At 43.0% G+C, this 261,010-nt stretch overlaps 11 protein-coding genes and 1 pseudogene across 12 annotated transcripts; 8 read left to right on the top strand and 4 right to left on the bottom strand.

Moving 5' to 3' along the window:
* The first annotated feature begins 20,901 nt into the window (after positions 1-20,901).
* Positions 20,902-22,549, top strand: LOC306960396 (E3 ubiquitin-protein ligase TRIM21-like; annotated as a pseudogene). Its single transcript has one exon. The product of its transcript is annotated as an E3 ubiquitin-protein ligase TRIM21-like (transcript).
* Positions 22,550-34,481: 11,932 nt separating this feature from the next.
* On the top strand, positions 34,482-46,218 carry LOC306960397 (uncharacterized protein; the record flags this gene model as incomplete). Its single annotated transcript, XM_079552829.1, has 3 exons — positions 34,482-36,121; positions 40,505-40,632; positions 45,185-46,218. 3 exons carry the CDS (start codon positions 34,482-34,484, stop codon positions 46,216-46,218), a joined length of 2,802 nt encoding a protein of 933 aa, XP_079408955.1.
* Positions 46,219-56,364: 10,146 nt separating this feature from the next.
* Positions 56,365-74,536, top strand: LOC306960398 (uncharacterized protein; the record flags this gene model as incomplete). The annotated part of the gene is made up of 3 exons (XM_079552830.1): positions 56,365-57,835; positions 62,819-63,709; positions 73,416-74,536. The coding sequence occupies 3 exons, from the start codon at positions 56,365-56,367 to the stop codon at positions 74,534-74,536; spliced, it is 3,483 nt and encodes a 1,160-aa protein (XP_079408956.1).
* A 6,621-nt stretch (positions 74,537-81,157) lies between these two features.
* On the top strand, positions 81,158-102,939 carry LOC306960399 (uncharacterized protein). The gene is made up of 5 exons (XM_079552831.1): positions 81,158-81,186; positions 90,228-91,643; positions 91,878-92,127; positions 94,105-94,199; positions 101,280-102,939. The coding sequence occupies exons 2-5, from the start codon at positions 90,230-90,232 to the stop codon at positions 102,917-102,919; spliced, it is 3,399 nt and encodes a 1,132-aa protein (XP_079408957.1). The 5' UTR covers positions 81,158-81,186; positions 90,228-90,229; the 3' UTR covers positions 102,920-102,939.
* Positions 102,940-105,633: 2,694 nt separating this feature from the next.
* Positions 105,634-125,046, top strand: LOC306960400 (E3 ubiquitin-protein ligase TRIM21-like; the record flags this gene model as incomplete). The annotated part of the gene is made up of 3 exons (XM_079552832.1): positions 105,634-105,639; positions 120,733-122,463; positions 124,505-125,046. The coding sequence occupies exons 2-3, from the start codon at positions 120,735-120,737 to the stop codon at positions 125,044-125,046; spliced, it is 2,271 nt and encodes a 756-aa protein (XP_079408958.1). The 5' UTR covers positions 105,634-105,639; positions 120,733-120,734.
* Positions 125,047-132,011: 6,965 nt separating this feature from the next.
* Positions 132,012-133,685, top strand: LOC306960401 (E3 ubiquitin-protein ligase TRIM21-like; the record flags this gene model as incomplete). The annotated part of the gene is made up of 2 exons (XM_079552833.1): positions 132,012-132,656; positions 132,759-133,685. 2 exons carry the CDS (start codon positions 132,012-132,014, stop codon positions 133,683-133,685), a joined length of 1,572 nt encoding a protein of 523 aa, XP_079408959.1.
* A 5,050-nt stretch (positions 133,686-138,735) lies between these two features.
* On the top strand, positions 138,736-154,565 carry LOC306961361 (GTP-binding protein 2-like). The gene is made up of 12 exons (XM_079554070.1): positions 138,736-139,126; positions 140,057-140,083; positions 142,456-142,640; positions 143,146-143,254; positions 144,814-145,011; positions 145,078-145,252; positions 147,832-148,051; positions 150,177-150,312; positions 150,381-150,439; positions 152,195-152,366; positions 152,491-152,655; positions 154,020-154,565. Exons 1-12 carry the CDS (start codon positions 138,959-138,961, stop codon positions 154,311-154,313), a joined length of 1,908 nt encoding a protein of 635 aa, XP_079410196.1. The 5' UTR covers positions 138,736-138,958; the 3' UTR covers positions 154,314-154,565.
* A 5,394-nt stretch (positions 154,566-159,959) lies between these two features.
* LOC306960402 (apoptosis-stimulating of p53 protein 2-like) lies at positions 159,960-176,475 on the bottom strand. The gene is made up of 8 exons (XM_079552834.1): positions 176,291-176,475; positions 174,576-175,304; positions 174,419-174,524; positions 165,839-166,053; positions 164,588-164,721; positions 164,354-164,520; positions 164,076-164,275; positions 159,960-160,060 (listed from the first exon to the last, which is right to left on the bottom strand). Exons 2-8 carry the CDS (start codon positions 175,290-175,292, stop codon positions 160,019-160,021), a joined length of 1,581 nt encoding a protein of 526 aa, XP_079408960.1. The 5' UTR covers positions 175,293-175,304; positions 176,291-176,475; the 3' UTR covers positions 159,960-160,018.
* Positions 176,476-177,371: 896 nt separating this feature from the next.
* On the bottom strand, positions 177,372-198,719 carry LOC306960403 (apoptosis-stimulating of p53 protein 2-like; the record flags this gene model as incomplete). Its single annotated transcript, XM_079552835.1, has 8 exons — positions 198,651-198,719; positions 184,215-184,259; positions 181,796-181,895; positions 180,814-180,909; positions 179,506-179,561; positions 179,302-179,428; positions 177,614-177,885; positions 177,372-177,551 (listed from the first exon to the last, which is right to left on the bottom strand). Exons 1-8 carry the CDS (start codon positions 198,657-198,659, stop codon positions 177,372-177,374), a joined length of 885 nt encoding a protein of 294 aa, XP_079408961.1. The 5' UTR covers positions 198,660-198,719.
* A 6,898-nt stretch (positions 198,720-205,617) lies between these two features.
* On the top strand, positions 205,618-213,384 carry rrp36 (ribosomal RNA processing 36; the record flags this gene model as incomplete). Its single annotated transcript, XM_079552836.1, has 7 exons — positions 205,618-205,804; positions 206,758-206,890; positions 206,971-207,037; positions 207,158-207,262; positions 208,994-209,068; positions 210,027-210,144; positions 213,169-213,384. Coding segments are annotated over 7 exons (846 nt in total), but the record flags the coding sequence as incomplete, so codon positions are not given.
* Positions 213,385-224,672: 11,288 nt separating this feature from the next.
* LOC306960405 (protein NLRC3-like) lies at positions 224,673-235,852 on the bottom strand (the record flags this gene model as incomplete). Its single annotated transcript, XM_079552837.1, has 9 exons — positions 224,673-225,214; positions 226,003-226,049; positions 226,861-227,034; positions 227,105-227,272; positions 227,337-229,119; positions 229,187-229,373; positions 229,476-229,539; positions 229,648-229,752; positions 235,788-235,852. The coding sequence occupies 9 exons, from the start codon at positions 235,850-235,852 to the stop codon at positions 224,673-224,675; spliced, it is 3,135 nt and encodes a 1,044-aa protein (XP_079408963.1).
* Positions 235,853-242,455: 6,603 nt separating this feature from the next.
* Positions 242,456-257,371, bottom strand: LOC306960407 (ankyrin repeat and SOCS box protein 2-like; the record flags this gene model as incomplete). Its single annotated transcript, XM_079552839.1, has 10 exons — positions 242,456-242,625; positions 243,871-244,024; positions 245,811-246,014; positions 246,106-246,262; positions 246,620-246,820; positions 248,516-248,687; positions 251,139-251,384; positions 254,932-255,087; positions 256,787-256,950; positions 257,211-257,371. The coding sequence occupies 10 exons, from the start codon at positions 257,369-257,371 to the stop codon at positions 242,456-242,458; spliced, it is 1,785 nt and encodes a 594-aa protein (XP_079408965.1).
* Positions 257,372-261,010: the final 3,639 nt, after the last annotated feature.

The following is a 261,010-nucleotide window of genomic DNA, read 5'->3' on the forward strand; positions in this document are numbered from 1 at the left end:
CAGTGAGAGCCCTATTCTGTGAGGTGCATTAAAAAGCAGAGTGTGGGTCAGTTGGGAGAGGGCAGTGACCCCCAGTCAACCGGCCCAACCCTGCTGCCCTGAGTCGTGACTTTACAAGTGAACGTTAGTAATCTGTGCTGTATGATGCTTCACATGACGAGTTTAATGAGCCCATTGGGAGGAGGGGGGGCCTTCTCTCCAACAGGTCCATGTCTCGCCTGCCCTGATCCTTTGTATAGTTGAGAAGGGTATAGGGTTCGTTTTGCACCAGATTTTTTATTCAGGTGTGTAAACAACAATCCTGTTGCGGATCAAAGAACCGAGACCCACTTTTTCAGGTGGTCTCGGTCCAGCTTCCAAACGGACTCTGGTCCAGTTTGCTCCAGGTGTGAATATAAACCACTTTTGATCCGAAACAACTGCGGGACAATGCGCCTTTTTGGGCTTAACAAGCCACCGTAGCAAGGCCTTCACCGCTGCTAACGCTAATACTGGATGTATACGACAAACAATGAGCCGTGGACAGACCTGGAGCTCCTGGATATTTGGGCAGATGCACAAACCCGACTGCGTTCGTGTTTAGCGAGAAAATGAAGCAGAGGCTTCGAGCGTCTCCTGAACAGCCTTGGTTGAAAAAACTTCGCCAAACTTAGTGAAAGTACGAGACGCATAAAAGAAAAGTGGAAGATCAAGACCAACAGTTTGTCTCGTGGACATAACGTAAATTCTCTAATACTGGCCTGTATTCCATTAGGGGCCGGGTCTCCGACAGGGGCCGGGTCTCCGACAGGGGCCGGGTCTCCGACAGGGGCCGGGTCTCCGACAGGGGCCGGGTCTCCGACAGGGGCCGGGTCTCCGACAGAGGCCGGGTTCGCGGCTGGCGGAGGCAAATTAAAGCCGGTCTCTAAAACAGGCCGGGGCTTTTATTAGAAACTATAGCAGAAGAAATATTCCCCATGTTAGGAATTTGTCTCATACTGGTGTAAATGAAAACTGCACAGTTGGATTCATGTCAGGTGATTGACTTGGCCATTGAATCACATTACACTTCTTTGACTTAACCCCTTAACTCCCACCTGAACCGAGCACATTTACTCCAGTTTGGCTTTACCCCAATCCAAAAGCTTCTGGAAAAAAGGTGTGAACATAGTGACAAAACTGAGACGAAAACAATGATGGAAATGTGACAAAAAAGTGACGAAAAATTGATGAAAAAGTGGCAAAAATGTCACAAAAATGTCAAAAAAAAGTGACATTTTTGTCAATGACAAAAAAATGACAAAAAATTGGCAAAAAAATTGACAAAAAATTGACAAAAAATTGGCAAAAAATTGACAAAAAATTGGACCAAAATGTGACAAAATGTGACAAAAAAAGTTATAAAAATGACCCATTTACTCAACAAAAAAATGATGGAAAAACAATCTGCTGACGTGATGAAAAAGATCGTCTCGGTTCAGGCGGGAGTTAGGAGGTTAAAGAATGACGTAGACTAATGTGCCTCACGGTGTGACCAGGGCGGGGGTTCACGAGACCCTTTAACTGTTAGAATGGGGGTCGCGTCTCCAGAAGGTTGAGAACCACTGCTGTAAAGGCTTTTTTACATGTTTTCTTTTGGTAAACTTTAATCAGCCTCCTGTTTCTGAGGCTCGCCAGTGTTTTACTCACTGCCATTGATTCCTATAGACGTCAGTGATGTTTCTCAGTGGGAACGGGTGCAGTGATGCCTCATTCCAACACCCCTCCACTGCCACGTCCCGCCAATCTGACACTTTCTGATTCCCCCACTCCGAGCCTGGCCTGTAAACTCCACTATCCTTAAGTATGAGCGGGTCTGAGTCCGTGTTGACTTATTCTGCACTTTTCCACAGAGATGAACCCCGTTAGCATGTGGCGCTCGCCTAAAACGCTGGTCGTAGCTTCGATTGTGTCTTAGTTTGAACAAACAGCGGAGACGAGGTTTCCATCCCCACGTCTGTGATGTGACTCCAGGCATGAGGGAGAACTGTGTGAACTAGTGAGAGAAGTGTAGAAAGAGTGAGGGGTTTTACAGCCTGAAAACACATATAATCAATGTAAAAAATGTGCTTGTTCCAAATTATTATGCAAATGGTTTTTTTGTGTCAAAAAGGTAAAAAAATAATAAAAATGTTATGAAACTCATGGATGGTTTTGTGTCTCAGGCTTTATGAATCACTGACATTAATCTCAGAGACCTGGGAGGATTCGTTTTCAGGTTAAGCCCAGTTAAGGGAAAAACTACTGAAAAAGAGTGTTCCACTTTATTAAGCAGATCATCATTTTCAAGCAATATGGGAAAGAAAAAGGGTCTTTCTGCTGATGAAAAGCGTGAAATAGTTGAATGTCTTGGTCTAGGAATGAAAACCTTCGATATTTCATGAAAGGTTAACCCCTTAACTCCCGCCTGAAACGAGCACATTTTCTCCAGTTTGGCTTTACCCCAATCCAAAAGCTTCTGGAAAAAAGCCGTGAAAATAGAGACAAAACTGAGACGAAAACAATGATGGAAATGTGACAAAAAAATAACAAAAAATAACAAAAAATGGACAAAGAAATGACCAAAAAATGACCAAAAAATGACCAAAAAATGACAAAAAAATGACAAAAAATTGTGACAAAAAAATGTGACAAAAAATTGACAAAAATGTGACAAAAAATTGACAAAAAATTGACAAAAATGTGACAAAAAAATGACTAAAAATTGACAAAAATGTGATAATAAAACTGACAAAAAACGGACAAAAAAATGACAAAAAATTTACGATAAAATGACAAAAATATGATAAAAACTGACAAAAAACTGACAAAAAATTGACAAAGAAATGACAAAAAAATGACTAAAATGTGATAATAAAACTGACAAAAAAAGGACAAAAAATGACAAAAAATGACACAAATGTGACAAAAAAATGACAAAAAAGTTACAAAAATGTGACAAAATGTGACAAAAAAAGTTATAAAAATGACCCATTTACCCAACAAAAAAATGATGGAAAAACAATCTGCTGACGTGATGAAAAAGATCGTCTCGGTTCAGGCGGGAGTTAGGAGGTTAAAGAATGACGTAGACTAATGTGCCTCACGGTGTGACCAGGGCGGGGGTTCACGAGACCCTTTAACTGTTATAATGGGGGTCGCGTCTCCAGAAGGTTGAGAACCACTGCTGTAAAGGCTTTTTTACATGTTATTTTTTGGTAAACTTTAATCAGCCTCCTGTTTCTGAGGCTCGCCAGTGTTTTACTCACTGCCATTGATTCCTATAGACGTCAGTGATGTTTCTCAGTGGGAACGGGTGCAGTGATGCCTCATTCCAACACCCCTCCACTGCCACGTCCCGCCAATCTGACACTTTCTGATTCCCCCACGCCGAGCCTGGCCTGTAAACTCCACTATCCTTAAGTATGAGCGGGTCTGAGTCCGTGTTGACTTATTCTGCACTTTTCCACAGAGATGAACCCCGTTAGCATGTGGCGCTCGCCTAAAACGCTGGTCGTAGCTTCGATTGTCTCTCAGTTTGAACAAACAGCGGAGACGAGGTTTCCATCCCCACGTCTGTGATGTGACTCCAGGCATGAGGGAGAACTGTGTGAACTAGTGAGAGAAGTGTAGAAAGAGTGAGGGGTTTTACAGTCTGAAAACACATATGATCAATGTAAAAAATGTGCTTGTTCCAAATTATTATGCAAATGGTATTTTTGTGTCAAAAAGGTAAAATAATAATAAAAATGTCATGAAACTCATGGATGGTGTCGTGTTTTGGGTTTTATGAATCACTGACATTAATCTCAGAGACCTGGGATGATCACTTTTCAGGTTAAGCCCAGTTAAGGGAAAAACTACTGAAAAAGGATGTTCCACTTTATTATGCAGATCATCATTTTCAAGCAATATGGGAAAGAAAAAGGGTCTTTCTGCTGATGAAAAGCGTGAAATAGTTGAATGCCTTGGTCTAGGAATGAAAACCTTCGATATTTCCTGAAAGATTAACCCCTTAACTCCCGCCTGAACCGAGCACATTTTCTCCAGTTTGGCTTTACCCCAATCCAAAAGCTTCTGGAAAAAAGGTGTGAAAGTAGCAACAAAACTGAGACGAAAACAACAATGATGGAAATGTGACAAAAATATGATAAAAAACTGACAAAAAACTGACAAAAAACTGACAAAAAAATGACAAAGAAATGACAAAAAAGTGACAAAAAAGTGACAAAAATGTGACAAAAAATGAAAAAAATGAAAAAAAAAAACGACAGAAAAAAGAAAAAAAAATGACAAAAAATGACAAAAAATGACAAAAAAGTGACAAAAAAGTGACAAAAAATGACAAAAAAATGACAAAGAAATGACAAAAACTGTGACAAAAAATGACAAAGAAATTACAAAAAAGTGACAAAAAATGACAAAAAAATGACAAAGAAATGACAAAAATCTTACAATAAAATGACAAAAATATGATAAAAAACGGACAAAAAAATAACAAAAAATTGACAAAGAAATGACAAAAAATGACTAAAATGTGATAAAAAAATGACAAAAAATGACAAAAATGTGACAAAAAATGGGCAAAAAAATGACAAAAAAGTTACAAAAATGACCCATTTACTCAACAAAAAAATGATGGAAAAAAATCTGCTGACGTGATGAAAAAGATCGTCTCGGTTCAGGCGGGAGTTAGGAGGTTAAAGAATGACGTAGACTAATGTGCCTCACGGTGTGACCAGGGCGGGGGTTCACGAGACCCTTTAACTGTTATAATGGGGGTCGCGTCTCCAGAAGGTTGAGAACCACTGCTGTAAAGGCTTTTTTACATGTTTTCTTTTGGTAAACTTTAATCAGCCTCCTGTTTCTGAGGCTCGCCAGTGTTTTACTCACTGCCATTGATTCCTATAGACGTCAGTGATGTTTCTCAGTGGGAACGGGTGCAGTGATGCCTCATTCCAACACCCCTCCACTGCCACGTCCCGCCAATCTGACACTTTCTGATTCCCCCACTCCGAGCCTGGCCTGTAAACTCCACTATCCTTAAGTATGAGTGGGTCTGACTCCGTGTTGACTTATTCTGCACTTTTCCACAGAGATGAACCCCGTTAGCATGTGGCGCTCGCCTAAAACGCTGGTTGTAGCTTCGATTGTGTCTTAGTTTGAACAAACAGCGGAGACGAGGTTTCCATCCCCACGTCTGTGATGTGACTCCAGGCATGAGGGAGAACTGTGTGAACTAGTGAGAGAAGTGTAGAAAGAGTGAGGGGTTTTACAGCCTTAAAACACATATGATCAATGTAAAAAATGTGCTTGTTCCAAATTATTATGCAAATGGTGTTTTTGTGTCAAAAAGGTAAAAAAAAAAAAAATGTTATGAAACTCATGGATGGTTTTGTGTCTCAGGCTCTATGAATCACTGACATTAATCTCAGAGACCTGGGATGATCATTTTTCAGGTTAAGCCCAGTTAAGGGAGAAACTACTGAAAAAGGGTGTTCCACTTTATTATGCAGATCATCATTTTCAAGCAATATGGGAAAGAAAAAGGGTCTTTCTGCTGATGAAAAGAGTGAAATAGTTGAATGCCTTGGTCTAGGAATGAAAACCTTCGATATTTCATGAAAGGTTAACCCCTTAACTCCCGCCTGAACCGAGCACATTTTCTCCGGTTTGGCTTTACCCCAATCCAAAGGCTTCTGGAAAAAAGGTGTGAAAATAGCAACAAAACTGAGATGAAAACAATGATGGAAATGTGACAAAAATATGATAAAAAACTGACAAAAAACTGACAAAAAAATGACAAAAAAATGACAAAAAAATGACAAAAAATGACAAAGAAATGACAAAAAATGACAAAAAATGACAAAAAAGTGACAAAAAATGACAAAAAATGACAAAAAAATGACAAAGAAATGACAAAAACTGTGACAAAAAATGACTAAAAAATGACAAAAATATGAAAAAAATGACAAAAAATGACAAAGAAATGACAAAAATGTGACAAAAAAATGACTAAAAAATGACAAAAATATGAAAAAATTGTGACAAAAAAATGACAAAAAAATGACAAAAAAATGACACAAAATGACAAAAAAATGACAAAAAAATGACAAAAAAATGACAAAAATGTGACAAAAAATTGACAAAAAATTGACAAAGAAATGACAAAAAATGACAAAAAAATGACAAAAAATGACAAAAAATTGACAAAAAAATGACAAAAAAATGACAGAAATGTGACAAAAAATGACAAAAAATGACTAAAAAATGACAAAAATATGAAAAAAATGACAAAAAATGACAAAGAAATGACAAAAATGTGACAAAAAAATGACTAAAAAATGACAAAAATATGAAAAAATTGTGACAAAAAAATGACAGAAAAATGACAAAAAAATGACACAAAATGACAAAAAAATGACAAAAAAATGACAAAAAAATGACAAAAATGTGACAAAAAATTGACAAAAAATTGACAAAGAAATGACAAAAAATGACAAAAAAATGACAAAAAATGACAAAAAATTGACAAAAAAATGACAAAAAAATGACAAAAATGTGACAAAAAAATGACAAAGAAATGACAAAAAAATGACAAAAAAATGACAAAAAAATGACAAAAAAATGACAAAAAATGACAAAAAATTGACAAAAAAATGACAAAAAATTTGACAAAGAAATGACAAAAAATGACAAAAAAAAGGACAAAAAAGGACCAAAAAAGTGACAAAAAAGTGACAAAAAAATGACAAAAAATGACAAAAAAAAGGACAAAAAAATGACCAAAAAATGACCAAAAAATGACTAAAAAATGACAAAAAAAGGACAAAAAAATGTGACAAAAAAATTGACAAAAATTGACAAAAAATTGACAAAAAATTGACAAAAAATTGACAAAAATGTGACAAAAAACTGACAAAAACTGACAAAAAAATGACAAAAAATTTACAATAAAATGACAAAAATATGATAAAAACTGACAAAAAACTGACAAAAAATTGACAAAGAAATGACAAAAAATTGACAAAGAAATGACAAAAAAATGACTAAAATGTGATAATAAAACTGACAAAAAAAGGACAAAAAATGACAAAAAATGACACAAATGTGACAAAAAAATGACAAAAAAGTTACAAAAATGTGACAAAATGTGACAAAAAAAGTTATAAAAATGACCCATTTACTCAACAAAAAAATGATGGAAAAACAATCTGCTGACGTGATGAAAAAGATCGTCTCGGTTCAGGCGGGAGTTAGGAGGTTAAAGAATGACGTAGACTAATGTGCCTCACGGTGTGACCAGGGCGGGGGTTCACGAGACCCTTTAACTGTTATAATGGGGGTCGCGTCTCCAGAAGGTTGAGAACCACTGCTGTAAAGGCTTTTTTACATGTTTTCTTTTGGTAAACTTTAATCAGCCTCCTGTTTCTGAGGCTCGCCAGTGTTTTACTCACTGCCATTGATTCCTATAGACGTCAGTGATGTTTCTCAGTGGGAACGGGTGCAGTGATGCCTCATTCCAACACCCCTCCACTGCCACGTCCCGCCAATCTGACACTTTCTGATTCCCCCACTCCGAGCCTGGCCTGTAAACTCCACTATCCTTAAGTATGAGTGGGTCTGACTCCGTGTTGACTTATTTTGCACTTTTCCACAGAGATGAACCCCGTTAGCATGTGGCGCTCGCCTAAAACGCTGGTCGTAGCTTCGATTGTGTCTTAGTTTGAACAAACAGCGGAGACGAGGTTTCCATCCCCACGTCTGTGATGTGACTCCAGGCATGAGGGAGAACTGTGTGAACTAGTGAGAGAAGTGTAGAAAGAGTGAGGGGTTTTACAGCCTTAAAACACATATGATCAATGTAAAAAATGTGCTTGTTCCAAATTATTATGCAAATGGTATTTTTGTGTCAAAAAGGTAAAAAAATAATAAAAATGTTATGCAACTCATGGATGGTGTTGTGTTTTGGGTTTTATGAATCACTGACATTAATCTCAGAGACCTGGGAGGATTCGTTTTCAGGTTAAGCCCAGTTAAGGGAAAAACTACTGAAAAAGGGTGTTCCACTTTATTATGCAGATCATCATTTTCAAGCAACATGGGAAAGAAAAAGGGTCTTTCTGCTGATGAAAAGCGTGAAATAGTTGAATGCCTTGGTCTAGGTATGAAAACCTTCGATATTTCATGAAAGATTAACCCCTTAACTCCCACCTGAACTGAGCACATTTTCTCCAGTTTGGCTTTACCCCAATCCAAAAGCTTCTGGAAAAAAGCTGTGAAAGTAGCAACAAAACTGAGACGAAAACGATGATGGAAATGTGACAAAAAAGTGAGAAAACATTGATGAAAAAGTGGGAAAAATGTCACAAGAAATTGACAAAAAATTGACGAAAAAATTACAAAAATGTGACAAAAAATGACAAAAAATTGATAAAAATTTGACAAAAAATGGACAAAAAATGACAAAAAAAATGACAAAAATGTGACAAAATGCTACAAAAAAATGACAAAAATTTGATAAAAATTTGACAAAAAATGACCAAAAAAATGACAAAGTTACAAAAATGAGTGTAATTCCCAACAAAAAAATGATGGAAAAAAAATGTGATGACGTGAGGAAAAAGATCCTCTCAGTTCAGGCGGGAGTTAAGAGGTTAAGCATAATCATCGTACTGATAAGAGATTTGTGGATGATTCAGACACACTCAGGTTTGTGCAGATAAAGGCACAATGAGGACGGTTTCTGCCAGACAAACACATCAGATTAAGAGAACAGATGCTACAAAGCTGGAGTCTCTGAACATGAAGGTGTCGGACCCTCCAGAGGCTGCAGTTGTGCATAAACCTTCTATCCGGCCTCCCCTAAACTGTTCATTGAAGCTGAAGCGGAAACGGCTGCAGTGGCTCAGAAATACACGAAGACTCATTTTAATTTGGAGCTGGTTTTAGGAAAAGTGGTTTTAGTCCGAGGTGGGAAACTGGAATCGCAGTTTTCGGGACTTGAGACTTACTTGACCAAAGCTCCAGAAAGACTGGACTGGATTTGCCTTTTATGACTTGAGTCTTGAGTCTCCCCATGACTCGCTGTCACATTATATTTATTACTGATTAAAGCAGTACTAAGTAACGTGTTTACCTTAATAAATCCTCCCCGTAGTCCCTGTGGGGGTAATACAAGTGTTTATGGGATGATTGGAGAGTCTGTCATCGCCCCCTGGTGTCTCTGGCCAGAAAACCATGTTTGCAACTTGACTGCCACCGGACCGGAGAAAGCAATACACGCTAATGAAATCACGAAGAAGAAGCTAACAGGCTAACGGGCAAAGCTAACTGCGGGCTAGCGTCACTTTAAACAGTATTTACAGCCAAGTTTGAGTGAAAAAAAATATTTTGTATAATTGGATGCACAGTAACCCTCTCTCCCTTCGCCTTTCCTGTCAGCGTAGTATTTACTCTCCAAGACAATTAATAAGTTAAAAAATCGTAACTTGCTACTACACCTGCAGTTGCGCTTATGGCCTCTAGGGGGAAGAGTTACTTAGTACTGCTTTAAGTGAAACTGTTGAAACAACAGGATTCAGAGTAAAACGTTTATTAAGGACAGGAAAAGGTTTGAAGCAGTGGACTGAAGCTCCGGCGCAGACCGGAGCCTCCAGGAGAGCGAGTGGGAAGAGCTGCATTAATGACAAAGATCTTTGTTTGTTTGTTTGTTTGTTTGTTTTAAGGCGTTCACATTAAAGTCACAGCATTTGGTGTCGATTTCCCACAGCTCTGTTTCTATGTTGTTGACGTGCGCGACTTGAGGCGACGCCGACAACAGTGTGACTGGACTCATTGGTAGTTATAAGGCACTAGCGCTAACTCACATGTAAACTCTCCTGTGTGCACTATCTTTTGTCTTTACATTACATTATTATACGGCTCTCCACAACATAAGTAGAAGCTCCGTTGATTTGAATGGGATTTCCCAACGTTCTACCGGTCATTATTTTCTGATAAAGGACCTCTGGAAAAAATAATGACGCTGCCAATGGCAACGGAGTTGGTGCTTTCATATCACTCCGCACGTACGTAGCAGCGACACTATCTGTCCCGTCACTGAGAGAGAAGTCGGGGAATCGCTCGTGAAGTTAGCGTGAGTCTGACTTTCAACTTACCCAGAGATTCACCACCATTCCTCCAACTGCACCTTCAGCTAAGTAGCTAGGCTAACTGCTAGCCTTGCTGCTTCTAGCCTAGCAAAACGTTGCCGAGCAACGCGCAAACTTTTGGGAACTATTTGTCACGGAAGTCTTTAAAGGGGGGGTATTATGCAAAATGGACTTTTTCCAGCTTTACATCATGTTATTCTGTCATTCCCTCATTAAAAACATGCCTGAAGTGTTGCCTTGGCACATTCACGTATTTCTGAGTAATCTGTAAAAACTCCGATGGCGGCCATTTTAGGGATAAAACGCCTGATTCCTTCAGGGAACGCCTCGAACCTCCAGGATACGCCTCCGACCTTTCGTCACCAGCCGAGTAACCAACCACTGCCCCTCAGCAGAACCCCCTCCCCGCAGTGTCTAGCCCTAAGATGTAAACAGAGTCATCATGGAGGATTAGCTTCATGTGTTGTGAACCGGAGCCACAGCAGACTTTTACAAAGACACATCAGTGTTTCTGTTACCTAAACACCAAGGATTGAAACCGGTGACAAGAACACTTATTTCAGTGTCTGGTTCTGCGCTGGGCCTTGATGATGCACAGAGCCTCCGGAGAAAGCTAATGCTAAGCTAAACCTCGAGTCATCACGTGAAAACGAGAAATATGCACAAATAAAGTCAATAAAACCACCACACACATAAAGAACCGTTTAACAATGATCACACACGGAGCCTGGCTTGTTGATTTGGAAGTTTATTGCTCACATTTCATCTACAATGGGTCATAGCCGAGTGGTTTTCTCCCGGAGCTAACAAGCTAGCCGCGACAAGCTAACGGGAAAATTCACTGAATACAAGCAGCATATTATGCACTAAAAACGCAACTAAAACAGGCAACTGCTTGAAGCAGCCTTTATGATGATCACACACGGAGCCTGGCTTGTTGATTGTGTAGTTTATTGCTCACATTTCATCTACAGTGAGTCGTAGCCGAGTGGCTTTGTCCCGGAGCTAAGGCGCTATTAGCCGCGACAAGCTAACAACCTTCACCTTCACAACATTCATTGAAAACAGGCAGCATATTATGCACAAATAACGTCAATAAAGCAGCAACTACTCGGAGCAGCCTTTACGATGATCACACAATGAGCCTGGCTTTACACATTTGTGGTTTATTGCAGACTTTTCATCAACAATGAGCTGTAGTCGATTATAACAAGCTAACGGGTAACCTCGAAAAACCATTGTCCACCTGCGGAGATAATGTCCGTCTTTGAATCGTATGGGCTCCTGCAGATCCTGGTGTCGTCCATGGGGGTATAGTTAGAGATCCATAGGGCATGGCAGATGCAAAGAGAGAGCCTCCAAACAGCAGTTATTTTCAGGCAAGAGCTCCTTCCAAGCGTCCGGTGTGGAAGGTTCGTCTTCGAATCATATCCTGTGTGGCCATTGTTCACAAAGTGATAAACAGTAGCTCCTTTCCAACAATAAAAATTAAAATGCACCGATCGTAGTTTCAATACTGTTGAGACAACGAGCGCAAAGTTGTTGTGATGCCACAGACAGCGTGTGGAGGGGGCGTGTCGGAAAGTATCAGGGAGCGTCTTAAAGAGACAGGGGCCTATTTCAAGACATTTGCTACGGCCATTTTGAAAGAGCAAGGCAGTTATACGAGGCAGTTATTTTAATTTACCTCATTGACAGACCAACAGAAGGCTTCGTCATCATTGTAGTGTGAAAAAAGCATAATACCCCCTCTTTAAATAAACCTTTCAACCTCATAAAAGTGTGTGAAGTTTATGTTGTGTGTGTTCAGTTGGCAAATGGCCGTATAATAAGCGGGATAATGTATAGAACGCTGGTCATTATCAGGAAAATACCTTCAGGGCGAACCGGTCTTGTTTCGCCCTGAAGGTACTTATTGATTGATGTGTGACTTGTGCGAATTAATTTTGTAACTAATTGATACAGACACATAATCACTTTGTCCTCATCTTGCAGATGGTAAAACTGCTGTAGACTCTGAGTTGCTATAGGGCAGGGGTAGGTAAGAAAGATCGAGGCCCAAACCCCCCAATTGTTGCCTGAAGTAAAGCATCACTTTTAACAATTGCCACTTGTACGTCATGTATGACTTAAGTGGGCCGTCTGCTCTGAGATGTTGAGGAATTGACTATGTTTCACATTTTGAGCCTTCACTAAGTGCATTTTCTCCAGTTATAGGGTTTGGCTTTAGATCAGTGACCCTGAAACCCTTTGTCTTGGACTTGACTTGAGACTTGCATTTAGTGAGAGTTTAGGAGAGTTTCTTTATCAGGATGAAGTCTTGATGATTCAGACCTGACTTTAAGTAGTAGTAGTAGAAATATATTGTCCCCGTGGGGAAATTCATTTGCAGTGAGTGGAGATACACAAAGACAACAGTGACACAGCAGACAGATCCAAACAACACACAAAGAACAAACCAAAATCCCTGCTGGTCACTTCATTTTGTTGGTTTGTTTCATTGTAAAATGGCTTGTGGCACAAATGACGGCCTGCACTGCAAAAAGTCAATATCAAGCATTGTCTTAAATGACTTGAATTGAGGAAATGTTTCTTGTTTTGAGCGGTTTTCACTCATTTAGACACTTTTCCTGATCGGACCAAGTTTGCTTTGCTTGTTTGAGGACATTTCAGACCAGTTCTAGGGTAAATCAGCTTGAAATAAGAAAGTAAAACTGCCAATGAGATAAGACCGATTTTCTTTCCCCATTGGCAAAGAAAATGACCTGAAATGAGGACGAAATGTATCGAAACGAGTCAGAAACATCTCAGAACAAGTGACAGAATCTAGGACAAATGCCCAAGAACAACTTAACTAGTCAAAACAACTAACATTTGGATTATTGTGCTCAAACTGAGATGTTTATACTGATCTAGCTAATTACTTTTTGCAGTCTGGTCCTGTTTTTAGTCAGGGCGGGGCTCCTGTACCTTCGACCTGAGGGAGCAGCTCCAACTCTCTAAACAGAGGATGTTTGAGTCCGATAATATTGTGTCTGCTTTATCTAGAGCTCGAGCAAAATAAATGTCCTGCAGATCCTTCATAGGAACAACGAGGATTTTGCAACTGTACATATTTTCCTAAGGGAGTTCTTTTGTGCCTCAGTCATGGCCCCGAACCAACAGATGATACAGGAAGTCAGAACACTCTCCACAAAAGCAACTGTCAAACATTTTCAACATGGTTTTATCCACCTGAAAGGACACCAGTTTCTTCATAAAACATAGTCTCTGGTGACCCTTTTTTGTGATGTGATCTGTACTTTAATGTGTCGTCTAAGATCACACCCAGATACTTGTGCTCAGAGACAGAATCAATGACTTCTCCTTTGGTGATAGTTGGGCTGTGTGTGGACTCCCGCCTGAAGTCGATGGCATAAGCCGTCTGTGGCGAGTTGATTCCTGCAGCTCCACTGCCTGGCACAGAACTGGTCCGTCCCCTTTGTCTCTGACTCACACGTGTCTGAAGAAGAGGAAGTTTGTCCTTTACAGCAGAGCAGCTTCACACGTGAAACTGTGTCTCGGACCTTCAGCCCCTTCAGCCCCTCCAGACTCTGAGGCCGGTGAGTTCTCTGCTTTTTATCACTTCTTTACAAACAGAAACTCCTCACTGGTCTGTGAGCTTCACTCTCAGCAGCTCTGTTTACAAAGACACAACAAAGAGCTCACGACGCCTGTGGGAATAAAGTAATGAAGAGTTTGAAATGTTTTAGCTCAGTTCTTCTGTTTGAAGCTGGATTTACACTGTGCGAGTTTAAACACCATTTTTGATTTAGGATTTGTGTATATTATCTTTATCTATTCCACAAACTGTGGATTGAAGCCAAAAAGTGACAGAGTTTTACATAAAAACTGCCAAGTGACAGAATCGAATTCTTTTTGTGCAACAAAACTGATAGTTTCAGTGTCAGTTTATTCAGTCAAAATTATGACAAAAGATTTACATTCAGTTAAGTAAACTTCTTCATAACATAACAAACAAAATGGCCGAAAAGGTACAGGCTGAAGCTAATGCTTATTTTGCCTACCCTTGTTTTTTTCTTTTTAAACTTACAGCACGTGTTTTTGTTAAACTAGTAAACAGAATGAAGGTATTTTTCAAGTGTAATACTTTTATACATTCTCTTTAGGTGGAAGACAGAGGGACATAATGTGAGATCCTCTGTACAGTTATTCCAGAGATCGACCCCTTTAATGGAAACACAAAATCTCATGGTGTTTGTTTGAAATGTTTTCTTTACAAACATCTCCTCTGAGCTCACACTCTGTCTGATGGTGAACATATTTTGTAGTGTTTAAGTTTATTTTTTACTTTGAACATCATTTTTATTGTACACAAATCTACTAAATCATAGAATTTCAATGTTTGCAGCTTTATGAACAGGGAATTGGTTGGTTGGTTGTAGGTTGAGAATGTGATGAGTCTTATTGCCTTTTTTTGTAGGGTGAACATTTTTTTTGTGTGTGTTTGATTTATAGGTATTTCCCCAAATTTCTAAACAATAAGTGATATACGGCATGATTAATGAGTTATATATAATAATTAAGCTCTCTTTGTTTAAAATGTATCTGGATTTATATAATATCGCTATTGCTTTTGATAATTTCATTCTGATATTATTAATCTGTGACTTCCAGTTTAGATCATGATCAAGTATAACTCCAAGAAATGTGTTTCATAAACTCGTTCTAAAGGCAGATTGTTGAGCATGAGGTTTACTTGGCTGTCAATTTTTCGGTTCAAGAAAATCATAAATTTTGTTTTCTTTATATTTAAAGATCATTTATTAATATCAAACCAGACTTTGAGTTTATGTAACTCTCTCTCCACCATTTCTAGGAGCTGGTTTAGATCGTCACCAGAACTGTACAAGGTGGTGTCATCAGCAAACAAAACAGATCTGAGCCCTTTTGAGACATTACTTAGATCATTTATATAGAGAATAAATAATTTAGGTCCAAGAATGGATCCCTGTGGAATTCCACAGCTTACATTCAACATTTTAGGTTGTATATCATTTATTTGAACATATTGATACAGATTTTCTAAATAACTGTGCAGCCATGTATGAGCTGGTCCTCGAAATCCACATTTCTCTAATTTTTGTAAAAGGATATCATGATCTAAAGTATCGAAAGCCTTCATTAGATCAATAAAAATACCTACAGTGTATTGTTTTGCATCAGTTGCAGTGGATATATTCTCTATTAAGTCCATTACAGCCATTGAGGTGGAACGATTTTTTCTGAATCCATATTGATGTCACTCAGTAGTTTATTTTTTTCTATATATTTATCTAGTCTCAGAACAAACACTTTTTTAATTATTTTGGAAAATTGGGGAAGTATTGAAATAGGTCTATAGTTTGTGAATGACATTTTTGAATATTGGAATAACTCTTGCTTTTCATGCCATCTGGAAATATCCCAGTGTTAAATGACTGATTACATATAAATGCTAAAGGCTGTGCTATAGATGCAATTGTATTTTTAACTTATTTCATGTCTATTTCATTTACATCTTTGGATGTTTTCGTTGTAAATTTACTAACCAGTTTTACAATTTCTTCGTCTGGGGGCATTGAGTTGGGGCGGAATAAGGTGAGAAAAACTGGAATAACATTTGAAAAACTGCAAAACCCAGATTTTCTTAAAGACGGTAAAGACGGTAAAGACTGTAAAGACGGTAAAGACGGTAAAGACTGTAAAGACGGTAAAGACTGTAAAGACGGTAAAGACGGTAAAGACTGTAAAGACGGTAAAGACTGTAAAGACGGTAAAGACGGTAAAGACTGTAAAGACGGTAAAGACTGTAAAGACTGTAAAGACGGTAAAGACGGTAAAGACTGTAAAGACGGTAAAGACGGTAAAGACGGTAAAGACTGTAAAGACTGTAAAGACGGTAAAGACGGTAAAGACTGTAAAGACGGTAAAGACTGTAAAGACTGTAAAGACTGTAAAGACGGTAAAGACGGTAAAGACGGTAAAGACGGTAAAGACGGTAAAGACTGTAAAGACTGTAAAGACTGTAAAGACGGTAAAGACGGTAAAGACGGTAAAGACGGTAAAGACTGTAAAGACGGTAAAGACGGTAAAGACTGTAAAGACGGTAAAGACTGTAAAGACGGTAAAGACGGTAAAGACGGTAAAGACGGTAAAGACTGTAAAGACGGTAAAGACTGTATAGACGGTAAAGACGGTAAAGACGGTAAAGACGGTAAAGACGGTAAAGACTGTAAAGACGGTAAAGACGGTAAAGACGGTAAAGACTGTAAAGACGGTAAAAACTGTAAAGGCGGTAAAGACTGTAAAGACGGTAAAGACGGTAAAGACGGTAAAGACTGTAAAGACTGTAAAGACGGTAAAGACGGTAAAGACTGTAAAGACTGTAAAGACGGTAAAGACTGTAAAGACGGTAAAGACGGTAAAGACGGTAAAGACGGTAAAGACTGTAAAGACTGTAAAGACGGTAAAGACGGTAAAGACTGTAAAGACTGTAAAGACTGTAAAGACGGTAAAGACTGTAAAGACTGTAAAGACTGTAAAGACTGTAAAGACGGTAAAGACGGTAAAGACTGTAAAGACGGTAAAGACGGTAAAGACTGTAAAGACGGTAAAGACGGTAAAGACGGTAAACACTGTAAAGACGGTAAAGACTGTAAAGACGGTAAAGACGTTAAAGACTGTAAAGACTGTAAAGACGGTAAAGACGGTAAAGACTGTAAAGACGGTAAAGACTGTAAAGACGGTAAAGACGGTAAAGACGGTAAAGACTGTAAAGACTGTAAAGACGGTAAAGACGGTAATGACTGTAATGACGGTAAAGACGGTAAAGACGGTAAAGACGGTAAAGACTGTAAAGACTGTAAAGACGGTAAAGACGGTAAAGACGGTAAAGACTGTAAAGACGGTAAAGACGGTAAAGACGGTAAAGACGGTAAAGACGGTAAAGACTGTAAAGACGGTAAAGACTGTAAAGACGGTAAAGACTGTAAAGACTGTAAAGACTGTAAAGACTGTAAAGACTGAAAAGACTGTAAAGACGGTAAAGACTGTAAAGACGGTAAAGACGGTAAAGACGGTAAAGACGGTAAAGACGGTAAAGACGGTAAAGACTGTAAAGACGGTAAAGACGGTAAAGACGGTAAACACTGTAAAGACGGTAAAGACTGTAAAGACGGTAAAGACGGTAAAGACTGTAAAGACTGTAAAGACTGTAAAGACGGTAAAGACTGTAAAGACGGTAAAGACGGTAAAGACGGTAAAGACTGTAAAGACTGTAAAGACTGTAAAGACGGTAAAGACGGTAAAGACGGTAAAGACGGTAATGACTGTAATGACGGTAAAGACGGTAAAGACGGTAAAGACGGTAAAGACTGTAAAGACTGTAAAGACGGTAAAGACGGTAAAGACGGTAAAGACGGAAAAGACTGTAAAGACGGTAAAGACGGTAAAGACGGTAAAGGCCGTAAAGGCCGTAAAGGCCGTAAAGGCCGTAAAGGCCTTAAGGCCGTAAAGACGGTAAAGACGGTAAAGACGGTAAAGACGGTAAAGACGGTAAAGACTGTAAAGACGGTAAAGACGGTAAAGACGGTAAAGACTGTAAAGACGGTAAAGACGGTAAAGACGGTAAAGACGGTAAAGACGGTAAAGACTGTAAAGACGGTAAAGACTGTAAAGACTGAAAAGACTGTAAAGACTGTAAAGACGGTAAAGACGGTAAAGACGGTAAAGACGGTAAAGACTGTAAAGACGGTAAAGACGGTAAAGACGGTAAAGACGGTAAAGACTGTAAAGACGGTAAAGACGGTAAAGACTGTAAAGACTGTAAAGACGGTAAAGACGGTAAAGACGGTAAAGACTGTAAAGACGGTAAAGACTGTAAAGACTGAAAAGACTGTAAAGACGGGGTAAAGACGGTAAAGACTGTAAAGACGGTAAAGACGGTAAAGACGGTAAAGACGGTAAAGACTGTAAAGACGGTAAAGACGGTAAAGACGGTAAAGACGGTAAAGACTGTAAAGACGGTAAAGACGGTAAACACTGTAAAGACGGTAAAGACTGTAAAGACGGTAAAGACGGTAAAGACTGTAAAGACTGTAAAGACGGTAAAGACTGTAAAGACTGTAAAGACGGTAAAGACGGTAAAGACTGTAAAGACTGTAAAGACGGTAAAGACTGTAAAGACGGTAAAGACGGTAAAGACTGTAAAGACGGTAATGACTGTAATGACTGTAAAGACGGTAAAGACGGTAAAGACGGTAAAGACGGTAAAGGCGGTAAAGACGGTAAAGACGGTAAAGACGGTAAAGACGGTAAAGACGGTAAAGACTGTAAAGACTGTAAAGACGGTAAAGACGGTAAAGACGGTAAAGACTGTAAAGACGGTAAAGACTGTAAAGACTGAAAAGACTGTAAAGACTGTAAAGACGGTAAAGACGGTAAAGACGGTAAAGACGGTAAAGACTGTAAAGACGGTAAAGACGGTAAAGACGGTAAAGACGGTAAAGACTGTAAAGACGGTAAAGACGGTAAACACTGTAAAGACGGTAAAGACTGTAAAGACGGTAAAGACGGTAAAGACTGTAAAGACTGTAAAGACGGTAAAGACTGTAAAGACTGTAAAGACGGTAAAGACGGTAAAGACTGTAAAGACTGTAAAGACGGTAAAGACTGTAAAGACGGTAAAGACGGTAAAGACTGTAAAGACGGTAATGACTGTAATGACTGTAAAGACGGTAAAGACGGTAAAGACGGTAAAGGCGGTAAAGACGGTAAAGACGGTAAAGACGGTAAAGACGGTAAAGACGGTAAAGACTGTAAAGACGGTAATGACTGTAATGACTGTAAAGACGGTAAAGACGGTAAAGACGGTAAAGACTGTAAAGACTGTAAAGACGGTAAAGACTGTAAAGACGGTAAAGACGGTAAAGACGGTAAAGACCGTAAAGACGGTAAAGACGGTAAAGACGGTAAAGACGGTAAAGACGGTAAAGACTGTAAAGACGGTAAAGACTGTAAAGACTGTAAAGGCGGTAAAGACGGTAAAGACTGTAAAGACTGTAAAGACTGTAAAGACTGTAAAGACGGTAAAGACGGTAAAGACTGTAAAGACGGTAAAGACTGTAAAGACTGTAAAGGCGGTAAAGGCGGTAAAGACGGTAAAGACGGTAAAGACGGTAAAGACTGTAAAGACGGTAAAGACGGTAAAGACGGTAAAGACGGTAAAGACTGTAAAGGCGGTAAAGGCGGTAAAGACGGTAAAGACGGTAAAGACTGTAAAGGCGGTAAAGGCGGTAAAGGCGGTAAAGGCGGCAAAGACGGCAAAGACGGCAAAGACGGTAAAGACGGTAAAGACGGTAAAGACTGTAATGACTGTAAAGACGGTAAAGACGGTAAAGACTGTAAAGATGGTAAAGATTGTAAAGACTGTAAAGACTGTAAAGACGGTAAAGACTGTAAAGATGGTAAAGACTGTAAAGATTGTAAAGACTGTAAAGACTGTAAAGACGGCAGGATGTGGTCGGCATGTCAGGCTCTGTGGTTTAGATCTTACGTCACTGGTAGATATTTCTGTGCGTCCTTTAACAACATGATGTCGGATTCTGCTGACTTACAGTGGGGCGCACCCCAGGGCTCGGTTCTTGGGACCCTGTTGTTTTTTATTTATTTGCTCCCTCCAGGCGAGCTGATCCAGCGGTTCAGAGATGTCTCAAACTTGTGTGAAGTTAGCCCCCCCATAGTGTCCGATTTGCTTCAAAATGGTGTCAGATACTTGTATATTTTAGCTAAAAACAATTGCTTGATAAAAAAAAGTATCATAATAAGTGTCTTTTACATAAACGCTGGGATTAAAGCAACAGGACCATCAGTGTTCTGAGTGGGATGTTCTTTTGTAGCATAGGGATCATTAGACATATTTTTATGTGCCCACTGTTCGGATCTTGGTCTAGTCTTTTTCTAGTCTTGGTTCAAGTTTTGGTCTAGTCTCACTTCGGGTCTTGGTCTGGACCCTGGAAAGCTGGACCCTACATGGAAACCAATTATTGACTGCGGAATTCCACAGTCAATCAATACCTCAGAAACAAACACTAATTTTACGTGCACAAACGTGCACAAACGAATGACACCATTTTGAAGCAAATCGGACACTATGGGGGGGCTGGCTTCACACAAGTGCCTCGATCATCTGTATGCAGACGATCTCCAGCTGTACTGCTCTTTAAAGTCCTCCGAACCCCAGAGACCGGCTTCTCTTTTGTATCCTCTCGACTGGACCTTTGTAACAGCCTGCTCACATTTGTTAGTAAAACAGATTAGGCTCGTCTGCTTTGAGGCTTGTGACCTGCACCCACAGGAGAGCCCATGTTGCTCCGATCTTAAAATCTTTACACTGGCTCCCTGTTACACACAGAATCAGCTTTAGAATCCTGGTGCTGACCTTTAGGGCTCTTCATGGTCAGGCGCCTGAATATATGAAGGGCCTGATCCAGCCTTATGTCTCCAACAGGATCCTGAGGTCCTCCACCCAGAACCTCCTTTGGAATGAGCTGCCCCTGTTTAGGCTTTCTCGCCTCGCCGCACTTAGGCCTGTGTGTTTTGTGCCTTTGCTGTTGTGCATCACCGACAACTGTAATGTGACTTGTATGTGTTTATATGAATAAACTTTACTTACTAACTTACTTACACTTGTCCCAAATGTTTTTCAGAAATGGCGTCAAAGAGAAGCTCTGAGGAGCAGTTCCTGTGCCCCCTGTGTCTGGAGGTGTTCTCTGAGCCCGTCTCCACTCCGTGTGGACACAACTTCTGCAAACGCTGCATCTCTCACACCTGGGACAATAACGAGAGCTGCTTCTGCCCCCTGTGTAATGAGGTCTTCTCCACCAGACCACAGCTCAAGACCAACACTTTACTCTCTGAGATGGTTTCACAGGCCAGACTGGATGAAGAACGTCGGTCAAAGCGAATGCGAATGTCTAAACCTGGAGAAGTCCAGTGTGACGCCTGCTCTGAGCCCAAACTGAAGGCAGTGAAGTCCTGCCTGGTCTGTCTGTCCTCGTTCTGTGAGAGCCACCTCCAGCCTCATCTGAGCGCGCCCAGACTGAAGAGACACCAGCTGATGGAGCCTGTGGACGACCTGGAGGACAGGATGTGTCCCACACACGACCGGCCGCTCGAGCTCTACTGCAGCACTGATCAGAGCTGCGTCTGTACCATGTGTGCCTTTCGGGAGCACAAGAACCATGAGGTGTTGTCTCTGGAGGAGGCGTGTGAGCAGGAGAAGGTCTCTCTGCAGCAGACTGTGTCTGAGAACCAGCGTCTGGTGGAGCAGAGGAGGCTGAAGGTCCAGGAGATCACAGCTGCCCTGGAGCTCAGTGAGAGAGAGGCTCAGAGAGACACAGCAGATGGTGAAGGTCTTCAGTGACATCATGGAGTCTGTGCAGAGATGTTTGGACCATCACACCAAAGTCCTGGAACAAAGTCTTTCTAAACATAAGGAGCGCGCTCAGGCCTTGATCCAACAGCTGCAGCAGGAGATGTGTGAGCTGGAGAAGAGCAGCACTGAGGCCCAGCAGCTCTCACTCTCTACAGACCCCCTCCACTTTCTACAGCGCTGCCCTGCACTGCCCCCTGCTGGCCTGAAGGACTGGAGCAGCGTGAGCTTTGAGCCGCAGACGTGTGAGGGCAGTGCGGCCCGAGCTCTGTCTGAGCTGGAGACAAGGCTCTCACAGAAGATCAACAACGTCTTTGGACAAATGACTCCAAAGGAACGAATGAGGAGAGTTCAGACGTTTGCTGTGGACGTCACTCTGGACCCAGACTCTGCTCATCCTAATCTGGTTCTGTCTGAACATCTCAAACAGGTTCATCACACTGATGTGAAGAAGAAGCTCCCGGACTCTCCTCAGAGGTTTACTAAATATATTATAGTTTTAGGAAAACAGAGTTTCTCCTCAGGCAGGTTCTACTTTGAGGTTCAGGTCAAAGGGAAAACTGAGTGGACTTTAGGAGTCGCCCGAGAGTCTGTGAACAGGAAAGGAAAGATCAGTCTGAGCCCGAAGAACGGATTCTGGACCATTTGGTTGAGAAACAGAGATGAATACAAAGCTTGTGCCGGCCCTGCTGTAGATCTGTCTCCACTGAGGCCTCCTCAGAAGGTCGGGGTGTTTGTGGACTATAGAGCAGGTCTGGTCTCCTTTTATGACGTAGATTCTGCAGATCTCCTCTGCTCCTTCACTGGCTGCAGCTTCAGGGAGAAACTCTTTCCTTTTTTTGAACCCTGTCTCAATGACGAAGGAACAAACTCAGCTCCTCTGATCATCTCAGCTGTGGAGACAAAGAAATGGAACTCTTCCTGATCACTGTGTCCAAACTGCTGATGTTTCTGGGTCACCAGTTTGTTTTGAGCCTCACTTTGTTGCTTTGCCTTTGATTTTTACACTATTTTAAGTTTTCAAATATGAAATACTAAAACTGGGATGAACAAAAGTGTTGGACAAAGACGTGAGAAACATCTGTGATATATTTGTTTGTGTCAAATGTCTTTTTAAGACAAACCATGAGGATCTTCTGTGTAAAAAGTGGGTGTTTCCTGAGTTCTTGTGAGACGTTATAATAAATGTCTCTGTACATAGTGTTAACCATTGTCTCTTTGCTCTGACACACTTTACTCTCTTTACAATCTTTGGACTGAAGAGTGTGGCTTGGGCCCACTCCTTTTCAGCAGTTTGTTCACTGATAAACAAGCTCAGATGTTTTCAAGTGGATTTGGGATTTCTCCGTCTTTAAAGAACCTCCTTATTAATGGAACAATCTGTAAGAATGTAAATGATTGTGTTTGGGAGATGAAGGTCAATAAACTCTTCAGAATATGAAGTCAACAACATTATTATTGATTTATTCATAATATATATTTTTGCTGAAGGATCTCCCGCTCGTGGACGGGACATCGGCGCATTGACATTTTCAACATAAAGACTCGTCTACAGCATTTCATCCATAAATGTCTGATCAGTTTTCCCCTTTTATCCTTTATCCTAAACCCTGCATTGATTAAACAGACTGGTTTTCACTGGTCCACATGTTTTGTAGGAATGTGTATCACTGACACAGCGCCCCCTCAGGTCGTCAGGGCAGTGCATTGTATCTAAACGCGGTTTAAAGTCAAATGAACAGGTTCACCCCTTAACCCCCAGCTGAACCGAGCACATTTTCTCCAGTTTGGCTTTACCCCAATCCAAAAGCTTCTGGAAAAAAGCTGTGAAAATAGAGACAGAACTGAGACGAAAACAATGATGGAAATGTGCCAAAAAAGTGAGAAAACATTGATGAAAAAATGACAAAAATGTGACAAAAAAAAGACAAAAAACGGACAAAAATGTGTTAGAAAATTGATGAAAAAATACAAAAAATGAACGAAAAAAATGACAAAAATGTGATAAAAATTTGTTAAAAAATTGATGAAAAAATGACAAAAATTTCATTTTTTCACAGACAACTGTGAAGTGAAAGCGAAATGATACATGATTCTGTTATTTTTAAAAAAATAGAAAAGTGAAAAGTGGGGCTTGCATAAGTATTCATACAGATGAATGAATACTTTGTGAACCCCCTTTTAAGTCTTGGGGTTTGACTCTACAAGATTAGCACATGTAGAGACTGACATTTTAGCCCATTCCTCTTTACAAAACAACTCCAGCTCTGTCACATTAGAAGGAGAGCGTTTGTGAACAGCAGTTTTCAGATTATTCCACAGATTTTCAATAGGATTTAGGTCAGGACTGTGACTGGGCCATTCTAACACATTAATATGTTTTTATTGAACCATTCCATTGTAGATTTAGCTTTGTGCTTCGGGTCATTGTCCTGCTGAAGGTGAATCTCCTACGTTTTGCATTTGGGCCAAAAAGTTAAATTTTTCTCTCATCTGACCAAAGCTCCTTCTTCCACATGGAGCTGTGTCCTCCATATGACTTCTACAAACTTCAAACGGGATTTCTTATGGCCTCCTTTCAATAATGTCTTTCTTCTTCCACTCGTCCATGAAGACCAGATTTGTGTAGATACGACTTATAGTTGTCCCATGTACAGATTCCCCCAGCTCAGTGGCAGGACTTCACAGCTCCTCCAGAGTTATCATGGGGCACTTGGTTGTATTTCTGACCAGTGTCTCCTTGTTCAGTTTGTTAGTTTACGTGAACAGCCGTGTCTTGGTAAGTCTGCAGTGGTGCTTTACTCTTTCCATTTCTGAATGATGGATTGAACAGTTGCTCCAGGAGATGTTTAAATCTTGGGAAATCTTTGTTTAACTTAATGCTGCTTTAAACTTCTCCACAGCTTTATCCCTGACCTCTCTGGTGCTCCTTGACCTTCATGATGTTGTTTAGTGACCAATACACTCCGACCACAGCTCTGAGGGCCTAAAAGAACAGCTGAAATTATACTGAGAGTAGATTACACACAGGTGCCTCTGTTTAACCGTTAGGCCAAGGTGTGAACATTCTGGAGTCATGAGGAATGTTATAAAGGCAATTTAATGCACTCAGAAAATGCTGTATGATACTTATGCAAGCCCCACTTTTCACTTTTCTATTTTTTGAAAAATAACAGAATCATGTATCATTTTGCTTTCACTTCACAGTTGTCTGTTACTTGTGTGTGAACGTTCAGTAAAAAAATCTAAATAAAATCTTTATGTTTAGGGTTGTAAACATGACAAACTGTGCAAAAGCTCAAAGTGTATGAATACTTTCGAGAGGCACTGTATGTTTCTAAGGGAGTTCTTTTGTGCCTCAGTCATGGCCCCGAACCAACAGATGATACAGGAAGTCAGAACACTCTCCACAAAAGCACTGTCAAACATTTTCAACATGGTTTTATCCACCTGAAAGGACACCATTTTCTTCATAAAATATAGTCTCTGGTGACCCTTTTTTGTGACGTGATCTGTACTTTAATGTGTCGTCTAAGATCACACCCAGATACTTGTGCTCAGAGACAGAATCAATGACTTCTCCTTTGGTGATAGTTGGGCTGTGTGTGGACTCCCGCCTGAAGTCGATGGCCTAAGCCGTCTGTGGCGAGTTGATTCCTGCAGCTCCTGGCACAGAACTGGTCCGTCCCCTTTGTCTCTGACTCACACGTGTCTAAAGAAGAGGAAGTTTGTCCTTTACAGCAGAGCAGCTTCACACGTGAAACTGTGTCTCGGACCTTCAGCCCCTTCAGCCCCTCCAGACTCTGAGGCCGGTGAGTTCTCTGCTTTTTATCACTTCTTTACAAACAGAAACTCCTCACTGGTCTGTGAGCTTCACTCTCAGCAGCTCTGTTTACAAAGACACAACAAAGAGCTCACGACGCCTGTGGGAATAAAGTAATGAAGAGTTTGAAATGTTTTAGCTCAGTTCTTCTGTTTGAAGCTGGATTTACACTGTGCGAGTTTAGACACCATTTTTGATTTAGGATTTGTGTATATTATCTTTATCTATTCCACAAACTGTGGATTGAAGCCAAAAAGTGACAGAGTTTTACATAAAAACTGCCAAGTGACAGAATCGAATTCTTTTTGTGCAACAAAACTGATAGTTTCAGTGTCAGTTTATTCAGTCAAAATTATGACAAAAGATTTACATTCAGTTAAGTAAACTTCTTCATAACATAACATACAAAATGGCCGAAAAGGTACAGGCTGAAGCTAATGCTTATTTTGCCTACCCTTGTTTTGTTTTTTTAAACTTACAGCACGTGTTTTTGTTAAACTTTCTAACATAACATCAGACATTCAAAAGGATTTTATTTTATTTTATTTATTTTTTAAAGTAAGTTGACAGTCTTAAACAAACTAGTAAACAGAATGAAGGTATTTTTCAAGTATAATACTTTTATACATTCTCTTCAGGTAGGGGGAGGGACATGATGTGAGATCCTCTGTACAGTTATTCCAGAGATCGACCCCTTTAATGGAAACACAAAATCTCCTGGTGTTTGTTTGAAATGTTTTCTTTACAAACATCTCCTCTGAGCTCAGACCGGCTCTGTCTGACGGTGAACATGTTTTGTAAGTTTATTTTTTACTTTGAACATCATTTTTATTGTATACAAATCTACTAAATCATAGAATTTCAATGTTTGCAGGTTTATGAACAGGGGATGGGTTGGTTGGTTGGTTGCAGGTTGAGAATGTGATGAGTCTTATTGCCTTTTTTTGTAGGGTGAACATTTTTTGTGTGTGTTTGATTTATAGGTGTTTCCCCAAATTTCTGAACAATAAGTGATATACGGCATGATTAATGAGTTATATATAATAATTAAGCTCTCTTTGTTTAAAATATATCTGGATTTATATAATATCGCTATTGCTTTTGATAATTTCATTCTGATATTATTAATCTGTGACTTCCAATTTAGATCATGATCAATTATGACTCCAAGAAATGTGTTTTCATGAACTCGTTCTAAAGGCAGATTGTTGAGCATTAGGTCAATTTTTCGGCTCAAGAAAATCATACATTTTGTTTTCTTTATATTTAAAGATCATTTTTTTAATATCAAACCAGACTTTGAGTTTATGTAACTCTCTCTCCACCATTTCTAGGAGCTGGTTTAGATCGTCACCAGAACTGTACAAGGTGGTGTCATCAGCAAACAAAACAGATCTTATCCTTTTTGAGACATTACATAGATCATTTATATAGAGAATAAATAATTTAGGTCCAAGAATGGATCCCTGTGGAATTCCACAGCTTACATTCAACATTTTAGATTGTATATCATTTATTTGAACATATTGATACCGATTTTCTAAATAACTGTGCAGCCATGTATGAGCTGGTCCTCGAAATCCATATTACTCTAATTTTTGTAAAAGGATATCATGATCTAAAGTATCGAAAGCCTTCTTCAGGTCAATAAAAATACCTACAGTGTATTGTTTTGCATCAATTGCAGCGGATATATTCTCTATTAAGTCCTTTACAGCCATTGAGGTGGAACGATTTTTTCTGAATCCATATTGATGGCACTCAGTAGTTTATTTTTTTCTATATATTTATCTAGTCTCAGAACAAACACTTTCTCAATTATTTTGGAAAATTGGGGAAGTATTGAAATAGGTCTATAGTTTGTGAATGACATTTTTGAATATTGGAATAACTCTTGCAATTTTCATGCCATCTGGAAATATCCCAGTGTTAAAAGACTGATTACATATAAATGCTAAAGGCTGTGCTATAGATGCAATTGTATTTTTAACTTATTTCATGTCTATTTCATTTACATCTTTGGATGTTTTCGATGTAAATTTACTAACCAGTTTTACCATTTCTTCATCTGGGGGCATTGAGTTGGGGCGGAATAAGGTGAGAAAAACTGGAATAACATTTGAACAACAGCAAAACCCAGATTTTCTTTCCAGATGTGACGGTAAAGACGGTAAAAACTGTAAAGACTGTAAAGACGGTAAAGACGGTAAAGACGGTAAAGACGGTAAAGACTGTAAAGACGGTAAAGACGGTAAAGACTGTAAAGACGGTAAAGACGGTAAAGACTGTAAAGATTGTAAAGACTGTAAAGATGGTAAAGACTGTAAAGACGGTAAAGACGGTAAAGACGGTAAAGACTGTAAAGACTGTAAAGACGGTAAAGACTGTAAAGATTGTAAAGACTGTAAAGATGGTAAAGACTGTAAAGACGGTAAAGACGGTAAAGACGGTAAAGACTGTAAAGACTGTAAAGACGGTAAAGACGGTAAAGACTGTAAAGACGGTAAACACTGTAAAGACGGTAAAGACTGTTAAGACGGTAAAGACGGTAAAGACGGTAAAGACGGTAAAGACGGTAAAGACGGTAAAGACGGTAAAGACGGTAAAGACTGTAAAGACTGTAAAGACGGTAAAGACGGTAAAGACTGTAAAGACTGTAAAGACTGTAAAGACGGTAAAGACGGTAAAGACGGTAAAGACGGTAAAGACGGTAAAGACGGTAAAGACTGTAAAGACGGTAAAGACGGTAAAGACGGTAAAGACGGTAAAGACTGTAAAGACTGTAAAGACTGTAAAGACGGTAAAGACTGTAAAGACGGTAAAGACGGTAAAGACGGTAAAGACTGTAAAGACGGTAAAGACGGTAAAGACGGTAAAGACGGTAAAGACGGTAAAGACTGTAAAGACGGTAAAGACGGTAAAGACTGTAAAGACTGTAAAGACGGTAAAGACGGTAAAGACTGTAAAGACTGTAAAGACTGTAAAGACGGTAGAGACGGTATAGACGGTAAAGACGGTAAAGACGGTAAAGACGGTAAAGACGGTAAAGACGGTAAAGAGTGTAAAGAGTGTAAAGACTGTATAGACGGTAAAGACTGTAAAGACGGTAAAGACGGTAAAGACGGTAAAGACGGTAAAGAGTGTAAAGACTGTAAAGACGGTAGAGACGGTATAGACGGTAAAGACGGTAAAGACTGTAAAGACTGTAAAGACTGTAAAGACGGTAAAGACGGTAAAGACGGTAAAGACGGTAAAGACTGTAAAGACGGTAAAGACGGTAAAGACTGTAAAGACGGTAAAGACTGTAAAGACGGTAAAGACGGTAAAGACTGTAAAGACTGTAAAGACGGTAAAGACGGTAAAGACGGTAAAGAAGGTAAAGACTGTAAAGACTGTAAAGACGGTAAAGACTGTAAAGACGGTAAAGACGGTAAAGACGGTAAAGACGGTAAAGACTGTAAAGACGGTAAAGACTGTAAAGACGGTAAAGACGGTAAAGACTGTAAAGACGGTAAAGACGGTAAAGACTGTAAAGACGGTAAAGACTGTGAAGACGGTAAAGACGGTAAAGACGGTAAAGACTGTAAAGACTGTAAAGACGGTAAAGACTGTAAAGACGGTAAAGACGGTAAAGACGGTAAAGACGGTAAAGACTGTAAAGACGGTAAAGACGGTAAAGACGGTAAAGACTGTAAAGACTGTAAAGACGGTAAAGACTGTAAAGACGGTAAAGACGGTAAAGACGGTGAAGACGGTGAAGACGGTAAAGACGGTAAAGACGGTAAAGACGGTAAAGACGGTAAAGACGGTAAAGACGGTAAAGACGGTAAAGACGGTAAAGACTGTAAAGACGGTAAAGAATGTAAAGAATGTAAAGACGGTAAAGACGGTAAAGACGGGGTAAAGACGGTAAAGACGGTAAAGACGGTAAAGACGGTAAAGACTGTAAAGACGGTAAAGACGGTAAAGACGGTAAAGACTGTAAAGACTGTAAAGACGGTAAAGACGGTAAAGACGGTAAAGACGGTAAAGACGGTAAAGACTGTAAAGACGGTAAAGACGGTAAAGACTGTAAAGACTGTAAAGACGGTAAAGACGGTAAAGACTGTAAAGACTGTAAAGACGGTAAAGACGGTAAAGACGGTAAAGACGGTAAAGACTGTAAAGACTGTAAAGACGGTAAAGACGGTAAAGACGGTAAAGACGGCAAAGACGGCAAAGACGGCAAAGACGGCAAAGACGGCAAAGACGGTAAAGACGGTAAAGACGGTAAAGACGGTAAAGACGGTAAAGACGGTAAAGACGGTAAAGACTGTATAGACGGTAAAGACGGTAAAGACGGTAAAGACTGTAAAGACGGTAAAGACGGTAAAGACGGTAAAGACGGTAAAGACTGTAAAGACGGTAAAGACGGTAAAGACTGTATAGACGGTAAAGACTGTAAAGACTGTAAAGACTGTAAAGACGGGGTAAAGACGGTAAAGACGGTAAAGACTGTAAAGACGGTAAAGACGGTAAAGACGGTAAAGACTGTAAAGACTGAAAAGACTGTAAAGACTGTAAAGACTGTAAAGACTGTAAAGACTGTATAGACGGTAAAGACTGTAAAGACGGTAAAGACTGTAAAGACGGTAAAGACGGGGTAAAGACGGTAAAGACGGTAAAGACGGTAAAGACGGTAAAGACGGTATAGACGGTAAAGACTGTAAAGACGGTAAAGACGGTAAAGACGGTAAAGACGGTAAAGACGGTAAAGACTGTATAGACGGTAAAGACTGTAAAGACTGTAAAGACTGTAAAGACTGTATAGACGGTAAAGACTGTAAAGACGGTAAAGACGGTAAAGACGGTAAAGACGGTAAAGACTGTAAAGACGGGGTAAAGACGGTAAAGACTGTAAAGACGGTAAAGACGGTAAAGACGGTAAAGACTGTAAAGACTGTAAAGACTGTATAGACGGTAAAGACTGTAAAGACGGTAAAGACGGTAAAGACGGTAAAGACGGTAAAGACGGTAAAGAGTGTAAAGACTGTATAGACGGTAAAGACTGTAAAGACGGTAAAGACGGTAAAGACGGTAAAGAGTGTAAAGACGGTATAGACGGTAAAGACGGTAAAGACTGTAAAGACGGTAAAGACGGTAAAGACTGTAAAGACGGTAAAGACTGTAAAGACGGTAAAGACTGTATAGACGGTAAAGACTGTAAAGACGGTAAAGACGGTAAAGACGGTAAAGACGGTAAAGACTGTAAAGACTGTAAAGACGGTAAAGACGGTAAAGACTGTAAAGACGGTAAAGACGGTAAAGACGGTAAAGACTGTAAAGACTGTAAAGACGGTAAAGACGGTAAAGACGGTAAAGACGGTAAAGACTGTAAAGACGGTAAAGACTGTAAAGACTGTAAAGACTGTATAGACGGTAAAGACTGTAAAGACGGTAAAGACGGTAAAGACGGTAAAGACGGTAAAGACGGTAAAGACTGTAAAGACTGTAAAGACTGTAAAGACGGTAAAGACGGTAAAGACTGTAAAGACGGTAAAGACGGTAAAGACTGTAAAGACTGTAAAGACTGTAAAGACGGTAAAGACTGTAAAGACGGTAAAGACGGTAAAGACTGTAAAGACTGTAAAGACTGTAAAGACGGTAAAGACGGTAAAGACGGTAAAGACGGTAAAGACGGTAAAGACGGTAAAGACGGTAAAGACGGTAAAGACGGTAAAGACTGTAAAGACGGTAAAGACGGTAAAGACTGTAAAGACGGTAAAGACTGTAAAGACGGTAAAGACGGTAAAGACGGGGTAAAGACGGTAAAGACTGTAAAGACGGTATAGACTGTAAAGACTGTATAGACGGTAAAGACGGTAAAGACTGTAAAGACGGTAAAGACGGTAAAGACGGTAAAGACTGTAAAGACGGTAAAGACGGTAAAGACGGTAAAGACGGTAAAGACGGTAAAGACTGTAAAGACTGTAAAGACGGTAAAGACGGTAAGGACTGTAAAGACGGTAAAGACGGTAAAGACTGTAAAGACGGTAAAGACGGTAAAGACTGTAAAGACTGTATAGACGGTAAAGACTGTAAAGACGGTAAAGACTGTAAAGACGGGTTAAAGACGGTAAAGACTGTAAAGACGGGGTAAAGACGGTAAAGACTGTAAAGACTGTATAGACGGTAAAGACTGTAAAGACTGTAAAGACTGTATAGACGGTAAAGACTGTAAAGACGGTAAAGACGGGGTAAAGACGGTAAAGACGGTAAAGACGGTAAAGACTGTAAAGACGGGGTAAAGACGGTAAAGACTGTAAAGACTGTATAGACGGTAAAGACTGTAAAGACTGTAAAGACGGTAAAGACTGTAAAGACGGTAAAGACGGGGTAAAGACGGTAAAGACGGTAAAGACGGTAAAGACGGTAAAGACTGTAAAGACGGGGTAAAGACGGTAAAGACTGTAAAGACTGTATAGACGGTAAAGACTGTAAAGACGGTAAAGACGGTAAAGACGGTAAAGACGGTAAAGACTGTAAAGACTGTAAAGACTGTATAGACGGTAAAGACTTTAAAGACTGTAAAGACGGTATAGACGGTAAAGACGGTAAAGACTGTAAAGACTGTAAAGACTGTAAAGACTGAAAAGACTGTAAAGACGGTAAAGACGGTAAAGACTGTAAAGACGGTAAAGACGGTAAAGACTGTAAAGACGGTAAAGACGGTAAAGACGGTAAAGACGGTAAAGACGGTAAAGACTGTAAAGACGGTAAAGACGGTAAAGACTGTAAAGACGGTAAAGACGGTAAAGACGGTAAAGACTGTAAAGACGGTAAAGACGGTAAAGACGGTAAAGACTGTAGAGACGGTAAAGACGGTAAAGACGGTAAAGACTGTAAAGACGGTAAAGACGGTAAAGACTGTAAAGACGGTAAAGACGGTAAAGACGGTAAAGACTGTAAAGACGGTAAAGACGGTAAAGACGGTAAAGACGGTAAAGACTGTAAAGACGGTAAAGACGGTAAAGACGGTAAAGACTGTAAAGACGGTAAAAACTGTAAAGACTGTAAAGACGGTAAAGACGGTAAAGACTGTAAAGACGGTAAAGACTGTAAAGACTGTAAAGACGGTGAAGACGGTAAAGAGTGTAAAGACGGTAAAGACGGTAAAGACTGTAAAGACTGTAAAGACGGTAAAGACTGTAAAGACGGTAAAGACGGTAAAGACGGTAAAGACGGTAAAGACTGTAAAGACGGTAAAGACGGTAAAGACGGTAAAGACTGTAAAGACGGTAAAGACGGTAAAGACGGTAAAGACTGTAAAGACTGTAAAGACTGTAAAGACGGTAAAGACGGTAAAGACGGTAAAGACGGTAAAGACTGTAAAGACGGTAAAGACTGTAAAGACGGTAAAGACGGTAAAGACGGTAAAGACTGTAAAGACGGTAAAGACTGTAAAGACGGTAAAGACTGAAAAGACGGTAAAGACTGTAAAGACGGTAAAGACTGTAAAGACTGTAAAGACGGTAAAGACGGTAAAGACGGTAAAGACGGTAAAGGCGGTAAAGGCGGTAAAGGCGGTAAAGACGGTAAAGACTGTAAAGGCGGTAAAGACTGTAAAGACGGTAAAGACGGTAAAGACTGTAAAGGCGGTAAAGGCGGTAAAGACGGTAAAGACGGTAAAGACTGTAAAGGCGGTAAAGGCGGTAAAGGCGGCAAAGACGGCAAAGACGGCAAAGACGGTAAAGACGGTAAAGACGGTAAAGACGGTAAAGACTGTAAAGACGGTAAAGACTGTAAAGATGGTAAAGACTGTAAAGATTGTAAAGATTGTAAAGACTGTAAAGACTGCAGGATGTGGTCGGCATGTCAGGCTCTGTGGTTTAGATCTTACGTCACTGGTAGATATTTCTGTGCGTCCTTTAACAACATGATGTCGGATTCTGCTGACTTACAGTGGGGCGCACCCCAGGGCTCGGTTCTTGGGACCCTGTTGTTTTTTATTTATTTGCTCCCTCCAGGCGAGCTGATCCAGCGGTTCAGAGATGTCTCAAACTTGTGTGAAGTTAGCCCCCCCATAGTGTCCGATTTGCTTCAAAATGGTGTCAGATACTTGTATATTTTAGCTAAAAACAATTGCTTGATAAAAAAAAGTATCATAATAAGTGTCTTTTACATAAACGCTGGGATTAAAGCAACAGGACCATCAGTGTTCTGAGTGGGATGTTCTTTTGTAGCATAGGGATCATTAGACATATTTTTATGTGCCCACTGTTCGGATCTTGGTCTAGTCTTTTTCTAGTCTTGGTTCAAGTTTTGGTCTAGTCTCACTTCGGGTCTTGGTCTGGACCCTGGAAAGCTGGACCCTACATGGAAACCAATTATTGACTGCGGAATTCCACAGTCAATCAATACCTCAGAAACAAACACTAATTTTACGTGCACAAACGTGCACAAACGAATGACACCATTTTGAAGCAAATCGGACACTATGGGGGGGCTGGCTTCACACAAGTGCCTCGATCATCTGTATGCAGACGATCTCCAGCTGTACTGCTCTTTAAAGTCCTCCGAACCCCAGAGACCGGCTTCTCTCTTGTATCCTCTCGACTGGACCTTTGTAACAGCCTGCTCACATTTGTTAGTAAAACAGATTAGGCTCGTCTGCTGTGAGGCTTGTGACCTGCACCCACAGGAGAGCCCATGTTGCTCCGATCTTAAAATCTTTACACTGGCTCCCTGTTACACACAGAATCAGCTTTAGAATCCTGGTGCTGACCTTTAGGGCTCTTCATGGTCAGGCGCCTGAATATATGAAGGGCCTGATCCAGCCTTATGTCTCCAACAGGATCCTGAGGTCCTCCACCCAGAACCTCCTTTGGAATGAGCTGCCCCTGTTTAGGCTTTCTCGCCTCGCCGCACTTAGGCCTGTGTGTTTTGTGCCTTTGCTGTTGTGCATCACCGACAACTGTAATGTGACTTGTATGTGATTATATGAATAAACTTTACTTACTAACTTACTTACACTTGTCCCAAATGTTTTTCAGAAATGGCGTCAAAGAGAAGCTCTGAGGAGCAGTTCCTGTGCTCCCTGTGTCTGGAGGTGTTCTCTGAGCCCGTCTCCACTCCATGTGGACACAACTTCTGCAAACGCTGCATCTCTCACACCTGGGACAATAACGAGAGCTGCTTCTGCCCCCTGTGTAATGAGGTCTTCTCCACCAGACCACAGCTCAAGACCAACACTTTACTCTCTGAGGTGGTTTCACAGGCCAGACTGGATGAAGAACGTCTGTCAAAGCGAATGTGCAAACCTGGAGAAGTCCAGTGTGACGTCTGCTCTGAGCCCAAACTGAAGGCAGTGAAGTCCTGCCTGGTCTGTCTGTCCTCGTTCTGTGAGAGCCACCTCCAGCCTCATCTGAGCGCGCCCAGACTGAAGAGACACCAGCTGATGGAGCCTGTGGACGACCTGGAGGACAGGATGTGTCCCACACACGACCGGCCGCTCGAGCTCTACTGCAGCACTGATCAGAGCTGCGTCTGTACCATGTGTGCCTTTCGGGAGCACAAGAACCATGAGGTATTGTCTCTGGAGGAGGTGTGTGAGCAGGAGAAGGTCTCTCTGCAGCAGACTGTGGCTGAGAACCAGCGTCTGGTGGAGCAGAGGAGGCTGAAGGTCCAGGAGATCACAGCTGCCCTGGAGCTCAGTGAGAGAGAGGCTCAGAGAGAGACACAGCAGATGGTGAAGGTCTTCAGTGACATCATGGAGTCTGTGCAGAGATGTTTGGACCATCACACCAAAGTCCTGGAACAAAGTCTTTCTAAACATAAGGAGCGCGCTCAGGCCTTGATCCAACAGCTGCAGCAGGAGATGTGTGAGCTGGAGAAGAGCAGCACTGAGGCCCAGCAGCTCTCACTCTCTACAGACCCCCTCCACTTTCTACAGCGCTGCCCTGCACTGCCCCCTGCTGGCCTGAAGGACTGGAGCAGCGTGAGCTTTGAGCCGCAGACGTGTGAGGGCAGTGCGGCCCGAGCTCTGTCTGAGCTGGAGACAAGGCTCTCACAGAAGATCAACAACGTCTTTAGATGTAGACAAGTGGCTTCAGAGTCGAACAAGAAAGAGCTGAGGAGAGTTCAGACGTTTGCTGTGGACGTCACTCTGGACCCAGACTCTGCTCATCCTAATCTGGTTCTGTCTGAAGATCTCAAACAGGTTCATTACACTGATGTGAAGAAGGAGCTCCCAGACTCTCCTCAGAGGTTTACTAAATATATTATAGTTTTAGGAAAACAGAGTTTCTCCTCAGGCAGGTTCTACTTTGAGGTTCAGGTCAAAGGGAAAACACAGTGGTCTGTAGGAGTCGCCCAAGAGTCCATCAACAGGAAGGGAGATATTGATCTGAGACCAAAGAACGGATTATGGGCCATCGCGTTGAGAAACAGAGATGAATACAGAGCTCGTATTGGCCCTGCTGTCCGTCTCTCTCCACTGAGGCCTCCTCAGAAGGTCGGGGTGTTTGTGGACTATGGAGCAGGTCTGGTCTCCTTTTATGACGTAGATTCTGCAGATCTCCTCTACTCCGTCACTGGCTGCAGCTTCAGGGAGAAACTCTTTCCTTATTTCAATCCCTGTTCTAATAAAAAAGGAATAAACTCAGCTCCTCTGATCATCTCAGCTGTGGAGACAAAGTAATCGACACCAAACTCTTCCTGATCACTGTGTCCAAACTGCTGATGTTTCTGGGTCACCAGTTTGTTTTGAGCCTCACTTTGTTGCTTTACCTTTGATTTTTACACTATTTTATGTTTTCAAATATGAAATACTAAAACTGGGGTGAACAAAAGTGTTGGACAAAGACGTGAGAAACATCTGTGATATATTTGTTTGTGTCAAATGTCTTTTTAAGCGGCGTCTCTGGGACAAACCATGAGGATCTTCTGTGTAAAAAGTGGGTGTTTCCTGAGTTCATGTGAGACGTTATAATAAATGTCTCTGTACAGAGTGTTCACCATTGTCTCTTTGCTCTGACACACTTTACTCTCTTTACAATCTTTGGACTGAAGAGTGTGGCTTGGGCCCACTCCTTTTCAGCAGTTTGTTCACTGATAAACAAGCTCAGATGTTTTCAAGTGGATTTGGGATTTCTCCGTCTTTAAAGAACCTCCTTATTAATGGAACAATCTGTAAAAATGTAAATGATTGTGTTTGGGAGACAAAGGTCAATAAACTCTTCAGAATATGAAGTCAATGACATTATTATTGATCCATGCATTTGTCTCCAGTAGGTTAGACGACTGTAACGGCTGCTCACTGGCCTCTCTAAACGAGCTATCAGAGCTACAGTACATCCAGAACGCTGCTGCTCCAGTCCTGACAAGAACCAGGAAATACGACCATATTAGTCCAGTGCTCCGGTGTCTGCACTGGCTTCCTGTCACTCAGAGAATAGACTTCAAAACAGCTCTGCTTGTTACAAGTCTTTTCATGGTTTAGCTCCAAAGTCCATCTCTGACATGTTAGAGCCGTACGAACCATCTCGGGCCCTGAGAACTTCAGGGAGGGGCCTCCTGGTGGTTCCCAGAGTCAATAATAAACATGGTGAGGCTGCGTTTCAGTTTCATGCAGCTAAAATCTGGAACAGTCTTCATGAGGATGTGAGACAGGCCTCAACGCTGACAATGTTCAAATCCAGGCTGAAAACAGTTCTTTTTACCGATGCATATGACTGAAAGTATTTTATCTGCACTCTTGCCTTTTACTGTAATTGATTAATTTTATGTTGATGTTTTTATTGATTGTATTTGTTTTCTTATATTCATGCAACTGTGAAGCACTTTGAATTGCCTTGTGTATGAATTGTGCTCTACAAATAAACTTGCTTTGCCTTGATTTATTCACAAATATATATTTTTATTGAAGGATCTCCCCCTCGTGGACGGGACATCGGCGCATTGACATTTTCAACATAAAGACTCGTCTACAGCATTTCATCCATAAATGTCTGATCAGTTTTCCCCTTTTATCCTTTATCCTAAACCGTGCATTGATTAAACAGACTGGTTTTCACTGGTCCACATGTTTTGAAGAAATGTGTATCGCTGACACGGCGCCCCCTCAGGTCGTCAGGGCAGTGCCTTGTATCTAAAAAAATAATAAATAATAAACGCGCTTTAAAGTCAAACTAGAACATTTTACAATTGCGGCGCAATTGCGATTGATTGTGGAATTGTAGGCTACTAATGCAGAAATTGCAAAAATTGCAAAACATTGTGAAAAATTCATAATTGCATAATAGTGCTTTTATTGCGAAAATCCCTATTAAGTTGTATTTTTGTGCTATTATTCTGAAAATCCCTATTTAGTTGCATAATTGTGTTGTAATTGCAAAAATCCCTATTTTGTTGCAGAAACTGTAAAAACTGTTGAAATTGCAGAAACTCTTGACATTGTATAAAGTCTTAACATTGTATAAACTGTTTAAATCACTGACAGACTTCACTGTATCAGAAATCCTATTAAAATGAATGGGGAGCCTTCCCCATACAAATCAATGGCAGTATTCCCAAGCCCGTAGAAAAAAACTGGAAAACTGTAGAACTCTATTTTTTTCTGAAAACTGACAAGTTTTGGAACCTGAACGAGCACAAACTGCAGAAATTGCAAAAAAATCAATTTGAGGAAGCCCCATTATAAGTCTATGGGAAAAATCTGCCGATTTTTGGCCGATTGCTGAAAAACCGGAAGTTGCAGAATTCCCAAAAGTAATAGCAGGATTCTCTCCAACATGCGGAACGTTTTGATGTATAACTTGTGGAAATCGCTAAAACTCTGAAAGTTGTCAAAGCTGCAGAAAAACGGGAAAAAGACAGAATAATAATAGACTAGAAATGTTTGCGATTGACTGCGGAATAGTGTTGCTGCAAAAGGTACCTGAAAAATCCTTGAAATCCTTGACAATGCCCTGAAACTGCCAAAATTATGAAAAGTCTTTGAAATTCCTGAAGTCCTTGAATCTTCTGAAATCCTTGAAACTGTTGAAATCCGGGAAACTCCTTAAATCCTATAAAGTATCTTTCAAACTGTTGAAATCCTTTACAGTGTCCTTTAAACTGTTGGAATTCCCCACGCCGCGGAAATAATTTGGTTCCGGTAACTATGGAAACCTGGTCTGGACTAGGCCTGGTTTCTGTGGATTACCTGGTTATGGTTTTATTTCCGGTAACTATGGTAACCTGGTCTGGACTTGGTCTTGGTCCAGGTCTTGGTTTGAATCTTTGTCTGGGTCTGGGTCTAGGTCTTGGTCCGGGTTTCAGTCTTGGTTCGTGTCTTGGTCTAGGTCTTTGTCCCAATCCAATCCCAAACTCATTTCGGCCGCTTGTATTCACGATCTTGTCCTTTCGGTCATGACCCAAATCTCATGACCATAGGTGAGGGCGGGAACGTAGATCGATCGGTAAATTGAGAGCTTTGCCCCGACTCAGCTCCCTCTTCACCACGACAGACCGATACAGCGACCGCATCACTGCTGACGCCGCACCGATCCGTCTGTCCATCTCACGCTCCATCCGTCCCTCACTGAGAACAAGACCCCGAGATACTTGAACTCCTCCACTTGAGGCAAGGACTCCCCACCGACCTGTAGAGGGGAAGGAGAACCATGGCCTCAGATTTGGAGGTGCTGGTCCTCATCCCGGCCGCTACACACTCGGCTGCAAACCGCCCCAGAGCAGCTGAAGGTCCTGGTTTGTTGAAGCCATCAGAACAACATAATCTGCAAACAGCAGAGATGAGACTCTGAGGCTCCCAAACCGGACACCCTCCGGCCCCTGGCTGCGCCTAGAAATTCTGTCCATAAAAGTAATGAACAGAACCGGTGACAAAGGGCAGCCCTGGCGGAGACCAACACGCACCGGGAACAGGTCTGACTTACTGCCGGCAATGCGAACCAAGCTCCTGCTGCTCATACAGGGAACGGACAGCCCTTAACAGAGGGCCCCGGACCCCATACTCCCGGAGCACCCCCCACAGGGCACCACGAGGGACGCGGTCGAACGCCTTCTCCAAGTCCACAAAACACATGTGGACTGGTTGGGCGAACTCCCATGAACCCTCGAGCACCCGATGAAGGGTGTAGAGCTGGTCCAGTGTGCCACGACCAGGACGAAAACCGCATTGTTCCTCCTGAATCCAAGGTTCGACAATCGGCCGGATCCTCCTCTCCAGCACCCTGGAGTAGACCTTACCGGGGAGGCTAAGGAGGGTGATTCCTCTGTAATTGGAACACACCCTCCGATCCCCCTTCTTAAAGAGAGGGACCACCACCACGGTCTGCCAATCCAGGGGCACTGTCCCCGACCGCCACGCGATGTTGCAGAGACGTGTCAGCCAAGACAGTCCTACAACATCCAGAGACTTAAGGTACTCAGGGCGAATCTCATCCACCCCCGGAGCCCGATGATAAAATAATATTCAAAAAGTATCAACAATTATATTGAACTGAAACAAAATGATGATTATAAAAGTCTGTCTATAAACCGTCTATAAACTTTAAAAGTCTGTTTGAGGAAAATGTGCCGTGTACTCGTATCGGTATCAGCATCACCAAGTACTCAGATCAAAGTACTCATATGGGTTTTAGAAAAAGTGGTTTTAGTCAGAGGAGACTTGGGACTGCAGACTCACTTTACCAAAGCTCCAAAAAGACTTGACTTACGACCTGGTGTTTAAGACTTAACTTGGACTTGAGGCTAAAGTCTTTCCATGACTCACTGTGACTTTACATTTATTATTGATTTGAGTGAAACTGTTGAAACAACAGGATTCAGTGTAAAACCGGCCGACTCTAGTGTGACTGGACTTGACCCTGAGACCCTTTGGACTTGAGACATTTAGTGACTTCCTCCCACCTCTGAGTGTCGCTTTAGCCCCAGATCAAACCAACTGCTTTATTTGTCTTGAACTTCAGGAGAAAAACAGACAAAGGAGAGTTTCTTTATCAGGATGAAGTCTTATGATTCAGACTTGAAGCTGTTTGTGGAGAGTTGATTCCTGCAGCTCCACTCCCTGCACAGAACTGGTCCGTCCTCATTCTCTCTGACTCACACGTGTCTAAAGAAGAGGAAGTTTGTCATTTACAGCAGAGCAGCTTCACACGTGAAACTGTGTCTCGGACCTTCAGCCCCTCCAGACTCTGAGGCCGGTGAGTTCTCTGCTTTTTATCACTTATTTACAAACAGAAACTTGTTGGCTGTTTTCTGTATTTCCCAGAGTTTTAAATGTTCTAGCTCGGTTCTCCTGTTTGAAGCTGGATTTACACTGTGCGAGTCTCGACACGATCTTGATCACATGACTCGTATTTAAAAGTGATCTTTCCGCCTCTCCGTACAGTCAGAGGAGGCTACGCAAAGACACTTCATTAAACTCTAGATAGGACAAAGTAATACAGCTCTGGCGGCCATCTTGTGACTGGCCCTTCTAACCCAGAGCAACGTCATCACATGGAAACAGCATTTATAATCCTTTACTGTTTGGAGTTATTTCATGACTCTTTGATAATTGTGACTTTACAGTATGTCATAGAAGATGAGGGATTTTTAGTTTTTCAAATGTTATTCCAGTTTTCTGAACCTTATTCCGCCCAAATCAATGCTAATCAGTGATGTTGCACAAAGCATTCGATTCCGTCTCCTGGCAGTTTTTATATAAAACTCTGTTTTTTATGGACTTCAATCCATTTTGTGCAATAGATAAAGATAATATACACAAATCCTAAATCAGCGTCAGGGTGAATGGATCTAGAAAGAGGTGTCCCGCAGGGCCACTGCCTCAGTCCTCTGTTATTTGCCATCAATACTGAGCCGCTTGTATAATTATTCAGGATGAAAATATCAACGATGATGGAACGAAAACAGAAAACAACATTTATCTCTGTGCTGATGATTTGTTAACGTGTATCAGTGTTGATTTCGTCGACTAAAATATTTAGTCTTAATTTTAGTCAAAGTGATATTTTTGACGACTAAAATTGGACTAAAACTATTTTTCATGAGACTAAAACTGTGACTAAAATGTCCAGATATTTGAGTCGACTAAAATCAGACTAAATAAAAATGAAAAGGTGAGACTAAAATCATCCAAACTTCTATTGAGCGTCTGAAAGAGCCTCAGATCAGGTAAATTCTCTGCCAAATTAACAGGTCTGAGCTTTGTTCATGTGGAGCGGCTCCATGAAGCAGAAGAACAACATTAAATATGATTATAAAGAAAATTATCAATGCAAAGTCAACTAAACTGACATGCAATTTTAGTCGACTAAAACTGGACTAAAAAAAATAATAATAATTAGACTAAATTAAATTACATTTTAGTCAAAAGACTAAGACTAAAACTTTTATAAATAAATCAATCCAAATCAGAAGTGATGATGCTAAAAGGTCAATGACCCACAAACAGGTATATTTCACTTCCAGAGTCTAACCAAGGTTTACATATCTTGGAATTATAATCACCCCACAAATTATTTAAAGCCAATTATGGTAAACTAATGGATGAACTTTAAAAAGACGAAGAATAGAAACATTTAGGATGAACCGACTACAAAGATTTCCTGTTTCAGTCACTACCAATAAAAATCCCAATGTCTACATTTACAACACTGAACAAGAGTCTCTATATTTATTTGGCAGAATAAACATCCAAGAATGAAACTTAAAACTCTTAAGTGTCCAAAAGAACTTGGAATTGAATTGGAATTAGAATGAGGTTTGAATTTACCCCCAAAAAAAGAATTTAAATGAAGTTCATTTAAGGTCAGTGTTGGCTTGTTGTTTTTTTTTTGCCAAGACAAAGAATCAAAATGGTGCCGTTTGGAACGAGGAGACCGGACGGAAATATTTCTGATACAGTTCCCGTCATAAACCCTGATGTACAGTCAAAAAAGCAACATTCATTACAAATGTGTAAATCAGGGGTAGTTAAGTTTTCATCGTGTTGGGCCGATATTCATCAAACACAGAGGGCTGAACCTCACCGTTACTGCCTGAAGTAAAGAACTCTTTTTCTGCAAATGCCAAGTGGTTCTCAAGTGGTTTTGGCTTCGGGACCCGCCATTAACCTCGGATGACAAGCCACGACAAACTGTGTGTTATAAAATATTGGATTTTCAACCAATTTTTTATTAAAAAAGCAGTATATATGCTTTAAAGAGATCAAAACAACCCAATAATATTCATTTTAACAGACTGGTGTGTTTCCATGCAGCTTCACATGGAAAATATGGAAGAAAAAAAAAAGGTTCCCTAGACCCACTGAAAATGGTTCCACGACCCACTTTTGGGTCACTGTTCTACGTTACATATGACCAAGTGGGATGTTCTGCCGGGACATTTTAAAAATACTGCATTTTTAGAGTAATTTAACAGGTGTTTGATCTCTTGTTTGCATAATAATATTTCTCAAAATCATCTTAGGGGCCAGATGTTCTGTCCTGGAGGGCTGGATTTGGCCCCCGGGCCTGACGTTGCCTACCCCTGGTCTATATGGTCAAACAGGAGAAAAGTGCTGAATCTCCCTGGTTCGATTTGCAGATTAATACAAATGAATCATAATCCAGAGTTTCCTCCTGATCCTGGTTTTAAAAACTGGGCTGAAAAGGCCTGAGAGCAGAAGTCTGATGTCCTTTCAGAAGCTCCAACAGAAATATGATTTCTACAGATACCTGTGGGATTACTTACAGATAAATAACAATCTGATCTCATTACACGCATTACATCTCATTTCAGTCATTACAAGAGCAATTATCATAAACTTACAAAGACTCCAACAGGGACACACAGAGAATATCTTAGACATTAAGTTGGAACTGGAAATGATTATCCAGGATGAGGGAACAGACATAACAAAACAAACAGTCCAGTCCTTCCAGAGTTCCAGTAGGAAACTTCAAATTAGATTTTTCAGAACGAAGTTTGGAAGAACTTCAGACCAAGGCTGCAGAGGCCGTGGTCAGGTGAGAGACCACGCCCACTTTGGGACTGTCCCAAATATGAATCATAACATTTCTCAAATAATAATGCGACTCTTAATTGCAGAGAAAATGATTACGGTCTCTTGGCTTAAGCTCAGCCCCCAATATTATCCACTGGAACAATAAACTGAAAGTGTATCACAACAAATAACAGAAAGATGACCAAACTGACCGAGCCAGGCCCAGGCGACTGCATTCCTCTCACACCACAGAGAATGGCACAAGGACAAGTTCAGGCTCTATGGCTGTATCCGAATGTCCACACTATTCCCTATATAGTGACTATAATAATAATAATAATAATAATGCATCGGTTTTATATAGCGCTTTTCTGGACACTCAAAGACGCTTTACATTGCATTATTCATTCACTCCATACCCGGTGGTGGTAAGCTACTATTGTAGCCACAGCTGCCCTGGGGTAGACTGACGGAAGCGAGGCAACCAGTCTGCGCCATCGGCCCCTCCGACCACCACCAACCACTCACTCACTCACTACATTCGCTAGGCTTCCTGGTGTTACCAAACGGTCTCCCATCCAAGTACCGACCAGGCCCTTCCCTGCTTAGCTTCCAAGGTCTGACGGGATTGGGCATCGCAAAGGCGGTATGACTATATAGTGGTCACATGTTGTAGGGGTCTCCGAATGTCCAGAGAGAAAAAAGTGGGTGCACTCGAAATTTCCCACAATGCATCTGGAAAAGTAGTGAGCATCGATGGTCACTAAACGGGTCAATATAGACCACAATGCATTGCGAGAGTGGGAGAAGAGCCTGACAGAGACAGGTCTGTGAACTAAACACGACTGAAGTAAATCAGCTGTTTCAGTCGTGTGTTTGTTTCTCTCAGGAATAAACGACCAAAATATAAACGGTTACGGTGACAAGAGGCTAACGTTAGCTGCTAACCTTTAGCTTGAGCTGTTAAATGACCGAAAGCTTCATGCTAACATTAGCTGCTAACCTTTAGCTTGAGCTGTTAAATGACCGACAGCTTCCTCTCGAATAATCCAAGCCATTCATGTAAAATCCATGTGAAGTAAAAGCGTATCTGACTCGTATTTATCATAAATATTCCACCGTCTCATGAGTCTGGTTGGTTTTTATCGCAGAAATACTTTATTCCCGGAGTTTCGCGAACTTTTTGCTGATGTAGTGACTCAATCTGCTGGTGTTCGGACACCTGCCTGTAACCTACTTTCGGCGTCTCTGAGCTCACGCTGGGGTGACTTTTTTTTGTGTGTGCTTTTTTTGTGATGATGGTAACGCCTGTAAAAGTGCAAAAACAGTTGTTCTGTTTCATAAAATAAACGTTTGTAACAATAAATAAATTCAGATAAAAAAATTAAAAAAACATATCTGCAGCCGCAGCGCGGAGAAAGTAGTGGCTTGTGTCCGAATCGCCAACAGAATCAGTGACTATATAGTGCGGGCCTGTGTAGTGAATGAGGGGTTAGGGGATAGTGTGGACATTTGGATACAGCCTAAGAGTAAGTTCACCTGTTCCTGTCCCGGACCCACCGCTGGACACTGTTCTCCGTCTGGGGTGGGCTCTTCCTTACCTGGACCGGGGTGGGTTCCTCCTGCTGAAGTCCCTGAGCCACCGCTGGACGAGTTTCTCCATCGAGGCTGGTCCTTCCCTGCACCTACTCTTGTCCAGAGACCGTCTCGACCCCCATCTGTTCCTGCTCAGTTTGAAGTTTAAACTTGTCCCAAATGTTTTTCAGAAATGGCGTCTTTGACCCCAAGCAGCTCTGAGGAGCAGTTCCTGTGCTCCATCTGTCTGGAGGTGTTCTCTGAGCCCGTCTCCACTCCATGTGGACACAACTACTGCAAACGCTGCATCTCTCAGCACTGGGACTCTAAAGTCATCTGTAAATGTCCACTGTGTAACAAGAGCTTCTCCATCAGACCTGAGCTCTGCGTCAACACCTTACTCTCTGAGATGATCTCACAGGCCACACTGGAGAAACTGGAGAAGAGGAGCAGATCTATGGAGAACATGCCCAAACTGAGGAGACGCCAGCAGGAGTGTCCCACACACGACCTGCCGCCGGAGCTCGACACCAGCACTGGTCAGAAGGCCATGACCACAGCAGTAAAAAACATTCTGATTCTGATTCTGATCTGTGTGGTGTCTGTCCTTGTTCTCCAGTCTGTCCTGGAGAACAAGGATAGACTGGAGAACCAGGACAGCCTGAGGTCATTGCAGACGTTTGCTGTGGACGTCACTCTGGACCCAAACTCTGCTCATCCTCGTCTGGTTCTGTCTGAAGATCTCAAACAGGTTCATGACACTGATGTTTGGAAGAAGCTCCCAGACTCTCCTCAGAGGTTTGATTGTGTTATAGTTTTAGGAAAACAGAGTTTCTCCTCAGGCAGGTTCTACTTTGAGGTTCAGGTCAAAGGGAAAACTGAGTGGTCTTTAGGAGTCGCCCAAGAGTCTGTGAACAGGAAGGGACAGATCACTGTGAGCCCAGAGAACGGATTCTGGACCATTTGGTTGAGAGACGGAGAATACAAAGCTCCTGCTGGCTCTCTTGTCCGTCTGTCTCTACAGAAGCATCCTCAGAAGGTCGGGGTGTTTGTGGACTATGGAGCAGGTCTTGTCTCCTTTTATGACGTAGATTCTGCAGATCTCCTCTTCTCCTTCACTGGCTGCAGCTTCAGGGAGAAACTTTTTCCTTATTTCTGTCCAGCTCTCAATGACGGAGGAACAAACTCAGCTCCTCTGATCATCTCAGCTGTGGAGACAAAGTAATGGAACTCTTCCTGATCACTGTGTCCAAACTGCTGATGTTTCTGGGTCACCAGTTTGTTTTGAGCCTCACTTTGTTGCTTTGTGCTTTACCTTTGATTTTTACACTATTTTATGTTTTCAAATATGAAATACTAAAACTGGGGTGAACTAAAGTGTTGGACAAAGACGTGAGAAACATCTGTGATATATTTGTTTGTGTCAAATGTCTTTTTAAGCGGCGTCTCTGGGACAAACCATGAGGATCTTCTGTGTAAAAAGTGGGTGTTTCCTGAGTTCATGTGAGACGTTATAATAAATGTCTCTGTACAGAGTGTTCACCATTGTCTCTTTGCTCTGACACACTTTACTCTCTTTACAATCTTTGGACTGAAGAGTGTGGCTTGGGCCCACTACTTTTGAGCAGTTTGTTCACTGATAAACAAGCTCAGATGTTTTCAAGTGGATTTGGGATTTCTCCGTCTTTAAAGAACCTCCTTATTAATGGAACAATCTGTAAGAATGTAAATGATTGTGTTTGGGAGACAAAGGTCAATAAACTCTTCAGAATATGAAGTCAATGACATTATTATTGATTTATTCATAATATATATTTTTGTTGAAGGATCTCCCCCTCGTGGACGGGACATCGGCGCATTGACATTTTCAACATAAAGACTCGTCTACAGCATTTCATCCATAAATGTCTGATCAGTTTTCCCCTTTTATCCTTTATCCTAAACCGTGCATTGATTAAACAGACTGGTTTTCACTGGACCACTGACCTCAAGGTGAGGAGTTCAAGTATCTCGGGGTCTTGTTCTCAGTGAGGGACGGATGGAGCGTGAGATGGACAGACGGATCGGTGCGGCGTCAGCAGTGATGCGGTCGCTGTATCGGTCTGTCGTGGTGAAGAGGGAGCTGAGTCGGGGCAAAGCTCTCGATTTACCGATCGATCTACGTTCCCACCCTCACCTATGGTCATGAGATTTGGGTCATGACCGAAAGGACAAGATCGCGAATACAAGCGGCCGAAATGAGTTTCCTTCTCAGGGTGGCTGGGGGTGAGGAGCTCAGTTACCCGGGAGGAGCTCGGAGTAGAGTCTCTGCTTCTTCACGTCGAAAGGAGCAGCTGAGGTGGCTCGGGCATCTGTTCCGGATGCCTCCTGGTCGCCTCCCACGGGAGGTGTTCCAGGCATGTCCTAGTGGGACAAGGCCTCGTGGAAGACCCAGGACACGGTGGTGGGACTATGTCTCCGAGCTGGCCTGGTGTCGCCTCGGGGTCAGAACAGCTGGAGGAGGTGTGTGTGGATCGGGAAGTTTGGGCATCTCTGCTGAGACTGAAGCCCCCGCGACCCGGCCCCGGATAAAGCGGAAGAAAATGGATGGATGGATACTTGTGCTCAGAGACAGAATCAATGACTTCTCCTTTGGTGATAGTTGGGCTGTGTGTGGACTCCCGCCTGAAGTCGATGGCATAAGCCGTCTGTGGCGAGTTGATTCCTGCAGCTCCTGGCACAGAACTGGTCCGTCCCCTTTGTCTCTGACTCACACGTGTCTGAAGAAGAGGAAGTTTGTCATTTACAGCAGAGCAGCTTCACTCGTGAAACTGTGTGTCGGACCTTCAGCCCCTTCAGCCCCTCCAGACTCTGAGGCCGGTGAGTTCTCTGCTTTTTATCACTTATTTACAAACAGAAACTCCTCACTGGTCTGTGAGCTTCACTCTCAGCAGCTCTGTTTACAAAGACACAACAAAGAGCTCACGACGCCTGTGGGAATAAAGTAATGAAGAGTTTGAAATGTTTTAGCTCAGTTCTTCTGTTTGAAGCTGGATTTACACTGTGCGAGTTTAGACACCATTTTTGATTTAGGATTTGTGTATATTATCTTTATCTATTCCACAAACTGTGGATTGAAGCCAAAAAGTGACAGAGTTTTATATAAAAACTGCCAAGTGACAGAATCGAATGCTTCTTGTGCAACAAAACTGATAGTTTCAGTTTCAGTTTATTCAGTCAAAATTATGACAAAAGATTTACATTCAGTTAAGTAAACTTCTTCATAACATAACAAACAAAATGGCCGAAAAGGTACAGGCTGAAGCTAATGCTTATTTTGCCTACCCTTGTTTTTTGTTTTTTTTTAAACTTACAGTACATGTTTTTGTTAAACTTTCTAACATCAGACATTCAAAAGGATTTTATTTTATTTTATTTATTTATTTTTTAAGGTAAGTTGACAGTCTTAAACAGACTAGTAAACAGAATTAAGGTCTTTTTCAAGTGTAATACTTTTATACATTCTCTTTAGGTGGAAGAGAGAGGGACATGATGTGAGATCCTCTGTACAGTTATTCCAGAGATCGACCCCTTTAATGGAAACACAAAATCTCCTGGTGTTTGTTTGAAATGTTTTCTTTACAAACATCTCCTCTAAGCTCAGACCGGCTCTGTCTGAGGGTGAACATATTTTGTAAGTTTATTTTTTACTTTGAACATCATTTTTATTGTATACAAATCTACTAAATCACAGAATTTCAATGTTTGCAGCTTTATGAACAGGGGATGGGTTGGTTGGTTGTAGGTTGAGAATGTGATGAGTCTTATTGCCTTTTTTTGTAGGGTGAACATTTTTTGTGTGTGTTTGATTTATAGGTGTTTCCCCACATTTCTAAACAATAAGTGATATATGGCATGATTAATGAGTTATATATAAGAATTAAGCTCTCTTTGTTTAAAATATATCTGGATTTATATAATATCGCTATTGCTTTTGATAATTTCATTCTGATATTATTAATATGTGACTTCCAGTTTAGATCATGATCAATTATAACTCCAAGAAACGTGTTTTCATGAACTCGTTCTAAAGGCAGATTGTTGAGCATTAGGTCAATTTTTCGGTTCAAGAAAATCATAAATTTTGTTTTCTTTATATTTAAAGATCATTTATTAATATCAAACCAGACTTTGAGTTTATGTAACTCTCTCTCCACCATTTCTACGAGCTGGTTCAGATCGTCACCAGAACTGTACAAGGTGGTGTCATCAGCAAACAAAACAGATCTGAGCCTTTTTGAGACATTACATAGATCATTTATATAGAGAATAAATAATTTAGGTCCAAGAATGGATCCCTGTGGAATTCCACAGCTTACTTTCAACATTTTAGATTGTATATCATTTATTTGAACATATTGATACTGATTTTCTAAATAACTGTGCAGCCATGTATGAGCTGGTCCTCGAAATCCATATTTCTCTAATTTTTGTAAAAGGATATCATGATCTAAAGTATCGAAAGCCTTCTTCAGATCAATACAAATACCTACAGTGTATTGTTTTGCATCAGTTGTAGTGGATATTTTCTCTATTAAGTCCTTTACAGCCATTGAGATGAAACGATTTTTTCTGAATCCATATTGATGGTCACTCAGAAGTTTATTTTTTTCTATATATTTATCAGAACAAACACTTTTTCAATTATTTTTGGAAAAATGGGGAAGTATTGAAATAGGTCTATAGTTTGAGAATGACATTTTTGAATATTGGAATAACTCTTGCAATTTTCATGCCATCTGGAAATATCCCAGTTTTAAATGACTGATTACATATAAATGTAATGTGCTATAGATGCAATTGTATTTTAACTTATTTCATGTCTATTTCATTTACATCTTTGGATGTTTTCGATGTAAATTTACTAACCAGTTTTACAATTTCTTCATCTGGGGGCATTGAGTTGGGGCGGAATAAGTTGAGAAAAACTGGAATAACATTTGAAAAACTGCAAAACCCAGATTTTCTTTCCAGATGTGACGGTAAAGACGGTAAAAACTGTAAAGACTGTAAAGACTGTAAAGACGGTAAAGACGGTAAAGACTGTAAAGACTGTAAAGACTATAAAGACGGTAAAGACTGTAAAGACGGTAAAGACGGTAAAGACGGTGCAGACGGTGCAGACGGTGCAGACGGTAAAGACTGTAAAGACGGTAAAGACTGTAAAGACGGTAAAGACTGTATAGACGGTAAAGACGGTAAAGACTGTAAAGACTGTAAAGACTGTAAAGACTGTAAAGACGGTAAAGACTGTAAAGACTGTAAAGACAGTAAAGACTGTAAAGACGGTAAAGAGTGTAAAGACTGTAAAGACTGTAAAGACGGTAAAGACGGTAAAGACTGTAAAGACGGTAAAGAGTGTAAAGACTGTAAAGACGGTAAAGACGGTAAAGACGGTAAAGACTGTGAAGACGGTAAAGACGGTAAAGACGGTAAAGACTGTAAAGACGGTAAAGACGGTAAAGACGGTAAAGACGGTAAAGACGGTAAAGACTGTAAAGACTGTAAAGACGGTAAAGACGGTAAAGACTGTAAAGACTGTAAAGACTGTAAAGTCTGTAAAGACGGTAAAGACGGTAAAGACTGTAAAGACGGTAAAGACGGTAAAGACGGTAAAGACGGTAAAGACTGTAAAGACGGTAAAGACTGTAAAGACGGTAAAGACGGTAAAGACGGTAAAGACGGTAAAGACGGTAAAGACGGTAAAGACTGTAAAGACTGTAAAGTCTGTAAAGACGGTAAAGACGGTAAAGACTGTAAAGACGGTAAAGACGGTAAAGACGGTAAAGACTGTAAAGACGGTAAAGTCGGTAAAGACGGTAAAGACTGTAAAGACTGTAAAGACGGTAAAGACGGTAAAGACGGTAAAGACGGTAAAGACGGTAAAGACGGTAAAGACTGTAAAGACTGTAAAGTCGGTAAAGACGGTAAAGACTGTAAAGACTGTAAAGACGGTAAAGACGGTAAAGACGGTAAAGACGGTAAAGACGGTAAAGACGGTAAAGACGGTAAAGACGGTAAAGACGGTAAAGACTGTAAAGACGGTAAAGACGGTAAAGACTGTAAAGACTGTAAAGACTGTAAAGACGGTAAAGACTGTAAAGACTGTAAAGACTGTAAAGACAGTAAAGACTGTAAAGACGGTAAAGAGTGTAAAGACTGTAAAGACTGTAAAGACAGTAAAGACTGTAAAGACTGTAAAGACAGTAAAGACTGTAAAGACTGTAAAGACGGTAAAGACTGTAAAGGCGGTAAAGACAGTAAAGACTGTAAAGACTGTAAAGACTGTAAAGACTGTAAAGACTGTAAAGACTGTAAAGACGGTAAAGACTGTAAAGACGGTAAAGACTGTAAAGACTGTAAAGACGGTAAAGACAGTAAAGACTGTAAAGACTGTAAAGACTGTAAAGACTGTAAAGACAGTAAAGACTGTAAAGACGGTAAAGACTGTAAAGACGGTAAAGACTGTAAAGACGGTAAAGAGTGTAAAGACTGTAAAGACTGTAAAGACGGTAAAGACTGTAAAGACGGTAAAGACGGTAAAGACTGTAAAGACTGTAAAGACTGTAAAGTCTGTAAAGACGGTAAAGACGGTAAAGACTGTAAAGACGGTAAAGACGGTAAAGACGGTAAAGACGGTAAAGACTGTAAAGACGGTAAAGACGGTTAAGACTGTAAAGACGGTAAAGACTGTAAAGACGGTTAAGACTGTAAAGACGGTAAAGACGGTAAAGACGGTAAAGACGGTAAAGACGGTAAAGACGGTAAAGACTGTAAAGACTGTAAAGACGGTAAAGACGGTAAAGACGGTAAAGACTGTAAAGACGGTAAAGGCGGTAAAGGCGGTAAAGACGGTAAAGACTGTAAAGACGGTAAAGACGGTAAAGACTGTAAAGACTGTAAAGACTGTAAAGACTGTAAAGACGGTAAAGACTGTAAAGGCGGTAAAGACGGTAAAGACTGTAAAGACTGTAAAGACGGTAAAGACGGTAAAGACGGTAAAGACGGTAAAGACTGTAAAGGCGGTAAAGACGGTAAAGACTGTAAAGACTGTAAAGACTGTAAAGACTGTAAAGACTGTAAAGACGGTAAAGACGGTAAAGACTGTAAAGACTGTAAAGACTGTAAAGACTGTAAAGACGGTAAAGACTGTAAAGGCGGTAAAGACGGTAAAGACGGTAAAGACTGTAAAGGCGGTAAAGACGGTAAAGACGGTAAAGACGGTAAAGACGGTAAAGACGGTAAAGACGGTAAAGACAGTAAAGACTGTAAAGACGGTAAAGACTGTAAAGACGGTAAAGACGGTAAAGACGGTAAAGACTGTAAAGGCGGTAAAGAAAGTAAAGACTGTAAAGACGGTAAAGACGGTAAAGACGGTAAAGACAGTAAAGACTGTAAAGGCGGTAAAGACTGTAAAGACTGTAAAGACAGTAAAGACTGTAAAGACGGTAAAGACGGTAAAGACGGTAAAGACGGTAAAGACGGTAAAGACGGTAAAGACAGTAAAGACTGTAAAGACGGTAAAGACTGTAAAGACGGTAAAGACTGTAAAGGCGGTAAAGAAAGTAAAGACTGTAAAGGCGGTAAAGACTGTAAAGACTGTAAAGACGGTAAAGACTGTAAAGACTGTAAAGGCGGTAAAGACAGTAAAGACGGTAAAGACGGTAAAGACGGTAAAGACTGTAAAGACGGTAAAGACGGTAAAGACGGTAAAGACGGTAAAGGCGGTAAAGACTGTAAAGACGGTAAAGACGGTAAAGACTGTAAAGGCGGTAAAGACGGTAAAGACAGTAAAGACTGTAAAGACGGTAAAGACTGTAAAGACGGTAAAGACGGTAAAGACTGTAAAGGCGGTAAAGACTGTAAAGACGGTAAAGACGGTAAAGACGGTAAAGACTGTAAAGACTGTAAAGGCGGTAAAGACAGTAAAGACTGTAAAGACGGTAAAGACGGTAAAGACTGTAAAGGCGGTAAAGACAGTAAAGACTGTAAAGACGGTAAAGACGGTAAAGACAGTAAAGACTGTAAAGACGGTAAAGACGGTAAAGACGGTAAAGACGGTAAAGACTGTAAAGGCGGTAAAGACAGTAAAGACTGTAAAGACGGTAAAGACGGTAAAGACAGTAAAGACTGTAAAGGCGGTAAAGGCGGTAAAGGCGGTAAAGACGGTAAAGACGGTAAAGACGGTAAAGACGGTAAAGACAGTAAAGACTGTAAAGACGGTAAAGACGGTAAAGACTGTAAAGACTGTAAAGACTGTAAAGACTGTAAAGGCGGTAAAGACGGTAAAGGCGGTAAAGACTGTAAAGACTGTAAAGACTGTAAAGACTGTAAAGACGGTAAAGGCGGTAAAGACGGTAAAGACGGTAAAGACGGTAAAGACTGTAAAGACGGTAAAGACTGTAAAGACTGTAAAGACTGTAAAGACGGTAAAGGCGGTAAAGACGGTAAAGACGGTAAAGACTGTAAAGACTGTAAAGACTGTAAAGACGGTAAAGGCGGTAAAGACGGTAAAGACGGTAAAGACGGTAAAGACTGTAAAGACGGTAAAGACGGTAAAGACTGTAAAGACTGTAAAGACTGTAAAGACTGTAAAGGCGGTAAAGACGGTAAAGACGGTAAAGACGGTAAAGACTGTAAAGACGGTAAAGACAGTAAAGACGGTAAAGACGGTAAAGACTGTAAAGACGGTAAAGAGGGTAAAGACTGTAAAGACTGTAAAGACTGTAAAGACTGTAAAGGCGGTAAAGACGGTAAAGACGGTAAAGACGGTAAAGACGGTAAAGACTGTAAAGACGGTAAAGACGGTAAAGACGGTAAAGACTGTAAAGACTGTAAAGACGGTAAAGACGGTAAAGACGGTAAAGACTGTAAAGACTGTAAAGACTGTAAAGACTGTAAAGACGGTAAAGACGGTAAAGACGGTAAAGACTGTAAAGACGGTAAAGACGGTAAAGACGGTAAAGACGGTAAAGACGGTAAAGACGGTAAAGACTGTAAAGACGGTAAAGACTGTAAAGACGGTCAAGACTGTAAAGACTGTAAAGACGGTAAAGACTGTAAAGACTGTAAAGACTGTAAAGACTGTAAAGACGGTAAAGACTGTAAAGACTGTAAAGACTGTAAAGACGGTAAAGACGGTAAAGACTGTAAAGACGGTAAAGACGGTAAAGACGGTAAAGACGGTAAAGACGGTAAAGACTGTAAAGACTGTAAAGACTGTAAAGACGGTAAAGACGGTAAAGACGGTAAAGACGGTAAAGACGGTAAAGACTGTAAAGACTGTAAAGACGGTAAAGACGGTAAAGACTGTAAAGACGGTAAAGACGGTAAAGACGGTAAAGACTGTAAAGACGGTAAAGACGGTAAAGACGGTAAAGACTGTAAAGACGGTAAAGACGGTAAAGACTGTAAAGACGGTAAAGACGGTAAAGACTGTAAAGACGGTAAAGACGGTAAAGACTGTAAAGACGGTAAAGACGGTAAAGACGGTAAAGACGGTAAAGACGGTAAAGACTGTAAAGACGGTAAAGACGGTAAAGACGGTAAAGACGGTAAAGACGGTAAAGACTGTAAAGACGGTAAAGACGGTAAAGACGGTAAAGACGGTAAAGACGGTAAAGACGGTAAAGACGGTAAAGACTGTAAAGACGGTAAAGACGGTAAAGACGGTAAAGACGGTAAAGACGGTAAAGACTGTAAAGACGGTAAAGACTGTAAAGACTGTAAAGACGGTAAAGACTGTAAAGACGGTAAAGACTGTAAAGACGGTAAAGACTGTAAAGACGGTAAAGACGGTAAAGACGGTAAAGACGGTAAAGACGGTAAAGACTGTAAAGACGGTAAAGACGGTAAAGACGGTAAAGACTGTAAAGGCGGTAAAGGCGGTAAAGACGGTAAAGACTGTAAAGACTGTAAAGACGGTAAAGACGGTAAAGACGGTAAAGACGGTAAAGACTGTAAAGACTGCAGGATGTGGTCGGCATGTCAGGCTCTGTGGTTTAGATCTTACGTCACTGGTAGATATTTCTGTGCGTCCTTTAACAACATGATGTGGGATTCTGCTGACTTACAGTGGGGCGCACCCCAGGGCTCGGTTCTTGGGACCCTGTTGTTTTTGATTTATTTGCTCCCTCCAGGCGAGCTGATCCAGCGGTTCAGAGACGTCTCAAACTTGTGTGAAGTTAGCCCCCCCATAGTGTCCGATTTGCTTCAAAATGGTGTCAGATACTTCTATAGTTTAGCTAAAAACAATTGCTTGATAAAAAAAAGTATCATAATAATTGTCTTTTAAACGCTGGGATTAAAGCGACAGGACCATCAGTGTTCTGAGTGGGATGTTCTTTTGTAGCATAGGGATCATTAGACATATTTTTATGTGCCCACTGTTCGGGTCTTGAAAAAAAACTTGAACCAAGACCAGACAAAGACTAGCTTTGTCTGGTCTTGGTTCAAGTTTTGGTCTTGTCTCAGTTCGGGTCTTGGTCTGGACCCTGGAAAGCTGGACCCTACATGGAAACCAATTATTGACTGCGGAAGGATCCACAGTCAATCAATACCTCAGAAACAAAGTGCACACAAACACTCATTTTATGTGCACAAACGAAGCACAAACGAATGACACCATTTTGAAGCAAATCGGACACTATGGGGGGGCTAACTTCACACAAGTGCCTCAATCATCTGTATGCAGACGATCTCCAGCTGTACTGCTCTTTAAAGTCCTCCGAACCCCAGAGACCGGCTTCTCTCACAAACTGTTTGGCCGAAATAGAGACATGGCTCAGTGATAATGGCCTCCAGCTGAAATCCAGTTGTTGCCCCGGATAGTATTGTTGATGAAGGGACGTCCCTTGAACGGCACACCAGCTGATCCGAAACGTATCCTCTCGACTGGACCTTTGTAACAGCCTGCTCACATTTGTTAGTAAAACAGATTAGGCTCGTCTGCTTTGAGGCTTGTGACCTGCACCCACAGGAGAGCCCATGTTGCTCTGATCTTAAAATCTTTACACTGGCTCCCTGTTACACACAGAATCAGCTTTAGAATCCTGGGGCTGACCTTTAGGGCTCTTCATGATCAGGCGCCTGAATATATGGAGGGCCTGATCCAGCCTTATGTCTCCAACAGGATCCTGAGGTCCTCCACCCAGAACCTCCTTTGGAATGAGCTGCCCCTGTTTAGGCTTTCTCGCCTCGCCGCACTTAGGCCTGTGTGTTTTGTGCCTTTGCTGTTGTGTATCACCGACAACTGTAATGTGACTTGTATGTGTTTATATGAATAAACTTTACTTACTAACTTACTTACACTTGTCCCAAATGTTTTTCAGAAATGGCGTCAAAGAGAAGGTCTGAGGAGCAGTTCCTGTGCTCCCTGTGTCTGGAGGTGTTCTCTGAGCCCGTCTCCACTCCATGTGGACACAACTTCTGCAAACGCTGCATCTCTCACACCTGGGACAATAACGAGAGCTGCTTCTGCCCCATGTGTAATGACGTCTTCTCCACCAGACCACAGCTCAAGACCAACACTTTACTCTCTGAGGTGGTTTCACAGGCAAGACTGGATGAAGAACATCGGTCAAAGCGAATGTGCAAACCTGGAGAAGTCCAGTGTGACGTCTGCTCTGAGCCCAAACTGAAGGCAGTGAAGTCCTGCCTGGTCTGTCTGTCCTCGTTCTGTGAGAGCCACCTCCAGCCTCATCTGAGCGCGCCCAGACTGAAGAGACACCAGCTGATGGAGCCTGTGGACGACCTGGAGGACAGGATGTGTCCCACACACGACCGGCCGCTCGAGCTCTACTGCAGCACTGATCAGAGCTGCGTCTGTACCATGTGTGCCTTACGGGAGCACAAGAACCATGAGGTGTTGTCTCTGGAGGAGGCGTTTGAGCAGGAGAAGGTCTCTCTGCAGCAGACTGTGGCTGAGAACCAGCGTCTGGTGGAGCAGAGGAGGCTGAAGGTCCAGGAGATCACAGCTGCCCTGGAGCTCAGTGAGAGAGAGGCTCAGAGAGAGACACAGCAGATGGTGAAGGTCTTCAGTGACATCATGGAGTCTGTGCAGAGATGTTTGGACCATCACACCAAAGTCCTGGAACAAAGTCTTTCTAAACATAAGGAGCGCGCTCAGGCCTTGATCCAACAGCTGCAGCAGGAGATGTGTGAGCTGGAGAAGAGCAGCACTGAGGCCCAGCAGCTCTCACTCTCTACAGACCCCCTCCACTTTCTACAGCGCTGCCCTGCACTGCCCCCTGCTGGCCTGAAGGACTGGAGCAGCGTGAGCTTTGAGCCGCAGACGTGTGAGGGCAGTGCGGCCCGAGCTCTGTCTGAGCTGGAGACGAGTCTCTCACAGAAGATCAACAAAGTCTTTAGAGAAGTTCCTCCAAAGAATCAACTGAGGAGAGTTCAGACGTTTGCTGTGGACGTCACTCTGGACCCAGACTCTGCTCATCCTAAACTAGATCTGTCTGAAGATCTCAAACAGGTTCATTGCGGTGATGTTTGGAAGAAGCTCCCAGACTCTCCTCAGAGGTTTGATAAATGTCTTATAGTTTTAGGAAAACAGAGTTTCTCTTCAGGCAGGTTCTACTTTGAGGTTCAGGTCAAAGGGAAAACACAGTGGGATTTAGGAGTCGCCCGAGAGTCTGTGAACAGGAAGGGAACGATCTATCTGAGACCAAAAGTCGGATTCTGGACCATTATCTTGAGAAACAGAGATGAATACAAAGCTTGTGTCGACCCTGTTGTAGATTTGTCTCCACAGAGGCCTCCTCAGAAGGTCGGGGTGTTTGTGGACTATGGAGCAGGTCTGGTCTCCTTTTATGACGTAGATTCTGCAGATCTCCTCTTCTCCTTCACTGGCTGCTGCTTCAGGGAGAAACTCTTTTCTTATTTCAGTCCTGGTCTCAATGAGAAAAAAACAAACTCAGCTCCTCTGATCATCTCAAGTGTGGAGACAAAGTAATGGAACTCTTCCTGATCACTGTGTCCAAACTGCTGATGTTTCTGGGTCACCAGTTTGTTTTGAGCCTCACTTTGTTGCTTTACCTTTGATTTTTACACTATTTTATGTTTTCAAATATGAAATACTAAAACTGGGGTGAACAAAAGTGTTGGACAAAGACGTGAGAAACATCTGTGATATATTTGTTTGTGTCAAATGTCTTTTTAAGCGGCGTCTCTGGGACAAACCATGAGGATCTTCTGTGTAAAAAGTGGGTGTTTCCTGAGTTCATGTGAGACGTTATAATAAATATCTCTGTACAGAGTGTTAACCATTGTCTCTTTGCTCTGACACATTTTACTCTCTTTACAATCTTTGGACTGAAGAGTGTGGCTTCGGCCCACTCCTTTTGAGCAGTTTGTTCACTGATAAACAAGCTCAGATGTTTTCAAGTGGATTTGGGATTTCTCCGTCTTTAAAGAACCTCCTTATTAATGGAACAATCTGTAAGAATGTAAATGATTGTGTTTGGGAGACAAAGGTCAATAAACTCTTCAGAATATGAAGTCAATGACATTATTATTGATTTATTCATAATATATATTTTTATTGAAGGATCTCCCCCTCCTGGACGGGACATCGGCGCATTGACATTTTCAACATAAAGACTCGTCCACAGCATTTCATCCATAAATGTCAGTCTGATCAGTTTTCCCCTTTTATCCTTTATCCTAAACCGTGCATTGATTAAACAGACTGGTTTTCACTGGTCCACATGTTTTGTAGAAATGTATCACTGACACGGCGCCCCCTCAGGTCGTCAGGGCAGTGCCTTGTGTCTAAACGCACTTTAAAGTCAAATGAACAGGTTCACCCCTTGACTCCCACCTGAACCGAGCACATTTTCTCCAGTTTGGCTTTACCCCAATCCAAAAGCTTCTGGAAATGTGGAAATAGCAACAAAACTGAGACGAAAACAATGATGGAAATGTGACAAAAAAGTGAGAAAACATTGACGAAAAAATGCCAAAAATGTTACAAAAAGACAAAAATGTGATAAAAATTTGATTTAAAAAATTGACGAAAAAACACAAAAAATGACAGAAAAAAGACAAAAAAAAGACAAAAAATTGACAAAAAAAGACAAAAATGTGATAAAAATGTGTTAGAAAATTGATGAAAAAAATGACAGAAATGTGATAAAAAATTGATAAAAAATTGACGAAAAAATACAAAAAATTAATGAAAAAATGACAAAAATTTGATAAAAAATTTGATAAAACAATTGACGAAAAAATACAAAAATTTAACTAAAAAAATTTGATAAAAATGTGACAAAAAATGACAAAAAAGTTGCAATAATGAGTTGAATACCCAACAAAAAAATGATGGAAAAAAAACCTGATGACGTGAGGAAAAAGATCCTTTCGGTTCAGGCGGGAGTTAAGAGGTTAAACAAGTCGTTCTTCTGCCTGATTCTTTATCCAGGTGATAGAAAACCAACGCGCCCGACAAAAACCCTTTAACAAATGCATTTTACTCATGGGGGGGACGAGAAAAGCCCTGAGTGAATGAGCCAATGGTGGAGGCTCCGCCCTCTTTACACAATATCCACAACTAATAGAACATTTGGGCATTTTTTAACCACGAGATTGATTAAAATCACAGTGAATCCCTTTCACTTCCAGAGACTTGTTTTTATAGTTTATTGTTTTCTAAAATGTATGTTTTTGTCCATGACGACAGGCCTGGCCTCACCTGCCTCCCCCGACCACACGTCACTGATCTCTTATTATTTCTGTCTTCATAAACCAACAAAGTGAGACCCAGGAAACAACGACAACATTAAGCCTTTGGAAAACAATGATAAAAAAATATTCAATAAGTATCAAAAATGATGCTGAATTGAAACAAAATGATGATTCTAAAAGTCTGTCTATAAACCGTCTATAAACTTTAAAAAGTCTGTTTGACGAAAATGTGCTCGTATCAGTATCAGCATCACCAAGTACTCAGATCAAAGTACTCATATGGGTTTTAGAAAGAGTGGTTTTAGTCAGAGGTGGGACTTCAGACTCACTTTACCAAAGCTCCATAAAGACTTGACTTACGACCTGGTGTTTGAGACTTAACTTGGACTTGAGGCCGAAGTCTCTCCATGACTCACTGTGACTTGATTGACCCTGAGACCCTTTGCCTTGGACTTGAGACATTTAGTGACTTCCTCCCACCTCTAAGTGTCACTTTAGCTCTAGATCAAACCAACTGCTTTATATGTCCTTTTTGAACTTCAGGAGTCAAACAGACAAAGGAGAGTTTCTTTATGAGGATGAAGTCTTCTGATTCAGACCTGACTTGAAGCCGTTTGTGGCGAGTTGATTCCTGCAGCTCCACTCCCTGCACAGAACTGGTCCGTCACCTTTGTCTCTGACCAGGGGTGTAGCACCAAATTCTGGGCCCTGGGTACAAACTATCTTGGTGGACCCCCCCCCCCCCCCCCCATATATAATTTACATTTCAAAACCTATGTTCTTCGACCAGATAACAGCGGTTTAGAGGTTTGACAGTGCAGTTCATTTATATTCTATTATAACTTTATTATAGATACCTTAACTACGGCCAAAAAAGTGCTTCATATACAAACACACATCCAATCCAATGTGTACTGAGGTCATGGTTTGTTTTATTGTTTGTTTGTTTGTTTCAAGTCAATGTTTGACTTGAAATGGAATAACCTTTAATGGAATATTCTACTTTCATTGGGCCAGTTGAAATGGCTGGTTTTAGGTAGAGCATAATGATTATTGCAGACCACATTAAACAGATTCAGATTCAGATTCATTTATTGGCCATTTGCAGTTTGAAAAACCACATTGGAAAAAAATGTGCAAAGAGCTCAAAGTGCGATATGTAAAACAAGTAAAAGGACACAATATAAAACACAGAACAAACAAACAATGCCACATTAAAAGCCTAAGGGCAAAACATTGTACAATAAAAGTCCACACAGATAAATATAATAGAAGTGCCTGTTTAAAGTGCCTTGTTTAAAGTGATCACAGCTTGAGGAAAGAAACTGTTCATTTGTCGATCAGTAGAACATAAGGAGGGCTGAACCAGGGACAGAGGATATTTGTGCTGAGAAAAACACACATGTGACTCAAAGTCAAGCAGAGTTGAAGCGCACAGTGTGTGGGCTGAACCATTTGGCACATGTTTAAAGGGGTGCCAGGGCCCTGAGATCTTATCAATCATTATCGTTTGTGCAAAATTCTGTGTAGCAACCATTGTATTTCAGCCCGGTTGTTCAGTTCTTATAGTATCAATTATGAGGAGACTTAGAAAGTGCAATACAGAACACTTTATGCAGCATTTTTGAGGCCCCTCCCCTGCTCTGGGCCCTGGGTACTCAGTACCCTTTACCCCCCCAGTCCGACGCCCCTGTCTCTGACTCACACGTGTCTAAAGCAGAGGAAGTTTATCATTTACAGCAGAGCAGCTTCACACGTGAAACTGTGTCTCGGACCTTCAGCCCCTCCAGACTCTGAGGCCGGTGAGTTCTCTGCTTTTTATCACTTATTTACAAACAGAAACTCGTTGGCTGTTTTCTGTGTTTCCCAGAGTTTGAAATGTTCTAGCTCGGTTCTCCTGTTTGAAGCTGGATTTACACTGTGCCAGTTTCCACACGATCTTGATCACATGACTCGTATTTAAAAGTGATCTTTCCGCCTCTCCGTACAGTCAGAGGAGGCTACGCATTATTTCATGACTCTTTGATAATTGTGACTTTACAGTATGTCATATCTGGAAAGAAGATGAGGGATTTTTAGTTTTTCAAATGTTATTCCAGTTTTGTGAACCTTATTCCGCCCAAATCAATGCTAATCAGTGATGTTGCACAAAGCACTCGATTCTGTCTCCTGGCAGTTTTTATATAAAACTCATTTTGTGGAATAGATAAAGATAATATACACAAATCCTAAATCATTGTCAGGGTGAATGGATGTCGCTCTGATTTCTTTTATCTTACAAAGACTCCAACAGGAAGACACAGAGAACACCTTAGACATTAAGTGGGACCTGGTGGTCAGGTGAGAGACCACGCCCATTTTGGGACTGTCCCAAATATGAATCAAAACATTTCTCAAATAATAATACAACTCTTAATTACAGAGAAAATGATTACGGTCTCTTGGCTTAAGCCTCAGCCCCCAATATTATCCACTGGAACAATAAACTGAAAGTATATCACAACAAAAGACAGAAAGACGACAGAATGAACTGACCGAGCCAGGCCCAGGCGACTGCATTCCTCTCACACCACAGAGAATGGCACAAGGACAAGTTCAGGCTCTAAGAGTAAGTTCACCTGTTCCTGTCCCGGACCCACCGCTGGACACTGGGCTCTTCCTTTCCTGGACCGGGGTGGGTTCCTCCTGCTGAAGTCCCTGACCCACCGCTGGACGAGTTTCTCCATCGAGGCTGGTCCTTCCCTGCACCTACTCTTGTCCAGAGACCGTCTCGACCCCCATCTGTTCCTGCTCAGACGTCCTTGCCGCCTCCACTGCTGGACCTCCAGAACCTGCCTCTGCCAGTCATTTTGCCTCCATGCCCACGCACCTCATCTGCGAACTGTTCCCTCCTCCTGGCCCCCTCCGCCCTCCCGGGGTTTGTGTTTTTTGTGGGACGTCTGGGGGGTGTGAGGGGGTACTGTCATGATCTGCCTTCTGCTGCCATGCTTTGGTTTGTTTTCTTGTGTTTATGTCCTCTGTGTTTTATTTTGACATGTTTTTTGGTCTTTGGGATTTTCTGTTTGAAGTTTAAACTTGTCCCAAATGTTTTTCAGAAATGGCGTCTTCGACCCCAAGCAGCTCTGAGGAGCAGTTCCTGTGCTCCATCTGTCTGGAGGTGTTCTCTGAGCCCGTCTCCACTCCATGTGGACACAACTTCTGCAAACGCTGCATCTCTCAGGCCTGGAACTCTAAAGTCATCTGTAAATGTCCACTGTGTAACAAGAGCTTCTCCATCAGAGCTGAGCTCTGTGTCAACACCTTACTCTCTGAGATGATCTCACAGGCCACACTGGAGAAACTGGAGAAGAGGAGCAGATCTATGGAGAACATGCCCAAACTGAGGAGACGCCAGCAGAGGGAGCCTGTGGACGACCTGGAGGACAGGGAGTGTCCCACACACGACCTGCCGCCGGAGCTCCACACCAGCTCTGGTCAGAAGGCCATGACCACAGCAGTAAAAACCATTCTGATTCTGATTCTGATCTGTCTGGTGTCTGTCCTTGTTCTCCAGCCTGTCCTGGAGAACAAGGACAGACTGAGGTCATTGCAGATGTTTGCTGTGGACGTCACTCTGGACCCAAACTCTGCTCATCCTCATCTGGTTCTGTCTGAAGATCTCAAACAGGTTCATGACACTGATGTTTGGATGAAGCTCCCAGACTCTCCTCAGAGGTTTGATGCATGTGTTATAGTTTTAGGAAAACAGAGTTTCTCCTCAGGCAGGTTCTACTTTGAGGTTCAGGTCAAAGGGAAAACTGACTGGATTTTAGGAGTCGCCCGAGGGTCTGTGAACAGGAAAGGAGAGATCACTGTGAGACCAGAGGATGGATTCTGGACCATTGTGTTGAGAGACGGAGAATACAGCGCTTGTGATGACCCTGCTGTCCGTCTGTCTCTGCAGAAGCATCCTCAGAAGGTCGGGGTGTTTGTGGACTATGGAGCAGGTCTGGTCTCCTTTTATGACGTAGATTCTGCAGATCTCCTCTACTCCTTCACTGGCTGCAGCTTCAAGGAGAAACTCTTTCCTTTTTTCTATCCTGGTCTCAATGACGGAGGAAGAAACTCAGCTCCTCTGATCATCTCCGCTGTGGAGACAAAGTAATGGAACTCTTCCTGATCACTGTGTCCAAACTGCTGATGTTTCTGAGTCTCCACAGTGATTGTTTTGAGCCTTTGCTTTGTCTCTATAAGACGTGAGAAACATCTGGTATTTCTTTGTTTTGTGTGGAATGTCTTTTTGGTGGTTTCTCTGTAAAAAGTTCATTTGATTTCCTGAAGACTCGGCCACGTGGAGAGGGCTGGGAACCTTTAATATAATAACTCTCCAATATGTGTGATAGAACCATCAAACAGAACAACTGCTCATGTAAATGCAGCTCTATTTGAGTTATTTTACTTTTCCTGTCATGACTTTTGATGAACCGGCGTCTGAGACAATGATGGAACCTTTTAGTTTTTCTTGTAGAGTCAGATCCTTTGGCTGTGTAGAGTTTATTGTAAGACTTTGGTGTTTCAGAGGAATAACGTGTGGATCAAATGTACAGAAACTAAATGAGTCCTAAAGTGAGATCAGTCACACATTTATTACAGAAGAATCATCTGCTGATCCAAACATAACGATAGTGTTTGAATCACTGTGGAATAAAAGTGCCAAAGACCATCTGGATTTGGACATTTATTCACAAATATCTTTGATAATGTGGTCGTATAACAGGCTTTAGATTAAACTCACTATGAGCTTCAGCTCAGAGCTCTGTGGAACGACTGATGTGGGTGATTCACTCGTGTTCTTGTTTTTGTCTCATTTCTGTTTCTATTTTGACACTTTTTTCAATAAACTATGGGCCGTAGTCAGTGTCTTTGTGTTATGTTGTGTTTCTTTAATGTGTTTATGCTTCATGTGCTGCTGTGTGTTTAGAGCTGGGTCAGTCCAGGTAAATCATTCACTTTTCCTGATGACTTAACATGATGAATCTGTATCATGACAAGAAATGTTAAGACTTTAAAATGGAGAAGTTCCCGTTTTCACTCAGAGAAACTCTCTTGGTATCAGTTAATATCGTATATCAGCAGATACTTTTGCTTATATTTTTTATTTTTGATATAGCAGTGTCAAACAGAGGGGTGTGACTGACTGAACAGCCAAATCCTGTTCTTGGTCAGGGAAAACCCAAAGACACAATGTACAGGGACATACCTGTAGCTGAGGACACTAAGGAATTATGGGAATACTCAATCTAAAGGTCAGCACACACTACACGGCTTTTCTAGTCATAAAGGATTTTATATAGAATGGGGGGTCCACACTACGCGACTGGATTCAGTGCGATTATAGAACGTCTGGGGGTTCACACTTAACGACTGAGAATCGTCAGAGCGACACACGATTCTGACAAACAGCTGATGTTTTATAACACAGCGCGTCTGTCGTCTCTACGGCTTCAAAACTGACCCCAAATCCACAAAGACAGGCCTGTGTTTGTGAGCGCGGGATAACGTGTGTGTCCCGATTGGTCAACGGTGTCAACAATGTCACAACACCGCAGCGCTAGCTTACTGCTACTACGAAGCCTTGGCTATAGTTCTATAGTCACATGGAGATAAAAGTTGGCGACAGGAAGAAGCGGGACGTATTTCAGTGGATTTAATAAGAAAAGGAGACGGGCGTCAACCTCAGGATGGAGGAGACAGCGGAGGAGACGGAGGAGAAAGCGGGGAGGCTAGCCCCCGTTAGCAGCGAGGTGAAGCTAAACAGTTCGTCTCCAAACTCAGTAAGAGCCGCTAAACTCTGTTCGTGGTTGAAATGTAGCTGGAAAAGGTGGCTGTCGTGAACTTTTGGTGATATAAAGTTGTGCTGTTTCGTGTGTGGGGCTGTGGCCGTGAAATGAGTTGTTTGTGCTGCTGGTTTAAAGCAGCACTAAGTAACGTGTTTATCTTAATAAATCTTTCCGTAGTCCCTGTGGGGGTGATACAAGTGTTTATGGGATGATTGGAGGGTCTTTCATCTCCCCCTGGTGTCTCTGGACAGAAAACCATGTTTGCAACTTGACTGCCACCGGTCCGGAGAAAGCAATACACACTAGTGGAATCACGAAGGAGAAGCTAACATGCTAACGGGCAAAGCTAACTGCGGGCTAACGTCACTTTAAACAGTATTTACAGCCAAGTTTGAGTGAAAAAAATATTTCCATTGTATAATTGGATGCACAGTAACCCTCTCTGCCTTCACCTTTCCTGTCAGCGTAGTATTTACTCTCCAAGACAATTAATAAGTTAAAAAAGCGTAACTTGCTACGACACCTGCAGTTGCGCTTGTGGCCTCTAGGGGGAAGAGTTACTTAGTACTGGTTTAACAGAGAAGTGAAAAAGGAGGCGCGGCGGTGTTTTCCTGTCTTTATATCACTCTGTCATTCACATTTGTGTCGGTAAAATCACCCACGTTTCTCCCGTGCGTCCAAAATCAAACATGTTTGATTTCCTACGACTGGAGTCTCGTTGCGTCTTTCTACCGCCCACACTACACGATTCAGACGTCAGTCCAGTCGTGACCCCCCCACATTACACCACCCCCCCACACTACACGACCCGACTCTAGAGAATAGGGGTTTTCCGCGTTCCATAAGTGAGGAAACCACTTCCGGTCACCGTGTTATTTAATAGGAGCAAGAACTTTTTAGCAGCTGGAAACACTGTCACTTGTTTTACACATTGGAAAAACGGGTCAAAATACAAACTCTTACAGTACAAAGCTCTTGAAGATGATGATGATGAAGATATTGATGATGTACATGGTGAAGAAGATGATGGAGATGATGTTGATTATGATAATAGTGCACCAATTTTCTGCGTTTGTGGCTTTAAAATGTAGTGTTTGGGCATTAAATGTATTTAGTTTGAAATGCTTCTGCCTGTATAAACCCTGAATTATACCAATTGTTTTTGTCTGTTGTTGAACTTCAGGTGTAAAATAAATAAAGTTGAGTCTCCAAATAGAAAACACTGACTTGTCTTTATCAGAATGAAGTCTTCTCTTTCTTCCCTGACTTTATGGAGCTGTTTGTTGTGAGTTGATATCATAGAATTATATACATGGAAGAGGCATGCTTTCCCAGCTCCTGTCTCTTTACATAGAGGTGCTCAGTGGCGCATGACTCCAGTTTCGTCCGCCATCACGGCCCAAAGTACCGTATGACGCGTCACCTGTATCTCTGCTCCCACGGCCCAAGTGGGTGAAGCAGCGGGAGCACGGCGGCCGACGAAGCCTCAGAGCGGAGCAGACGCCATTACGCAAAAAGTCCATCCATCCATCCATTTTCTTCCGCTTTATCCGGGGCCGGGTCGCGGGGCAGCAGTCTCAGCAGAGATGCCCAAACAACCCGATCCACACACACCTCCTCCAGCTGTTCTTGGGGGACCCCGAGGCGACACCAGGCCAGCTCGGAGACATGGTCCCACCACCGTGTCCTGGGTCTTTCACGAGGCCTTGTCCCACTAGGACATGCCTGGAACACCTCCCGCGGGAGGCGACCAGGAGGTATCCGGAACAGATGCCCGAGCCACCTCAGCTGCTCCTTTCCACGTGAAGGAGCAGCGACTCTACTCCGAGCTCCTCCCGGGTAACTGAGCTCCTCACCCGATTTCGAAGGGTGCGCCCAGCCACCCTGCGAAGGAAACTCATTTCGGCCGCTTGTATTCGCGATCTTGTCCTTTCGGTCATGACCCAAATCTCATGACCATAGGTGAGGGCGGGAACGTAGATCGATCGGTAAATCGAGAGCTTTGCCCCGACTCAGCTCCCTCTTCACCACGACAGACCGATACAGCGACCGCATCACTGCTGACGCTGCACCGATCCGTCTGTCGATCTCACGCTCCATCCGTCCCTCACTCGTGAACAAGACCCCGAGATACTTGAACTCCTCCACTTGAGGCAAGGACTCCCCACCGACCTGAAGAGGGGAAGGAGAACCATGGCCTCAGATTTGGAGGTGCTGATCCTCATCCCGGCTGCTACACACTCGGCTGCAAACCGCCCCAGAGCCGCTGAAGGTCCTGGTTCGTTGAAGCCATCAGAACAACATCATCCGCAAACAGCAGAGATGAGATCCTGAGGCTCCCAAACCGGACACCCTCCGGCCCCTGGCTGCGCCTAGAAATTCTGTCCATAAAAGTAATGAACAGAACCGGTGACAAAGGGCAGCCCTGGCGGAGACCAACACGCACCGGGAACAGGTCTGACTTACTGCCGGCAATGCGAACCAAGCTCCTGCTGCTCATACAGGGAACGGACAGCCCTTAACAGAGGGCCCCGGAGCCCATACTCCCGGAGCACCCCCCACAGGGCACCACGAGGGACACGGTCGAACGCCTTCTCCAGATCCACAAAACATATGTGGACTGGTTGGGCGAACTCCCACGAACCCTCGAGTACCCGATGAAGGGTATAGAGCTGGTCCAGTGTGCCACGACCAGGACGAAAACCGCATTGTTCCTCCTGAATCCGAGGTTCAACTATCGGCCGGATCCTCCTCTCCAGCACCCTGGAGTAGACCTTACCGGGGAGGCTAAGGAGGGTGATTCCTCTGTAATTGGAACACACCCTCCGATCCCCCTTCTTAAAGAGAGGGACCACCACCCCGGTCTGCCAGTCCAGGGGCACTGTCCCCGACCGCCACGCGATGTTGCAGAGACGTGTCAGCCACGACAGTCCTACAACATCCAGAGACTTAAGGTACTCAGGGCGAATCTCATCCACCCCCGGAACCCAATAATAAAATAATATTCAAAGAGTATCAAAAATTATATTGAATTGAAACAAAATGATGATTCTAAAAGTCTGTCTATAAAACGTCTATAAACTTTAAAAGTCTGTTTGAGGAAAATGTGCCATGTACTCGTATCAGTATCAGCATCACCAAGTACTCAGATCAAAGTACTCACATGGGTTTTAGAAGTGGAGTGGTTTTAGTCAGAGGTGGGACTTCAGACTCACTTTACCAAAGCTCCAAAAAGACTTGACTTACGACCTGGTGTTTGAGACTCAACTTGGACTTGAGGCCGAAGTCTTTCCATGACTCACTGTGACTTTACATTTATTATTGATTTGAGTGAAACTGTTGAAACAACAGGATTCAGTGTAAAACCAGCCGACTCTAGTGTGACTGGACTTGACCCTGAGACCCTTTGGACTTGAGACATTTAGTGACTTCCTCCCACCTCTGAGTGTCGCTTTAGCCCCAGATCAAACCAACTGCTTTATTTGTCTTGAACTTCAGGAGAAAAACAGACAAAAGAAGAAGTAATAAGCGAAGAATTAAAAAAAAAAAAATCATGGTTTGATTCTAACAAACTCACCCTAAATTTAAGTAAAACTAAATGAATGATATTTGGTCGGTGAAGTAAGAAATTAAATGCACAGCTGCAAATAAATGGATCAGTTGTTGAAATTGTGAAAAAAAAATCAAATTTCTTGGAGTAATAATTGATGATGAAATTGGATGGAAAGGTCATATTGGGAACAAGATATCAAGACATTTCAACATTTCTATAATGCAGAAGTCAAAGTACCTTTTAGATCATAAATCACTTCATATATTGTATTGTTCACTGGTATTACCCGATCTAAGCTACTGTGCTGAGATTCAGTTCACTGATTTCATTAACTTGTTTTCAAAAAAGAGCCGTGAGAATTATCAACAAATCTGGTTATCTTGATCAAACCGACATATTGTTCTTGGAATCAAAAGTCATTAAACTCACTGAGCTTGTAGATTATCAAACAGCCCAAATAATGTTCAGAGTACAGCAGAATACTTTACCAAACAACATACACAAACATTTCCTCACACGACAACATGTGTACCATACATTTACACAAACGTTCAAATCAACTGTGAAAAGTGTTTGTGTTTCCATTACTGGTGCCAGATTATAGAATGATTTAAGCTCAGATCTAAAACTGCACAAGCATGAATCAGTTTAAGAGGAAATATAAAGAAAACATTTTTTTGAAATATGAGACACAGAACTTACAGAAGTGATTGGTCTCATGTATGTGCCTTGTCACTGTTGCTACTCAGCCATTTTCTTTTGAGTTTTGAGTAACTATGTAGGAACAGGAAACTGATGTTATCCAAGGCCGTGGGAACCCAGGGTGCTGAGGGCGCTGCAGAACCCCCTGGTGGATAGTTTGTGAACTGCAGGCAATATTAACCCCTTAACTCCACCTGAACCGAGCACATTTTCTCCAGTTTGGCTTTACCCCAATCCAAAAGCTTCTGGAAAAAAGGTGTGAAAATAGCAACAAAACTGAGACGAAAACAATGATGAAAATGTGACAAAAAGTGACGAAAAAATGACAAAAAATGGAGAAAAATTTGCCGAAAAATTGAGAAAAAATGGACGAAAAAGTGATAAGAATTTGACAAAAAAAATGCGATAGTTTGACGAAAAAGTGACAAAAAAGTCACAAACATTTGACAAAAATGAGACGGCTGCCCGACAAAAAAAGTGATGAAATAAAATCTGACGTGAGGAAAAAGATCCATTTAGTTTTGTAGGTCTTTCAAATGAGGCGTCACACTGGCCTACAGGATTTGGAAACAGAAAACGCTCTCGGTTCAGGCGGGAGTTAAGAGGTTAATAAACAGGATTTATGCACAGAAAAAGTATTTTGGGGGTACATTTTGTCCCTCAGCGCCCCCTAGCTAAAATATCTTCCCACGGCTCTGATGTTTTCAATCTGTTTTTGAAACAGGGGGTGGGGTTAAATAAGTCTAACTTCTCCTCACTCCTTTTTGTACGTGTGCGTTTGGCTTTTCAAGGGAACTGACACGTTTGCTTTTGTCGTTTTGATTTGTAACAGCCTTTACGTTTAAAATGTTGTAAAGGTGTGTTGTGTTGTTCACATGTTCAAAATCAAATAACGAAATAACAAAGGAGAGTCTCCAAATGTAAAACCCTGACTCGTCTTTATCAGGATGAAGTCTTATGATTCTGACTTTAAGCTGTTTGTGGCGAGTTGATTCCTGCAGCTCCACTCCCTGCACAGAACTGGTCCGTCCTCATTCTCTCTGACTCACACGTGTCTAAAGCAGAGGAAGTTTGTCATTTACAGCAGAGCAGCGTTCACTCCACACGTACAAACTGTGTCTCGGACCTTCAGCCCCTCCAGACTCTGAGGCCAGTGAGTTCTCTGCTTTTTATCACTTATTTACACACAGAAACTCGTTGGCTGTTTTCTGTATTTCCCAGAGTTTGAAATGTTCTAGCTCGGTTCTCCTGTTTGAAGCTGGATTTACACTGTGCCAGTCTCGACACGATCTTGATCACATGACTCGTATTTAAAAGTGATCTTTCCGCCTCTCCGTACAGTCAGAGGAGGCTACGCAAAGACACTTCATAAAACTCTAGACAGGACAAAGTAATACAGTCCTGACGGCCATCTTGTGACTGGCCCTTCTAACCCAGAGCAACGTCATCACATGGAAACAGCACTGATGATCCTTTACTGTTTGGATCTGAGTTATTTCATGACTCTTTGATAATTGTGACTTTACAGTATGTCATATCTGGCAAGAAGATGAGGGATTTTTAGTTTTTCAAATGTTATTCCAGTTTTCTGAACCTTATTCCGTCCAAATCAATGCTAATCAGTGATGTTGCACAAAGCACTCGATTCTGTCTCCTGGCAGTTTTTATATAAAACTCGGTTTTTTATGGGCTTCAATCCATTTTGTGGAATAGATAAAGATAATATACACAAATCCTAAATCAGCGTCAGGGTGAATGGATCTAGAAAGAGGTGTCCCGCAGGGCCACTGCCTCAGTCCTCTGTTATTTGCCATCAATACTGAGCCGCTTGTATAATTATTCAGGATGAAAATATCAACGTTGATGGAACGAAAACAGAAAACAACATTTATCTCTGTGCTGATCATTTGTTAACGTGTATCAGTGTTAATTTCGTCGACTAAAATGTTTAGTCTTAATTTTAGTCAAAGTGATATTTTTGACGACTAAAATTGGACTAAAACTATTTTTCATGAGACTAAAACTGTGACTAAAATGTCCAGATATTTTAGTCGACTAAAATCAGACTAAATAAAAATGAAAAGGAGAGACTAAAATCATCCAAACTTGTATTGAGCGTCTGAAAGAGCCTCAGATCATTTAAATTCTCTACCAAAGGATCAGCTCTGAGCTTTGTTCATGTGGAGCAGCTCCATGAAGCAGAGGAACAAGATTAAATATGATTATAATGAATATTATCAATGCAAAGTCCACTAAATTGATCGACTAAAATTAAATTACATTTTAGTCAAAAGACTAAGACTAAAACTAAAATAAAATATGTTGTCAAATTATTATAAAAGCCTTTGAGACAATTATGGTAAACTAATGGATGAACTTTAAAAAGACGAAGAATAGAAACATTTAGGATGAACCGACTACAAAGATTTCCTGTTTCAGTCACTACCAATAAAAATCCCAATGTCTACATTTACAACACTCAACAAAAGTCTCTATATTTATTTGGCAGAATAAACATCCAAGAATTAAACTTAAAACTCTTAAGTGTCCAAAAGAACTTGGAACTGAATTGGAATTAGAATGAGGTTAGAATTTACCCCCCAAAAAAGAATTTTGAAGTTCATTTAAGGTCAGTGTTGGCTTGGGGGGTTTTGCCAAGACGAAGAATCAATATGGAGCCGTTTGGAACGAGGAGACTGGACAGAAATATTTCTGATACAGTTCCCGTCATAAACCCTGATGTACAGTCAAAAAAGAAAAAAGCAACATTCATTACAAATGTGTATATGGTCAAACCGGAGAAAGGTGCTGAATCTCCCTGGTTCGATTTGCAGATTAATACAAATGAATCATAATCCAGAGTTTCCTCCTGATCCTGGTTTTAAAAACTGGGCTGAAAAGGCCTGAGAGCAGAAGTCTGATGTCCTTTCAGAAGCTCCAACAGAAATATGATTTCTACAGATACCTGTGGGATTACTTACAGATAAATAACTATCTGATCTCATTACAGGCATTACATCTCATTTCAGTCATTACAAGAGCAATTAATAGAAGATACGTATCGTAAACTTACAAAGACTCCAACAGGAACACACAGAGAACACCTTAGACATTAAGTGTCTGGAAATGAACATAACTAAGGATGAGGGAACAGACATAACAAAACAAATAGTCCAGTCCTTCCAGATAATAAAACAACTCTTAATTGCAGAGAAAATGATTACGGTCTCTTGGCTTAAGTCTCAGCCCCCAATATTATCCACTGGAACAATAAACTGAAAGTGTATCACAACAAATAACAGAAAGACGACAGAATGAACTGACCGAGCCAGGCCCAGGCGACTGCATTCCTCTCACACCACAGAGAATGGCACAAGGACAAGTTCAGGCTCTAAGAGTAAGTTCACCTGTTCCTGTCCCTGACCCCCCGCTGGACACTGGGCTCTTCCTTACCTGGACCGGGGTGGGTTCCTCCTGCTGAAGTCCCTGAGCCACCGCTGGACGAGTTTCTCCATCGAGGGTGGTCCTTCCCTGCACCGACTCTTGTCCAGAGACCGTCTCGACCCCCATCTGTTCCTGCTCAGTTTGAAGTTTAAACTTGTCCCAAATGTTTTTCAGAAATGGCGTCTTCGACCCCAAGCAGCTCTGAAGAGCAGTTCCTGTGCTCCCTCTGTCTGGAGGTGTTCTCTGAGCCCGTCTCCACTCCATGTGGACACAACTACTGCAAACGCTGCATCTCTCAGGCCTGGAACTCTAAAGTCATCTGTAAATGTCCACTGTGTAACAAGAGCTTCTCCATCAGACCTGAGCTCTGCGTCAACACCTTACTCTCTGAGATGATCTCACAGGCCACACTGGAGAAACTGGAGAAGAGGAGCAGATCTATGGAGAACATGCCCAAACTGAGGAGACGCCAGCAGAGGGAGCCTGTGGACGACCTGGAGGACAGGGAGTGTCCCACACACGACCGGCCGCCGGAGCTCCACACCAGCACTGGTCAGAAGGCCATGACCACAGCAGTAAAAACCATTCTGATTCTGATTCTGATCTGTGTGGTGTCTGTCCTTGTTCTCCAGTCTGTCCTGGAGAACAAGGACAGACTGGAGAACAAGGACAGACTGGAGAACAAGGACAGACTGGAGAACAAGGACAGACTGGAGAACAAGGACAGACTGATGTCATTGCAGATGTTTGCTGTGGACGTCACTCTGGATCCAAACACTGCTAATCCTCGTCTGGTTCTGTCTGAAGATCTCAAACAGGTTTATGACACTGATGTGAGGAAGGAGCTCCCAGACTCTCCTCAGAGGTTTGATACATGTGTTATAGTTTTAGGAAAACAGAGTTTCTCCTCAGGCCGGTTCTACTTTGAGGTTCAGGTCAAAGGGAAAACTATGTGGATTTTAGGAGTCGCCCGAGGGTCTGTGAACAGGAAGGGAACGATCACTGTGAGACCAGAGAACGGATTCTGGACCATTTGGTTGAGAGACGGAGAATACAGCGCTTGTGATGACCCTGCTGTCCGTCTGTCTCTGCAGAAGCATCCTCAGAAGGTCGGGGTGTTTGTGGACTATGGAGCAGGTCTGGTCTCCTTTTATGACGTAGATTCTGCAGATCTCCTCTACTCCTTCACTGGCTGCAGCTTCAAGGAGAAACTCTTTCCTTTTTTCAGTCCTGAGCCCAATGACGAAGGAACAAACTCCGCTCCTCTGATCATCTCCACTGTGGAGACAAAGTAATGGAACTCTTCCTGATCACTGTGTCCAAACTGCTGATGTTTCTGAGTCTCCACAGTGATTGTTTTGAGCCTTTGCTTTGTCTCTATAAGACGTGAGAAACATCTGGTATTTCTTTGTTTTGTGTGGAATGTCTTTTTGGTGGTTTCTCTGTAAAAAGTTGATTTGATTTCCTGAAGACTCGGCCACGTGGAGAGGGCTGGGAACCTTTAATATAATAACTCTCCAATATGTGTGATAGAACCATCAAACAGAACAACTGCTCATGTAAATGCAGCTCTATTTGAGTTATTTTACTTTTCCTGTCATGACTTTTGATGAACTGGCGTCTGAGACAATGATGGAACCTTTTAGTTTTTCTTGTAGAGTCAGATCCTTTGGCTGTGTAGAGTTTATTGTAAGACTTTGGTGTTTCAGAGGAATAACGTGTGGATCAAATGTACAAAAACTAAATGAGTCCTAAAGTGAGATCAGTCACACATTTATTACAGAAGAATCATCTGCTGATCCAAACATGTTCTTGTTTTTGTCTCATTTCTGTTTCTATTTTGACACTTTTTTCAATAAACTATGGGCCGTAGTCAGTGTCTTTGTGTTATGTTGTGTTTCTTTAATGTGTTTATGCTTCATGTGCTGCTGTGTGTTTAGAGCTGGGTCTGTCCAGGTAAATCATTCACTTTTCCTGATGACTTATCATGATTGATCTGTATCATGACAAGAAATGTTAAAGGAATAGGCCAGCGTTTTTCCATACCGAGATATGTTCTTACCTGAGCTTTGACGAGTTCTTTAGGACCTGTCTGATCTTCAGTCACGTAAACACAGCACAGACGGCGTTAGCATTTAGCCTCTCCCTCTCTCCTCTATAGCTCCAAAACAGGTCAAGATAGAAGCTACCAAGCTCTTCCACGATTTCCCTATTTAGATATGGTTATGGCATTCGAACTACTCCTGGTATTATTACGCCTTACAATATAGTCCCCCCTTTTATCCGCTTAGAAAATCCACATTGTTTAATTTTGTGTAATTATACTTTGTAGTGGAACACTTCACGTAACCATATTTAAATAGGGGAAACGTGGAAGAGCTTGGTAGCTTCTATCTTGACCTGTTTTGGAGCTATAGAGGAGAGAGGGAGAGGCTAAATGCTAACGGCGTCTGCGCTGTGTTTACGTGACTGAAGATCAGACAGGTCCTAAAGAACTCGTCAAAACTAAGGTAAGAACATATCTCGGTATGGAAAAACAGTGGCCTGTTCCTTTAAGACTTTAAAATGGAGAAGTTCCCGTTTTCACTCAGCGAAACTCTCTTGGTATCAGTTAATATCGTATATCATCAGATACTCTTGCTTATATTTTTTTATTTTTGATATAGCAGTGTCAAACAGAGGGGTGTGACTGACTGAACAGCCAAATCCTGTTCTTGGTCAGGGAAAACCCAAAGACACAATGTACAGGGACATACCTGTAGCTGAGGACACTAAGGAATTATGGGAATACTCAATCTAAAGGTCAGCTCACACTACACGACTTTTCTAGTCATAAACGATTTTATATAGAATGGGGGGTTCACACTACACGACTGGATTCAGTGCGATTGTAGAACGTCTGGGGGTTCACACTTAACGACTGAGAATCGTAAGAGCGACACACGATTCTGACAAACAGCTGATGTTTTATAACACAGCGCGTCTGTCGTCTCTACGGCTTCAAAACTGAGCCCAAATCCACAAAGACAGGTCTGTGTTTGTGAGCGCGGGATAACGTGTGTGTCCCGATTGGTCAACGGTGTCAACAATGTCACAACACCGCAGCGCTAGCTTACTGCTACTACCAAGCTTCAACTGGGCTATAGTTCTGTCACATGGGGATAAAAGTTGGCGACAGGAAGAAGCGGGACGTGTTTCAGTGGATTTAATAAGAAAAGGAGACGGGCGTCGACCTCAGGATGGAGGAGACAGCGGAGGAGACGGAGGAGAAAGCGGGGAGGCTAGCCGCTGTTAGCCGCCGTTAGCAGCGAGGTGAAGCTGAACAGTTCGTCTCCAAACTCAGTAAGAGCCGCTAAACTCTGTTCGTGGTTGAAATGTAGCTGGAAAAGGTGGTAGTCGTGAACTTTTGGTGATATGAAGTTGTGCTGTTTCGTGTGTGGGGCTGTGGCCATGAAATGAGTTGTTTGTGCCGCTGGTTTAAAGCACTAAGTAACGTGTTTACCTTAATAAATCCTTTCCGTAGTCCCTGTGGGGGTGATACAAGTGTTTATGGGATGATTGGAGGGTCTTTCATCGCCCCCTGGTGTCTCTGGACAGAAAACCATGTTTGCAACTTGACTGCCACCGGTCCGGAGAAAGCAATACACACTAATGAAATCACGAAGGAGAAGCTAACATGCTAACGGGCAAAGCTAACTGCGGGCTAACGTCACTTTAAACAGTATTTACTGCCAAGTTTGAGTGAAAAAAATGATTTCCATTGTATAATTGGATGCACAGTAACCCTCTCTCCCTTCGCCTTTCCTGTCAGCGTATTTACTCTCCAAGACAATTAATAAGTTAAAAAATCGTAACTTGCTACGACACCTGCAGTTGCGCTTATGGCCTCTAGGGGGAAGAGTTACTTAGTACTGGTTTAACAGAGAAGTGAAAAAGGAGGCGCGGCGGTGTTTTCCTGTCTTTACATCACTCTGTCATTCACATTTGTGTCGGTAAAATCACACACGTTTCTCCCGTGCGTCCAAAATCAAACATGTTTGATTTCCTACGACTGGAGTCTAGTCGCGTCTTTCTACCCCCACACTACACGATTCAGACGTCAGTCCAGTCGTGACCCCCCCACATTACACCACCCCCCCACACTACACGACCCGACTCTAGAGAATAGGGGTTTTCCGCGTTCCATAAGTGAGGAAACCACTTCCGGTCACCGTGTTATTTAATCGGAGCAAGAACTTCTTAGCAGCTGGAAACACTGTCACTTGTTTTACACATTGGAAAACGGGTCAAAATACAAACTCTTACAGTACAAAGCTCTTGAAGATGAAGATGATGATGATGATATTGATGATGTACATAACTATGGTGAAGAAGATGATGGAGATGATGTTGATTATGATAATAGTGCACCAATTTTCTGCGTTTGTGGCTTTAAAATGTAGTTTTTGGGCATTAAAAAGTATTTAGTTTGAAATGCTTCTGCCTGTATAAACCCTGAATTATACCAATTGTTTTTGTCTGTTGTTGAACTTCAGGTGTAAAATAAATAAAGTTGAGTCTCCAAATGGAAAACACTGACTTGTCTTTATCAGAATGAAGTCTTCTCTTTCTTCCCTGACTTTATGGAGCTGTTTGTTGTGAGTTGATATCATAGAGTTATATACATGGATGAGGCCTGCTGTCCCAGCTCCTGTCTCTTTACATAGAGGTGCTCAGTGGCGCATGACTCCAGTTTCATCCGCCATAACGGCCCAAAGTGCCGTATGACGCGTCACCTGTATCTATGCTCCCACGGCCCAAGTGGGTGAAGCAGCGTGAGCGCACGGCTGCCGACGAAGCTTCAGAGCGGAGCGGACGCCATTACGCTTTAGGTCAAATCTCTTAATATCATCGTTCTTTAAATACAAAATGTTTTTTTAAGGCCATTTCAGGCGAATAAGCTACGATGCTACGATGACTTTGGGGGTTAGTTTGTCAGTGCGGGGCTTAAAAAGCTCGTTTAGCCGCTCTTGGAACAACCGGGCGCTTAGCGGCCGTTCGGACGTACGTAACCGCGCTCATGAACTTCCGCTCGGTCACTTTTCTGGGAAGTTTCGTAAGTGCTGGAAGTCTTGATATTGTGAGTTGTTACTTCACTGTATTTGCTAGTATAACATCACAACTAGAATTGTTTGGCTGAAATACAAAGAATGAGCACTGCAAAAGTGTTTTATATTACATTTTCATTGGTAAAATGTGAGAAATTGTTTTTTACATAGCATTTATCTGTACTGTACTGTACTGTGCTGTGCTGTGCTGTACTGTACTGTACTGTACTGTACTGTACTGTACTGTACTGTACTGTGCTGGATCCACGACAGATGCAGAAATCATGCATTTTTTTGTGTTTCATTCTACTTACACAAATAATGGTATAAGTACATAAGTACATTAAATGCTGCTAGTATTTTTTTAATTAATAAAACAGTTACAGGTTATTAGTGCCATTATTTAATTTTCAGAAATGAATTTAATAACATGTAGACTAGTTGTTTCTTATCAACCATAATCCAATGCTATAAACACATGCTATATTCATCATACATTTCGTATTTAGTTTTTGGCTAAAGACTTAGAGAAACATAAACTTACTTGAGATGTTTGTTAGTTGTCGTTTATCCTTGTTTTTAGTCCAGTTCATTTGTTTTGCTCAGACTTCAGCCGCTAAATCACACGAGGGAGAATCTGCTCGTTCATGAGTCATCACGCACACGCTCGCGCACGTCTACGGCCCTGGTGACGTCACGTCATTAGAAAACTTTTAAAAATGTATTTTTGATGCTTTACATTTTTTTTACTAAGAAAAAAAGTCCATGTCCTAAAAATAGTAATTTTAAAGAAATATATTTGCAAACCATCCGGCGCCTCAGGAGGGGGAAGCAGTGCTTCACCAACACTGTGTACAGTGCGGGTGGGGGGCTGCTGACCTCGACTGGGGATGTCGTCGGGCGGTGGAAGGAGTACTTCGAGGACCTCCTCAACCCCGCCGTCACGTCTTCCGATGAGGAAGCAGAGGCTGGGGACTTGGAGGTGGGCTCGCCCATCACCGGGGCTGAAGTCACCGAGGTGGTGAGAAAGCTCCTCGGTGGCAAGGCTCCGGGGGTGGATGAGATTCGCCCTGAGTACCTTAAGTCTCTGGATGTTGTAGGACTGTCTTGGCTGACACGTCTCTGCAACATCGCGTGGCGGTCGGGGACAGTGCCCCTGGATTGGCAGACCGGGGTGGTGGTCCCTCTCTTTAAGAAGGGGGATCGGAGGGTGTGTTCCAATTACAGAGGAATCACCCTCCTTAGCCTCCCCGGTAAGGTCTACTCCAGGGTGCTGGAGAGGAGGATCCGGCCGATAGTTGAACCTCGGATTCAGGAGGAACAATGCGGTTTTCGTCCTGGTCGTGGCACACTGGACCAGCTCTATACCCTCCGTCGGGTGCTCGAGGGTTCGTGGGAGTTCGCCCAACCAGTCCACATGTGTTTTGTGGACTTGGAGAAAGCGTTCGACCGCGTCCCTCGTGGTGCCCTGTGGGGGGTGCTCCGGGAGTATGGGGTCCGGGGCCCTCTGCTAAGGGCTGTCCGTTCCCTGTATGACCGCAGCAGGAGCTTGGTTCGCATTGCCGGCAGTAAGTCAGACCTGTTCCCGGTGCGTGTTGGTCTCCGCCAGGGCTGCCCTTTGTCACCGGTTCTGTTCATTACTTTTATGGACAGAATTTCTCGGCGCAGCCAGGGGCCGGAGGGTGTCCGGTTTGGGAGCCTCAGAGTCTCATCTCTGCTGTTTGCAGATGATGTTGTTCTGTTGGCTTCAACAGACCAGGACCTTCAGCACGCACTGGGGCGGTTTGCAGCCGAGTGTGTAGCGGCCGGGATGAGGATCAGCACCTCCAAATCCGAGGCCATGGTCCTCCACCGGAAAAAGGTGGCTTCCCCTCTCCAGGTCGGTGGGGAGTCCTTACCTCAAGTGGAGGAGTTCAAGTATCTCGGGGTCTTGTTCACGAGTGAGGGACGGATGGAGCGTGAGATCGATAGACGGATCGGTGCAGCGTCAGCAGTGATGCGGTCGCTGTATCGGTCTGTCGTGGTGAAGAGGGAGCTGAGTCGGAGGGCAAAGCTCTCGATTTACCGATCGATCTACGTTCCCACCCTCACCTATGGTCATGAGATTTGGGTAATGACCGAAAGGACAAGATCGCGAATACAAGCGGCCGAAATGAGTTTCCTTCGCAGGGTGGCTGGGCGCACCCTCCGAGATCGGGTGAGGAGCTCAGCTACCCGGGAGGAGCTCGGAGTAGAGTCGCTGCTCCTTCACGTCGAAAGGAGCCAGCTGAGGTGGCTCGGGCATCTGTTTCGGATGCCTCCTGGTCGCCTCCCGCGGGAGGTGTTCCAGGCATGTCCTAGTGGGACAAGGCCTCGTGGAAGACCCAGGACACGGTGGTGGGACTATGTCTCCGAGCTGGCCTGGTGTCGCCTCGGGGTCCCCCCAGAACAGCTGGAGGAAGTGTGTGTGGATCGGGAAGTTTGGGCATCTCTGCTGAGACTGCTGCCCCCGCGACCCGGCCCCGGATAAAGCGGAAGAAAATGGATGGATGGATGGATATATTTGCCTCAGTGTGAAACTCCAGATGCCTGTGGACCATTTTACAGGCTGCTCCTTTTACATGAGTGTCTATGACAAAAAGGGCTTTTTGGGCTGCTGGCTGCAATACCACGGCCTGCCACTAGCACGTCCTGGAGACGGGTGAAAAGGGGCGGACCCCCCCACTGGATGATATCAGCTGCGCCTCAGCACTTCCTGGTTTAGAACTGGACCCTCCTCCTCTCTCTGAGTCACACGTCTCTAAAGAAGAGGAAGTTACATTTCCTTCAGAGCTGTGTTCACTTCAGTGTTTCCTCCGTCTGCACCTCAGGACTCTCTGGTAAGAACTCTTCTACAGTTCTTTGTATAAACTCTGAATCACGGCCTGATGTCTGAGCTTCCATCTGTTTAAACTTGTTTCTAACATGACTCAGCAGTTTGTGAGTCTGTTCCTCTGCAGCACACGGCCTGGAACAACAGTCAGAGAAAACTCTTATCACATGGAGGAGGTTGGACTTTGTCAGGTTTAGTGACTGATTAAACTGGGGCTGTTTGTGTTTGTGTGAGAGTCAAACTTACTCCACTTTGTTTGGAATAAGAGAAACATCTGCAGAGAAGTGTCTCAGTCGTGTGAAAGTCGGTGTAAAAGACAAAGGAATCCTCCACATGTAAGTCGTCCGGACTAAACATGCTGTGAGTGTTTTTCCTCTTCCTCAGTTTGAAGGATGAAGCCTGTGGAGACGCTTTGATCAAAGCTTTATGTGACACTTCATTACAAAGCCCATAATAACAGAGGCTTCAGAGACAGAGCTTCAGAGGAAAAGCTTCTGTCGTCTGGACTGGGGAGTTTAATGCTGATATCATAGAAATGTTTAAGGCTCATTGATATTTATTGGTCCTGAAGCCACAGCGGCTCTGGTTATGAAGAAAACGCTTGAAATGGTTCAGATACATTTTCTTACTTTAGTGAAGTTAAAATATTACAGGTTTAAAGTGTTAAAATGTAATTCGGTCTAACGGACCCAAACTTTTTAATGATTTCCTCAATAAATATTAAAAATGACATAATAGAATCCTCTGCTTTCCCCTGGGACTTCACATGAACATAAGTTTAATGTCAAACGTCCAGGAGCATTTCTGACGACCCTGAAGGTCCGTAAAGTTTAATATTTGGATCCTCAATTTGACCAGTTTCACTTTGTTACAAAAAGGAAATGGCACAAATGTGCTCGTCATTCGGTCAAACTTGAAAAATAAATAAATAAATGTATATCCCGCTTATGATACGGCCATTTGACAACATAAACTTCGTACACTTTTATGGCCCAAAGGTTTATTTAAGGACTTCCGCAGGAAATAGTTCCCAAAAGTTTGCGCGTTGCACGTTTGGCTAGGCTAGTAGCAGTAAAGCTAGCAGCTAGCGAAGCTACTGAGCTGAAGGTGCAGTTGGAGGAACGGTGGTGAATCTCGTTAACTTCACAAGCGTTTTCCCCGACTTCTCTCACAGTGACGGGACAGAGACAGTGACCTTTACTACGTACGTGCGGAGTGATATGAAAGACCTGTGTTACAAGCACGAACTCCGTTGCCATTGGTAACAGTCAGTATTGAATGAATCCCACTCAAATCAATGGAGCTTCTACTTCCGTTGTGAAGAGCTGTATAATAAATCTGCTTTTGAAGCTCTTGGTGCTTACACAGGTGCACTCTCAGTTCTTTTTTGACAGAACAAAGAATTATAACAACTTTATCGCTAAATAAGGAGCGAAGTGCCACCCCGTGATTTTTTTCTGGATCCGCCCCTGGTGGTTGGGGACACTGGAGAAAACCTACGCAGAAACGGGGAGAGCATTGCCTGGCTAACGCCAGACTGCTGCGTGTGCTCGAATCATTGGGGACCATGGTCAAAATCTTCACATGGATTTGGACCAATCACAGAAGGAGGAGGGACGGCGAGACATTATGGAGGACCGTGGCTGCCAAAACTATAAATATATACATAAATAAATAAATTTAAAAAAGATAAAATTTGCAAAGAAATGCGTGCAATTATGAGAATAAGTGCATTTATTTCTGTATTTATTTATTTATATATTTATTTATTTCTGTATTTATTTATTTATATATTTATTTATTTCTGTATTTCTGTATTTATTTACATATTTATTTATTTTTGTATTTATTTATACATTTATTTCTGTATTTCTCTATTTATTTCTCTATTTTTGTATTTATTTATTTATTTACATATTTATTTATTTACATATTTATTTATTTCTCTATTTATTTATTTATTTATTTATTTATCTATTTATTTATTTATTTTTGCACGTATTTATTTATTTCTCTATTTATTTATTTATTTCTGTATTTATTTATTTATTTCTGTATTTATTTATTTATTTCTGTATTTATTTATTTATTTCTGTATTTATTTATTTATTTCTGTATTTATTTCTGTATTTCTCTTAATGAGATGCAAATCATGGGGTGGGTCGGGATGCCTCTGCTGTAGCTCATTGGTCAATCTTTTTCCTTGCTCCAGAGCTTGTCCAGCATAGACGGCCATGTTGAGATCACTGTGTTCTCGCTATAGCCATGTCAGAACGAAAAAAAAAAAAAAGCATTCTTCCATATGCAGCAATTGCATTGTGTGTGTGTTTTTTAAACAAATAAGTAAATTATCCTTTGCTCTGGGTCGCTGAACAGCCTCCATTTTGGAGTGGTGAACGGTTGCATGTTGGACCTCAAGCATATCTAGTTGGGGACTGCTGTGCTATGTTACTACCCCTTACAACAACTAGTAGCCAAACAAGTCGGAGACTCGAGATAGAAATGGATTCGCTTTGGAGTGAAATTTCTAATGAGCTGAGAAGACTGGCGGACAGGAGAATCTGTAGTGTTGACTATATTATTTTCCGTTTGGATCAGTTACGTAAAGTCCCGTCGCCAGACGTCAGTCTTAAGGCGGCATTAGTACTACTATAAAGAACATATTTTTCGGTATTCGCGTAGCCCTGGCGCACACTGATCATTACATTAAACATAATCAACAGCAAATATGACCAGACCAACTACAGCTGTAACATCAGTCCTCGTGGCGGAAACGTCAGTAGGCCTACATGCGTTTCTCCGAGCTGAGCCTCCTCATCAACACATCCTTCTACTCAGACTTGAACTTATGAGTGAGGCGGACTTCAGCGCTTTGTAGTAAAATACACAGGAGCACCTGTCACTGCCTTTGCCAAAAGTCTCTCACGAGCATCGTGGACTCTCAGGGCAGAGGATGATCGTTGATGCCCCTCTATCATATCAGCTATATTTTATTTTGTGCCCAGACAACACGGGAGCCGTGCGCAATTGCGCACGGCTCCCGTGGAGGGAACCGTGCCAGAGAAAGAGAGAGAGGGATTAAATGCCGCCGGTCCTCTCTCTCCGTGAGGAGGAAATAGTTAGGTTACTTGTGGAGTTTGGGCTGGTCTAATCGGGCAGAAAGCGCGAAAGTAACACTGTGCAAATGAGTGATCTTTGCCCAATTTGTAGTGGTTGTACAGCAGTTCTGCAGGCCTTCTCGTGGTTATACGGCGTATGTCTGCGTATCACGTAGTCTACTACACCACATCTGTGTCAGGGGGGCGGGCATGGCCCCGTATGGCCAGCCCATAGCGACGGGTATAACCACTAGAAAACATGCAGGATGGCCGGATAACCACGACAAACCGGCCAAGATACGTATCACTCATGTGCGAAGTGTTACTTTGCGCTTTCAATCGGTTTAATACACCGCATGCGACGAGCTCTCTCGCGCAAAGTGCGTACATGTACATTACAGGCGTGCGCTGAGAAGCGCCATGCTGTCAAGATGCGTGTGCCCACTACAAACCACTACAAATTGGGCAAAGATCACTCATTTGCACAGTGTTACTTTCGCGCTTTCTGCCCGATTAGAGACCAGCCCAAACTCCACAACAAGTAGCCTAACTATTTCCTCCTCTAGCACGGAGGCGGCATTTCATCCCTCTCTCTCTTTCTCTGGCACGGTTCCTTCCAAGCTGCGCTCGTGCGCAATTGCGCACGGCTCCCGTGTTGTCTGGGCACAAAATAAAATATAGGTGATATGATAGAGGGGCATCAACGATCATCCTCCGCCCTGAGAGTCCACGATGCTCGTGAGAGGCAAAGACAGTGACAGGTGCTCCTGTGTGTTTTACTACAAAGCGCTGAAGTCCGCCGAAAAGTCCCCGCGTTCGAAGTGTGCGTTTTACACTCAGACACTGGAGCTTTAGTGAAGCTGAGAGAGACTGAAAAGTGGACGCGGCCACAGCACTGACCGAGCCATATTCATGGTACAAACGGTGGCGCGAGTGTGGGGGTGTGTGTGGGGGGAGTGTGGGGGTGCAGGAGCTCGTTCTACAGCCCCAGAGTCCGGTCGTTTTCCACGCTCAGAAACGTGTTTTCGTTGCATCGGCGCAGTATTCTGCACAGACGCAAGGCCCAGCTCATTCAGCTGCTTTTGAAAAGGACCTCACTCATAAGTTCAAGTCTGAGTAGAAGGATGTGTTGATGAGGAGGCTCAGCTCGGAGAAACGCATGTAGGCCTACTGACGTTTCCGCCACGAGGACTGATGTTACAGCTGTAGTTGGTCTGGTCATATTTGCTGTTGATTATGTTTAATGTAATGATCAGTGTGCGCCAGGGCTACGCGAATACCGAAAAATATGTTCTTTATAGTAGTACTAATGCCGCCTTAAGACTGACGTCTGGCGACGGGACTTTACGTAACTGATCCAAACGGAAAATAATATAGTCAACACTACAGATTCTCCTGTCCGCCAGTCTTCTCAGCTCATTAGAAATTTCACTCCAAAGCGAATCCATTTCTATCTCGAGTCTCCGACTTGTTTGGCTACTAGTTGTTGTAAGGGGTAGTAACATAGCACAGCAGTCCCCAACTAGATATGCTTGAGGTCCAACATGCAACCGTTCACCACTCCAAAATGGAGGCTGTTCAGCGACACAGAGCAAAGGATAATTTACTTATTTGTTTAAAAAACACACACACAATGCAATTGCTGCATATGGAAGAATGCTTTTTTTTTTTTTCGTTCTGACATGGCTATAGCGAGAACACAGTGATCTCAACATGGCCGTCTATGCTGGACAAGCTCTGGAGCAAGGAAAAAGATTGACCAATGAGCTTACAGCAGAGGCATCCCGACCCACCCCATGATTTGCATCTCATTAAGAGAAATACAGAAATAAATACAGAAATAAATACAGAAATAAATAAATAAATACAGAAATAAATAAATAAATACAGAAATAAATAAATAAATGCATAAATAAAAAAATAAATACAGAAATAAATAAATAAATAGAGAAATAAATAAATACATGCACAAATAAATAAATAAATACAGAAATAAATAAATAAATAGAGAAATAAATAAATAGAGAAATAAATAAATAAATACAAAAATAAATACAGAAATAGAGAAATAAATAGAGAAATACAGAAATAAATGTATAAATAAATACAAAAATAAATAAATATGTAAATAAATAAATAAATACAGAAATAAATAAATATATAAATAAATAAATACAGAAATAAATGCACTTATTCTCATAATTGCACGCATTTCTTTGCAAATTTTTTAAATTTATTTATTTATTTATTTATGTATATATTTATAGTTTTGGCAGCCACGGTCCTCCATAGACGATGACAAGCTATTTGATATGCGGAAGCTTGTCTTGTTCACGGATTAAAAAAACGTTTATTTACGGATCCAACATGGCGGCAGCAGACACAACGGTATTTTTCGATCAAGCTTCGGGCCGTGTTCTAAATAGTTTAGCTCTAAAGTTTACAGCGGGTTCGTCATACGTGATCTGATACGATGATATGATTGGCTCTGGCCACTGCAGACGCATGAGAGACATTCAGCACAATAAACGGCTCTGGACGATCGTAAACCACACCTCTCCTACCAGAACATGAACTGTGATCCCCAGACTAAATACAGAGCCTCTCGAAAGTATTCATACACCTTCAACTTTTGCACATTTTGTCATGTTTACAACCTTAAACATAAAGATTTTATTTTGATTTTTTTACTGAACGTTCACACACAAGTAACAGACAACTGTGAAGTGAAAGCAAAATGATACATGATTCTGTTATTTTTCGAAAAATAGAAAAGTGAAAAGTGGGGCTTGCATAAGTATTTTACTGCAAGTCTTTTACTGCAATAATAGCAGCAAGTCTTCTGGTGTTTGACTCTATAAGATTAGCTCATGTAGAGACTGACATTTTAGCCCATTCCTCTTTAAAAAACAACTCAAGCTCTGTCACATTAGAAGGAGAGCGTTTGTGAACAGCAGTTTTCAGATTATTCCACAGATTTTCAACAGGATTCAGGTCAGGACTTTGACTGGGCCATTCTAACACATTAATATGTTTGTTTTTGTAGATTTATCTTTGTGTTTCGGGTCATTGTCCTGCTCATGGCCGTATCTACCATTGAGGTCACAGAGGTCCTGACCTCGGTTAAAATTTTAGTTTTTTTTTTTTACACATTGAATCCTGCGCAAATGAATGTTGTAAACACGCGCTTCTACAGGCGGAAGAGCCTCTAGTTCAGACGTGGATGAGCTTGTTCTGAACCTAAACGTATCCACTCTAAAACCGGATCTCATGAGCCGCTTTGGACCCGAGTGCGTAAAACTCTTTGGAGGCGGGGGCGCGGCTGTGCGTCAGCCTCACTACAGCAGCAGCGCCTTTAGCATGAACCGCGCCAAAGTTTGATCCAGATGCAATTTCTATGCTCTGTCATAAAGAGGGAGGAGCCAGTGCGCGCGCTGTCACGGTGACCTCGATTTACAACAGGAGTTTTCCTCATTCTGATCTGAGGAGCGAGAGGAGAAGGAGAAGCGTCTGTGCCTCATCATCGCCTCCTCCTCTGCTGCTCACTTTGTTTCTGTCTCATGCAAAGATTGTCCTGCGTGTAAATGATCTTCGCTTTAATGAGCTTAAACCAGCGCATTCACCTTTGTAGCTCCAGTGGTTTGACAGTGAGGGCGTCGCAGAGGGGGCGGGGCCAGAGCACAGTGTCCAAACCAGAGTCTGATGTTCCGAATGAGCCAAAGCAGAACCCTCAGCTTTACCCATTCACACCCACAGCCTCGTTTTCAAAACAATTTTCATGTAATATTTCAGTATTTATTTAGGACAAGACCTTCTTATTGCCTCTCACTCAGGCGAGTAAAACTGTTTGGAAAACCTGCTTCACAGTAATAATGGATGAAATAGATGTTAAATAGATATTTTGTTTTGTGATATTCATCATGTCAAAGTAGGGGGTACGTGACTCGTGCACGGCTGCACCCACTGCCCTGGGGCAGACTGATGGAAGTGAGGCCAGTCTGCACCATCTGCATGTCCAACACCATCCACTCACTCACTACATTCACTCAGGCTCCTAGTCCCAAACGGTGCAACAAAAAGACATTTTTGAAAATGGCTCAAGGATGAGACAAAAGTGTTTTTGATCACTTAAAATACAGGAAATTATATCTGAATCTTTAAAAAATTCCTGGGGGAGGACCCCCAGACCCCCCGGTTTAAAGAATTATCCGGACCTCACTGTTTTTTAAACCCTGGCTACGGCCCTGGTCCTGCTGAAGGTGAATCTCCGCCCCAGCCTCAGTTCTCTTCTCTCTCCAGCAGGTTTTCCTCCAAAATGTCCAATCCAATCCACTTTCTTTATATAGCACATTTAAACAACAAAACGTTTCCAAAGTGCTGCACATGCAGCACAATCAATAAAATCAAAACAATACAAATGAGCTCTACCGCTATATGAGTGTAAAACAATAAATATGAATAAAACAGTTTAAAAGAATAAATATAATTAAAAACACATTAAAAACTATAAATAAGAATAAAACTCAATCAAAAATAAATAACTTAACTTTGGATAAAAGACGAAGATGATAAAAACCCGATTTTAAAATGCCATTGATCTGTTTATCACATTTAAAATCACTGTCTATAGTGGCGCCAAGGCTGGTGACTTTGGGACGCAAATAATTTAGTAGAGATCCCAAGTCCATGAGGGTAGATCCAAATGTTATCATTTCTGTTTTTCCCTCATTCAGTTTAAAAAAATTCTGCGCTAACCAAGCCTTGACGTCACCTAGACAGTCGAGCAGGTTTTCCTCCAAAATGTCCCTGTATTTGGCTCCATCCATCTTCCCAACTATTCTTACAGTCTCCCCAGTCCCCGCTGAGGAAAAGCAGCCCCACAGCATGATGCTCCCCCCGTATATTTGACACTGGGGATGGTGCACTCAGGACGATGAGCAGTGTCAGGTTTGCTCCATACATAACGTTTGTCTCATCTGACCAAAGCTCCTTCTTCCACATGGAGCTGTGTCCTCCATATGACTTCTACAAACTTCAAACAGGATTTCTTATGGCCTCCTTTCAATAATGGCTTTCTTCTTCCACTCGTCCATGAAGGCCAGATTTGGGTAGATACGACTTATAGTTGTCCCATGTACAGATTCCCCCAGCTCAGCAGCAGGACTTCACAGCTCCTCCAGAGTTATCATGGGGCAATTGGTTGTATTTCTGACCAGTGTCTCCTTGTTCAGTTTGTTAGTTTACGTGAACGACCGTGTCTTGGTAAGTTTGCAGTGGTGCTTTACTCTTTCCATTTCTGAATGATGGATTGAACAGTTGCTCCGGGAGATGTTTAAATCTTGGGAAATCTTTGTATAACTTAACGCTGCTTTAAACTTCTCCACAGCTTTATCCCTGACCTCTCTGGTGCTCCTTGACCTTCATGATGTTGTTTAGTGACCAATACACTCCGACCACAGCTCTGAGGGCCTGAAAGAACAGCTGTAATTACACTGAGAGTAGATTACACACAGGTGCCTCTATTTAACCGTTAGCCCTAGTGTGAACATTCTGGAGTCATTAGAAATGTTTTAAAGGCAATTTAATGCACTCAGAAAATGCTGTATGATACTTATGCACGCCCCACTTTTCACTTTTCTATTTTTTGAAAAATAACAGAATCATGCTTTCACTTCACAGGTGTCTGTTACTTGTGTGTGAACGTTCGGTGAAAAAATCAAAATAAAAGCTTTATGTTTAGAGTTGTAAACATGACAAAATGTGCAAAAGTTCAAGGTGTATGAATACTAACGAGAGGCTCTGTAGAAGGATCAGTCTGGGACCCACAACAACAATGGCATCAACAGAAAAGAAACCCATTAATCAAATTTGTTTATTTACGTCACGTGTTTTAAATGTGGAACAATGACGTGAACAGGAGAAGTTTAAACTTGTCCCAAATGTTTTTCAGAAATGGCGTCTTCGACCCCGAGCAGCTCTGAGGAGCAGTTCCTGTGCTCCATCTGTCTGGAGGTGTTCTCTGAGCCCGTCTCCACTCCATGTGGACACAACTTCTGCAAACGCTGCATCTCTCAGACCTGGGACTCCAATGAGAGCTGCTTCTGCCCCCTGTGTAAAGAGGTCTTTACCATCAGACCACAGCTCAAGAAGAACACCTTACTCTCTGAGGTGGTTTCTCAGTGGAAACTAGAAGAAGAACTTGGGTCAAAGCGAGTGTCCAAACCTGGAGAAGTCCAGTGTGACGTCTGCTCTGAGCCCAAACTGAAGGCAGTGAAGTCCTGCCTGGTCTGTCTGTCCTCGTTCTGTGAGAGCCACCTCCAGCCTCATCTGAGCGCGCCCAGACTGAAGAGACACCAGCTGATGGAGCCTGTGGACGACCTGGAGGACAGGATGTGTCCCACACACGACCGGCCGCTCGAGCTCTACTGCAGCACTGATCAGAGCTGTGTCTGTACCATGTGTGCCTTTCGGGAGCACAAGAACCATGAGGTGTTGTCTCTGGAGGAGGCATTTGAGCAGGAGAAGGTGTCTCTGCAGCAGACTGTGGCTGAGAACCAGCGTCTGGTGGAGCAGAAGAGGCTGAAGGTCCAGGAGATCACAGCTGCCCTGGAGCTCAGTGAGAGAGAGGCTCAGAGAGAGACACAGCAGATGGTGAAGGTCTTCAGTGACATCATGGAGTCTGTGCAGAGATGTTTGGACCATCACACCAAAGTCATGGAACAAAGTCTTTCTAAACATAAGGAGCGCGCTCAGGCCTTGATCCAACAGCTGCAGCAGGAGATGTGTGAGCTGGAGAAGAGCAGCACTGAGGCCCAGCAGCTCTCACTCTCTACAGACCCCCTCCACTTTCTACAGCGCTGCCCTGCACTGCCCCCTGCTGGCCTGAAGGACTGGAGCAGCGTGAGCTTTGAGCCGCAGACGTGTGTGGGCAGTACAGCCCGAGCTCTGTCTGAGCTGGAGACAAGGCTCTCACAGGAGTTTAACAACGTCTTTGGACAAATGACTCCAAAGGCTGAGCTGAGGAGAGTTCAGATGTTTGCTGTGGACGTCACTCTGGACCCAGACTCTGCTTATCCTAATCTGGTTCTGTCTGAAGATCTCAAACAAGTTCACTGTGGTGATGCTAATGTGAGGAAGCAGCTCCCAGACTCTCCTCAGAGGTTTGATACATGTGCTATAGTTTTAGGGAAACAGAGTTTCTCCTCAGGCAGGTTCTACTTTGAGGTTCAGGTCAAAGAGAAAACTGAGTGGACTTTAGGAGTCGCCCGAGAGTCTGTGAACAGGAAGGGAAAGATCAGTCTGAGCCCGAAGAACGGATTCTGGACCATTTGGTTGAGAGATGGAGATAAGTACAAAGCTCTTGAAGATGATGAAGATGATGAAGATGATGAAGAAGATGAAGAAGATGAAGATGATGATGATGAAGAAGATATTGGTGATGTATATAACTTTGGTGAAGAAGATGATGGAGATAATGACGATGATGTTGATTATGATGATGGTGAAGATGATGATGGTGAAGATGATGATGGTAAAGATAATAATGAAGATGATGTTTATGAATATGAGGATGAAGAAGAAGAAGGAGAAGAAGAAGAAGATGACTCTCTTGTCCCCCTGTCCCCACTGAGGCCTCCTCAGAAGGTCGGGGTGTTTGTGGACTATGGAGCAGGTCTGGTCTCCTTTTATGACGTAGATTCTACAGATCTCCTCTACTCCTTCACTGGCTGCAGCTTCAGGGAGAAGCTCTTTCCTTATTTTGATCCCTGTCCAAATGAAGAAGGAATAAACTCAGCTCCTCTGATCATCTCCGCTGTGGAGAAGGATGTGGAGACTGATCTGAGCGAGAAGTGCCGCCTTCAGTGACTCAGGAAGAACTCATCTGCAGCCGTCATTGAGGACAATAACTACGGTGTGATACTGTGTGATACTGTGTGATACGGTGTGATACTGTGTGATACTGTGTGATACTGTGTGATACTGTGTGATACGGTGTGATACGGTGTGATACTGTGTGATACTGTATGATACTGTGTGATACTGTGTGATACTGTGTGATACTGTATGATACGGTGTGATACGGTGTGATACGGTGTGATACGGTGTGATACTGTGTGATACTGTGTGATACTGCGTGATACTGCGTGATACTGCGTGATACTGCGTGATACGGCGTGATACGGCGTGATACGGCGTGATACTGCGTGATACGGCGTGATACGGCGTGATACTGCGTGATACTGTATGATACTGTGTGATACTGTGTGATACGGTGTGATACGGTGTGATACTGTGTGATACTGTATGATACTGTGTGATACTGTGTGATACTGTGTGATACTGTATGATACGGTGTGATACGGTGTGATACGGTGTGATACGGTGTGATACTGTGTGATACTGTGTGATACTGCGTGATACTGCGTGATACTGCGTGATACTGCGTGATACGGCGTGATACGGCGTGATACGGCGTGATACTGCGTGATACTGCGTGATACGGCGTGATACTGCGTGATACTGCGTGATACTGCGTGATACGGCGTGATACGGCGTGATACGGCGCGATACGGCGCGATACGGCGCGATACGGCGCGATACGGCGCGATACGGCGCGATACGGCGCGATACGGTGTGATACTGTCTGATACGGCGTGATACGGCGTGATACGGTGTGATACTGCGTGATACTGTGTGATACTGTATGATACTGTATGATACTGTATGAGACTGTGTGATACTGTATGATACTGTATGATACTGTATGAGACTGTGTGATACTGTATGATACTGTATGATACTGTATGAGACTGTGTGATACTGTGTGATACTGTGTGATACATTGTGATACTGTGTGATACTGTGTGATACGGTGTGATACTGTGTGATACGGTGTGATACTGTGTGATACGGTGTGATACTGTGTGATACGGCGTGATACTGTATGATACTGTATGATACTGTGTGATACTGTGTGATACTGTATGATACTGTATGATACTGTGTGATAGTGTATGATACTGTGTGATACTGTGTGATACTGTGTGATACTGTGTGATACTGTGTGATGATTATCCCGTGACATCATCGTCTCCGGATCTGATTGATTCTCTCTTTGATCAGTGATGTTTGATTCTCCTCAGTCAGTCCTGTCTGTGGGGAACATGGTGCAGGAACTCACTTGGGTCCAGTTTTCGTTGAAAGGTGGTTTGTTCAACAAACGTCTGTAACAAGATCCGCTCAGAGCTTTTTATTTTCTGCCCGAGAACCGGAGAGATGGACTAAATATAACGGCTCCACTCAAACAAATGGCTCAACTCTAGACCAGGTGTGTTTTTGAGGAGGAAACGTCATCAAGGCCCGAAATATCATTTCATTGGATTAAAACTGGAATTAAATCTCAATTTTCTTCTGTGTAAGTTTCTATAAAAAAAAAATTATAATTGGTCTGAAACATATTCAGGGAAGTTTTAGCTGAAGTCGACCACAATATTTTGACAAAAGTTTCTCTTTCCTTTGTGTGATGAAATGTTTTACATTTTAAATGAAATATGCACCTTTTTTTTTGCATTTGTGGCTTTAAAATGTAGTTTTTGGGCATTAAAAAGTATTTAGTTTGAAATGCTTCTGCCTGTTTAAACCCTGAATTATACCAATTGTTTTTGTCTGTTGTTGAACTTCAGGTGTAAAATAAATAAAGTTGACTTGTCTTTATCAGAATGAAGTCTTATCTTTCTTCCCTGACTTTATGGAGCTGTTAGTTGTGAGTTGACATCAGCTGCGCCTCAGCACTTCCTGGTTTAGAACTGGACCCTCCTCTCTCTGAGTCACATGTCTCTAAAGAAGAGGAAGTTCCATTTCCTTCAGAGCTGTGTTCACTGGAGGCTCGGTGTTTCCTCCGTCTGCGCCTCAGGACTCTCTGGTAAGAACTCTTCTACAGTTCTTTGTATAAACTCTGAATCACGGCCTGATTCCCTAGATTGAATCTGTTTAAACTTGTTTCCACAAACTGAAGCCCAGCATGACTTTCTGCGTCTGTTCCTCTGCAGCACACGGCCTGTAACAACAGTCAGAGGAAACTCTTCATCACATGATCTGAGGAGGTTGGACTTTCTCAGGTTTAGTGACTGATTAAACTGGGGCTGTTTGTGTTTGTGTGAGAGTCAAACTCACTCCACTTTGTTTGGAATAAGAGAAAATAATCTATAATCTATATAATAAATCATGGGCGAGGCTGAAGGTCCATAATCCGACCAGCCGTCCTTCAAATCCGACTGATTTGAAGGACTGTTTGAGGGTCAAGATGTGGTTTTAGGGTTAGGTTTGGGTTTAGATTAGGGTTAGGATTAAGGTTAGGGTCTGGGTAATACATTATGTCTATACGTGTCCTCACTAAGATAGAAGCACAAGATTGCAAAATAAAATTTACAATTGATTTTGAATTTTTTTTTTATAAATAGAAAACTGAAAAGTGGGATCAACTTCTGAGGGCAACCAATTGCCTTTAGAAGTTCCCTGATGATTTCTGAATGATCACATGACCCAGTGACTATCATTTTTTTGTTGGGTATTCAACTCATTATTGTAACTTTTTTTTTGGTCATTTTCTGTCACATTTTTGTCATTTTGTGGTAAATTTTTTTGTCAATTTCTTTTTTTTTTTTGTGATCAATTTTTTTTATTGAAGTGTAACATTACATTGGCATTTTGCACCTTTTTGCATGTGTTACACTTTCATTTTATAGCCCTTTCTTTTTTACCCACATCCCGTTTCCCTTATGATGGGCAGAGAGGCTCAAAACTGCGTAAAAAGCAGTTCCCCAAAAATGAGGGAAAAAAAAGAGACAAATAAATAAAAAATGAAAAATAAAAATAAAACTGAAAATAAAACAAAAAAAATAAAACAAAACAAAAAAATAAAAAAAAATAAAACCCTGTCCAGGTTGACATATATAAGTGAAGCAAAATGTACAGTTGAGCAATACAAGGTGCTAATTTCCTCCGTCAAAGACATCCACAGAAATAGCAGTATACATATGGCTATGTACAATACATTGAACAATTCATATAGTACATATCATTATGTAATAAACTTTCTTTCAACAAATAGTACATCAACACATGTTCATTGTGGCACTGTAGTTTATAACGTGAAATCTAATCCAGTTTGGATGTATTTAATAAATTGGACCAGCATGAGATATTTTCAGTTTTTGCTCCATGCATTCGAGCGGCAGAGAGCTCCAACTGAATGATATCTCTGTAGGACAGGAGCTATTCCCTCACAGTCAGAGGCTGCACTGTCTTCCATCGGCAAACCACCATCTTTTGAGCAGCGGTAAGGCCGGCTAATAAGATTCTACGATTATTAATAGTCAGATTTAGGTTGGAAGTATCACCTAACAAAAGAAGCCTCGGAGTGTAGGGTATGGCTCTGTCCATGATGTTTGAGAGCATCTTTGCAACGTTTTCCCAAAAATGTAAAACCCCAGGGCATTGCTACACCATATGAAGAAAAGTGCCAATGGTATTGTCTGGACAGAAATCACAATATTGATTATCTTTTAATTTCATTAGATGCAGTCTCCTAGGATAGAAATAGGCTCGGTGAATAATTTTATAATGGATCATTTGGTGGTTGGGATTTCTTGAAGAGAGAGAGATGTTTGACCAGATGTGATTCCAATCCCACTCCACGTGGTCCCTCAATTCCGTTTTCCAAAGTTGTTCAATGGGCAGTATTTTTTGTGAAGAACAAACTAATAATGTGTACATGTCCGAGACAATGCCAGTGGCTTTTGCTTTGCTCAGAATGGTGTGGAGAGGATGATTTTTTAGCGTGCATCCCCAAGGGACCCCATAAGAACGCATAGCAGTTCGCAACTGTAAATAAAAAAAGAAAGAGGAGCCTGGTAAATTGAAACATTTTTGTATGTCATAAAACTCCCTTAAACCATGCTGTCCTATAATATCTCTTAGATTGTGAACTCCTTTGCGTTCCCATGTGGGAAAAGAAATAGGTGTCTTATCAATAAGGAGAGAATAGTTATGAAATATTGGTGTTTGAAGAAAAAAATCTTTGTCTTTGCCCAGATGTTTGTTGACTTGATTCCAAACAGATACAAGATGTGCAATAATGGGCCCATATTGGCTTTTAACTATTTTTAAAGGTAATTTAGAATACAAGAGATTGGGCATACCATATGGCTTTATTAATTCTTCTTCAATAGGCATCCACGCTGCTGACTTGTTGGTTTTGGACCATGAAAAGAGTGATCTTAATACAAAGCACCAAGAGTACCACTCAAAATTTGGAAGACCTACACCACCTGATGATTTCAATCTGTATAAGGTTGAAATTTTAATCCTTGGTTTTTTCTGGTTCCATAAATATTTGTTTATAAGCGAGTGTAGTTTTTTATAGTAGCCTTGAGGTGGTGCTAAGGGTATCATGGAACTGATAAAATTAACACGAGGCAATAAATTCATTTTAATAATCGATAGACGAGCCTGGAATGACATTGGGAGAGGACTCCACCTTTTAAGATCACTCTCTATGGCCAGCAGCATCTTTTTGTAGTTGTTATCAATCAGCCTATTGAGGGAAGGATTAATAAGAACTCCCAAATATTTCATGTTTGAGACCGTTGGGATGTTACATAAGGATCCAGTCAAACTTGCTAGACCCAGGGGCATAAAAGCAGATTTACCCCAGTTAACTTTGTATCCAGAGATGTTCCCGAAAGACTCGAAGGTTTTAAGAATATAAGGTATTGATTCAGAAGGGTTACTTGTATAAATTAAGATATCATCTGCGTACAAAGAGATGCAATGAAATGTATTATGAACCTTAATTGGAGCAATTTCCTTTGATTGTCTGAGTAATTGTGCTATTGGCTCCAAAGATAGACATAACAACAGAGGAGATAAGGGGCAGCCCTGTCGCGATGAGCGAGATACAGTAAACCTGGGCGAGCACACATTACCCGTCAACACAATTGCAGATGGATTAGCATACAGAGTTTTAACCATGTTTATAAAATCCACTGGAAAACCCATATGCTGAAGCACAGCCCACAGATAGCTCCATTCCAGCCGGTCAAACGCCTTCTCAGCGTCTAATGATAGAATAGAGTTTTTGTTATCAGATGTTGAGGAAGTATTTATGATATGCACTAATCGTCTAATATTATCAGAAGCTAATCTCGATTTAATAAATCCTGTTTGGTCGCTGTGGATCAATTCAGTCATATGATCTCCTAATCTAGTAGCTAAAATTTTTGCAAAGGCTTTAACGTCTAAGGCTAAGTGGACGGTAGGAGGAGCAATCGGTGGGCGGTTTATTTGCTTTCAGTAGCAATGAAATGATGGCCACATTGCTACCATCACTGAAAGACCCTTTTGTTATTGAATAATTGATCATTTCTAATAATAGCGGGCCAAGTTGAGGCCAGAAGGTAACATAAAGCTCTGGTGGTATCCCATCAAGCCCTGGAGCCCTGTCTTTGTTCATTGAATTCACAACTTTGCTTAATTCATCTAACGTTATTGGTTTTACCAAGGAGCCAGCAGCTTCTGGAGTTAGCTTACACAGGTTAAGAGGACTTAAAAATTCACTGCATGCCTTTTCGTTGTGAACAACTTCAGAGGTATATAGTTTACTGTAGAAATCTTTCAGTGTACTATTAATTCCTACTGGGTCTGAGGTCACAGTGCCCTCTTCATTTGTGATAGCAGCAATGTTGGCCAGTTGTTCACTGCTTCTAATTTTTAGAGCTAAAAGTCGACTGGGTCTGGCACTATTTAAATAATGTTTCTGTCGTACCCGCTGTATTTGGAATTCAGCCTTTTGCCTTAACAGATCACTTAGTTGTTCAAGTTTTTCCTGACGCTTTTTTGTATTTTCTTGTGTAATTTTAGTTACCATTTCTTCTTCTATAACCGCAATTTCTTTTTCCATCATCTCAATTCTAAGTTTCTTCATTTTATTTAATTGGGAGGCAAAGCTTATAGTAGTATTCCGGATGCAACCTTTAACTGCTTCCCAGAGTATTCTAGGATCATTCACTGATTTTTGGTTCACATTCATGAAAAACTTCAATTCCTCAGACAGTGTCTTTAAGAAATCGTGATTATTTAATAGTGAGCTGTTAAATCGCCATCGAGGGGCTCGTGGTTTACTCAAGTTTATTAAAAATGAGCTGAACACCGCTCTATGATCTGTTAACGCAAAAGGAGTCATCTCACTGCAGCAAACTGTTTGGAATAAAGGTTTTGAAATGAAAATATAATCAATTCTTGAGAATGTCTTGTGGCGTGCAGAGTAAAAGGAAAATTCTCTGGCTTGGGGATTCATAAGTCGCCATGCATCGCACAGACCATATTCATCAACTAACTTATGTAATTCACAAGAAGCCATTTTCTGGTCACCGCTTTCATTTTGCCCCGTTCTGTCAATGGAATGGAGCCACACAGCATTGAAGTCACCCCCAATCAAAAGATGGTGATCAGGAAGGTCTAACAAAATAGAGTTCAACATGTTGTAGAACTGTTTATCAAAAGAATTTGGGGCATATACACAAACTAATGCGATTTTAGTTCCATTATATAAAATTTTGCAATAAGTAATGCGGCCGTCTTTACTGCCCCCAGTGCCCAAGTTTGTATAGGATACATTCCTTCTAATTGCAATCAAAACACCTCTGTTCTTTTTAGTGTGGCAGGAGGCAGCAACTACGTTATAGTGTTTGTTTTGGAATCTAAATACATCCTTTTCTAAAAAATGTGTTTCTTGTTTAAATGCAAATTGTGTATTTTTCTTGTGCAGGAAATCTAAAACGCTTGCACGTTTTTGAGGGGAATTCAAGCCACGGGCATTCAGAGAGAGTACATTTATTTTATCCATTTATTGATATAAGTCTTTGTATGATATTGTATAAGCAATAAAAAAAAGGACCTGGACAGGGTCCCCCCCCCCCAAAAAACAAAAAAAACAAAAAAAAAACAAAAAAAAAACAGAACAAACAAACAAACAAACACATAGCAAGAATGACAAAAATGCTTGAAAGAGACCTCTGTTGTCCCATCAAACCCACCCCAAAGTTTGTACCAGCTGTCATGGACAAAGCCTAGTCCCCACCCCTCCCTCCTCATTTACAAGTAGTGCTTTGTGAATTTAAAGTACTGAAATCCATTGTGATAGAAAAAGGAGAAAAAAATATATATATAGTAGGCTATATATATACACACATATATACCCATATACATATTAATACAGTAAAAAATACATAAAGAGAGGGAAAAAACTGCCATTCGGGCAGCCCTGGTTTTAAAATAAGCAAATTGTAGAGACACGAGCTGCTTTTCATAGTCTTTAAACCGTTCATAATGCTACACAGCCGCGACAGGCAAAACAAAAACAGAGCAACTCAAGGCTAGCACTAGGCTACTACTAGGTTGAAAAAAAAAGAGAGAAGAAAAGAAAAGCGAACAGCGCTTAGTTTATGAGAGTACATAACATTCCGTCTTGCTGTTGCTTACCCTTGCAGATGCGCGCACTGAGCGCAGGTCGTTTAGTCGTTTCCAAGAGAGTCCACAAACTTCTCCGCGTCCCTTGGTTCCTCGAAGGTGTAGCTGTTGTTTCCCCGTTGGAGCTTGATAGTGGCAGGGTACAGGAGAAAGGCGTCAAATCCCTTGACGCGCGCCTCGTGCATTGGTTTATAGCAAGCTCTCCGACGTTTGGATGTGTGCTCGCTGTAGTCTGCAGCAAACTTCAGGACCATTCCCGCAACCTCTGGAGGACTCTTCCGAGCTTCTTTCAGTAAGACGTCTCTTTCGGTGAATCGTAGGCAGTTGATGATTAGGGGCCGCGGCCGCAGTCCCTTCCCCGCCGCCGCTGGAGGTTTACCAAGCCGGTGCGCCCGCATGAGCTCCGGTGGCGCGGACGCTAGGCCAGGGAACCATTTTGGGAGCATCTCCTTCAGGTAAGCCAAGGTGTTCGTGGTTTCCACACCCTCCTTCAAGTTGAGAATCAGCAAATTGTTCCTGCGTGCACGGTCCTCCATTTCGGTCATTTTAGCAGTGAAAAACTGCAGTTGTTTTGAGTTTTCTTTTGCCGCCTCCTCCGCCTGTACCATGCGCTCATGCAGCCTGGAGGTGTCTGTGCGTAATGTTTTAATTTCTTCGGTATGCCGGGCAATCGTCGATTGCATACTGTCCAGGCGCTTTTCCAGTCTGTTGTGCCGAGCCTCGGACTTTTCCTCAGACTCTCTGAAGTATTTTGCCATTGTCTCCTCTATTACTTTGGCCAGTGCCGTATTCTCCAGGCCTAGCGCTTTGTCAATTTCTTTTTTTGTGACATTTTTGCCACTTTTTCATCAATTTTTCGTCACTTTTCCATCACTGTTTTCGTCTCAGTTTTGTTGCTATTTTCACACCTTTTTTCCAGAAGCTTTTGGATTGGGGTAAAGCTGGAGGAAATGTGCTCGGTTCAGTGTGGCCTGTGTGTCTCTCCTTCAGGAGGACTCAGCTCCTCCTCTAACGGGGTTAAGACCAGAATGATCCTCCTGTGTGTTTTCTTATACAGAGGGAAGTCAGTCTGGGAACAGTAGAAAACTGAAATGAGCCTGTGCATCAGATCATTTATGTCACGTGTTGCTCGTGAGCAGCGTCGCTCATGGGAGGCGGAGCTCCCTCAGTAACAATCTACAGATGGTGCACGGGAGAGAGAAAGAGCTTTTTCCATTTGGAGGTAAATGACCAAAAACACACCGACAGTAGGTGAGTTTCGTGATTAAAAATCGTGTGTGAAAATCAACATAGAACTAACACAAGGACAGATGCCCTTCAGTGATTGGTTCACTCTGCCGACTGTTGGCTTATGTTTGTTCATCTTGGAAATGTAGTTGATGCCACGGTCACCAGACTCTCTCTGGTTCAGCGGTGAGATGAGCCTGGAGTTGGTGGCGGAGGGAAGTTTAAACTTGTCCCAAATGTTTTTCAGAAATGGCCTCGTCGACCCAGAGCAGCTCTGAGGAGCAGTTCCTGTGCTCCATCTGTCTGGAGGTGTTCTCTGAGCCCGTCTCCACTCCATGTGGACACAACTTCTGCAAACGCTGCATCTCTCAGGTCTGGGACTCCAGTGAGAGCTGCTTCTGCCCCCTGTGTAAAGAGGTCTTTACCACCAGACCACAGCTCAAGACCAACACCTTACTCTCTGAGGTGGTTTCACAGGCCAAACTGGAGAAGACGAGCAGATCTATGGACCACATGCCCAACTTCAGTGAAGTCCAGTGTGACGTCTGCTCTGAGCCCAAACTGAAGGCAGTGAAGTCCTGCCTGGTCTGTCTGTCCTCGTTCTGTGAGAGCCACCTCCAGCCTCATCTGAGCGCGCCCAGACTGAAGAGACACCAGCTGATGGAGCCTGTGGATGACCTGGAGGACAGGATGTGTCTCGCACACGACCGGCTGCTGGAGCTTTACTGCAGCACTGATCATGAGGCCGTCTGCATGATGTGTTCGGTCCTGGAGCACAAGAACCACACACTGGTTCCTCTGAAGGAGGCGTTTGAGCAGGAGAAGGTCTCTCTGCAGCAGACTGTGGCTGAGAGCCAACGTCTGGTGGAGCAGAGGAGGCTGAAGGTCCAGGAGATCACAGCTGCCCTGGAGCTCAGTGAGAGAGAGGCTCAGAGAGAGACACAGCAGATGGTGAAGGTCTTCAGTGACATCATGGAGTCTGTGCAGAGATGTTTGGACCATCACACCAAAGTCCTGGAACAAAGTTTTTCTAAATATAAGGAGCGCGCTCAGGCCTTGATCCAACAGCTGCAGCAGGAGATGTGTGAGCTGGAGAAGAGCAGCACTGAGGCCCAGCAGCTCTCACTCTCTACAGACCCCCTCCACTTTCTACAGCGCTGCCCTGCACTGCCCCCTGCTGGCCTGAAGGACTGGAGCAGCGTGAGCTTTGAGCCGCAGACGTGTGAGGGCAGTGCGGCCCGAGCTCTGTCTGAGCTGGAGACAAGTCTCTCACAGAAGATCAACAACGTCTTTAAACAACTGCCCAAAAAGGAGCAACTGAGGAGAGTTCAGACGTTTGCTGTGGACGTCACTCTGGACCCAGACTCTGCTCACCCTGAGCTGGTTCTGTCTAAACATCTCAAAGAGGTTCATCACACTGATGTTTGGAAGCAGCTCCCAGACTCTCCTCAGAGGTTTGATACATATGTTATTGTTTTAGGAAAACAGAGTTTCTCCTCCAGCAGGTTCTACTTTGAGGTTCAGGTCAAAGGGAAAACTAAGTGGACTTTAGGAGTCGCCCGAGAGTCTGTGAACAGGAAAGGAAAGATCAGTCTGAGCCCGAAGAACGGATTCTGGACCATCGCGTTAAGAAACAGAGATCAGTACTGCGCTTGTACCGACCCTCGTGTCCCCCTGTCTCCACAGAGGCCTCCTCAGAAGGTCGGGGTGTTTGTGGACTATGGAGCAGGTCTGGTCTCCTTTTATGACGTAGATTCTGCAGGTCTCCTCTTCTCCTTCACTGGCTGCAGCTTCAGGGAGAAACTCTTTCCATGTTTTCATCCCTGTAACTGTGACATAGGAACAAACTCAGCTCCTCTGATCATCTCAGCTGTGGAGACAAAGTAATCAACACCGAGCTCTTCCTGATCACTGTGTCCAAACTGCACTCACTGCTGAGCGACTGTTTGAGCCTTACTTTTTTGCTTTGTGCTGAATAACGTTCCTTTACTATTTGCCTTTGTTTTTTCACTATTTTATATTGTCAAATATGAAATACTGAAACTCGAATGAACAAAAGTGTTGGACAAAGACGTGAGAAACATTTGTGATGTATTTGTTTTGCTTCCTGATCACTAAAATATCTTTGTAAGTGGTGTCTCTGGGATAGGCCGTAAGGATCTTCTTCTCTGTATAAAGTCTGAATAATGGAATGAGCCGGTGTTTCCTGAGTTCATCTGAGACGTTAGAATAAATGTCTCTGTACGTAGTGTTAAACATTGTCTTTTTGCCCCGAGGCTTTGAGAGTTACTCACTTTACATTCTCTGCTTTTGCTTCACGTGTGACAGAACTGACCCTAAAGCCGATCGAACTGAAGATGTTTTCAAGAGGATTTTTCAGTCTTTTAACAAAATTGGTATTAATGGAACAATCTGTAAATGTGAATGATTGTGTTTGAGATTTAAAAGATCAATAAATTCTTCAAAGTAGTAAGTTTATGATTATGACATTATTATTATCATTATGCCAATGAGAAATCTGTCAAACTAACTTCACTAACATTCTTTTCACATCAAGTTCCACCTCTTTCAAAATGTGATCTTTAAAAAAACACCAGAACAAAACAAAACAACCTGGGTCTTAAAGCCTCTCCAAGTATAAAGAAAACCTCATACCTTCAGGTTAGCAGAACTAGCATAGCCACATCGTGCAACGAGCCAATTACCAAAGTTTAAAACCTAAAGTGACAGAACAGAGGAGTCTTTCACCTGAGAAGATGGATGAAGATGGAGCCGAGCGGTGGGAAAGAGAACAGTTCCGGGCCCAGAATAGATCCCTGTGGCCCCCCCAGAGGAGAGTGGGTTAGGAGAGGAAGAACAGTCATTGATCATCACATTAGAAGAGACAGAATCTTACGAGAAAGAAATGACTTCCTACTGCAACTTAATTATGAACTCATAGAAACAAGTAACTTACCAGGAAAGTACCAGGAACATACCTTTCAAACCCATTAAAAAGGAAAAAAGATAAATCAATCAATACAGACTTCTGGAAATAAACAGTACATTCCGCTCATTTTATTGAAAAATCTACTCCAAACCCAGTCAGAAATACAATCTTTCTATGAAAATTTAAATTGACCACAATTTTCTAAAGACATGGCCATTCACCTCGAGAGACTTATATCACAAAACCTCCATAAAGCTCTTCAACAAATGCCCAATAATAAATCGCCTGGTCCTGATGGAAATCCCCCTGAATTTGACAAACCTTTCTTTACAATCACCGCTCATTATTCGTGCAGTAACTGAAATGAAAAACACATCCCACAGGAACACCATAGCTATAACAGTAATAATGTGAAAATGAAAATCAGACAAACTGTGCCGGCTCTTAAACTTGATTAACATTTCACAACAGTCAAACAACAAATCCTTTATACTTCATTAGATGCCGAGAAAGCATTTGATGAAGTAAAATGGACCTTTTTTAATTTAGACACTTTCATACACACATCAATTTGGCTTCGAGGAGTCACTCATGCATCACCCAAAGCCACAGTCACTACACAGGGGCACAAGACAAGGATGCCCACTCTCTCCTTCTCTGTTTGCACTTTTCATTGAAGTCCTCGCAGTTGCAATATGACAACACAATAACATACAGGGAACCAATGTGTCGGGCATAACACATAAAATAAGGTGCTGATACTGTATGATACTGTGTGATATTGTGTGATACTGTGTGATACTATTTCAGGGGGTCCAAACATTTTTCACTGAGGGCCACATACAGAAAATTATACAAACAACTGGGCCGCACTCAGTCGAGGTCAGATATACAACTTCACCTCTATTGTATTAAATTTAGCAAATAAAATAAAATGTTAACTATGCTCAGTGTTTCCTACGGACGGGGGCTGTGGTGAGAGAACTTACATTTACTAAGAACTTAAATTTAGCTGCATTTTCCTGCATTTTGGTGCATTTTAAGCAATACATAATAACTATTTTTGGCTATTATGCTGCTATGAAAATAATAATTTCTGGTTAATATACACAGGGTACAGCTTTTTTTTTTACTACAAACTAATGTATTAGTGGGACACCCTGATGCTCTTTAATTGAACATGCTTAAAGTAAAAAAAAAACAGCCTTCATCACAGCTTTCTATTTATGGATTTTCATTTATTTCATATATACTCAATTAAAACAGAAAAAAAAATATGGCTATATGACACTATATGATACTGTATGACACTATATGACACTGTACGATACTGTATGATATTGTCAAATTTGGGCATTAAAAAGCACTGAATTCGACTTCTGCCCGTATAAACCCTGAATTATACCCATTGCTTTTGTCTGTTAGGAGCAAAATAAATAAAGTAGAGTCTCCAAATGGAAAACACTGACTTGTCTTTAGCTGAATGAAGTCTTGTCTTTCTTCCCTGACTTTACGGAGCTGTTTGTTGTGAGTTGACATCAGCTGCGCCTCAGCACTTCCTGGTTTAGAACTGGACCCCCCTCCTCTCTCTGAGTCACACGTCTCTAAAGAAGAGGAAGAGGAAGTTACTTTCACTGGAGCCTCGGTGTTTCCTCCGTCTGCACCTCAGGACTCTCTGGTACGAACTCTTCTACAGTTCTTTGTGTAAACTCTGTATCACGGCCTGATGTCTGATGTTTCATCTGTTTAACCCTTGTTTCTAAACACGCCTCTGCAGTTTGTGAGTCTGTTCCTCTGCAGCACACGGCCTGGAACAACAGTCACAGAAAACTCTTCATCACATGGAGGAGGTTTAGTGACTGATTAAACTGGGGCTGTTTGTACTGTAATTGTGATATTAGTAAAGCCCATTAGAAATAGTTTAGATGTAGTAATCTGAGCCCTTTATATTGTATTAACTGAATTTTGGTGTTGCAGGAAAACAAGAAGGTGTTTACATACTTCTTGCCAGTCAATATTAAGAGGTGTGTTTCCGATGTCTACGGACCGTTTCTTTATTGGTCTTGTAATTTGGCTTTCCCTTGTGAACAATGAATTAATTTGACCTAACTTTTTTTTGGCTTTTAGTATTTTTATTTTTGTAAGCAGTGTGGGGGCACCATTGGCTTGTTGCACGGTATGGCTATGCTAGTTCCTCTGACTTGAAGTTGTGAGTGCCAGTACTTCCTGTCTGTATTCTTTTCCTGGAACAATAATAATAATAATAATCATATTGTCTAAAGATTATGTTGTGGGCAGTGAGTTCCCGGTAGATGATCATTTACTGCGTGTTCCAATCTTAATGTAGGATGTATTGAGTTCAGATCGGAGACGCCTGTGATCATAAAGGATTGATAGTTCGTCTTGAAGCTAAAGGCTAACATGCTATAAAATATTTACACTGTACAGCGACTCGTTAACCTGCAGTAAGTGATCGTCTACCAGGAACTCGCTGTCCACCACAGAATCTTTAGGAAATACGCTGATTCGAACGGGTCTAAGCTAATCTAGATGGAAATTAGTACGAACAGGAAGTACTAGCGCCCACAACTTCAGCTCAGAGGAAGTAGCGTAGCCACATTGTGCAACAAGCCAATTGACGATTCCATTTTTAATATGGGGTTTGAGTACGTCCCTTAATTGGAGATATTGAAAATATCTTATGAAGTTGGTGTATTATAACTCGTTTTTATTTGATCAAATGTCATTAGTGCACCGTCTTGTATGACGTGACCCACACTCGACACTCCTTTATCTTTCCAGGGCGTAAAGAGGAATGATTTGTTATTTATTAGGAACATCGCACTGCAAAAAGTAAATAACTAGATCAGTATAAACATCTCAATCTGAGCATAATAATCCAAATGTTAATTGTTTTGACAAGTTAAGATGTTTTTGGGCATTTGTCCTGGATTATTTCACTTGTTCTGAGATGTTTTTGACTCGTTTTGATACATTTTTTCCTTATTTCAGGTCATTTTCTTTGCCAATGGGGAAAGAAAGTTGGTCTTGTCTCATTGGCAATTTTACTTTCTTATTTCAAGCGAGATTTACCCTAGAACTGGTCTGAAATGTCCTCAAACAAGCAAAGTAAACTCGGTCCAATCAGGAAAAGTGTCTAAATTTGTGAAAATCGACAAAAACAAGAAACATTTCCTCAATTCAAGTCATTTAAGCCAATGCTTGATATTCACTTTTTGCAGTGCGGGTTGTTCCACAGTATTGCATGGGTATTTAATGTATAGCTATATTTGAGAAGTCCACCAGGCAGTTATAGTGGTGTTGATAGACATTGAGTTACTGAGATACTGTTGTGTTTTTTTTAGTTTTTTCTGTAAGTAGCAGTTGGCTCAGATCGATGCTGGGTATAAGACTACGCTGAGCATCGAGCCATGGTGATACTACCTGCATTGTCCAATGATGAACGTTTAATAGCTGGTGTGAAAGAAAGTACTGATAGGAGTTTGGAGCTCCTTTTGTCTTGGCATTTGTAAGGTAGTAAGTTTTATTCTCATGTTTTGATCTTTCCAATAGAATTCATTAACAGCACTGTTTAGCGAGGTGAACCAAGACGAAGAGGAAGTAACTGGTAACATTGAAAATATATAATTGATTTTTGGGAGAATTTTCATTTTAATTGTGGAGATACATCCCATTAAGGATAATAGTAACTTATTCCATCTTTGTAAAGTATTTTTAATTTCTCCTAGTAAAAGAGTAAGATTTAATTTGACAAGATCCTCTAGGTTTGAGGATATTTTAATGCCGAGATATGTAGTTAGGTTAGTAGTTTGTTTAAACAGAGGGGTTACTGTTCCAGCGTTCCAATGATGGTCAGATGGTAAAATTTGTGTCTTTTCCCAATGTATAGCATAGCCGGAGATTATGCCATATGGAGAGATTAAATCATGAATTAATAGAAGAGATATTATTGGATTTGTGATGTATAAGAGCACATCATCAGCATATACGCTGATTTTGTGGTGATACATTGTAGTCTTGATGCCTGTTATACTATCACACTGCCTGATTGAAGCTGCCATGGGTTCAATATAGAGCGCAAACAACTGAGGCGATAAAGGGCACCCTTGTCTCGTGCCTCTTTGTAAATTAAAAGATCTAGAGATCAATCCGTTAGTTAAAATGGAGGCACATGGGTCATTATACAAAGTTTTAATCCAATCTAGAAAATAATTTTTGAAGCCAAAGGTTTTTAGAGTAGAGAAAAGAAAGAGCCAATCAACTCTATCGAATGCTTTCTTAGCATCGAGAGTTGCGATGGTGAAAGGGGTATTATTGGTGGTTGCATTGTTTCTATACAAATTTACAAGATTGAATAGTCTTCGCGCATTCTCGGAGGAATGCCTCCCCTTAATAAAACCTGTTTGGTCAATATGTACTAGGTCGGAGATAACCAAGTCCAATCTAAGTGACAGGGCTTTAGATATTATTTTTAAGTCAACATAATGCGTGAGATGGGCCGATAGCTAGAACATTCTGTAGGGTCTTTTTTTTGTTTAGCTGTTAGTGTAATGTGGGAGGTGTTCATGTGGGCTGGAATGGTCCCGTTAACATGGATTTCACAAATAACTTTTTCAAAAAGAGGCAAAATAAGGGGCTAAAATTCCTTGTAAAATCCTCTTAAGAATCCTCTCTTAACCATGTCTCTCGTCGCCTCCTCAGCGAGGACAGACGGAGGAGCAGCGTGAGGACCATGTTAAACAGCTTCAGTGTCTGAGAGCCCCACTCTCACTCACTTCAGACCAATGTTTCTCTAGTGTTTCAGCCAAACTCTACAGAGAACAGAATCATTAAATGTGGAACAATGACATGAACAGGAGAAGTTTAAACTTGTCCCAAATGTTTTTCAGAAATGGCGTCTTTGAGACAGAGCAGCTCTGAGGAGCAGTTCCTGTGCTCCATCTGTCTGGAGGTGTTCTCTGAGCCCGTCTCCACTCCATGTGGACACAACTTCTGCAAACGCTGCATCTCTCTGACCTGGGACACTAATGTCCTCTGCTTCTGCCCGCTGTGTAATGAGGTCTTTACCATCAGACCACAGCTCAAGAAGAACACCTTCATCTCTGAGATGGTCTCACAGTGGAAATTAGAAGAGGAACGTTACTCAATGCGAATGTCTAAACCTGGAGAAGTCCAGTGTGACGTCTGCTCTGAGCCCAAACTGAAGGCAGTGAAGTCCTGCCTGGTCTGTCTGTCCTCGTTCTGTGAGAGCCACCTCCAGCCTCATCTGAGCGCGCCCAGACTGAAGAGACACCAGCTGATGGAGCCAGTGGACGACCTGGAGGACAGGATGTGTCCCACACACGACCGGCCGCTCGAGCTCTACTGCAGCACTGATCAGAGCTGTGTCTGTACCATGTGTGCCTTTCGGGAGCACAAGAACCATGAGGTGTTGTCTCTGAAGGAGGCGTTTGAGCAGGAGAAGGTCTCTCTGCAGCAGACGGTGGCTGAGAACCAGCGTCTGGTGGAGCAGAGGAGGCTGAAGGTCCAGGAGATCACAGCTGCCCTGGAGCTCAGTGAGAGAGAGGCTCAGAGAGAGACACAGCAGATGGTGAAGGTCTTCAGTGACATCATGGAGTCTGTGCAGAGATGTTTGGACCATCACCTCGAGGTCATGGAACAAAGTCTTTCTAAACATAAGGAGCGCGCTCAGGCCTTGATCCAACAGCTGCAGCAGGAGATGTGTGAGCTGGAGAAGAGCAGCACTGAGGCCCAGCAGCTCTCACTCTCTACAGACCCCCTCCACTTTCTACAGCGCTGCCCTGCACTGCCCCCTGCTGGCCTGAAGGACTGGAGCAGCGTGAGCTTTGAGCCGCAGACGTGTGAGGGCAGTGCGGCCCGAGCTCTGTCTGAGCTGGAGACAAGTCTCTCACAGAAGATCAAACACCTGACTTCAACCTTAGAGCTGAGGAGAGTTCAGACGTTTGCTGTGGACGTCACTCTGGACCCAGACACTGCTCATCCTCATCTGGTTCTGTCTGAAGATCTCAAACAGGTTAATTGTGGTGATGTTTGGAAGGAGCTCCCAGACTCTCCTCAGAGGTTTACTCATCATGCTATAGTTTTAGGAAAACAGAGTTTTTCCTCAGGCAGGTTCTACTTTGAGGTTCAAGTCAAAGAGAAAAATAAGTGGGATTTAGGAGTCGCCCGAGAGTCTGTGAACAGGAAGGGAGAGATCGATCTGAGCCCAAAGAACGGATTCTGGACCATTTGGTTGAGAGATGGAGAATATGAAGCTCTTGATGAACTTGATGTCCTCCTGTCTCCACTGAGGCCTCCTCAGAAGGTCGGGGTGTTTGTGGACTATGGAGCAGGTCTGGTCTCCTTTTATGACGTAGATTCTGCAGATCTCCTCTTCTCCTTCACTGGCTGCAGCTTTAGAGAGAAACTCTTTCCTTATTTCAATCCCTGTACCAATGATGGAGAAACAAACTCAGCTCCTCTGATCATCTCATCTGTGGAGACAAAGTAATTAACGACAACAGTTTGTAAAAGTTGTGAAATAAATATTAACCTCAGTTCCAATTGTAACTCCCCTCTGGCGTTTGATTTAACTCCAGATCGTCATGGTCTGAAACTGATTTTTTGAAACTGATTTTCATACAGCGCTCTGTTTTAAATCTAATGATCAACTTCTCTCTGTAGTAATCTGTATATTCAGTCTGTCTCCTTCAGTTCCACCTGATGATGTCACGAGGTGGAGCTGTGGTTTTAAAGTCCACGAAGCTTCACTGAACTCTTCCTGATCACTGTGTCCAAACTGCACTCACTGCTGATGGTTTCTGGGACATGGCAGCGATTGTTTTGAGCCTTATTTTTTACATGTTCATGTAGTTTTTACATTTACTTTTTTTTCTATTTTAGGTTTTCAAAGATGAAATACTTAAACTAGGGTGAACAAAAGTGTTGGAAAAACACAAGAGAAACATCTGTGATATATTTTATTTTTTATTTAATTGCACTGACTGAATGTTTTTATTGTCTTAGGAAGACTCCAGTGGTCCCTTCGCTATAACTCAGTTTCCCTTTCGTGGCCTGCTTTTTTACAGTGCATGAACGCCATACACGCATTGTGTTCTGCGTCCTGATTGGCTCGTCGCAGAGCAAGCCTCCTATTGCTGCAGAGAGGATCTCTCCGTGCTCGTCTCAGCTAAACTCTCGCCTTCTGAAGCTGAAATGGCTACAATAAAACTGTGAGCGGTTTTACTGCCTTTCAACATATGTAATAATTGTAAAAAATAAAGCTGACTGCTTCGCAGATTTTGTGTATTGCGTTTTTAGCCGTTTGGCTAATTCCGATGCATTTACAGAGATGTTTTTTAATGTACAGTGTCCCTGTTAAATAAATAAATATTAAAATAAATGTGTTTTGTGTAAAAGCTGATTTTTTGTTTTGCTTTTTGTCTTTTAACAAAACTAATTATTAACAGAACGATCTGTAAATGTTAACAATTGTGATTTTAAAGGATCAATAAACTCTTGGAAAATGTGGCGTCCAGTATTCATTGTTAAAGCAAAACAGGAGAGTTATATAGATAAGCCAAACTTAATGTTTTAAAGTGCACATTAGAAAACAATTTCCCAATAAAAAATGTATCACAATTATAACTAGAAACTTTTGCAATGGCTGCGCCATTGACTCCTTAATAGTTCTGCTGCAGAAATGACAAAAATTGAAAAACATTGTGAAAATTGTCATAAAAAACTATTTAGTTGTATTAATAATAATAATAATAATAACTTTAATTTCTAATCTTCTTTACATTAAAATCTCAAAGTGCTGCAACACAAGTGGTAACTAACAACAATAAAAGCATGCAAAAATTTAAGTTAAATGTTAAAAAGAGACTCCATTGCCTTTATCTCACTTTTGGCCCGTCAAATTATTTTATTCAAATGGAAAGATTCTCTGCCACCCACCTATATACGCAGTGGGTTCATGATTTTCCTGCGCGGACACTTAAATGCATTTTATGTCCAGTGGAATCCATATCTGTCTGCCTTAAAACAATGTGTTCTGCAGCCTCCAACTTAATCTTTCTAATACATATGTACCAGGGCTCCACACTAACTTTTTTCATGACCGTCCCGACACCGTCCCGAAAACCATTTGGCACCGTCCCGAAATGGATGTGAACCGTCCCAAATTTTATAGAGCTCTCGCTCTTTTATAGGGAAGAGGGGAGCATGCACACTCGCTTACATAAATATTAGGGCTGCAACTATCAATTATTTACTTCGATTTGTCGAGTAATCAGATATGTATTGTATTACTATTTATATTGAAAAACTACATTTCATGACTTTAGAGCAGATTATAAAAGGAGAAAAAATGAGGATTTTTCTGCTAGAAATAACATCATTTATTCTTAATTTCTTAGTTTGTCCCAAAAGCAGCAACATGTGACTCTCATAAAGAGACGCCTGTTCGAGTGTCCTTATGTCCATGATGAGGAGCGAGAGCAGCTTCAGAGTGTCTTTATATTATTCAGTACTTTTACTCTTATTCAGGTGAAGAAGGTCCTGACTGGAGACAGAATCTTGAAATGTTTTGCTGAAGCTCAGGTGATTCATTTCTTTCCCAGGATCTCAACCAGAGGGGTTTCCTAAAAGAGGAGAAACATTTTAAATACTTTTGTCATAGTATTGCTATAGCAGGGATTAATGTATCAATTTTTATGGTTCATAAATGTATTTGTTGTGAGCAATGAAAGGAAGGATATGAGGAATTTAAAGTATAGATGAAACAGTCTGACTGTTGGAGTTTTATTCTGCTTTTGAAATAGTGTGACCACCTCAAATAGTTTAAACAGACCAGTGGGACGATTTGGCAGAACTTTGAAGTACAGAGGAATTAGTTTAGTTTTTTATAGATCAGGCATTTTTTATCCCACTAAAAAGACACACCTTTTCATTATTACAACTTTTATAACACTGGCGAGCAACAGATCGCAATATATTATTAAGCAGTTAGACGTAAAAATCATGAGGCTTCAGTGATAAAGTGAGACATGTTAAGCAGGAGGAACAGAGAACGACAAGGCTCTGCAGGACAGTCAAAAGAGGGACAGGTGGTCACTCTATGTAGATCTGTGTTTTTATTTATCTTATTAATTTAAATCGTAGATACAGCGTAAAGATATTTAGCGCAAACCACTTTGCAGCATCGGAGAAGTAGAGGGGGGGAAGGAGAGAAGTTACCTTATCATGTCACACTTTGAAGTAACAGTGGATGAAAGTGTAGATGGTCCTGATGGTAAATCATCACTGATGCAGTTGTCAGTATTGTTGTGGCGGTGGCGGGGGGGCGTGTCCTTTCGCCTCGTTCGCCTCCGTCCTGTCTTCGCCTCTCGTTGCGGAATTTCTTCTTGTTTTAATGATTACAACAGCCTGGTTCTCCGCTCCGCTACCTGGCTCTGCCCGGCTACGAGGTTTAGCTCAGCGAGCTCCGCTCTGATGTTTACAACAACCATAGAGCTGCTCTTCAGAAGCGGCCGTGCAGAAACAAGCGCCACTTAGTTCCGAGCGCGTAGGCGGCCCCGTTTTATACGGTTTTAATGAGAAATATTAATTAAGCAAATCATCGAAGCCGGAAAATATTATTCAAAGCATTTTACTAATCGAGTTCATCGATTTAACCAATGAATCATTGCAGCCCTAAAAATACATATATATAAAAAAGGCCTATCGTCCCGGGTAAGATCTCATCTCGTCCCGTGCATTTTTTTTTCCGTCCCCGGGACGACGGGACTACGTTAGTGTCGAGCCCTGATATGTACAGTTAATCGTATCCATAGCCCATGAATCATGTCTCATCAACCCATGTCTGTGCCTGTGTGTGTGAGAACGTGTGTGACTGTGTTATTTTTTATTTCTTATTCTATTTTTCTTTCCATTTGTTTGTTCTTCCTTTTTTTGTATCTATTTTATGTTGTTTTAACCAATATCATTTGCCATGTCCAACTAATGAATTCTAAATAATAATAATAATAATAAAAATAAATAAATAAAATATATATTAAAAAAAAAATTAAAAAGGGAACAGAGAAGTCTTAAGTGTAGTTGTATTACACTACCTAATATGCAAAAATCCCACTAAGTTGTGTAAAAGTGCGTTATATGCCAAAATCTCTATTCGGTTGCATAGTAGTTTTGTAATTGTGAAAAATTCCTATTTTTTTGGCAGAATCTGTAAAAACTGTTGACATTGCAGAAACTCTTCACATTGTATAAACTGTTTAAATCACTGACAGACTTAACTGTATCAGAAATCCTATTAAAATGAATGTGGAGCCTTCCCCATACAAATGAATTCCCAATCCTGTAGAAAAAAAATGGAGAACTGCAGAAGGCGGAATTTTTCTGAAAACGTTGCAGAAGCTGAACATGCACAAATTGCAGGAAATGTGGAAAAAACGCTGAAAACCATGAATTTGAGGAAGCCCCACTATGAGTCAGCGGGAAAAATCGGCAAAATTCCGGGAAAAAAAAATGAAATCGCAGAATTCACAAAAGTAATAGCAGAAAATTGGAGCCTGGAAATTGCTGAAACTGTGAAAGCTGTGAAAGTTGCAGAAAATCTGGAAAAAACATATAATAAAATATAAAGAAACATTTATTGACAGCGGAATGTATTCCAGTGTGTCCAGCAACATTGAGGATGGGTAAATGTAGAGAAAGAATCTCTCTACGGAGATTAATAACTTAACTTAATAATAATAATTAAAAAAGTGCCCTGCCCCAAGCATGTTATTAAGCTTTTTCCGGGCAAACTGCACTGAAACAAATGATCAGTGGTCTTTACTTGAAAAAATCTTGGAAACTGATTGCCTTGAAAACGTGAAGCTTATGTGGCTAATCATGTACAAGTATTGGTGACTCACCAATTTCCAGTATTGTTAACTCACTTTTGCCTTGTAGCCATGGAACTACCGTCAGTTACGAAACGTTTTTGTGGCTATAAGGCAAAAGTCACATCATTTTGTTCTGCAGCTCAGGGTGCAAGGAAAAGAAGTTCTTGCATCTTGTGAAGTATGAATGAGCCTTAAAGGAATAGGCCACCGTTTTTACATACTAAGATATGTTCTTACCTCACTTTAGTCGAGTTAATATATCCCCGTCTGGTCTTTGTCCGTGCGCTCACACATACGCAGCCTCTCCCACATGTCATATAGCTCCAAAAAAGCTCACGATAGAAGCTACCAAGCTCTTCCACGTGTTCCCTATTTAAATAAAGTTACGTGAAGTGTTTTCATGCGAAGTATATTTACCCAGAAATGTAGCATGTCGATTTTATAAGCAAATAAAAAGGGGGACCATATTGTGAGGCGTAATGATACGAGGAGCACAGCGTCCGCGTAGTAACTCCTAAAGACTTGGTAGCTTCTATCGTGAGCTTTTTCGGAGCTATGTGACATGTGGGAGAGGCTGCGTATGTGCTCCGTTTGCCTGGCAGAGCGCACGGACAAAGACCAGACGGGGATATATTAACACGTCTAAAGTGAGGTAAGAACTTATCTTAGTATGTAAAAACGGTGGCCTATTCCTTTAACCTCGGGATTCCACATCATCTGCCAGTGCTCAAGCTCCACGAGGATTACGCGCACAAAGCAGCGACTTTGAGAAATAAAACTCCCAATAAAATAATAAACAACTATTCATGAGCATGTGAGCTATACGGTGTTGAAGCATGAAGCAACGAAAGCAACAGAAGCTTAATCGGGTCGTGTGATTCTTTTTGTGATATCAAACTCCCCAGAGGAAACTATTGAGGTCACTTTGTGTGAAATAGTGACATTTTCGTTAAAATAAAGTCAGCTCGGAGGGAATTTACTTTGAAAATACGGATATTGTTGTCGTTCTCTTTCCCGTTTGGTGCGGCTGAACTGTGGAGCTTGATCTGAAAATAGAGCTGATCCGTACTTTTATTGTGGCGAGGCGGAGAGACGACGTAGGCCCCTCGGAGCGGAGTGGACGATGTGGAATGTTTCTGAACGTTCAACATAGCAACGCATTTCCTGCGGAGGTCGGGGGGGAGTGGAGCGGGGCGAGCACGGAGAATGTGGAATCTGGGGGTTAGTCTCACGTAATACTTCCTAACCTGCTCCGTCACATCTGAACTTTTACTCGCTGTCCTTTACCAAATCTTGAGCTATCGCTTCATTTCTGTGGGACCTGCTCATTTTTAATGGGAAGAGAGAGCGGACAGGAAGGAGCAGCGTCTGTTTACTGTCCAGGCGGAAACCAGGTGGGGTCACTGTGCTTACAGCCCATTCTTCACTGGTCGCTGTCCTCACTCCCGGCCAACGTCCTCGCCCTCCTGGCCAACGTCCTCGCCCTCCTGGCCAACGTCCTCGCCCTCCTGGCCAACGTCCTCGCCCTCCTGGCCCTCCTGACCCTCCTGACCCTCCTGGCCCTCCTGGCCAACGTCCACACGCTGCTGTGTGTCTGGCCAAAGATTCTCGTCCACATCACAGAGCCTCCTCCTTTGTTAGTCCAGTTCTAGTTTCACCTGACTGTTAATTCCTGTAATAAATGTATCAAATGTTAGAAGGGATTCATACATGGCATTCATGGGATTGTGTTCTTGGCTAATTTTGACAGTTGAACAGACTATTGTGCCTGTGACGACTTCTATAATGAAATGACGCTGACACGTTTTGGAGCGAAAAACCATCAGACTGAGAATCAACAATCAGCTTCGATCAACAGGATCTATTCACTTGGAAATGGTGCTAATTGTCGGCTGCATGTGCTTAATCAATGGCAAAGATGTACTGAGACATTGAGACATGGACTTAGACATTGGAAATAGGATGAAATTAACAAGAAATTCAACACTGTTGTGAACAATTGCAAAGTGGTTTGGAGATTTGTCCATGTTGTTTTGAGAATGTCATTTCTGTTTCAAGAAATGAGCCAAACCAATGGAGGAAAGCTAATGTAGCCTAAACAGCCTGTCATTCACCCAAGGATATTTAGGGCCAGATCTTGTGGTTCACAGCGCAGGCTGTAGAGCAGACAGTGGAGCTCCTTGCAATCTTCATTGTCGTACCTGGCGCAAAAAGTGGGCAGGACAGGAGGGGGGACAGACTCACATTGTGATGTAGTGGTGCCGCCCCCTCCCCATGCTTTCCCCAGACCTGCGGAAGGCGGTGGGTTGCGAGGGGGGGTTCTCCTGTACACGCGTAACATGCATTAATAAAGATTTAATAAAGATTAAAGAAATCGGCTGTGGAGGAGTTACAGAGTTATGCAGCAGTTGCAAGAAAACTGTAGCTGGAACATTTGCGCTACAGCTGCAGGATTCTTGGCTCTTCTGCGCCCTGTGAAATGTGCTTCTTTCTTTTGGACTGAGCTGTGGCTGCACAAGGAGCATCATCAGGAGGTAAAGACTGACACACGATGGAAATGTCTCCTTAAAACTCAGATCAGACCTGGTGTTGTGGCACTTGAGGCGTGTGTGGTTTATTTATGGGAAACTGTTGTTGTTTTGGTGTTAGAGGTGTGCGTGTTCATCTACTGTATCAAAGTAAACCCGACCAACAGACTTTTCAAGGCAATTTCGCTTTTGTTTTCAATTTGACGTCGATTCTAAGGAGGAAGACGAGGCAGCGCGATGTAAAGAGGAACATAATGTGAAGGTTGCCACAGAAGAGAGAGTGCTGCTTGTAATGAACCAGCCTCAGTCGTCTCTTTTTCTTAAATAACGCCCTCTCCCTTGTGGCGCAGCCTTTAGCGCCACATGCAAGATCGCGCGTGCACCACGCTGCGTTTAGAGTTGTGCACGGACTGCGCCAGTCACAAGATCTGGCCCCATGTGTGGAAAAGTCCAGTAATTCTTGTTACATGTTTTTTACAGTTACTGCAGTACAGATTAACGAGAAAAGATAAGACTTTATTGATCTGACACTGAAGGAAAGAGATCATTCACTTTTTCACTCAGAGAAAAACACTTTGAAGAAAGTCTCTTGGTATCAGTTAATATCGGATATCGGCAGATACTCAAACCCCCAGGATCGGTATCGGAAGCATAAAAGCTGGATCGGTGCATCTCTAGTTTTTAAGTGTTTTTTTTTTTTTCAATGTGCCAAAATGAGACAAAGGAAATGAACTGCCTTGTGTTTATCAGGAGTCGTATTATTGAGCCCTGACTTTAAGCCGTTTGTGGCGAGTTGATTCCTGCCGCTCCTGGGCACTCCCTGGCACAGAACTGGTCCGTCCTCATTCTCTCTGACTCACACACGTCTAAAGCAGAGGAAGTTTATCATTTACAGCAGAGCAGCGTTCACTCCACACGTGAAACTGTGTCTCGGACCTTCAGACCCTTCAGCTCCTCCAGACTCTGAGGCCGGTGAGTTCTCTGCTTTTTATCACCACTGATTATAAATATAAACTCCATGTTATTGGCTGATTTGTGTTTTTATGAATCACAATAGGGTAGAAGGGAGTGTTTCCTCTGTTGTTCAGGTGCAATGACTGTGTGGGAAACATGAGTGTTACTTAATGGTTAAAGGAAAACATGGTAAATGGTCTCAACTTATAAAGCGCTTTTCCACTTTACATTAGGCACTCAAAGCGCTTTACAGCAAGGATCCACTCACCCATTCATGCACCAGTGTACTCAGACACTGGGAAAATATACAATTATCAGTGCTTTACGACAGTTATAATCAATAACACATGAAGTTTCACTGTAAACTGATCATGATGCTCCAACATGAGTAACTTCTGCAGACACGTCTCCGATGTTTCTGTGCTGGAAAACTGGAACGCGACAGAATATTGAATGAATGAATATTTTTTATTAAAGTGTCATGCACGTATGTGTCCAGCCCAGACGGGCTTATAAGACACTTTATACCATGGTCTGGGTAAATACTGGATTCTGATTGGCTGTTGCATTATTTTGGTATAACCGCACACGTAGTCCGGTAGTTAAATCACTGGGATATCGCTCCGCTGTGGCGTCGCCATAGCAACGCATGACACAGCTGAATCAGATAAAGGCGTAATTAGTGACTGACAGGAACGTATGAGATGGATTTAGTGTTTGCTAAATGTTTGTAGAGGAGAGTGAGCAGCTAGGTTAGCTACTGTTAATAACATATGAGCTTTACATTTCTATTAAACGGTTAAGGCTATTCATCATTTTCAGACGTACATAAAATGATCCTGCATTGAAGCATATTTGTCTGGATTAGTAAAGTCAAACATAAAAGTTTCAGTTGGAGGGGCCCAGGTGTGAGCGACTCCACCGCAGCTGTTTCCATAAACAGTTGAGCTGGTTGAGCTAGCTAGCTTTAGCTTCAGGTTAAACAGCGTAAAAGTGAAATAACTCCTGCCCACGAGTGCCGCATATCGGTGTTTACTTCCAGGGAACGCCTGAATGTATTTCCAATTATATAAAAAAAAATATTATCATTGTTTTTGCTTTCAAGCTGATGCTAAATTAAGTGGAGATTGTTAATTTTTATGTCGCACATAGTACATATATAGTTTTAGGTATGTTGCAAATCGGCAACAACAGGCATATTTGTCATTTTGGGTATGTTGTAAATTGACAACAGGCAAAAGTTGTAAATGTATTAAAATGACAAAATGTGTTTGTTCTGAATGATTACAAATGTAAATGCACTGTAATACACACTGAACACGTGTGTATTCAGGTGAGGATATTAGAACAGTAAACAGAGCTAACGCTTTTCACTAAATGCTTGTAAAGTGTTGATTTTGAGCAGCTGATGTCGTCCTGCAGCAGCAGCACTGGTAACAGGAAGGGCATCAGGATTTTCAGTAACATTTTCATTACTGCTGTTCCTGTCATCAGTGCTTTCCCTGCTGCTGCTGCTTCATCACCTGATGTAGGGAGGTGAAAAAAAGCACTTTAGAAAGGTGCAGACAATCTATCTTCAAAATATCTACAGTTTGTGTGACTAATGATCATATTTTGCTCCCTTTCCTGAGGTTTTATAATACATTGTACATCAGATACCTCTATTTAACTTTACTTATTTGCAAATTATATTATAATTGCACATTATTTTCAGACGAGGAACTCTTGTTTGTGGTCCAGTAGGTCCACCTTGTGGTCGCTTTGCAAACAACACCAACGGTTTCATTTTGTTCTGTGTAAAAAAAGGGATAACTTTTTTTTTAAAAATTGTATATTATTGTTACAATGATTATAGAATTTCACTAAAATGGCATGTTCTAAAAAACTTCTAGCACTGTAATAAATCTAAATACTACTAAAATGCGGTCACTGTGGCCACCAGATGGAGCTACTGCAGTTTTCCTTTATGGCCTGATGTTGCCGATTTACAACGTACTGAAATCTTCAAATAACAAAAAAATCCATCACACGAAGTTCATTCCAATCAATAATCTAAAGATGGAAACGATGCGCTGCTACATAATTTTATTTTAGCACAACTCAATTTACATTTGAAGATTTCATCAAAGTTGCTGCCTCGATTTGCAGAAATGCTATTTCCGCTAAATAGCTGCCATGACCCGGTTGTGGTTCCTTCTCTGACCCGTCCTACGAGAAACTCGTGCTTGCAAAACGTTCCTAGGTACGGCCTGGATGTGCAAACAGGCATCAAGGGAAAACGTGCGTTATTTTAGTCACTGTCTGGCAAGAAGAGGTATGTTGCCGATTTGCACCAATAGGCGTGAAGGGGTTAAACTTGTCCCAAATGTTTTTCAGAAATGGCGTCTTCGACCCCGAGCAGCTCTGAGGAGCAGTTCCTGTGCTCCATCTGCCTGGAGGTGTTCTCTGAGCCCGTCTCCACTCCATGTGGACACAACTTCTGCAAACGCTGCATCTCTCAGGTCTGGGACACTAATGTCCTCTGCTTCTGCCCCCTGTGTAAAGAGGTCTTTACCATCAGACCACAGCTCAAGAAGAACACCTTCATCTCTGAGATGGTCTCTCAGTGGAAACTAGAAGAAGAACTTCGGTCAAGCCGAGTGTCCAAACCTGGAGAAGTCCAGTGTGACGTCTGCTCTGAGCCCAAACTGAAGGCAGTGAAGTCCTGCCTGGTCTGTCTGTCCTCGTTCTGTGAGAGCCACCTCCAGCCTCATCTGAGCGCGCCCAGACTGAAGAGACACCAGCTGATGGAGCCTGTGGACGACCTGGAGGACAGGATGTGTCCCACACACGACCGGCCGCTCGACCTCTACTGCAGCACTGATCAGAAGGCCATCTGTGTGGTTTGTTCTGCTCTGGAGCACAAGAACCACGCGTTGGTTCCTCTGAAGGAGGCGTGTGAGCAGGAGAAGGTCTCTCTGCAGCAGACTGTGGCTGAGAACCAGCTTCTGGTGGAGCAGAGAAGGCTGAAGGTCCAGGAGATCACAGCTGCCCTGGAGCTCAGTGAGAGAGAGGCTCAGAGAGAGACACAGCAGATGGTGAAGGTCTTCAGTGACATCATGGAGTCTGTGCAGAGATGTTTGGACCATCACACCAAAGTCCTGGAACAAAGTCTTTCTAAACATAAGGAGCGCGCTCAGGCCTTGATCCAACAGCTGCAGCAGGAGATGTGTGAGCTGGAGAAGAGCAGCACTGAGGCCCAGCAGCTCTCACTCTCTACAGACCCCCTCCACTTTCTACAGCGCTGCCCTGCACTGCCCCCTGCTGGCCTGAAGGACTGGAGCAGCGTGAGCTTTGAGCCGCAGACGTGTGAGGGCCGTGCGGCCCGAGCTCTGTCTGAGCTGGAGACAAGGCTCTCACAGAAGATCAACAAAGTCTTTGGACAAGTGGCTTCAGAGTCGAACAAGAAAGAACTGAGGAGAGTTCAGACGTTTGCTGTGGACGTCACTCTGGACCCAGACTCTGCTCACCCTCATCTTCTTCTGTCTGAAGATCTCAAACAGGTTCATCACACTGATGTGAGGATGGAGCTCCCAGACTCTCCTCAGAGGTTTGATACATGTGCTATAGTTTTAGGAAAACAGAGTTTCTCCTCAGGCAAGTTCTACTTTGAGGTTCAGGTCAAAGGGAAAAGTAAGTGGGATTTAGGAGTCGCCCAGGAGTCCGTCAAAAGGAAGGGACATATTGATTTGAGCCCAAAGAACGGATTCTGGACCATCGCGTTGAGAAACAAAGATGAATACAGTGCTTGTACTGATCCTGGTGTCCCCCTGTCTCCACAGAGGCCTCCTCAGAAGGTCGGGGTGTTTGTGGACTATGGAGCAGGTCTGGTCTCCTTTCATAACGTAGATTCAGCAGATCTCCTCTACTCCTTCACTGGCTGCAGCTTCAGGGGGAAACTCTTTCCTTATTTCAGTCCCTGTTTTAATGACAAAGGAACAAACTCAGCTCCTCTGATCATCTCAGCTGTGGAGACAAAGTCCCTCCATTTTCTTCCGCCTTATCCGGGGCCGCGTCTGAGCAGAGATCCCCGCTCCCCTCCTCCAGCCTCTCTGGGGGGACCCCGAGGTGACACCAAGCCATAGATACAGACCCTCAAGCATGTCCTGGGTCTTCCATGAGGCCTCTTCCCAATAGGACGTGCCTTCAACATCTCCCGAGGGAAGACAGGAGGCATCACATCCTTGTATTTTAGTAACATCATTTCTTTGTGTTTTGTAGATATGGCTTCTCTGACTTTATTACAGCTTATTTCTGGTTTTCACATGATCGATTGGGACCAGTAGCGTTAGCTTTCTCAGATGGGAATCAATCCTCTGTGCATCATCACGGCCCCAAACCCAGCAGATCCAGACACTAATATAAGGTCTCTCATCACTGCTTTAATCCTCGTGTTTAGGTAAAAGAAAATTCCCTTTTCCCCAGAGCTTCTGTAGCTCCGGTTCACAACACGATGAAGCTAATCCTGAGGGACTGTTTCCCGCCCCGACAGGACTCTTGGGGAAAGCTCCTGATTGGTTGACACATTGTTCAGATGCTTGAACGTTCGCGGCGCGGGATATGGATGCTCTTATCCTTAACCCCTTAACTCCCACCTGAACCGAGCACATTTTCTCCAATTTGGCTTTACCCCAGTCCAAAAGCTTCTGGAAAAAAGCAACAAACCTGAGACAAAAACAAGGATGGAAATGTGACAAAAAAGTGAAAAAACATTAACAAAAAAATGACAAAAAATGTACGAAAAAATGACCAAAATGTGACAAAAAACAACAAAAATGTGACAAAATTTGACAAAAAAATGACAAAAAATGACAAACATTGAAAAAAAAATTGACAAAAACAAAACAAAAAATTGACAAAAAAATGACAAAATAATAATAATAATATGACAAAAATCTACGAAAAAATTGACGAAAAAATGACAAAAATGTGACAAAAAACGACAAAAATGTGACAAAATAATGACAAAATAATGACAAAAAATGACAAAAATTGACAAAAAAATTGACAAAAAAATTAAAAATCTACGAAAAAAAATTGCACAAAATTGACAAAAAAAAGATTTAAAAAAAAGACTCTCTATGACAAAAAAGTAAAACAATTGAGCTGACTACCCAACAAAAAAATGATGGAAAAAAAAATCTGATGACGTGAGGAAAAAGATCCTTTTGGTTCAGGCAGAAGTTGAGAGATTTAACAAAGACTTAAACCAGACACCGCTGACGCTTCAGACACATTCGGTTTGAAAACACCAGAAGTGTCTTGCTCAAGGGGACCGAGATGCACTGATGTTGGTACTGGATGGAAATAGAATGCAAATGTATGTGTCAGTGTAAACTGCTATCATCAAACATGGCCTTGTACACTGCGTTCCAAATTATTATGCAAATTGTATTTTTGTGTCAAAAAGGTAAAATAAATTCTTTTTTTCAATGAAACTCATGGATGGTTTTGTGTCTCGGGCTCTTTGAATCACTGACATTAATCTCAGAGACCTGGGCTGATTAGCTGTCAGGTTAAGCCCAGTTAAGGGAAAAACTACTGAAAAAGTTACAGTTTTCTTCCATTGGTTTGGCTCATTTCTTGAAACAGAAATTACATTCTTAAAACTCGCAGTCCATTTGGCAAATCAGTCGTACAAGTCAGCACAACGTGGTTCACCTTCAAAAGCTCATATCTCTCCCAAAACAGTTCCCTCATGCTTCAAAACTAAAATTCCTTCTCATTTAAACAGTCAGAGCTCCCAAAATGCTTTGTCCCTTTGGCCTTGTGTGAGCTCTGCAAGTCTAATGTTTAGATGTTTTGTCTCTATGGCAGAGGACCACTGAAATGTCCCTCATGTCCACCTTTCAGCCTGAGCCCAGTCCTTCATTGACAATGTGTAACACGTGGTTGTAACTCAAAGTTAAGGCTTTATGTTGATAAGAAAGCCAAATGATATTACCACTGTTATTTCTTTAAGTCTCACGTAATAGCCTACTTTCTAATCTGCTCCGTCACATCTGAACTTTTACCAAATCTTGAGCTATCGCTTCATTTCTGTGGGACCTGCTCATTTTTAATGGGAAGAGAGAGCGGACAGGAAGGACAGCGTCTGTTTACTGTCCAGGCGGAAACCAGGTGGGGTCACTGTGCTTACAGCCCATTCTTCACTGGTCGCTGTCCTCACTCCTGGCCAACGTCCTCGCCCTCCTGACCAACGTCCTCGCCCTCCTGGCCAACGTCCTCGCCCTCCTGGCCAACGTCCTCGCCCTCCTGACCAACGTCCTCGCCCTCCTGGCCAACGTCCTCGCCCTCCTGACCAACGTCCTCGCCCTCCTGGCCCTCCTGGCCAACGTCCTCGCCCTCCTGGCCAACGTCCTCGCCCTCCTGGCCAACGTCCTCGCCCTCCTGGCCAACGTCCTCGCCCTCCTGGCCAACGTCCTCGCCCTCCTGGCCAACGTCCTCGCCCTCCTGGCCAACGTCCTCGCCCTCCTGGTCAACGTCCTCGCCCTCCTGGCCAACGTCCTCGCCCTCCTGACCAACGTCCTCGCCCTCCTGGCCCTCCTGACCCTCCTGGCCCTCCTGGCCAACGTCCACACGCTGCTGTGTGTCTGGCCAAAGATTCTCGTCCACATCACAGAGCCTCCTCCTTTGTTAGTCCAGTTCTAGTTTCACCTGACTGTGAATTCCAGTAATAAATGTATCAAATGTTAGAAGGGATTCATACATGGCATTCATGGGATTGTGTTCTTGGCTAATTTTGACAGTTGAACGGACTATTGTGCCTGTGACGAGTTATATAATGAAATGACACTGACACGTTTTGGAGCGAAAAACCATGAGACTGAGAATCAACAGGATCTATTCACTTGGAAATGGTGCTAATTGCCGGCTGCATGTGCTTAATCAATGGCAAAGATGTACTGAGACATTGAGACATGGACTCAGACATTGGAAATAGGATGAAATTAACGAGAAATTCAATTCTGCAGGGCCTGAGCCTGAACTTTCTGTGGCTCAACCAGGACTTTTATCGATCCGGTACTTTTATCGGTACTTTAAAAGAAAAAAAAAGAAGTTAGATAAAGGCTACTGTATATAGGCAATGTAGCCTAGGCCAATATTTTTTATTAAACTTTTTTATTACACATTTACTCTGCACTTGGACCTAAGGTATTCCCAATTTGTGCAAACACTTTTTTGAGCCAAGGCACATTTTTTTCATTGAAAAAATCACAAGGCACACCACCAGCAGAAAATATTAAAAAATGTAACCCTGTAGCCTATATTCAGTCGTTCATAGGGGTGTAACGGTACGCTAAAATTGTATTTGGTTCGGTTCACGGTTTTGGAGGGCTCGGTTCGGTTTAATTTTCGGTACAAATAAATAAGAACTAACAAAATGTATCTTTTGAAAAGCTGCCCATACACAATAGAATTCTTGCATAAAATAAATAAAAGTGACCCATTTGGGTGATATTTTAAATAGATTGCACACTTATAATGAGAGAGTTACTGTAAGTCTCACCAGACACAATAAGAAGAGAGTTTAAATGAGAGTGAGGCCCAGAGCTGCAGCCCAGAGTCCGCGCAGAGAAAACATGAGAGCTGCGCCGGGACACGGGTGACATGATGCAGCCGCGGAGGAGCCGCGCATGAGGCAAAGCACCGGGAGGCAGACGCCGAGCGGGACACGAGCGGAGAAGCACTCGCGCTTTGGAAGAGACGGGGGAGGCGGTCGGTCTCTCCTGCTCATTCACTTCAGCAGACTACTCCGTTTTGGTGTTATATGTGGCGAAGTAGGCGGAGAGTGAGTGCGCGCTGGAAGAGCCTGTTCCGTTGGTTAATCAGTGAAGCAACACCACGCACCTTGCGTAGTTTGCGTATAGGAAGAACCGGCTCTGAGCGCTGGTATAACTTTTTGGCTGAAGTGCGGACGTGATGGGATATTGTAGCGAGGCTCAAGACTATATTTAAATACTTAAAGCCAGCGCCTTCAACAACGGCAGTTTCTCTTGGCTACTCATGCAGCTTCAATGTGCGTCACTCAATAGCGTCCGTGCGGAAACTCGCGTAGGAACTTTGTTCCGCGGCACTTAATATGACGCTAATAATAAATTTACATTATTTAATGAAAATAATACACCGAAACGGTACGCAAGTGGACCGAACCGAACAGGCCGAACCGAAACGGTTCAATACATCCCCGTGAACCGTTACACCCCTAGTCGTTCACATCAAAGTGTCTTGTATTGCTGGGTTGCAGGTTCTAGAATGTGACGATGTCATTGGGCCCAGCGGGGGGCAGGAGCCTGTTTTTCCTATTAACAGCATTACACTTTCACAAGTCGTAGCTCAAAAGAAAATTTATGAATTAGAAAAATGATCATTAATATCATTCACTGGGTCCATGATCTCTCTGTACAAGACCAAAAATTTCCTCAAAAATAAAATAATTTTTCCTTCATACAATAGCATTGGCCTTTAGAACGCTGTGATGTCACCTGCAACCCAGCAATAGGAACACCGTATAGTCTCGCTCGCCACAGTGCTACAGTCACCGCAACCTGCCGCATCCATGCATCACTAATTCTCAAAGAGTTTTCAAAGAAATTAGCGACCTAACATGGAGTATTTATTACATGGTTTCTCTACTCTAGACAGCACAGACACTCGAAAACGGTACATTATTTGCGGATAATAATGAATTTGTTTAAAAAAAAAAACAACTAGGTGAAATTGGATAATTTCCCAGGGCACACCAGACAATATTTCACGGCACTGCTTATTTTAGCGCGGGTGATGCGTGTCAGGTCTCTGTCTGGTTTTCGTTTTCCAAGTTTCCTGGACAACGTGAAATCACAACATTACAATCAGAATTATGTTTCCCGCACACTGGGGGCGACAGATGGACCCCCTGTGTCCGTTTGGATATCCGTCACCTCTCCACAATCAGCAATTAAAACAACATGAAACGAGAGAATAGTTGTCAGATAAAATGTGTATTTAAAAAGTTAAAAAGTCAGATTAATACAAAACCAATTCAGAGTTGGAGTCCTGAAATCACAGTAGGGCGCCAGCAGAAGAGATGAAAAAGAGAGTCTCATCAGTGGTGCTGATGAGGCTCGACCAGGTCTCGTGATGTAGAACACAGAGACAAGGAGTGGATCATGCCAGTCTGGTACTGGGGGTTCAGTCTCTTACATATTTATACCCTCTATGCTTTTACAGTGTTACTAGTGGTCAGTGGGTGGGTAATTTCCCTCTGACCGTAAATCTGGTTTAAACTAGCTTTGCAGGTGTAAGGTAAGCGGATGCAAGTGTCTCAGTCTGCTCTTCATGACCATATTTGGTTGCATCTTGACTCTTGGCTCTGTGCTCAGTACCTTTCCACTAAGTTGTTTTTCTGAAACTGTGAACTTTAGCGTGTTTTTCTGAAACTGTGAACTTTAGCGCTCGTATCACATCCCCATATGGTAATCCTGAGCAGAGTGATAAGGCAGTGTCTGGTGCAAATACTAATACAAAAATATAATTCCTAACATGCGACCCCGTTAGCCCAGACTGTTCTCACAGAATAAGTAAATAAACTCACTGTGGATCAGACGTAGAACCTGCTGCTCTTCGCCTCTTTATCCGATTCTCACTCGTCTGGTCATAGCGTCCATTTGGCAAAACTTAATCCATAACAAAAGTAGCTCCAGCATCCGCGTGGCAGTTGTTTTGGTTTCAGAGGAATCACGTAACAGCGAGGCTGCGCGTGAGATGAATTCATGGACCGTAAGAAATGCGGGAAACGCAACTTTTTCACAAATGCGCGGTCTGATGCATGATTGCAGCAGAGGCCTCAAGCCGGAAATCCGGCCACCGGCTGGAATACTTTAAGCCCTGATTCTGTTGTGAACAATTGCAAAGTGGTTTGGAGATTTGTCCATGTTGTTTTGAGAATGTCATTTCTGTTTCAAGAAATGAGCCAAACCAATGGAGAAACACTAATGTAGCCACTCATTAACCTAAGGATATTTAGTGTCGACAAGTCCAGTAATTCTTGTTACATGTTTTTTACAGTTACTGCAGTTAATCTCTAACATCTCGTTACAGATTAACGAGAAAAGATAAGACTTTATTGATCTGACACTGAAGGAAAGAGATCATTCACTTTTTCACTCAGAGAAAAACACTTTGAAGAAAGTCTCTTGGTATCAGTTAATATCGGATATCGGCAGATACTCAAACCCCCAGGATCGGTATCGGAAGCATAAAAGCTGGATCGGTGCATCTCTAGTTTTTAAGTGTTTTTTTTTTTTCAATGTGCCAAAATGAGACAAAGGAAATGAACTGCCTTGTGTTTATCAGGAGTCGTATTATTGAGCCCTGACTTTAAGCCGTTTGTGGCGAGTTGATTCCTGCCGCTCCTGGGCACTCCCTGGCACAGAACTGGTCCGTCCTCATTCTCTCTGACTCACACACGTCTAAAGCAGAGGAGGTTTATCATTTACAGCAGAGCAGCGTTCACTCCACACGTGAAACTGTGTCTCGGACCTTCAGACCCTTCAGCTCCTCCAGACTCTGAGGCCGGTGAGTTCTCTGCTTTTTATCACCACTGATTATAAATATAAACTCCATGTTATTGGCTGATTTGTGTTTTTATGAATCACAATAGGGTAGAAGGGAGTGTTTCCTCTGTTGTTCAGGTGCAATGACTGTGTGGGCGACATGAGTGTTACTTAATGGTTAAAGGAAAACATGGTAAATGGTCTCAACTTATATAGGGCTTTTCCACTACATTAGGCACTCAAAGCGCTTTACAGCAAAGATCCACTCACCCATTCATGCACCAGTGTACGCAGACACTGGTAAAATATGAAACTATCAGTGCTTTACGACAGTTAAAATCAATAATACATTATGAAACGCGACAGAATATTGAATGAATGAATATTTTTTTATTAAAGTGTCAAGCACGTATGTGTCCAGCCCACACAGGCTTATAAGACACTTTATACCATGGTCTGGGTGAATACTGGATTCTGATTGGCTGGTGCATTATTTCGGTATAACCACACACGTAGTCCGGTAGTTAAATCACTGGGATGTCACTCCGCTGTGGCGTCGCCATAGCAACGCATGACACAGCTGAGTCAGATAAAGGCGTAATTAGTGACTGACAGGAACGTATGAGATGGATTTAGTGTTTGCTAAATGTTTGTAGAGGAGAGTGAGCAGCTCGGTTAGCTACTGTTAATAACATATGAGCTTTACATTTCTATTGGAAACGGTTACGGCTATTCATCATTTTCAGGCGTACATAAAATGATCCTGCATTGAAGCATATTTGTCTGGATTAGTAAAGTCAAACATAAAAGTTTGAGTTGGGGGGGCCCAGGTGTGAGCGACTCCACCGCAGCTGTTTCGATAAACAGTTGAGCTGGTTGAGCTAGCTAGCTAGCTTCAGGTTAAACGTTGTAAAAGTGAAATAACTCCTGCCCACGAGTGCCGCATATCAGTGTTTACTTCCAGGGAAAAGTGTTTCCGGGTTAGTCCTGTTGTGTTGTGATTCTGTGCTGATGTTGTGTCGTTGAGCCTGACTGAGATCCTCGTAATAGCTGCGGAGAATGACTCGCTCTGAGACCAGCCTTCAGTGACCGGCTAATAACCCACACAAAATAGTCCCGTAGTCTGGCAGATTTAGTGACTTTAGTCAATGAAAAACACATTTATTATAAATGTTACGTTTGTGGGACCCTGGTATAAGCGGATTAAACAACGAGGAGCCGCGTTAGACGTTATAATGCAGGAGGAACAACACTGTGTCGGGCGTTAGAACCGACTAATGCGGCTCAGAGGTGTTTAATCCTTACATAAACATCATTTAGAAGATGACCGTCTGAACAATATCTTCAATATACAAAAAACAGCATTCCGTCTCATTGTCCGTTCTTTCTCCACATATCTCGCCAAGCAAAACATGTCATTTCTAAATAACCAACTCTCAATCACCTTCTGCCAACCAAATTTACTACATTCAACTGTTTCAAACAAAGCAGTTCTTGAATCATTATACAATAGGCCAGGGGTGGCCAACCAGTCAGAGACCAAGAGCCGAAATTTTCAACCTTGATCCTGTGAAGAGCCACAAAGGCACCGACCATTAGCGAGATTCCGGGGCGGTAGTTTATTGTGATTAAACAGAATGTGACCGTTTTATTTAATCACAATAAACTATAACTTTATGCCTTTTTCTTTCTTTTTTTTAATAATTGTGTTAGATTGAATGGTTTTACTCCTCAACAAGATTGAAATACATGTATATTAAATGACATGTTGTGCTTTCAGCTCTGACTGAGACAGAATTAGATTATTATTATTTTTTTTATTTTTTTAATGCTGGGGTGTGTTTGTATGTGGGGCCCTGCCCACTGAGCCCCCTTCTCTGATTCGCCCCTGGCCTGTGCGCTCAGTGCCTGCAGCTTCGTCCTGACTGGACTGTGCAGAGAGAACGCACTCTAGGCTGCATAAAGTTCATGAACTTTAACCAGGAGCCTCTGGAGGATCTGAGAGTCTGTTTATGTTGCATCTGTTACAGTTACTGTCACATGTGAAAGAAAAGTCGTGACTTTGCGTATTTCCGCGTTACGATGTCGCGCTTCGCATCATATGCTACATAAGAGCTCCGCTTTTTTCCATTTCCTAATCTTTTTCTGTGAATATGTGGCCAAATTACATCAAATAAAGAGTAGCTGATCAGAAACCTGAAAAGCACAGAAGCTAATCCTAGTGCCACGATCTGCCTGCCTGTTGTTTAACCTACATCCCGCTTTGAGTGAAGCTGCCGCACGGGCACCGTCTACACGCCGCCTCGAAAAGGAGAGAGATACAGACTCTCATTCATGTGTAGAGATGGAAACAGGGTCTGTAGGACTATGGTTGGATTTTTGGTCAAAGACTGTTACAGTTTATGGGAAATATTTACCAATTATTTTGCAAAGAGCCGCATTGTATTAAACATCTCCAATCATGCAAAGAGCCGCACTCTGATTGGCCAAGAGCCGCATGCGGCTCGAGAGCCGCGGGTTGGCCACCCCTGCAATAGGCAATAGAACATAAACGCCACCCTCCACCAAACACAAGTCACACACATTAGTCTGTTCTCTTCAGAAACCCCTCTGTAACGACCACCCTCCACCTCTAGAGGCAGCACTCCTGCTCTGAGCTGAGCACACAGACCTCTGTCCTCTTTTATAAAGTACATTTAACATAAATCTCTGTGGAAAAACATTCTTTATCTGAATGTTCTCAATTTCGGTTTGCTTAGTGGTTCCATTTTCCACTGCTCCTTATAATGATTAAATAATATCTGCCTGTGGTTTGTTATTTTACTCTTAATTATTCCAAAACAAAGACTGACAAAAGTCTGACTGAACTGAAATGTAGCATTAAAGGAACAGGCCAGCGTTCTTACCTGAGCTTAGACGAGTTGATCCGTACCTGTCTGGTCTTTGTGTTCGTGGAAGAGCGTGGCAGCTTCTAACTTCACCCCCGTTCATGCCATACTTGCCACTGCGCATGTTCCCCCTGCTGGAGGTGATGTGTGATGTGTGAGAGTTTAAACTTGTCCCAAATGTTTTTCAGAAATGGCGTCTTCGACACAGAGCAGCCCTGAGGAGCAGTTCCGGTGCCCCCTGTGTCTGGAGGTGTTCTCTGAGCCCGTCTCCACTCCATGTGGACACAACTTCTGCAAACGCTGCATCTCTCAGGTCTGGTTTGCTAAAGTCATCTCTATATGTCCAGTGTGTAAGAAGAAGTTCTTCCCCAGACCTGAGCTCTACACCAACACCTTACTCTCTGAGATGGTCTCTAGGCTCAAACTGGACGAATTGGGGAAGAAGAGCAGATCTATGGATAATCTAGTCGTATTCAGTGAAGTCCAGTGTGACGTCTGCTCTGAGCCCAAACTGAAGGCAGTGAAGTCCTGCCTGGTCTGTCTGTCCTCGTTCTGTGAGAGCCACCTCCAGCCTCATCTGAGCGCGCCCAGACTGAAGAGACACCAGCTGATGGAGCCTGTGGACGACCTGGAGGACAGGATGTGTCTCGCACACGATCAGCCCTTCAAGCTCTACTGCAGCACTGATCATGAGGCCGTCTGCATGATGTGTTCGGTCCTGGAGCACAAGAACCACACACTGGTTCCTCTGAAGGAGGCGTTTGAGCAGGAGAAGGTCTCTCTGCAGCAGACTGTGTCTGAGAGCCAGCGTCTGGTGGAGCAGAGGAGGCTGAAGGTCCAGGAGATCACAGCTGCCCTGGAGCTCAGTGAGAGAGAGGCTCAGAGAGAGACACAGCAGATGGTGAAGGTCTTCAGTGACATCATGGAGTCTGTGCAGAGATGTTTGGACCATCACACCAAAGTCCTGGAACAAAGTCTTTCTAAACATAAGGAGCGCGCTCAGGCCTTGATCCAACAGCTGCAGCAGGAGATGTGTGAGCTGGAGAAGAGCAGCACTGAGGCCCAGCAGCTCTCACTCTCTACAGACCCCCTCCACTTTCTACAGCGCTGCCCTGCACTGCCCCCTGCTGGCCTGAAGGACTGGAGCAGCGTGAGCTTTGAGCCGCAGACGTGTGAGGGCAGTGCGGCCCGAGCTCTGTCTGAGCTGGAGACAAGGCTCTCACAGAAGATCAACAACATCTTTGGACAAATGACTCCAAAGGAACGAATGAGGAGAGTTCAGACGTTTGCTGTGGACGTCACTCTGGACCCAGACTCTGCTCATCCTCATCTGGTTCTGTCTGAAGATCTCAAACAGGTTCATCACACTGATGTGAAGAAGGAGCTCCCAGACTATACTCAGAGGTTTACTTATCATACGATGGTTTTAGGACAACAGAGTTTCTCCTCAGGCAGGTTCTACTTTGAGGTTCAGGTCAAAGGGAAAAGTAAGTGGGATTTAGGAGTCGCCCAAGAGTCCGTCAAAAGGAAGAGACAGATCAGTCTGAGGCCAAAGAACGGATTCTGGACCATTGCGTTGAGAAACACAGATCAGTACAAAGCTTGTGGTGGCCCTGTTGTAGATCTGTCCCCACAGAGGCCTCCTCAGAAGGTCGGGGTGTTTGTGGACTATGGAGCAGGTCTGGTCTCCTTTCATGACGTAGATTCTGCAGATCTCCTCCACTCCTTCACTGGCTGTGGTTTTAGAGAGAAACTCTTTCCCTTTTTCAATCCCTGTCTCAATGATGGAGGATCGAACTCCGCTCCTCTGATCATCTCACATGAGGAGACAGAATCATCAACAGTTTGTGAAGGTCTTGAATAAATCTAAAATAATATACTATACAATATTAACACTAAGTACAATATAGTCTCCCCTTCAGGCGTTTGATGTAATTCCAGATCACCGTCTGATAAATGAGTAAATCTATTCTCTGTCCCAGACTGAGGAGGATCTGGACGACCTGAACAATTTTCTGCCAAACTTGACGTCACATGCATTTTTTCTCTTTCTCTAGATGTATTATCATGTGTTGTGTCCGGGGGTAAAGTGTATATTTTAGTTTTTCAATCAGAGTTTGTAAGTGTGAGAAATTTGAACTTCACGGAAAATTACTCAATTCTTTTACCGTCAACAAACTGTAAAACGTATCAAAAGAACGTGGATGAGTTTTGATGCCTCATTTCTCTGGATGAGGAAGAACCTGGAGCTAATTCGGTGAAACCCTGAATTAGAACACATTTGTCCTTCTATGTCATTCGGTCTAAACTTCAGGGGCCATTTTGAATCGATCACATGACTTTCTTTGAGAGACGCGTCATGTGATCACTGACCACCCTGAAGATCCAGTTTAACCTCTTACCACCCGCCTAAACCAAATGCATTCTGTTCTCTTTGGCTGTTATATAGGCCTGTGTAACACCTCATTTGAAAGCTAAGACCCACAAAACTGACTTTTTTCCTCGCGTTGTTGCTGTGTTGGGTCACCTTTTTTATGTTTTTTGTTTTTTTTTCATTTTTATCACATTTTTGTTGAATTTTTGTCATTTTTTTTGTTGAGTTTTTGTCACATTTTTTTTAATTTTCATTTTTGTTGAGTTTTTGTCACATTTTTGTTGAACTTTTGTCACATTTTTGTTGAATTTTTGTCATTTTTTGTTGCGTTTTTGTCACATTTTTGTTGAACTTTTGTCACATTTTTGTTGAATTTTTGTCATTTTTTGTTGAGTTTTTGTCACATTTTTGTCATATTTTTGTTGAATTTTTGTCACATTTTTGTTGAATTTTGTCACATTTTTGTTGATTTTTTTGTCACTTTTTGTTGAATTTCTGTCATTTTTTTGTTGAATTTTTGTCACATTTTTGTTGAGTTTTTTGTTGAATTTTTGTCATATTTTTGTTGAGTTTTTTGTTGAATTTTTGTCACATTTTTGTTGAATTTTTGTCACATTTTTGTTGAATTTTTGTCATTTTTTTGTTGAATTTTTGTCACTTTTTTGTTGAATTTTTGTCATTTTTTGTTGAGTTTTTGTCACATTTTTGTTGATTTTTTTGTCACTTTTTGTTGAATTTTTGTCATTTTTTTGTTGAGTTTTTTGTTGAATTTTTGTTGAATTTTTGTTGAGTTTTTTGTAGAATTTTTGTCACATTTTTGTTGAATTTCTGTCATTTTTTTGTTGAACTTTTGTCACATTTTTGTTGAGTTTTTGTCACATTTTTGTTGAATTTTTGTCACATTTTGGTTGCGTTTACATCCTTGTTTTCTTCTCATTTGTTGTGGCTGTTTTGGTGCTTTTTTCCCAAGCAGCTTTTTGATTAGGGTAAAGCCAAACTGGAGAAAATGGGATCCGTTCAGGTGGGAGTTAAGAGGTTAATATTTTACTCCTCAGTTTCACCTTTGTCACACTAAAAATGCAGATTCATTAAAGAAATAATTACAAATGTAGAAAAATGAAATCGTTTTACACCAATCCAATGTTAGTGTCTGTGTTAATTAACTGATAAATCATGTGCCTATTTACAATAAAAACATGAAAGTGTCATTTGGACAAACAAACGAGTCATACGGTCAAACTCTGCTTGTTTTTGGACCAATTAAATTCAACTTAAATGTTTATATTTTGTACTTTTATCATGTAACTTATAAGGAAAAGTTGTTTTATGATATTGTTACATTGTTGGTAACTGGGGTTTTATTAAAGGTGAGTTTTGTTTCTGGAAAGCGTGATTGGGAAATAAATCAATGCGGAGATGGAACTTTGTCTGTCTGTTTGTTTCACAGGACTTAGAAATATATTGTTTCATTTGCTGCGTTCATGTGACCAGAGGAGCTCGTTTTCCCGAGTCTGTTTGCTCTGGGTCATGAGCTTTTATGTGGGAAAGTGGGGATTTTGACGGTCAGCCCTATGTTCCCCCACTGCTATTGATTAAGATCAGGCACCGGCCCACTGTCCTTAAGGTTAGTGTCTAGGGCAGGGTCAGGGTTAAGCTTTAAGATAAGCTTTAAGATACTTTTAATTCCGATATCGATACTTTTGATGACGTAATGCATATTAATGAGGCAGCAGTGCTTTCACAGCCAATAGAGGCCAACAATGATCAAGAATTCAGTCAGGACAGCAGGGGGCAGCACTGCAGCTTTAAGCACTTGGTTCAAACACTGTCACACAAATAATTTACTTTTAATGACAGTTTTTATATTTATAAATAAGGTTAATTTGGGGTTTATTTATTCCCTTTTACTGTGGTTTCTTGTTTATTTAAATGTAAATCTATAGAGCCATCTTCAGTGTCTTAGTCAGGGATCATTTAAAGACAGAAAAAAGCGCATGAAAAGAAATGTAAATGATGAAAAATATGTAGTATGTTCAAATAAAGGGTAAAAGTAGCATTTTTTTAATATATGGCTTATCGCAGTATCGGCGTATCGTGAGATAATCGTAAGCCATGTATCGCGCATCGAATCGAATCGCAGGGCTCCAGACTAACTTTTTTCATGACCGTCCCGACACCGTCGCGAAAACCATTTGGCATCGTCCCGACATGGATGTGAACCGTCCCAAATTTAATAGAGCTCTCGCCCTTTCATAGGGAAGAGGGGGGCATGCACACTCGCTTACATAAATGTTAGGGCTGCAACTATCGAGTAATCAGATATGTATTGTATTTATATTGAAAAACTACATTTCATGACTTTAGAGCAGAATATAAAAGGAGAAAAAACTGCTTCAAACAAAGGTTTTTTCTGCTAGTACATCATTTATTCTTAATTTCTTACAGTTTGTCCCAAAAGCCGCAACATGTGACTCTCATAAAGAGACGCCTGTTCGAGTGTCCTTATGTCCATGATGAGGAGAGAGAGCAGCTTCATAGTATCTTTTAAATCAGTACTTTTATTCCTTTTCAAGTGAAGTAGGTCCTGACTGGAAACAGAATCTTGAAATGTTTTGCTGAAGCTCAGGTGATTCATTTCTTTCCCAGGATCTCAACCAGAGGGGTTTCCTAAAAGAGGAGAAACATTTTAATTATTTTTGTCATAGTATTGCTATAGCAGGGAATAATGTATCCAGTTTTATGGTTCATAAATGTATTTGTTGTGAGCCATGAAAGGATGGATATGAGAAACTTTAAAGTACAGATGAAACAGTGTGACTGTTGGAGTTTTATTCTGCTTTTGAAATAGTGTGACCACCTCAAATAGTTTAAACAGACCAGTGGGACAATTTGGCAGAACTTTGAAGGACAGAGAAATTAGTTTTTTTTAGATCAGGCATTTTCATCCCACTAAAAAGACACACCTTTTCATTATTACAACTTTTATAACACTGGCGAGCAACAGATCGCAATATATTATTAAGCAGTTAGACGTAAAAATCATGAGGCTTCAGTGATAAAGTGTAACATGTTAAGCAGGAGGAACAGAGAACGACCAGGCTCTGCAGGACAGTCAAAAGAGGGACAGGTGGTCACGCTATGTAGATCTGTGTTTTTATTTATCTTAATTTAAATTGTAAATACCGTGTAAAGACATTTAGCGCAAAAAAACTTCGCAGCATCGGAGACGTAGATCCAGTAGGATGTAAAAGTCTGTGTTTGTTGAGGGGGAAGGAGAGAAGTTACCTTATGTCACACTTTGAACAGTGGAGTTGTCAGTATTGTTGTGGCGGTAGCGGAGCGGGGGGGAGGGGGGGGAGGCGTGTCCTTTCGTCTCGTTCGCCTTCGTCCTGTCTTCGCCTCTCGTTGTGGAGTTTCTTCTTGTTTGAGCCGTGTTTTGATGATTACAACAGCCTGGTTTCCGCTCTACTACCTGGCTCTGCCCGGCTACGAGGTTTAGCACCGCGATAGAGCTGCTCTTCAGAGGCGGCCGTGCGGAAACAAGCGCTGCTTAAAGTTCCGGGCGCGTGGGCGGCCAGAAAGATGAATTAAGCGAATCATTGAAGCGGGAAAATAGTATTCAAAGTATTTTACTAATCGAGCAGCAGTATTTTACTAATTGCAGCCCTAAAAAAAATATATATATTAAAAAATGGTTAAAGGCCTGTCGTCCCGAGACCGTCCCGGGTAGGATCTCATCTCGTCCCGTGCATTTTTTTTCCGCCCCGAGACGACGGGACTATGTTAGTGTCGAGCCCTGCGAATCGTGAGGTACCCAGAGGGAGGGGGAGCAGGTTATTCATGGACATGTTATTACAAAAATGACACATATTTTTTCCACAGGAAACATCCTCCAATGTTATATGTAAACTAATAATACATTTGTACAAAATTACATGTCAGTGGGGGAGTACGTTTACAGACAAAAGCACATACAAATAAACTAAAACATACCTGTGCGACACAGTAGAAACAACATTTCAGTGTCTCCACCTCCACGCACACCGGCTCCCTATAAAATCCAAAAAGGACGTGAGATGGCGGCACAACTGGCGGGACAATAATAACTGTGTAAGAGTTAGCTAATTGGGAAAAGTGCACAAACTTAACATTTCGAATTAAAACTTGCACTGGAGCACGTGCATTACATGTGAACATCGTGTCTTATCAATATATATTTGGATGGGGACGATCATTGAATTAGAAATATGTTATGTTAATATATTCTTTTACACCGAGACACACTCACCCCTCTCCACTGACGGAGGGGCGGCAAGCTTCCCAATACAACATCCGGGCAGCGGGATTTTCACAATAAAACACTAAACCGTAAAATTCACAATAAAACCACATTTCATTACGTAGGCGCCCATAGGAATTGCTCAAATAATTTCCCCGATGCTAGTATGGCGGACGTCGTTACTAATGGACACGTCATAAATACCCGGATTGATCTGCTTTTATTTTGTGGCGGGGGAAGTCTTTTATTTTGAAGCTCAACCCGGAAGTCCGTGTTGTTGTTGTGATGCTGAGGAGGACAGCGGCGCATCATCCCTCCGTCCCGTCCGCTGCTCCTCCCCGGGACATGTCCTCTCCATCCCGGGACCCCCCCTGCCCTCCGCCCCCGCAGACAGCGACCCCGTGAGCCTCCCATGGCCGACCGTCCGAGCCCTGTCCTCGGCTGAAGCCTCTGTCACCGCCCGCTGCGGAGAAGGAGCAGGAGGATGGTGGACATCACGGAAAACTGCGCCACTCGCGGAGCTCCGGCGGGCTCCAGCGACGCCGATGACTCCGCCAAGAAGTCCAAACGGAGGAAAAGGAAACGCGGGGGCAGGAAAAGAAACAAGAATAAAAACAAGAACCGAGAACCTCCGCCGTTCCTTCCCCCGGAGGTAACGCCGCAGCGCCGCTGGGAGACGCGCGCGCGGGGCTAGGCGCATACCGGCTCGTTTTACGGTCATATTTCCATTTTAAAACTGCTATTAATGCACTTATCGCACCAAATGTCTCCGGTTGTAAGTTCTCTACAAAACAAATGTCGCAACACTCACCTACGAGCGTTTAAACCTGCGTATTTCATGCCTAACAACAACGTCACACGGCGCCTCACGCAGTATTTGTGAAATTTAAGTTACAAACTGAAATAGATGAAACGCACTTACAGTTTCAGTAAAAAGGAGGGCAGTGTTAAGGTTAGGTTAAAGTTAGGAATAATTCGGCAGAGCTGATATTGCGTCAGAGCGAAGCTAACCTTGAGCACAGCTGCATATTTACATTCTCTCCTCGCTATGACAAATGACAGGCGCATTATGCTTGTTTGTTTACTGCCCTCTAACGGGAGGGGGGGGCGTTTTTTGGGGGGGGGGGGCAAGTGTTGTTTTAGGCAGGGCTTGGTAGTAACGTTTTTTTTCAATTCCGGTACTTTAGCGATACTCGGTTTTCGATACCGATACCTGAGCGATACTTTTTTCGGTCGTCTCATGATCGGAAGGTCAGGGGTTGCCTTTTCTTCAACATGTCGTCTTCTTTTTGGATTGAAATCAAACATTTTATGGTCATGAATTGCTACAGAGCTGATTAGCTTTTGTGGTGACGTTAAACTCTTAATATTCGATTTTTTTGAAAATCGACGGCCGTGTAGACGGAGCAACAAGACCAAAAGGGGCGGGACTGTGGAGCTCTATTTCCCCCATTTTTAGCATTTTTTTCACGTTTTTTCCCAAATTTTCCCCAAATGTTCCCAAATATTTCAATCCCAGCCTTGACTTATTCTTAAATGTTGTGTTTCAGTTTCCAATGATCTTGTGTTGCGTCTGTTTCAGGCTGAAGAAGGAAACATCGAATACAAGGTAAGATCATGTTCAGTTATTTACTTTAGCGAAAACCTGTAAACGAATAACATCTGACTAAAACAAGCTAACTACAGTCGAGCTACATCTTTGTTTTGTTTCTGACTCACAGCAGCTTTTTCTGTTGTAACAAAAGCAAATCCTAAGGCGTCGTAACTCCTAAACCAACAATAAAAGTTAATTTATGATCATACCCTGGGCAAATAAAAAAAAAAAGAACTTTACATTAAAATGAAAAGCGTCTTAAATGGGCAAAGGGTCATGGTCTATGTAGTTCCTTTTTGCTGCTCATTGTGAGACTACGTTCCTTTTGAGGCTCAGTGGTTTTTTCCTACAAATGTCTGAGTTTACATTATATTTAAGGAGGACAAAACAAAATCAGTTCCACTAGTTGAAAAAAACTCAGGTTCAGGGCCTTTAAGATAAAAAAAATCAGTCATTAATAGTTCTGGACCATTCTTTTTTTATTCATCGATACTTGGTTTTCGATACCGATGCCTGAACCGATATTTAAATATTTGTCGTCTAGAACCAGAAAACGGAACAATAACGTTTAGAAGATCTGGAAATTTACAATATCGGGTTCATCTCCAATGTCAACAAATGTGGGAAAAATGGGAAAAAATTGGGAGAAATTGTGGCAAAAATAAGGAAAAAAATTGGGGGAAAATGGGAATACGTTGAGAAAAATGGAAAAAAAAATGAGGGAGAAATAAGGAAAATATTAGTGATAAAATGTAGCAAAAAATGAGAAAAAATTGGGGAAAAATATAAAATACAAATATAAATTGGGTGGGAAAAATGGGGGAAAATTGGGAAACATCATTTAACCAACCAAGTCACTTCCCTTAATGCTGTCCTTGGACCAACAGCATCAAAACTTGGATCTGACAATTTTGTTTTTTCTTTAATTTTTCCGTTACCAGACTGGTATTGTTAGCGGTGCCCAGGCCTAGTCATGAAAAGTTCTGTCCTCATAATAGAGCTCCACAGTCCCGCCTCCTCTCCACAGTCCCGCCTCCTCTCCACAGTCCCGCCTCCTCTCCGGTCCGGAAGTAAAACCCCCCCTTGCTTTGAGACCGTATTGATTTGGAATAAAGTCTTTAACTCCGTAACTGAATCCAACTCTGTGGTTCTAAAGCGACCGCAGAGTCAGACGCAGGTGAAAAAAGCACGTCTGAGATCCATCTAGTTTAACTGCGAGCCTTCGTCCTAGAACTACATTACCCAGGATGCTCGGGAGTCCCATGATCGACAACGAGGCTTTTGATTGGTGGAGCTTCACGTTCCCACACGTAGACAACATATTATAAACAATGTATTAAAACATAATGCAGGCAGATAGTTGACGTTTTATCCATATCTAACACTGACAGTAAGAAAAACGTAAAAAAAATGTTCCCAACGATCCAATTAAATGAACCGCCATCATTTTGATTCCCATTAGCAGGATTCAGATTGTTTAACCCCTTAACTCCCGCCTGAACCGAGCACATTTTCTCCAGTTTGGCTTTACTCCAATCCAAAAGCTTCTGGAAAAAAGCTGTGAAAATAGCAACAAAACTGAGACGAAAACAATGATGGAAATGTGAGAAAAAAGTGAGAAAATATTGATGGAAAAGTGGCAAAAATGTCACAAGAAATTGACAAAATATGACGAAAAAATGACTTAAAAAATGTCCAAAATGTGACAAAAAAATGACAAAAATGTGATAAAAAATTGACAAAAAATAAAAAAAAAATGGACCAAAAAATGACAATAATTGGATAGAAAACTTGACGAAAAAATGATGAAAAAATGGCTAAAAAATGACAAAAAAGTTACAAAAATGAGTTGAATACCCAACAATAAAATGATGGAAAAAAAATCTGATGACGTGAGGAAAAAGATCCTCTTGTTAAGAGGTTAATAGTGAAATAATATAGAACTTTTGTTTGCAAAGTAAAAGAAACTGGCTGTGTTTGCTGAAAACCTGGTTGCCTTGACCAGCGGGCGCGATGTCGCAATGGTTCTTGGGATACGGAGTTTCTATAGTCAGGAAGTGAATGATGTCACAGCCTTGTACCTTTGCCTTTTCTTCAACATCAAGTCTTCTTTTTGGATTGAAATCAAACATTTTATGGTCACGAATTGCTACAGAGCTGATTAGCTTTTGCACTGATTTTTTGCTTCCGGACCGGAGCAACAGGACTGCAAGGGGCGGGACTGTGGAGCTCAATGTTGTACTATATGCAGCTAAAATGTAATGATTGTGAAAGTAACTATGCTCCAAATACTCTCACATGAAAGAGTAACTCCCAGAATACAGTCCCTCGAAATGACTTTCCTAAAAACCCGTTCCGCCCCTGGAGAAAGTGTGTGTGTGTTTCAGCTGAAGCTGGTGAACCCGTCCCCGTATCGCTTCGAGCACTTGGCCACGCAGCTGAAGTGGCGTCTGCAGGAGGGGCGGGGCGAGGCGGTGTATCAGATCGGCGTGGAGGACAACGGGCTGATGGTGGGACTGTCCCCGAGCGACATGAACGCCTCGCTGAAGACGCTCAGCCGCATGGCGCACAAGTGGGTACCGGCGCGGGTCTGGAGCGGGGAGAAAGGGGTCAGAAACGGGGAGAAAAGGGGTCAGACTGGGTTAAAGAGGGTCGGAAATGGGGATAAAGGGGTCACACTGGGTTAAAGAGGGTCTGAAATGGGGATAAAGGTGGTCAGACTGAGTCAAAAAGGGTCAGACTGGGCTAAAGAGTATCTGAAATGGGGCTAAGGGGGTAGACTGGGTTAAAGAGGGTCTGAAATTGGGATAAAGGGGGTCACACTGGGCTAAAGAGGGTCTGAAATGGGGATAAAGGGGGGACACTGGATTAAAGAGGGTCTGAAATGGGGAGAAAGGGGGTCACACTAAGCTAAAGAGGGTCTGAAATGGGGTTAAAGGGGTCACACTGGGCTAAAGAGGGTCTGAAATGGGGTTAAAGGGGTCACACTGGGCTAAAGAGGGTCAAACTCAGCTAAACTCCTCCCCCTCATGTCTCCTCCCCCTCGCCCCTCGTGTCTCCCCCCGGTGTCTCCTCAGAGTGGGCGCTGACATCACGCTGCTCAGAGAGAGGGCGGTCGACTCCGACAGAAACGTCTCTCGGAAAATCGCTGAGGTTTTGGTTCGGAAAGTTCCCGACGACCAACAGGTGAGAACCGTTTAGTGACCTTACCTGGTCTTCAGTTCCTGGACCTGTTAGGGTTGACTCTTGTGACCTCTTTAGTTCCTGGACCTGTCAGGGTTGACTCTTGTGACCTCTTTAGTTCCTGGACCTGTTAGTGTTGACTCTTGTGACCTCTTTAGTTCTTGGACCTGTTAGGGTTGACTCTTGTGACCTCTTTAGTTCCTGGACCTGTCAGGGTTGACTCTTGTGACCTCTTTAGTTCCTGGACCTGTTAGGGTTGACTCTTGTGACCTCTTTAGTTCTTGGACCTGTTAGTGTTGACTCTTGTGACCTCTTTAGTTCCTGGACCTGTTAGGGTTGACTCTTGTGACCTCTTTAGTTCTTGGACCTGTCAGGGTTGACTCTTGTGACCTCTTTAGTTCTTGGACCTGTTAGGGTTGACTCTTGTGACCTCTTTAGTTCTTGGACCTGTTAGGGTTGACTCTTGTGACCTCTTTAGTTCCTGGACCTGTTAGGGTTGACTCTTGTGACCTCTTTAGTTCTTGGACCTGTCAGGATTGACTCTTGTGACCTCTTTAGTTCCTGGACCTGTTAGTGTTGACTCTTGTGACCTCTTTAGTTCCTGGACCTGTTAGGGTTGACTCTTGTGACCTCTTTAGTTCCTGGACCTGTTAGGGTTGACTCTTGTGTGACCTCTTTAGTTCCTGGACCTGTTAGGGTTGACTCTTGTGTGACCTCTTTAGTTCCTGGACCTGTCAGGGTTGTGTCTTGTGACCTCTTTAGTTCCTGGACCTGTCAGGGTTGACTCTTGTGACCTCTTTAGTTCCTGGACCTGTCAGGGTTGACTCTTGTGACCTCTTTAGTTCCTGGACCTGTTAGGATTGACTCTTGTCACCTCTTTAGTTCCTGGACCTGTTAGGGTTGACTCTTGTGACCTCTTTAGTTCCTGGACCTGTTAGGATTGACTCTTGTGACCTCTTTAGTTCTTGGACCTGTTAGGGTTGACTCTTGTGACCTCTTTAGTTCCTGGACCTGTTAGGGTTGACTCTTGTGACCTCTTTAGTTCCTGGACCTGTCAGGGTTGACTCTTGTGACCTCTTTAGTTCCTGGACCTGTTAGGGTTGACTCTTGTGACCTCTTTAGTTCCTGGACCTGTCAGGGTTGACTCTTGTGACCTCTTTAGTTCCTGGACCTGTTAGTGTTGACTCTTGTGACCTCTTTAGTTCCTGGACCTGTCAGGGTTGACTCCTGTGACCTCTTTAGTTCCTGGACCTGTTAGGGTTGACTCTTGTGACCTCTTTAGTTCCTGGACCTGTCAGGGTTGACTCTCGTGACCTCTTTAGTTCCTGGACCTGTTAGGGTTGACTCTTGTGACCTCTTTAGTTCCTGGACCTGTTAGTGTTGACTCTTGTGACCTCTTTAGTTCCTGGACCTGTCAGGGTTGACTCTTGTGACCTCTTTAGTTCCTGGACCTGTTCGGGTTGACTCTTGTGACCTCTTTAGTTCCTGGACCTGTTAGGGTTGACTCTTGTGACCTCTTTAGTTCCTGGACCTGTTAGTGTTGACTCTTGTGACCTCTTTAGTTCCTGGACCTGCGGGTGGCTGTCCTGGGGAACGTGGACTCGGGGAAGTCCACCCTGCTGGGCGTCCTGACTCAGGGGGAGCTGGACAACGGTCGGGGCCGAGCGAGACTCAACCTGTTCAGGCACCTCCACGAGATCCAGACGGGCAGAACGTCTTCCATCAGCTTCGAGATCCTGGGCTTCAACAGCAAAGGCCAGGTACCAAGTCAGACGAGGATGTTCAGGAGAAGGAGTTCAGGAGTCTGAGTGTTTTTTCCGGTGCAGGTGGTGAACTACAGCGAGTCCCGTACGGCGGAGGAGATCTGCGAGAGCTCCTCTAAGATGATCACCTTCATGGATCTGGCCGGACACCACAAATACCTGAAGACCACGGTGTTCGGACTCACCTCCTACTGCCCAGACTTCGCCATGCTGGTGGTGAGCGCCAGCACGGGCATCGGTAAGACCCGGACTGGACTACAAATGCTGCAAACATCTACATTTACATGGCTGTGTCGCTCCAGGGCAGAAAAAAACGCTTTCCCAATTGTTTTTTATTTGTTTCTTATATTGAAAAAAAATATATTAATAATTTTTTTCCCCCATTTTCTTCTTGATGTTTCCAATTTTTTTGGCACAATTTTTCCCGACTATTTACCATTTTTTCCAAATGTTTCCTTTTTTTATTTTTTTTCTCATTTATCCCCATTTTCCCCTATTCTTCCTTTTTTTCCAAAATTTCTTTTTTTTCATTTTTTCACATTATTAAAAATAATTTTCCCATTTTTAATATTTATATATTTTCATTCGATTTTTTTCCCCTTTTCTTTTTAATTTTTTAATTTCTGATATTTGTTCAATTTTTCCCAATTATGTCCTATTTTTTTTCTTGTATTGAAAAAAATATATGTTAATAATTTCATGTTTTTCCCAATTTCTTCTTGATATTTCCAATTTTTTTGGCACAATTTTCGTTTTTTTTCCAAATGTTTATTTTTATCCACAATTTTCTCCCAATTATTTCTTACTTTTTCCGTTTTTTCCACATTATTAAAAATAATGTCCCCAATTTTTAATATATTTTTTAAAATTCCTTAACATTTTTCTCCATTTTTTGCCAATTTTTTTCCTCTTTTTTTCCCACATTTTATGCAATTTTTCCCCAGTTCTTTTTCATTTTTTAATTTCTGATATTTGTTCAATTTTTCACAATTTTGTCTTATATTGATAAAAATTATATTAATAATTAATAATAATAATTAATAATTTCTTCTTGATGTTTCCAATTTTTTTTAGCACAATTTATCCCTATTTATCATTTTTTCCAAATGTTTCCTTTTATCCCCAATTTTCTCCCAATTATTTCTTGCTTTTTTCTATTTTTTTCCCGATTTTTCCACATTATTAAAAATATATTTTGTAAATTCTTCTTCCCCATTTCTTTTATTTTATTTCTGATATTTGTTGTGCATAAGTTCAAATCATACAACGCCGCCCAAGAAGTGACTTCCTGTTTCGATCCAGCTCACCAAAATAAAAGCACACAGCTCGCCTCTCTTTCAGCAGGTACAGCGACATTATAATTAAATACACACATTTTAAGTGTTTTGTCTGTTAATAATAATAAAAAAAGTTGAACTAATGAATAAGATGATGCTTTTATTTTGGCGAGCTGAATCGAAACAGGAAGTCACTTCTTGGATGGCGTTGTTATGATTTGAACTCATGTACAGTCAATTTGGGGAGAAAAATTTAACAAATATCAGAAATTAAAAAATGAAAAGAAATGGGGAAAAATTGCATAAAATGTGGGAAAAAAGAGGCAAAAAATTTGGAGAGAAGAAGAATTTAAAAAAATATGTAAAAAAAATTGGGGAAATTATTTTTAACCTCTTAACTTAATCTTTTTCCTCACGTCATCATTTTTTTGTTGGGTGTTCAACTCATTTTTGTCATTTTTTGTCATTTTTTTAATCACATTTTGTCACATTTTTTTGTCATTTTTTTGTCATTTTTTGTCACATTTTTGTCATTTTTTGGTACATTTTTTATCGATTTTTTGTCATTTTTTATTTTTTTGTCACGTTTTTGTCATTTTTTGCTCAATTTTTTGTCAATTTCTTGTGACATTTTTGCTACTTTTTCATCAATTTTTCATCACTTTTTTGTCACATTTCCATCATTGTTTTCGTCTCAGTTTTGTTGATATTTTCACATTTTTTTTCCAGAAGCTTTTGGATTGGGGTAAAGCCAAACTGGAGAAAATGTGCTCGGTTCAGATGGGAGTTAAGGGGTTAATAATGCGGAAAAACAAAATTGAAAAAAGAAAAAAAGAAATAATTGGGAGAAAATTGGGGATAAAAAGAAACATTTGGAAAAAAAAAATTAAATAGTAGGGAAAAATTGTGCCAAAAAAGTTGGAAGCATCAAGAAAAAATTGGGAAAAACATGAAATTATTTAGGCGAGACACTGCAGGTGAAGAGTTGATTCCCCACATTTTATGCACACTGGAAATAAATAAAGTATTCAGTATAAAAAGCTGTGAAAATAGCAACAAAACTGAGTTGAAAACAATGATGGAAATGTGACAAAAAAGTCAGAAAACATTGAAAACACATGAAAAAGTGGCAAAAATGTCACAAGAAAATGACCAAAAAATGACCAAAATGTAACAAAAAGGTGACAAAATGTGATAAAAAATTAACGAAAAAATGAAAAAAATGTGACACAAAAATTACAAAACTGTGATAAATATTTGACAAAAAAATTACAAAAAATTGACAAAAAAATTACAAAAAATGTGACAAAAATGTGATAAAAAATTGACAAAAATGTGACAAAAATCACAATAAAATGACAAAAAAGTAACAAAAATGAGTTGAATATCCAACAAAAAACTTATGGAAAAAAAATGTGATGACGTGAGGAAAAAGGTCCTCTCGGTTCAGGCAGGAGTTAAGAGGTTAAATATTCTTTTGCAAATGTTGATTTTTGTGCAGCTTCAGAGTGTTTGTCTGAAGGTTCCTCCTCTTCCTCAGCGGGCACCACGCGGGAGCACCTGGGCCTGGCGCTGGCCCTGAAGGTGCCCGTCTTCATCGTGGTCAGCAAAGTGGACGTGTGCGGCCGCGGAGCCGTGGACCGGACCGTCCGGCAGCTGGAGCGGCTCCTCAAGCAGCCGGGCTCCAACAAGGTCCCTCTGCTGATCCGGGGGGACGACGACGCCGTGATGGCAGCGCAGCAGTTCACCCACAGCACCAGGTCAGAGGTCAGAGGGCACAGCACCAGGTCAGAGGTCAGAGGTCACTAAGGCACCAGGTCAGAGAGATGGGCAAAAATGAATGTCTCCATATCTGTGGGGACTTTCTCAATAACGGTGATGAAGATATTTATTGGCAAACCATCAGAGATATGCAAAAATGTGCTGCAAACTTCTCTTACTTTAACCGAGCACATTTTCTCCAGTTTGACTTTACCCAAATCTCAAAAATGAGACGATAATGAGGATAAAAACACAACGATAAAAAAAGCATCAAAAGAGCGTTCAAACAGAAACAGAACCGGCGACAAAAACGCGCTCGGTTAAACTGAGGGAGCGATGAGTCGTCTACGAGATAAAATCGAAGCTGAAGATTTGCAAATTTACAATATCACGTTTATCTCCAATGTCAGGAAACGTGGAGAACATGTGGAAACGATTAGAACAGTTGGGAAGAAAAAGTATCTGGATTTCTGGAGAAAAAATGTGTAAAAATTATGTAATAACTTGAAAAAAGGGAACATATTTTTTTTATGTGGAAGAAGTGGTAAAGAAAAAAGAAAGGTAGAAACTTTTGAAGTTGTTAAGGACAATAATCTTAATGAGCAACAAATCAAAGTAAATGCAGATGTTTCCAGCGCATTTCTTCATATTTCTGATGGTTTGCTTTGAGATCTTCAAGGCAAGTTTATTTGTAGAGCACAATTCATACACAAGGGAATTCAAAGTTCTTGACAGTTAAAGCAGCGTAAAATATAAGAAAACAAATACAATCAATAAAAACATCAACATAGAATTAATCAATTACAGTAAGAGGCAAGAGTGCAGATAAAATACTTTCAGTTATATACATTTTTAAGTCTAGTTTTGACTCGCTCTATTTTTTCTTGCTTGTTCACACAAAGTTACCTAACCTCTGTTTTGTCGCTCCTTCTCCTCTGGACGTCAACATAAAACTAATCAATTACAGTAAAAGGCAAGAGTGTAGAGACCGTAAATGCTCTAATATAGGCCGGGGCCTTTATTTACTCAAGGGCATGTAGGACCAGGCCTTTATTGGAACCAGGCCACAATTAGAGACAGGCCTTTATTTCTATTTGAGCAAAACGGACGACCAGGAAAATGAAGAAAAACAAGATTTGTGTCCATTTGCACCTAAAATATTAGGTTCATTTATTAATGAACATTTCAAACCCTCTCCCAGCGGCCGGAACATTGATGCCTTTTATTTTGTCGGGACAACAGGAAGTGTTTCGTTGCTGTTAGCGGAGCTTTGACATCAGTGTCACTGCAGGTTTCTGTTTCGTTTTTACCGCAGACCGGATTATTTGTTGTTATCTCGTGTAAAAGGCGAGTTTAGACGGAGCGTTTGTGTTTGTGATCGATCATGAGACTGACCCGAGAGAAGACGAGACGCTCGCGCTGATGGGAGGAGTTATTTTGAGGCGTTGGACTGACCTGCACACGGAGCAGCTGGACGTGCTTTGAGGACGCGATGGAGACTTTATTAAAACCCTGGAGGGTCACACAACATTTGCCCTGTTTCCAAATATCATCACAGGAGGTTTGAAAAGTGGCTAAATCTGTGTCAAAGTTACGCTCGGATCAGCTCCTCCGCAGCGTCCCCCTCGGCCCGGGTTCAGTTTGTTACTTCCTGCACGTGAGTTTTCATTTACACCAGTATGACACAAATTCCTAACATGGGGAATATTTCTACTGCTATAGTTTCTAATAAAAGCCCCGGCCTGTTTTAGAGACCGGCTTCAATTTGCCTCCGCCAGCCGCGAACCCGGCCACTGTTAGAGACCCGGCCTCTGTCAGAGACCCGGCCGCTAATGGAATACAGGCCAGTATTAGAGAATTTACGGTAAAATACTTTCAGTCATATGCTCGGGCAAAAAGAACTGTTTTCGGCCTGGATTTGAACATCGTCAGAGTTGAGTCTCACATCCTCGTGAAGACTTCATTATTGTCCTCGTGACAGTGGCCTCTTTCAGCCACAGGACCTCGTGGTACATGAGTGAAACACCTGACCCTGTGACGAGGCTCAGCTGCTGCTCCTCACACTTATGTTTGTCACGTCTTCCTAAAGAAACATCAGTAATGAAGTCGTTTCTGTCCCGTCAGCGTGACCCCGATCTTCACTCTGTCGTCCGTCTCTGGAGAAAGTCTGGACCTCCTCAAAGTCTTCCTGAACGTCCTGCCTCCTCTGAGCAACAGCAAAGAGCAGGAGGAGCTGATGCAGCAGCTCACGGAGTTCCAGGTGGGGGCGCTCTCGCTCTCCTCAGGCTCCTCCTCTTGTCTCGGTAACGTCTGACCCTGTTTGTGCAGGTGGATGAGATCTACTCCGTCCCGGACGTGGGCACGGTGGTGGGCGGCACCCTCTACAGGTGAGTCACAGGAACTGCAGCTCCTGACACACAGGCTTTCACCTGGAAACAAAGACACACAGGTTTATTTTTGAGTAATCTTAAAAGGAAGTATCTGTACTTTTACTTACCTGTGAGTAAAACCTTTAAGTGACAGATCTTCATTTTGATGGTTAAAAATTACTTCATTCTTCTTAATGCTTTTCTTTAAAATGTTTTTATAATGGTTTATGTGTTGTTGCTGGGGTTCCTGACTTGTAAAGAGTCTGTTTTAAACACAGCACTAAACAGACCTTGTTGTATCGTCTTCATTTCCTTTTTTATTGAGTGATTGAAAACAGAAGTAGAATCTAAATTGAAGAAATGTTCTAGGACAGGGGTGGCCAACTAGTCAGAGACCAAGAGCCGAAATGTTCAACTTTGATCCTGTGAAGAGCCACAAAGGCACCGACCATTAGCGAGATCCCGGGGCGGTGGTTTATTGTGATTAAATAGAATGTGACCTTTTTATTTAATCACAATAAACTATGACTTTATGCCTTTTGCTTTTTTTGTTCAATAATTGTATTAGATTTGATGGTTTTACTCCTCACCAAGATCGAAATACATTAGATATTTCTGCTCTGACTGAGACAGAATTAGATGTTTTTTATTGTTTTTTAATGCTGGGGTGTGTTTGTATGGGGGGCCCTGCCCACGGAGCCCCCTCCTCTGATCCGCCCCTGGCCCGTGCGCGCCTGCAGCTCGGTCCTGACTGGACTGTGCAGAGAACGCACTCTCGGCTGCACAAAGTTCATGAACTTTAATCAGGAGCCTCTGGACGACTGAGAGTCTGTTTTAAGTTGCATCTGTAACAGTTTCAGTCACGTGTAAAAGAAAAGTCATGACTTTGCGTATTTCCGTGTTGCGATGTCGCGCTTCACATCATGAGCTTCGTCAGAGCTGCGCTTTTTTCCATTTCCTAATTTGATCTTTTTCTGTGAATATGAGGCCAAATTACATCAAATAAAGAGCAGCTGATCAGAAACCTGAAAAGCAGAAGCTGATTCTAGAGCCACGAACTGCCTGTTGTTTAACTACGTCCCGCTGTGAGTGAGGTGCACGGGCACCTCTTACAAACCGCCTCCAAAAGGAGGAGATACAGACTCTCATTCATGTAGAGATGGAAACAGGGTCTGTAGACGATGGTTGGATTGTTGGTCAAAGACTGTTACAGTTTATAAATAAATATTTACCAATTATTTTGCAAAGAGCCGCATTGTATTAAACATATCCAGTCATTTTAGGGATAGGTTTGCCTGAGTCCTCCTAGGAACGCCCCCACCTCCTGGAGACGCCTCCGAGCTTTCGTCACCAGCCGAGTAACCAACCACTGCTCCTCAGCAGAACCCCCTCCCCACTGATGCCACAGACAGCGTGTGGAGGGGGCGTGTCTAAAGGCTCAGAGGTTCTTAAAGAGACAGAGGCCTATTTCAAGACATTCACTACAGCCATTTTGAGAGAGACATTTTATACAAGGCAGTTATTCTAATTTACTGCATTTACAGACCAACAGAAGGTTTGGCATCATTGTAGTGTGATATAGACTGGTGCTATGGGACTGGAAAAAGCAGAACACCCCCTCTTTAACACCAGGTCATGCTCAAGTATTTGCTGCAGCCGTTCCCATTGAAAAATCCAATTGACGTCTATAGATGTCATTGGCAGTCAATGAGTTAAACACGTGTAATGTATGTTACAGTGGCGTGTGTCATACTAAGCACATGTATGTTGCAGTGGCGTGTGCCGCGAGGGCGAGCGCCTGGTGGTCGGGCCCACAGACGAGGGCCGCTTCCTGAAGCTGAGGGTGGGGAGTATCCAGAGGAACAGGTCGGCCTGTCGGGTGCTGCGTGCGGGACAGGCAGCCACGCTCGCCCTGGGCAGCTTCGACCGCTCGCTGCTGCGCAAGGTCAGCACTCCAGACTCATGCGTGTAAACGAGCCCCGCAGACAGAAACAATAAACAGGATCCTTTACTTATATTCTGATATGGTTTTACTGGTACATTCCTGAGTTTCTTGTGTGTCTTTGCAGGGCATGGTGATGGTGAGCCCGAAGATGAACCCCACCATCTGTCTCGAGTTCGAGGCCTCCATCGTGCTGCTGTTTCACGCCAAGACTTTCCGCCGCGGCTCCCAGGTCACGGCACACGTGGGAAACGTGCGGCAGACGGCCACCGTGGAGGGTCTGCACGGGAAGGTACGAGATTCGCGGCCGTCTTGTATCAGACCCATCCAGGCATCAAATCTGAGACAATCCGATACTCTCAAAATGCCGGCTACCGATACCGATACTGAATATCGGTACATCCCTAGTGTCCTGTTCCACTGCCTGTTAAGTAAAACTGAACCTGCCTGAACGACTATTTAACCTCTTACCAAGGGCATTTCCTCCAGTTCGGCTTTACCCAAATCTAAAGGGTCACAGCCTCTAGGCCAAAGCTCAGACCCACAAAACTCATCGCTTATTTGTTTTCATTTTCACCTTTTCATCTGTGTTTTTTTCTCGTTTTCATTGCTTTTGACACTTTTTTCAAGAAGCTTTTAGATTTGGGTAAAGCCAAACTGGAGGAAATGTGCTCGGTTCAGGCGAGGGTTAAAAGGTTATATAGTTCTGCAGGTTTGACTATTGTGACTGTTGGGAGTTGGTGGGAGTGGGACGTGACGGGAATGAGGACTCCCTAATGAGGCGTGGTTCTAGCTGGTCCTAACTGGTTGTAACTGGTTCTAACCGGTTCTAACTGGTTCTATCTGGTTTCTTACTGGTTCTAGCCGATTCTTACTGGTTATAATTGGTTCTAACTGGTTCTAACTAGGGATGTCCCGATCCGATCACGTGATCGGAAATCGGGCCCGATCACGTGATCGGAAATCGGGCCGGATCACGTGGTTACAGACTCATCGGAATCGGACAATACCTCCCGATCAGGACTCGGATATTTCTGCGTGTCCATTCTCGTTACTTTTGATCAGATTTCGAGCTACCGCGAACCACTTTCTGTCCTCTCCCCCTGGCCCAACTGGTACTAACTGGTTCTAACTGGTTCTAACCAGTTCTAACCGGTTCTTACTGGTTGTAACTGGTTCTAACTGGTTCTAACTGGTTTCTTACTGGTTCTAACTGCTTTCTTACTGGTTCTAACCGATTCTTGGGGCGACAGTGGTGCAGATGGTAGAGCGGGTCGTCTCATGACCGGAAGGTCGGGGGTTCGAATCCCACCTCCTGAAAGTGCACATTGTCGTTGTGTCCTTGGGCAAGACACTTCACCCACATTGCCCCCAGTGTCTGCGTACATTGGTGTATGAATGAGAGAGTGAATGGGTGAGTGGATCCTTGCTGTAAAGTGCTTTGAGTGCCTAATGTAGGTGGAAAGGCGCTATATAAGTTGAGACCATTTTAGCATTCTTACTGGTTCTAACCGATTCTTACTGGTTGTAATTGGTTCTATCTGGTTCTAACTGGTCCTAACTGGTTCTAACTGGCTCTTACTTGTTCTTCCTGGTTCTTCCTGGTTCTTACCGGTCCTAACTGGTCCTAACCCCCCTGTGCTTGCTGGTCCTCAGGAGGAGCTGCGCACCGGGGAGCGCGCCGTGGTTCGATTCCGCTTCATCAAACACCCGGAGTACCTGCGCGTCGGGGCCAAGCTGCTCTTCAGGGAGGGCGTGACCAAGGGCATCGGTCACGTGACCCGCCTCCTCACCCACGACCAAAACCACCACCAGGACCAGAACCGAGACCAGAACCGAGCCCAGGACCAGGAGAGCGGACTGAACCAGGAGCTGAACCACCTCCGCAAACTCCGAGCGGATCAGAACCAGAACCAGCAGCAGGTCCCGGCGCTGAGAGGGACTCGCTAGAAGACCTCGCTCTCCCCAGACGCCTCCTCCCACAGCCTGTCCACAGATTAAAGACCTGAGCTCTGTTTTTCTTCTGCATTACGCAACAAACACAAAGCTAAGTGGTTTACGGAGCTTTACTTTGTGACATCTGTCTCCGATGGTAAAAACCGCTGCGTCACGAGGGAAACGTGTAATCCAGGTTCACGATTCATCTTCAATCTTTCATAATCTCTGGATTAACTTTCCTTTAGATTATTCTGCCTCATATTTACAACGTCGAAGACCGAAATGCGAATCACAGGATGTGGTTTTTGGGACTGAGCTTCTTTGTGCTTCTCATGATGAGGCACTAATTCAGTTTCATATTCTGTCTTCAAACATGAACTTATGGAAGTGAAATTGAATGAATAGTGAATAATGATGTGATATTATCAGCCAGTTCAGTCAGCGGCCATCTTGTTTCTTCTATGAAAACTCACCTGTTATTTCAAACATAAAAGGTCAAGATTTCCTGTGAGGAAGTTTAACATCAAACTACAGTCGTGCTCAAAGGTTTACAGTTCTTAATACTTCAACATCAATGACGGCTTTGAGTCTTTTATGGTCATTGTGGATCAGGTTCTTTATTTCCTCGATGGTAAAACTGGTCCATCTTCTTGGTAAAAAAGCCTCCAGTTCCTGTAGATTCCTGGGCTGTTTTGCATGAACTGCACGTTTGAGATTGAGGTCAGGAGACTGAGATGTTCACTCCACTGACAGGTCGACTTGTGCTTTAGATCTTTGTCATGTCGGAACGTCCGAGTGCGTCTCATGAGCCACAGAGATACAGAGACACAAGTTGACTGGACTAAAACTGCCTGATGGACATGATTCTGAGTCAGGATTAACAGGAATCATTTTCTGATGTTTGTTAGCGCTAGCATAGCTAAAGAATACAACACGTAAACATGACCTTTCTGTCATCATGTAGGTCTAACTACAGTGATGATAATGTCTGTATTCATGTTTACTCCGCCCACTTCTGTCATGTTAATGACCTGTGAAAACGAGCCGTTATGACGCATTTTCGCGCATATTTAATTAGACGCATTTGGGATCGTTATCATTGAAAACAAAGCAGATCAAAGCTCATGTAGATTGTAGATCTACTGTTTGCCTTTTGCCAGCTCTAAACCAACTCTAAATCTTCAGTCTGGCCTCATAAGTTCAGTATAAGGTGCTGCAAAAGTGACATGATATTTTTTGCAATTCCAAAGCTTCATACAGAGCAGTGTGCCCTCAGAGAAGTTTATCAGATTTGTTTAAAGTTAAAACATGTAGCTTAAACAACATGTTAGGCTACATGTTTAAGTAAAAAATACAATAAATAGTAGCCTAGCATATTCCCAGTGTCAGTGTTTCCCATTAATAGAGGACATGGGTGAAAGTATAATAATAAGTAGGTCTGAGTAAATGTTTAACCAAAAACATAATGACATTTCACTCCAACATTGCATTTGGTCTTTTTAATATTTTTCTAATAAAAAGGATTGTTTGTTTCATCCTGGTGTGTGAGATGTGTCCCAGGCAGAAACATAAGACATTACAATAATGGAACAACTTACAAACCACATTTGAGTTAGCCTTTCTATTGATTTTTAACGTCGAAATAAATATCGACAAATATCGGTATCGGCAGAAAATGTTCATATCGGACCATCCCTACCTGTAACATCCCAGAACATGTGTGATCCGGCTCCGTGTTTCACTGTAGGAATAATCACCGTTCACACTGCAGAGAATGTTTTCAGTCATTTACACAGTTTTTCCCTGATCTGACCACGTTTGCTTTGTTCATTTGGGGACATTTCAGATTATTTAAAGTAAATCTTACTTGAAATAAGAAAATAAAATCACCAATGAGATACGACCAGTTTTCTTACCCATTGACAAAGAAAATGACTTGAAATACAATAACAAAATGTTGACAAATTATACATCCTACCTAGTAAAAACAACTTGGATTATTATGATAAAATTGAGACATTTATACTAATCTAGCTCATTACTTTATACAGTTCATCACTTATTATAGGTTCATTATTCTAAAAGACATTGCTTCAGAAACGCTGGGTCTTGTCTCTGTGCTGTTTGGCATATTGTAAGCAGATACTTTGTGGTATTTGTGAAGTAATGTCTTCCTTCTGGAGACTCAGCCATGCAGCTCATGTTTCAGAATGATTTAAACAGAGTAAACTCAACACTGTGTTTTTCATAATCTCTGAAAAATAGCCAAAAAATCTAAAATTCTGCCAGAGTATGTAAACCTTTGAGCACGACTGTACACTGGTTATATATTTCATTTTCTTTGACAGACAGTATATACAACCATACACGAGTGGCTTATTCACACAGAATGTTCCCTACGTCTCATAACAACCGCTTTGTTCAGATTTAATCCAATCCGGTGTCTGGGGAGAGTCGTCGTCTGCTGCACTAGAAAACTCTCTGAATGTGGACGTTTGAAAAGTCTTCAAAGTCTGGAAACACGAGTTGCTAAAGAAATTCTCCTCTTTTTCCGCCGTTTTTTGTTTTTGCCGAACTCTCCTCTGCTCGTTTCTGTGTCGCTTCTGTAAACTTCACAATAACCAGGACGTTCAGGAGGAGGAAACACGGACGATTCCAGAGCAGTTCAGCCTTAAGTTTGTGGATCTGAAACCAGGAACTGTCTCTGCTCCGATCCCAGTCCAGCCCTTTACACCGTCTTTAACATTACACTTTAAAGAAGAGGTTAGATCTAAAGTTTCAGTAGGTTTGGTCTGGGTTAGGGTCAGACAAAACCAATGGAACAAGCTCATCCTTTCTTCAAGCAGATTAGTGATAAACAGATGAAAAAGACAAAATTCCTAAAGGTAAAGTTACTTTGTCTAGTTTTAAGTTTGATTTTTTAGTTTAAACCGACTCCAGTTCAACATAAAACACATGAATTTAAGCCATTTTAAGTCATATATCGCATTTAAGACGATCATTTTCCCACTTTGTTGTAATCAGACTTTATAAACAACTTTTTAATTAAATCCAAAGAACAAACATATTAATACAAGACGACAAACAATGAATTCAAGCTTCAAATGAAATGTTTGCCCAAATTAAGGCTTTAAATGTCCTAAAATAAGCAGTAAAATCAGACATTCAAACTGGCTTAAAGTTTACAGTAACACTTTATAACTACACCTTATTTAGCCTGAAGAAAGACCAAATTAAGTGTTAATTCATCATTTATTAAGTAAGGGATAATGTGTAGAATGCTGGTCATTATCTGGAAAATAAGCTTTTCCCGATAATGACCTACACATGATCCCGCTTATTATACGGCCATTTGCCAACTGAACACACACAACATAAACTTCGTACACTTTAATGAAGGTCGAAAGGTTTATTTAATGATTTCCGCGACAAATAGTTCCCAAAAGTTTGCGCGTTGCTCTGCAACATTTGGCTAGGCTAGAAGCAGCAAGGCTAGCAGCCAGGGTTGCCAGGTCCGCGGTTAAACCGCGAAATTGGGCGGTTTTTAAAGCCATTCCGCAGGTGAAAAAAAAAGCGTTTTTTTGCCTTGTTGTAATCAATGTTGACTTGATCAAAATCACTATTTCGAAGGCAAATCCAAGGCTCTGTAAGCTGCTTTTTCAATAAGGGGGGGAAATAGGGGCGGTTTCTCATCATCACAGGAGCACATGGGCTCTGTTAACTAGTAAACAATATTGAAAATTCCAGCCGCACCGTATGTCCGCGGGTTTTCCACGGTTTTTAGATATTTTTGGGCGGGTTTGGCTGCCCAGACCTGGCAACCCTGCTAGTAGCTAGCCTAGCTACTTAGCTGAAGGCGCAGTTGGAGGAATGTTGGTGAATCTCTGGGTAAGTTGAAAGTCAGACTCACGCTAACTTCACGAGCGATTCCCCGACTTCTCTCTCAGTGACGGGACAGATAGTGTCGCTGCTACGTACGCGCGGAGTGATATGAAAGCACCAACTCCGGTGCCATTGGCAGAGTCATTATTATCCTTAGAGGTCCTTTATCAGAAAATAATGACCGGTAGAACGTTGGGAAATCCCATTCAAATCAACGGAGCTTCTACTTACGTTGTGAAGAGACGGATAATAATGGTAAATAAGGTGCAGTTATTATACAGTGTTACCAAAATACAGGTTTTTGCGAGTTCATCATAAGCACAAAAGTAATGTCTCTAAATCAGATTAAGCTGCAACTTTCCCATTGAAATCCCCTCATTCCTCTGTTTGAGGCAAAGTTTGTAAATCGTAAGAAATGAAATATATACTAGTATTTGGAGATATAGTTAGGGCAGAGAGGGTTAACCTGTTATCAGACTGGGGTTAGGGTTATTGACAGGAGAGTTTACAGCCCATATGCCAGTGTGATAATTACAGTAGGAAATAAAACATTTACATTGTACTGTTTTTACACAATAACCACTAAAGCAAAGAGTGGCTAAACTTACCCCAGTCTGTTCTGCCGGTATAAGCCTGGGTCACAATAACATCACTCAGGTACAAGTAAAAAAGTACTGTGAGATTAAAGGACTCCAGGACAAACAGTTTCTTCAAGAAGTTCATTTGACAGAGTTCTGTTCAGAAAATGCGCTTGTTTAAATTAAGTTTCATTTCGTCTCCATCAAAATCATTCAGAGCTTCGTAGCTGCTGGTCTGGGATCGGAGCATCTTTGTGTAAAAACTGCTGCATGTTTTAAACCAATGTGAAAATGAGATTTTTCTGTGCAATTGTTAAACCAGAGAGTCGTCCCTGAGTGAGACTTACTGCACAAAGACACTGTTACACATTTCTCTGACCGCGGTCCTTCAGTCGGACGATCCCTCTGTGGTCCTTCAGCTGGACGATCCCTCTGTGGTCCTTCAAACCGGACGATCCCTCTGCGGTCCTTCAGTCGGACGATCCCTCTGTGGTCCTTCGATCGTCGGTCCTTCAATCGTCGGTCCTTCGATCGTCGGTCCTTCAATCGTCGGTCCTTCGATCGTCGGTCCTTCAATCGTCGGTCCTTCGATCGTCGGTCCTTCAATCGTCGGTCCTTCGATCGTCGGTCCTTCAATCGTCGGTCCTTCGATCGTCGGTCTTTCAAACCGGATGAAAGTGCAGAACTGCAGTAACGTCTGTGCGTTTGGGGACGACTCTCTGGCGAATGTGCTTCTTTCTCCCTGTTTTTCTCCTGAATCTGCACTTTATTAAAATATAAACAAGTGAAGAAGAGCCTGGGCTGCACTGGTGCCTCGTGGGAAATGTAGGATTTACAGAGAAAATAATGAACTCAGACGAACGAGGGCAAAGGATTCAAGTTTATAGAAAACAAACGAGTGCTTCTGTTTAAACTTCGCGGCTTCACAATCAAGAATTTAAAAACAAAATAAATACATTTGACACAGGTAGAAAAGTAGTTACTGTTCGAAATGCTACTGTTTTCACTTCAATAATATTAAGATTTAAGGCGAGACTCTGCAGGTGAATCAGGGAAAAACTTAAATGTAGAAATGCTGTAGGTTACTGACATCAATAATTGTTTTTCACTCTGACGTTAAAACTAAAATGTTAAGAACCAAACTGACACAAATCTCTAAATTGACCTGCAGCGTCTCGAGATAATCGATCAAAACTAGGTCAAGTGCAGTGTAGGGGGCGCCACAGAGCAGGGTCCGGATCCAGGTCCTGGGGTTGTTTAAGCCAGGCTCCTCTGACGCGGCTTGATCCTGGGATACAGCTGCAAAACAAACACAGTCAAAGTTAACGCTGTTCAGCTTAAATACACCGAGCACATTTTCCCTTCCTTCCCCTCATTATGTTCATCCACTTCCCTCCTCAGTCATAATGCTTTGGGTTAACCCTAATAATAAAACATGAGTGATCACGATGTCTTCCTGTCCGAGGCTCCTGCAGATGGGACTTAGAGTAGACTTTAAAAAAACAGCATTGTCCGTCGTCTTTCCTCCTCTGTATCCGGGGCCGGGTCGTGGAGGCAGAGTCTGAGCACCCAGACTTCCTGGTCCACACAGACCTCCTCCAGCTGCTCTGGGGGGGGGGGCTCTGAGGCGACACCAGGCACCACCTGGGCTCGTAAAGGAAGTAATATATACTGTATATATGTGTATCGCCAAAGAGCTGTTTGTACCTTGTCATTATCAAACTTATTGAATAGTCTTTGTCGAAAACAACAAAGATAAGTCGTCCACTTTAACCTCTTACCACCCACCTAAACCAATATAGGCCTGTGTAACACCTCATTTGAAAGCTAAGACCCACAAAACGGATCTTTTTCCTCGCGTTGTTGCTGTGTTGTGTCACCTTTTGTATGTTTTTTTTCTTTCTTTTTTTTCCATTTTTGTCACTTTTTTGTTGAGTTTTTGTCACATTTTTGTTGATTTTTTGTCACATTTTTGTTGCGTTTACATCCTTGTTTTCTTCTCATTTTTTGTGGCTATTTTAGTGTTTTTTTGTCCCAAGAAGCTTTTTGATTAGGGTAAAGCCAAACTGGAGAAAATGGGATCCGTTCAGGTGGAAGATAAGAGGTTAAATACATAAATAGATAGTCAAAACTCTGGCTTTTTAATCTAATCGTGATCTTAATAAAGGAGCAGAGCAGCAGGAAGCGCAGGTTTACAGGGAAAGTGTAATGCTGCGTCCACACCAAACGCGTTTTGGCGCCTCCAAAGCGTCAGGTTTACATTTAAAATACATGGAGGACGCGCCTCCGGGGGGCGTCAAGAGGCGTTTTGAGGTTTTTCGTGCTTGGTGAGTGTTTGACGCCTCCAGGGCGTCGAGCGCGGCCGACGCTCGAGTTGGGAAATGTTGAACTTTTTGGAGAAATTCGCGAGCGTCGACCAATCAGGAGCTTTCTCCCCATAGTGACGTACGTTGTAGCTGAGCCACCGGGGCAGATTCTACGCCAGCCCCACAGATGTCAACAAGTCACAAGTCACAGAGGTTTAGCTTCATTGTGAACCGGAGCACCAACAGCTCTGGGACTTTTACAAAGACACATCAGTGTTTCTTTATCCAAACACCCAGGATTAAAAGCGGCGAAAAAGAAAACTTATTTCAGTGGCTGAATCTGCGCTGGGAATGTGTTTGGGCCTCGAGGATGCCTGTTGTAGCATTAGCACTAAGCTAATGCTAAGCTAAACCTCCGGTCCTCACGTGAAAACGAGAAATATGCACAAATAAAGTCAATAAAGAACAATGATCACACACTGAGCTGGGCTGATGTTGTAGTTTATTACTCACATCATCTACAATTAGCTCCGGGAGAAAACCATAGCTTGTTAGCTCAATTAGCTCAGTTAGCTCAGTTAGCCCAGTTAGCTCAGTTAGCTCGCATTGAGCTCCGGTTTTCTCCCATGACAACAAGCATTAAGCACTAACAACATCAATGAATCCGTAACGACATAGAGCAGCTTTATGACGATCACACACTGAGCCGGCCTTCACACATTTGTGGTTTATTGCAGACTTTTAATCAACAATGAACTGTAGCAGGTATTTTTCAGGCAACAGCTACTTCCAAGATGCTACGAACAGATTCTGAGCTGACACGGCCAAAGCGTCTGACGCTCGGTGACATTTGTGACGAGCGTCTGACTTTAGTAAAGCACAAGCGTCCAACGACGGGCTTGAGGCGCGTTTTTGACGTCCAAAACGTGTTTGGTGTAGACGCAGCATAACAACTGCCAATGGATCATTTAAAGAACAAAGGTATTTATCTGAAGAACCATTGTCCCTCTGCGCACAAAGACAGCTGCAAAAACACTCAACATCTGCAGAGATGTAAAAGAATCCGGACGCTGCAGCGCCTTCCAGATCAAGCCCAGGGAATCACTCAGACAAACAAACAGGAAGCAGCGACAGCGGAGGATCTGGTTATTTAGGTTTAGGTATGTCATTTTGCGGAGGGAAGTCCAGCTCTCCTGGCCACTCTCAGGTAAGTGTATCCCGGGGCGTGTTTTAGGAAGCATGTACTGCACATATCTGGACACAGAGCAGTTTGAAGGTGGTGACTCGGCTCACTGCCTGACCACTGACTTCAGGCGGGGGAGGGCAGGGGATGCTAGACTCTCTCCAGGCACTGACCAGCATGTCCTTAGTCTTTGTTCCATTGACTGCCAGGGAAAACTCCTGACCCGACTCCTCCACAGAGTCCAGAGCCCTGAGCATCAGACCAGGCATCGAGCCTGTCAGAAGCTCTGTCAGGAGCCTCACTGGACTGTTAGCTCTCTGTTGCTCGGGTAGCTCTTCACACTGAGCCATAGGGGGCGCCTCACCTGGGTCTCTGCCAGAGCCTTCAATAACTGATCATAGGCCTGGGGCGGTAACCGGATTACCGTCATACCGCGGTCACATGACGCACACCGCGGGTCTGAGTTCCTCACCGTCATCACCGCCAAAAAATAAATAAAAATTTACCAGAAAAGGAACTAATAATCCGAACAAGTGTCTCAACGAAAAAACTAACAAAAGTCTCAAAAAAGACCAGCCACAGGTGAAAATAAAATGAAAAACCAGCCGCCCTGAGCAGGTGAGGTGCAGGTGAGGAGCAGGTGAGGAGCAGGTGAGGTGCAGCTGAGGAGCAGCAGTCACATATCAGGCCTATGTGAGCTCGGAGACACAGCTCCATATGCACATGAGCAGGAGCATTTACTTAAAGTTCAGACTGGGCCTGTTCAGCAGGCGACACGAGGGCGAACAATTAAATCTGACCCGCGTCTTATTTTCCATATGAAAATGTTTTGGTATTATCCGCCACGACGCTCCGCGGCGCATCCGCTCCGCTTTGCGTCGCTGTGTTTATCCGTCACCTCAGAGTGGCTGAAATGTACAAAGTACAAGGACTTATACTTTGGTACAAGTACGTCGAGTTTTTGGACTTTTTCATGGATTATCCTGGAGGAGCAGCATCTTCACGGTCCTCGGCAGGTGGACAGTGTGTTTTCCTTCTTCATCAGTACAAAGGCCTGACCAGTCACTTTAAGGTGAGGAACTTCAGTTTGGGATGTGTTTACAAAGCGGGTGATGAAGCTGATGTAGCTGAGTTTGGGGAAACTGCACCGCGTTCAACCGTTCAACACGCGTGTTAAACCTGACTGTCTGGACTCTAACTTAGCCCAATAATATCAGAACAACTCATTTGACAGGTAAATGTTTGCTTCCTTTCTCCTTTCACTCAGTTTGATCTGCATTTGTGGGAAATATAAAGATAAAAGCGCAGAGATGTTTGTTTGCGATGGTCGGAGTGAAGAGGCTGAAGCTGAATAAATGATCATCGAACATGAGCGTCCTCTCATAATAAGAGCCTGATTCACTCAGTTTTTCATAAAGCTCCAGGTCTGGCAGGAGAACAGCGGCTCAGGTGCTTGGATCGCCCCCCTCCCCTGTTCAAACGTGTCCCCCCCACCTTCGAAACACTTCTGACGCCATGTGGGGTATATCGCAAAACCCGGGAATTTGTTGATTACTGCCGGTGGTTTGAAAAAATCCAAACCGGCACCGCCCTAATGTTTTATTGTGTCAAAAGCACGAGAAAAATCCACAAAACCAGCAGGAGCCATTTGGGGATTGTTGAGTGGAGGCAGTTTTAGAGGCAGTTCTTTGTTTTTCCAAATCTCCTCCTGACCAAAACATCTGAACAGAAGTTATAAAACAAAGCGTCATGACTTGAGAGGTGCACGAAAAGTCCCCGCCCGCCTGTTCCTTAAACCATCATCGTTTTTTGGACTCGTCCTTACCCCCAGCAGGTTCCTCGGGATGTAGCCCTCTCCGTGCTCTCCCTGGACCCGCCACCAGAGGGCGTCGCTGCGCTGGTCCCGGTCCAGGACGGTCAGACAGTCTCCCTCTGAAACCTGGATCTCGTCAGGCTCCGCCGGCTCGAAGGACCAAAGGGCAAAGACCTGCCCGCGGTTCATCACCCCCATCTTCTCCTGCACACCTACAACACGCACAACAGGGGCTAGACCTGGACTGAGCAGAGGCCACGCCCACAGGTCAGCAGTGAAACCCGTCTCACCGTAGAGGAACTGGGAGCACTGCGCGTACCCGTCCTCCTGCTCCTCGCACTTGTCGGCCGGCGTCCGCGAGTCGCTGTGCGTCCAGGCGAAGACGGCGGCGCCGGACTCCACCAGCAGCTTACACACCGGCGTGTTGTTACAGGAGGCGGCGCAGTGCAGCGGCGTCCTGAGGGAGGGAGGGAGGGGGCGGGGCTTAGAGCGGGGCCGACAAACGGGGGCGGAGCCGGACTCACCATCCGTCGCTGTCGGACGCGTTCACGTTGACCCCGAACTGGACCAGGAACCTGACGATGTCGGCGTGTCCGGCGCAGACGGCGTTGTGCAGCGCCGTGATGCCCTCGTCGTTCGCCGCGCTGGGGTCGGGCACCTGGAACCACCACAGAGGTCACTCAGGGGTCAGTCAGAGGTCACTCAGGGGTCAGTCAGAGGTCAGTCAGAGGTCAGTCAGAGGTCAGTCAGAGGTCACTCAGGTCAGTCAGAGGTCAGTCAGAGGTCAGTCAGAGGTCAGTCAGGTCAGTCAGAGGTCAGTCAGAGGTCAGTCAGAGGTCACTCAGGGGTCAGTCAGAGGTCAGTCAGAGGTCACTCAGGGGTCACTCAGGGGTCACTCAGGGGTCAGTCAGAGGTCACTCAGGGGTCAGTCAGAGGTCACTCAGAGGTCAGTCAAAGGTCACTCAGAGGTCACTCAGAGGTCACTCAGAGGTCACTCAAAGGTTCCATCATTGTTTGCTTTTTCACAGCTTTTTTCCAGAAGCTTTTGGATTGGGGTAAAGCCAAACTGGAGAAAATGTGCTCGGTTCAGGTGGGAGTTAAGGGGTTAACCTCCAGATGAACCGAGCACAATTTTTGTAATTTCGGCTTTACTCAAATCTAAAAATGTCAAAATGGCGACAAGACGAAAACAAGGATGAAAACACAACAAAAGAGTCACAAAAAAGTCCCACTGAGATTAAGAATCTCTTTTTCAGGGGAGTCCAGGTCCCAGAGGGGAACCTATTGTACATTGAGTTTTGGGGGGGTGAAGAAAAAAGCTGCAAAAAAAGTGGTATAAAAAAATTGACAAAAAAATGACAAAAAAATTGACAAAAAAATGACAAAAAAATGACAAAAATGTGACAAAAATGTGACAAAAAAATGACTAAAAATCGATAAAAAAATGACAGAAATTTGATTTAAAAAAATCTGACAAAAATCTGACAAAAAATGACAAAAATGTGACAAAAAAATGGACAAAAAATGGACAAAAAAATGACAAAAAAGTTACAAAAATGAGTTGAATACCCAACAAAATAATGAAAAAAATCTGATGACGTGAGGAAAAAGATCCTCTCGGTTCAGGCGGGAGTTAAGAAGTTTTAAATGATTCTAAAGCTGATTGTGGATTACAGGAGGGTGAGTGATTTTGGGGGTTAGATTTCACCAAATAACCCGTCACAGAGAGAGTGCATGAGGAGAAGAATAAACTAAGACTGATGATCCGTACTGACCTCGTAGATGACCCTCTGGACCAGGTCGAACTCCCCCTCCAGGGCGGAGTCCAGGAGGAGACAGACCGGGTTAAACCAGACTCTGAGGCCTCGTCCCGCCCGCTCTGACCCCGGCTCTGACCCGGGCCCTCGCTCTGACCCGGGCCCTCGCTCTGACCCGGGCGCTCGCAGGATGGACCTCGGCCGCGGTGGATCGCTCTGACGCTCCTGTGGCTCTGGAGAAACGGAGAACCACAGTATGAAACTCCAGTATGTTCAGTCTGGACTAGGGCTGGATACCACTACTTTAACGATTCCTGCTTTTCGGTACCGGTGCCTTAATGGTACTTTTTCCGATACCTGTGTTATTTTAATTGAGTTAAAATAAAGTGTTGTTCAGGAGGAAGTCCAAACACGGCACATCAGAAAACAGGAGCAGCAGCGTCACCTGGAACTTCATGTTTTGAGCAGAATTCCCACTAAAGCCGTGATAAAAAGAGAGTTGGGACATTATTCCCTCCTGAGCTGCAGGAACAGACCAGATCCACATCAGGACCGTTTACTGAAGATAAACTTCTCTAAACTCACTGAGCTGTTCCACAGTGAAAGCTCCTCACACGTCACAGATCTGTTACATAGTGAGAGCGCTCACTCTGTCACTGACAATGCACCATAACTGTTCCAAACATGGCTAATGCAGAGTGAGCGCTCACCTTTTCCAGAGACAATCTTTGATCCCAAACGCTCCGGTGCAGCTGGAGTTTAAACAACAGCAGTAACTTCAGGCTCTGCGGCTAAATCTAAAGCTAAAGGTAAAGCTAAAGCTAAAGTTAAAGCTAAAGCTAAAGGTAAAGTTAAAGCTAAAGGTAAAGCCCATGTGTTTCGTGTTGTCACTGCTTTTCTCTTTGTCTAAGAGTCTAGTTTCTTATTCAGTCCAGGTTTAGTCCTGGTTTTTAACCAGTTTACTGTAAGTCCTGGTTTAGTCCTGGTTTAGTCCTGGTTTAGTCCTGGCTCAGACCGCAGCTCTGCCATCTCTGATAATGACTGAAGTGGGACTAAAGGTGCGTACAGACCAAAAGCGTCCACGCCTCCAACTTCCATGTTAACCCTATGTAGAGGTGCTTCAACGCGCTCCGAAATGCAAGCAAAGCTGTCCGCGCGTATTAAGCGTAGCAAATGCGAGTGGATGAGGAAGGACGCGCGTGAAAGCCAGGGAGAACAGCGCGGTGAGCGAACAGGGAGAACAGCGCGGTGAGCGAACAGGGAGAACAGCGCGGTGAGCGAACAGGGAGAACAGAGCGGTGAGAGAACAGGGAGAACAGAGCGGTGAGCGAACAGGGAGAACAGCGCGGTGAGAGAACAGGGAGAACAGCGCCGTGAGCGAACAGGGAGAACAGAGCGGTGAGAGAACAGGGAGAACAGCGCGGTGAGAGAACAGGGAGAACAGCGCGGTGAGAGAACAGGGAGAACAGCGCGGTGAGCGAACAGGGAGAACAGCGCGGTGAGAGAACAGGGAGAACAGAGCGGTGAGAGAACAGGGAGAACAGCGCGGTGAGAGAACAGGGAGAACAGCGCGGTGAGCGAACAGGGAGAACAGCGCGGTGAGCGAACAGGGAGAACAGAGCGGTGAGAGAACAGGGAGAACAGCGCGGTGAGAGAACAGGGAGAACAGCGCGGTGAGCGAACAGGGAGAACAGCGCGGTGAGCGAACAGGGAGAACAGAGCGGTGAGAGAACAGGGAGAACAGCGCGGTGAGCGAACAGGGAGAACAGCGCGGTGAGCGAACAGGGAGAACAGCGCGGTGAGCGAACAGGGAGAACAGCGCGGTGAGAGAACAGGGAGAACAGCGCGGTGAGCGAACAGAGAGAACAGCGCGGTGAGAGAACAGGGAGAACAGCGCGGTGAGCGAACAGAGAGAACAGCGCGGTGAGAGAACAGGGAGAACAGCGCGGTGAGAGAACAGGGAGAACAGCGCGGTGAGCGAACAGGGAGAACAGCGCGGTGAGCGAACAGAGAGAACAGCGCGGTGAGAGAACAGGGAGAACAGCGCGGTGAGCGAACAGAGAGAACAGCGCAGTGAGCGAACAGAGAGAACAGCGCGGTGAGAGAACAGGGAGAACAGCGCGGTGAGCGAACAGGGAGAACAGCGCGGTGAGCGAACAGGGAGAACAGCGCGGTGAGAGAACAGGGAGAACAGCGCGGTGAGAGAACAGGGAGAACAGCGCGGTGAGAGAACAGGGAGAACAGCGCGGTGAGCGAACAGGGAGAACAGCGCGGTGAGAGAACAGGGAGAACAGCGCGGTGAGAGAACAGAGAGAACAGCGCGGTGAGAGAACAGGGAGAACAGCGCGGTGAGAGAACAGGGAGAACAGCGCGGTGAGCGAACAGAGAGAACAGCGCGGTGAGAGAACAGGGAGAACAGCGCGGTGAGCGAACAGGGAGAACAGCGCGGTGAGAGAACAGGGAGAACAGCGCGGTGAGAGAACAGGGAGAACAGCGCGGTGAGCGAACAGGGAGAACAGCGCGGTGAGAGAACAGGGAGAACAGCGCGGTGAGAGAACAGGGAGAACAGCGCGGTGAGAGAACAGGGAGAACAGCGCGGTGAGAGAACAGGGAGAACAGCGCGGTGAGAGAACAGAGAGAACAGCGCGGTGAGAGAACAGGGAGAACAGCGCGGTGAGCGAACAGAGAGAACAGCGCGGTGAGAGAACAGGGAGAACAGCGCGGTGAGCGAAAAGGGAGAACAGCGCGGTGAGCGAACAGGGAGAACAGAGCGGTGAGAGAACAGAGAGAACAGCGCGGTGAGTGAACAGGGAGAACAGAGCGGTGAGCGAACAGGGAGAACAGCGCGGTGAGCGAACAGAGAGAACAGCGCGGTGAGCGAACAGGGAGAACAGAGCGGTGAGAGAACAGGGAGAACAGCGCGGTGAGCGAACAGGGAGAACAGCGCAGTGAGCCAACAGGGAGAACAGCGCGGTGAGAGAACAGGGAGAACAGCGCCGTGAGCGAACAGGGAGAACAGCGCGGTGAGCGAACAGGGAGAACAGCGCGGTGAGAGAACAGGGAGAACAGCGCAGTGAGAGAACAGGGAGAACAGCGCGGTGAGCGAACAGGGAGAACAGCGCAGTGAGAGAACAGGGAGAACAGCGCGGTGAGCGAACAGGGAGAACAGCGCGGTGAGAGAACAGGGAGAACAGCGCGGTGAGAGAACAGGGAGAACAGCGCGGTGAGAGAACAGGGAGAACAGCGCGGTGAGAGAACAGGGAGAACAGCGCGGTGAGAGAACAGGGAGAACAGCGCAGTGAGAGAACAGGGAGAACAGCGCGGTGAGCGAACAGGGAGAACAGCGCAGTGAGAGAACAGGGAGAACAGCGCCGTGAGCGAACAGGGAGAACAGCGCGGTGAGCGAACAGGGAGAACAGCGCGGTGAGAGAACAGGGAGAACAGCGCGGTGAGCGAACAGGGAGAACAGCGCAGTGAGAGAACAGGGAGAACAGCGCGGTGAGAGAACAGGGAGAACAGCGCGGTGAGAGAACAGGGAGAACAGCGCGGTGAGAGAACAGGGAGAACAGCGCGGTGAGAGAACAGGGAGAACAGCGCAGTGAGAGAACAGGGAGAACAGCGCGGTGAGCGAACAGGGAGAACAGCGCAGTGAGAGAACAGGGAGAACAGCGCCGTGAGCGAACAGGGAGAACAGCGCGGTGAGCGAACAGGGAGAACAGCGCGGTGAGAGAACAGGGAGAACAGCGCGGTGAGAGAACAGGGAGAACAGCGCGGTGAGAGAACAGGGAGAACAGCGCGGTGAGAGAACAGGGAGAACAGCGCGGTGAGTGAACAGGGAGAACAGCGCGGTGAGAGAACAGGGAGAACAGCGCGGTGAGAGAACAGGGAGAACAGCACGGTGAGCGAAAAGGGAGAACAGCGCGGTGAGAGAACAGGGAGAACAGCGCGGTGAGCGAACAGAGAGAACAGCGCGGTGAGCGAACAGGGAGAACAGAGCGGTGAGCGAACAGGGAGAACAGCGCGGTGAGCGAACAGAGAGAACAGCGCGGTGAGAGAACAGGGAGAACAGAGCGGTGAGCGAACAGGGAGAACAGGGAGAACAGCGCGGTGAGCGAACAGAGAGAACAGCGCGGTGAGCGAACAGAGAGAACAGCGCGGTGAGCGAACAGGGAGAACAGAGCGGTGAGCGAACAGGGAGAACAGCGCGGTGAGCGAACAGAGAGAACAGCGCGGTGAGAGAACAGGGAGAACAGCGCGGTGAGCGAACAGGGAGAACAGCGCAGTGAGCCAACAGGGAGAACAGCGCGGTGAGCGAACAGGGAGAACAGCGCCGTGAGCGAACAGGGAGAACAGAGCGGTGAGAGAACAGGGAGAACAGCGCGGTGAGAGAACAGGGAGAACAGCGCGGTGAGCGAACAGGGAGAACAGCGCCGTGAGCGAACAGGGAGAACAGCGCGGTGAGAGAACAGGGAGAACAGCGCGGTGAGCGAACAGAGAGAACAGCGCGGTGAGAGAACAGGGAGAACAGCGCGGTGAGAGAACAGGGAGAACAGCGCGGTGAGCGAACAGGGAGAACAGCGCCGTGAGCGAACAGGGAGAACAGCGCGGTGAGAGAACAGGGAGAACAGCGCGGTGAGCGAACAGGGAGAACAGCGCGGTGAGAGAACAGGGAGAACAGCGCGGTGAGAGAACAGGGAGAACAGCGCGGTGAGCGAACAGGGAGAACAGCGCGGTGAGTGAACAGGGAGAACAGCGCAGTGAGAGAACAGGGAGAACAGCGCAGTGAGAGAACAGGGAGAACAGCGCGGTGAGTGAACAGGGAGAACAGCGCAGTGAGAGAACAGGGAGAACAGCGCAGTGAGAGAACAGGGAGAACAGCGCGGTGAGTGAACAGGGAGAACAGCGCAGTGAGAGAACAGGGAGAACAGCGCGGTGAGCGAACAGGGAGAACAGCGCGGTGAGCGAACAGGGAGAACAGCGCGGTGAGCGAACAGGGAGAACAGCGCAGTGAGAGAACAGGGAGAACAGCGCGGTGAGCGAACAGGGAGAACAGGGAGAACAGCGCGGTGAGAGAACAGGGAGAACAGCGCGGTGAGCGAACAGGGAGAACAGCGCAGTGAGAGAACAGGGAGAACAGCGCGGTGAGCGAACAGGGAGAACAGCGCGGTGAGAGAACAGGGAGAACAGCGCGGTGAGCGAACAGGGAGAACAGCGCCGTGAGCGAACAGGGAGAACAGCGCCGTGAGCGAACAGGGAGAACAGCGCGGTGAGCGAACAGGGAGAACAGGGAGAACAGCGCGGTGAGAGAACAGGGAGAACAGGGAGAACAGCGCGGTGAGAGAACAGGGAGAACAGCGCGGTGAGTGAACAGGGAGAACAGCGCGGTGAGAGAACAGGGAGAACAGCGCGGTGAGCGAACAGGGAGAACAGCGCGGTGAGAGAACAGGGAGAACAGCGCGGTGAGCGAACAGAGAGAACAGCGCGGTGAGAGAACAGGGAGAACAGCGCGGTGAGCGAACAGGGAGAACAGGGAGAACAGGGAGAACAGCGCAGTGAGAGAACAGGGAGAACAGCGCGGTGAGCGAACAGGGAGAACAGGGAGAACAGGGAGAACAGCGCGGTGAGTGAACAGGGAGAACAGCGCCGTGAGAGAACAGGGAGAACAGCGCGGTGAGAGAACAGGGAGAACAGCGCGGTGAGCGAACAGGGAGAACAGCGCAGTGAGAGAACAGGGAGAACAGCGCGGTGAGCGAACAGGGAGAACAGGGAGAACAGGGAGAACAGCGCAGTGAGAGAACAGGGAGAACAGCGCGGTGAGCGAACAGGGAGAACAGGGAGAACAGGGAGAACAGCGCGGTGAGAGAACAGGGAGAACAGCGCGGTGAGCGAACAGGGAGAACAGCGCGGTGAGCGAACAGGAAGAACAGCGCGGTGAGAGAACAGGGAGAACAGCGCAGTGAGAGAACAGGGAGAACAGCGCGGTGAGCGAACAGGGAGAACAGGGAGAACAGCGCGGTGAGCGAACAGGAAGAACAGCGCGGTGAGCGAACAGGGAGAACAGCGCGGTGAGCGAACAGGGAAGAACAGCGCGGTGAGAGAACAGGGAGAACAGCGCAGTGAGAGAACAGGGAGAACAGCGCGGTGAGAGAACAGGGAGAACAGCGCGGTGAGCGAACAGGGAGAACAGCGCAGTGAGAGAACAGGGAGAACAGCGCCGTGAGCGAACAGGGAGAACAGCGCGGTGAGCGAACAGGGAGAACAGCGCGGTGAGAGAACAGGGAGAACAGCGCGGTGAGAGAACAGGGAGAACAGCGCGGTGAGAGAACAGGGAGAACAGCGCGGTGAGAGAACAGGGAGAACAGCGCGGTGAGAGAACAGGGAGAACAGCGCGGTGAGAGAACAGGGAGAACAGCGCAGTGAGAGAACAGGGAGAACAGCGCGGTGAGCGAACAGGGAGAACAGAGCGGTGAGAGAACAGGGAGAACAGAGCGGTGAGCGAACAGGGAGAACAGCGCGGTGAGAGAACAGGGAGAACAGCGCGGTGAGCGAACAGGGAGAACAGCGCAGTGAGAGAACAGGGAGAACAGCGCGGTGAGAGAACAGGGAGAACAGCGCGGTGAGAGAACAGGGAGAACAGCGCGGTGAGAGAACAGGGAGAACAGCGCGGTGAGAGAACAGGGAGAACAGCGCAGTGAGAGAACAGGGAGAACAGCGCGGTGAGCGAACAGGGAGAACAGCGCAGTGAGAGAACAGGGAGAACAGCGCCGTGAGCGAACAGGGAGAACAGCGCGGTGAGCGAACAGGGAGAACAGCGCGGTGAGAGAACAGGGAGAACAGCGCGGTGAGAGAACAGGGAGAACAGCGCGGTGAGAGAACAGGGAGAACAGCGCGGTGAGAGAACAGGGAGAACAGCGCGGTGAGAGAACAGGGAGAACAGCGCGGTGAGTGAACAGGGAGAACAGCGCGGTGAGAGAACAGGGAGAACAGCGCGGTGAGAGAACAGGGAGAACAGCACGGTGAGCGAAAAGGGAGAACAGCGCGGTGAGAGAACAGGGAGAACAGCGCGGTGAGAGAACAGGGAGAACAGCGCGGTGAGAGAACAGGGAGAACAGCGCGGTGAGAGAACAGGGAGGCCGCGCCCACTGCTTCATGCACTCAAGTAATCCAATCTACACGTGCGTTCATTTATGTCTTGTTAACCAATCAGGGATGCTGACTGGGCTCAGGCGTCACCTGTTACCTGCAACAATCCGTGCCCGAGTCGGACTCGGTTCCGGACTTTGGCCGCTTGGAGGAGGTGGGCGGAGCGCGGCTCGGTTGCTCGTGTTTGCGCACACGCACGGATACAAGCGGCTGTTGTATGGGCGGGTGCATTTGTCACGTAAAACAGTGAGAAAAGGCTGTATTTATCAAACAGAGCAGAGGCTGCCTCGCTCTCGTCCCCCCGGACACCGACCGCTTCGCTCCCGGGCGGCTCCCCGGACCACCGGCCACATACCGCTCGTCTCCCTGACCGCTTCACCCTGGCCGCTTCACGCTCGTCTCGGGCTGACTTTACGGGAGCGGCTGCGCTTCTCCCGCCCTGTGTCCGAGCTTCTCTGCTGCTGCACCTGGTTTGGCTGCAGGCTTTAGTCGGACAGATAAAACCTGCAGGTGCATTTATCGCTTGTGACTTTGGTGAGCGTTCGTGTTAAGTGCTTTGTTGTAACGTAAAGCGTAGACTTCCAGGAGTTCACCAACATAAAGCTGTTTAACCAGTGGCCGAAGCAGCAACGAATGACACAAACTGAGCGTCAGATCTTCTGTTCAGGCTGTATATGACTCCAAAGAAAGGCTCAGAGCGGCAGGTGCTGCTCCACCCCCGCCTCAGCTGAGCGGGACAGAGGGACGCGCACTTCTCTATTTCTCTGCTTTATTAAAATCGACTATTATATTCACCATAGCCATTTTTGTTAAACTGTAGTAAAATGCAAAGAAAAGTGGAGTGAAGAGATTTGACAGGGCTCATAGAGACATTATTTCACGCAGCTGTTTAAGGTTTTTTTTTCTTCCTCATTATGTTGCGCTGCTGCTGCTCACGTGCACTTGTAAACAACTCCTCGTGTTCGGCCACGGCTCGGTTCGTTTGTGTAAGTGTGAGCGCGGGCCGTTCGGGGCATCCAGGCCTTTCCTCAAACGAGCAGAGTGGCAGGTTCGGATGTCAAGTGTGAGTGCGCCTTGAGTCAACAACTGGTGGCCAGACACGCCTCCTATGTGACGCTTGTAAAACTTCACGCGCAGCAAACAGGCATTTGTCGAGAGTTTGACGTTTGTGAAGCGGCGTCGTTTGGCGTCCAACGAGAGGCAGATGGGGCGTGGACGCACGTTTGGTCTGTACGCACCTTTAGTTACAGTTTTGCTTCTGCATTTGTGCTGAAGCTGCTCATGAGTTCAGGCTTTTTTAGACTCACTGAGGATCATTTACTGACGTTTGGAGAGAAAAAGTACCGAAAATTAGCACAGAAAAAAAACGTTTTTCAACACCGCCCCCTACTGGAGCTTTTCGGTCGGTACCGTTTAACGTTACCCAGCCCTCGTCTGGACCTGCTCTGGACTCACCTGGGGGAGTGGGCGGGGCCTGCAGGTGTCTGGGGGCGGAGACAGGGATTCGTGGAGGCAGAGGGGGCGGAGTCAGCCTCTCTGGACTCTGGAACAGGTTTAGAAGCTTTTATTACATTTTACATCAGTTTAAACCAAGACTCTGGACTGCACTGACCTCTGCTCTGGTCAGGTCTGTCAGTGAACTCTCCACTGTCCCGTCTACAGCTGCCCCAGAGTCCCCCGGTGTGGTCCTCAGGGCGGTCCACTGCCCCTCCAGGGCGGTCAGGGCGGTCCTCTGCCCCTCCAGGGCGGTCAGGGCGGTCCTCTGCCCCTCCAGGGCGGTCAGGGCGGTCCTCTGTCCCTCCAGGGCGGTCAGGGCGGTCCTCTGGTAGCGCAGCCGCAGCAGCTGGGGGGCGCTCTCGGGCTCACAGAGGGACGAGCGTTTCTTTAAGGGGCGCGGCGCGTTCAGGAGCCCCGCCCTCAGCCCTCCGGACAGGAAGGGGAGGAGCTTCGTGGGGCTGAGGGGGCGGGGTTGACACACCTCTAACTCCTCCCCCTGCTGCGTGGAGACGGGCTCGGCGTCACCGTGGAAACAGAACTCGGCGTCCGACGCAGATCCAGGCGGTTTAACCGTAGATCTGGGTTTGCTCCGGGGCAGCGTGCCGTGCCCCGCCTGGTACCTGGCCCCGCCCCCCCCGCTGGTGTACAGGGAGCGGATGGAGGCGGCGGTCACGGTGGGCGGTCTGTGGAGGGCGGGGGGCGGGGCCTGGTCCGGGGTCAGAGGGCGCACGGCGGCGGAGGGCGGGGCGCGGTGTTTGGGCAGAGGCAGCGTGCTCGACCTGAACGACGACGCGCTGGACTTCCTGGGCAGCGGAGGAGGCGCGGCGGCCATGTTGGAGTCGAACTGAAGACGAGAGAGGAGGTCAGAGGCGGGGACGCTCCAGGTCACAGAGTCACTTTACTATCACTTTAACCCCTTAACTCCCACCTGAACCGAGAGCATTTACTCCAGTTTGGCTTTACCTCAATCCAAAAGCTTCTGGGAAAAAGGTGAGAAAAAAGCAACAAAACTGAGACGAAAACAATGATGGAAATGTGACAAAAAAGTGAGAAAAATGTATGAAAAAGTGGCAAAAATGTCACAAAAATGTCACAAGAAATTGATCAAAAAATGACAAAAAATTTATAAAAAATGGACAAAAAAATTGACGAAAAAATGACAAAAAATTGACGAAAAAATGACAAAAAAAGGACAAAAATTTGATTAAAAAAATTGACCAAAAAATTGACAAAAAATGAAAAAAAAGTGAAAAAATCACAAAAATGTGACAAAAAAATGACAAAAAATTGATGAAAAAGTGGCAAAAATGTCACAAAAATGTCACAAGAAATTGTCAAAAATTTGACCAGAAAATAAGAAAAATGTGATAAAAACTGACGAAAAAATTTACTAAAATTGTCAAAAATTTATGAAAAAGTCACAAGAAATTGACAAAAAATGGAAGAAAAAAATGAAAAAAATATGAACAAAATTTGACCAAAAAAATGACAGAAAAATTGACAAAAAAATACAAAAATGTGACAAAAAATGGAAGAAAAAATGACAAAAATGTGACAAAAAAATGACGAAAAATTTATGAAAAAGTGGAAAAAAATGTCACAAAAATGTCACAAGAAATTGACAAAAATTTGACCAAAAAATAACAAAAATTTGACAAAAAAATACAAAAAAGATACAAAAATGAGTTGAACACCCAACGAAAAAATGATGGAAAAAAATCTGATGACGTGAGGAAAAAGATCCTCTCGGTTCAGGCGGGAGTTAAGAGGTTAAACATCACTTTAATGCAAACATTTATGGACTGGATGGATTTCATGATGATCTTTTACCGCTGTGTCTCGATGCTGTAGATCTGCGTCGTGATTGGTCCGCAGGGGCACGGGAGGCGGGGATTCCCTGGTCAGGTCCCTGTGATTGGTCCGTGCGGGCAGTGGGGGCGGGACTTCACTGACTGCAGACAAACACAGGACTTTGACTTTTCACTCTGAGGAGAAACAGGAACTCGACGGCAGAGAGCGGCTTTAACCCCTAAACTCCCGCCTGAACCGAGCGCATTTTCTCCAGTTTGACTTTACCCCAATCTAAAAGCTTCTGGAAAAGGGACAGAACTGAGACGAAAACAATGATGAAAATGTCACAAAAATGTCACAAGAAATTGACAAAAAATGACAAAAATGTGACAAAATGTGACAAAAAAAATCCGTAAATGTGACAAAAATGTGATAAAAAATTGACATGAAAATTACAAAAAATTACAAAAAATTGACAAAAAATTACAAAAATGTGATAAAAATTTGACATGAAAATTACAAAAAATTAACGAAAAAAGGACAAAAAAAAAGAAAAAATGTGCAAAAAAATTGACAAAAAAATTACCAAAATTTAACGACAAAATGACAAAAATGTGATAAAAATGTGACAAAAATTGACTAAAAAATGACCCCCAAAAAAAAAAGACAAGAATGTGACAAAAAATTGACAAAAAAATTACAAATAATTGACAAAAAATGACAAAAAAATGACAAAAAAATGACAAAAAAATGACAAAAAATTTGACAAAAATTTGATAAAAAATGACAAAAATGTGACAATGATGTGATAAATGGACAAAAAATGGACCAAAAAATGACAAAAAAATGACAAAAATGTGACAAAAAAATGAAAAAAAAGACAAAAATGTGATAAAAATCTGACGAAAAAATGCCGAAAAAATGACAAAAATATGAAAAAAATGTGATAAAAATTTGACTAAAAAATGACAAAAAAATGACAAAAAAATGGACAAAAAATGACAAAAATATGACAGTAATGTGATCACAAATTGACAAAAAAGTTCCAAAAATGAGTTGAATACCCAACAAAAAAAGTATGGAAATAGAATCTGCTGACATGAGGAAAAGATCTGTCGGTTCAGGCGGCTTTAAGGAGCAAAGACTTTACCAACAGGACTTTACCTGGACTCTGGCCGGGCTTCCTGGGTCTGGGGGGAGGCCTGAGCTCGGACTCCTGTGTCTGGGCGTGAGTCTGGAGGTAGGGCCCCACAGCCGCCACGCGAGACCCGGCCGCGAGGGGAGGTCCCTGGGATGAAACCTGCAGAGAGACAGACCCGGGTCAGGACTGGACCTGGACTCACAGGGTCCTGGAGCACGGACCTGGTTCTCCTGGTGCCTCTGCAGGTGCTTCTTGTTGCGGAGCTTCAGCCGGAGCTGGTTCAGCCTCCGCTCCGTCAGCTCCGGACCCGCCCCTCGCTCCTGACTCCGGGCCCGGACCTGCAGCTCTCGCTGGAGGCGGGCCTTGAGCTGTCCGTCCGGGCGTCTGCTCCGGAGCGACTGCAGCTGATTGGTCAGTCTCTGCACCGTCGCCGCGGCAACCACCAGCTCCTCCTGCTTCATCCGGAACAGGGCGGAGATCTGCTGCACCTCGTCTGCAACGGGTTCAGATTCAGATTATCAGCCATGTGCTCTGTCGACACATACGAGGACAGAGGAGCTGAAGGCAGCGCCGTGTGAACCAGGAAGTGAACGAGAGGCTAGTGCTAGGCTAGTGCATGTCTATGGTAACTAGTAGCCTGCATTAACAGCAGTCTGACCCGAGCACAGAGCACCTGAGGCAAGTCCTATAGCACCAGACTAACCATATAAACGTCTGTGTGACTGGATAATGTTTTAAATATAACTGTTTTGTATTTAAAAGAAGTTATATCTGAGCTGCATCAGCTTCCTGGTTGTCGCTACGCAGCGGCGGAGTGATCTGCTCGGTTACCGGATCTACAGTAGTTTGTTTACCTGCGGCCGCATCACTACACGTGGAATTCACAAAGGAGCTTTTTACAAATCAGACATGGCGACGTTTGGAGGAAGAGTTTTTTAATGCAGCTACTAGTTACCATAGACATGCACTAGCCGAGCACTAGCCTAGCATCACAAAACTCTTCAAATATAAGAACTGCTTGAATTAAAAACAAAAAAACATTTAAAAACAAGAAATCAACAACACTCTGGAAAACTAGGAAATGAGGCCCTATGTCAAAAATCCTGAAATATCCCTTTAACCTCTTACCACCCGCCTAAACCAGAACAGAACCTCATTCAGTCCCTGTGTGGGTCCTTATAGACGGAGGATTACAGAGTCTCCATCAGGAAAATGACAGATTTACATTTATCTGCATTAACCCTCACCCTGCAGCTGTTCATGAGGAAACACCAGGACTGGACCCACATGTGGTCAACGTGGTGAGGTCTGAGTGGTTCTCAAACTGTGGTACCCAGCTTCTCCAGGTCGTCCTCAAAGTCATCGGATATTTTAGAGCAGTGGTTCCCAAACTGTTTGGAGCCGTGGTCCCCCCAAAGCTGTGGGTGTGGTCACTTTTTGAGAGGTTAAAACGAGGCAAGAGGTACTGACCGTGTTTAACCCCTTAACTTAACTTAAGCTTCTGGAAAGAAGCTGTGAAAATAGCAACAAAACTGAGACAAAAACAGTGATGGAAATGTGACAAAAAAGTGAAGAAAACATTGATAAAAAGTGACGATAAATGTCACAAGAAATTGACAAAATGTGGCAAAAAAATGACAAAAATGTGACAAAAATGTGACAAAAAAATGACAAAAATGTGACAAAAAATGTGACAAAAAATGACAAAAGGTTACAATAATGAGTTGAATACCCAACAAAAAAAATGATGGAAAAAAAATGTGATGACGTGAGGAAAAAGATCCTCTCGGTTCAGGCGGGAGTTAAGAGTTAAGGTGATACTGACCGTGTTTAAGGTGATACTGACCGTGTTTAAGGTGATACTGACTGTGTTTAAGGAGGTACTGACCTTGTTTAAGGTGGTACTGACCGTGTTTGCCGTTGTTGGCGCTCCTGTTGTCTCCGCCTCCTCTCATGGCTCTGATTCGTTGCAGTTTGGTTTCGTGGCGTTGGGCTTTTTCCCGGAGTCTTCGGACGGTCTCCTGCTCCGCCTCGCGCTGAAAACACAGATTCAACAGCTTCACATAAACAGCTGCAGATTTGTTTTTTAATAAAAGCAGTTAGAGAGACTCACCTGTGTGTCCTCAGCTCTGTCCACACTCGTCCCCCGTCCACACGAGGTCATGTGATCTGCAGAGACACATGGAAACGAGTGAATGTAAAATAACACTGGGATCGGCAAAAGGATAAACACTGTATTTAAAGCTGTATCCACGCTGTATCTGTCTAAATGTGGGTAAACAGACAGAGGCCGGGTCTCCGGCAGAGGCCGGGTCTCCGACAGGGGCCGGGTCTCCGACAGGGGCCGGGTCTCCGACAGGGGCCGGGTCTCCGACAGGGGCCGGGTCTCCGACAGGGGCCGGGTCTCCGACAGGGGCCGGGTCTCCGACAGAGGCCGGGTCTCCGACAGAGGCCGGGTTTGCGGCTGGCGGAGGCAAATAAAAGCTGGTCTCTAAAACAGGCCGGGGCTTTTATTAGAAACTATAGCAGTAGAAATATTCCCCATGTTAGGAATTTGTCTCATACTGGTGTAAATGAAAACTCACGTACAGGAAGTAACAAACGGAACCCCGGCCGCGGGGGACGCTGCGGGGGAGCTGATCCGAGCGTAACTTTGACACAGATTTAGACACTTTTCAAACCTCCTGTGACGATATTTGGAAACAGGGAAACAAATGTTTATGACCCTCCAGGGTTTTAATAAAGTCTCCATCGCGTCTTCAAAGCACGTCCAGCTGCTCCGTGTGCAGGTCAGTCCCACGCCTCAAAATAACTCCTCCCATCAGCGCGAGCGTCTCGTCTTCTCTCAGGTCAGTCTCATGATCGATCACAAACACAAACGCTCCGTCTAAACTCGCCTTTACACAAGATAACAACAAATAATCCGGTCTGTGGTAAAAACGAAACAGAAACCTGCAGTGACATTGATGTCAAAGCTCCGCTAACAGCAACAAAACACTTCCTGTTGTCCCGACAAAATAAAAGGCGTCAATGTTCCAGCCGCTGGGAGAGGGTTTGAAATGTTCATTAATAAATGAACCTAATATTTTAGGTGCAAATGGACACAAATCTCGTTTTTCTTCATTTTCCTGGTCGTCCGTTTTGCTCAAATAGAAATAAAGGCCTGTCTCTAATTGTGGCCTGGTTCCAATAAAGGCCTGGTCCGAGATGCCCTTGAGTAAATAAAGGCCCCGGCCTGTATTAGAGCATTTACGGTGTTTGGATTACAGCATATTTCCTGCCACACTTGGATACCAAAGAAGTCAGTATGTGTGAATGAATAAGCGTGGGAAACACCAGGGGGCGACACAGACATGCTGGAGTCACTTCCTGGATGAATCTCAGAGGAGAAAGGGTTGGTCTCCTCTGACCCGGGACTCACCGGTCTGTGAGTGTCTCAGGCTGTAACGCACGTCTCTGTGTGGACTGAAGGTCTGCAGCAGCTCCAGCATGTTCTCCTCCTCCCCCACCACTCGCTCTGGAAGAACAAGACACCATCGACACGGCTGGAGGGGGGGCTTTCAGGTCCAGGAGAGGAGGGGCAGCGAGCTTTATCTTTATCGTTTAAGCCTCCTGTTCTTTGTATTTATATTTGAACATTAGAACTCCATCACTGAGCTAATCCTCTGTCTTTATAGAAGATCTGCGGAGCTCCTCTCCCCTCCATCAAGGACATGTGCTCCCCCGTCTCACCCCTCTCCCCTCCATCAAGGACATGTGCTCCCCCACATTTTTGTTGAATTTTTGTCATATTTTTGTCACATTTAGTCATTTTTTTGTTGATTTTTTTGTCACATTTTGTTTAAATTTTGTCATTTTTTTGTTTAATTTTTGTCACATTTTTGTCATTTTTTTGTTGAATTTTTGTCACTTTTTGTTGAATTTTTGTCATTTTTTGTTGAATTTTTGTCATTTTTTGTTGAATTTTTGTCACATTTTTGTTGAATTTTTGTCACTTTTTGTTGAATTTTTGTCATTTTTTGTTGAATTTTTGTCACATTTTTATTGAATTTTTGTCATTTTTTGTTGAGTTTTTGTCATTTTTTGGTTGAATTTTTGTTGAATTTTTGTAATTTTTTTGTTGAATTTTGTCACTTTTTTGTTGAATTTTTGTCACTTTTTGGTTGAGTTTTTGTCACATTTTTGTTGAGTTTTTGTCATTTTTTGGTTGAGTTTTTGTCACCCGCAAAGGGGGCCCTACGCACCCATCACACAGTCTCCTCAAGGTCATGCCTTCAGGGAGAAGACTGCGGAATCCACGGGCCAGGTCCAGTCGACTGAAGAACAGTTATATACACCAGGCTGTCAGGAAGCGGAACTCCTGAACTAAAGTACAGACCCTAAAATACTTAATACTTCAGTACCGTGGTCGGCCCAGCTCTGCAGCAGGAGGACGCCCGTCTCCCCCGGCTCCTGACACACGTCCAGGACGTCCCTGCACGAGGTCTCCGGACTCAGAGGGACCTCGCTGAAGTCCGAGTCCGGGCTCAGGTAAACCTTCAGGAACAGCTGAGACAGAGAGAGAGGACGTAAAGACTCCGGACTCAGAGGGACCTCGCTGAAGTCTGAGTCCAGACTCAGGTAAACCTTCAGGAACAGAGACAGAGAGAGAGGACGTAAAGACTCTGGACTCAGAGGGACCTCGCTGAAGTCTGAGTCCAGGCTCAGGTAAACCTTCAGGAACAGAGACAGAGAGAGAGGACGTAAAGACTCTGGACTCAGAGGGACCTCGCTGAAGTCTGAGTCCGGGCTCAGGTAAACCTTCAGGAACAGAGACAGAGAGAGAGGACGTAAAGACTCTGGACTCAGAGGGACCTCGCTGAAGTCTGGGTCCAGACTCAGGTAAACCTTCAGGAACAGAGACAGAGAGAGAGGACGTAAAGACTCTGGACTCACAGGGACCTCGCTGAAGTCTGAGTCCGGGCTCAGGTAAACCTTCAGGAACAGAGACAGAGAGAGAGGACGTAAAGACTCTGGACTCAGAGGGACCTCGCTGAAGTCTGAGTCCAGGCTCAGGTAAACCTTCAGGAACAGCTGAGAGACAGAGAGAGAGGACGTAAAGACTCTGGACTCAGAGGGACCTCGCTGAAGTCTGAGTCCAGGCTCAGGTAAACCTTCAGGAACAGCTGAGAGACAGAGAGAGAGGACGTAAAGACTCTGGACTCAGAGGGACCTCGCTGAAGTCTGAGTCCAGGCTCAGGTAAACCTTCAGGAACAGCTGAGAGACAGAGAGAGAGGACGTAAAGACTCTGGACTCAGAGGGACCTCGCTGAAGTCTGAGTCCAGGCTCAGGTAAACCTTCAGGAACAGCTGAGAGACAGAGAGAGAGGACGTAAAGACTCTGGACTCAGAGGGACCTCGCTGAAGTCTGAGTCCAGGCTCAGGTAAACCTTCAGGAACAGAGACAGAGAGAGAGGACGTAAAGAGTCTGGACTCAGAGGGACCTCGCTGAAGTCTGAGTCCAGACTCAGGTAAACCTTCAGGAACAGAGACAGAGAGAGAGGACGTAAAGACTCTGGACTCACAGGGACCTCGCTGAAGTCTGAGTCCGGGCTCAGGTAAACCTTCAGGAACAGAGACAGAGAGAGAGGACGTAAAGACTCTGGACTCAGAGGGACCTCGCTGAAGTCTGAGTCCAGGCTCAGGTAAACCTTCAGGAACAGCTGAGAGACAGAGAGAGAGGACGTAAAGACTCTGGACTCAGAGGGACCTCGCTGAAGTCTGAGTCCAGGCTCAGGTAAACCTTCAGGAACAGCTGAGAGACAGAGAGAGAGGACGTAAAGACTCTGGACTCAGAGGGACCTCGCTGAAGTCTGAGTCCAGGCTCAGGTAAACCTTCAGGAACAGCTGAGAGACAGAGAGAGAGGACGTAAAGACTCTGGACTCAGAGGGACCTCGCTGAAGTCTGAGTCCAGGCTCAGGTAAACCTTCAGGAACAGCTGAGAGACAGAGAGAGAGAGGACGTAAAGACTCTGGACTCAGAGGGACCTCGCTGAAGTCTGAGTCCAGACTCAGGTAAACCTTCAGGAACAGAGACAGAGAGAGAGGACGTAAAGACTCTGGACTCAGAGGGACCTCGCTGAAGTCTGAGTCCAGGCTCAGGTAAACCTTCAGGAACAGAGACAGAGAGAGAGGACGTAAAGACTCTGGACTCAGAGGGACCTCGCTGAAGTCTGAGTCCGGGCTCAGGTAAACCTTCAGGAACAGAGACAGAGAGAGAGGACGTAAAGACTCTGGACTCAGAGGGACCTCGCTGAAGTCTGAGTCCAGACTCAGGTAAACCTTCAGGAACAGAGACAGAGAGAGAGGACGTAAAGACTCTGGACTCAGAGGGACCTCGCTGAAGTCTGAGTCCAGGCTCAGGTAAACCTTCAGGAACAGAGACAGAGAGAGAGGACGTAAAGACTCTGGACTCAGAGGGACCTCGCTGAAGTCTGAGTCCAGACTCAGGTAAACCTTCAGGAACAGAGACAGAGAGAGAGGACGTAAAGACTCTGGACTCAGAGGGACCTCGCTGAAGTCTGAGTCCAGGCTCAGGTAAACCTTCAGGAACAGAGACAGAGAGAGAGAGGACGTAAAGACTCTGGACTCAGAGGGACCTCACTGAAGTCTGAGTCCAGGCTCAGGTAAACCTTCAGGAACAGCTGAGAGACAGAGAGAGAGGACGTAAAGACTCTGGACTCAGAGGGACCTCGCTGAAGTCTGAGTCCGGGCTCAGGTAAACCTTCAGGAACAGCTGAGAGACAGAGAGAGAGGACGTAAAGACTCTGGACTCAGAGGGACCTCGCTGAAGTCTGAGTCCGGGCTCAGGTAAACCTTCAGGAACAGCTGAGACAGAGAGAGAGAGGACGTAAAGACTCTGGACTCAGAGGGACCTCGCTGAAGTCTGAGTCCAGGCTCAGGTAAACCTTCAGGAACAGAGACAGAGAGAGAGGACGTAAAGACTCTGGACTCAGAGGGACCTCGCTGAAGTCTGAGTCCAGGCTCAGGTAAACCTTCAGGAACAGCTGAGACAGAGAGAGAGAGAGGACGTAAAGACTCTGGACTCAGAGGGACATCGCTGAAGTCTGAGTCCAGGCTCAGGTAAACCTTCAGGAACAGAGACAGAGAGAGAGAGGACGTAAAGACTCTGGACTCAGAGGGACCTCGCTGAAGTCTGAGTCCAGGCTCAGGTAAACCTTCAGGAACAGCTGAGACAGAGAGAGAGAGGACGTAAAGACTCTGGACTCAGAGGGACCTCGCTGAAGTCTGAGTCAGGGCTCAGGTAAACCTTCAGGAACAGCTGAGAGACAGAGAGAGAGGACGTAAAGACTCTGGACTCAGAGGGACCTCGCTGAAGTCTGAGTCCAGGCTCAGGTAAACCTTTAGGAACAGAGACAGAGAGAGAGAGGACGTAAAGACTCTGGACTCAGAGGGACCTCGCTGAAGTCTGAGTCCAGGCTCAGGTAAACCTTCAGGAACAGCTGAGAGACAGAGAGAGAGGACGTAAAGACTCTGGACTCAGAGGGACCTCGCTGAAGTCCGAGTCCAGGCTCAGGTAAACCTTCAGGAACAGAGACAGAGAGAGAGGACGTAAAGACTCTGGACTCAGAGGGACCTCGCTGAAGTCTGAGTCCAGGCTCAGGTAAACCTTCAGGAACAGAGACAGAGAGAGAGGACGTAAAGACTCTGGACTCAGAGGGACCTCGCTGAAGTCTGAGTCCGGGCTCAGGTAAACCTTCAGGAACAGCTGAGAGACAGAGAGAGAGGACGTAAAGACTCTGGACTCAGAGGGACCTCGCTGAAGTCTGAGTCCAGGCTCAGGTAAACCTTCAGGAACAGCTGAGACAGAGAGAAAGAGGACGTAAAGACTCAAAATGCTGGGCTTGGTTTATGGTCAGTATCTGTGGATTTGTAACTTCAGCTCTGAACACAAACACTGATCACAGTCGGCTGTTTAAACTTGGCGCTGATTCAACATTTATTCACTCATTTATTTGTTATTTATTGTGGTTTATTTGTTGGAACTAACGTGTCAAAATAAACCGGCACATTTAAACCAGGCTCGGGTCGTTATTTAGGTTTTGTTGTGGCAAACATATGGATGCCAGTGTGATCTGCTGCACATGGCGGCGCCCGGGGGTCTGGTGGGGGTCTGGGGGGGGTTGGTGGTGGTCATGGGGTCTGATTGGCGTTGGTGTGGGTCATGGGGTCTGATGGGCGTTGGTGTGGGTCATGGGGTCTGATTGGCGTTGGTGTGGGTCATGGGGTCTGATGGGCGTTGGTGTGGGTTTGGTGGGGGTCTGTTAGGGTCTGGTGGCGTCAGGATTACGGGGTCTGGACTCAGGAGCGGGGTCTTAATCCGGTCCGGTCTGCGTCCTGCCCGGATTACGGCTCGGTCTGTCGCGCCCAATTAACCAATAACGAGCGAGGGGGGAGGGGCTCGGCGTCATGTGACCGGATTATCCACAGACACTGAGCTCCATACGTTTAATCCGGACATTATACTGCGGCGCATTACTCCAATTTACCCCGACTTCCAGGATTCAGATCAGGAGCCGGTAAACAACTACGGCACAGAGACCCAAAAAAATAAAAATTAAAAATGGAGGAAAAAATAATAAAAACTTGTATAGTGTTTTTTCTGCCCTTTTGTCTTTAACCTCTTAACTCCCACCTGAACATGTTTTCTCCAAATTCTCCACATCTGAAAGCTTCTACAAAACAGCAATAAAAAATGAGAAGAAAATGAGGATGTAAACACAACAAAAAGACGCTTAAAAGTGACAAAAAAAGTGACAAAAATGATAAAGACTCAACAAAAAAGTGACAAAAATCCAACACAAAAAAAGACAAAAATCCAGCAAAAAAAAGAGACAAAAATCCAACAAAAAAAAGACAAAAATCCAGCAAAAAAAAGAGACAAAAATCCAACAAAAAAAAGACAAAAATCCAGCAAAAATGTGACAAAAATTCAGCAAAAATGTGACAAAAATCCAGCAAAAAAGTGACAAAAATCCAACAAAAAAGTGACATAAATCCACCAAAAAAAAAGACACAAATCCAGCAAAAAAGTGACAAAAATCCAACAAAAAAGTGACATAAATCCACCAAAAAAAAAGACAAAAATCCAACTAAAAAAAGACACAAATCCAGCAAAAAGTAACAAAAATCCAGCAAAAAAAAGACAAAAATCCAGCAGAAAAGTGACAAAAATCTAGCAAAAAAAGACAAAAATCCAGCAGAAGTGACAAAAATCCAGCAAAAAAGTGACAAAAGAGCAGCAAAAAAAGTACTTAAGTGACAAAGCACAATAAGTGACAAAAACACATAAGGGAAATCAAAAGTGACGACAAAGGCAAAGAGGAGAAAATGGCAGGAGGTCAGAGGTTAAAGGAAGTTTTTGGTCGTTTTGCCTCAAACAAATGATACAAAAGTGATGAAACAGAAGGAAAAGGAATGAATGAACATTATTTATCGATTCACTAATAATTCAGTGTTGGTGTCGAATAAACCCAGCCCTACAAGAGGCGCCACAGGAAACAAGGACGGGACAAACCAGGAGGTATTCAGGCAATATAGGCCAGTGTGACGCCTCATTTGAAAGCTAAGAACGACTCATGTAAGATTCCTCCTCGCATTGTCATCACTTTGTGCAGCGTCTCCGCACAGGGTGAAAGATGACGAGTGATAAATAAACAGTTCTCAGGAGACGCGTTACTACAAGATCAGGCCCGTCTGGGAAATATGCAAATTCACAATAACCAGTTCATCTCCATCGTTAGGAAATGTGGAGGGAAATGACGGAGGAGATGTGGAGACACGTGTGGGGGAGTGACTACATACATGTATCATACTCATGTAGAGTAACTGTATCCTGGTAAAGCTACTCTTTATTTAGATACAGTTACTTTACAAATATCAAGTATCAGACGTCACATTTTAGCTCCATGTTCACATTATTGGAGGAGCTGCAGCTGCGAAAAAAGACTGAGGAGCCGCTGAAGCAGGGGGGGTTATGGAGGGGCCGATTTTAACCCCTTAACTCCCACCTGAGCCGAGAGCATTTACTCCAGATTGGCTTTACCCCAATCCAAAAGCTTCTGGAAAAAAGGTGAGAAAGTAGCAACGAAAATGTGACAAAAATGACACAAATTTGAGAAAAATATGACAAAAAATGACAAAAAAATGACAAAAATTTGACAAAAACAATGACGAAAAAATGACAAAAAATGACAAAAAAAATGACAAAAATTTGATAAAAAACTGACGAAAAAATGTGACAAAAAAGTCACAAGAAATTGAGGAAAAAAACACAAAAATGTGACAAAAATTTGATAAAAAATGGACGAAAAAAAGACAAAAATATGACAAAAAATGACCAAAAAAATGACGAAAAAGTTACAAAAATGAGTTGAATACCCAACAAAAAAATGATGGAAAAACATCTGATGACGTGAGGAAAAAGATGCTCTTGGTGGAACTGGAGCATTTTCTCCAGTTCAGCTTTACCCAAATCCTGCAGGCCAGTGTAACGCCTCATTTGAAAGCTAAGATCTACAAAACTCATCTAAATGGATCTTTTTCGTCACCTCATCAGATTTTTAATTTTTTTGTCAATTCTTTATCACATTTTTGTACATTTTTCGTCATTTTTTGTCACACTTTTGAAAAATGTGAAAATGTGCTCGGTTCAGGCGGGAGTTAAGGGGTTAATAAATACAAGTATCTCCCCACACTGGTCATATGTTTAGATGTTTGCAGGTTTCACAAACAAAAGCTCGTTTAACCCCTTAACTCCCGCCTGAACCGAGCACATTTTCTCCAGTTTGGCTTTACCCCAATCCAAAAGCTTCTGGAAAAAAGCTGTGAAAATAGCAACAAAACTGAGACGAAAACAATGATGGAAATGTGACAAAAATGTCACAAGAAATTGACAAAAATTTGAGGAAAAAATGACAAAAATGTGACCAAAAAATGACCAAAAATTTGACAAAACATTACAAAAAAATGACCAAAAATGTGATAAAAAGTTGACAAAAAAATGACCAAAATATAGCAAATAAAAGTCAAAAATTTGATTTAAAAAAATTATGAAAAAATGAAAAAAATGTGACAAAAAATTACAAAAATGTGATAAATATTTGACAATTTTCTTTTTTTTTTTAAATGACAAAAAATGTGACAAAAATGTGATAAAAAAAAGTTACATAAACTAGTTGAATACCCAACAAAAAAATGATTGAAAAACAATCTGATGACTTGAGGAAAAAGATCCTCTCGGTTCAGGCGGGAGTTTAGAGGTTAAACACTGTGTAACCAAGGACAAATTGTACTTTTATTTTTGTAAGTGAAGTTCACCAAATCCTTCATTTTACTTGTTGTTTAACAAGTATTTCATGTTTAGAGGCAAGTTCTAGTCATATTTCATTTGTTATTACCATGTCAGAAGTGTTGCTCATTTATGCCTGTACTGTCACTTTAAGAGAAAACCCGCACAACGTGCTTTCTGAGCTACGCAGCAGCGCCTCCCTCAGTCTGCGCTATGCTTTCTGAGAGGTGGGTATTGATTTGTGCTCGTGAAATTTAACAATATGTATTCGATAATTGGACACTCTAAAGTAGCATAATTGAAAGTTAAAATATATGAATGTACATTTTAAAGAGTTAACATGTAGGAAGTAAGCCCATGTATAAATCGTTTTTGTCTTTTTAGCAAGCTAATGTAAATTGTGAGACTTAGCTAAAAGCACCATCTATGTGTTCACTTGCTAACAGGGGACTGGTGAGCTGTGTGCATGGGAGAGACTACTGTACATTTCATGTACATTTTATTTTATTCTGTACAGGTATGTGCAACACTTCATCATTCATGGTTAAGATATTATAAATTACACTGGGCATTTTGAAAATGCAATTCATGTTTTTCATTTACACGTTAAAAATGTATTTTAATTTCATTCTTTAAAAAATGTCTAAAAAGTATGTGCACAATATTAGCTCCACTGAGTCTGCGCTATGCTTTCTGAGAGGGGACTGGTGAGCTGTGTGCATGGGAGAGACTACTGTACATTTCATGTACATTTTATTTTATTCTGTACAGAAGCCAGTAAAAGTGCTCCCGGTGATCGACTCGTCTCCTGGTCCTTCCTTCTCCGCGCAGTACTCCAATCGAACACAACGCAGAGACCACAAAGGGTTAACGGATGTGCCTCAAGTCCATAAGACTATGTTGAACTGATCCACACCCGTTACAATGGTGCCGTGACCTTTCAAGGACTGATTCAAGGTTCGACGTCAGCTCGGACGCCGTGGGAAGCTGCTTTCATTTTTGTTTTGGTATTATTGAGGTATTCCTTAAGTGGACAGTGCCTGGTATTTTCCTTTACATGGACTGAGTTTTGGTAGCACTCATTGATTTTATTTGGCATACTTTCTGCGATACTGTGTTTTGTTTTACGAATGTGCACAAGTTTGAGACATGGCAGAAGGTAGAACTTACACCGTTGAGCGTGAAGATGGTGGTGCGGACAGTGTCCCTTTTGATTTCCAGTTTGGTGTGGGTAGGGGGTTTCGTGTTCAGACCCCAGATGCCAGAGCGCCGGGAAATAGTGATGCTGTGTTTGCTAGTCCTCAACTTTGCTCTACACGTGTTAACCATGAACAGCCTGGTCGTGTTGAACAGAGCCCTGATTTAAGTTTGCTAATAGCGCAGTTGGCCGATAAGATAGGTGAATCTATCACTGCCAAGCTGCAGTCTGACAAGAGCACTAGGGCTATGATCAGTGACACTACCTCTACTCTTCAGACTCCGGACTTGACTCAGCCTAGCATCAGTTATATTATGCGTTCTGATGTTAAGGAACCGCCCATCTTTAGAGGCGATAACTCTGACAAGTTCTCTGTCCATGAATGGGAGAACCTTATGACACTGTACTTGAAAAAGCGTGCTGTTCCCTTACAAGAACAATCGCAGGAGATATTAGCGAAGCTCATGGGCAAAGCAGGTGACGTACTCAGGATTAAGTTGCGTAATGACAGATCTATTGACCATGCCGCTAATCCACAAGTGATTTTTGACATACTGAAACAACATTTTAGTGACATGACCTACTCGAGCATGCCCCTCGCTGACTTTTACAACACGCTGCCAAAGCCAAGTGAAGATGCTATGGAGTATTGGATAAGACTCAATAAGACTGTGGATGTGGCAAATGAATGCTTGAGGAGGCAGGGTCGCAAAATTGATGATCCGGCTCATGAAGTCAGTATGATGTTTGTCAAACACTGCCCTGATCAATCTCTTTCTCATGTTTTCAAGTTCAAATCAGCGGACAAATGGACTGCCAGTGAGATTCAGGAGAGGCTGGATGAGAACCTTCAGGAAAAGAAATCTCGTGCTGCCTCTGCAAGACCGCAAAAAAACACCTCTTCTGTCTACAAAGCCCAGTCCCAGTGTGTGCCTAAAGTTGAGAGTGCTCTCGATGCTGGTGAGATTCAGCCTCAAATGCAGTCGTCCCCCTCTGCAGCACCTTCTCCTGGATCTGGTGTTGATGCAGACTGCATGAGGAGCCTGGTCAGTGTGTTAGACCGTTTGATTACACAACACACTCAGGTCCCGACCAAAGTGAACACTCACTCTACTGCAAACCAACCCACTCAGAGAGCATGTAGAGTTTGTGACAGCACTGATCATTCCACACTGTCCCATTGTAAAAGAGAGAACAGGTGCCTCAAATGTCTGTCTCCTGGTCATTGGAAAAAAGACTGTACAGTCCGTGGTAATCAGCATCGCAATAAGCCCTCCGCCTCCTCTAGTCAGCAAAATGGGCCGTTAAACTAGAGAACCTGCATCTGGCGAGGGGCGGTGTGGGTAATATGGACAATACCCTCTCTCAAAATGACCTGGCTGAAATTTACAGTAATGCTTGTGCTACAGCACCACATGGGACTCGGATAGTTGTTCAGTGTACTCAGAAAGTCCAGCCTTTTGGTGAGCTGTTTTACACTCCTGTCAAGATAAATAAGAGTGTTACTCTCAGTGGCATGATGGACTCTGGCTCGATGGCGTGTAGCATAAGTGAAGGTGCTGTTGAGAAGTTGCGCACTGCCGGTGTTCTGCCTGAGAAGCAACAGCCTGCTGAAAAAGTAGTGTTAATTGGCTGTGGTGGTCTTCAAACAAAACCTGAGGGCTTTTATGATTTGGAAATGGATCTGTATGGCATACAAGTTATTGTGTCCACGTTGCTTGTGCCTGGCCAGCACGATGATCTCATTTTGGGCTCAAATGTCATTAAGCACATCATCCACGCCATGAAAGGGGTTGAAGATTACTGGAATATTGCATCTAAACAAACTCCCCAGTTAGACCCTGAGATTGATCGTTTTCTGTCAATGTTCACCAATGTTGAGCTCTGGAAGGGTAGTGCTGTTCCTGACAAGATAGGCACGGTTAAACTTACCCAAGCAGTCACTTTGCTCCCAAAACACGAACACTTAGTCTGGGGTAGAATGCCGGCAAACGTACCTATGTCGCCTGGCAGTACTGTTATTGTAGAGCCAACCTCCTCAAAGGCCATGCCACGTAGTGTTTTACTGGGTCGCCTAGTTACACCATTATGGGGTGATAGGTGGGTGCCAATGACAGTCGTTAATCCAACCGACAAGCCTATCACACTAAAGAGAAACTGCAAATTGGCCGATGTTTCACCTTGTTTGGCAATTGAGGATTTAGATCTTTTCCAGGGCCTTCATGTAGCCGCAAGTGACCAGAAAAGTGACTCTGAGCAGAACAGTAGAACATCTCACATGCCTTGTGACCTGAACAGCATAGTCAAAGCCATGTCCGATTTAGGCCTTGGGGATGTTGATATTGACTCGTGCCATGTTACAGACGAATGTAAGCTAAAGCTCGCTCAGATGTTGATTGAGTATCAGGACATTTTCTCTAAACATTCGCTGGACTGTGGAGAGGTCAGAGGCTACACACACCACGTCCGTCTCACTGATGATCGTCCTTTTCGCCTACCATACAGGAGAGTCCCACCGGCACACTATCAAAAGTTGCGGCAAGTGCTCAGTGATATGGAGGAAAGAGGGATAATCAGGAAGTCCACAAGTGAGTACGCTTCACCATTAGTCATGGTGTGGAAAAAGGATGGTGGACTGAGGATTTGCACTGATTTTAGGTGGTTAAATGCCCGCACCTTAAAAGACGCCCACCCTCTCCCTCATCAGGCCGACTGTTTGGCTGCTCTCGGTGGCAACTGCTTGTTCAGCACAATGGACTTGACCTCAGGCTTCTTCAATGTCCCATTGCAGGAAGAGGACAAGAAATACACCGCCTTCACAACTCCCCTGGGGCTGCACGAATACAACCGCATGCCTCAGGGACTATGTAACAGTCCCGCGTCATTTATGAGGATGATGATTGGAATATTTGGGGATATGAACTTTTCAAAACTTCTATGTTACCTCGACGATCTCCTCGTTTTTGCACCTTCAGAGGAGGAGGCGCTATCAAGACTCCAAACTGTGTTCCAGAGACTCAGGGAATACAATCTGAAACTGGCTCCCAAGAAGTGCCACTTCTTGAGAGAGAGAGTGGGGTTCCTTGGCCACGTCATTGATGGTTCAGGTGTGGCTGTGGACCCTTCAAAAGTCGAGGTTATTACTAAAATGACAGCCACTGATCTCATGGAGAACGATAACAGCACGCCCTCAGTCCGACGCATCAAATCATTCCTTGGCATGGTGTTCTATTACCAACATTTTATTCCCAACTGCTCTTCTGTCGCAAAGCCCCTGTTTGCACTAACAGCTGGTCAAAAGAGAAAGGGCAAGTCAGCAAAGACCAAGAAATCACAGGGCGCCTTTCGTAAACTCGTCCCTGCAGATTGGACTGATCAGTGCAGTAAGGCCTTTGAGCAGTTGAAATCTATGCTTTTGGAATGTGTAGTTCTTGCCCATCCAAACTTTGATGAGCCGTTCGTCTTGTCAACTGATGCGTCACTAGACGGCCTTGGTGCTGTGCTTTCTCAAGTGCCCAAAGGTGAGACTAAAGCCAGACCTGTTGCTTTCGCGAGCAAAACTCTAAGTGCAGCACAGCGGCGGTACCCTGCCCACAGACTGGAACTGTTGGCTCTAAAGTGGAGTATCTGTGATAAATTTAGCCACTGGCTGAAGGGGCGGTGTTTCACTGTATGGACGGATAACAATCCCCTGACGTATCTCCTAACAAAACCAAAACTCGATGCTTGTGAGGTGCGTTGGGTGGCGAAGCTCTCATCATACTCCTTTAGTCTGAAACATTTGCCAGGGAAGAGTAATGTGGTAGCAGATGCACTTAGCCGTGTCCCCTTTGCAAGACTTCTATCAGAACCCTACTCCGCGCTAGTCCAAGAAGCAGATGAGATAGGTGAGCAGTCTGTGCAGGATGTTTTCAGAGTCAGCAGTCAGGTCCAAGCCCTTAACTCATCAGCCCTAGACTGTAACAAACTTATGTGCAGTTCAGTTGAGGTTAAAGCGCTTTGTCAATCACATTGTGAGTGGGATTGTGCATCTGAGAATAGGGCAGTCAGTTTGGTCCAACATGTCCAACAGTTATCTATTGCTCAGGACTCTCCCCCAGTTTTAGCCGCCTCAGTCCTTCAGTCAGGCCAGCAACAGGACGATGTAATTTCCAAAGTCTTGCCGTTCGTGGCAGCTAAAAAACGTCCGTCTAGACGAGAAAGGTTTGGTGCCAGTCCTCAGGTGCTTAGATTGTTAAAGCAATGGGACAGGTTAGTCGTCCACGATGACGTACTGTACAGGGTGGCGCGTGATCCGATGTCCAAACAGAAACGTTTGCAGTATGTTTTGCCATGCAATCTGAAAGACAAAGCACTGTCTGGCCTCCATGACATGGCTGGTCACCAGGGCCAGGACCGCACCCTTTCCCTAGCAAGGCAACGTTTTTACTGGCCCGACATGGAGAAAGATGTGCGGGAGTATGTCAGATGTTGCCCAAGGTGTGTGTTGGGAAAATCCCCAGAACCGTCAGCTCGAGCCCCACTTGAGAGTATCAAAAGCTCTGCCCCAATGCAGCTAGTTTGTATAGATTTTTGGTCAGCAGAAGACAGCAAGCAGAGATCAGTCGATGTTCTAGTGGTTACTGACCATTTCACCAAGCTAGCCCATGCTTTCCCATGTGCCAACCAAACAGCTAAACAGGTCGCTAAAAAACTTTGGGATAATGTTTTTTGCGTCTATGGCTTTCCCTTGAGGATTCATTCAGACCAGGGCACCAATTTTGAAAGCAATTTGATAGCAGAGCTTCTCAGACTGGCAGGTGTCGCTAAGTCCCACACTACTGCGTACCATCCTATGGGGAATGGGGGCACAGAGCGCTTCAATCGCACCTTAGGTAACATGCTGCGAACACTTCCCCTGAAGGACAAGCAACAGTGGCCACAACAGATTCAATCCCTTACGTTCGCTTATAACGCTACTGTCCATGAAACAACTGGCTACGCACCATTTTTCCTGATGTTCGGACGTGTCCCGAGATTGCCAGTCGACATAATGTTCAGACAGGTTTTGAGCGACCCCACTGTTGCGGACTATGACTCGTATGCTACTGCCTTGCTTTCCTCTCTCAAATGTGCCATGGAAATTGCCCAAAAACATGCCTCCTCTGAACAGCATCACCAAACCAAACAGTACAACAAACGTGCTAAAGGAAACTCTTTGTCAGTGGGAGACCGTGTTTTGGTAGCGAACAAAGGAGAACGAGGAAAGAGGAAACTTGCAGATAAGTGGGAGGACAAAGTGTACACTGTTGTTAATGCGAACCCCAACATTCATGTTTACAAAATCAGTGATGTGGATGGACGCACGAAAGTTGTACACCGGAATCTCTTACTCGACGTCAACTTCCTGCCTCTCCCCGACGTTCACGCCGAGGCAGATATGGACTATTCCCTGCTCAGTGATGATATGGACAGTACGACCGATGCCTCTGCCATATTCATGCCCAATGAGACTGAGAATGTGCAAATCTCACCTGACGTGAGTGTTGACCAAGTTACCCCAAGCCCCCTGACTGTTACTGATTGTCAAGTTCGACCTGACACAGTTTTACCTGACCATGACTCTGTGACAGATCCACGTTCACTTACTCCAGTTACCAATGACTCTGACTCAGGCATAGGGGTTGACAACCAAATGAGAACCCGCGCTGGGAGATTGGTGAAATCAGTGAACAGATTGATTGAGTCTATGGTGCAAGTACCTTTGTTCAGAGGTCCTAAGTCTTCTTAGGTGATTTTGTTTTTTTCTCACATTGTCCTTTGGCTATATATTTTTTTAATGTCTGTGGAATGTGACTATGGGTCCAAGCGCTGTGTGGCGTACAAGGCGTCGCATTTACCTATGAGAATATTGAGACTTGATCACCCTCTTTATTTTCTGAGCCTTGAGCAGAGGTAACTTCTAAGTTGGTCTATGGGCTAGGTCCATTAGGTTGCTTGTGACAGACTGTTTCAAGATGGACATATCCTCCTTTCCATCCTGTAAGGCCTGCGTTCAGGATGTTGGTGAAGTTCAGGAGGGGTGAATGTAACCAAGGACAAATTGTACTTTTATTTTTGTAAGTGAAGTTCACCAAATCCTTCATTTTACTTGTTGTTTAACAAGTATTTCATGTTTAGAGGCAAGTTCTAGTCATATTTCATTTGTTATTACCATGTCAGAAGTGTTGCTCATTTATGCCTGTACTGTCACTTTAAGAGAAAACCCGCACAACGTGCTTTCTGAGCTACGCAGCAGCGCCTCCCTCAGTCTGCGCTATGCTTTCTGAGAGGTGGGTATTGATTTGTGCTCGTGAAATTTAACAATATGTATTCGATAATTGGACACTCTAAAGTAGCATAATTGAAAGTTAAAATATATGAATGTACATTTTAAAGAGTTAACATGTAGGAAGTAAGCCCATGTATAAATCGTTTTTGTCTTTTTAGCAAGCTAATGTAAATTGTGAGACTTAGCTAAAAGCACCATCTATGTGTTCACTTGCTAACAGGGGACTGGTGAGCTGTGTGCATGGGAGAGACTACTGTACATTTCATGTACATTTTATTTTATTCTGTACAGGTATGTGCAACACTTCATCATTCATGGTTAAGATATTATAAATTACACTGGGCATTTTGAAAATGCAATTCATGTTTTTCATTTACACGTTAAAAATGTATTTTAATTTCATTCTTTAAAAAATGTCTAAAAAGTATGTGCACAATATTAGCTCCACTGAGTCTGCGCTATGCTTTCTGAGAGGGGACTGGTGAGCTGTGTGCATGGGAGAGACTACTGTACATTTCATGTACATTTTATTTTATTCTGTACAGAAGCCAGTAAAAGTGCTCCCGGTGATCGACTCGTCTCCTGGTCCTTCCTTCTCCGCGCAGTACTCCAATCGAACACAACGCAGAGACCACAAAGGGTTAACGGATGTGCCTCAAGTCCATAAGACTATGTTGAACTGATCCACACCCGTTACAACTGCCAAAACACAAGGGCCAAACCTCACCACTGTATCCTCAAGTTAAAAAAACTTTTTTCTCTGCAAATGCTTTTACATCAGTGGTTCTCAATCTCAAGTGGTCACGGCTTCAGGATCCACCATTACCCTAAGGTAGAGGCTGATTTTCTTTCTTGTAAACAGACCGAGAGCCGAAGCCGCTGATGATTCGCCCAAAGTAAAGCACAACACTGGAAACATCTTAAAGGAGATAAATGGCTTAAAATTGCTTGAATTAAAGTTCTTCTGTGTTGAATTTGAGTCGGTTTGAACTGATCCAAGATACAAATGCTATGACACAAAATGATCTGAATCAAGAGAATAACGACTACTAAGACCAGATATACTCAAACCTTTCAAGTAGATTTATGTCATTTCTTCCTTAACCTCTTAACTCCCGCCTGATCCGACAGCATTTTCTCCAGTTCAGCTTTACCCAAATCCTGTAGGCCAGTGTAAAGCCTCATTTGAAAGCTAAGATCTACAAAACTCATCTGAATGGATCTTTTTCCTCACGTCGTCAGATTTTTTTCCCATCTTTTTTGGGTTTTTTTCAACTCATTGTATTTCTCAGATTTTTTTGCCACTTTTTTGTCTAAGTTTTCTCACTTTTTTGTCACATTTCCATCCTTGTTTTTGTCTCAGTTTTGTTGCTATTTTCACACCCTTTTTTCCAGAAGCTTTTGGGGTAAAGCCAAACTGGAGAAAATGTGCTCGGTTCAGGTGGGAGTTTAGGGGTTAATAAATACAAGTATCTCCCCACACTGGTCATATGTTTAGATGTTTGCAGGTTTCACAAACAAAAGCTCAGTACAGTAACCCCTTAAAAATGTCACAAGAAATTGACAAAAAATGGACGAAAAAATGACAAAAATGTGACAAAAAATTGACAAAAAATTGACAAAAAATGACAAAAAATATGATTAAAAAATGACAAAAAAAATGACAAAAAATAACAAAAATGTGACAAAAAAATTGACAAAAAAATGGACAAAAAAAGTGATAAAAAAATTACAAAAAATTACAAAAAATTGATTAAAAAATGACAAAAAAATGATTAAACTTTGATTATAATATGATTAAAAATGTGATAAAAAAATGACAAAAAATGACAAAAAAATAACCAACAAATTACAAAAAATTACAAAAAAATGACCAAAAAATGACCAAAAAATTACAAAAAATGACAAAAAAAATGACTAAAAAGTTACAAATACCCAACAAAAAGATGATGGAAAAAAATGTGATGTCGTGAGGAAAAAGATTCTCTCGGTTCAGGCGGGAGTTAAGAGGTTAAGAGACATTCATTGTTGTCACTATTACACAGACCTCATTATGACCTCATTATTAATGTTTGCAGCTCAGCTTTAGTTTTAGACACAAACATGATGGAACCACTGTGTGATACCAGAGTTTATTCCTGGACTGTAAGTGGGGCATCTCTGAAGTGAGAGGTTTGAGTGTCACCTTCAGAGGGACCGGATTCTGGGACAGAGATGTTCAACTAAACCAGGGCTAAACCAGGACTAAAACAGGACTAAACCAGGACTAAACCAGGACTAAACCAGGACTAAACCAGGACTAAACCAGGACTAATCCAGGGAAGCCAAACTTCAGCTCTATCCAAACACAGGTCCCCCTCCTCTGTGCCTAAAGTGTGAGTAAAGTGTTTGTTTCCTGACCGGGATCATGCTGAGGCCGTGGCCGCTCCTCCTCGCTCTGTCTCCGGGTGGAGCTGCTTCTCTGTGGCCGCTGAGAGACACTGACGCGCGGGGAGAGGAGGCTCCTGGTCCCGCTGCAGCGCCCGGACTGAGCGGCGCGCGGAGAGGGAGAGAGAGAAACACAGGGGAGAGCCGGGCCCTTCACAATAAAACACACGCATTCACCTTCACAATAAAAGACCGTTTCCTGTGGATGTGGAATGGATTAACTCTCACCTGAACCGAGCACATTTTCTCCAGTTTGGCTTTACCCCAATCCAAAAGCTTCTGGGGAAAAGGTGAGAAAATAGAGACAAAACTGAGATGAAAACAATGATGGAAATGTGACAAAAAAGGGAGAAAAATGTGATAAAAAGTTGACAAAAAATTAAAAAAAATTAATTTTAAAATGACAAAAAATTAATTATAAAATGACAAAAAATTAATTATAAAATGACAAAAAATTAAAAAAAATGGATAAAAAAAATTACAAAAATGTGAAACAAATGTGACAAAAATGTGATGAAAATTTGACAGAAAAATGACAAAAAATGACAAAAATATGACAAAAATTTGATTAAAAAATGACAAAAATTTAATTAAAAAATGACAAAAAATTGGTTAAAAAATGACAAAAAAATGACAAAAATGTAAATAAAAAATGACAAAAAAATGACAAAAATATGATTAAAAAATGACAAAAAATGTATTAAAAATGACAAAAAATGACAAAAATATGATTAAAAAATGACAAAAAATGTATTAAAAATGACAAAAAATGACAAAAATGTGACCAAAAAATGACAAAAATATGATTAAAAAATTACAAAAATATGAAACAAATGTGACAAAAATGTGATGAAAATTTGACAGAAAAATGACAAAAATATGACAAAAAAATGACAAAAAAAATGACCAAAAAAATGACAAAAAAATGACAAAAATTTGATTAAAAAATGACAAAAAAATGATAAAAATTTGATTAAAAAAATGACAAAAATTTGACAAAAAAAATTAAAAAATGTGAGAAAAAATGTGACAAATATGTGACAAAAATGAGTTGAATACCCAACAAAAAAATGCTGGAAAAATATCTGATGACTTGAGGAAAAAGCTCCTCTCGGTTCAGGCGGGAGTTAAGAGGTTAAACAGAAGCGACAGACTGTAAACTACAATAAATAAATACATTACAATAAAAAAAATACAAAATATAAAATGAATGAATCAAAGTAGTTAAACGTCTTCCGCCTTAACCGAGTGCATTTTCTCCAGTTCTTCTTTGCCCAAATCTAAAAGCTTCTGGACTGGAGTTTCAAATGAGCTCACGCCTCATTTGAAAGCTAAGACCAACAAAACTCATTATCTGTCTCGTCTCTTTTGTTGCATTGTCAAAGAGTTTTTAGATTTGGGTAAAGTCAGAGTTGTGATCTGCACGTTTCTGTAGTTTGTCGTTCTGAGAGATTCTTTGTTTCTTCTGGACCAGAGGCTCAGTTCATCATCACCACATTCTTCTTCTTTGAAAATAATTAATAAAAACAATATATTTTTATTTATTTCAGACGGAATCTGCCTAAACTCTTAATCTGTTTTTACACTCAGCAAATAAATAAACAAAATTATGACCTTCTAGTGCAACATTTCGCAGAATTTCCCTGATCCTCCTCTTCCACACGGGGGCGGTAGTTCCCTCTCCTCTCGTGCGCGTAAACAACCGTAGAAGAAGTCCTATCCAACATGGCGACACGTGGAGCGCGGCTCTGCTCCAAAATACGGCTCTAACTCCTGTTTGTTGTTCTTTAAATCGTCTTAAACTGATCACGAGGAAAGAAAACGCGTTCGGGAGTTTATCCTGTTTGTAAACAGAGCGTGACTCTGACGCAAAACGACGAAACTACGTTCACGAGGAGACTCCGCGAGAATTCTTCCAACTTTAAGGTTTGTCTGTTTACACTCTTGCCCTTTTTTATTGTCTTTACTAATTTAAGGTGTTTCGAAACTCGCCCGGATGTTGTGTGTCATTCGGCTGTAAAACATCTCATAGGTTTGAACTGTTTGGTTCTTTTATTGGGCTTAAACCTTGGAGAGCTTTGCGTTGTTTACCTGGTACAAAGCTCGACAATTCCTACAAAAGTCGATCTGTTTATGTCATAATAGTTTGGGATGATAAGTCTTTGCTCGTCCTGATTTCAGCGGCATCATGGCCTTAAATTCGGCATAAACTTTGCTCTCATGACTGCGAAGTTATTCGGTTATTTGGGGGGTTTCCTGTTAGCATTAGCATTAGCATTAGCCTGGTGTTTTGACTTTCCCTCTGAACCTTTCTGACACTGATTATGAGTTTTCTGGAAGTTTAACATGATTATGATGTGTTTTGCTGGATTACAGAAAAATAAGAGCAGGAATATGATAAAGTATGTTTTCTTACAGTCCAGAATTTCCCAAAGCTAAAGTCTAACTCTAATGTTTGTTAACCCAACTATGTGACTTAGATTGGTTCTTATTTAAGCATTTATTTATTATCGTTGGCCATAATATTGACAGTTTATTGTAATGCCATTAGATTATAAGAAATCCAAATCATTATTGTGTTTAGTTCTGGTTTGTAATCACTAAATAAAGTTCGGGAATGTCCACAGTTACCATGGAGATCCGCCATCTTTGCAGCTGTTAGCATACATTTCCATTGACTAACATTGGCGAAAAACAGTATAAAAAGTGGGGAAAAAAACAGTAAATCAGCTCCGTTAGCTGCTGAGTTACTGCTGGTAAAAACATCTAACTCACTGTGGTGTCCAAGTGTTTTAATGTGAACAATAACTCCAGTATTTTAACTTTTAAAATCTCCATTAGTTTACAATGGCTGCTAATCCCATAATGCTTAGCGATATGACGTCACATTCAAGTTCAAGTTCAAATTTATTCGGCGTTATTACAGACACAATAATAACAACAACAGCAAAGTATTCAATGCTGAATAGGAGCGTGAGGAAGACATTGTCTTATAAATTTCATGCCCCTTTTTTTCCCCCAAAAATCTGAGCTGGCTCTGAACAGACGCCTATATCAAGGTACAATAATACTTTACATCAAAATCAATGACTGTTTCAAATTAGTCAAACATTGGCTCTTATGTTTCGTTGCCTTCGTATTTTCCAAGTACTTTTTTTTTTATACATTTCATTAAATTGAGTGATTGTGTTACATGATTTTTGAACAGTGTCCAAAGTATTCCATAAACTGATCCCTTTTACAAGAAACCCCTTTAGTTTTTGTGAAGTGTGTGAATACGGTTCCCAGAAATTGCCCTTTCTTCTGTTGTTACTCTCTGTGATTAACATACATTTGTTTTGAATATGTATTGGCACCAACTTATTTTTCACTCTCCACATAATTTGTAGTATTTTAAATTTGACCAATTCATTAAATTTCAAGGTCTGCAGTTTTATAAACAGTTTGTTTGTGTCTCGTGGACCTTTGAGAGTCACAGTTTTCTTCTGGAGTAAGAACAACCTTTCTGTATAACTGGTGCCTGCATTTCCCCACACTTCAATACAGTCTGTTATTTTGTCACATTTTTGTCATTTTTTCGTCAATTTTTTTAATCAATTTTTTTTCATTGTTTTGTCACATTTTTGTCATTTTTTGTCACATTTTTTTCATTTTTTGTAACATTTTTTCCATTTTTTGTAACATTTTTATCACATTTTTGTCACATTTTTGTCACATTTTGTAATTTTTGGGTCATTTTTTGTCACATTTTTTCGTCAATTTTTTTAATCAAATTTTTGTCATTTTTTTGTCACATTTTTTTATCACATTTTTTTCATTTTTTTGTCACATTTTTTGTCAAAGTTTTCTCACTTTTTTTGCCACATTTCTATCATTGTTTTCGTCTCAATTTTGTTGCTATTTTCCCACCTTTTTTCCAGAAGCTTTTGGATTGGGGTAAAGCCAAACTGGAGAAAATGTGCTCGGTTCAGGCGGGAGTTAAGGGGTTAATAGAGTTCTGTGCTTTTTTTTAATTTCCTTTCGTCACCTATGTTTCCAGAAATAACAAATATAGGGATTATATGAATGGAACAGATGGAGTAGAAACAGTTGAGGAGAGAATCTGAGCCTCCCTGTTGTTTTGAACGTGTTTGTCATTTTTTTGGCCATTTTTTTTTGTCTTTTTTCTCACTTTTTTTTTTTTTCATTTTTTCTGCAATTTTTGTCCTTTTGCTACATTTTTGTCCTTTTTTTGTCAATTTCTTGTGACATTTTTGTGACATTTTTGCCACTTTTTCATCAATTTCTCGTCAGAAACACCTGGCTGGAGGACTATTGTACATGTTTTTAGTGGCGGGGGAAACCGGGGTAACATGCAAACTCCACAGAAAGGGCGCGTCCACATTTTTGTCATTTTTTCGTCAGGTTTTTTTATCACATTTTTTTCATTTTTCGTCAATTTTTTAATCAAATTTTGTGTCATTTTTTGCTACATTTTGGTAATTTTTTTGTCACATTTTTGTCATTTTTTGTAACATTTTTATCACATTTTTTGTCACATTTTTGTCATTTTTTCGTCAATTTTTTTAATCAATTTTTTGTCATTTTTTTGTCACATTTTTTTCAGTTTTTGTAACATTTTTTTCATTTTTTGTAACATTTTTTTCATTTTTTGTAACATTTTTATCACATTTTTGTCACATTTTTGTCACATTTTGTAATTTTTGGGTCATTTTTTGTCACATTTTTTCGTCAATTTTTTTAATCAAATTTTTGTCATTTTTTTGTCACATTTTTTTGTCACATTTTTTTATCACATTTTTTTCATTTTTTTGTCACATTTTTGTCATTTTTTGTCAAAGTTTTCTCACTTTTTTGCCACATTTCTATCATTGTTTTCGTCTCAGTTCTGTCTCTATTTTCTCACCTTTTTTCCAGAAGCTTTTGGATTGGGGTAAAGCCAAACTGGAGAAAATGTGCTCGGTTCAGGCGGGAGTTAAGGGGTTAATAGAGTTCTGTGCTTTTTTTTAATTTCCTTTCGTCACCTATGTTTCCAGAAATAACAAATATAGGGATTATATGAATGGAACAGATGGAGTAGAAACAGTTGAGGAGAGAATCTGAGCCTCCCTGTTGTTTTGAACGTGTTTGTCATTTTTTTGGCCATTTTTTTTTGTCTTTTTTCTCACTTTTTTTTTTTTTCATTTTTTCTGCAATTTTTGTCCTTTTGCTACATTTTTGTCCTTTTTTTGTCAATTTCTTGTGACATTTTTGTGACATTTTTGCCACTTTTTCATCAATTTCTCGTCAGAAACACCTGGCTGGAGGACTATTGTACATGTTTTTAGTGGCGGGGGAAACCGGGGTAACATGCAAACTCCACAGAAAGGGCGCGTCCACATTTTTGTCATTTTTTCGTCAGGTTTTTTTATCACATTTTTTTCATTTTTCGTCAATTTTTTAATCAAATTTTGTGTCATTTTTTGCTACATTTTGGTAATTTTTTTGTCACATTTTTGTCATTTTTTGTAACATTTTTATCACATTTTTTGTCACATTTTTGTCATTTTTTCGTCAATTTTTTTAATCAATTTTTTGTCATTTTTTTGTCACATTTTTTTCAGTTTTTGTAACATTTTTTTCATTTTTTGTAACATTTTTTTCATTTTTTGTAACATTTTTATCACATTTTTGTCACATTTTTGTCACATTTTGTAATTTTTGGGTCATTTTTTGTCACATTTTTTCGTCAATTTTTTTAATCAAATTTTTGTCATTTTTTTGTCACATTTTTTTGTCACATTTTTTTATCACATTTTTTTCATTTTTTTGTCACATTTTTGTCATTTTTTGTCAAAGTTTTCTCACTTTTTTGCCACATTTCTATCATTGTTTTCGTCTCAGTTCTGTCTCTATTTTCTCACCTTTTTTCCAGAAGCTTTTGGATTGGGGTAAAGCCAAACTGGAGAAAATGTGCTCGGTTCAGGCGGGAGTTAAGGGGTTAATAGAGTTCTGTGCTTTTTTTTAATTTCCTTTCGTCACCTATGTTTCCAGAAATAACAAATATAGGGATTATATGAATGGAACAGATGGAGTAGAAACAGTTGAGGAGAGAATCTGAGCCTCCCTGTTGTTTTGAACGTGTTTTTGTCATTTTTTTTGTCATTTAAAAAAAAAAAATTGTCATATTTTGTCACATTTTTGTCATTGTTTTGGCCTTTTTTTTTGGTATTTTTTCTCACTTTTTTTTTTTCATTTTTTCTGCAATTTTTGTCTTTTTGCTACATTTTTGTCATTTTTTTGTCAATTTCTTGTGACATTTTTGCCACTTTTTCATCAATTTCTCGTCAGAAACACCTGGCTGGAGGCCTATTGTACATGTTTTTAGTGGCGGGGGAAACCGGGGTAACATGCAAACTCCACAGAGAGGGCGCGTCCAGGTGGGAATCGAACCCAGAACCTGTGCCTTGTTAAAGTGCATAATGACAGATTATATTCAAGATTTTGCTAAAGATTGTTCCCAGTTTTCTTCAGTTTGACCATTTTTGTGATGTTTTTTAGTTTCACTTCCTTATTGGACACTGACAGGAAGTGACATAGATGAAGGCAATGTTAAACTGTTGCCGTGCCGACCATGTTAAGTCAATGGGAAATGAGTCGAACTGAACTGTACCTTTATCGATGTCAGACCTGAGCCTGCTCGGAGTCTGAATCTTGTGTTTAGTTTAGTTTCCTCTCTTCAGATCCAGACGAGCTCAGGATGAAGAAGAAGCAGAACCTCGAGTCGAGCAGCGACGACGACTCGGACGCAGAGAGAAACTTCGCTCTTTTCGCAGAGAAACGAGAGGCGGGAGCTGCAGGAACGAGTGCAGCGTCTGACCAGCAGGAGGCGGAGTCAGAGGGGGAGGAGGAGGAGTCCGGTGCTGAAGGGGAGGAGTCAGAGGAGGAGGGGGAGGAGGCAGAAGAGGAGGAGTCAGAGGAGGAGGCAAAAGAAGAGGGAGAAGAGTCAGAGAAGGAGGGGGAGGAGTCAGACAAGGAGGAGGCGGAGTCTGGAACTGAAGAGGAGGAGTCTGAGGAGGGAGAGTCTCGTGAAGCTGAGGCCGACGAAGGCAACAACGAGCTCCGAACCAGTGAAGACGTTCAGAAAGGTTTGTTCTAATGTTTAACCTCTTAACTCCCGCCTGAACCGAGAGGAACTTTTTCCTCACGTCATCACATTGTTTTCCCCATCAGTTTTTTGTTGGGGATTCAACTCATTTTTGTAACTTTTTTGTCATTTTTTTGTCATTTTTTCTCACATTTTTGTCATTTTTTTGTCACATTTTTGAAATTTTTTTGGTCATTTTTTATCAGATTTTCGTCATTTTTTTGCTGCATTTTGGCCATTTTTTTTCATATTTTTTTTATAATTTTTTGTCACATTTTTATCAATTTTTTTTCATATTTGTGTCATTTTTTGTCATTTTTTTGTCTATTTTTTTTATCAAATTCTTGTCATTTTTTGCTACATTTTTGTAATTTTTTTGTCCCTTTTTTGTAATTTTTGTCATTTTTTTGTCAATTTTTTTGTCAATTTTTTGTCAATTTCTTGTGACTTTTTGCCACTTTTTCATCAATTTTTCATCACTTTTTTTGTCACATTTTTGTAATTTTTTTGTCCATTTTTATCAAATTTTTGTCACATTTTTGTCATTTTTTTCAGTTTTTTCGTACATTTTTTATCAATTTTTTTCACATTGTTTGTAATTATTTTGTCATTTTTTTGTCGTTTTTTATCACATTTTTGTCATTTTTTTGCTGCATTTTGGTCATTTTTAGTCAAATTTTTATCAATTTTTTTCATATTTTTTGTCATTTTTTGGTCTTTTTTTGTTATTTTTTCATCAATTTTTCGTCACTTTTTTTGGATTGGGGTAAAGCCAAACTGGAGAAAATGTGCTCGGTTCAGGTGGGAGTTAAGGAGTTAATGGAGTTCTGTGCTTTTTTATTTCCTTTCGTCACCTATGTTTCCAGAAATAACAAACATAAGGAAGGAGAGAATTGCGATTGTCTCTGAGCCTCCTTGTTGTTTTGAACGTGTTGCTGTGTGTCTCTCCCTCAGAACTGTCCCACATGTCGTTCGAGGACGTCCTGAAGCTGCAGAACAAAGTGGGAACGAAGGTTTACAACAAAGTCAAACACGGCGGCGAGACGGAGCCGAGCGGCGGCCGCAGGAAGCGCCTCAACAAGAACCGGTGAGGACGAGGATCCTGAACCTCACAGTGAAAACAGCCTCAATAATAATAATAATAATCGTGTCTGTGCCGTGTTTCAGGCCGATGGAGGTGTCGGCGAAGAGGCCGGCGCCGTTCCTGCGTCAGGTCGTGTCTGTGAAGAAAACAGTGAGTTTCTCTCAGCTTTGTGGTTTTAGCCTCTGAGCACCTTCAGTTAGAGCAGCTCAGCATGTCTCGTATTACAGATGTTTCAAACACAGATGTCTCAGTCTGGTCTGCTCGTTTCAGACGCTGAGAGACCCCAGGTTCGACGACCTCTCCGGAGAATACAAGCCCGACATCTTTGAGAAAACCTACAGCTTCATCAACGACATCAGGCACAAGGAGAAAGAGGTGAAGTTCAGGAACACGCCCTAAAGTCAGAGAAACATCCACAAATATAAGTAAGGATTAAACACCTCGGAGCCGCATTAGACGGTTCTAACGCCCGACACAGTGTTGTTCCTCCTGCATTATAACGTCTAACGCGGCTCCTCGTTGTTTAATCCGCTTATACCAGGGTCCCACAAACCTAACATTTATAATAAATGTGTTTTTCATTGACTAAAGTCTCTAAATCTGCCAGACTACGGGACTATTTTGTGTGGGTTATTAGCCGGTCACTGAAGGCTGGTCTCAGAGCGAGTCATTCTCGGCAGCTATTACGAGGATCTCAGTCAGGCTCAACGACACAACATCAGCACAGAATCACAACACAACAGGACTAACCCGGAAACACTTTTCCCTGGAAGGAAACACCGATATGCGGCACTCGTGGGCAGGAGTTATTTACCTTTTACAAGGTTTAACCTGAAGCTAAAGCTAGCTAGCTCAACCAGCTCAACTGTTTATGGAAACAGCTGCGGTGGAGTCGCTCACACCTGGGCCCCCCCAACTCAAACTTTTATGTTTGACTTTACTAATCCAGACAAATATGCTTCAATGCAGGATCATTTTATGTACGCCTGAAAATGATGAATAGCCTTAACCGTTTAAAATAGAAATGTAAAGCTCATATGTTATTAACAGTAGCTAACCTAGCTGCTCACTCCTCTACAAACATTTAGCAAACACTAAATCCATCTCATACGTTCCTGTCAGTCACTAATTACGCCTTTATCTGATTCAGCTGTGTCATGGAGCCGTGCCAGGGAGCTAAACATTGGAACTCTTTGCCTCCTGAGCTGAAACAGGACTTAGATCTGGGGGCTTTTAAAAATGAACTAAAACGTGTTTTAAAAAGAGATCAAGTCTGCAATCATTTTTAGTCTGCACTCAATGCACTTCCTTTGTGTAATGTCAGAATTATTTAATTAATGTTACTGTAAATGTATTTTTTGTACTTTGTGTGAATTTGAAAAGCCCTTCTCGGGACGGACATTGCAAATTAGCCTTGGCTATAAATGTTGTAGTGTGCTACATGTTTATTGTTCACACATGTCCCTATCAAATAAATAAATAAAATAAAAAATAAATAAAATGTGTTGCTATGGCGACAGCGGAGCGATATCCCAGTGATTTAACTACCGGACTACGTGTGCGGTTATACCACAATAATGCACCAGCCAATAAGAATCCAGTATTCACCCAGACCATGGTATAATAATATATATTATAATATAATAATGTGAGACCTTTGCCAGCGTTTACATTCATACATGAGCACAGAACTCACTACTTTAACTCTTCACTGCAAATCAGAGGCTTCCACTGCCAGAGGTTTTTTCAATGTCAACACCAAACCCACCAAAGCAAAGATCAGACTCTCTCCTTTCATCTTAAAAAAAACAGATTGTTTGTGCCTTTTTCCATTCTTTAGTAGTATCTTCTGTAGAAAATAGATGAAATCACCCAGTGCTGGTTTCTGACAAAAAAGCAGAGAAAACGAGCAGAACAGTGACTTTGACGCTAATATTTCTTGCTTTAGTGACGCCTCAAACATCTGGACAGTGGTTTCCATCTATAAAACTGAAGCTCTCGTGTTCTTCTCTCACATGAGGGAAAAGGAAAAGAACTGCTTCTCTCTCGTGTGCGCTGTGATGACTCTCTTTCCTCTGACTGTAACGGCGTTTGTTCTTTTTGCAGCTCATCAAGAAAAAGATGATGAAAACCAAAAGTGAGAAACACAAGGAGAAGCTGCAGTTCCTGGTGAAGAGAATGGTACGTCTTTATAAACCCATGTTTTCCCTGCTGATGGAACCGTCTCCGTGGCTGCGTAATACATTCCATTCAGAAACCCTACCGGAAACGCTGTGCAGGTCCATGAAACTGTGTTGTTGAGTTCCAGGTCTTTGTTCTGCTCGTAGGACGTGTTTTACCCCTTAACTCCCACGCCTGAACCCAGCACATTTTCTCCAGTTTGGCTTTACCCCAATCCAAAAGCTTCTGGAAAAAGGTGTGGAAATAGCGACAAAACTGAGACGAAAACAAGGATGGAAATTGGGGGGAAAATGTGACAAAAATATGACAAAAAAGACCAAAAAAAGACCAAAAAAATGGCAAAAATGTGATAAAAAATGGATGAAAAAATGACAAAAATATGACAAAAAATGTGACAAAAATGGACGAAAAAATTACAAATATATGACAAAAAATGACAAAAATTGACGAAAAAATGACAAAAATTGACGAAAAAATGACAAAAATATGACCAAAAAATGACAAAAACATGACCAAAAAATGACAAAAGAAAGACAAAATGGACGGAAAAAAATGGACGGAAAAAATGGACAAAAAAAGGACAAAAATATGACAAAAAATGACAAAAACATGACCAAAAAATGACAAAAATGGACAAAAAAATGACAAAAATATGACCAAAAAATGACAAAAAAAAGACAAAATGGACGAAAAATTTGACAAAAATGGACGAAAAAATGACAAAAAAATGACAAAAAAAAGAAGAAAAAAATGTGACGAAAATCTGACAAAAAATGACGAGAAAAAAAAGACAAAAAATGTGCTAAAAAATGGATGAAAAACTGACAAAAAAGCTGAAAAAGATTCAAAAATGAGTTGAATACCCAACAAAAAAATGATGGAAAAAAAATCTGATGTGATGAAAAAGATCCTCTCGGTTCAGGCGGGAGTTAAGAGGTCAACTGTTTGTAATCCACAGGAGAACCAGGAGAGGGCGAGACTGAGCCGAGAGCAGCAGAGAAACCGAGAGCTGGAGTTCAAGAGGGCGCAGCGAGAACGAGCCAATCAGGGACAAGCGCCGCGTTTCATCAAGAACTGTGAGTCTGGGGTTAAACCTGGGATGTGGCGAGGGTTTAGTTTGGTTCTGAGGGTTTAGTTTGGTTCCGCGGGTTTAGTTTGGTTCCGCGGGTTTAGTTTGGTTCTGAGGGTTTAGTTTGGTTCCGCGGGTTTAGTTTGGTTCTGAGGGTTTAGTTTGGTTCTGAGGGTCTAGTTTGGTTCTGAGGGTTTAGTTTGGTTCCGAGGGTTTAGTTTGGTTCTGAGGGTTTAGTTTGGTTCTGAGGGTTTAGTTTGGTTCTGAGGGTCTAGTTTGGTTCCGAGGGTTTAGTTTGTTTCCGTCGGTTTAGTTTAGTTCTGAGGGTTAGTTTGGTTCTGAGGGTTAGTTTAGTTCTGAGGGTTTAGTTTGTTTCTGAGGGTTTAGTTTGGTTCTGAGGGTTTAGTTTGGTTCCGAGGGTTTAGTTTGGTTCCGCGGGTTTAGTTTGGTTCTGAGGGTTTAGTTTGGTTCCGCGGGTTTAGTTTGGTTCTGAGGGTTTAGTTTGGTTCCGCGGGTTTAGTTTGGTTCTGAGGGTCTAGTTTGGTTCCGCGGGTTTAGTTTGGTTCTGAGGGTTTAGTTTGGTTCTAGTTTGGTTCCGCGGGTTTAGTTTGGTTCTGAGGGTTTAGTTTGGTTCTAGTTTGGTTCTGAGGGTTTAGTTTGGTTCTGAGGGTTTAGTTTGGTTCTGAGGGTTCAGTTTGGTTCTGCGGGTTTAGTTTGGTTCTGAGGGTTTAGTTTGGTTCTGAGGGTTTAGTTTGGTTCTGAGGGTTTAGTTTGGTTCTGAGGGTTTAGTTTGGTTCTGAGGGTCTAGTTTGGTTCCGAGGGTTTAGTTTGTTTCCGTCTGTTTAGTTTAGTTCTGAGGGGTTAGTTTAGTTCTGAGGGTTTAGTTTGGTTCTGAGGGTTTAGTTTGGTTCTGAGGGTTTAGTTTGGTTCTGAGGGTTTAGTTTGGTTCTGAGGGTTTAGTTTGGTTCTGAGGGTTTAGTTTGGTTCTGAGGGTTTAGTTTGGTTCTGAGGGTCTAGTTTGGTTCTGAGGGTTTAGTTTAGTTCTGAGGGGTTAGTTTAGTTCTGAGGGTTTAGTTTGGTTCTGAGGGTTTAGTTTGGTTCTGAGGGTTTAGTTCTGAGGGTTTAGTTTGGTTCTGAGGGTTTAGTTTGGTTCTGAGGGTTTAGTTTGGTTCTGAGGGTTTAGTTTGGTTCTAGTTTGGTTCTGAGGGTTTAGTTTGGTTCTGAGGGTTTAGTTTGGTTCTCAGGGTTTAGTTCTGAGGGTTTAGTTTGGTTCTGAGGGTTTAGTTTGGTTCTGAGGGTTTAGTTTGGTTCTGAGGGTTTAGTTTGGTTCCGAGGGTTTAGTTTGGCTCTGAGGGTTTAGTTTGGCTCTGAGGGTTTAGTTTGGCTCTGAGGGTTTAGTTTGGCTCTGAGGGTTTAGTTTGGCTCTGAGGGTTTAGTTTGGTTCTGAGGGTTTAGTTTGGCTCTGAGGGTTTAGTTTGGCTCTGAGGGTTTAGTTTGGCTCTGAGGGTTTAGTTTGGCTCTGAGGGTTTAGTTTGGTTCTGAGGGTTTAGTTTGGCTCTGAGGGTTTAGTTTGGTTCTGAGGGTTTAGTTTGGTTCTGAGGGTTTAGTTTGGTTCTGAGGGTTTAGTTTGGTTCTGAGGGTTTAGTTTGGTTCTGAGGGTCTAGTTTGGTTCTGAGGGTTTAGTTTGGTTCTGAGGGTTTAGTTTGGTTCTAGTTTGGTTCTGAGGGTTTAGTTTGGTTCTGAGGGTTTAGTTTGGTTCTGAGGGTTTAGTTTGGTTCTGAGGGTTTAGTTTGGTTCTGAGGGTTTAGTTCTGAGGGTTTAGTTTGGTTCTGAGGGTTTAGTTTGGTTCTGAGGGTTTAGTTTGGTTCTGAGGGTTTAGTTTGGTTCTGAGGGTTTAGTTTGGTTCTGAGGGTTTAGTTTGGCTCTGAGGGTTTAGTTTGGCTCTGAGGGTTTAGTTTGGTTCTGAGGGTTTAGTTTGGTTCCGAGGGTTTAGTTTGGTTCAGAGGGTTTAGTTTGGCTCCGAGGGTTTAGTTTGGTTCTGAGGGTTTAGTTTGGCTCTGAGGGTTTAGTTTGGTTCTGAGGGTTTAGTTTGGTTCTGAGGGTTTAGTTTGGTTCAGAGGGTTTAGTTTGGTTCCGAGGGTTTAGTTTGGTTCTGAGGGTTTAATTTGGTTCTGAGAGTTTAGTTTGGTTCCGAGGGTTTAGTTTGGTTCTGAGGGTTTAGTTTGGTTCTGAGGGTTTAGTTTGGTTCCGAGGGTTTAGTTTGTTTCCGTCGGTTTAGTTTAGTTCTGAGGGTTTAGTTTGGTTCTAGTTTGGTTCTGAGGGTTTAGTTTGGTTCTGAGGGTTTAGTTTGGTTCTAGTTTGGTTCTGAGGGTTTAGTTTGGTTCTGAGGGTCTAGTTTGGTTCTGAGGGTTTAGTTTGGTTCTGAGGGTTTAGTTTGGTTCTGAGGGTTTAGTTTGGTTCTAGTTTGGTTCTGAGGGTTTAGTTTGGTTCTGAGGGTTTAGTTTGGTTCTAGTTTGGTTCTGAGGGTTTAGTTTGGTTCTGAGGGTTTAGTTTGGTTCTGAGGGTTTAGTTTGGCTCTGAGGGTTTAGTTTGGTTCTGAGGGTTTAGTTTGGCTCTGAGGGTTTAGTTTGGTTCTGAGGGTTTAGTTTGGTTCTGAGGGTTTAGTTTGGTTCCGAGGGTTTAGTTTGGTCCTGAGGGTTTAGTTTGGTTCTGAGGGTTTAGTTTGGTTCTGAGGGTTTAGTTTGGTTCTGAGGGTTTAGTTTGGTTCTGAGGGTTTAGTTTGGTCCTGAGGGTTTAGTTTGGTCCTGAGGGTTTAGTTTGGTTCTGAGGGTTTAGTTTGGTTCTGAGGGTTTAGTTTGGTCCTGAGGGTTTAGTTTGGTCCTGAGGGTTTAGTTTGGTTCTGAGGGTTTAGTTTGGTTCTGAGGGTTTAGTTTGGTTCTGAGGGTTTAGTTTGGTTCCGAGGGTTTAGTTTGGTTCTGAGGGTCTAGTTTGGTTCTTTGCGTTCCTGTAAATATGATCTTATCTCTTCCAGCGGAGAAGAAGAAGCTGCAGTTGTTGGAGAAATACGACGGCCTGAAGAAGAGCGGGAAACTGGACCAGTTCCTGACCAAAAAGAGGAAGAGGAACGCCGGGAAAGACCGGAGGAAACTGCCCACACAGACGCACTCGAACGCATCGCGAGGCTTTCACTGAACACTGGAAGAACATGTGGGGTTTTTATTCAAGGCGGACGTTTTTAAACCATTTTGGAGCCAATTTGAACAGTTTTCAGCACAAGTAATTGAAAGGAATTTGGTGAAAACACAGATTTTCCCTGATGTTTTGTCGTGACGAGCCGGAGATTTATCCAGGAAGTAAATTAACTCCATCATGGCTGTGTCGCTCCCTGGTCTTTCCCACGCTTATTCATTCACAAATACTGACGTGTTTCTGTATCTGCTCGATCCACTTTCAAAACATCCCTGAAGCTCAGTCTTCATGAATGTACTTGTTGTGTTTTTTGTTCATAAAATAAAGTTTAAGATGGAATGAACAATTTGGAATTTTGAGTATAATGAAGTAATGATGAAGTTGGTTCTGAAAGGTTTGAGATGATTTCACAAAGGCATTAAATCAAATTTTATCTGGAAATAGACACCGGAATAAAAGTCAAGTACTATCAAAAATAAAACATAACGGATGGAAACACATTGCAGGTTTTTCTAAAAACGTTTTGCTCAAAAGTGTCGTGTTGTGTCCAGTTTGCGTTGAATTATTTCATCATTCATTTGTATAGAAATTATAAATGCTAAGGATTTTTTCCCTGCATGTGTTATTAAAGATATTATGGCACTAAAAATAATTGAATGTGTCTTGCTGCGACCTGTATGAACCCTGTATAAATTTGCTAGTGCAACGGAGATGAAATAGTTGATGAAAGACTCCTAAAGGTGCGTACACACCAAACGTGCGTCCACGCCCCATCTGCCTCTTGTTGGTCGCCAAACGACGCCGCTTCACACACTTCACACTCGCGACAAACGCCTGTTAGCTGGCGCGTGAAGTTTTGCAGGCGTCAGACATAGGAGGCGTGTCTGGCCACCGGTTGTTGACTCAGGGCGCACTCACACTTGACATCCGAACCTGCCACTCTCCAGCTCGTTTGAGGAAAGGCCTGGATGCCCCGAACGGCCCGCGCTCACACTTACACAAACGAACCGAGCCGTGGCCGAACACGAGGAGTTGTTTACAAGTGCACGTGAGTAGCAACAGCGCAACATAATGCGGAAGAAAAAAAAACCTAAGCAGCTGCGTGAGATAATGTCTACTATGAGCCCTGTCAAATCTCTTCACTCCACTTTTCTTTGCATTTTACTACAGTTCAACAAAAAGGGCTATGGTGAATAATAGTCGATTTTAATAAAGCAGAGAAATAGAGAAGTGTTCGTCCCTCTGTCCCGCTCAGCTTAGCAACCGAGCCGCGCTCTGGCCCCCCTCCTCCAAGCGGGCCAAAGTCCGGAACCGAGTCCGACTCGGGCATGGTTTGATTGTACTCACACTGCACAAACGAACCGCGCAGAAGGGGCTTCCAGCGCTTGGGCGCGGCTCGGATGGACAAGTGTGAGTGCGCCCTTAAAGTCCCGGGCCATGTTCGATGACCTGCTGTCACACATTGGGACACAGGCGCTCCTGGCTCATGTTGGCCCCTTCTTGAAAGAAGGAGGAGGTGTCCCTCAAACTCTTCCACTTATTTTTGCACACCTCCGCTGAAAAAATCTATATATTTTTTACAATGTGTTCACTAATATTACAGTTACTGTATGTTTCCAACATGCAAATGAAGTGGTATTTGATGGTTACACATGGTTACACAGGGCAGGTTCATTAAAATTGACACACAAAAAAATGCTTTGTTAGTACAAGATATTACCTCACGACGATCAGCTTGTCCTCCATGTTGCAGTAACAGGTGACGCCTGAGCCCAGTCAGCATCCCTGATTGGTTAACAAGGCATAAATGAACGCACGTGTGGATTGGATTACTTGAGTGCATGAAGCAGTGGGCGTGGCCTCCCTGTTCGCTCACCGCGCTGTTCTCCCTGGCTTTCACGCGCGTCCTTCCTCATTCACTCGCGTTTGCTACGCTTAATACGCGCGGACAGCTTTGCTCGCATTTCGGAGCGCGTTGAAGCGCCTCTACATAGGGTTAACATGGAAGCTGGAGGCGTGGACGCTTTTGGTGTGTACGCACCTTCAATGATGTGCTTCACTAAACTAGTAGTCAGTGTTGGGCAAGTTATTTAAAAATGGTAATGCATTTTATATTAGTGATTACAGCTTTAAATATGTAATAAGTTTTGTATTACATATTACTGAGTTACACTACTTTGAGTTACTTTTGGCAAAATGTAAACTGAAAATAGTAAAAATGCCACTGAGCAAAAGTGCAGTAGGAGATTTCTTTTTCCTTCACTTTCCCCCATCTATGTGTTTTGTAAATGCAGATCTAATTCACCAGTGTCCAGCTTGACTCGGCAGGTTCAGGTTATTTGAGGGGAGTTTGGCATTTTTTCATTCGTGCATTAAAATGCACTTGTAACTTGAGTCACTTGAATTGTAATGACTAATATATTCCCGTATTCTATTTTTGTAACTCGTTACTTTTGTAATACGTTACCCCCAGCACTGCTGGTAGTTGGAAGATGCCTCCCTCAGGCGCGCGCTGCGTCCTCAGCAGCCGCGGTGACAGAAGCTCGAGGAGGAGGAAGGTACGAGAGCCCGCTCTACACTTGACTTTGATTTAAAGTTGTTTTAAAGCTGAGGTGTAAAGTTTTAAGCCCTTTCACGTGTGTATAAGAGCCACTAGAGTGTATATTGTGAAGCTCCACCGTGTTTATGTTGAAATGAAATGAAAAGGTAAGATAACTGTGACTGGACGGTTAGCGGACGTTAGCCTAGCATTTAGCTTACGCTAGCCTAGCATGCTAACCGGAGCAAATCTCTTGGAGCTTTTAGCCATGTTGTTATGCTATTTCCTTATCAAAAACACCCCAGAGTGGTTTGTGGCTTCATTCACGCAGCTCTCAGTAATCCTCCTGAATCCTGCTCTCTGAGGCTCCGCCCTCCTGCTCTCTGAGGCTCCGCCCTCTCCTGGTGAACGACTGAGTGTTCAGTTGTGTCGTAACAGCAGAACGGAAGTGCTCGACGTCTGTAATGTAATGTCTTAATTCTATGCTTACGGCCGGATTTTAATTTGTAAAACAGCGTTTTCATTATTTCTGTCGTAAGAGAGAAACAAAGAGAAAAAAAATAAATAAATAAAAAAAAATAAAAAAAAATGAAAGGATGTGCCCGAGGTGCTTCCAGGTCAGCTGAGGCCAAAACAAACACATCCCTGAGCGTCTGAACAGATCAGTCATGTTTGCGCTGCAGCTGAAGATGGAGCTCGTTATAACTGGACACACCTGTTCTTTATTCTTACCTAACGATAATGTCACGGAGAAAAAGAAGCGCGTTTGGCTACGAGGACGAGGAGTTTATTCAACCTTTTTCAGGAAGAGGCCACTCAGCTGTTTTTTTCTCTGGGATTCAGCGACTTTCACCAAAATATTGTTTTTCTGTGATTGTCACTGATGGATTGTTGGTTTGGTGAACCTTCGCCAGAATCAAAGTGGATTAACTTTTATAACCAACGCGAGTCCCATAATGTAAACAGCGATGGAGCAGAGGGTGAGTCAATCCAAACGCGGGTTAGCTTGTGTGTTAGCATATTAGCATGTGTGTTAGCATGTTAGCTTGTGTGTTAGCATATTAGCATGTGTGTTAGCCCTTTATGAAGCTGTGTTGCAGATGTCAACTCCGTATAACTGCATCGTGAAGTAACTTCACTTATTGCTGTTTATTTATATTACGGTAAAGTATGTGCGGAGAGAGGGGGCGAAGTTAACTGAATCGAAGCGTTGTGTCTTCCGGGTTCGAAAAATACCTCCAGAAAACACTTATATTTATCACAAAAATGAGTGCTCCATAGCGGTAGAGGTACGATATATCATATCAATATATACAATATATCATATACATGCCTATACTTAACTTTGGAATGGCTAAAATAGCATGATATAGCTCCTTTAAAATTGTTTCTTCTTTTCCCTGAACAGACCCGTGAGTGCAGTTGCCACACTCTAATGGAATATGATGTGTTCATTATTTATACCAGGTAAGTTAAATATGCAGTAAAAGCATTTTATTAATGTTTTTATACTTATAACTGAAGTCAACTGTAATAACTGCTGGTGGCTCTAGCTACTTACATACACTCTGCCAGGGGCGATTTTAGAGTTTCAAAATTTCGATCCGAACATATGTAATTTCCTGTAATTTGATGCATTTTAGATTAACTAATAACATTGCAACATAATTGTAAAAATACAAATAATAAAAATTAGTGATGGGATTTATGGCTCTTTGAAAGGAGCCGTTAATTCGGGAGTTGTTCAAAAGACTGGTTCTTTTGAAAGATTATGCTTTTTTTTTTTTTTTTTTAGAAAATAAATTCCTCCGAAATGGACTTTATTTGAACGAAAATGTCACTATTTCGCACAATATAACATTTATATTTCCCTCTATGGAGTTTGTTATCACAAAAAACAATCACAGGACCCGATTAAGCTTCTATTTCTCTCATTCACGTAACTTTTAATCTGCCTCTCTCTCCCTCGTGCAAGAGAGGGGAAAAACTTCAGTGAAAGAGGTCGAGCTTCAACACGATCTCCTCTGTAACTGTTGTTTATTATTTCATTAGGACTTTTATTTCTCAAGCTCGTTGCCTTATGCTGCTCACTTTGAGCTCCTCGCTCGTGGGGCGGCGGAGGTCACCGGGGCGGAGGAGGAGGCAGTGTGCGGTGATGTCCCTTCGGAGGCGGCCAAGAGCGGAGCTGAGCGAACAGGTGGAAGATGTTTCGTGTCGGGGCTCCTGTAGCCGCCTCGTCACACGGACCCCGCACGCCCTTTTCTCTCCCATGGCCCGGGAGAGCTGGCGCTGGGAGTGTTCGGGAGCTCTCTCTCTCGCTGTTTCCCCAGAGTCGCTCTCTTAAACCTCTCGCGGTCATGCGCTCACAAACTGTCCCTCTGCCACTCCCCTCTCCGTCCGCCCCACTCCAGCAGTGACTTTTGTTTCGCAAAATAAGCATGCACAACTAAGTGACGCCCCTCTCCCGAAGAGGAATAAAAAATAAAAAAAAAGAGCTGATCGTTCGCGACCGACACATTACTAATCAAAATGAGATTTTTTTGCTATAACGATTTAGAAGATGCTAATAAACAGATTGTGGCATAATTGTATTTAAAGAGCGTATGACAGTTATAACTGTTTATTTTGCTTTCCTGTTGTGCAGAGGTGTCACGAGTGAGTTAGAGCTGTATGAGGTCAGGGAGAGACAGAGCAGAGGCGAGAGCGCTGTGAGGAGAGGGGGCGGAGTTCAGCTACGAGACATCAGGCCAAATCATTTAGTGAAGAGGGGTGTTTATGCTTTATTTCTTTAAATAAGCAGATTTTAATAAAAGCAGATTTTATTTCTTTAAATAAGCAGATTTTAATAATAATTTGCTTGAGCACCCCTAAAATAGGCCTAGCCTCGCCCCTGCACTCTACACTACATTTTTGCCAACATATATTTAGCTCTGGAATGTAATAGTTAAATGAAATAAATAGCAATGAAAATACACCTTAATAGAAATATACCTTTGATTGATGACGAGAAAAGTGATTTGCATAATTGCCTGATTGGCATGAATCCTGCTAATCTGTTAGCCTGACAATATTTCATTAGATCGAAACACGTTCTCTATCTGTTGTATCGTTTATTGTTTGTAAATTTGACAAAACGCGTTTCACAACTTTGATTTAGAGCGAAGTATATTAAAGATCACACCTGCTGCATCACACACTGATGTGAATTGAATCAACCTTGTGCTTCACTCCTCTGCTCTGTTTACTCAACTTATTTACAGCTTAAAAACTTGCTTTCATGAGCGTTTGGCAGATACTTAAACTGTTAATTTAAAAGTGAATATTGGGTCAGTGGGATTGTTAAGTGATGATGTCATCGCAGGCTTATTTTCAATAGTATCTTTTGCGTAGAGAAATGGTGAGAAATATTTTACAAAGAAGGTTTTGGCCTTTATCTGTTTTTCTGTGGCTCAACAGTTTGGATGTAGCTTGTTTATTATGTGTGATGTCACACTTAACAGCCCTATACGTTTGTTAAGTGGTGACGTCACAGCTCTACTTCCAGGTTCACAGATACGTGTGAAACTACAAAAAAAGTCTTTAAAACCACAATCAATATTTCTGAAACTCAACAGAGAGTTACTGAACATACTTATTTATCAGGCCCATTAGCCAAACATGCTGAACCTACTGCTATAAAAGTCACATTTACCAAAACCACTACATCCGGGTTAGCGGAGATACATGCTAACGGCGCAGCAGCTACGCAAACCCCGGAAGTAGTGACTTAATAATACTTTTTTAGCAGTAGGTGCGGAATTTTTGGCTAATGAGTCTGAGAAATAAGTAGGTTCAGTCACTCTGTTGAGTTTCACAAATATTGATGGTTGTTTGTTAGAGTTTTTAATGTTTTTTTTTTCTCACATATTAGCCGGTATGCTAGGACCCGGAAGCAGAAGTTGTGACGTCACACTTAATGTATCTGGTCTAGCTATAAATGGCTAGTAATGTAATGTTTTCCTCAACTGGATTGTTTGGTCTGTGCAGGCCTGGTGCACTGCCTTGGGATCCGATCTTCTTGATGGCGAGCTGTGAATCGAGGCCAGGATCCTGAGGACGTCCCATGTTTCAGTCGATGGTCACTGCCTTTGGTCTGGTGGAGGCTCTGCTGCCTGTTCTTTTTATTCTCACACCTTCTGAAACCGAGTGCCACCCCTCTTCAAAACAATTTAGACCAGTGTTTCTAAACTGGTATGACAGTTTGTATAACATATTCAGTTGTTATCGCATTACCCTCCCCGCGGGTTCAGGTTAGGCATGCAGCAGAGTTTTGAAATAATTGTCATCGATAGGTTGCATTCACGTTGTACAATGTGATGATGTCATAACGTCAGGTGTAGGGAAGGTGCAAATGCAACTCTATGGGAGAAAGAGAGTTTTTGGAAAGAAATATCCACACAGAAAATAAACAAATAGGCGGCTGCATATCTGAAAAAAAAAAAACACCTAACCCCCAAAAAATTGCTACAAAAGGTTTTTCAACGGTTTTCTGTAGTATCAGGTGTGCTTATTAACGTACTAAAAGTCTACCAAAATCTGACCACTGGAAAGGTCAAATTTTCAAGATGGCGTCCAAGAGGGTGGCGAGATCCTTAAAATGCCCATTACTCCTTTAATATTCAACCTAGACAAGTAATTTTGGTTCTAAACCCATGTTTTGGGTATCTAGTCTCTAATCCAATGGGCTTGTTCAAACTGTAGTGACATGATTACATAACTGTGAACGGTGTTATGTAACGGTGGACAAATACTCTATTTATTAACATTAGCGAGTTGTCATGGCAGCGGCACACATTGTCAACGCAGCCTTACATCGCTTCCCAGAGACATGCATGGGCTCATTTTAAAGCCCCAATACTATTCTTTCCAATGCAATAAAAGAGGTAGAGCTAAGTCTCTACGACATTTACTCGAGGAGATACTTGCTAAAGTCTGCGAGGTGAGCGACCTTGACGTGGTAGACCTGACAGGGTTTCAACTTCTCTGTTATCTTAGCATACTAGCAATTAGCATATTTAAATAATAGTGAAATTAATACAATTACTAAAATAACAGAGAGGTGAAAACCCTGCCAGGTCTACCATGTCATGACCGCTTGGGGCTTTAAAATGAGCCCATGCATGTCTCTGGGAAGCGATGTAAGGCTGCGTTGACAATGTGTGCCGCTGCCGTGACAACCTTGCTAATGTTAATAAATAGAGTATTTGTCCACCATCTTCTATTTCACAATTATGTGATCATGTCACTACAGTTTGAACAAACCCATTGGATACCTAGATACCCAAAACATGGGGTTAGACACCTAAATAACTTGTCTAGGTTGAATATTAAAGGAGTAATGGGCATTTTAAAGCAGTACTAAGTTACTCTTCCCCCTAGAGGCCATAAGCGCAACAGCAGGTGTCGTAGTAAGTTACGATTTTTTAACTTATTAATTGTCTTGGAGAGTAAATACTACGCTGACAGGAAAGGCGAAGGGAGAGAGGGTTACTGTGCATCCAATTATACAGTTAGCTTTGCCCGTTAGCATGTTAGCTTCTTCTTCGTGATTACATTACGACAGTGGCGCAGATGGTAGAGCGGGTCGTCTCATGATTCGAAGGTCAGGGGTTCGATTCCCACCTCCTGAAAGTGCACACTGTCGTTGTGTCCTTGGGCAAGACACTTCACCCACATTGCCCCCAGTGTCTGCGTACATTGGTGTATGAATGAGAGTGTGAATGGGTGAGTGGATCCTTGCTGTAAAGCGCTTTGAGTGCCTAATGTAGGTGGAAAAGCGCTATATAAGTTGAGACCATTTACCATTTACCATTAGTGTGTATTGCTTTCTCCGGACCGGTGGCAGTCAAGTTGCAAACATGGTTTTCTGGCCAGAGACACCAGGGGGCGATGAAAGACCCTCCAATCATCCCATAAACACTTGTATTACCCCCACAGGGACTACGGAAAGGATTTATTAAGGTAAACACGTTACTTAGTGCTGCTTTAAGGATTGGACGCCATCGCCATGAAAATGTGTCCTTTCCAGTGGTCACATTGTATTAGACTTTTAGAATGTTAATAAGCACACCTGATACTACAGAAAACCGTTGAAAAACCTTCTTTGGGGTCAAACCATATTGTCAGCCGGCTAAAATGGTCAACCTGATATTTGTGAGGAATTGGGTCCAATCCTGCCCTATTAAACTTTTGGCTGAAAGTCCTTTTAAGTGACCACGCAATATATAATTGGCCATAAACTGACCCAAAAACCTCAGCATTTTCACCGTTACCACGGTTACCACCATAGAAATCGTAGGTGCCCACCACTTGAATTTTAAACTATAAGCTGTGTAGAATGTTTTGATGTCACCTGAACGCAACCTATTAATGTATTTTTGAGTGATCGCGGACAAAAGGTTTTTGTAATAGTCTAAATGATTTGTTATAAATGCATGTCGCAATAGTGGAGAAGGTAGGTACGAGAGCCCGCATTACACACGAGTTATTTCTATGCAGAGTGATTAATTCGTGAAGCCTGCGACATATTTACTTCGTCTCGTCCGCCTTTGTGTCTGTTGCGCGACCTTCTCTTGAGTTCACCAGTTGAGAACCACAGCTTTAGATGTTTCCTGAACATTACAGCTCAAATAAATAACTCCTAAGCTCAATTGCGTTGCCTGCTTGTAGGGCTGTGCAATTAATCGAAATTCGATTACGATTTTGATTTCAACAGTAAACGATTACAAAATTAGCATAATCGCAAAAAATCGATTATACATTTTTTTTTCATATTTTTATTTTTTCACATTTTTTTCTAATTTTTAATTTTTGGATTTTTGTCACTTTTTTGCTGGATTTTTTTTTTTTTTGCTGGATTTTTGTCCTTTTTTTGAAGAATATTTGTCACTTTTTTGATGGATTTTTGTCACTTTTTTGCTGGATTTTTGTCATTTTTTTAAATGGATTTTTGTCACTTTTTTGCTGGATTTTTGACATTTTTTTGATGGATTTTTGTCTTTTTTTGCTGAATTTTTGTCTTTTTTTAATGGATTTTTGTATTTTTTTGAAGGATTTTTGTCATTTTTTTGATGGATTTTTGACATTTTTTTGTTGGATTTTTGACATTTTTTTGATGGATTTTTGTCTTTTTTTACTGAATTTTTGTCTTTTTTTTAATGGATTTTTGTATTTTTTTTGATGGATTTTTGTCCTTTTTTTGAAGGATTTTTGTCACTTTTTTGCTGGATTTTTGTCACTTTTTTAATGTTTTGTCTTTTTTTGATGGATTTTTGTCACTTTTTTGCTGGAATTTTGTCATTTTTTTTAATGTTTTGTCTTTTCTTGATGGATTTTTGTCACTTTTTTGATGGATTTTTTGTCATTTTTTTGATGGATTTTTGTCATTTTTTTGATGGATTTTTGTCATTTTTTTGATGGATTTTTGTATTTTTTTAATGTTTTGTCTTTTCTTGATGGATTTTTGTCACTTTTTTGATGGATTTTTTGTCATTTTTTTGATGGATTTTTGTCATTTTTTTGCTGAATTTTTGTCTTTTTTTAATGGATTTTTGTATTTTTTTGATGGATTTTTGTCATTTTTTTGATGGATTTTTGACATTTTTTTGTTGGATTTTTGACATTTTTTTGATGGATTTTTGTCTTTTTTTACTGAATTTTTGTCTTTTTTTAAATGGATTTTTGTATTTTTTTGATGGATTTTTGTCCTTTTTTTGAAGGATTTTTGTCACTTTTTTGCTGGATTTTTGTCACTTTTTTAATGTTTTGTCTTTTTTTGATGGATTTTTGTCACTTTTTTGCTGGAATTTTGTCATTTTTTTTAATGTTTTGTCTTTTCTTGATGGATTTTTGTCACTTTTTTGATGGATTTTTTGTCATTTTTTTGATGGATTTTTGTCATTTTTTTGATGGATTTTTGTCATTTTTTTGATGGATTTTTGTCATTTTTTTGATGGATTTTTGTCATTTTTTTGATGGATTTTTGTCATTTTTTTAATGGATTTTTGTCATTTTTTTGATGGATTTTTGTCACTTTTTTGATGGATTTTTTTAAAGGCAACAAATAATCGTTTGAATAATCGTGATTTCAATTATGACAAAAATAATCGTGATTATTATTTTTTCAATAATCGAACAGCCCTACCTGCTTGTTCAATTTGTTTATCGATCAAGGACTGGAGAACCTGAATATTTTGCACCATGATCCGTCTGGCACCGATGCTTCAAAAACTTCAGCGCTGTATTTTGGTTTTGTTTTATTTTGTTTATGCACTTAAAATTAACTTAATGTCTTTCACCCTAAACTGAAATTGTTGTTTCACTTTTGTTTACTGTCATACATAATCTATCTGTTACCGGACGAGTCATTGCTGTGATAATATTGTATTTAAAAACAAGCCACATACATTTGTTGAAGAAGTTTGTCCAAAAACTAATCGATTATTGAAATATTCAACAAATATTTTAGTAATCAGTTAATCGTTTTCTGAAAAATCGTTCCACACCATTGTTTTATTGTTTTAACCATCCTATTGTTTTAATGGAGATTGACTTCACCAAAAGTAGCCGAAAATGCTCATAACTTTGGAAGTACTTGATGCATTTAAAAAAAATAGAAAGCCTTTTCGCCCTCTTGCAGACCTCTACCTCTTCTATCATGAATATTATTTACTGTATTTCATTGCTATTCACAGTGACGTGAACCTCAAAACAGCATCAGGAAAAGGTCACGTGACTGAAGCTCATCCATATAATTGAGACTTTGGTCCTCAGTCCGACTGAGCTCGCAGAGACACTGAGGAGTCAGTCCAGAGCCAACACCCCGGGATAATTGTCTGAGTGAAGGTGGTGTTGAAGGTGTGGAGGTGGATCAGTTCCTCAGAGGAGACTGTGTAGAAGGACAGAGAGCCAGCAGCACAGTCCACATACACCCCTACTGTCCCAGAGGAGGAGGAGGGGCAGGGCTGAGGGAGGGGGGTTTGCTTCTTTTTATGCCAGACGGCAAAACCACGATCAGAGCAGGACAGACACCAGGACTGATCATTGTATCCAAATCCAGTGTCATCACCTCCTCCTTTCCTCTTGATTCCTCTGCAAGACACTGATATGGAAACCCATCCACTCCACTGGACCTCCCAGTAACAGCGCCCAGTCAGACCAGAGTCACACAGAAGCTCAGCCCATCCGTCAAATCTGTCCTGATGATTTGGATACGGCTGATCTTCTCTCACACGGGTCGCCTTCTTGTTGTTGTCAGACAGTTTGAGGTTCCTGTGAGCTGTGTTTGGATCCAGAGAGAGTTCAGTGAAATCTGACGGAGAGAAAACACAGCTGCAGTTAGTCCCTGTTCACTCTTTAGAGGAGAACGACAGTGGGCGGGGCTGTGTGTCAGGGGGCGGGGCCGTGTGTCAGGGGGCGGGGCTGTGTGTCAGTGGGCGGGGGCCGTGTGTCTGTGGGCGGGGCTGTGTGTCAGTGGGTGGGGCCGTGTGTCAGTGGGCGGGGCTGTGTGTCAGTGGGTGGGGCCGTGTTTCAGTGGGCGGGGCTGTGTGTCAGTGGGTGGGGCCGTGTGTCAGTGGGCGGGGCTGTGTGTCAGTGGGCGAGGCCGTGTCTCAGTGGGCGGGGCCGTGTCTCAGTGGGCGGGGCCGTGTGTCAGTGGGCGGGGCCGTGTGTCAGTGGGCGGGGCCGTGTGTCAGTGGGTGGGGCCGTGTGTCAGTGGGCGGGGCTGTGTGTCAGTGGGCGGGGCCGTGTGTCAGTGGGCGGGGCTGTGTGGCAGTGGGCGGGGCCGTGTCTCAGTGGGCGGGGCCGTGTGTCAGTGGGCGGGGCTGTGTGGCAGTGGGCCGGGCTGTGTGTCAGTGGGCGGGGCCGTGTGTCAGTGGGCGGGGCTGTGTGGCAGTGGGCGGGGCTGTGTGGCAGTGGGCGGGGCTGTGTCTCAGTGGGCGGGGCTGTGTGGCAGTGGGCGGGGCTGTGTGTTGGGGGCTGTAGTTCCATTGATGATGACTCATGAGACTCAGCTTTAAATAAACTCCAGCAACACAGACAGTAGTTTTATGAGGACTCCGTTTCCCAGAATGCTTTGTGTCTCATGAATGTTATACTCACACTTCCTGAGTCCTGGTTTTAACCTCTCAGCTCCAGCAGGATCCAGCCTGAGGGAAATACACTTCAGTTAAATAGGGCATGCAGATGATGTCACACAAGCACAGCCTTGTTTTCTCACAAAACAAACCCTCATTGTTATAGGGTCATTTTTTTTTACATCGAATCAGGGATCTGTTCTAAATTTAACATTCCATCCCCGTACAAATAAACAGTGAAGCCCAGCACAATACTAAAGTATGGCGAGGTACGCTTCGTCCTTTTCATGGCATTCATTTCTGTGATTTCTTTATCATATAAGATGATGTTTAGTGGCCACTGGATGTAAATTTGAGCTCCTATATCTTACCTCCTATAGAATCTCTGCGCGGACGAAGTGCTCCTGGTGTTATTATGCCTTCCAATATAGTGCCTCTTTTTATCCGCTTAGAAAATCGACATGTTTAATTTTGTGCAACTATACTTGGATCGTGTAACTAATCACGTAACCGTATTTAAATAGGGAAAACGTGGAAGAGCTTGGTCGCTTCTAACTTCACCCCGTTTGCCCCAGAGAGGAGAGGCTAAATGCCAACAACATCTTTGGTCTATTTGCGTGACTGAGCGCATGCATAAAGTCCAGACAGGTACGCATCAACTCGTCTAAGCTCAGGTAAGAACATATCTCAGTATGGAAAAACTGTGGCCTGTTCCTTTAGACTAAAACACGAGCTAATGCTGTTACTGAAATAAATGCATAATGAATCAAAATAAAAAATAAATAATCTAAATTAATAAAATAAAAGTCCAGTTTCTTACATGATAATGTTTACACGATGAATGAGAGTAATAATGTCCTAACTGTAATGAGTGTGTCCTCACCTGAGAGTGGAGAGTGAGCAGTGGGGCTCCTCCTGTAGAGCAGTCAGGAGCTTTACTCCTGTGTCTCCTGGATGGTTGTAGCTGAGATCCAGGTCTGTCAGATGGGAGGGGTTGGACCTCAGAGCTGAGGCCAGAGCAGCACAGCCTTCCTCTGAGATCAGACACCCTGACAGACTGAACACACAGGGTTAAACAGAGTCATAGAAATGACAAACTCACAGAGATGAAGAGTAAACCCTCTGACCTGAGCTGCTGCAGTTTACAGTGAGGACTCTTCAGTCCAACAGACAACATCTTCAGCCCTGAGTCCTTCAGGTCGTTGTTACTGAGGTCCAGGACTGTCAGACTAGAGGAGCTGAGGACTGAGGACAGAGCTTCACAGCTTCTCTCTGACAGGTTACAGCTGCTCAGTCTGGAGAGAACACACTGTTTTAGGAGAAGTTTAGAAGGTTCATACTTACATAGACCTCACTCACAGAGCTTTGTTGGAGGCTTTGACCACTGGCAGCAGCCTCAGCAGAGCCTCCTCTGAAGCACAGTATTTCTTCAGCTCAAACTGCTCCAGATCTTCTTCTGATGACAGTAAGATGAAGGCCAGAGCTGACCACTGAGCAGGAGACAGTCCACCTTCAGACAGACGTCCTGAGCTCAGGTACTGTTGGACCTGCTCCACCAGAGAACCATCATTCAGTTCATTCAGACAGTGGAGCAGGTTGATGCTTCTCTCTGCAGACACTTCCTTACTCAGCTTCTGCTTGATGTACTCAGCTGTTTTCTGATTGGTCTGGGAGCTACTTCCTGTCTGTGTCAGCAGACCTTGGAGAAGGCTCTGATTGGTCGGCAGTGAAAGACCCAGGAGGAAGCGCAGGAACAAGTCCAGGTGTCCGTTTGGGCTCTGTAAGGCCTGGTCCACAGCCGTCTGGTGCAGATGTTTCAGTGTAGGTTTGACTCTGAGCAGAGTGGACTTCTGTGTTTTTGTGGAGAGCAGGTTGACTCCAGTATCGATGAAGGTCTGATGGACGTGAAGAGCAGCCAGAAACTCCTGCACACTCAGATGGATGAAGCAGTAGACCTTGTCCTGGTACAGGCCTGGCTCCTCTCTAAAGACCTGTGTGAAGACTCCGGAGTACACTGAGGCGGCTGCAGCGTCCAGCCCACACTCGCTCAGGTCACTCTCGTAGAAGATCAGGTTTCCTTTCTGCAGCTGCTCAAAGGCCAGTTTTCCCAGAGACTGCACCATCTTCCTGGTCTCTGGACTCCAGTGTGAGTCTGTCTCAGATCCTCCTTCATACTTGATGTTCTTGACTTTGGCCTGAACCACCAGGAAGTGGATGTACATCTGAGTCAGGGTCTTGGGCAGCTCTGCTCTCTCTCTGGTCTTCAGCACATGCTCCAGGACTGTGGAGAGGATCCAGCAGAAGACTGGCATGAAGCACATGATGTGGAGGCTTCGGGACGTCTTGATGTGGGAGATGATTGTGTGGGCCTCGTCTCTGAACCTGTTCCTGAAGTACAGCTCCTTCTGTGGGTCGCTGAACCCTCGCACCTCTGTCACCATGGAGACGCACTCAGCAGGGATCTGATTGGCCGCCGCGGGGCGTGTGGTTATCCAGAGGCAAGCGGAGGGAAGCAGGCTCCCCCTGATGAGGTTCACCAGCAGCTCCTCCACTGAGGCGCTCTCCGTGGGCTCCGTCAGGGCCTTGGTTTGGGTGAAGTCCAGAGGAAGTCTGCACTCGTCCAGGCCGTCAAAGATGAAGAGCAGCTGCAGATCTTCAAAGCTGCTCAGTTCTTCTGTTGCTCTAAAGAAGTGATGGAGCAGCTGCACCAGGCTGAAGCTCCTGTCCTTCAGCACATTGAGTGCTCTGAAAGTGAAGGGGAACAGCAGCTGGACGTCCTGGTGGGCTTTGCCTTCAGCCCAGTCCAGACTGAACTTCTGAGTGAGCAGTGTTTTCCCGATGCCAGCCACTCCCTTTGTCAGCACTGTTCTGACGGGCGCCTCTGTGTCCGCGGGGCCTTTAAACATGTCTTCACATGTGATGGCTGTCTCTGCTCCGCCTGCTTTCCTGGAGGCTGTTTCCATGTGTCTGACCTCATGTTCCTGGTTGACCTCTGAGGCCCCTCCCTCTGTGATGTAGAGCTCTGTGTAGATCTGCTGCAGGAGGGCGGGGCTTTCGTCTTTACCCACGCCCTCGAACACACACTGACACATCTGCTGCAGGTCACGCTTCAGTTTACGCTGAAGAACTCCAGAACCTCTCCCTGAATGAAGACACAGACAGAGCCTGAGTCTCAGAGAAGATCAAATGACTGAGTGAAATGGACCTACTGCTCCACAGACGCTCAGCCAGCTCCTTCTGCTGCCTCCTCCTCAGGAAGTTCACAGTGATCTTCAGAAAAGCCTCTCCATCCTCATCCTCCACAGTCTCTAAGCATTCTGGGTAATCTGTGCTCAGAACCTTGTGGAGCTTCTTCAGCTCCTTCTGGACAAAAGTGAAGATGTCCTCCTCCAGAAGCTGCACAGACACATTAGAAACAACACAAATGCAGTCAGTGTCAGATCTGTGTGAAACAAGTCCATTCATCTGAACATCTCCAAACTTCAGTGAAGGACACACCTCAAATATGGAGTCCAGCTGAGTGTGATGTTGCTGAGCCATGAGCTCTGGAGCCTGCTCCACTCTGTGACAGAGACACAACAAACACCTCAGGAATTAACTGTTTCTCTCACACTTTCAGAACCTCATTAAACCACTGTCTGTCCTTGTGTTTAAACAAACTCAATCTTACAGATCTGAGGAGAAGTCCGGTGGTTTCCTCCTGGACCGGTCGCTCCTGAGGGACTCACAGACGGGGCCTGGTTCAGAACCTTCTGTTCTGACGTCAGCACTGGGTCTAACACAGACAAAAACATTTACAATACTACTGCAATAATACTTGCTGTTTTTCATCTTCCGTCTACAGCCCATTAACTGGATTTTAGTTCCTGATCCTTTGATAGAACAGCATTGTAATTGTGATTGTCACCAAGCAGTAAAAAAAATAAAAAAAATAAAATAAAATAAAATAAAATAAAATAATAATAATAATAATAATAATAATAATAATAATAATAATAATAAATATATATATACACATACACATACACATACATATACTGGCTAGCTGAAGTGGTAAGTCACCCGACTTCCACACAGTAGACCCCGGTTCAAATCCCCGTTGGGGAAATGGGCTGCCAGTGTGGGTGCCTTAGGCAAGACCCTTCACGCTACTGCCTACCTCATACAATGATGAGAGACAATGAACAAGGTCTGCGTCAGGTGCTGGGGAACCAGAGCACCTTGATGTAAAATGGGCTACTGGAACAAGGCGGAAATGGGCGAGATGCGAGAACAGGGCTCTGATGGAATGCTACTACTCCAGTAACCCTAATCAGAGGGGCTACATGCAGAGGATGTGGGAGAAATGGTTACTTCGAAACCCGCAGTCCAAACTCATGGCGAAACAACCAGTAGCTCAGTGTTCCAACATCCACAAACGGCAACTGCTATCACAACATGAGACGAGGTACAAAACCAATGCTCCGGCAACGGGGAGCCAGGTCACCAGGTCAGAGGGGAGTTAACACCAGCCCTCCCAAAAGAGATTGGGTACGAAGCCCCAATAATAAGTGCCATCACGCTGAACGAGGCAGCGACTGACCTGAAAAATAAGATCATGGCAAAAATGTCCAACAGGCAACCCCGAAGCCAATTACAGAGGCTAAGAGAAGTACTGTCAGAAAGTCTCCTAGAAGATGTGAATGCAGCTCTGAGAGCAATTCCTACATCAACCATCACTGAAACCAATGAGCTGATATACCTAGAGACGCTTGGCTATCGTTAGAGCAACCATGAGATGAAATACCCACCATGGAAAAGAAGGCTGGAGGATAACATCAAGGCAGCACGGAGGGAAGTGAGTCAATTGACAGAGGCCTTGAAAGGTGCAATGAAAAAGCAAGTACCCAAAAGGTACAGCCAGATGCCCATACCTGAAGCATTGGAAACTGCCAAACAAAGGCTCCAAGCCTTGGCCAGCCGCCTAAAGAGGTACACGAGAGACAACGAAGCCAGACGAGTAAACCGTCAGTACTCAGTGGCAGGGTAACAATGACAGAGCAGACCCACCAAGGCTGGAAACTGAACAGTACTGGAAAGGCATATGGGAGAAGGAGGCAGCACACAACAGTGATGCACAGTGGCTGGTGGCTCTGAGAGAGGACCACAGCAACCTCCCTGAACAGAATCTAGTGGCAGAATTCCAAGAAAGAGCTTCAGGTATGAAAAATTGGACAGCATCAGGCCCTGACATGATACACGTATCAAAGCACATTCGTAGAAAGGATTGTCAGGAAATGGCCATTCAAAAGTGTGGGGGACCTTCACATGGAGTGGACTGAGGCTGGAGTCTCATCAAGAGCCTCCACACACAGATGGATCCTGGACATGGGCTTCAAATGTCAGATTCCTCCAGTTGAAGCATCCTGGTCTTCCATAACACCTCGGCAGAACCACAGGCTGAGATCATCCATGCCACGCAACCGCATCAAGGCAGTCATTCAAGTGAAAGGGGCCCAAGCCAAGTACTAAGTTACATATGCATGATTATAATTTTCAGAGGACCTCTGAAACCTCTGACATTTTCAGTTTGGGGTTTTTACAAGCTGTAAGCCATCATTTTCAAAATGAAAAGAGGCTTGATATAATGTCACTTTGCATATCATGAGTCTATATCATATATTAGTTTCACATGTTAAGTTGAATTACAGAAATAAGTTAACTTTATCACGATATTCTAATTTTCCGAGTTTCACCTGTATGGGGATTATCATGGAGGATGGGTGGGCCACTTACAAGCCACTTAAAAGCCATTTAAAAGGCATGCTTTGAGAGACTGGCCTAATTTGCACATTGTGATGGGGCGCCAATAACCCCCTAGTCACTCTCAGACACCACGCGCCTTTTTCTCTCCCCTGGCCCAGTAGAGCGCTGGTGCTGAGAGCATCTTGGCACGCCCTCGCTGTTCCCACAGATTTCGGTTCAAAAACTGTTTCCCCACAGGCCGCACTCACATCTCGCGGTCATGTATCCACAAACTGTCCCTCTGTTAAGACTGGTTCTCCCCACTGTAGCGCACCAGGGTGCACACTCGGTGCCTACACGCCACATTCACCCCGGGCATTCTCACCTGCTGCTGCTGTCAGTCCGTCTGCCTTTGGTAGTGTGGCCAAACCGAGGCACTGTGGCGCGCTCTTGCCTACCAGCTGACCACGGACTGAACCATTTTGTTGATTTAATAATTATTTTGTATTTATCGTGTTTTGCTTCTGAATTAATGAGTCATGTGAAGAAATTTATTCTAGTTATTTCTATGTGAATGTTTGTTATCAATTCAATTGTTGTTTTGTTTATTTTGGTAAATGTCTGAATAACCCCTTCAATTAATTGTTGGTCTGCCTCAGAGGAGGGGCTTCGGGGTATTAAAGGGGGGGATGAAAAGCGTGAAATAGCTGAATGCCTTGGTCTAGGTATGAAAACCTTCGATATTTCATGAAATATTAAGCGTAATCATCATACAGATAAGAGATTTGGGGATGATTCAGACACACACGGGTTTGTGCAGATAAAGGCACAATATTGACGGTTTCTGCCAGACAAACACATCATATTAAGAGAATAGATGCTACAAAGCAGCAAACAGGTATTTGAAGCTGCTGCCTCTGGAGTCTCCCGAACATCAAGGTGTAGGACCCTCCAGAGGCTGCAGTTGTGCATAAACCTTCTCTCCGGCCTCCCCTAAACTGTCAATTGAAGCTGAAGAACAGAAATGGCTGCAGTGGCTCAGAAATACATGAGGACTCATTTTCAAACAGTCTTGTTCACTGATGAGGCCGTGTGACCCTGGATGGTCAAATCAATGGAGTAGTGGATGGTTGGTGAATGGCCACAATGTCCCAACAAGGCTGTGACGTCTGAAGAGGTAGTGGAGTCATGTTTTGGGCCAGAGTCATGAGGAGAGAGCTGGTCGGCCCCTTTAGGCCCTTTTAGGATCCCTGAAGGTGTGAAAATGACCTTTGAAAAAAATGTGGAGTTTCTGACTGACCACTGTCTTCTATGCTACAAAAAGAAGAGCCGTGCTTTCCTCTTCATGCATGACAACGCACCATGTCCTGCTGTAAAGAAAACCTCTGCATTACTGGCTGCTATGGGCAAAAAAGGAGAGAAACTCATGATGTGGACCCCCTCCTCCCCTGACCTCAACCCTATTGAGAACCTTTGGAGCCTCAACAAAAAAAACTTCTATGAGGGTGGGAGGCAGTTTTCATCCAAACAGCAGCTCTGAGGTTATTCTAACATCCTGCAAAGAAATCCAAGCAGAAACTGTCCAAAAACTCACAAGTTTAATAGATTTAAGAATTTTGAAGCTGCTTCACACAAGGGCTCCTATGGTAAAATATAACTTGACCTGTTAATATTTTTTTGATTGAAATAGTTTTTGATTGAAGTAAATATGACCTCCTAATGCTGCAAATACAACAAATGACCATTTTCAGTTAATTACAAGCTTTAAAATGTATTGAAACGATGAGTTGCATAATAATTTGGAACAGTGGATTTTGAGGTTTGTACTATATTTATTTTTGAAAAAAATACTGTTATCACTGGGAGATTTTTTCAACCACATATAAAAGATCCTCTTCCAGTTAAAGACTTGAAAATTATGCTGACTCTCACTTGAGTTGACAATTTAGAAAATCTGAAAAATGTCATTAGGAACGCAGTGTATGTAAAGCTGCTGTAAACTCTTTTTTTATACACCTTTTCACTGCACTGTAAATATTTTGTTCTGGGAGAATAAAAGCTCTGTTGAGCAAACTGTTGACCTTTTCAACATTTTTGAAACTTCTGGAAAATGAACCTATGACACACATCATTACTTCCAGCTCAGGAATGTGCATGCATGCTGTAGTCAGGGCTCAAAATTTTGACCATTTTAGTCACATCTGCTCCCAAATTTAAGCCTTTGCGATCTAAAAATAGAATCACTCACATGTTTGCGACCAGCGTATATGCTCCAGTTCACCTTAAGAGACAGCCTTCTCGTTCTCCCTTAAAAGCAGCTTGCCTGATTGTTTTCACAAACGCTGCTTGTCATCAACAGCAAACTTTCTGTTCAGTAATATTTCGAGAGCATATTGTAAACTACGATCTGTCCTCTTTTTTGGCTCAGCGCCGCTGTCAGTCCTTTCAGTCACAGGCGCTGGCTGACCTGCACCAGCAGGTTCCACAGGTCGAGCTCTCTGCGCATGTGCCTGTGCACTGCTCTCATTCATCAGCCGCTTTCACTGAATCAGCCAATGTATTTACGCAACTGTAGTGTCCTTATGACAGGGAATATATATCATTCATAAACTCATTGGGACTGGGAGCATCTCTAAAATGACGCTCAAAACTTCAGTCCAACCCCCACGTCACCTCGTGCAGTGCTGAAAGTGAATCATCGCCGCGCTTGCAAAATACAAAATGTAAAGTCACAAACGCAATGTCAAACACGTGTTCAAAGGTCCTGGCAAAGGAGTTTGCCGCCTGTAGCGCGTGTTATGGAGCTGTCTCCGCAGCGCAGAGTGAGGAGAGTGAAGGTGCAGAGTGGGGAGACGAGTGAAGCAGGGGCGGAGCAGAGAAAAACAGGGGATGGGAGCATCGATGTATTATAATAATGTTTGGGAGGCACAAAATCTGGTGTCCCATTTACAGTGTTAAAATATTGTAGATTGCAGTATCAATACAAACAGCTAGAATAATATATCTAAAATGCAACAGAATGCTGGAAGTGGCATGTGGTATGTTTTAATTCCCTTCTTCCCTGTTTTTTTGTTTTGTTTTGGTTGCGCTCCTAAATTTCAAAGTTAGGAGCACAAGCGCCACCGAGAAAAAAAGTTAATTTCGAGCCCTGTGTATTGGGTCCAGTCTGTTAAAGATGTAAGGCTTTGAATTTTGTTGAAAATGGCCTCTGAGTTACGGGCTTGGCATGACCACGTCCAAGACTCTTTAAACAGTCTAAATGATGATCTCTAAGCCAGTGTTTTTCAACCACTGTGCCGTGGCACACTAGTGTGCCGTGAGATATTGTCTGGTGTGCCTTGGGAAATTATGCAATTTCACCTAGTTGTCTTTTTTAAAATAAATTCATTATTATCCGCAAATAATGTACAGTTTTCGAATGTCTGTGCCCTCTAGTGATCGGCAAAGTAACCATGTAATACTCTTCCATATCAGTAAGTGGCCTCAGGTAGCTCATTTGTGATGATCAATGGCATTGTGGCTAGCGAGACTATATGGTGTTCCTATTCAAGACACTTTGATGAGAACGACTGAGTATAGGCTGGAGAGTTACATTTTTTTTTACATTTTCTGCTGGTGGTGTGCCTCGTGATTTTTTCAATGAAAAATATGTGCCTTGGCTCAAAATAGGTTGAAAAACACTGCTCTAAGCACAAATGGTTCTGGGATATTTCAACCGAAATTTGAGGCATTCAAATGAAAACTCGGGGATCAGGGGTCAGAAGTTCGAAAGGTTCGATTTTGAAGCTTCGCGGTTTGGGCCAAGATGGCTGACATCTGTAGAGTTTAGAGCGCTGCCATAATATAATTTTTTACATGTCCTGACGTGGTCTGTGTCCCTGGCCAGTGTCACCTTTGTACGATGACATTTTTGTGACCGGGCTCCCATTGAATCAAACTTCCTGTTTGAGCGGCCGCCACTGAGGCATCTTTTATTATTTTCTCTTGCGGACTCCACCCTTACGTATCGGAACAGAGTTAGAGCCGACTCTGATGTAAAGAACAGAGTTAGAGTCGACTGACATGGAGAACGGCGGTGGATCTCACCTCTGAGCTTTGTGGTCAGTGGTTTTAGAGGTAGAGGCTCCGTCTTCTCTGAGCTCTGGATCCATGTTCAGCCACAGACCTGCAGAACATCAGTTTTGATTTCCTCAAACAGTTTTTTTTCCAAATGAATGGCCCTATTTCTGTTCCTTTTTTCTTTCCTTGTAGTGTAGAAATGTTAATGAAAGTTCGGATGAGTTTGGACAACTATTCAATTGAAATGTTTGTTCTTCCTGTTAAAGCGTCAAAACAGGTTCAAAACTAAACTAGAACTAAATAAATTAGCTAAATTTATACAACACATCATTTTTTTATGTTAAAAATGTTACTGATTATTTCTGTATTAGAGATGCCACGATTACAAATTGAATGGTAATAATATTTGTAAAAAACAAAACACATTATCAGTGAAACCGGTCTCTCATTTTGACAAACAGCAATGACCTACAGTGCCATCTACAGCCACAGGTCAGTATTACAGCTACAGAGATTACAACTAAGTTTGATTAGAAAATAGTGATAAACATGACTCAGCTAAAATAATAAACATGAAACTGAGCAGTTTAGATCTGATTAAAGAGTCAATAAATCAGAATTTAGACCAACAACTAGGAAATGAAGGAAGAAAGACTCAGACTAAAGACTAAACAGGTCTATCCCAGAGCAGGGGTTGAATATGATGAGAGCAGTCGAACCTGAGCGGATCCGCAGAGTCCACCGTGTCCCAGAGAAAAGTGCGTCTGACGGAGAGACCGGTTTGTGTGTTTCTTCCTGGAGCGACTCAGAGCCGCACCTGGATTGGCTGTGGTCCAGGTGGGCGGGGCTTCAGTCCAGGTGGGCGGGGCTGCAGACAGGTGACAGGAGGAGAGGCTCATACAGCAGACAGTGATGAGGGAAGAAGGAGAATAGGGGTTATGCGCTAACCACTTCCGCATTCCGATAAGTGAGTAAATCACTTCCGGTTACCATGTTATTTAATAGGAGCAAGAACTTTTTAGCAGCTGAAAAAACTTGAATGCTAACGCTTGTGGAGCCGTAGCTATCATTAAGCTAGCTTTAGCCGCCTCACCCGACGCACTTTATTTAAATTCATGTACTGCCCACGGACGTGTATTTGCATCGTCTGTGATCACAAACAATACACAAGAGCCAGTTTTATTAAAGTATATTCAACAGAAGTCTTCGAACTGACGCGTTATTGATTTAACCGGACTGTTACGATGCTGTGGCTGTTCTTCTGTAGATGCATTAAGCCTGTTCTGAAGCCTTTTCACACACACGCACACACACACACACGCACACCTCTGGATACGATTTTCACATGTTGTATGTATATTTTACTGAAGGCTAAGCTGAATTTATGAAACAAAACTGGTTTAAATGATGCAGCCTCCGTGGTGGAGCTGCCTGTGCGTCAGGACGCATCTCTCCCCATAAACTAATTACGAAAGGCACACGCCTCTAACCAGAGAGAAAAGATACGCGCATATGGGTCAGCAATGGGTGTAATTTGTCAGGCCATGGTCATGTGCAGATCTTTTCACTGTGAAATCTTCCACAAAGGTTTTACTTTAGCATCGTGAAGAGGAGGGCGAGCAGCGCCTTTACGAAACACTTTTGGTTTCGTATTGATCGGTCAAATATTTGCGGAGGTCTTCAAAATTTCGGATTGCAACTGAGCAGCATCCGTGTAATGGGGTTTATTTACATGCGCCTTTACCAGTTCAGGGGAAACATGCGATGTCTGGCACTTTATAGATCATGGCACAAAATTAAGACGCAGAAGATTTCTTACCGGGCGGTCTCCATGAGCGCGGAGCTCTTTTACGCACCACGACATGTGAAGCTTCGCGTAGCAAGTCCCGAAGAGCAGCTCCAACAAGGTAAAAGACACCAGCCTCTGACTGTCCACACAGATGTGTTAAAGTCCAGAGCACCTGCTCCTCCCGGTGCAGCTCGGTCTTTATGAGAAAGACGTGAGCTTTTGTCCTCAACTCGGACCTGCACCGACCGCACACTTCCAGATGCGCGTCTGTACTGTATTGTCTTTGTTCAACATTTAGCACATTATGTAATAATTTAAATGCATTCATAACTATCATAAAAATATGAAGATTATTTTAACATTCAGAAACTTCAAGTTTTTTCTTTCAAATTGTAGAAACTTAAAAAGTTTCAATGTCACGTCTGCAAAATTAAAGCATATGCTGCACATGACGCACACACAGGTGGAAGAATATATTATGCAATCTTGTTGAACAGTTCAGCAGAGAGCGTTTATAACAAAATACAGGCTTTATTTTCCTCTTGTTTGGAAACAGGCATTACGCACAGGCTATAGTAAATTAAACTAGCCTAGGCCCTACATGAAAAATGATTTCGGAAATGATATAATTGCCTAAATGTAGCGTTGTCAGTCGAACCCCAACGGACTTGTCCTAAAGTCATCAAGTCTCGACGCTGATCACTTTCATCAGAGGCAGGCGGTAGTTTGGCTTTTGCAGCTCACATCTGTAGCTTGCCCTGACTGATGCAGATGTGGAGCGGCTGCAGCCGCGCGTCCTGACGCACAGGCAGCTCCACCACGGAGGCTGCATCGATTAAACCAGTTTTGTTTCATAAATTCAGCTTAGCCTTCAGTAAAATATATATACAACATGTGAAAATCGTATCCAGAGGTGTGCGTGTGTGTGTGTGTGTGTGTGTGCGTGTGTGTGAAAAGGCTTCAGAACAGGCTTAATGCATCTACAGAAGAACAGCCACAGCATCGTAACAGTCCGGTTACATCAATAACGCGTCAGTTTGAAGTCTCCTGTTGAATATACTTTATTAAACCTGGCTCTTGTGTATTGTTTGTGATCACAGACGATGTAAATACACGTCCGTGGGCAGTACATGAATTTAAATAAAGTGCGTCGGGTGAGGCGGCTAAAGCTAGCTTAATGATAGCTACGGCTCCACAAGCGTTAGCATTCAATAAATACGCGACTTTTACTCCTGGAATCTCTCGTTTGAGCAGCTAAGAATGTGTAGCTCTACGTAGTGGAGCTATTTTGACCCGTTTTCCAATGTGTAAAACAAGTGACAGTGTTTTCAGCTGCTAAAAAGTTCTTGCTCCTATTAAATAACATGGTAACCGGAAGTGATTTACTCACTTATCGGAATGCGGAAGTGGTTAGCGCATAACCCCTATTACGCTGAGGCTGAACAGAGCGAGGAAAGAAAACAAGCAGTATGATTGGTGAACTGGAAACACAATGACAATCTGTTGAAAATGTGTGGGGAGTTTGGCTGAAGTTTGTGCAATGGAGAGTTGGTTGCAAACGATCAAGTGATCAAGTGTTGATAACTTTTCTAAAAGAGTGATATATACAGTATATACTGTATAGTCCTAAACTTAAAAAAAGAAAATAACACTGCCTTCCAGATCCTCAAGTCTGATTTGAAAATGTCATAAGAGGCGTGGCTTATTGAGTCATTGGGGTGGTGAAGGGTAGGAGGGGTCTGGGGCCTGTGATTGACATGCCTGAGTCATCTAACCTGATTGCATCCACGCTGCGCCCGCTACTCGTATACAAAGTCCGAGCAAGACAGCGAGCTAACTTGTTTTGCAGCGTATTCCACTGGGACCACAAAGTGTTATCAGTCACCTTGAGTCTCTCTCTCTAAAACCAAAAAATCAGGTTAGAAATCTAAGAGTAATCATGGACTCAGACCTGAATTTAAGCAGCCACATCAAAGCAATGACATCAGCAGCTTTTTACCATCTGAAAAACATTGCTAAGATCAGAGGAATAGTGTCAGAACCAGACTTAGAGAGACTTATCCATGCATTTGTCTCCAGCAGGTTAGACGACTGTAACGCCTGCTCACTGGCCTCTCTAAACGAGCTATCAGACAGCTACAGTACATCCAGAACGCTGCTGCTCGAGTCCTGACAAGAACCAGGAAATACGACAATTTTAGTCCAGTCCAGCTCCTGACACTGAAGGGTGGGTCAAATACACAAGACACATTTCCCAACAAATGAGTAGAAAAAAGTCACTGTAAGCAAGACAAAACACTTAAAACAGCCTGAATTAAGAAAATGTAAGTTGATTTTGAGTCAGCTTGGACTATTCTTTAAATAAGATCGGAACAAGGATTATTGTGCTTTACCTACTGTATATTATCAAAACTACTGCGTTTTCAATTAAGTGTCTCAAGTCACGTTATTTTTTTTTATTTTATGAGGTAAGTCAAGGTGCATTTGGCAAAGTACTTTAAACAGTTCAGTGTTTTACAAAGGATGTAACAGAGTAAATCTAACTAATTACTATCCACCTCTGACATTTGGGTAAACGATTCTCACCATTTCTTCTAGACGTTTAAAACATATGATGAAGCTACTTGTTGTTTAAAAAGCCAAAGTCAAATTAAGGTAACAGGCTATATTTATGCCTGCTGCTCCTCTGGGTGCGTCCCCTGTGCGCCTCTATAACTACACTAAAGAAATGCTGTGGAACCGGCCCGACCGGGAGCATAGGGCAGTTCCGCCTCAGGTGACGCCGCAGTAATAAAGGTCAGTGAGTGACATGTCAACATCTGTTCTAATAATTAAATTATATATTCATCATAATCATCAACGATCAGGCCATTACTTTTTATTTGTATATATTGTCTCATTCAATCAACATACACTGCGTTCCAAATTATTATGCAAATGACATTTTTCTAAGATTTTCTAAATTTTCAACTCAAATGAGAGTCAGCATAATTTTCAGGTCTTTAACTGGTCGAGGATCATTTAAATGTGGTGGAAAAAATCTCCCAGTGAAAACAGTATTTTTTTCAAAAATAAATATAGTAAAAACCTCAAAATCCACTGTTCCAAATTATTATGCAACTCATCGTTTCAATACATTTTAAAGCTTGTAATTAACTGAAAATGGTCATTTGTTGTATTTGTAGCATTAGGAGGTCATATTTACTGAAATCAAAAGCTATTTCAATCAAAAACATATTAACAGGTCAAGTTATATTTTACCAAAGGAGCCCTTGTGTTAAAGCAGTTTCAAAATTCTTAAATCCATTAAAATTGTAAGTTTTTGGACAGTTTCTGTTTGGATTTCTTTGCAGGATGTTAGAATAACCTCCCAGAGCTGCTGTTCTGATGAAAACTGCCTCCAACCCTGATAGAAGATTTTTTGTTGAGGCTCCAAAGGTTCTCAATAGGGTTGAGGTCAGTGGAGGAGGGGGTCCACATCATGAGTTTCTCTCCTTTTTTGCCCATAGCAGCCAGTGATGCAGAGGTATTCTTTACAGCAGGACATGGTGCGTTGTCATGCATGAAGAGGATCTTGTTTGGGAAAACACGGCTCTTCTTTTTGTAGCATTTTTCAAAGGTCATTTTCACACCTTCAGGGAGCCTAAAAGGGCCTAAAGGGGCCGACCAGCTCTCTCACCATGACTCTGGCCCAAAACTCCGCTACCTCCTTACTGACGTCACAGCCTTGTTGGGACATTGTGGCCATTCACCAACTATCCACTACTCCATTGATTTGACCATCCAGGGCTACATGGCGCTCATCAGTGAACAAGACTGTTTGAAAATGAGTCTTCATTTATTTCTGAGCCACTGCAGCCGTTTCTGCTTCAGCTTCAATTGACAGTTTAGGGGAGGCCCGGATAGAGGGGCCTATATATAGGTTTATGCACAACTGCAGCCTCTGGAGGGTCCTACACCTTCATGTTCGGGAGACTCCAGAGGCACCAGCAGCTTCAAATACCTGTATGCTGCTTTGTAGCATCTGTTCTCTTAATCTGATGTGTTTGTCCGGCAGAAACCGTCCATATTGTGCCTTTATCTGCACAAACCCGAGTGTGCTCCGAATCATCCACAAATCTCTTATCAGTACGATGATTAAGCTTAATCTTTCATGAAATATCGAAGGTTTTCATACCTAGACCAAGGCATTCAACTATTTCACACTTTTCATCAGCAGAAAGACCCTTTTTCTTTCCCATATTGCTTGAAAATGATGATCTGCATAATAAAGTGGAACACCCTTTTTCAGTAGTTTTTCCCTTAACTGGGCTTAACCTGACAACTAATTATCCCAGGTCTCTGAGATTAATGTCAGTGATTCATAGAGCCCCAAGACACGAGACCATCCATGAGTTTCATTATTATTATTATTTTTTTTACCTTTTTGACACAAAAATCCAATTTGCATAATAATTTGGAACGCAGTGTAGTGTGAATGGCGCAAATATCAATGGTGACAATGGGCTTCCCTGTCTCCTCCCTTTGGTTAGTAATTTAACAAAGCATGGGGATTGTTTTATTAAGAAAAGAAAACCTACTGTTTGTCTTCAGTATTCTGGTCTTTAAACGAGCATAAAAAAGAAATTCCTGTATGTTTTTTGGGCTCCAAAATGTGGACATGTCCGGGAAAATGAGGATGTATGGTCACCTTAATTTAGGCTTAAAAACTGGTGTCCTACCAGTCCTATAGCAATAATAAAATCAAGCACATTTTAAATCGTCCATGTTACTTAAGTTTGACAACCCGTTCGTTTTCTCAGATGGTCCATATAAACGACGTCTGGCGATGACAAGACCCACATTTTTATTGGATGATGACGAAACAAAAACATCACGTTCAAAACGATAACAACTTTATTTGTCCTTAAATGACAGAAAAGCCCCAGGCAGCAGACGGCTCCGTGTGGTGGCGGTGCTGCAGGAAGTGGATGAGCCGCACAGGAAGTGGAAGCGTGTTCAGCCGCGGGAGGCGCCGGACTCCGAGCAGACGTCGGATCAGGAGGCGACAGAGCTGCATCAGGGAGCGAGGACGACCTGGCGAACACAGACACGAGTCAGACCAAACCTGCTGAGAGAACAGGAGTTTAGAGACGGACACGGAGAGTTCAGACCAGGGCTTATGTTCCATCGGCCAAAAAGGCTCAAGAAAAACTCTGTAGGGGGAAAAGAAAGGAAAATAGGCTAAGTCAGTGATTGATAGAACGTGTTTTTGAAGCAGCACATTTTCTCCAGTTTGGCTTTACCCCAGTCCAAAAGCTTCTGGAAAAAAGCTGTGAAAATAGCAACAAAACTGAGACGAAAACAATGATGGAAATGGGACAAAAAAGTGACGAAAAAATGATGAAAAAGTGGCAAAAATTTGACAAAAATTTGACAACAAAATTATGAAAATGTGACAAACAAATGACAAAAATGTGACCAAAAATGACCAAAAATGGACGAAAAAAAATGACAAAAATGTGACAAAAATTTGACAAAAAAATGAAAAAAAATGTGATTTTAAAAAATGACAAATGTGATTTAAAAAAATGCCAAACAAAATGACAAAAATGTGACAAAAATGTGATAAAAAATTGGTTAAAAAAAGACAAAAATGTGATAAAAATTTGACAAAAAAATTACAAAAAATTGACAAAAAATTACAAAAAAGTTACAAAGATGAGTTGAATACCCAACAAAAAATGATGGAAAAAAAGATCTGATGACGTGAGGAAAAAGATCCTCTCGGTTTAGGCGGGAGTTAAGAGGTTAATATTTGTATGAAAACAGAGCTCGCCTTTAGGCTAAGCACAGTTGAAGCACTGGAAATGAAAGACTTTTCTTTATTTTTGTGGCGTCACATTTTCAAATGAACGGAGGCTTCAGGTGCATTTATTTCAAATTACTTTAACAAACATGAAAAAACTAGTCTGGCAACAAGGCTACTGCCATGCACTGTCAATTTAAAATAACTGCCTTTAGATGAAATACCTTGACCATTAAGGTATTTAAAGTCCTCCATACGATTTAAATGAGGGTTAGGTACATGTGTTCTCAGTGGAAAAAAGGCACAAATGTTTGACTATAAATGCACTGACGCCGAGGCTTTGTCTTCAGTTTGGACACAGGAAACCAGCTGAGGGTCCCATAACTCAAAAACCAACTCAAATGTAACTTTTCGTGTTCCAGGTTGTTTTTCTCAGTGAAGTGATCTGAAAACTGTCCTGAATGATCTGAGTCCTGGACATACACAGACTGTGATGATGATGAACCAGGGGAAGCTCAGAGCAGGACACTCACTGGTTTGGAGTCGGATGGAGCTCCACAGGCTGCAGGACTGTAGCACGTCCACCAGCTTCATGCAGAGCTGCACCTGTCCCACATAGTCAAGGAGCAGGGTCACGATCGGCCCCGTGAGGTGGCAGAGCGAGGGCCGCGAGACGGCTTCACAGAACTGCACTCAGAACACAGGAGGACCTAGAGTGTGGGAGAACTTTAGGATCTACAGACGTTAGTGATGTGTTAAATCCTGGAGGTGTGAACATCTTAGAACCACTTCCTCTGAGGTCACGTCTGTCAGGAGCAGCGGGCAACAGAAGCCAGTGTTCTGGACAGCTGGAGGTGGTCCTCACCTGATCCTCACCTGATCCTCACCTGGTCAGGCAGCTAGGGTGATCCTCACCTGGTCAGACAGCTGGAGGTGGTCCTCACCTGGTCTGACAGAGTGATCCTCACCTGGTCAGGCAGTTGGAGGTGGTCCTCACCTGGTCAGACAGCTGGAGGTGATCCTCACCTGGTCAGACAGCTGGAGGTGGTCCTCATCTGGTCAGACAGCTGGAGGTGATCCTCACCTGGTCAGACAGCTGGAGGTGGTCCTCATCTGGTCTGACAGAGTGATCCTCACCTGGTCAGGCAGTTGGAGGTGGTCCTCACCTGGTCAGACAGCTGGAGGTGATCCTCACCTGGTCAGACAGCTGGAGGTGGTCCTCATCTGGTCAGACAGCTGGAGGTGATCCTCACCTGGTCAGACAGCTGGAGGTGGTCCTCACCTGGTCTGACAGAGTGATCCTCACCTGGTCAGGCAGTTGGAGGTGGTCCTCACCTGGTCAGACAGCTGGAGGTGGTCCTCACCTGGTCAGACAGTTGGAGGTGATCCTCACCTGGTCAGACAGCTGGAGGTGATCCTCACCTGGTCAGACAGCTGGAGGTGATCCTCACCTGGTCAGACAGCTGGAGGTGGTCCTCATCTGGTCAGACAGCTGGAGGTGATCCTCACCTGGTCAGACAGTTGGAGGTGGTCCTCATCTGGTCAGACAGCTGGAGGTGGTCCTCATCTGGTCAGACAGCTGGAGGTGATCCTCACCTGGTCAGACAGCTGGAGATGGTCCTCACCTGGTCAGACAGCTGGAGATGGTCCTCATCTGGTCAGACAGCTGGAGGTGATCCTCACCTGGTCAGACAGTTGGAGGTGGTCCTCATCTGGTCAGACAGCTGGAGGTGGTCCTCATCTGGTCAGACAGCTGGAGGTGATCCTCACCTGGTCAGACAGCTGGAGGTGGTCCTCATCTGGTCTGACAGAGTGATCCTCACCTGGTCAGGCAGTTGGAGGTGGTCCTCACCTGGTCAGACAGCTGGAGGTGATCCTCACCTGGTCAGACAGCTGGAGGTGGTCCTCACCTGGTCTGACAGAGTGATCCTCACCTGGTCAGGCAGTTGGAGGTGGTCCTCACCTGGTCAGACAGTTGGAGGTGGTCCTCACCTGGTCAGACAGCTGGAGGTGGTCCTCACCTGGTCAGACAGTTGGAGGTGATCCTCACCTGGTCAGACAGCTTGAGGTGATCCTCACCTGGTCAGACAGCTGGAGGTGATCCTCACCTGGTCAGACAGCTGGAGGTGGTCCTCATCTGGTCAGACAGCTGGAGGTGATCCTCACCTGGTCAGACAGTTGGAGGTGGTCCTCATCTGGTCAGACAGCTGGAGGTGGTCCTCATCTGGTCAGACAGCTGGAGGTGATCCTCACCTGGTCAGACAGCTGGAGATGGTCCTCACCTGGTCAGACAGCTGGAGATGGTCCTCATCTGGTCAGACAGCTGGAGGTGATCCTCACCTGGTCAGACAGTTGGAGGTGGTCCTCATCTGGTCAGACAGCTGGAGATGGTCCTCACCTGGTCAGACAGCTGGAGGTGGTCCTCACCTGGTCAGACAGAGTGATCCTCACCTGGTCTGACAGTGATCCTCACCTGGTCCGACAGCTGGAGCAGCTCCCTCCTCAGCTCGTCTCGAGGCGGGCGTTCGGGTGGAGGCGGTGGGTGGGGGTGGGGGCTGTAGCGGCAGTGGAAACAGGCCTCAGCGTCGCAGCCGTGGTCCAGGAGCAGCTTCAGCGTCGGCAGAGACTCCAGGCCCAGGTGCAGCGCGGCGGCGAAGGAGGACGGCTGCTCCGGCACCTGCAATCAGGGAACACGTCCGCTCTCTGCTCCACGGAGGATCCACAGCTGGTACAACGACATTTCCCCCCATCTCCTCAGAGCCACAGACCTGAGCGTGGACATCAGCTCCGAACTGCAGCAGCAGAGCAGTGAGGTCCACCCAGCCCATCCTCACAGCCACCAGCAGGGGGCAGAACACGTCCAGCTCTGTGTCCGCCCCGGCCTCCAGCAGAGCGCGGGCCATCCTCAGGTTCCCGGAGTGAACGCTGGAAAACAAATGTTTAACAAAGCACATTTTATAAACTGAACTGATTCGCAGGTTTTGCACAAGAGGCGTCTGAGGTTCTGACCTGAGGTCCTGACCTGAGGTCCTGACCTGAGGTCCTGACCTGAGGTTCTGACCGGAGGTTCTGACCTGAGGTTCTGACCTGAGGTCCTGACCTGAGGTTCTGACCTGAGGTCCTGACCTGAGGTCCTGACCTGAGGTTCTGACCTGAGGTCCTGACCTGAGGTTCTGACCTGAGGTCCTGACCTGAGGTCCTGACCTGAGGTTCTGACCTGAGGTTCTGACCGGAGGTTCTGACCTGAGGTTCTGACCTGAGGTTCTGACCTGAGGTTCTGACCTGAAGAACAGAGCGGAGCTGCGGTGGTCGCTGTAGTTCCGGCTGCGCTCCTCGGACAGCGGCGCGTTCACGTCGAACCCGGCCGCGATCAGCTGCTCCAGCACGACCTCGTGGTCCCGCTCGGCCGCCAGGTGCAGCGGGCTGATGCCACTGCGCTGCACACTCCCCCTGCTGGTGAAGGGGAGGAGCAGCGACACCACTCTGCAAAGGAGCACAGAGACGAGAGGTCACCAACGCAGTGACCGTTTCACCACCTCCAGCACCCGTTTCACCACCTCCAGGCCTTTAGGAAGATTTAAGGAAGTAATGTTTATCACACTGCAAAAAGTATTTAACTAGATCAGTATAAACATCTCAATTTGAGCATAATAATCCAAATTTTAGTTGCTTTGACTAGTTAAGTTGTTGTTAGGCATTTGTCCTGGATTATTTCACTTGTTCTGAGATGTTTCTGACTCGTTTCGATGCATTTCGTCCTTATTTCAGGTCATTTTCTTTGCCAATGGGGAAAGAAAATTGGTCTTGTCTCATTGGCAATTTTACTTTCTTATTTCAAGCGAGATTTACCCGAGAACTGGTCTGAAATGTCCTCAAACAAGCAAAGTAAACTCGGTCCGATCAGGAAAAGTGTCTAAATGAGTGAAAACCGCTCAAAACAAGAAACATTTCCTCAATTCAAGTCATTTAAGCCAATGCTTGATATTCACTTTTTGTAGTGCGGTCACAAAAGGGCCGGACTGGGACTGAAAACCAGCCCTGGACTCTGGTCAGCCTGGCCCAAATTAGAGTAAATGTGACACTTCCACAAATACATGTGTGAACCTCTGACCCCCCGCCTTAACCGAGAGCATTTTCTCCTGTTCGGCTTTGCCCAAATCTAAAAGCTTCTTGACTGGAGAGCGACACTGCAACGCCTCATTAAAAAGCTCAAATCTAGAAAAGTCACGGTAACTTTTTGTCACGTTGTCGCCGCATTTTTGTCATGTTTTTGTTGCCTTTTCATTACTTTTTTGTGTTTTCGTCTCTTGTTCTTGTTTTTTGTCGTGTTTTTGTTTTTTCATCGCTTCGTCGTCACGTTTTCGTCACATTTTGTCGCTTTTCCAGCACATTTTTGTTTTTGGATGCTTTTCTTTTAACCCCTTAACTCCCACCTGAACCGAGCACATTTTCTCCAGTTTGGCTTTACCCCAATCCAAAAGCTTCTGGAAAAAAGGTGAGAAAATAGCAACAAAACTGAGACGAAAACAATGATGGAAATGTGACAAAAAAAGTGAGAAAACATTGAGGAAAAAGTGACGAAAAATTTACGAAAAAGTGGCAAAAATGTGACAAAAAATTACAAAAAATGATAAGAAAATGACAAAAAAGTTACAAAAATGAGTTGAATACTTAACAAAAAAATGATGGAAAAAAAAATCTGATGACGTGAGGAAAAAGATCGGGAGTTAAGAGGTCAAGAATATATAAGCTTAGGATGAATAAAGTAAGAAAAAAACAAAATAAAATGAATAAAAAGTAATAATGATGACATGATTTAGTTTCAACTAAATTAACATAAAATACATTTATGTAACATATTTGTTGGAATATTGAAATGTCTGTTATTAACTCCAGATACAGGATTATTTCTCTTCTGTTTGACACTTGATATTGTTCATTATTAATGTGTATAAGTCTGGGTTAGGCGTTATAAGTTTTCACTTCAGCCTAAACCCTCTCGGTCGTGTTGTTCACAAAGAACTGGAAATGTTTTTACGTTTTACGAAATGAACTGACGGAATAAACTACTACCACTTCATGACAGCGCTACGTGAGTGAATGCGAGAGCTGGAAAGGAGTGGCCTCAGCAGACGGTCCTGACCCTGAGTGAACGGTTCTGGTGTTGGCTCCACTCACGCCGGGTGGTTGTTGAGCGCGGCGGCGTGCAGAGGAAGCAGCCCGGCCTTGTTGCTGCGGTCGGCGTCGGCCTTGAGCGACAGCAGCAGCTCCACCACCGACTCGTGTCCGTTTCTCGAGGCTTCGAACAGGGGGGAGGCTCCGTCCAGCGCCTGGGTGTTCAGCTCTGCTCCTGCACCACACGGGAAACATGCGCTCACTGTGATTGGGCTGGATTTAACCTTTGTTTTTATCGGTATGGATTTCATAGATTTTTCCTGTAAGACTTCACAGTAGCACTCTATGATATTATGATTTTTCATTCTAATAATATGTTGATAACTAATGATGAAATTCTTAAAGGAACAGGCCACCGTTTTTACATACTGAGATATGTTCTTACCTTAGCTTTGTCTGATCTTATCTGTCATCAAATAAATGCTTGTATTTCAATTATATTTATTGGGTAAAATTCTTTGCAGTGTGGCTTTAAGTAACTAATCAGAGTCTAGTATCCTCCTGTGTTGACCAATGAGACGAGCTGGTCCTTTGAATCAGCCTGTCAGGTCCAATCAGGAGGGAGGGGGAGGGGCTTGATCGTTTTGCAAACTGGTTAAAGAGGGAGGAGTTTGATTGCTTACTTTCACATTTCTCTCCATCTTTCCTCACTTTGCAAACTTACAGACTGTCGCTTTAAAAAAAGAGGACAAAAACAGTGACGTAGAGAAGGTGAAAAAAAGTGACAAAAAAACGCTTTCTAAAAATTTTATTAAAAAATGTGACAAAAAAATGACAAAAATGTGATGAAAAAAATGGACGAAAAATTACAAAAATGTGACAAAAAATGACAAAAAATTGATTAAAAAATTGACGAAAAAATGACAAAAATGTGACAAAAATGTGATAAAAAATTGAAGTTTTCTAAAAGACGCTTTTAGATTTGGGTAAAGCCGAACTGGAGAAAATGCGCTCGTTAACGCGGTAAGTGGTTAACCATACAGAGCACATTTTCAAATCTAAAAGCTGAAAAAATTTTAAAAAATAGTGATGAGGGAAGGACTAGTATGGCAACGGGAGTAGGAGAAGATCCAAAGAGAATGGCGAAACCTACGGAAAAATACAGGTAACTTGAATAGGTTTTGGTTGGCGGTGGTTTTCGTTGTACAGAGTTGGATCATGGTCGAGGAGGAGGATCAAGGAAGCAGACAGGTATTACAGTAGAATGGAAAGAGGTACAAACAAACATTTTTTTAGATGAGAGAAGAGGGTCTAATCTTTTGTTTGGTAAGTTTCGTGTTGACATAGACCTAGAACAAAATTTTCTGTGTGTCTTGTAAAAACAAAATCATGAAAAACCTCTGGCAGTGGGAAGCTCTCTGATTTGAAAATGGCTGGCAGTCAATGAGTAAAGCAATCACTGATTCCCCAATTTGAGCCTAAACTTTAACTAGGTCTTTGAAAAATACAAGCAAAAACCAAATCATGTTCTTTTTTGTTTTGTTTCTTTTTCCAAGATGGTGATGGTTACAAGGGCTATGCATTTGTTGCCCCTTTTAAAGTTTTTTTTCATTGTATATGAGATAATTTTGCACATCTTATTTGCACCGTTTGCATTTACATTTGAGTGATGATGTAACAAGTGATTTCATTTCATTTGCCACAAATCACAGTGTCCTTTTTCTCCCACTTTAGAGAAATCTCCGCCTGAATCTCTCTGGCCAAAATGTTCACATGGATTTGGAACCAATCACAGAACAAGGAGGGACGGCGAGACGATGTCAAAAAAATTGACAAAAAAATTGACAAAAAAATTGACAAAAAATGACAAAAATGTGACAAAAATGTGACAAAAAATGAAAAAAAAAGACAAAAAATGTGATTAAAAATTGACAAAAAAAATGACAAAAATGTGACAAAAAATGAAAAAAAATGTGACAAAAAATGAAAAAATGTGACAAAAATGTGACAAAAAATGACAAAAATTTGATTAAAAAATGGACGAAAAAATGACAAAAATGTGATAAAAAATGACAAAAATGTGATAAAAAATGACAAAAATGTGACAAAAAATGACAAAAATTTGATTTAAAAATGGACAAATAAATGACAAAAATGTGATTAAAATATTGACAAAAAATGAAAAAAAAGACAAAAAATTGACAAAAAAATTGACAAAAAAATGACAAAAATGTGACAAAAAATGACAAAAATGTGACAAAAATGTGACAAAAATGTGACAAAAAATGACAAAAATTTCATTAAAAAATGGACAAAAAAATGACAAAAATTTGATTCAAAAAAATGACGAAAAAATTTGACAAAAAATTGACAAAAATGTGACAAAAAATGACAAAAATGTGATAAAAAAAATTTGACAAAAAAATAAATTGATTAAAAAATTGACGAAAAAATGAAAGAAAAAAAAAGGACAAAAATTTGATTAAAAAATGTGACCAAAAAACGACCAAAAAGTTACAAAAATGAGTTGAATACCCAACAAAAACATCTGATGACGTGAGGAAAAAGATCCTCTCGGTTCAGGCGGGAGTTAAGAGGTTAAACAGAATAAGATCTCCAAGTCTCCTCTGATCACATGCAAAGCGTATATTTATCAGTGTGAATTTTCCGAGTGCCGGGGTGGTACCTCTCTGGAGCAGCAGCTGAATGGCCTGGCTGTGCCCGTTCTGCGCCGCCGTGAACAGGGGGTCGATGCCGAACACGTTCCTGTACCTGGGGTTGGCGCCGGCGTTCAGCAGCGTCCTGCAGAGGGCGCCGTGGCCCTGGTGGCAGGCCTCGTGCAGAGCGCTGTTTCCGAAGCTGCAGCTGCGGTTCACCTTCGCCCCGCTCCTGAGCAACAGCGCCACCATCGGCTCGTTCCGCTGTTCACAGGCTGCGGCGCCACAGAGAGGGAGCAAAGGCCTTTTTACATTTCAGTTCAAATGAAGGCATAAAGGCAGGACTAAAGCTGGTTCCTACATGTATGTGTCGTCATTGTCACTTTAAGTCACCAGGCCTTGTGTTTGAGATGATTTTATCCGGTCTCTGACTTGTAGAAATAGTCTCTAGCCCGAATGAATTTTTATGGACATAACCAGAATGCTCACTGCAGCCACCAGGGGGCAGCCAAAATAAAAAAGGAAACATTTCCACACGTGTCCAGCAGAGGGCACTGACATAGTAAGAGATCAGGATATAAACAACACATTAGAGCCACGTGGTAAATGGTCAGTCTGTCCCAGGGCGGCTGTGACACTGGCTTGTAAAGTGCAATACAAGTTATTACCGTAAATTCTCTAATACTGGCATGTATTCCATTAGCGGCTGGGTCTCTGACAGTGGCCGGGTCTAACAGAGGCCTGGTCTCCGACAGAGGCCGGGTCTCCGACAGAGGCCGGGTCTCCGACAGGGGCCGGGTCTCCGACAGGGGCCGGGTCTCCGACAGGGGCCGGGTCTCCGACAGGGGCCGGGTCTCCGACAGGGGCCGGGTCTCCGACAGGGGCCGGGTCTCCGACAGGGGCCGGGTCTAACAGTGGCCGGGTCTAACAGAGGCCGGGTCTCCGACAGAGGCCGGGTCTCCGACAGAGGCCGGGTCTCCGACAGGGGCCGGGTCTCTGACAGAGGCCGGGTCTCCGACAGGGGCCGGGTCTCCGACAGAGGCCGGGTCTCCGACAGAGGCCGGGTCTCCGACAGGGGCCGGGTCTAACAGTGGCCGGGTCTAACAGAGGCCGGGTCTCCGACAGAGGCCGGGTCTCCGACAGGGGCCGGGTCTCTGACAGAGGCCGGGTCTCCGACAGGGGCCGGGTCTCCGACAGAGGCCGGGTCTCCGACAGAGGCCGGGTCTCCGACAGAGGCCGGGTCTCCGACAGAGGCCAGGCAGAGGCCGGGTCTCCGACAGGGGCCGGGTCTCTCACTGAGGCCGGGTCTCCGACAGAGGCCGGGTCTCCGACAGAGGCCGGGTCTCCGACAGAGGCCGGGTCTCCGACAGGGGCCGGGTTCGTGGCTGGCGGAGGTAAATTAAAGCCGGTCTCTAAAACAGGCCGGGGCTTCTATTAGAAACTACAGCAGTAGAAATATTCCCCATGTTAGGAATTAGTCTTATACTGGTGTAAATGAAAACTCACGTGCAGGAAGTAACAAACTGAACCCGGGCCGAGGGGGACGCTGCGGAGGAGCTGATCCCAGCGTAACTTTGACACAGATTTAGCCACTTTTCAAACCTCCTGTGACCATATTTGGAAACAGGGAAACAAATGTTGTGTGACCCTCCAGGGTTTTAATAAAGTCTCCATCGCGTCTTCAAAGCACGTCCAGCTGCTCCGTGTGCAGGTCAGTCCCACACCTCAAAATAACTCCTCCCATCAGCGCGAGCGTCTCGTCTTCTCTCGGGTCAGTCTCATGAGTGAATAAAGGCCCCGGCCTATATTACAGCATTTACGGTATTATTATTATTACTATTATCCTAAAATCCCCAGTTACATTTTTAAATCACAGCTCATTATTTTTATTATTAATTTATTGAAACATGTTTCCTCAACAGTATTTTCCTCTTCATATGTGGCCGTGACCCGCCGTGCGAGCTGGATTTCGGCCCACGACCCCAGAGGAGTTTGACCCCCCCGCTTTAACTTTGAATTCGTAAAACTCTCAAAGTCAGGGTAAAATAATTGTAATTATTTGTAGTATCACTTTTTAGGTCGGTTTTGTCAGACACTACGGTTAGAGATGTTAAAGATCTTTTACCTTTACATGTTTCAGCGCCATCTGCAGGCCGTCATCAGAAGTATCACCGGCGTGCGGCGACGTGTCACTTATCAGCTGTTCTTACTTCCGAGGCGTGACCAGCCTGACGGTCCCAACAGGTCCGACAGACTGGCCACGCCCCCTGACCAGTCTGACGGTCCCAGCAGGTCCGACAGACTGGCCACGCCCGGTGGATTCAGGGCGACAGGGGGCGTGGTCATTGGAGGGACAGGAGAAACGCTCCTTCGTCCCGGTTGATGGTGTCGGTGCTCCGTTTCCTGATTTCTATGGCTTCTTTTATCCAGCGTTTGAATTTATTGGTTTCCGATCCAATGACCCGAGCCTCGTCTCGGCCCATGATGTGGTTGTTTCTTTTGGTCCGAAATAGCCGATTTTAAATTCTCCTGTTCTGCCTTTTCTCTTTTTGTTCGTGTGAGTCGTCCCCTTGTTTCTTTTTTGCATTCTGTTTGGTGTTCCTTTTTTCTCATGTGGAAAGGTCGTCCTGTTTCTCCTATGTTTGATTTGTTGCATGATTTGCATGGTATCTCGTAAATTGCGTTGCATTTTTCCCCCTGTGATATTTTGTCTTTCGGATGTACCAGAAGCTGAGTCAGTTTGGTGTGTGGTTTTATAACTGTGTTTATGTTGTTTCATTGCTCTCTGGATGGTTCTGTTATTCCTCTGACATATGGCAGAGTGAATATGTTCCCCGGCTTCTTTTTTCTTTTGTTTTGATGTTGCTTTTGTGTGTTCTTCGTTGTGGACTTGCTGTTTTCCTTTGTTTATGGCCCATTTGGGTACTGGCATTGTGTGAGTGCGTGTTCTATGTGTTTCTCCTCCTCCTCCCGGTCTATTGCGTCTGTAATGAGGGTGACCCGTTCGAGAAGTGTTCTTACTACTGATAACTTGTGTGCGATGCTCAGAAGTCCAGACCACACCTGGGACATCCTCCTCCAATGACCACGCCCCCTGTCGCCCTGAAACCACCGGGCGGCAGGGGGCGTGGCCAGTCTGTCGGACCTGTTGGGACCGTCAGGGGGCGTGACCAGTCTGTCGGACCTGTTGGGACCGTCAGACTGGTCAGGGGGCGTCAGACTGGTCAGGGGGCGTGGCCAGTGTGTCGGACCTGTTGGGACCGTCAGACTGGTCAGGGGGCGTGGCCAGTGTGTCGGACCTGTTGGGACCGTCAGACTGGTCACGCCTCGGAAGTAAGAACAGCTGATAAGTGACACGTCAGCGCACGCCGGTGATACTTCTGATGACGGCCTGCAGATGGCGCTGAAACATGTGAAGGTAAAAGATCTTTAACATCTCTAACCTCAGTGTTAACCTTAAAGTTATACTAGAACACAAGTAGACACAATAAACATTATGAAGTTTATACGTGTAATTATTTAGCCAATTCACAATAAATTGTGCAAAAACTTGTCAAAGAGTGACCTATTTATGTTTTCATATCACCGTGACTGTACAACTGTCTTTACTTGTTTTAATAAAATTGTGCAGGTAGTCTTTAAATCCCCCCCCCCCCCAGGAGTTCTTCTACCCCCGTCCTCTTGGTTCTCACTGTGAGATAAAGGGCTGGAGTTTACTTGTTCCAACATGAATGATGGATGTTGTTTTCTGACTGAATGACCTGCGAGTGAAGGGTGATGTTTGGTGTCGTTGCAGCTGCCGGGTGCAGTTCCACCCCTCACCAAAGTAGAGCGCTGTGTCTCGGTCCGTGTTGGCGATGTCGGGGTCGGCGCCGTGGTTCAGAAGCAGCTCCGCGCAGGAGGCGTGTCCTCGACGCACGGCGAACATCAGCGGCGTCGACCCTTTAGGCGTGCGGCGGTTCAGCAGGTCTGGGTGAGCTGCACAGTGTGGGGTATGTGAGTGGTCAGTACCAGAGCGGTCACAGATGTTCTGCCACATGTATGTGAGTGGTCAGTACCAGAGCGGTCACAGATGTTCTGCCACATGTATGTGAGTGGTCAGTACCAGAGCGGTCAGTACCACAGAGATCACAGATGTTCTGCCAGATGTGCACGTCAGACAGTGGTTTAACAAACTTCTCAACACAACTTCTCCTGCTTCTTCTGTGAAACTAAACATCGCTTTCCTAAAACTGGGCCTGAAACTGACTCTGGCTGTTTCCGAATGTCCAGAGAGAAAAAAGACGTCCACTCGAAATTTCCCACAATGCATCTGGAAAAGTAGTGAGCATCGATGGTCACTAAACGGGTCAATATAGACCACAATGCATTGCGAGAGTGGGAGAAGAGCCTGACAGAGACAGGTCTGTGAACTAAACACGACTGAAGTAAATCAGCTGTTTCAGTCGAGTGTTTGTGTTTCTCATGAATAAACGACCTAAATATAAACGGTTACGGTGAAAAGATGCTAACGCTAGCTGCTAGCCTTTAGCTGGAGCTGTTAAATGACCAACAGCTTCATGCTAACGTTAGCTGCTAACCTTTAGCTGGAGCTGTTAAATGACCGACAGCTTCATGCTAACGTTAGCTGCTAGCCTTTAGCTGGAGCTGTTAAATGACCGACAGCTTCATGCTAACGTTAGCTGCTAATCTTTAGCTTGAGCTAAATGACCGACAGCTTCCTCTCGAATAATCCAAGCCATTCATGTAAAATCCATGTGAAGTAAAAGCGTATCTGTCTCGTATTTATCCATAAATATTCCACTGTCTCTGAGTTTGTTTTTTATCACAGAAATACTTTATTCCCGGAGTTTATTGAACTTTTAGCAGATGTCGTCGCTCAATCTGCTGGTGTTCGGACACCGGGCTCTGACCTACTGTCGGCGTCTCTGAGCTCACGCTGGGGTGACTTTTTTTTCTTTTTTTTTGTGATGATAGTAACGCCTGTAAAAGTGACAAAACAGTCGTTCTGTTTCATAAAATAAACGTTTGTAACAATAAATAAATTCAGATCAAAAAATTAAAAAAACACATCTGCAGCCGCAGCACACGTGACGTCACGCAGCGCGGAGAAAGTAGTGGCTTGTGTCGCCAACAGAATCAGTCACTATATAGTGACTATATAGTGACTATATAGTGACTATATAGTCACTATATAGTCACTACATAGTGACTATATAGTGCGGGCCTATGTAGTGAATGGGGCGTTAGGGACGAGGGTGGACATTCAGATACAGCCTCTGACTTTGATCTCAGCTGGAATTATATCTTTGAAGCATCTCAGCTCACAATTTTACAGGTGTGGCAGGTGCAGTGGTCTGACAGTGGCAGGTGCAGTGGTCTGACCTGACAGTGGCAGGTGTAGTGGTCTGACCTGACAGTGGCAGGTGCAGTGGTCTGTTCTGACAGTGGCAGGTGCAGTGGTCTGTTCTGACAGTGGCAGGTGTAGTGGTCTGACAGTGGCAGGTGCAGTGGTCTGACCTGACAGTGGCAGGTGTAGTGGTCTGACCTGACAGTGGCAGGTGTAGTGGTCTGACCTGACAGTGGCAGGTGCAGTGGTCTGTTCTGACAGTGGCAGGTGCAGTGGTCTGACAGTGGCAGGTGTAGTGGTCAGGTGTGGCAGGTGCAGTGGTCTGACCTGACAGCAGCAGTTGCACACAGGACGTCTGTCCGCAGTGGGCTGACAGGTGCAGTGGGCTCCAGCCGTCGCTGTCAGGTGTCATGGGCGTGTCTCTGTGGAGAAGGTCCTTCAGAGCCTCCACGTCTCCGCGCTCGATCACCGACTGCAGTGAGGAGGGAGCTCTGACCAACACAGGGACACGTCACAGGTCAGATAGAAAAGGTTTTCAGGCTGTCGTCTGTACTGGGCAGGCGCTCATAAACCTCTTACTTCAGCTCACACCTTTAGAGCAGAATGTGAACTGATCAAATAAGTAAACAAAGCAAATGTTTGAAGACGTTCAAACTCTCTCTGAAAGACTCCCTGTTCTCCATGGCCTAATGAGCCTGACCAGATGTTTGTCTGTGACCTCTGACCCGGAGTAGCACTTCCTGTTACTCACTGGTGCACACGTCTGAAGAGCTGCACCGTCAGGCTGCTGGGCGGGTTTATGGAGCTGGACGGCCCATGTGATTGGCCGTTGTTCACCTGAGGGGGCGGGGCTACAGGTGAGGCGTTACTCTGCATTCCCTGGTCCTCTATGGTCAGAGGCGAGGCGGCCATGTTGGATCTGCAGGAAACGCAAAGGGCGTCGGTAAGTTTCACTTCAGGCAAGAAGGAAAACTATTTAATACAGAAAAGTCGATCATCATACAAACATTACTGATATAAATAAGAGGAAACATTTATTACAAGTTTTCTGTCATTTTATGTTTTCATATAAAAGAGAAGAATGTGCATTTTTTATGCATAAAAAATGTACAGTTAAACCGTACAGTTAAACCTGCAGCCAATCCATTATTAGTATTTGTTTGTTGAAAATGTCCAATCACATTATACTTTACTCCTCAGAGTCAGAGCCCCACTTACTCCCCCCCTCTCTCTCTCTGTCACTATTTGATATCAAACTATTCCCAAAGTATTTATGGCTCAGACTCAATGAGGTCAGCGGTGTTTACTTTCTCTGAGGCCAAACTTGGAGAGAGAGGGAGAGACGGGGAGAGTGTGTGACAGGGGGAGAGAGAGAGGGTTTAGATGATATATTTTTTCACATTCACATTTCTAAACACACATTTATTAACCTCTCCCACCTGAACATGTTTTCACCCAATTCTCCAAATCTAAAAGTTTCTTCAAAACAGCGACAAAAAATGTGGAGGAAATGAGGATGTAAGCGCAAAAAACAAGAAAGCGCTAAAAAGTGACCAAAAAAAGTGACAAAAAGTGACAAAAACTCAACAAAAAGTGACAAAAGAGGGGGGGGGGTCACAGGGCGGAGCAAAACCAGTTTCACCTGGATGTGTTGTAAACGTTGCCTTTGATTTGATGAAAAGCACATTATTCAGCATCAGCTTCTTTTTCAAACAGAGTTTCCAAAGACAAGAAAGGACAAGATCGCGAATACAAGCGGCCGAAATGAGTTTCCTTCGCAGGGTGGCTGGGCGCACCCTCCGAGATCGGGTGAGGAGCTCAGTTACCCGGGAGGAGCTCGGAGTAGAGTCGCTGCTCCTCCACGTCGAAAGGAGCCAGCTGAGGTGGCTCGGGCATCTGTTCCGGACACCTCCTGGTCGCCTCCCGCGGGAGGTGTTCCAGGCATGTCCTAGTGGGACAAGGCCTCGTGGAAGGCCCAGGACACGCTGGTGGGACTATGTCTCCGAGCTGGCCTGGTGTCGCCTCGGGGTCCCCCCAGAACAGCTGGTGTGTGTGGATCGGGAACTTTGGGCATCTCTGCTGAGACTGCTGCCCCCGCGACCCGGCCCCGGATAAAGCGGAAGAAAATGGATGGATGGAGTTTCCAAAGATCTGTGCTGTGAATGTGTAAAACCTGATAATCATGAACTATTTACAGGTTGTCATGTATTTTGAGTGGCCAAAAGGATTTTCTGAAAAAATAAAGAATTTCTCATTACGACAAAACAAGGAGTGTAAACAAGTGCAGCCCAGGGTTCGTCTGGACAAAAGTCAAACGCACTGCTCCTCATGGCATTTCAAGGTAAATAACATATGATTATGATATGATTATGATTTTGATTATGATTATTACCATGATTATGATTTTGATTATGATTTTGATCATGATTTTGATGATGACCATGATTATGATTTTGATTATGACCATGATTATGACCATGATTATGATTATGACCATGATTATGACCATGATTATGATTTTGATTATGACCATGATTATGATTATGATTTTGATTATGATTTTGATTATGATTTTGATTATGATTTTGATTATGATTATGATTATGATTTTGATTATGATTTTGATTATGATTATGATCATGATTTTGATGATGACCATGATTATGATTTTGATTTTGACCATGATTATGACCATGATTATGATTATGACCATGATTATGATTATGACCATGATTATGATTATGACCATGATTATGATTATGACCATGATTATGATGTTGATTATGATTTTGATTATGATTTTGATTATGATTTTGATTATGATTTTGATTATGATTTTGATTATGATTTTGATTATGACCATGATTATGATTATGATTATGATTATGATTTTGATTATGATTATGACCATGATTATGATTTTGATTATGACCATGATTATGATTGTGATGATTTTGATTTTGATTATGACCATGATTATGATTTTGATTGACCATGATTATGATTTTGATTTTGATTATGATTATGATTTTGATTATGATTATGATTTTGATTTTGATTATGATTATGATTTTGATTTTGATTTTGATTTTGATTATGATTTTGATTTTGATTATGATTTTGATTTCGATTATGACCATGATTATGATTATGATTGTGACCATGATTTTGATTATGACCATGATTATGATTTTGATTTTGACCATGATTATGATTTTGATTATGATTTTGATTATGATTTTGATTATGATTTTGATTATGATTTTGATTATGATTTTGATTATGATTTTGATTGATTTTGATTTTGATTTCGATTATGACCATGATTATGATTATGATTGTGACCATGATTTTGATTATGACCATGATCATGATTTTGATGATGACCATGATTATGATTTTGATTATGACCATGATTATGACCATGATTATGATTATGACCATGATTATGACCATGATTATGATTTTGATTATGACCATGACCATGATTATGATTTTGATTATGATTTTGATTATGATTTTGATTATGATTTTGATTATGATTATGATTATGATTTTGATTTTGATTATGATTTTGATTATGATTATGATCATGATTTTGATGATGACCATGATTATGATTTTGATTTTGACCATGATTATGACCATGATTATGATTATGACCATGATTATGACCATGATTATGATTTTGATTATGACCATGATTATGATTATGACCATGATTATGATTTTGATTATGATTTTGATTATGATTTTGATTATGATTTTGATTATGATTTTGATTATGATTATGACCATGATTATGATTATGATTATGACCATGATTATGATATGATTATGACCATGATTATGAGTATGATATGATTATGACCATGATTATGACCATGATTATGACCATGATTATGATTATGATTTTGATTATGATTATGACCATGATTATGATTTTGATTATGATTTTGATTATGATTTTGATTATGATTTTGATTATGATTTTGATTTTGATTTTGATTATGATTTTGATTACGACCATGATTATGATTATGATTATGACCATGATCATGACTATGATTATGATATGATTATGACCATGATTATGACCATGATTATGACCATGATTATGATTTTGATTATGACCATGATTATGATTTTGATTATGATTATGATTTTGATTATGATTTTGATTATGATTTTGATTATGATTTTGATTATGATTTTGATTATGATTTTGATTATGATTATTACCATGATTATGATTTTGATTATGATTTTGATTATGATTTTGATTATGATTTTGATTATGATTTTGATTATGATTTTGATTATGACCATGATTTTGACCATGATTTTGATTTTGATTATGATTTTGATTATGATTTTGATTATGATTTTGATTATGATTTTGATTATGACCATGACCATGATTATGATTATGTTTGTGACCATGATTTTTATTATGATTATGATTATGATTATGACTAGGGATGTCCCGATCAGGTTTTTTTGCCCCCGATCCGAGTCCGAGTCATTTGATTTTGAGAATTGCCCGATACC

Source organism: Gobius niger (assembly GCF_951799975.1).
Source record: "Gobius niger genome assembly, chromosome: 3".
Taxonomy (NCBI): Eukaryota; Metazoa; Chordata; class Actinopteri; order Gobiiformes; family Gobiidae; genus Gobius; species Gobius niger.

Excerpts from the sequence above, each read along its gene's own strand:
- LOC306960399 (XM_079552831.1), top strand. The coding sequence starts at position 90,230 with ATGGCGTCTTCGACCCCGAGCAGCTCTGAGGAGCAGTTCCTGTGCTCC. Across the intron at positions 91,644-91,877 it reads TAAGTACAAAGCTCTTGAAG|ATGACTCTCTTGTCCCCCTG; the intron begins ATGATGAAGATG and ends AAGAAGAAGAAG. Across the intron at positions 94,200-101,279 it reads CTGCGCCTCAGGACTCTCTG|AAATGGCCTCGTCGACCCAG; the intron begins GTAAGAACTCTT and ends AATGTTTTTCAG.
- LOC306961361 (XM_079554070.1), top strand. The coding sequence starts at position 138,959 with ATGGTGGACATCACGGAAAACTGCGCCACTCGCGGAGCTCCGGCGGGC. Across the intron at positions 139,127-140,056 it reads CGCCGTTCCTTCCCCCGGAG|GCTGAAGAAGGAAACATCGA; the intron begins GTAACGCCGCAG and ends CGTCTGTTTCAG. Across the intron at positions 150,440-152,194 it reads GTGGGCGGCACCCTCTACAG|TGGCGTGTGCCGCGAGGGCG; the intron begins GTGAGTCACAGG and ends TGTATGTTGCAG.
- LOC306960402 (XM_079552834.1), bottom strand. The coding sequence starts at position 175,292 with ATGGCCGCCGCGCCTCCTCCGCTGCCCAGGAAGTCCAGCGCGTCGTCG. Across the intron at positions 164,276-164,353 it reads GTGCTCCCAGTTCCTCTACG|GTGTGCAGGAGAAGATGGGG; the intron begins GTGAGACGGGTT and ends TGCGTGTTGTAG. Across the intron at positions 160,061-164,075 it reads TCCCGAGGAACCTGCTGGGG|CTGTATCCCAGGATCAAGCC; the intron begins GTAAGGACGAGT and ends TTTGTTTTGCAG.